At 40.8% G+C, this 204,271-nt stretch overlaps 4 protein-coding genes and 1 non-coding gene across 6 annotated transcripts; 3 read left to right on the top strand and 2 right to left on the bottom strand.

The window, feature by feature from the left end:
- Positions 1–7,783: 7,783 nt before the first annotated feature.
- gmeb1 (glucocorticoid modulatory element binding protein 1) lies at positions 7,784–33,794 on the bottom strand. Its single transcript, XM_028819035.2, has 10 exons — positions 33,412–33,794; positions 22,964–23,108; positions 20,862–20,920; positions 19,701–19,822; positions 17,651–17,754; positions 17,003–17,154; positions 16,299–16,415; positions 12,274–12,411; positions 11,770–11,892; positions 7,784–9,219 (listed from the first exon to the last, which is right to left on the bottom strand). Exons 2-10 carry the CDS (start codon positions 23,089–23,091, stop codon positions 8,297–8,299), a joined length of 1,866 nt encoding a protein of 621 aa, XP_028674868.1. The 5' UTR covers positions 23,092–23,108; positions 33,412–33,794; the 3' UTR covers positions 7,784–8,296.
- A 26,856-nt stretch (positions 33,795–60,650) lies between these two features.
- si:dkey-34d22.1 (discoidin, CUB and LCCL domain-containing protein 1) lies at positions 60,651–156,435 on the top strand. Of its 2 annotated transcripts, XM_028819131.2 has the most exons (17): positions 60,651–60,758; positions 61,067–61,211; positions 69,969–70,193; positions 80,367–80,504; positions 98,219–98,270; positions 103,999–104,071; positions 109,440–109,573; positions 115,789–115,826; positions 122,133–122,327; positions 124,630–124,751; positions 130,638–130,806; positions 134,857–134,952; positions 138,114–138,212; positions 142,917–143,007; positions 147,303–147,340; positions 147,568–147,696; positions 155,632–156,435. In XM_028819131.2, the coding sequence occupies exons 2-17, from the start codon at positions 61,130–61,132 to the stop codon at positions 156,099–156,101; spliced, it is 2,151 nt and encodes a 716-aa protein (XP_028674964.1). In that variant the 5' UTR covers positions 60,651–60,758; positions 61,067–61,129; the 3' UTR covers positions 156,102–156,435. The 2 variants fall into 2 exon arrangements, with proteins under 2 accessions (XP_028674964.1, XP_051792232.1); XM_051936272.1 differs by lacking the exons at positions 60,651–60,758; positions 69,969–70,193 and having other exon boundaries at positions 61,003–61,211.
- An 8,775-nt stretch (positions 156,436–165,210) lies between these two features.
- On the top strand, positions 165,211–165,347 carry LOC114665496 (U11 spliceosomal RNA). Its single transcript, XR_003718421.1, has one exon. It is a non-coding gene; the product is annotated as a U11 spliceosomal RNA (small nuclear RNA).
- Positions 165,348–169,070: 3,723 nt separating this feature from the next.
- Positions 169,071–185,010, top strand: taf12 (TAF12 RNA polymerase II, TATA box binding protein (TBP)-associated factor). Its single transcript, XM_028818759.2, has 6 exons — positions 169,071–169,209; positions 172,807–173,085; positions 174,333–174,410; positions 176,546–176,660; positions 182,439–182,527; positions 184,231–185,010. The coding sequence occupies exons 2-6, from the start codon at positions 172,891–172,893 to the stop codon at positions 184,264–184,266; spliced, it is 513 nt and encodes a 170-aa protein (XP_028674592.1). The 5' UTR covers positions 169,071–169,209; positions 172,807–172,890; the 3' UTR covers positions 184,267–185,010.
- Positions 185,011–189,783: 4,773 nt separating this feature from the next.
- LOC114664369 (ras-related protein Rab-39B-like) lies at positions 189,784–201,488 on the bottom strand. Its single transcript, XM_051936358.1, has 2 exons — positions 200,811–201,488; positions 189,784–190,452 (listed from the first exon to the last, which is right to left on the bottom strand). The coding sequence occupies exons 1-2, from the start codon at positions 201,023–201,025 to the stop codon at positions 190,017–190,019; spliced, it is 651 nt and encodes a 216-aa protein (XP_051792318.1). The 5' UTR covers positions 201,026–201,488; the 3' UTR covers positions 189,784–190,016.
- Positions 201,489–204,271: the final 2,783 nt, after the last annotated feature.

Below are 204,271 nucleotides of genomic sequence, written 5' to 3'. Positions count from 1 at the left end.
CTCGCAGTTAGGAGACCCGGGTTTGCTTCCCAGGTCCTCCCTGCGTGGAGTTTGCATGTTCTCCCCGTGTCTGCGTGGGTTTCCTCCCACAGTCCAAAGACATGCAGGTTAGGTGCATTGGCGATTCTAAATTGTCCCTAGGGGTGTGTGTGCGCGTGTGCACCCTGCGGTGGGCTGGTGCCCTGCCCAGGGTTTGTTTCCTGCCTTGTGCCCTGTGTTGGCTGGGATTGGCCCCAGCAGACCCCCATGACCCTGTAGTTAGGATATAGTGGGTTGGATAATGGATGGATGGATGTACATGCATCATGACACACTTGTGTTAATGGAATGGTTTGAAATAAATGATAGAGAAAGGAAGGTCCACAAAACATATGAATAAAGTTCTCAGAAAACACAATATATACTTTTTTCTGGGAAGAATGAAAGCAGTATCATTAAATTCCCAGTCTCATTATCTGCTAGGCCTGCCTTCTAATTACCAAACTGGCTGGAATGAAATCCTGCAGCCACTGTGGACCTCCAGGACTGGAGTTGAGTACCCCTGTGCTATCCACTTAACTCATTTAAACGAACCACTGGTCTAGTTTTGAACGTACCCAAAGTCCTACCATCTAACTGTTCTAACACATCATTTGTTTACATAACCAGCTTTAGAAATGAAGACTTTTTACAGCTGTGAGCACAAAACTGAGTGTACAGTGATCCCTCGCTATATCGCGCTTCGCCTTTCGCGGCTTCACTGTATCGCGGATTTTATATGTAAGCATGTTTAAATATATATCGCAGATTTTTTGCTGGTTCGCGGATTTCTGAGGACAATGGGTCTTTTAATTTCTGGTACATGCTTCCTCAGTTGGTTTGCCCAGTTGATTTCATACAGGGGACGCTATTGGCAGATGGCTGAGAAGCTACCCAACTTACTTTCTCTGTGTCTCTTGCGCTGACTTTCTTTGATCCTGACGTAGCGGGTGTGAGCAGGGGGGCTGTTTGCACACCTAGACGATACGGACGCTCGTCTAAAAATGCTGAAAGATTATCTTCACGTTGCTACCTTCTGTGTGCAGCTGCTTAGTGAAGCGACATGCTGCACGGAGCTTCATATACCCTAAGTTCTTGTCTATAAGCCGGACTCCTGTATTAGCCGGAGACCAAAAATCATACGAATTTTTAAAATAAAATCGTATCATAGATAAGCCGGACTCATGGATAAGCCGAACGTACTATAACCTATAACTAATAGAAGGGAGGGAGGTCAGTGGTCTCACTCGCGCCCATTTAATTTCTTTAAGGGGGGAGAGAGTGTGAGATATTGCCGTCTCTCTCACTCCCCGCATGGCGCGGTTGGAGCGGCCGGAGCGCGTTCTTTCTGCTCTGGGCGTCGCCGAGTCAACACGAGCGCGTAGCGGTCATTTAAATTGTGATTTTATATGTAAGCATATTTAAATATATATCGCGGATTTCTGCGGACAATGGGTCTTTTAATTTCTGGTACATGCTTCCTCAGTTGGTTTGCCCAGTTGATTTCATACAAGGGACGCTATTGGCAGATGGCTGAGAAGCTACCCGGCTTACTGTTCTCTCTCTCTTGCGCTGACTATCTGTGATCCTGACGTATGGGGATTGAGCAGGGGGGCTGTTTGCACACCTAGACGATACGGACGCTCGTCTAAAAATGCTGAAAGATTATCTTCACGTTGCTATCTTTTGTAAAGCTGATTCCTGAAAAGACATGCTACACAGTGCTTCGCATACTTAAAAGCTCGAAGGGCACGTATTGATTTTTGACTGAAAAACAAACTCTCCCTCTCTCTCTCTTTGTCTGCTCCTGACGGAGGGGGTGTGAGCTGCCGCCTTCAACAGCTTTGTGCCGCGGTGCTTCGCATACTTAAAAGCCAAACAGACATATTGATTTGTTTGCTTCACTCCTTTGAAGATGAAGATATGTTTGCATTCTTTTAATTGTGAGACGGAACTGTCATCTCTGTCTTGTCATGGAGCACAGTTTAAACTTTTGAAAAAGAGACAAATGTTTGTTTGCAGTGTTTGAATAACGTTCCTGTCTCTCTACAACCTCCTGTGTTTCTGCGCAAATCTGTGACCCAAGCATGACAATATAAAAATAACCATATAAACATATGGTTTCTACTTCGCGGATATTCTTATTTCGCGGGTGGCTCTGGAACGCAACCCCCGCGATGGATGTATAAGCCGGACTTATGTATAAGCCGATATTCTATTTTTTCATTTTCACAACTTTTTTCCATAGATAAGCCGCGGCTTATAGACAAGAACTTAGGGTACTTAAAAGCTCAAAGGGCACGTATTGATTTTTCACTCTCTGTTTTTATCTGTCTCTCTCTCTCTCTCTCTCTCTCTCTCTCTCTCTGCTCCTGACGGAGGGGGTGTGAGCTGCCGCCTTCAACAGCTTTGTGCCGCGGTGCTTCGCATACTTAAAAGAAAAACAGCCCTATTGATTTGTTTGCTTTTCTCTCTGTTTCTGACAGCCTGTGCTCCTGACCAGCACTCCTTTGAAGAGGAAGATAGGTTTGCATTCTTTTAATTGTGAGACAGAACTGTCATCTCTGTCTTGTCATGGAGCACAGTTTAAACTTTTGAAAAAGAGACAAATGTTTGTTTGCAGTGTTTGAATAACGTTCCTGTCTCTCTACAACCTCCTGTGTTTCTGCGCAAATCTGTGACCCAAGCATGACAATATAAAAATAACCATATAAACATATGGTTTCTACTTCGCGGATTTTCTTATTTCGCGGGTGGCTCTGGAACGCAACCCCCGCGATGGAGGAGGGATTACTGTATAGGAATGAAATGCTTTGCCAAAAAGAGGGGAGAGAAGATGCAGGCTGTGGCATCAGGCATGGTGTTGCAGGTGGTGGGATGGAAGGTTGGACTTGTGTCCATGTAAACCTGAAGTGACGTGGCCCCACGTCCACTGCTTTGCCTAATTTGTTTATTCTTTCCAGTTCTATAATTTGTGTTATTTTTGCACTTTGGCTGGCAAATCAGAATTTCCCAGGGTGTTTTATTTTTTTTACGAACTTTATAAGAATGATCTCAAGCTGGGACTGAACCGGTTGTGTGTTAATACTTGGTAACCAACAGTGGAAGACACCCAGCTAGTAGCACTGGGCATTGCAGTGTCCAACTTTACATGGTGGACAGAAGCTGTCTTTGCTTTATGTGACATCAAGCAGGTCACATCATCCTCTAGGGTACAAGGTAAACTAAACTACCTAAAGTGGTACTGGAGAGAATGACAGCAGTGTAACATGAACACATGGCGGGCGCCAAACAGAGTAAACGTGATGTCTTACAGAAAGTCACAGGGTTGCAGTGTTGAAGTGTACAGGTGGACATCTGCCTGCATGCAAGCCCACTCTATTGCAGGGACCAATTTATGTACACATTTATAACAATAATATATATATAAAATATACAGTTGGTATAGAAAAGAATCCCCCCCCCCCCTTCGAAATATTCACATTTTTTTTGCTTTACAGCCCTAAATGAAAACACACACAAAAATTTCTTCCTAGCTTTACTTACTCAATGCAACCAATAACATCCAAGTGAAAGATATCACAGCTACAGTTCAGAAAAATTATAAAAAAATATAAAACAAGACATAGTGAGATTAATAAAGGATCCCCCCAAAACGTCAATGTCATTTTGTTGAACCACCTTTTGCTTTAATGACACCCCTCGAGTCTGGTGGGGTATTTCTCTATCAGCTTTGCACATCTAGATTGAGCTATTAATATCCCCCCCCCCCTTCTTTACAGAACTGTTCAAGTTCGGTCAAATTGGATGATGAGTGTTGGTGGTCTGCTATCTTCAAATCTTTCCACAGATTTTTAGTGGGAAATAGGTCTGGGGTCTGACTGGCCACACGAGGACATTCACTTTTTTCTCCTTCAGCCACAGTGTGGTCAGTTTTGCTGTGTGCTTTGGGTGGTTGTTGTGTTGAAAGGTGAACATTCTGCCCATCTTCAACTTTCTGGCAGAGGGTAGCAGGCTTTCCTCAAGAATTTGACAGCGTTTTGCCCCATCCATTTTTCTTTCTACCCTAAAACCCCCACAACAGGATGCTGCCACCTCCATGCTTTACTGTAGGTATGGTGTGTTGTGGAAGGTGAGCTGCATTGGATTGCCGCCAGGTGTACTGTTCAGTATTGAGGCCAGATAGTTTGATTTTGGTCTCATTTAACTATAAGACATTTTTCCACTTGGCATCAGACTCTTCAAGGTGCATTGTGACAAAGTTCAAACGAACCTTAATGTGGCCTTTCTTGAGAAGTGACTTTTTCCTTGTTCCCTCCTGAACAAACCACAATTGTGGAGAGCTTGTGAAATTGTTGTCACATGCACACAATGACCACTCTTTGCCATCCAGTCCTGTAACTCCTTCAAAGTGCCCATTGGCCTCTTGGTAGCCTCTCTTACCAGTTTCCTCCTTGCTGTTCCATCCAGTTTGGAGGGACGGCCGGATCCAGGGAGGGTCCTAGTAGTACTAAACACTTGCCACTTCTTTATTATGGACTTTACTGAGCTCCTTGGGATTGATAAAGCCTTTGAGATTTATTTTGTATCCATCTCCTGCCTTATGTCTGTCCACAACTCTATCCGAGATCTTTTCAAAGTGGCTTGCCACCCATAGTCAGCTGTTTGCTGTCAGTTGCACTACCAAGCAAGGGAATGAATGCTCCAGGAAGAGCTTCACTAATCACACTCATTACAACTGATCACAGGTGGAAGGAAGCCATTAACCAGGGTCTGCAATGAAAATGGTGGGCACTGACACCTGATGGAGTTTAGTAGGGAGGTGATCCTTTTATTAATCGCAGTAGTTCTTGTTTTTTATTTTTTATTTTAATTCGTCTGAACTGTAGCTGTGATATCTTTCACTTGGATGTTATTGGTTGCATTGAGTAAGTAAGGCTGGAAAAAATATTGGTTTGTGTGTTTTCATTTAAGGCTGTAAAGCAAAAAAAAAATTGGAATATTTCAAAGGGGGGGGGGGTGTTCTTTTCTATACCCACTGTATAGAAAAAATAAAATATATGGAGGCAAAGGTATAAAACCCCCTTTTTGGCTAAACTCTTTAATATTTTTGATGAAACACACATATGGGAAACGCAGTGGGTTCACAAGGTCTTCAGACCCTTCGATTTATATGCATTAAGTTGCAGCCTTGTGCTAAAATTGTTTCAATTTACTTTTTCATCAAGCGAAACACAATGTGAAAACAGGATTTTACAAAATGTACAAAATAAACCAAAAAAACTGAAATATACCACTGACACTAGTATTAAGATCCTTTATTTGTTGAAACCTGTTTGGCACAGATTCTGCACCTCTTGGGTTTGATGTGACAAGCTTCACCCACCTGTTTTTGCACTTTTCTCCTCGACTATAGACTTTCTCAAGCTCTGTCAGGTTGGATGGAGGTCTTCAGTGGATAGCTGTTTTCAGGTTTCTCCAGAGATGTTCATGTGTGGCCACTCAGTAACATTTGCAGAGTTGTCCCATAGCCACTCCTGTGTTGTCTTTGTTTTGTGAACCTTCAGCCCAGTTTGAGAACCCAAATACACTGGAGCAGGTTTTCACGAAGGATATCTCTGCTTTGCTCTGTTCAGCTTTTCCTCATCCCTGACTCGTCTCCCAGCCCCTACGGTTACCACTGCCATGCTTTACTGTTAGAATATTATTGCACAGCTGGTGAGTGGTGCCCTGGTCTGTCCTGTTTTCATCTTGCCAGAGATTCTAGTTTCTCACAGTCAGGGAGTCCCCTAGGTGTGTTTTTGCAAATTCCTAGTAGGTTTCTGAGGAGAGGCTTTTGCCTGGCATCTCAAAGTCCGGATTCATGGAGCACTGCAGTGATGGTTGTATTTAGAAGTTTCTGTCAGGTTCTTGACCATCTCTTACCCCAGCCCTTCTGTCTTGATTGTGTAGTTTCACTTGACAGAATGTATTCTATTTAGGAATTATGAATACAACTGTACTCCAATAACCTTCTCCAATCCTTGCTCTAAGCTATGCAGACGATTCTTTGACTTTGTGGCTCGGTTTTTATTTAGCTGTGAGCCTTTCCCAATCAGTCCAGTCAACTGAATTGACAACAGGTGGACTCCAAACAAGGTGTAGAAACATCTGAACAGTGATAAATAGAATAGGATGCACCCGAGTGAAAGCAAAGGGTCTGAATACTTGTGCCATTTTCATTTTTTTTTTTTTAAATTGCAAAAATTTCTAAAATCCTATTTTTGCTTTGTCATTCTAAGGTATTGAATGTCATTGGATTGGGGGGGAGGGGGTTAAATGATTTTAGCACAAGACTCCAACATAAAATTTGAAGATGAAGTGACTGTGTGTGTGTTCCTGGGCTAAAACATCATCATGCATCATGGGAAAAGAGCCAATACAGCCCTCAACTCTCCACTGTTAACACCTGAGGTGCTCCGTCACCAAATGACACCCTGCTTGGCCTGCTCACCACTGCTAGCATATCATCACGTGCCAGTATATGATGAGCTTAATGAGGCTGCAAAAAAAATTCAAGTTGTCCCCCACCATCCGAGGGGGAAAAAGTCTTAAAAATACAGAGAGCTTCCATCCATCCATTTTCCAACCCGCTGAATCCGAACACAGGGTCACGGGGGTTTGCTGGAGCCAATCCCAGTCAACACAGGGCACAAGGCAGGAACCAATCCTGGGCAGAGTGCCAACCCACCGCAGGACACACCCACACACCAAGCACACACTAGGGCCAATTTAGAATCGCCAATCCACCTAACCTGCATGTCTTTTGGACTGTGGGAGGAAACCCACGCACACCAAGGAAAAATTTTTTTTTTTCCATGAGATTTCTTATAAGGTCCTTAACTTGATCAGTGACTCTACCTCAGGCAGACATTGTAGGAGTTTGTTGCCACTTTTATTGGTGGGCTTCCTACTTCTGCTTTTCATTTTTTGGATGTCAGTGGGATCCCCATAGAGGATGGACGAGAGGCCTGTTTTTGTACCATCTGTGTGCCTGCTGTTGCCATTTTATTTGTTTTCGATAGTTGGGGGGCAAATAAAAGTTGAACTAAAACAAATATCATTACACAACTTCTAATTGGCGAGAATGTCAAATTTGCTGGTACCATCGCCTGAAGTTATCTGAAGACCCAACTGTGGGAGGATATTCCTCAGTTTCACATTTCCAAAGTATTGCAAGCTCAGTTCTTTTTATGACAGCCAATACGGTGCTGTCTGCTGGAGCTGCTGTCCATACAGAGTGTTTACAGGTACAGTGAGATCAGCTGCTGTCGCTGCCGTCACCATCACACCCCCACCCCATCTTGGTGTAAAACATGCGACATCTGACAGACGAGTCTCTCCTCTGTTCGTAAGGTCCGGTGTTCCTTACTTCTTGCTGTCATGTTCTGTGCACTGTACTTCCAGCTGAGTGCTCAGTGGTTGTCAGCAATCACATGCACACAAAGCCCCTCCCCTCTATGACTTAATTCTGTTTGATTTTTGTCAAGGTGGGTTGCAGACTGGTTGGACCGAGTCACTGGGTATGTTGGACTACCTGTCGGCCGGGCACGGGGGTGGGTGGAGACTGCTTCTGACTTCCAAAAACTATAAAGTCTGCAACTGAAAATGGTGTCATGGGACATGGCGTTTAGATGAAATATGAGATCAAATTATAACAGTGCAAAAAAAAAAAAAGGTACCCCATCTAACCAAAATCTATAAATGTCAAGAAACATTTGACTACTTTTGAAAGGTCCCACTGCTTTCAGTACAGCACTCTTTAATGTGTCGTGATTTATCAAATGCATACATAATCCTTTATACACTGGTTTTCAATTGATGTAGTAAATTGACCACAAAGGGTGGCACAAGTTAAGGAGCACAGGCACCTACATGTCAAATACGATCAAGCAACGTCCAACCTTACCTGCATGAGTTACACCCTACTTGGAACCGCTAGCCTGGTGTTCTCAGCTATCTACTGTCCTAAAAACAAAAAAGGGTCAAAGATGAAACAAATCGTGGCAACTGCTTCAAGTTCATGCTGCACTCCTGCAAATTCCAGGGTGTTATCCTCCCCAGACTTTCATTATATTTACAATAAAGGACGTCCATCAGCCAGGTGTAAAAAAAAAAAAAAAAAATTCTACACACGTGTCAAATCTGATGGTCCACTTTACATTGAAATTGTTCAGTAATCTTGTCCATTTTATACACAACTGTACAGATCCATTTATCATAGATTGTTTCCCGCTCTCTACTGCTCATAGTCGTGTCCTTGATCGCTCGCGCACTTGGCCTCATGTTCTTCCCCATTATCGTCTTCAATAACTACAATTTCCACGTCGTGCAGCTGCTCTGAGTGTTCAATCTGGACGCTGGCAGTTGACATTTCCACTTCTTCCTCCTGTACGACCATCCGATCGGTTTCGTCTGTCCCATCGGCCAGCTCGATTCCCATTATGCAGGTGTCCTGGGGCTGTTCGCTCGTGTCTGGTGCTGGGTCAATCTCGATCACAGTCTGTGTTTGGGTCTCCGTTTCCTCTTCAGTCTCTGCAATGATGTGTCCTTCATCATGCACCAAGACCGTCCCCTCAACGTCATCTTCCACCCTCCCCTCATCATCTAAGCCATCTTCTTCAGCTGCTTGAACCACAGATGCCAGCCCTGGGTCCACCTCCACCAGTTCCACTGGATTAACGACTGCCCCAAGGTGGCTGGGATCCTGAATGGCTGCAGTGCTGAGAAGTGTGAGGCTTGAAGAAGGGTGCAGAGTGATGGTTTCCTGTGACACTGCTTTGCCATGGCTTGTGGGAACCATTGTAGCTGCTGTGTAGCGGGTGAAGAATTGTGAACCAGAGGGTAAGGTGTGCAGTGTGACGGGGCTTGACTGGTGCGCCAGTGTGGCTACTGGAACACCCCCAACGCTGAAAGGCTGACCCATGGAGGAGATGGTGATTGGAGAGAGAACAGTGAACTGGGTGGACTGCTGCACCTGCGACGACTGCAGCGAAGTGCTCGGAGTTAGTAGTGTGGCAGATGCTGGTCTCTGCAGGCGTGGCCTCTTTGAAGTTGGCTTGGCCGTAGCCAGAGACATTAGTACCACATTCTGAACGGGTTGGGAGCGAATACGCCACTCGGTGGCCTGCTTCTTTTGTTCCTCCAGTTGATTCTCCAAGTCTGGAAAACATCCAAGCAAAGAATGAGCACAGCAGCAAGTATGGTCTGTGGCCTCTTGGCCAACAACTCCTGTAAACCGTCTTAAACTAACTTGATGAGAATTTCATAAGTAAGTGGTGTCTGCATCAAGAGGAACCCCGCTGACTGTTTCTCAAACTCTCACATGCAAACACGACCATCCCTATGACTTAATACCTGTTTGAAAAAGCATGTACACCCCATGAAATGGTTTTTGTGTGTTCATATGGAGACATACCACGATTTGACCTTCATGTAAACAATATCTATAGATAAAGGTGATACAAAATAAGAAACATCAGGCCACGTTTACATCCTGTAATAAACATAAAGGCAAATTTTGCAGGTGGAAAAAGTAAGTCAACCTTTCCATTTGTTACTACCTCAAACACCAAGTTAGAATCAGAACATCATTAGAGAGGACCCTGTCTTATTAAAACCTCAGATAGGTTTATATTTAGTTTGGTTTGCTCTTTCTTGTTGAAGTGTGTTTTATCACCACATTGAGAGCAAAAAACATTTCTGGGGCCTTCAGAAAGACGGTTATAGATGCCCACAAGTCTGAGAAGGGATTAGAAAAGATCTGCAAACAACTGGAAATCAACCACACCACTGTCTAGAACAGTGCTCCCCAAACTCGGTCTAATCAGTGACAACACCTGATCTCATTTAATTAGCTGCTATTATTTTTCTTTTATTTTACATTCAGAAAAGCACAGCAGCCTGATTTTTACATTTAGAAGTAATTCTGCTTTTGCTATAGATTTAAATGCTTAACTCTCTTTTGTCGATTTCATTATATTTTCCCCTTCTCTGTATCTTATTAATGACAATTAAAACGAGCAGAGCAGACACGCAGGCAAACAACGCTGAATATTCAGCGGCTGCAACTTTAGCGTTAGATCCACTGATTAGTTGTTAATGGATTAATTAGAACACCTTGAAAAATAGAATGAAAGTCAAGATGAAAATATTGTTAAAAAGAAAAAAAATACATTATTCCTATATAACTGTTTGGTACATTTTAATATATTTTGTTTTTTGTTTTTTTACCAAATTTAGTTTTCTAATTTCTATATTGTTCCCAAAACACAGAACTTGGGAAATAACACATCACTTAATTAGCCCAGGAGTCCAATTAAAAACAGAAGCTGGTGGGAACAAAAACCTGTAAGTCACAGGGGGTCCCCAGGACAGAGTTTGGGAAACACTGGTCTAGAAGATCATCTACAAGTGGAGAAGATTTTAGACAGCTGCCAACTGGTCTGGTTTTCACAGCCAGATGGTATTCTAGACACCAGTCTCCATTAGTTGGCTTTTATGACAAGACGGCGGGAGGGTGATCTTATTTTAACGGCACGTCACGTGGGTGAAGTGATGCCCAGGTTAAAATCTGAAAAGTCGGGAAGAATAAGCATCAACGAATCACAATAAATGGGGACAATAAGTAAAAAACAGAGAGCTAAATGACACTCCTAGCTGCCCATCAGAATAGGCTAGTAGTGTAGTTCAAGACATTATTGTAGGTACGATCTGGGATGAGAGAAATAGGAAAATGTGTGGAGGTAACATGAAAAATTATGTTGAAATTAAGGCATGCAAGCGAGATTGGAATTTTCTGCTAAAGGCCACTAGTTATTTTAGACATCTTGCACTGGCAAGTATAGTGGACGGTTTATTTCAAAAGGTTACCAATTCAGACTTCACAAGTGACCCCTTGGTCACAGCCAGCAACTGCTCAATGCTTCATCTGCTAAATGAAGAATTATAAATGTTCTTAAATCAGACAGACAAAACCAAACTGAGTCTACCTAACTATCTGTGGCCCGGATTTTTCCATTTAATTAAAATGAATGTTTAGAATAATTACAAAATGAAACACTTTGGACTGAGAAACTGCAGGTTGGGGCCACTGAGATATGAGCTACATATTATAGAAGCTTACTCCCGCCACTGATTTTGTTCAAAAGTTCCATAGCAAAATAACAGAAAACAGATACTTTATTTACAGATTTGACACTTGATTACGTGCAACACTCTCTTTTCTGATTGGCTGTACGATTGAGCCCTGCAAGGGACAGGCCTGCTGTTCACCACATTTCCTTCTTGCCTTACAATCAGTGCTGCTGCACTAACCATTGGCTCCTATGACCCTAAACAAGGAGGATTACATTCACTCCTCAGCACATGCAGGATTAAATGTTTATTAAAATGATGTCTGTTCAGTTCTAGTCACTTGATTGCACGTCCTCAACTTCTTCCTCATTAGCTGTCACTAGAAGACTGGAGCAGTAGTTTTACAAAACAATGCAATGTGTTTTTGAGTGGTGGGAATAGATACTGTAGCAAAATGTAGACACTACCACCACCATGTCAGAGTAAATCCAACCCAATATGGAAGTTATTGAAATGACACCAAAGCGAGAAATATACTGCTACAATCTATGGCTTTTACAAGAGATAGGACAAGGACACAGAAACCTGTGCTGTCCCAGGGAAAAGCCAACCCTTTGCCACCCCGACTGCACCTGCCTGTTAGTGTGCTGTGGATCTGCTCCTGACTTTCATCCGTTTGGCTCTTCCGATTGTATAGCACTCTCTTCACCGTTTCAAGCAGCCCAAACATCTGGGCAAGATTATTCAGGAAAGCTGCATCTGTAAAGCACAATTAGCATCAGACTTTAATCCAAACTGTTTCGCCTCGCTTTTGCATTGTGACTCACCAATTCATACAAAGTTTTCGTAACATTTTTGGAACCCATCAAGCCCAGAAATTTGTTACAAATTGCTGGACCCTATTCTGGCAGTGGTGTGAACAAGGTAAGAGGGACTAAGGACCACTGAAGCATGAACATGTGGGAATTCTGTGAACTAAAACTGTCGCTGCCCATTAGAAGGCAAGGTTGTTCGCAATTTACTTCAAAAGATGCGGACTTATGGGAAGCCATTTTATCACAGGAAACTGTTTCTCACCGATCATCCATCATAACTACATACAAAAATATCCAAAGGCTGAATGAAGAATAGTCGCCATACCTGCCTCCTGGAGGGTAGACAGTCCACTACGTTGCTGAACACCTCGGAGAAGTGCAAGCAGCTCATTGCGGATGTTGGACACAACTTCTCCCATTAGGCCCACATCAGCAATGCCCTTCCAAAAGTTGAGAGTCTCCTCTGTGAGAGTGAAGGGAAGGGTATTGAAGGTTATGTTCTGAAAATTTTGTGTCTACTTATTTATACTGTATTCATCCAGTAACAACCACAATGTCTCCAAAGTCTACTCAGCACATTAAATACTCAAGGCATGCTTTGCTAAATCCTGTTAAATAAAATTTTCACATCTTGCTGCCATTTTGGATGAACCCCATTCTTGACAGTTCTGCAGTGTCGATAAAATGGAGCACAACATCAAAGTATTTTGAAAACCCAGGCTACCTGAACAAATCAGTTAAATGGATTGGACAAAAAAAACAAACACACAAGCAAACCCTGTTGATAACAATATTTACATTTTTTAATCCCTGACAGTATTAGCAATCTCAAAGTTATTGTCAGGTTCAAGTATTTATATATTTTTAGGGGGCTTCGCTAGCCCACTCCCAGGTTTGGCTATCCGGATATACAATTTAATGCGACTGTTGTATGCATGGGAATTGTTGCGTACTCTTTCGATTCTATGTTGCATCACTTCTCTGTGATTATAAATATACACCTGACCAAATTGTGGTTTCTTCGAAATTAACCTTGTCGTAGCTTTAATTGCTGCGGGACCTCAGATTCTCATAGCGTATGGTGAATTATTGCGTAAATCTACGTTTTGAGCACTGAATGATGCAAACGCGAAAAGATTATTGTAGACTCTTATTTTTTGCCTGTAGTGTTTGTGGATTTCACTTTCACCAAACAACAAATCTTTTAATTCTCGCGGATATGCCTCTTCGATGAGAAGAAACACTACTTTTCCCTGATGGCAACATGAATTAGACGATCTACAAGTCTCCAACTTAAAGTTTAAAGCCTTACAATATCTACATACTTCTGACATACAGTGCATCCGGAAAGTATTCACAGCGCATCACTTTTTCCACATTTTATTATGTTACAGCCTTATTCCAAAATGGATTAAATTCATTTTTTTCCTCAGAATTCTACACACAACACCCCATAGTGACAACGTGAAAAAAGTTTACTTGAGATTTTTGGAAATATATAAAAATAAAAACATTGAGAAAGTACATGTACATAAGTATTCACAGTCTTTGCCATGAACCTCAAAATTGAGCTCAGGTGCATCCTGTTTCCCCTGATCATCCTTGAGATGTTTCTGCAGCTTCATTGGAGTCCACCTGTGGTAAATTCAGTTGACTGGACATGATTTGGAAAGGCACACACCTGTCTATATAAGGTCCCACAGTTGACAGTTCATGTCAGAGCACAAACCAAGCATGAAGTCAAAGGAATTGTCTGTAGACCTCCGAGACAGGATTGTCTCAAGGCACAAATCTGGGGAAGGTTACAGAAAAATTTCTGCTGCTTTGAAGGTCCCAATGAGCACAGTGGCCTCCATCATCCGTAAGTGGAAGAAGTTCAAAACCACCAGGACTCTTCCTAGAGCTGGCCGGCCATCTAAACTGAGCGATCGGGGGAGAAGGGGCCTTAGTCAGGGAGGTGACCAAGAACTCGATGGTCACTCTGTCAGAGGTCCTCTGTGGAGAGAGGAGAACCTTCCAGAAGGACAACCATATCTGCAGCAATCCACCAATCAGGCCTGTATGGTGGCGTGGCCAGACGGAAACTACTCCTTAGTAAAAGGCACATGGCAGCCCGCCTGGAGTTTACCAAAAGGCACCTGAAGGACTCTCAGACCATGAGAAAGAAAATTCTCTGGTCTGATGAGACAAAGATTGAACTCTTTGGTGTGAACGCCAGGCGTCTCATTTGGAGGAAACCAGGCACCGCTCATCACCAGGCCAATACCATCCCTACAGTGAAGTATGATGGTGGCAGCATCATGCTGTGGGGATGTTTTTCAGCGGCAGGGACTGGGAGACTAGTCAGTATAAAGGGAAAGATGACTGCAGCAATGTACAGAGACATCCTGGATGAAAACCTGCTCCAGAGCGCTCTTGACCTCAGACTAGGGCGACGCTTCATCTTTCAGCAGGACAACGACCCTAAGCACACAGCCAAGATATCAAAGGAGTGGCTTCAGGACAACTCTGTGAATGTCCTTGAGTGGCCCAGCCAGAGCCCAGACTTGAATCTGATTGAACATCTCTGGAGAGATCTTAAAATGGCTGTGCACCGACGCTTCCCATCCAACCTGATGGAGCTTGAGAGGTGCTGCAAAGAGGAATGGGCGAAACTGGCCAAGGATAGGTGTGCCAAGCTTGTGGCATCATATTCAAAAGGACTTGAGGCTGTAATTGCTGCCAAAGGTGCATCGACAAAGTATTGAGCAAAGGCTGTGAACACTTATGTACATGTGATTTCTCAATTTTTTTATTTTTAATAAATTTGCAAAAACCTCAAGTAAACTTTTTCACGTTGTCATTATGGGGTGTTGTGTGTAGAATTCTGAGGAAAAAAATGAATTTAATCCATTTTGGAATAAGGCTGTAACATAACAAAATGTGGAAAAAGTGATGCGCTGTGAATACTTTCCGGATGCACTGTATCACTTATGTCCACATATTCAATCTCTTTTTGCTGTTCCGTTATTTCACTGAGTAATAATTTCCATTTGTTTGTGCTAATGTGATCTTTACTTTTTTTTTGATACTTTCGAATTTTACTGCTTTCATAATCTGTAACTTGCTATGCATGTGTATTGCGCCAATGTCTTTATGAAGTCTTTTCTTTCTGACCCCGATTGGACCTCCGAGGTTTTCAATTCCACTTGGTCCAGGCTGATTATTACTTTCCTTATTTTCAGAATTTGCACATAGCTGCTCTTTCTTCTTCACTAATATACATATATATTATACAGTATATATTATACAGTATATATTATATATATATATATATATATATATATATATATATATATATACACACATTTCCTTAAAACCTGAAAATTAATTTTAGCCAGTGTTAGGCTATTAAATATTTAAAAATCAGCTTGGTGTGATTTTGGATTACCTTGCACTAGGCAAGACTGCAAAATGGGAGACACGTGGTAGAATGTAAACCGTGCTGTAGTATAAGTAGTGAAGTGCATGTACACAAAAATGTCTGCTATGTGGAGAAGCGAACACTGGCTTTTTAGATTGGAGAAAATAAGTGTGTGGATTTAACATACTGAGTTGAAATGACCTAGTCACTATGTCTCCGGCAGTTTTCTCCAGCTCCTCGAGAAAATTCCCATACATTCACAGGTTAGTTAAGAGATGTCTCCTGTTTGATGGACAGAAATCAGCTTACATAATATAGTTTATATTATTTGGATGTACTTCTTTTTAAGCCTACACATGCTGGGTTCAAGTCCAAGTGTCTATTAATGGTGTTTTCATTAGAGAGCCAGATAAACGAATTGCTTGGGGCTGATGAGCTGTTTATGATACTAGAAGAGAGTAAATTTGAAGTGTATTCTTAAACCTGAGAAACTGGAAAGAAGAATATAATACATCTGAGATTTATAATCTAAAAATCTACTGACTGATGACACCTTCTTCACAAACGTGTACCATCAACTAGAGTCCATTTTACAAACATACTAGTTGAGGTAATCTGCCTTATTTAGAATATCTGCATATATGCAGGCTTAATAAGAAGAACATCCAAACAATAAAAAAAGACTTTATGACCAACACCTTCAGAACCCCACCTTATTAATCCACCCCCACTTACACCACCAGCTATATATTGCCTTTAATCATTTTCCTGTGATGATGACACCTGGTAGGTTGTTGAAAGCTTAGGAATAAAAAAACTATTTTAAGATAAGCGACTGCCTTTCTCCCTTTGTGGATCTCTAGCTACAAATATGCAAACTGTATCACAGACCTTCGCTTACATAAATATTTTAACTACACAATTTTAGAAAATGCAGTAAAGCCTACCAGAAATCTCTTCCGTGTCCTTCTTTCCTTCGGCATCACTGCTGACAGCAATGCCCTGGCTCCACTCCACACTCTCATCCTGGTTCACCTCCGAGACAGTCAGTTGGGATCCATTTCCTGTACACAAAACAAACTTACTGCACCATTGACTCGTGTAAGTGCCACGGAAGAACAAAACTGCAGTTTGGCACTTAAATCATCTGAGCAAAACAAACACTAATAAACAAAGCCCTTGAAGGGTTCACATTGTATGTGTTCTGTCTCCATTAGTATTATATTTAATAGTCTCATGTCTCATGCTTAAGAGATTGGAAATCGTGGAGGACATAAACTAAAACAAATAAACCATGCAGCAGCTTTTTTTCAGCCAAGGCAGGTATTCAGTTTCACAGTTTACATTGTGAAGGCATGATGGTTGTGAAAAACACATTCTCTGCATATAAGCCAGGAGAATCTTTGCATAATGTACTTGATAAATAAACTTACACTGAAGTGCATTTTCAAAAGTTCTTTGCTCCCATGTGCTGCTACTATTTTCTATTTAGCAATGGGACAGAACAAATACTGACATAACATAAAACAACACCATACATCATGCCGTGATGAAATCATTTTAATCAGCTGCTGCTCTTTATATTCCCCAATACACATACCATAATGTCCTGGCGATACACTAAGAACAAGATAAACATGCACACCCTCACCTTGAGGCGAAGTAGGCGTCTGTACCATACTACTCTGCTGTCCAGGAAATCTGGTGTTATTAATCAAAAGGTCAAATTTAGTACTCCTACACGTGTTGGTGCAGACTTGATTATGTTGGTAGAAATCAATTTGTCCCGAATCCATCATTTTCCTGGCATCAAGAGAAAAGGAGATGATTTTATTTATTCCTCAACACTGCTTTTTACAGGCATGTAACCCAGATATTTAGCAATGACAATTTCTGTTATTGGACTACAGACCCTAGTGAAGACCAACAACATGTTTACAATATGACATTTAGCACTAGAAACACCCCCGTTATTGGCTCAGACTTGTTTCTTAGGAACATGAAGTTTTGTTTAACTGGCTTCCTCCTGCAATGACCCTTACTGTCCATTTGAAAGTGTCTGGACTTTTTTCTCCTTATTAAGTTTACTTTACAATTTTGATTAAAGATTTAGTCTCACTCTTCTGTAAGTTGTTTGGGCTTTGTCTCTATAGTACTGCCTCTTGGTAGAGTGGTATTAATCAATACTAATCATTCTTCTTTACACTGCTTTGCAGATTTTATTAATTCCTGGCACCATCATGTGTATAAAAGTGTCTGGACAACAACACAATACTCCCACTGGTGACATTTTTCATACCGTAGCATGACTCCTTCTAAGCGAATGGCTCTTTTCCAGTCCTTCAGGGTCGCCTTGCCAGCCAGATGAACGAATTGCTTGGGGCTGATGAGCTGTTCATGATACTAGAAGAGAGTAAATTTGCAGTGTATTCTTAAACCTGAGAAACTGGAAAGAAGAATATAATACATCTGAGATTTATAATCTAAAAATCTACTGACTGATGACACCTTCTTCACAAACGTGTACCATCAACTAGAGTCCATTTTACAAACATACTAGTTGAGGTATTCTGCTTTATTTAGAATATCTGCATTTGTAGGATTGCAGACATGGTTGGCATGTATAGCATAAATATAAATTTGGTGATGCAGGTTTTCTCAAAATATTTGAAAAATAATCTGTACTACTGTATTTTCTCTCCGACTGATATAATTGTACTCATTTTATTCAGATATTGTAGATATGGGAGCTTTTTAGCATTCAGCACCAAACCCAAATGTACGATAGATCTGCCCAACTGCTGATGGCTATGCTACCTGGTCACTGAGGTACTGTATGTGATTTTTTTGAGACTTAATGATTTAATTGACTTTCCAGTCAACAGCTTGCCTTGTAAATTCACTCTGTGTTGATTAATTGATTTAATTTTAAGTGGAATTGGAAGAACCAAGCATTTTCGGGACAGCCACCACACACTCACTACTTACAATCCCAAAAAGTAACAAGAAATTGTGCATGCTACAGCAGTGTTTCTCAACCTTCAAGTATTTGCGACCCGAGTTTTCATAACAGTGCACACAGATGAATTTTATTAACTTTTGCACTGATGTGAAGCAATGTTTTCTTTATAATTGTCATCTTAGATATATCCTGCTATTATGAGGTCTTTCTATGTCAGTAGCCCCTAAACATACTATCAGTTTTGTTAAACAAGATAATATAATTTTATAATAATGAAATAATATATCCAGTAAAATCAAAGAGTTTAGCATTATTTCCAGTATTTCACTTGTTCACTATGCATAAATAAAAAAAGTAATATGCTATTTAAAATGCAATCCATTCGTGTAAAGGACTGGTTACCATTCACCTTCTACACTAACTCTGCGTTTAAATCCTCACAAATAATATACTCTGTACATTATAGTGTCCCTGAACTCACAGTAACTACAAGGATGCCCAGATATGAGAACAAAAAAATTATTTGAAAACTATGAGGCACAGGATTAGGTAGTGACAGAATGAACCTTACAATGCAAAAATAATAAGAAATAATCATCCTAGTGCCTCTCGGGGACATGCCTATAAACAACAATAGGATTGTCTTACTAAGCGATTGACTGCCTGCAACACTTACCCATAGAAAACTCTTTGCCTTCATTCCTTCCATCATCCCAACTCCACGCTCTTTGCCCTCCTGACCCTGAGGCCCTTTTAATCCTCAGGCCACAACTACGTCTGAGGACACCTCTGGTCCTCTTGGACACTTCCAAATGAAAACAGGCTAGCCTTTTCACTAGTAACAGAAACCAAGATACAGCTTCTCCTAAGAGAACCTGCTATCTGTGCAACCCCACTGAGGTTTGTTCAACATAAATAACAGCATCCCTTGAATGATACAAGGGTCTCTGCCACACCCAAGTGGGTAGGATCAAATAAATGATATATAGGGGTTACAATAAAGGAAGAGAGGGTAGTCGCAAAGTTAGTTCTGGAACTTCAGGATAAGGATCATTTTAAAGGGGTGGATGTTCTGATGCTGGATAAGATATCAATAGGCAACTCCTACCCAGTGGGATGCACATTCAACCTTTTTAACAGATAACTACAGACTGCAAAAGTGTAAGATGTACATGGTTCATAAAGTCTACTAGGTGGAAATTACTCTCTAATTATGCAATTTGTTGCAATATAAAAGCCTTCTGTTTAGTGGGTTTTAGCAACCAGACACCCACAGAAGATCCACAATCAAACCAGAAAATATTCTCTGGAGTAAACATCTGTTTAACTTTCAAGATCAATGGCATTTTATTTGTTCCCTTTAATACAAGCTATGAAGTGAGTGTACCTTCACACATTTGACATTTATCCCTGGGCACACAAACTTCTTCCAGATGAGCACTGCTTTTATATCGCCACAGGTGATAGGGTAGCCAAGCTCTACTTCCTCCCCACATGCAGAATTATCATCTGGAAAACAAGAATGGAGAATACATCTTTATTAATGGAGAATAACTATAGAAATACCACTGTAAACTGCATATACAAGGCACTGCAACATACAGGATTCAGTTTTTTATTTTGAGTGACTGATATCTAGTACCAGGAAAACAAACAAACATCCAAGGTAGCTCCAGAAGTAGAAAGTGCAAAGTATGTTAATATTTTAATTGATTTAAAATGTTTATTGAAGTATTTACATTCAACCTATATAAATATAGCTGTGATGGATTGGCACTCCACCCAGAGCTGTTCCTACTTCACCCTCGATGCTAGAAATGGATTTGAGAATTTTATGTTATATGATTATAATAGGTAAGCACAAATATAACATTATTTGCTCAGACAAACCACATTCTGTCAGCCAAGAGAGAAACTGTATTGATTGTGCTTCAAGACACAATAAAATTTAATTTCCACAAACTGGATAAAGGATAACCTGTTGAGAACTTAAGTGGATGCTTCTAAAATCATAAATACTGCACTGATGCAAGGTCTCTTTCTCTGTGTCATGAATCAAAATGTGTGTAATTGCCAAGAGATGTAGGTGCTTTTCCTGTTTTCTCTGTTTTTTTACTGAAATAAGGAAGGGAATTACTGCCCAAATATAAGCATTTAATCCTGACAGGACATTTTAACAACTATTTGATATGACTAAAACACTTTATTAGCAATCTAGTTAACTTCAAAACAAAGCATCCTCAAACAATATCACTGGCACAAATGTGAAGTCACACATATAGAAGCAAGTACGCTAGGAGAATGACCTGACCAATTTAAGAAAAACAAATCTTAATTCTTTGAGTGAACCATACATTAACAATCATGAAATGCTAGTTGTGAGGGAATGTGGGACATTGTGATATATATAGTGTTGGATTTAGCATATCACAGAGGTAGCATTTACAAGAATAGTAGCATTTTACACAACAAATTCTGAAAATTTTTACATGTGAAAAAACACATCTTTCACCTAAGGATCTCAATGTTAATACAGCATTTAGGCTACCTGTATGTGTTTCTACAGACACCACAGCTGCATCAGTCTCAGATGAGTCTTCGGATATCCTAAAATATAAGAAAGAAAAACAAAATTAAAAGAAGCCTTATGAGTTCTAATTATAAATAAAAATTAAACTACCAGTCTGTCACAGCCGATTATTCAAAAGATAAGATGAAGCATCATATCCAATACTTTTTCTGTTTAAATACTTATGTACCTGCTGCAACCGTTCAGCTTGGCTATTGAAACAGATCACTATGCAGTCTAAAACCAACCTATACCATGAATGTCACTGTGCCCAGGGTGTATTATTTCACTTAACCCTAGACAAGAGATTGAATACTGTCACTGAAATTGTTGAGACAACACATGTAAAACCATTGCAGGCTTGCTGTTTCCTTTTTTTAATAACAAAATGATTTTTCTTTCCAACATAATTATAGTCACAATGACAGTCTTGTGATTATGTGCTTATAGCTGTAAGAAATGCTATAACACTACAGCACTACTATTGCATCATACTGACTAGAGACATCCTGTTAATTTATGACTATGCTATTGGAGCCGCACTTGATGCAGATGGAATAACGTTTGTTAAGGATATGTGACATTTGCATCTTCGGCAAAAATACTAACGGTCCATTCCAATACATTTATTAGCAGCACCACATGTCAGCACAGAGCAGCAAGGTCTCCTTCTTGGTGTTCCGAATCAGATGATGTGTGTTAACTGCTAGAAGATGAATGTGCTCTTTCTGTTTTCTACAGCAAAATATATAATTTAGCTTGGTTTGTTTAATGGGACACCAGAAGGACCATCATTGTAGCCTTAAATATTAATTTTAGGCACTAACCAATATTACTGTGCACAGTTTTTTTTAACACTTCGCCAGTTTGAACTCTGTAAATGCCAGTAGTGATTCCTGCAATTGGTCCGTCCAGTATATGACGTTAACCTGAGTCCAGCTTTGCAAGCAGGTCCTCCCAACTTACAGGGAGAACTTGGAAGTTGGTGGCAGGATTGGCACTCCAGCCATTGGGAAAAAAAAAAAAACCTCACACTGTTCCATTCCATTTGAACTAGAGTCATGCTGAGGTGTCACCCATTGCATGGTTGCGCTAGGGTCCTAATTTGGGATTTTGAGGTGGTATGTTGTATGGTGGGTGCGGCAACACGCTGTATTAGTTGGATGCTCCCAACCTCCTCCTCTTCCTCCTTGAATATTTGATGTTAATCTGCTCTGGTTGCGCTCAGAGATGACAATGATCTGTGACTGCAGTTTCAATGATGAAAAATTCTGGAGGCAACAGATTATCACCTTTGCTACTTTTTGAACAAAAACTACCAATAACAAAAGACGGAAACAGGAGTGACTGAGCAAAGGGGCCCTCAGCATTTCACAGATGAAAGGGACAGAGATATTTTAACTTTTAAAGCAAAAGTAACAATGAATGAACTCACATGTGAAAAACCTAAGAAAAAAAAAAAGGTCTGTTTTAATGTCGGAAGAGCAGATCAGACTTCTAAAGCACATTTTCTTTTTAGAAGCAGTAAACTGATACTCTGCTATAGTGAATGGGAACTTAGACCTCTAACTCAAGAAGCCACTAACACCACACTGCAGGGCACAATCACACACTGGAGCAATTTAAAAAATATTAAACGTTAAATTTGAAATTCCTTAACTCAGGCAATATGATCACAGTACTACAAACAAAGCAATTCTCTTCTTCCCACATGGGATATAAAGACATGATGAGCTCCTCCAAACGTTCTCCTCCATTGGAGCCTTGCTGGATCTCCTTGTAAAAGTGAAAGTTCTCAGCTAGGGTGTAATATGCAATACCTCCAGAAGTGACATGGGCTTCGCAGTTTATTTTTAAGTTTCTTGGTAATATCAATTTAATGTCAACTTTCAATAAATGGTCACACTTCACTCTTTGCACTCTACACAACAACACCCTTTATACCTTGCAAGATGTTCTGCTATCTTTACTTCTAAAGGCCAGAATATGACATTTTATTTGTGCAGAAATTGAAGCATATAGGATTAACTGACACAACAACACTGAGTATTGGTGCAGGAAAACACAGAAAACTGACTGACCCTTGGGGCATTGGCTGTAACTGGAGGATAACTTGAGTCCTGCTGCTCTCTGCATTCCCAGGATCGTCTCCATCTGTCTTCAACAGCACCACGTCGCTCATGGACATGGTAACCTCTGTAGTAGACATGGTTGTCTGTGACTAACCTGAAAAAGAAGACCAACACAAACAGCATTTTTTTAAACATGATTTAACAAGGCTACTATTAAGCAAAGTAAAAGGAAAGAACCACAATAATCAAAACAGAGAAAATGTGAACTTTGTAAATTACATCAGGCCAATATTGCCACAGTGTCATAAACACAACTAATTTAACTAATCTAAATTGGACTGGACTGCCAATACTGATGCTCTGTGCAAGAAAGGACAGAGCCGACTATACTTCCTCAGGAGGCTGGCGTCCTTCAACATCTGCAATAAGATGCTGCAGATGTTCTATCAGACGGTTGTGGCGAGCGCCCTCTTCTATGCGGTGGTGTGCTGGGAGGCAGCATAAAGAAGAGGGACGCCTCACGCCTGGACAAACTGGTGAGGAAGGCAGGCTCTATTGTAGGCATGGAGCTGGACAGTTTGACATCTGTGGCAGAGCAACGGGCGCTCAGCAGACTCCTGTCAATCATGGAGAATCCACTGCATCCACTAAACAGTATCATCTCCAGACAGAGGAGCAGCTTCAGCGACAGACTGCTGTCACTGTCCTGCTCCACTGACAGACTAAGGAGATCGTTTCTCCCCCACACTATGCGACTCTTCAATTCCACCGGGGGGGGGGGGGTGTAAACGTTAACCTTATACAAAATTATTGTCTGTTATACCTGCATTTTTATCACTCTTTAATTTATGGTTTTTTATCAGTACGCTGCTGCTGCTGGAGTAGGTGAATTTCCCCTTGGGATTAATAAAGTATCTATCTAATTTTAATAAGCAGATAATGTGACCTGATGCACTCAGAATGAAAACTAGGCAGACCTAATAATGTCTCTAGACTAAAATGAGCATCTGATTTATTTTTATAATATCAAAATCCAATACTTCTACTTACAGTAACCATTTTGCTTTTTTGGTTAGAAAAAAAAAACATCAGTGCATTCTGCAGCTCACAGTACAATCATTGAGACAAGTAAGGCGTTAGGATGAAGTGGCTTGTATGCGCAAGACTTACTTAGTGCTACATTTCATAGGTCTTGTGCCTCTATCCAGGCATCCTTGATTAAAAACCCCAGGGTCTGTTAAACATTTTTTTCTTTCTCTCAACCCAATCTTTCCCTTTTTAGGGTCTTAGACACCCATTTCTTTTTGAATGTCTGGACAATTGTCAGTACGGTGGGTGGTTCCCTGGGAGAATCACGGCCAATCATCACTGCAGGTGGGTTAAGGGGATTTTTGAGGTTTAGAGTTTGCCTCTTGGAGAGTCGTTGACAATTGCCTGTGCGGAGGGGATTATCAGAGCAGTGACCATTGCTTAATCAATCCGCACCAATTCACCGCGACCCACTTCGCAAACCAAATCCTGAATTAGCCTAAGGGGAAAACAGCATCTACTTCTATTATAGTTTAATCAAAAACTACTGGAGTTTTTTCAGATATTGTCAATAATTGGCACACAGAATATTATATATATATATATATATATATATATATATATAAATTGGTGCCAATGATTGTCAATTTTTATACTCAGTTCTGTTTTTTTTCTTTGTTGTCACAGTTTTATGTGATGCACAACCCCCTTCTTCATGCTTATCTACATATATGTATTCATTATAAATTGAAGTTTCTAGATGACACTAAATGCTGCCTAAACTGTAATAATTGGTTCAATTTTATTTGTATTCCAGTAGGCTTGTAACTCCTTTTTACAGAATAAAGTGAGTTTTGCACATGATAAAATCACTTCATACAACAAAATCATCTATATAAAATGGTAATCACAACAACAATGCCTCAATTACAGCCTTATCATCTGTGTGACAACACAGTCTAAAAACAGTCAGTAACCATAATGTCACCATGACGTCTTTGAAAATATTCCCAGGTTAGCACAAGATTCACAAACTCAGCAGAAAGTCACTGAGCCACATAAATTCAAATTTAGTTCCGGAAAGCTTTGCAAGCAAAACAGAAATAGTCTGTTTCCATGTGGTGCCTGGCTATAGTGAAAACACTGGCCATGAAGAACCTTGTCAACAAAAGAGATCCTGGGACCCACCTCTGATATCCTGCTTGGTGATGGCTAGAAGCATAAAGCACAATAATAAAGGAACCAACCTACCCATTCATTATCTGCACCCATGTATCACATTACAGGGCAATGAGGAGGCACACAATATAACACACCTAAATGTATCGAACCTTAATAAATCTACAAATATTATTTTAAGTGAACATGCACACACACACACTAGCATGTGCTCTGATTTGTGTTATATTTATGTTCATACACACAGCACAATTATTCTGGACAGAACATTCAATCAAATGGTTATGACATCCACAAAAAAACAAGTTTTGACTTAAATTGGTTCCCCGTATAGCACTAATCTAACCAGTAACTGTTGATTTCAAAATTTCATTTTTTATTTCTTCATTTTACTTTTGTCAGGTTCCTTGCCAGAAATAGAAAATAATTTCAGGCTGTTCTTACATTCGCTGATTCACTCATCAACACTAGTCCTTCTCTATTTTCTACAAGCTACCATCTTGTTTTTTTCCTTCTTCTCCCTCATATATTTTCTTTTTCTTTTGCATGGTGATATCTAATTTCATATGTCTCTTACTTCCCTGTATTAATTGAATCCATACTTTCCTTTCAGCTGCAATGTAAAAAATATTCTTAAGTGGTTTGAGAAAGTTTCTTGCTATAGATGTCTGCCTCATGATTCTTAATTCCTTTACTAAAAAATGTTCTCTATGAAGAAATCTTAAAACTCCTGATTTTTATTACCTTCTTTAACTTTCAAAACTGCTACAGTATCTTGCTCTTGCTTAAATGTCACCCTTTACTGTAAGCAGACTTTTCATAAATCGATCTAATATTGGGACTACTACTACTGACAGTGTCATCTCCAGACAGAGGAGCAGCTTCAGCGACAGACTGTTGTCACTGTCCTCCTCCACTGACAGACTGAGGAGATTGTTCCTCCCCCAAACTATGCGACTATTCAGTTCTACCCTAGGGGTAAACGTTAACATTACTCAAAGTTATTGTCTGTTTTTACCTGCATTTTTATTACTCTTTAATTTAATATTGTTTTTTGTATCCGTATGCTGCTGCTGGAGTGTGTGAATTTCCCCTTGGGATTAATTAAGTATCTATCTATCTATCTACTACTATTCATATTCTATTATACTCTCAACTCCCAACTCCAGAGCTTTATATTCTGTGTTTACTAACAATGATGGCACTATAAAAGAGATATTTAATCATATAAGCAACAATATAACTCACTTCTAATGATTTGTTTAATAGCTTCAAAGACTTTTATTATTGTAGTGTTTCTTTTTCTTTTGCTTCTGGGTGACTTCTTACATTTACTGCATACCCTGCATTAACTGCTCACCTGGTCATCCTTTCCCCTAAAACTTTCTTCTTCAAGAAGAGCGCTACAGCAACTGCTGTGGTGATAACTGGTGCTGTAACATTGGATTCCAACCACCCCAGATATAAACTGCTCTTGCCTTTATGGTTCAGTAGTTAATACAGCAGCCTCAAAGCTTAGACCATAGTATTTAGGTTAGCAAAAGTAAAGAAATGGTTTATGAGTTCCACCTTCTCATTAATATAAACAGCTTGCTCCTCCAAACCTCAATATGAACAGCATACAGACATGGTCAAGAGGCTTATTTATTTATTTTTCACCAAACATTAAAATGGACCAAATGCTTAGTCAGAGCTGCTCAGACGTTGGTATGATTATTTTGTGCCAGATATGGTAATTGCAGCAGCTCAGGAAGGTCTGCTCCTTATGATTTTCAGAAGTTATAGAAAGAAACATTTTCAAACCTGTAACCTGGTGCCAGGGGTTATTACAAAAACTACAATAACATAAACAATGAAGATGAATTTGCGCAAAACTGTATTATTTATATAAAACACAGAACAATGAGCAAATGTTTCAAGTGCTTCCTTTGGTCTTAAGCTTCAATGAACACATCCAGTGAGCATATTTCAAGTGTTTCCTTTTGCTATGACAAATGAATATTTAACTAGTGCAATAACTGAAATGAAAAGGCAAACTTCAACACTGTCATGATAAATACCTTTGTAAATAATGAATAACTTCCTTTATTCTTCACAGCAATGAAAATAATGAAATGAGAGTGCAATAACATAAACGACTAAAGGAACTGCAACTGAGATAGCTGGCAGATGAAGAATAATCAAGTAATGAAAATAACTGAAAAATAAAGTAACATTATGCCCCTTAACAAATAAAGTGCACGTTGTATTATTTCCTTTCTTTTTGGATTATAAAAAAAAATCCTGAAGCTAATCTAGGTTACTCCTTTTCAAACAATTGTCTCTTCCCTGAGCAGATGAACATGAGTATGCTGCCATTTCTGCAGGAGAAAGGACATTTGGCACTTTTTACAGCTTTTCACTCAAGTCAGTGACTGGTTGAGTTATTGTAAATGATAAGCCACATTCAGCAATAAATCTGGCAATGCGTATTTTTTGGTTGCACAACTGATCTGGGCTAGAGGCAGCAGTGGTTGTGGTAGCTGTTGCTCCTAGCAATTATGGTGTAAATTGGAGAGCATGAATGGCTGCCTTATGTATTTGATCTGTGTGATATAGTAACATTACCTTTTTCCTTTTTGTGCCATACTGTAGGTTCTTAGAACACACAGTGCACAAACAAGCACCAGGTTTTCTTCAATATATGGCACTTATTGTCCTTTACCCACCTTTTCCCACACCCAAGCCCAACAGCATTTATTTTTAACAAGTTGTTCTACAGCACCAGCATATTCTCCAGTTTTGGCTACGTTTGATTCCATCTTAAGAATAGACTTTGAAATTGTGCTCATAGACTGCTCACAGAAAACAGCTAACCTGCTTGCACATCATTGGTAATTGAGAAGCTACAATTACGCAATTGGTAAATTCAAATGTATCAAAAACAAAACCCTTGTTGCTGGTATTTTAATAAAATTGTGTAGTAGGCATTGACTATTTTTAAAAATTTTAAAAGCAGCCATATTCTAAAAATCTGGCATGAGGTCAGGGTAGAATGACTAGACTTGTCCAGGCTAACAGAAAGGCTGCAAATACTTCAATAACAGCTCTACACAATAGTGATCTCCAAATACCCAATATATTGGACATGATTACTGCATCAGAGGACCACACCTGATTCCACTGCTACAACCCAACAGGAAGGTGATGCTATAGTGGACATGCGATCAAGAAACCTGAACAACTGAAGATTGGAAAAATGTTGCCTGGTCTGATGAATTGTGATTATATGCTGCCAAGTTCATATAATAGAGTGAACATTTAGAAGTAAACAGCATGAATCCATTGATTCTATCGTGGTACAGGTCGATGATGGTAGTGTAATGGTACAGCAAATGTTTTATTTGCACACATTAAGTTTCTTAAAACTATCTAAGCATCATTTTAATACTACAGCATTGTTGGTGACTATTTCATTCCCTAATGGCTGCAGTCTGTCCTTTGTCCAGCAGAATAATGTGTAATATCACAAGGCACACATCATCTCAAGCTTGCTCGGTGGTGTGTATGGTCTTCCGATCTCACACCATCAGAGCACCATTGGGATGATGCTGAATGGGAGGTATGAAGCATGAATGTGTCGCTGAAAAATATACAAGATGTGCATGATACTATCAAGTCATCATAACCCAAAATCTTTGAAGAAGGCTTTCAGCACCATATTGAATCTATGCCTCAAAGACTTTAGGCTGTTCTGAAGCCAAAGGGGAATCCTGAATACTGCTTGACTGGTGTAACTAATAAAGTGACTGTTGATTTTATATGAGAAATGTATTGGCTTGCAGCATTTTTCTACTGAGTATATAGGCAGAATTTTCATTGTTTATACAACAAGGGTGTAAAACTGGCAGACATTATGAAACTACTATATTAGAATCTACCATATAACAAATGCTAAGCTATAACATAATTTTGTGTAGGCATTCAAAAGCTGCAATAATAATCAATAAAATATGATTTGTCGTACTGTGATTTTTAATCATTGATGTCTGTTTTTTTACCGTATATTTAATGAAATCCTTGTCTATCAAATGTAAAAGCATGTATTTTTACAGTTACAAATATGTGTAAGCATTCTGTAACTGTACTTAGTGACCACAATACAAGAATTGACTAAATATGATCTGACAAAAGAACTGGGCTTGTTTGCTGGTATAATTTAAAAATATTCTGCAATGCAATTGATTCATTGTATTTAAGTTGTGTACACTAGAGGATTCAGATGTTATTTTTAATATATTTAATCATAAATACATATATTCTCGATCAAAATATCTGTTAATTAGAATTTCAGGTGTAAGGAATGAAATTCAGTGATCCATAGAATATTCTTCTTTATTCTGTGCAGAACATACCATTATTTAGCCAAAAACTGAACATTGCTCACATAAATCTTGTTTAAAATTGTCTAAAATGTATCCAGGACAAGATCCAAATTGTAAACCGTTCCATCAAGCACCTGCCTTTCAGGATAATATGCTTTATAAATGACCCACACTTATATAAATATTTTAGCGCAAAATGGTCTACCTTTCAAATTACCCTTGAAATAAAATCACTTCCGTTAGTACAAAGATTAATTTTGCTTAACTGGGTGAATCCTAACACTCCCTTAGGTTAACAGAGAAGTTTCTTCTTATATAATTGCAAGACTTTCTTAATGTTATTTAAAATATGCACACCAGATTTGTGACAAATCTCTTCTACTCTCTTAATATAGACCATGTGTGTAGACTGTTTTCTCTTGTCAAATAGCTCTCTGAACTGTAGGAGGAAAGGTCAAGTGTTCAGTTTAATGCAATTTTTTGGAACACAATGTGGAATTACCATATTACAAAGGTATTTGACTAAACTGCTTAACTTTTTTGTTGTTATCTTAATAAAAAAAGAATATTGCATACTAGTGGTGAACAGTACATAGCTAGAAACTTGTCAAACAGGAGTCATTTTTATATCATCATTTTGACTGAAGTTCAGCACATCAGGAAGTTGCCTTTGTTACTTGTCACAAGTGAAGCACATGTTGTAGTGGGGTGGGTGAAGGTGGACGTTCCATTACCTTCTGATACAACACTGCAGGTGGCCATAGAACTGTGGAGGTGGGAAAAGAAGGCAAAGAATGAACAGCAGACACTCTGGTAAAAATGAAAGGGCAGATAGAATTTGGTACATGGTCATGAATGAGAGGACTTTAAGAAAAAAAAATTTTTTATTAAAGCCATCTTGAAATGCTGGTGCATATATTAAATCACATTCATGCCCTTGCATGTACACAATTTTACAGCTGAGGCGTACGCAAGCAAAAGAAAGCCAACTGCATTGTCACTGCATACATTGTCGGGTAGGCTGCCAGTGCACTGTAAAGTTTGCAAACACCTTGGCATACAAACCACACAGCCAGCATCAATTTGATGTGTGCTTTGCGGTGCAAAGCTGTTTACATGCATTGCTCAGTGCACACAGCTTGTTCTATTCACAGTATACCATCTTGTGTGTTCTCCTTCCCTCAAGTCAAACTGGTGCTGGCTGTGTACCTCATATACTTTGACAGCTTTGCTGCTTTCAGACGCTTAGCACACTTTGATGCTGGCAGTGTAATTTGTATTTCAAATTTGTATGCAAACACTACGCGCAAGGTGGGTTATTATGGACTTTCTGATATTTTTGCACTGCTAAAAGACAGGCTTCATTGTAAAATAATGTTTATTACCTGGTAAGTTTATTCTGGTTTGATTAACTGTAGTTTACATAAATCTTGTTTCATCTCAATTTAAATAAAAAGACTTCAATAATAACTTAATTATAAATGAAGTCAGAAGGACTTCATTTTAGGCATTTTTAGGACTATATCATGATATACACTGTTATCATCCAAACTTTTGTAAATATTATGATAAATAATTTTGCTTATATCGTCCTGTGGTGAGACAAAACTGTTGTGGTGTTTTATTACATGTATTTATGAATGATTTTAATGTTTTTTAGAGCCATCAATGGTACAGCACGATAGGCAATCAGTGTTGTAGGAGTTTTTTAAAATAAAAACAGTGTACAGCTCTGATTCTGCGGGTATGAGTACTTATGCGGTCCCTGGGAGTTTAATGGGGAAATTGGGGATAATCACAAATGCATGACTATGTGGTTAGTTCCAGTATCCTCAATGTCACTCTGTGGATGGTAATTATGATACCCACGGGTATAAATGAGAGCCCATGGAGTGTCAGGAAGAGGGCAAGACTGCCAGAATCAGGAGTTTGAGTCAGTGGCCATGTGAGGGAGCGAGAGGAATGGGGCTCCAGCGGTGGATTGTCCCTCGCTAACATTAAAGAGGGGTCGGGGTGATGAGGGGGACTCCTGGAGATCCTGTAGACAGCACAGAAAGTGTATAGAAGATGGGGGGCGGCTCCACGCGTTCCTGTAGACACCAAAGGGTGTTGGTTGCGGTGTGAGCCAGAGAGGACTACGGGATGGTATGCACAGTATCAGATAAGCTGACTAGTTAAAGACAGTACGTCTGAGAGTGGTGTGGAAGTTCCATTTTGTGGCCATGATCAAGTCTGCTATGCAGTGTATTAGATGTGATAGATAGGGGCCACCAGTGTCTGCTGAAAACAGGAGGACCAAGGTGTAACAGAATCTGAGTGAAGGGCAAGGCACCCACAGGGGAATTAGGAGTTACCAGCCATGGTGGCACTTTATCTTTGTGTGTCTGACCCTGTGTACTCAAGATTCCCAATGACCTGACATGGCTGATGAGAGGGAGAAAATGCACCTGAGGGCACTTTCTTTTATGGATTAACTTATTCAATTATTTATTGTAATGCATGGCTTTTGAACACTTTAACTCTATAGTGAAAAATAAAACTTGGCTATTATTCTGAGCAAAATGCGTTGCCTTTGTCCAACTAAGTCATGACTACTGATGTCCCAGAAGGGACAGTTGCACCCATGGGCTGTGAACACAGAACATTACATACCCATCTCTATGTACACACAATAACAGTACCCATTAAGCAATTATCATGTACATTAATCCTATAGTGCAAAACCAGCCAATTGAAGGATCCATTACAATCCGTGAATTTTAAGATACCAAATTTGCATTTTTCATGCGGCTACAACAGACAAGATCAACACAAAGCATCATGGGTAAGTAGTGGGATTCAATCTTCTTTCACAAGATATCGTTTGGAAAACGTCCAAACAACAGACTGATACATCGGGGAGAAATTTTGTGGAGTTCAATATGGAATGTCTGCTACTCTCGTGTTGAATGCCTGTTTTTGTCTTAACCTATGTTTAACTATATAGCTGTATAAATCTACCAGGGCGCTGGTGGGCGTTATTGGCATTTAATGGCCCCATTCAAGTATGATTTCCAACCATCTACTCTCCAAAACACGCTAAATGTTCGATTCACCAGTAATCTCTTCTGAGTTGCTTTTCATAATAAATAAAAGTGTTACGGCTCATTGATTCATAAAAAAATTAAGCCCTTGTTTTGAAATATATAATTACACTGAAGGGCCCAAGCAATATCACTCAAAACGCCACCAGTATCTAAATACTTGGCACAGCCAGGCTCTCGGTGTGTAGGCCCTTTTAAGGAAATCCCAGTCCAGTCCAAACGCGCCCATTAGTTGAGGCTAAAGGGTCAATGCAGCTATGGGCTGGTGCCATTACACTAAACCGATATTCCAAAGTACAGAACACGGACAGCACTGTGCGATTATCTCGGTGCACAAACAATCCGCCTGTCGCTTCCAGCAGGCCGCCATGACGCAGTGTTCACACCATTCGCCTGCATTTCGCCAGGGCGCCAACCCTTCCGCTCAGGCCTCGACCGCCTCCAACACAATGGCCGTCGGCTCCGCTCCCAAGCAGTGGCGCAACGCACATTCACGCTGCGTCGTTCGCACAAAACGCCGCCACGCCACGCAACGCAACGCAACACTACGCCACGCCGAGCGGCGCAGCCCGGGTACTTGGGCGCCACGTGCCGCCGCAGCTCCCCCGCAAGTTGACGTCGCCCCGGTGCGGCGGCACGTACGCGGAGTAGAGAACGCGGCGTGGTGTGACGAGGGTGCCACAGTGAACGGGGACCCAACGGGTCTGCCCCTCGAGTGCCAGACCTGCCCCTGCGCGTTCGTTTCCCTTACCCGAGGACTCGCGCCCACACCTGACTTCCATTACGGGCGTCAGAGACTTACCGTGTCAGTGCGGCTTCATTCCGGGCTTCTGTAAACCCGCGTACCGCTTCTCGCCGCCGCCACTTCCTGCCGGCAGCGCTAAGAGGGAAGCGAGGCGGCCGATTCCTCCGTGACAGCTGACGCTGCTGCGACTGCTGTGAGCGGTTTTAATTCCAGCTCGATGGGCTCGCGAGGCGACTGTTGTTGCTGATCCACCTCCCCTCCTGCAGCGCGCAGCCGAGTGCCTGTGCTGGCGACCTCGTCGGCGGAGCTCTGTGTCGTCTGCACTCCGCCAGCTCGGGCACATGTGCGCCTCCAGACTGCCGCCTTTGTCCAGATTCCAGCGCTCTGGTGCGCTAAGGATCATAGACAAGAAGGGAGAGACAGACAATTCCCACTTGCGCCCACTTTGGTAGCGAACACGGCTGTGGATGGAATGGCACTGCAGGTTACACATGCGTACACATTTTCTCTAGTTAGGCGCATCGTCTGCCTATTTTGAAAACGCGATGTGTTCTAAGTGATGTCATTGTTCAATCGGCTTGTGGCTGCCGGCTTTTTTTTTTCCAGAGCAATCGTTTAAAAACTGAAATGAGAAAATCCTACCTTTTGCCATGTCCTTGCCAGTGGGTGTCGCTACAGCGGCGCCGACAGTTTATCAAGTCTTAACAAGAGAAAAAAAAATGAACACCTTTATGCCCAGCAGCCTTTCTAGTGTTGTCATTGCCAAGGTGCTTGTTTTGATTTCATGCCAGGACATTGCAAGGTAGAATGCTAAAAGAATGGCTTTTACTGTTACCTAACATTATTCATCATCTTTACTTTGTTTAGATCCGTGGGTAGGACCGAGCTTGTCCTGACAACATCAGGAACAACTGCTGGATGGGGTGCCTGTCCATCACAGTACACACACACTCACACAGAAGCTGGTTTCCCAAAATGATGGCTTCTATTGCCTTTAATGGTTTGGCTTAGTCCTCTGATTCCCATGGTAAATGGCAAAAAATATGAAGCCATTCTAAGCGATGCTTTCTTTGCACTTATGTTTAATATACAGAGCATTGAGAAGGAATTAGATTAGATGAGCTTTATTAATCAATTGGGGAAATTCAGATGCATACAGTGGCAGAAGCATAAAATAACCAAGGATACAGACTCGCAGGAGTGATATTACATTCAATAAATGAATCGATAAATACATAAGAAACATATACCAGGTGGAAGCATTGAATTGTCTGATAGCAGTAGGCAGAAAAGTCTCCCCAAAGGTGCTTCTTTGCACACCGTGGTCGAATGAGCCCGTGGCTAAAAGCACTCCAAGAGAGCACCTTCTGGAGGGGATTTTTCACAATGACCTCCAATTTTGCCATCATCTTCTTTTCAGACCCTTCACTTTTTAAAATTTTCTTGTATTATAGCCTTATGCTAAAATCATTCAAATGAATTTTTACCTTTATCAAACATCACTCAATACCCCAGAATTATACAGCAAAAGCAGGATTTTAGTCATTTTTACCAAAAATCTAATAAATAATGATGGACACTATTGCAGTTCTTTCACTAACGTTAAGCACAGGTAAATCCAGGGCTTTGCTCATAGTCATCCAGTGAGACAACAGTAGGGAATGAAGATGGAATCTCACTCTTTACAGTTCACCCCATTAGTTAATGGGGGGCCCACTTCTTATTATTAGTGGCAAGCATAAGGGGTCTCCCCATCAGCATGCATTTAGGGTTAATCTGGCATTTGTATGGGCTACAAATCTAGAAAAATACTTCAGTTCCCTTAGATGGTGTTCTTTTGGAATTACAGCCATACTTAATCTGATAAATCCTTCTCCCCCAGAGCTGAGGTACGAAGACAAAGCATTATGGCATGAATGGAAAGATACTTACAACTTGCTGTTAATGTGGCTTTCACTCCTACATACATACAAACAGTTGGAGGAATTACATATGAGCCTATGATTGTCTTATGATATTTCAGTAGAATCTTTGACTATCTCTTATCCATCTTCGGAGGAGTTTCAGCTGCAACAGGTCATCCATCTGAAGCTAAGTATCTATGGGAGACCATCTAGGAAAAGCTTGGGTTGCTGCTGGAAGAGGTGTTGTTGAGGCCAGTAGGGGGCGCTTACCCTGTGGTCTGAATGTGGATCCTAATGCTTCAGTGCAGTGACGGAGATACTGTGCTGCAAATATGGCGCTCTCCTTCTGATGAGACGTAAAACAGAGTTCCTGACTCCCTGTGGTCATTGAAGATCTCTGGGCATCTTTCAAAAAGAGTAGAGTCCATCCCAGTGTCCTGGCTAAATTGCCCATCATGGCCTTGTCCATTCTGGCCCCCTTATCATCCCCTGTCTCTGATTTGCTATGTCTTTCACCCCTTCACCATCTAATAGCTAATGTGTGGTGAGTGTACTGGCACAATAATGGATGTTGTTGCATCATCTGGGTGGGTGCTACACATGGCTGAAGTGGTACTCCTCTGTCTAAGTGCTTTGAGTAGCAAGAAATTATAAATGTAATTAATTATTATTATTATGATGATGATGATGATGTCTTCAGACCATTCATTCACAGTTATTAGTTACTTAATATTCTTAGGACAGTCGCTTTTTTCCAAATGCAACCAATCACATTTTCTGCTAACCACCTCTTTATCTATCTATCTATCTATCTATCTATCTATCTATCTATCTATCTATCTATCTATCTATCTATCTATCTATCTATCTATTTACACGTCAATAGACAATTTAGCAAATTGAACTTTCAGTAATGTGAAACTTACCCATTAACATTATGCTCTTTCATTAATGTTATGCATTCATTAATCTGAATCTCCTCCATTAACCTTATTGCCCATCCATCCAGCCATCCATTTTCCAACCCGCTGAATCCGAACACAGGGTCACGGGGGTCTGCTGGAGCCAATCCCAGCCAACGCAGGAACCAGTCCTGGGCAGGGTACCTACCCACCGCAGGACACACACAAACACACCAAGCACACACTAGGGACAATTTAGAATCGCCAATCCACCTAACCAGCATGTCTTTGGACTGTGGGAGGAAACCGGAGCGCCCGGAGGAAACCCACACAAACACGGGGAGAACATGCAAACTCCACGCAGGGAGGACCCAGGTCTCCTAACTGCGAGGCAGCAGCGCTACCCACTGCGCCACCGTGCCGCCCCTTATTGCCCAATTAAAGCTTAAGTTGTCTTTTTTTAGTTGTAATAAAGTGGAAAGTCCCCCATGTATTGGTTTCAGTTAACATGCTTTAGCTCCATTAGACATGAGAACATGGAAGCAGGAGTAAGGACTACATCCGATAAGCAGATCAGTGCTTTCTCTTAATTAAAATGAAGTTATGTGTTCTTGATTCTCATGGAGCTTGTGAGTGGTTGATGTATTGCAGTTTGGTCAGACGTGCAAGTAAGGTAAGAATTTCACACTATTCTGTGCATGTGGTAATGCGTCATCCTACTTTTTCTGTATAAACATTTTGTTAAACAGTAAGTACAAAGTACAACAACATTCACATTTCAAAGCATTTTTTTATTTCCATCATAAAAATAAAAATAAAAGTCCATTCCAGTATAGAATAAAAAAATTCATTCTCATTAAAATGTCATTATTATGGAAGCTGAGCTGTGAGAAGCATTAAAGTGACCAGACTTACAGATCGATCATAGTGCTGCACTGATCACCATTTCCACTAGGGGGCCACACTGCCTGGTATTAGGACATGCTCAGGCTCTGCCACAGCTTCTGTGGTTGGAATTAAAATGGCAATCTTGAGGTTTACATTTCAACATTTTAGCCATCAGGGAATTACACTATCTTGCATTAGGACTCAGTTAAGGTCATACTGTGCGTCCGTGGAGGACACTGAATCTGCAAGTTCATAATGTACAGTTTAACACTTTTGTGACTGGTGGGCCAGTTGGGATCTCACAGGGAGACAGTGGTGGGGATTAAAGAGGCGACTGTTGCTGCATTTACAGTAACAGCTCTTGGTAACCAGCTCCATATTGATGAAGAAATCATTCCAAAGTCAGTGCTGTTTACATTGCACAGCTTAAATAAACAGACAGAACTTTATTTGTCCCCAGGAGGAAATTTGTCTTTTTACTGAAGTTATTCACCCATCCATCCATTATCCAACCTGCTATATCCTAACTACAGGGTCACGGGGGCCTGCTGGAGCCAATCCCAGCCAACACAGGGCGCAAGGCAGGAAACAAACCCCGGGCAGGGCGCCAGCCCACCGCAGGGTGCGCACACACACACACACACATACAAAGCACACACAATTTAGAATCGCCAATGCACCTAACCTGCATGTCTTTGGACTGTGGGAGGAAACCCACATAGACACGGGGAGAACATGCAAACTCCATGCAGGGAGGACCCGGGAAGCGAACCCAGGTCTCCTTACTGCAAGGCAGCAGCGCTAACCCACTGCACCACCATGCCGCCCACTGAAGATATTTCAATAATTAAATAAGTAAATAGATACAGTAAATACACATATATAACACACACACTATGGATTGAACACACACCAGACTAGCTAAAAACCTTCTGACTTGGCAGTCCCAGTCACAGTGGGCATATTGCTATTGGTATAAAGGACCCCCTGTCGTGTTTCTTGACATATTTCTGCTGAATGATTAGTTGTCTGAAAGTCCTCAGTGTTGCTGTGTCACAGAGAGGATGTGCAGCGTTGTTCATAATAGCACTCCATTTTGTTTTTTCTTCCACTACTACTTCCAGGGGGTCCACAGAGCATTCCAAAACTGAGCCTGACTTTTTAATTAGCTTGTTGATTCGGTGGACCTCTCTTGGAGAGATGAACGCAGCCCAGCACACCACAGAGTAGAAAATTACACTGGCCAGACATAAGGACACACTTAAATGTGTGCGTTTGTGGTTTGTGCAGTAGGTCACTTCAGGTAAATAAACAGGCCACACTAAAGGAATTCAGTCTCCTGAGAAAAAAGAGCCTGCTCTCTCCTATCTTATTGAGTTCCTCCGTGTTACGAGACCAGTCCAACCTGTCATTGATGTGGACCCTCAAGTACTTGTAGCATTGCACCACCTCTACAGCTACCTCTTGAATAGTGACCAGACATAGAGGCTTCTTGGTACAGCAAAAGTCAAAAAGCAGTTCCTTGGTTTTGCTGATGTTGAGTTTCGGACAATTCCCATAGTTCTCCATCAGGATCAGCTGAGAATCTCTGTAATTCACAAGACCTGCTGTTATGTATGTAGAAGGAGGTGTACCGAGTGAAGAGAAAAGGAGACAGGCCTGTTCCTTGTGCTGCTCCAGAACTGTTACATGTTGTAATGTACAGTAGTGACGTGACTAAGTCTTCACCTTGGATCTTGCATATTTATTTCTGCTGATGCTCTTCAGTTTTCCCCGCTTTAGAAACAGACTGTACTTTCTAAACAAGTTCATTCAGTGCAGAAGCACTATGGCATTATATACAGTGCATCCGGAAAGTATTCATTCCACATTTTGTTATGTTACAGCCTTATTCCAAAATGGATTACATTCATTTTTTTCCTCAGAATTCTACACACAACATCCCATAATGACAATGTGAAAAAAGTTTACTTGAGGTTTTTGCAAAATTATTAAAAATAAAAAACTGAGAAATCCCATGTCCATAAGTATTCACAGCCTTTGCTCAATACTTTGTTGATGCACCTTTGGCAGCAATTACAGCCTCAAGTCTTTTTGAATATGATGCCACAAGCTTGGCACACCTATCCTTGGCCAGTTTCGCCCATTCCTCTTTGCAGCACCTCTCAAGCTCCATCAGGTTGGATGGGAAGCGTCGGTGCACAGCCATTTTAAGATCTCTCCAGAGATGTTCAATCGGATTCAAGTCTGGGCTCTGGCTGGGCCACTCAAGGACATTCACAGAGTTGTCCTGAAGCCACTCCTTTGATATCTTGGCTGTGTGCTTAGGGTCGTTGTCCTGCTGAAAGATGAAGCGTCGCCCCAGTCTGAGGTCAAGAGCGCTCTGGAGCAGGTTTTCATCCAGGATGTCTCTGTACATTGCTGCAGTCACCTTTCCCTTTATCCTGACTTTATCCTGCCACCACCATGCTTCACTGTAGGGATGGTATTAGCCTGGTGATGAGTGGTGCCTGGTTTCCTCCAAATGTGACGCCTGGCATTCACACCAAAGAGTTCAATCTTTGTCTTATCAGACCAGAGAATTTTCTTTCTCATGGTCTGAGAGTCCTTCAGGTGCCTTTTGGCAAACTCCAGGTGGGCTGCCATGTGCCTTTTACTAAGGAGTGGCTTCTGTCTGGCCACTCTACCATACAGGCCTGGTTGGTGGATTGCTGCAGAGATGGTTGTCCTTCTGGAAGGTTCTCCTCTCTCCACAGAGGACCTCTGGAGCTCTGACAGAGTGACCATCAGGTTCTTGGTCACCTTCCTGACTAAGGCCCTTCTCCCCTGATCTCTCAGTTTAGATGGCCGGCCAGCTCTAGGAACAGTCCTGGTGGTTTTGAACTTCTTCCACTTACGGATGATGGAGGTCACTGTGCTCATTGGGACCTTCAAAGAAGCAGAATTTTTTCTGTAACCTTCCCCAGATTTGTGCCTCGAGACAATCCTGTCTCGGAGGTCTACGGATAATTCCTTTGACTTCATGCTTGGTTTGTGCTCTGACATGAACTGTCAACTGTGGGACCTTATATAGACAGGTGTGTGCCTTTCCAAATCATGTCCAGTCAACTGAATTTACCACAGGTGGACTCCAATTAAGCTGCAGAAACATCTCAAGGATGATCAGGGGAAACAGGATGCACCTGAGCTCAATTTTGAGCTTCACGGCAAAGGCTGTGAATACTTGTGTACATGTACTTTCTCAGTTTTTTTATTTTTAATAAATTTGCAAAAATCTGAAGTAAACTTTTTTCACGTTGTCATTATGGGGTGTTCTGTACAGAATTCTGAGGAAAAAAATGAATGTAATCCATTTTGGAATAAGGCTGTAAAATAACAAAATGTGGAAAAAGTGATGTGCTGTGAATACTTTCCGGATGCACTGTATACCCTGGCATTTTCCATCTGATTTCTTCTATCTCCATTCAGAGAAGAATTTAGATCCACTGCACGATTCACGAGTGGTGAGGAGGTATTGTTAGTTGCTTTGATGGCTCCCAATGGCTGGAGTACAGAGTTAAATATTTGTGCAATCATCTCTCCCCACACCTCTCTGTCCTTAAAACATATCACGTAATGCATACAAACTGCGTGATCAAGTCACATCCTTTAGCAAAAATCAATTTTGAATATTTAAAGTCCGATTGAATATGGATGATCAGAATTGAAACAGAATTCAGGGCAACATGTGAAAGCCGACTGTATCTGATCTTACAAATCTGATCCCATGTGGTCTTTGGGTGTTTACATCAAATCCGATTTGTGTCAGATGTGTGAAAAAAATCCAAATCTGGTCATATCAGAATGGTAGGGTGAATGTGGTCACTTGGGGACATTAATAGCTCTCGACAGATCTTACCGAGTTAAAGGAGGCAGAGGGCTTGAAAGAAACAGTTAAACAATTAGTTAAAGGCACAGAAAAATGTCCCTGCTTTACATGGGTAATTTCTCTGCACGGTTTAACGTATAATTATTTCTTAAACCTGGAGTCCCAAAACAGCAATATTTTGAGGGCTTCCCTTTGCATAAATACTAATAAAGAGTGAAATGCAGAGCTCCAAGTTAATGCGTGGTCTGTTTGAAAGTAGTCTTTGCTTCTGGAGAACTTGTCACCAAGTGGTAGCAGTAAACAGTGTTTTAAAGGCTCACACTGCAATTTACCGAGGGGATGATTACATGCGGCATAAACAGTTATCTGGATCATGCTTGCTGAGTGTTCATTTTAACTGTGACTAATTTGGAAGAGTTGATTGTACAACATCATTTATCCAGATGCTACCCACAAAGAGATATTTAAAAAGCATTTACATGTTGACTCCAGTTGTGTTTCTATGCATGCGGGAGGCTTGGGGCTTTTTTCTGGAGGTTTGTATAGCAATGAGTGGTCAGTGCTGCTGCTGCCTTACAGGTCTGGGGTCCTGGGTTCAAAACTCTGTGTGAATGCTCTTACCTGGTTCTCTAATATTCACCCCAAAGACCCCAACCTTAGGTTACTTTTTGAGTTTAAACTGGCCTCTTATGTGTGAATGCACAGTAGTTTCAGAAAGTATTCAAATCTCTTCACTTTCTTCACACTTTATTGTCTTGTAAATTTATTTTTAAATGGAAAAATTTGCCATTTTAATTCATCGATCTATACTCAATAACCCATAATGTCAAAATGGAAACATGTCTTCAGAAAGCTTTGCAGGTTTGGGCTTTTGTCATTGCCGGCTGTCCCATCCATCATCTACACTACCTCTCTATCAATGTATCTGCTCTAATCCATATCCATATTACTAATCCATATTATTAACCGAGAATAAACCGGATTAGTAAACCGGATATGGACGCAGGTACATGGCATGCCCATGGACGCAGGAGACATAGTGCGCAGGCGCCGACAGTGAGCACTAACGGAAATACGAAATAAAGCAACGAGCACAGACAATACGGAACCCTAACCGTCCACACTACACAGCATAGTCAAACCCAACATAGTACGGAAGGTGCGTGCGCCTACAATGCGCGTCTAACACACCGCAGGCAGACCCCCGAGATGGTACAGAAGCCCCAGAGATACGGACTCCACAGCATATGTGAATCACATTACAGTAATACAATAATATGAGTACTCACAGACAAAACAAACACAACAGGCTTCGGCGTCCCGCCCCACAATCAAACCGGAGAGAGTACGGCGTCCCCAAATGTCCACAAAACACAGCATAGTCAAACCAGAGATAGTACGGAGGGCGCATGCGCCTACAACAACTACCACATGCAACACACACACGGCACCGGAGGTATAATATTAGCTCAACTAACGTAAATAAGCGCCTACAACGCGTCACGACTCAAAAACAAAGGAGCTCAACTAACGTAAATAAGAAATGAGGCAACGCGCCCATAGGTAACGACACAGCCACACAAAAAAGAGGATTCAGCCCCCCGCCCCAGAGTGAAACAGGAAAAAGTACGGAGTCCACAAAGGTCCACCATACACAGCATAATAGTATGGAAGGCGCGAGTTAGTACGAAAGCCGAAGGCGCCTACAACGCGAAATAAGAATAAACGAACGCTCCGTTGTAAACGTACGTCATCCTCACACGTCCAAACTGTAATAAGAATAAACGAATGCTCCGTATTGAACGTACGTCATCCTCACACGTCCAAACTATACAGCATAAGTGAATCACATTACAGTGATGCATTATTAACAGTACAACCACAGAAACCGCTCCGTATTAACAGTAAGTGCAATTATTCATATTACTAACGGTAAACAACAGAGAACTAATGGAGTCACGATCACGGCTCCAAAACTATACAGCTCCACTAACGGAGCTACAAACACGAGCCCGCATGGACAAAAACAATAGACGTCGGCGCCTACAACGCGCGTCTGAAACCGCGGAAGCAAAACTGTCTCGGCTCCAAAACCAAACAGCTCGACTAATGGAGCTACAAACATATCTCATACATTCATCAATGTATTTCGGGTTACCCAACACCGGGGGTAGGCGAGCGAAGTGAGCAGGGGGCGGAGCCCCCTTGTGAGTCAAGAATTTGTTCTTTTTACATCTGATTGGCTTCCATAACTGCCGTAGCTCCTTTCTGGGTTGGACCCATGAATGCATCTTCTTCTTCTCCTTCTTTCACAGATATTCACATTTTTAATTGGACTTCTCCAATAGAGGGTCCAGTGTGATTTTTATGACTGGATGACTTTCCAGATGCCATACCCCTCCCATATATTCAGGCTTTGAATGCTACTTCTTTGTATTTCCTTCTTTACTCTGCTTTCATGGTTAGATGTTTAACCCCACATTACTAAACCGGATCGCTTGTTGGTGTTATCTCTGCCCCCAGTTCTCCATCATGGGCTACCACTGCTCCGAGATATTTCAATTTCTTCGATTAACTGTAATACACATGTAAGATGATCATCCACTCAGCTTCTTTGGAGTAAATGAGTGTGTTTACTCGTGTCAACCTCCCATCACGACTTCCAGATGAAATACTTCAAGCACCATGAAACTTATATTTTAAATGACATGTATATTAATATAAATCCATGAAGTAGACATAGCCATTTTTGAATGATGCACAATTTTTGCAAAATGCAATCTGAGGGTTAAAATAAGGACCTTGGTGTGCAAAATGAAATCTCTCTTTCTTCTTCTTCATTTTCTCCTTTGCTTTTTCCCACTTCTATGTGGGGTCGATGTGCTTGATCAGCCTTCTCCAAACAGCTTGGTCCTGCACCTCCTCGCTAGTCAGACCCTTTTCCTTAAGATCTTTTCACTTTCTCTAACCACTTCAGCTTTGGCCTTCCTCACTTTCTCTTCCTCATTCCCATCACTTCTTGGCCTCCTCATGACATATCCATACCACTCATCCTGCTTTCATGTACTTTCTTAGACATCTCTCCCACTTTTGTTGTACCTCTGATTGTCTCAATTTGTAATCTGTCCCTTTTTGGTACTCAATATTCTCATTTCTGCCACATCCAACATCTACTCCTGCACTCCCTTTATAGCCCATGTCTCAGCTTCAAACATCATTGGTGGTCTTCCTATTGTCTTAAAAACCTGACCTTTAACCTTCATCTTAATTCTTCAACCACATAATATGCTCCTGCTACCTTCTTCCAGTTGTTCCATCCACACAGCACTCTGCGGATTGTCTCTGCATCCAGTTCTCCATTTTGGGCTACTACTGATCCTAAATATTTCAGGTTATCCATTCTTTTCTTGTGTTAAATGTAATTAAATCACATCAAGAAAAGTCAAGAAAACCAAAAGACAGTTCGAGGGTATTATCATTTTATACATACAACATCTTTAAAAATACAGCTTGTTTGGTTTTACTGTTTATTTCTTTTTTTAGGTTAGACTCACAAAGTGTTTTTTAATGAACCATCATAAATCCTGAACAGTAGGCAGTGTAGCTGTTAATGGCTGATGTACTTACTGGACTTTAATACACAAGGATGTCACTTCAGTCCCTGTCACTGAGTAAGTAACCTAACCACCCGGGGCTTAGAGGCCGGACATAAGGACACACTTAAATGTGTGTGTTTGTGATTTGTGCAGTAGGTCACTTCAGGTAAACAAACAGGTCAGCTGAATAACATAAATGTCAATGACATCGAGCTGCACCTACACTTGACCCTTGGCTGCTGCAGAGCTGGCACGTTCCTTCTATATGGGAGAAGACCTCTAAAGAATGTAGATGGGTTTCAGCAATGGAAAACATATTATATTCTTCTTCTTCTTCTTTCGGCTGCTCCCGTTAGGGGTCGCCACAGCGGATCCTCTTATTCCATATCTTCCTGTCCTCGTCATCTTGTTCTGTCACACCCATCACCTGCATGTCCTCTCTCACCACATCCATAAACCTTCTCTTAGGCCTTCCTCTTCTCCTCTTGCCTGGCAGCTCTATCTTTAACATCCTTCTCCCAATATACCCAGCATCTTTCCTCTGCACATGTCCAAACCAACGCAATCTCACCTCTCTGACTTTGTCTCCCAACCGTCCACCCTGAGCTGACACTCTAATGTCCTCATTTCTAATCCTGTCCATCCTCATCACACCCAATCAAAATCTTAACATCTTTAACTCTGCCACCTCCAGCTCTGTCTCCTTCTTTCTGGTCAGTACCACCGTCTCCAACCCATATAACATAGCTGGTCTCACTACTGTCCTGTAGACCTTCCCTTTCACTCTTGTTGATACCCGTCTGTCACAAATCACTCCTGACACTCTTCTCCACCCATTCCACCCTGCCTGCACTCTCTTCTTCACTTCTCTTCCACAATCCCCATTACTCTGTACTGTTGATCCCAAGTACCCTGTATTTAAACTCATCCACCTTCTCGAACTCTACTCCTTGAATCCTCACCATTCCACTGACCTCCCTCTCATTCACACACATGTATTCTGTTTTGTTCCTACTGACCTTCATTCCTCTCCTTTCCTCTCATATCTCCACCTCTCCAGGGTCTCCTCAACCTGCTCCCTACTATCGCTACAGATCACAATGTCATCAGCAAACATCATAGTCCACGGGGACTCCTGTCTAATCTCGTCTATCAACCTGTCCATCACCACTGCTGCTATAATAAAAATGGCAATACTATATCAACACTGATACTAATACTGTAACTGTATCACAAACATGATGGCTGAATACTACCAACAACATTAATAATAAAGCAGTGTGGCGTAGTGGTTAAGGCTCTGGACTGCAAACCCTGAGTTTGTGTGTTGAAATCCCACTACTGACACTGTGTGACCACGAGCAAATCACTTCACCTGCCTCGGCTCCAATTGGATTACCTAAAGAAATGTAACTGACTGTATCTCAAATGTTGTAAGTCACCTTGAATAAAGGCGACAGACATAAAAGTATAAGAGGACAGTCTGGATGACACAGGTGTCATGTTTCAGGAAGCATTTCTCCCCAACTGAGGTTCAAAATCGTGTCTCTGGTCAAATTTGTGTTGTTTATTTGTATTAATGTTTCTTTTGTTTATTATGTATATTTTTCTTTGTCTTTATGTGTAGGTGGATTAGGCCTAAGTTATGACTCTTGTGTTTTTGGGTGGTTCCCCAAGGGGCGGGGGCCACCTGCCAATCACCACCAAGAACGGCCTTGCACCCTATTTAAGGGAGGGCCTTCCATTGTTCCTGACGGTTTATTTCGAATATTCTAGGGAGTGGTGAGTTATTACGAGTTTCTGTCTTTGCTGTTGCCATTTGATTTTCTGGAATTTTGAACCTCTGCTCTGTTTTTGACTGCGCCTCTGCATTTTGTATTAGGATGTGTTTATTGATACTTTTAACCTATGCTCTGTTTCGACCACCGCCTCTGGATTCTGTGTTTGGGACTTTGTTCACTGTGGATTGCCTTGCCTTTTCAGGCAATTTCTTGTGCTCTTTGGAGTTTTATGTATGGCAGAGCCTTTTAGGAAATAAACCTTTTATTGTATTAAGATTTATCAAGGCCCATTTTGGCTTCTATTTGGGGTTTTTGTCTACTTGTGGACAACTTTGGAAAGTGTTTTGGTACCTGTGCTTTGGAACTCTCCAGTTTCATGACAACAAGGGCAGGTTGATTAAAATATTAATAATAATAGTAAACACTACTAAAGATAAAATGATGCATCAGTGTTACAACTGATAAAAGAGAAAGGTAGATTATAAGCATATTAATAAAAAACAGTTAATGAAATGAAAGGATGGACAGAAAAGTAGTTACAAAAAAGGATTGATAATAATAATTGTTATGGCTAGAGGGAGGTAATGGAGTATTCCAGTGTACTGCCGCCTGAAGCCACTTGAGGGAGCAGCTGAGTATTTATGACTGAACTTACAAAGAGAGACTGAACAAGTGTCCTGAATTTGTATTGAAGAACTAAATTTGTGTTCTTCTCCTGAAGCTTGCTGCTGTACCTCCTGTCTGCTTTGCCAGCAATCTGAGCAATAATTACGCTTTTATTTTGGATATTACTTTTGAGAATCAGCACATGCTTGTATATCTTTAAAAGGCTTCCTCTTATTTGAATTAGCAGACTGGGGATGTCAGTAGTGATCAGGATTAGGGGAGCGCAGTGGCAGCCAGGGAGTGTTCAGTCCTTTACTATAAATGGGTCTGGCTGGCCAGAATCAGAAATAGGCAGTATGACTGTCTGGACCAGGGTTCAATTGACTTTGGATAAAAAAAAGTCGATCCTGTGGCTGTCTCAGGTAAGCTGGCTGACTCTTTGGAGTTTTAACTTTCTGAATCTTATAAATAGAATTAATCAAGATACAATTTCTTAAGTAAAGCTGGCATAAAAGACTGTGGAATTGCACCAAGAAAGAGATGTGTAAATATGCTCCTTTAATTTGGTCAAGGGCGGCACGGTGGCGCAGTGGGTAGCGCTGCTGCCTCGCAGTTAGGAGACCTGGGTTCACTTCCCGGGTCCTCCCTGCGTGGAGTTTGCATGTTCTCCCCGTGTCTGCGTGGGTTTCCTCCGGGCGCTCCGGTTTCCTCCCACAATCCAAAGACGTGCAGGTTAGGTGGATTGGCGATTCTAAATTGGCCCTAGTGTGTGCTTGGTGTGTGGGTGTGTTTGTGTGTGTTCTGCGATGGGTTGGCACCCTGCCCGGGATTGGTTCCTGCCTTGTGCCCTGTGTTGGCTGGGATTGGCTCCAGCAGACCCCCGTGACCCTGTGTTCGGATTCAGCGGGTTGGAAAATAGATGGATGGATGGAATTTGGTGAAATGTGACACAGTAACATTACCTTATGTAGCTGACATGATTACCTAATGTAGGTGACAGTGTTAGAATTTCTTTTTTCTGTGGCAGTATTGGTGGCACAGTGATTGTAGTTGCTGGCAGCAGCAGTGATCAAGCGTTCATTTAAAATACCTCAATGGATGTCACAATGTAATGTTAATGTTGGAAGTACAGTAATAAACAACTGTAAATATACTAATAAAACTTTCAAAAACAGGGCAAAGACTCCAGGAAGGCTACAACACATAACAGATGGAGCCTACACAGACAGCAAGGCAGGCACCAGTTCTAAATAGGGTGCCATTCCACCAGTGTGCCAACTCACACTTGGTGTTGGTCACTCAGTTTATAGTCACCAGTTAAACCTGCTGACATACTTTATTAGACATGTGGAGAACATACACACCCCACAATGACTGGGCCAGAATTGAACCCAAACACCTGCAACTGTTATGTAGTATTTTTAGACACATAGACACTGGGCTGCCTGGGTTTTATATTCATTTTTATTAATGTTAGGTTATGGAATCCTTACAAATAGAGTCCAAAAATAACAAGCACAATTAAATACAATCGATATATAAAAAGAGCAAATGGCAGTATTGTAAGTACATAAATGAACAGTACAGTAGTTTCAAGCTCAGGTTTAAATGTATGGTCATGCCTGCACTGTACAGACTTGTGACTTATATTACATCGCCAACAACAGACAGTGACTACTGCATTAGATGGCACCTATAAGAAACACTCATGCATCAGTCAGCGTGTGTGGTTGTCAACCAGCCTTACATGTCAAGTCACGATTACATAGTGCACATGAAGGATTCTCTTTTTACTGATTTAATAAATCATTTCAATCTTAAAGCGGTTGAGATGCTTTTCTTAAAGGAACATTCCAACTCTCCACAGAAGATCACAGCCATTTTAGCTCTCTGAGAAGGGGCGGAGCCAAGTAAACAAATTAAAGTGACTGACAGCACGGTGAAGAGGAGGTGGAGCCGAAACAGAAACAGGCCAATAAGCAAGAGAAAAGGGACAAGTGATCACATGGTCTCAAAACTGTAACACTTTCGAATGGGTGATTTAAAAGCTCGTCGCATATAGCTACATAACACAGACAGAGAAACTCTGTAATGGTCTTGTTACATAGTAGTAAGTGACTTTATTATGAAAAAACGTCCCTCTGGGATAATAAAGGTTTAAGTCAAACTAACCTAAAAGGTGCATTATCATAGACTGGTGCATTGTAAGCTTCCAGACCACACAAAGCCATTATTAAGGTCTATTATACAGCAGGACCTCACCAATAGATTCACTTAGGCTGCCATTTTTCTCAAGTAGTAGTAGTAGTAGCCAGTGTTACCCCAAAAAAAGAATGTGTCAAAAAAGAAATGAGGAAACAGAGGCAAAATTATAAAGAAGCGATCTACAAATTCCATCCATCCATCCATCCATCCATCCATCCATCCATCCATCCATCCATCCATCCATCCATCCATCCATCCATCCATCCATCCATTCATCATTTTTCTAAAATGGCTTATTCAGAGCATGACGTGAGGAAGCTTGAGCCTATTCCAGCAAGAATTAGGCACCGGACCATTGCAGGGTGAACACACACACATCAGGAGCCAATTCAGCAATGCCAGTCCTCCTGGCCTGCATGTCTTTTTTAAGTGTGGGAAGAAACCCACGCATTGCCAAAGGCAAGTGATTAGCATATCTAGGGATGTGGCACGGCAGTGGACACTGCAACCATTGACAAAGATGTTTTTTTGTATATTCTCCATGCAATAGAATAAAATAATTGTTGAGTACATCAGGAAGTTACTTTGACATTAAATTAGATTAAATATTGGACTCTGTAAAGAAGCACTGCCTAAATAATGTGTGGCTAGCAGGCCAGATTAAGCCTGAGAGCAGCACAAACGGCTCACCTGTTTTTGATTGCTTTATGCCCCTCTTAATCAACTTCCACTGATTTGCAACATACATCATATTTACAATCTTTGTGCAGGCTTATTAGACATAAGTGAGCTTAAAGACCACTTGGGGCTGTCAACCCCCACATTGAAATAGGGTGAAGAGGGGTTGGAGCCGACAACAAATATAATTTATGACTGGCTAGAGCTACCAGTATGTCATCTGTCCTCATCCTGCTAGATCTCTCATCTGGCTTCAGCATGGTCATGCCATCACTAGGACTAACCCTAATGTGGTTTGAGTCCTACCTCTTTGGCAGATCCTACCATGTGTGCTGGCAAGGAGAGATGTCAAGGGTGCACCAGGCATGTACAGGTGTGCCCCAGGGATCAGTGCTGGGCCCTCTCCTCTTGTCTCTTGACACCTCCTTTCTTGGCCATATCATGTAGTCCCATGGTTTCTCTTACCGGAGCAAAGCCAATGAAACACAGTTCTAATAATAATTAAAATACACTTTATTTATATAATGTCTTTCAGTTGTACGTGTTGTTCCCTCCACAGCACCCCACGATATCCATTTGAATCTCTGTATGTCTCACTGATATTATAACTTGGATGAACGAAGACCATCATCTCCAGCTCAACCTGGCAAATACGGACCTTCTTGTTATGTCAGCGTGTCTGTCTCTTTATCACTCCATCTCTGTTCAGCTCAATTCACTGTCACTAACACCCATCAATACACAGCCTTGGGAAGGTGATTGATGACAACCCGTCCTTTGCTGACCATGTTGCAGTGGTATTAAGGTCCTGCAGATTCAATCTATACAGCAAGATAATACGGTAGATAACATAACATGCATCACAACTCCTGGTCTAGGCTTTGGTCTTTGGCTTTGGGTCACATCTGCTCCACTGCAACTCTCTGTTGGCAGGAGTACCTGCATGTGTCACCAAGGCACTGCAGATGTTTCAGAATGTAGTGGCACATCTGGCGCTCAACAGGTTGAGGCAGGCACATGTCACTCCTCTCTTTAGATCGCTGTAGTGGCATGTATTACGTTCAACATCTTGACGATTACTTACAGAGTAGTCAATGAGTCAGTACCCCATGTATTTGGAGACACTTTTGAGATCCTCTGCTCCTTCTCGCCCACTCAGGTCTGCTGATGAATGGTGCCTGGTGATGCCAACTCTGTGTGGCATAAAATCTCAATCAGTACTTTCGTCATATGTATCTCCTAACTGCTGGAATGAGCTGATCAACTCCATTTCGAAATTCTGTCTCCCTCAATGTGTTTAGGCAGCTTTTGATGGCTCTCAGGTTTGTGAATTTGGGATATTAGCTGTTAGGCTTATGTACCCTAGGAATTGTCACTCACTTGTATTTTGTTCTGTACTTTTCACTTGTGATGGTCAATTTTGAACCCTTGTCCTGTCACGCTTGTTCCATAACAGTCCCACATACTGATGTTACACCATTATGTTGACATATTTTGTAAATTGCTTTGGATAAAAGTGCCTCCTAAGTACATAAATGTAAACAATGTATTGGGCTACAAAGGCTGCAAATGGCCCTACTTATACTGCGCTCCAGTTGAACTGGGAAGTCAGAATTTCCATATTCTCAGCAGGAAGTTTCAACTTCAATGCCCCCACAAGTTGGATTTCCCACTTAGAAAGTCAGGAGAGCCTCACCAACCCCGACCTCAAATATCCAAGATGGCTGCACTGCGCATCGACTGAAGTTAAAGCTTATAATGTTAATTAGTACTTCTGTCTATTCATGTCTCATTAAATCAGTCATACTCAACAGATAAAAGTCCAGCTGCTAATTGTGGACATGTTGCTACGGAGTTGGGATGTTAAAAATGTGGCATAAGGTATTGGTCAGTAGATGCCTGTATTCTGAAAGAGCACAACAAAGGTTTTTGTTGAGGTGTTTGTATTATTATTGTCAACTCTGGGGTGGCGTCATTAAGCTCTGACATCTGAGATAAATACAATGCAGTATTAGACAACAGTGTGCTGGCCTCTTTTAATGCCAGACTGGGAGTACTTCTGGTGCCACAGCACTGTCCTTCGAAAGCACTTCTGGGCCAAGCAGAAGCCCACTAAAGTAGGGATAGCATTCACCTGCAGCTCCCCCAGGTGGCACCCAAGTTCCCAAACAGGGCTGCTTATTAGGACTACAGCTCCCAGTATGCCCTGGGGGTGTAGAAATGAGAGTTCTACCAGAGGAATGCTGCCACCCTGTGAGTAGGGGGAATACATGGCCCCTAGAAGTAGTCTCTATCTGTCCTTCTGTTATGACCTCATGACTGGGAAAGGTTCCAGCAACGAACCCGGCCGGGATGCCTACCCATCCACATCCTTTCACTACAGCCTCCTGGGCAGGCAAAGAATCACCCTCTGTCCCAGTTGGATGCCAGTCCATCCATTATGGCATTCACAGTAGCCATTTGCCAACTTTGGGCATGTGTACATTGGCGGAAATGGGAAGAGGGTGTTTCCTCCACACAATTCATTCATTTGTAGCTTTTGCAAAGAAACAGATTGATTTGTTTGGACTGACAGTGAGGAGGAATTGTTACTGAACTGCTGAGAAAATTAAATGAGCAAGATCCATTCACAGAAGTACCCCATAATATGCATGAACCAATCAGAGTGCGATTAGAGCAGGGGTCTTCAATCACAGTTCTGGAGGGCCACAGTGGCTGCAGGTGTTTATTCCAACTAGTTTCCTAATTAGAAAGCAGTCCATGCTGATAATGAAACTGTTTAGCTGGTTAATGATTGCATTCATCCAAAGAGTCATTTTAATTGCACTGTAGAGTTTCCTTCTGTGAGAACATTATCCAAGTGTTTTGTGGACCAGAATAGATTTAAACTTCATGGTCCTTCCAATTCCTCTCTCATTCATTTCTAAATATTTTTATCACACATACTTCATGCTAAGCACATGAGCTGGAGAGCTGCTGGTTTATTGGTTATCTGCATCTCATTATTAACTAATGTCTGCAGTTAGGAGACCCGGGTTCGCTTCCCGGGTCCTCCCTGCGTGGAGTTTGCATGTTCTCCCCGTGTCTGCGTGGGTTTCCTCCGGGCGCTCCGGTTTCCTCCCACGGTACAAAGACATGCAGGTTAGGTGGATTGGCGATTCTACATTGGCCCTAGTGTGTGCTTGGTGTGTGGGTGTGTTTGTGTGTGTCCTGCGGTGGGTTGGCACCCTGCCCGGGATTGGTTCCTGCCTTGTGCCCTGTGTTGGCTGGGATTGGCTCCAGCAGACCCCCGTGACCCTGTGTTCGGATTCAGCGGGTTGGGAAATGGATGGATGGATGATTAAGAAAACAGGCAACAATTAAAAATGAAATGCAGCTGCTAAAATCTAAAGTAGGCAATTAATGGTTCTGAATGGTAACAGGCAAGAGAACTAAAATTAAGCCCAAAAAACATATAGCTTTAGTAGTAAATAAAAGGTATCTAATTAACAAATTAGTTAAAGTGAAAACCTGCAGCCATAGCAGACCTCCAGGACTGTAACTGAGGACCTCTGATCTACAAAGTAACAAAAATTTGTCTTTGATGAATAAAGGCACTAACAAGGCATAGAGTTAAACACCAACTTTCATTATCAGCAAGGACTGAGTTCTAATTAGGACACTGGCTGGAATGAAAACCCGTAGCCACTGTGGTCCTCCAGGACCCCTGGATTAGAGTCTACACTTTCAGAAGTCTTTGTCCACACTGAAACGCTGAGCCCGCATTTTCAGAAGTAGACATCTCCGTGTAGCGTTTTTAAATAGTCTCCATTTTCAGGGGTTAAAAATTTTGGGGTAGTTTGAACAAAAGATGAAACTAATGTCTGTGTTTTTAAATGAAAACATAGTAGCATGGACCAGGCTTAACACAATGGTATAAAAGCGAGCGTCGTGTATTTCCTGGTTGTCGAAATTTGTGGATACAACCTGAGATGCCTGAGGATCACCTTCATGGCTCTTCCAAGATATGCAATACTACGCCAGGGCACGAGCGGCCGCCGTCACTAATGGTCTTGTTTCTTCCCTCCGCAGCTCTGAGGAGGCACTCAATGAGGGTGTTTGACCCGCCCCCAGCATCCAGAGAAGGCTCCGCCCCTTTTGGCTGGAGTTCTATAACTGCATGAGCGCACTAAAAAATAAGAAGCCAGTTAAGGCAACTTACGTGGGCAGCTAGCCTGAATTTTTGTTTATGTGCTGCCATTGTGCACTCGTTTTTGTTTGCCAGAAAATAAAATGATGTGCCCTTGTTAGCTACTCAACTATTTCTTGGGATCCCTTTGAGTTAATTTGGGACCACCACAAATCCAAAAGCTCTAATGTTTCTTTCTGTACTTCATAATTGATCTCTGGTGGCAAACTTTTTTGGACCTCCTCCTTCGGTTTGCGTTTTTTGCTCAGTTTGCTTGCTTGTGTTTTGAGTTTATTGCCATGTCCCCAGCTATGATTTTTGTGTTTCATGTACTAAGCTTATATGTCTTGATTTTGAATCTTCTGGTTTTGACTTTTCTTCCCTTTCCCCTCATTCCATTCTCCATTCAGACTGCTGCCGCTCAGTGCAGTGAGCACAGATGTGTGACCAAGTCAAAGCTGAGAGACAGTGGACCTTCTGTTTAGCACATTTCAATCAGTGCACCACAGCCTCCACCTCAAAAAACAAAAAATGGAGTCATTGCATAACGTTTAAAAAGATGCAGCTTTTTAGAATTAATGTAAACCAGATGCCTAAACCCTCTGTGGTTGACTTGGAGGTGTTTTATGCACAGCACTTCTTGATTTCTTGCCTTTTTTTGCACTAATGACCTCATTTATATATCAAAATCTGTCATTTTTAGGTCTTTTTACCAGGCTTATCATGGGTTAAGTCAGTTAACCTGCATGTTTGCTGCTGGACTTGCATGAGTTCCCAGTTTTTTTTATATTTGTGTGCTTATGATTTGTAAGTCACCATGGATGAAAGGGCCTTCTAACAAAATAAACATGAACAAGGAAGTAAAAGACAAAGCTTCAAGTCCTGTTGTCTTTTCCAACATGTAAAAGAATGAGGAAGGAACTCTTCTCAAAATTCAAAGCCCAGGTCAGGCATTTCCTTTTCCCCACCAACACCAAGAAATTTCCTGTTATACTGGAAGAAATGGAGGAGGCAGCTGGACTAGCCGGCCAGTTGATGTAGGCCTGCCACCAGAGGGTTCAGTGGGAAAACCAATAAAGGGAACGTGCGGAACTTCAAATGTGTGCTTATGGCCAGACTTGTGCTTATTAAATGGACACTTGTGCATGAAGTGCAAGGAAAAGGTAGTTGCTCACTATTTGCACATTTTATTGGTGATGATATAGAATGTTCATATTTTCAACGTTGCTATTGTTTTATCAAAAAAAAGGGCTTAATAATGTCTGACTCCAAACCTGGACACAAATAAATGAACATACACAGGCTTGGTCCGCAATAGAAGTAAAATCCTGTAGTACTTCTTTATACTCCCTGCTCTGCTCTCCAATAAATGCAAGTTATCGCAAATATACTAAAAACCAATTGCGCTTTACTCACTCAGAATATGGAACCAAATTAGAAAGCATTATAAGATGGAAAATCTTTTATTGGTGGCACCTCTGCAAGAGAACCACTTCTTTCAACCCTCGCAAACATATCCAGTTTTTAATACCTGGAAAAGTTTTGGGATTAAAATGCTCAGAGATCTTTATATAGACAACATATTTACATCTTTTGAACAATTACGTTCAAAAATTCAACCTCCCAGCTACACATTTCTTTCACTATCTTCAAATTAGAAATTTTGTTAAACAGAAATTGCCCGATTTCCCCCATCTCGCACCCTCCACAATGCTGGAAAAAATACTGCTCAGTCTCGAGGAATTAAACACCATTTCCGCATTATATAAAATCTTATTAGAGTCCCTACCTTTCAAAGATCCAAGAGGATATTGGGAAGAAGATCTCTTAATATATCAGAAAAGGAGTGGAAGGTAGCAAAGCAGAGAATTCACTCCAGCTCCATATGCGCAAAGCAGAGAATTATTCAACTAAAAATTATATATTGAGCTTGTCTGTCTCGCTTAAAACTGTCCAAAATGTTTCCAGGCCAGGATCCAACCTGCGAGCGCTGCAACCAAGCTCCTGCCTCACTGGGTCACATGTTTTGGGCCTGCACCAAACTAACATCATTTTGGACCAAAATTTTTAAGTGCCTTTCAGACAGCCTTGGGGTCACAATCCCTCCTAACCCATTAGCAGCTGTGTTCGGTGTTCTTCCAGACGGACTTGAAGTGGAGAAGGACAAGCAAACGGTGATTACATTCATTACACTTTTGGCACGCAGACTTATTTTGTTAAATTGGAAGAATCCTAACTCTCCTCTGATAAGTCAGTGGGAAACCGATGTTTTATATTATTTGCAATTGGAAAAAATCAAATTCTCAGTTAGAGGATCTGTACAAAATTTTTTCAAAACCTGGCAGGATTTAATCAATATTATTTTAGAATAAGAGAAATAACTATTACCGCATTTAATTCCCTTCTCCATCTCTTATTTACATAGATATTTATTTCTCCCTTTCTTTTGTTTATTATTGCCTTATTAAAAAGCCCTAAGCAATTCTCCTTTAGCTAAGCTCTCCTTCTCAGGGGTGGGGTTTGATTTGTCTTCAATTTTTTTATTTTTTGTTATAAATTAATCTATTTGTATGGAATGATTACAATAAAAATTAATAAAATAAAATAAATAAATAAATAATGTCTGACTCCAAAATTGAACTTCTTCTAAAATAAAGGGATACATAACCTGAATTGATTATTAAAAGGGTGAATCATTTTATACAAGTGAGTGCAAAAAGGGAGGTGACTATTATATGAAAAAAAGGAAAAAGGAAAGAAAGGTCAAAGGGGTTCTAATTATAGCCAAACTGACGACTTACAAGAACTAAAATAGTCTGACTGGTGTAGAATCACAGGAATACATTATCCAACACAAACAATTCATAACACAAAAATTAACAATAGTCTTTACATATAATACGCTACCGCTGCTGTTTGTTTGTCTGTCCAGGAGTTTAAATCACCTGTAGCTCACAAACCATTTGACCGATTTGACTTGAAATTTGGTACACATATACTACGTGGCGTCTGCTATCCACTTTCGGGGTGATGATTGACCTCCAAGGTTATTCCTCTTTTTACATTTATTTTATTGTATGGTAGAATCAACTCTCGGCCACGGCCAGCAGGGTGGTCGTGCGTCACATGCATACGGGCGCCGTTCTCATCCCCACCACGTTTGCCGTCACTTCCCCTTCCTCTTCATGTCTTAAATCATTCTTGAGGCAGATTGAAGACTTGAGTGCCAGCTTAAGTGTAAAAGTAAAGAAAACATACTAAGTACTTGCAACACAAACACTGACGTAATCAGTTTTAACACGAAAAGATGCCATGGGCCGCTAGGGTGGAGAAAAGAGGAGCTGCTCAGGAAACAGCAAGTGCATCAACCTCTGAGCAAACGAATGGTAAACGTACAGAGAAAGAGGATGAAGACTAGGAATGCTCACGTCAGGTGTATTCAGTGTATGTTATCGTACAGTGCACCATTACTGGTTTTATTATAATGAAACTGAATTCCTAGGAAATATAATGAGTGACAAGAATAATATCAAAAATAACGACTGAGATTTTAAACCGATTACTTCATTAATATTATAGCAGACATGTTACAATCAAAGGAGATACTGTCATAAGGCGCAGTGAATAGAGGGGTGTACAAATAACAGTCCCTGAGCAGGGTTTTAATTACCACTCTACTAATGTTGGGTGGGATCTCCTATTACTCTCAGAAAAGCCCCAGTTCTTCACGACACAGATGCCACCAGATGTTGGAAACCTTCCTTTGGGATTCTGGTCCACGTTGACATGAGCACATCACACACGTTCTGCACATTTGTCAGCTGCACATTCACGCTGAGAATCTCCTGTTCTGCCAAATCCCAATGGTGTTCAACTGGGAAGGCCATTCAAGAACATTGAACTTACTGTCATGTTCACAAAGCCAGATGACTTGGAGATGACTTTTGCTTTGTGAGACAGTGCATTATCATGCTAAAGCAGCCATTGGTACATTATGGCTATGAAGGGATGTACATGGTCAGCAAAAGTGCTCAGATAGGTCATGGCATTCAAGTGACTGGCATTAACAGGCCCTACCATCTCAGCATACCTCAACAGAAATCGAGATTTATCAGACTAGGATACGTTCAACTGCCCAGTTTTGGTGAGCCTATGACCATTGCAGCCATGGTTTTCTGTCCCCGTTGTGGTCTTCTGCTGTTGTAGCCCATCCACCTCGAGGTTCAACGTGTTGTTCATTCTGAGATGCTTTTCTGCTCACCACAGTTGTACAGACTGGTTATCTGAGTAACCATTGCCCTTCTGTCAGCTCAAACCAGTCTGGATATTCTCTGTCATTGGCAAGGCGTTCACAGTTACAGAACTGCTGCTCTCTGGATGTTTTTTGTTTTTTTGCACCGTTCTGAGTAAAATTGTAAGACTGTTGTGCGTGAAAATCCCAAGAGATATCAGCAGTTACAATAATACCCACTCCAACCCCATCTGGCACCAACAATCATGACCTGGTCGAAATCACTGAGGCCACATTTTGTCTCCATGCATTCTGATGTTTAATGTGAACAGTAACTGAAGCTCCTGACCTGGATCTGCATGATTTGATGCATTGTGCTACTGCCACACGCTGGGCTGATTAGAAAACTGCATGAATAAGTAATCCCAAATGCATACCACAGGAAAAACATAAAATGCATAGATATTGATGCAAGGTACAATATAACATCATAGAATAAAACAATATTAAAACATTAGAACATTCTAGACGAGAACAGGCCATTCAGCCCAACAAAGCTTGCCAGACCTATTCAATTATTTCTTCCAAAAAACATCAAGTCAAATTTTGAAAGTCCCTAAAGTCCTCCTGTCTACCACACTACTTGGCAGCTTATTCCAAGTGTCTATCATTCTTTGTGTAAAGAAAAACTTCCTAATGTTTGTGCAAAATTTACCCTTAACAAGTTTCCACCTGTATCCCCGTGTTCTTGATGAACTCATTTTAAAATAACTGTCTCGATCCACTGGACTGATTCCCTTCATAATTTTAAACACTTCAATCAGGTCACCTCATAATCTACTTTTACTCAAACTCTAAAGGCTCAGCTCTTTGAATCTTTCCTCCTAACTCATCCCCTGTAGCCCTGGAATCAGCCTAGTCGCTCTTCTCTGGACCTTTTCTAGTGCTGCTATGTCCCTTTTGTAGCCTGGAGACCCAAACTGCACACAGCACTCCTATATAATACTATAAATCTTATGCCAACGTAACTGTAGTATACATTCAGTCTGTGCTGTCTCCTGTAGAACAACACACTGGCTACTATGGACTGGTAAAATCTTCCCAGCAGCCTGGTGGACGCATCAAAAGTCCGTAGACTCCTTGGGACACACAGTCCACCCTGGCCCTTCTTACACAGCACCACCGTGTTGTCAGTCCAGTCCAGTTTGCTGTTCATGTGGACCCCCAGGTACTTATCATCACTTTGTATCACCTCCACATCAATGGTTATCAGGGGTTTTTTGATATCCACCAACTCTTGTCTTGTTGATGTTGAGCTGGTGGGGTTTTCCCTGCGCCACAAGACCAACAAACTGATCAAAACTAGGAATCCAATAGCAAAATAAGAAGACATTTTTAACAAGAGAAGGGATAATATAATAATTTAAAAGGTGTAAAGAGTAAGAGGCAGGAGATAACAAAAAACAACAACCTGCTGAGGACACCAATATCTACAGTAGTCACTTCACTTGCTAGTATTGCATTTTGTTGTGTGCCCAAGGATTAAAATTTTTGTGTTATGCAATGCATGTGTAGGTAGTCATTTGACATCAGTAAGTCTATTTTAGCTTTTGTAGGTAATCAGTTTGACTATAATTACAAACACTTTGATTGTTTTACTTTATCCTTTACATCTTTTCTTTTTTCATATAACAGCCACCTGCTTTAAAATAGTCGACTTGATATTTGCAGGTTTAATTCTAATAGTTATTAAGGTGGTGTATTTAATTGGAATAATTGTATAACCACTTTATAGATGTACTGCATTGGATTTATGTGCATTTTTATTAGTTATCATTTTCTTAACCTTAACTGTTATAACTTTCTATGTGTGTTGCATTATCTTATTCTTCTTTATTTAAGAAGCGGCCGCGCTCTTTCATTTTGCGGGTCGGGACGCGCCTTGAGGCAGAGATGGTTGACATGATCTCATCAGTTCAGGTGTGCAGTCTACGAAGTAGTCTTTGTATAATACTGGACTGGAAACCACCAAATTACAGGTTTAAGTCCTCCCTTGACTCACGGGGTGACCCTACTGTAAGTCGCTTAGCCTGTCTGGGTAGGCAGACGCTTTGCAGTTTTTAAATGATCGTGAATACTCCCTCATTTTTATCAAGTACGGCGGGATTCTTATTTGTGTTTTTTTGAGTAGTATTCCTAAAGAGATATAAATCAGTAAAAGTAAAACAGGAATACATCGGCAGGTAAATAAAAAAGGTGGTGCAATCGTACCCAGCAGGCCGTGTACGAGTTACGCTCTTCTCGGTTACAGTCAGTCAGAGAGAACTTTAATAAAAAACATCTACGGTTTGCGGATCAAAACTTTTATCACGTCATTGCTCTGATAATGGATGCTTTGGCATCAGTAGTTGTCTAACCGTCTGTTTAAAACTCCACATTTCTACTTCACACAGAAACGGGCAGAACGCCAAGCTACATTCTGTTTACAAAGAAAGACACTATACAGCTATGAAAAGACGCATTCGGTTTTGCGCAACTATACGATGACGATTCCTTGAAACCGCGTCAAAATCATGAGTAAGTTTGGGAACATAGCGCACGTTTTAACTGAAGACATGATTCAGTTCCTTGTGTCTCCTGTGAACTCTACTACTCGTCTGACATCCATTCTTCCACATAAATAAACAATAAAAGTTATAATTGCAATTTTCCGTGGCAGCCCGTCCTTATTTGGAGAAGGATTTCTCAGAGGCTGACTTTTTGAGCGATTTCCCAAGCAGCCAATAAAATGCCGACTAGCCAGCGGTTGTCCAATCAGTGAAACCCAAAGGCCGGGCCGCGTTCCATCGTGAATAATTGACCGAGATTCTTTTTTTTTTTTACAGCCTGGTGGATGAAGCGCAGTTTTCTCGATTTCCTCTACTCAAGTCCCGTACTTCTCAACTGAAATGATCGTACGAAAATGGACTCTCTTTACGCTCTTCTTATTTTTCCGGTGGTTCCGAATGATCGCTGTCCATGAACAAATAGGTAAGTCCTTTCGTTTCTTGGGCTATTTGGGGAAACAGCAGTGAAGTTCGTACGGCGCATTTCACACTTTTATTATTTGCGCACTTTTTTTGGTGCTCGAGTTGTCGCTGTGTGTTTAAAGTGCCCAACTATGGAGTGTCTGAACCGGTTTGTTAATTTGTACCGGAATCTCTGAGTGATTTTGCGTTGTGAAGAATGCTGCTCTTTAAAGCCGTATCCATCGTCCATGTTTTAAAATCCTGTAACGTACGCATTGGAAAAGTGCTGGCTGTATAAGGCGCTATAATACGTGAGGACTGTGCAGAGCATCATTTTTAAAGTTGCTGTTTTCACACTTCTCCACCACGTTGCAACTGAAGTGCTTAATTACGCACGCATGGATGGATGGATGGATTCACCCTTCCGTCTGGTTCCTTTTGCTGCTGTAAGGCTGAGCACTCTAGCACTGTCGTCCGATGTCATTGTCGTCGTATACTGCTGTCGCTGCTCTCTACATTTCCACCTTCATCCATTTTCTGGGGCAGAGTCAGCGACATCGGGAGAAAAGCAGGAGCCAAACCAGGACGGGTCGCCATTCCATCTCAGGTGACACTACTATCAACTGTAGTAGAAATCGAATGGTAAATGTTGGCCTGGTGTAGTGGTGTGTGGCTGAGTGTGCCCTGCGATGAACTGGCACGCCATCCTGGCATGCTGTGGCTCCCTGCCATCATATATTCAATCGTTTTAGACAGTTTATGGATGGATAGTAATCTCATTCTTAATGTACCACGGCATACAAATGCACCTTACAACCTAAAATTGTCTGTGTCAGATCAGCACTGTTGGCATCATTTTTCTCTCTCTTGGTGCTACATCAACTCTTGTAAGTTTTAAAACTGCAGTTTAAAAAACCCACTCTGGTTAAATAAAGAGAGAGTGTGAGTTAGGAGCTTATAAAGCAAAAAGTCCCTGATTCATTAAATGGCGCATAACCCAGTGTCTGTTCTCCTGAGGTCCAAGCAATGCATCTCCTGGACACTTGGAGTCAGTTTTGATGACTTTGGTCTTGGCACATTCCCATCCTTAAGGTCCATCTCTGACTTTTCTTCTTCCTCTTCTCTTTTTGTAGCATAAGCTTACCCCAGTCCAGGACACCAGCATCGGCCCACATTGCACTTTTGTGAGTTGCCTCACATCATACTTTGTCTATTTAATCCATTTGGCAACCTGATCTATCCATGGCTCCCCTCTCCAATGGTCTGTTATTTTTTTAGAAGCTTTACTATCTCAACTAGAAACCCTAATCTTGAAAATCTTCAATTTAGATTTGTACCTGAATAATATTCTGCCCCATGTGAACGATTTATTATGGACTTCACCTCCATCCCTGCAGCAGACACTTTTCTTCACATGTTTTGGGAATGTCCATTCATGGCTACTTTTTGGTCCAGTGTTTCCAGTTTTCTGTCTTCCATTCTTGTTATTAAAATTCCTCTCCTGCCTTACCATTTTCTTCTGCTTAATCTTTCTTTCATCTTCACAAATCTTCTTCAACAGAGGTTATTGCATTCATAAGAATGAGTGGTTTGGAAACCACTTCTATTTTTTTTTTGTCTGGTGCATCCTGAGGATTCGTGGGATTCCTTAGAAGTTGCTAGATATCATGGCCGGCCTGTATACTGGTACTGTGAGTGCTGTGCAGAGTGGAGGCAGAACCTTTGTGTTTTTCCCAGTTGATTCTGGGGTTTGTCAGGGGTGTGTTCTGCTCCTACTCTGTTCAGTGCTTGTATGGACGGGGTGTTGGGCAAGGTCATGGGGTCCAGAGGCTGTGGGGCATCTGTTGGTGAAGAAAGATTCATGGATCTTGACTTTGCTGATGATGCTGTGATCTTCGCGGAGTCTAAGGGAGGCTCTGATCGGGGCGCTCGAGAGACTGAGCGAGGAGTCTGAGTGTCTGGGCTTGCGAGTGTCCTGATAAAAACCAACATCTAGGCCTTTAATGACCTCTTGGGCACAGCCAGCAGCAGTGTGTCTGTCTGCGGAGAGAGTGTCAACCTTGTTGAGAGGTTTACTTACCCCGGCAGTGACATTCATGTGTCTGGTGACTCTTCCTATGAAGTCAGTAGACGGATTGGGAGAGCATGGGGGGGTCATGAGGTCGCTGGAAAGGGGTGAGTGGCGCTCCTGATATCTATGCAAAAGGACGAAGGTCCAAGTCTTTAGAGTCCTGGTGCTTCCTGTCTTGCTATATGGTTACGAGACTATGGACGCTATCCAGTGACCTGAGATGAAGACTGGACTCCTTTAGTACTGTGTCTCTCCGGAAAATCCTTGGGAACTGTTGGTTTGACTTTGTGTTGAATGAGCGGTTGCTCATGGAGTTCCAAATGAGGCACATTACCTGCATTGTGAGGGAGCGTCAGTTACAGCACTGTGATCCGGCTCATAAGATCCTCATTGTTAGGGGCACGAGTAGCTGGACCAGTCCAAGGGGTCGTCCACGTAATACCTGGCTGCGGCAGATGGAGGGTCATTACCGGACGCTGAGGGAGGGTAGTTACTTCATTATATCAGTTATTTATGCACACTGTTTGTCTGCATTTGCTTGTTTAATAAATAAGTGATCATAAAAAATTGCTTCACCATACTGGCTGTATATCATTCTGTAGCACAAGTGTGGGTGTGCTTTACTAGTAAAAGTGAATATTAATTCCTAAAAATGTAAATAAAAAGATGAAATAGAAATATGACACAGCAGCAAAGTAGATTGCTTGCTATTATTCTTTTTAACAATACTAGGGGGCTCTGCCCCCTGCTCGCTTCACTTGCCCACCCTCCGGTTTGGTTAACTGAATTTTCACATACAGCATTTGATAACACCACGGAGAATTAGAACAGTGCTTAGTGCCCCCAGGATCAGGGTTCAAGTCCGAAAGCAGCCACTGTCTGCTTATCACGCAGCTGGTTTTCTCCTGGTTCTCCAGTTTTCTTCTGCATCACAATAACTTTCAATTTCAGATGGCCAACACCTCCAGATTAGCCTTTTGTGAGTAGATGACGGTGTGCCGCAGAGGACGTGGTTGGTTCCTGACTTGATTACTGAGCTTTTGTAAGATAATGGACGGAAAGCAGCGTCTAAGATGTCTTCTCTTAAAGATGTGGATTATGACTGCAGCTACCTCTAACACAGTGGGCTCGTGATTGTTTTCTTCTAATTGTTCTCCTTATTTAAATGATCAACTTTCTTTCTTTCTTTCTTTCTTTCTTTCTTTCTTTCTTTCTTTCTTTCTTTCTTTCTTTCTTTCTTTCTTTCTCTCTTTCTTTCTATCACACATTTGGCATTCAGAAAAAGGACAGTAGTGTGACATTTACATTTATAGGAAATGTTAATAATATTTAAAAAACTTTTTGCATTGCTTAAATCTGTTTTGTCATCCATCCATCCATCCATTTTCCAACCCGCTGAATCCGAACACAGGGTCACGGGGGTCTGCTGGAGCCAATCCCAACCAACACAGGGCAGGAACCAATCCCGGGCAGGGTGCCAACCCACCGCAGGACACACACAAACACACCCACGCCAATTTAGAATCGCCAATCCACCTAACCTGCATGTCTTTGGATTGTGGGAGGAAACCCCCACAGATACGGGGAGAACATGCAAACTCCATGTAGGGAGGACCCGGGAAGCAAACCCTGGTCTCCTAACTGCGAGGCAGCAGCACTACAACTGCGCCACTGTGCCGCCCTGTTTTGTCATTTTCTTTTTAATTTGTTTTTCTGTGAAGTGTGTTTATTTGAATTTTATTCCACTACTGACTAATCAATCATGAGCTGAGCAGACACACATGGAAACCGCATGGATTGTTGTTGGGCAGTCGTTACACTTTTACCAACTTGTGTGCCTGTTAGTAAATAAAAGCTTAAATAACCGGGTTATAAAAAATAATAAGTTATTATCCACCTAACATACATAAATTCCAGCTTCATTCTGCAAATATTTAGCATATCTAGAACTGTTTATCAGAAAAAAAAATTAAACTAACAAACTGGGAACTAACAGCTTGCTTCAAAGGTCAGGTTTGAATTAAAAGCAGAAGTTGGTTGGCATGAAAACTTCCAACCACAGGAGGCCTCAGGGCTGAAGTTAGGAATCAGTGCACTAACAGGCAGGGAGGCTGGTACGTCTTGCTCAAGAGAGGCTCTTCAGCTATAAACAAGATCCCCCACATGGCCCTGGGTGACTTACCTCCTTAACATACAGTAGAGTTGACCACACTGCGACACTGCGTCATTTAATGCCGCACAACACTTCTCACTCTTGATTTTGGTGTGAGACTTGGTGTGGTGGTGGGGGGTACTCAATCATTTTATTGTGCCCATTGGTCCACTTTGGTCATTGCACCTCACAAATACTCGTTCGTTTCATCGAGTAGGGGATTGGGGTATTGGTGAAAAGGTCTGTTGCTGCCACAGCTCCCTGGGCGCACATGCAGAATGCCCCCCTGGCTATAAAGATTTCTATAGGAGTCCCTGACAAGTCTGAAAACATTTCAATAGCTGCCAGAGGATGTGAATTTGCCACATAAGGAATATATGAGATAAATGTTAGTGCTGTGCTGATGATATGCAACTGTACCTGTTGTTCCCTCCAGAGGTCCACATGGTCTCAGTTAGGATCTCGGCATCCACAAGATCAGACCGCATCTGATGGAGTATTCATCACAACTTCTTGGTCTTGTCACATCTGGATTAGTGCAACTGTCTGCTGGCAGGTGTACTTGCATGGGTCACCAGGCCACAGCAGATGATTCAGAATGCATTGGCACATTTGGTGGGTGGGCACGTGTCACTCTTCTTTTCAGATCACTACATTGGCTCCCTATTGCAGCACACAGTAAGTTCAAATCCTTGATGCTTGCCTACAAAGCAGTCAACGGGTCAGCATCTGTACATATGGAGACTCTTGTGAGGTCCTCTGCTCCTTTCTGCTCATTCAGATGTGCTGTTGAATGATGTCTGGTGATGCCACCTCCATGGAATGAGCTGCCCACCTCCATTCAAACTTCTTACTCCCTCAGTGTGTTTAAGAAGCGTTTGAAGACTCTCTTGTTTGGCGAATTTCTGTCTAACTGATATTACGCGTTCATTTTTTGTAACTTACAAAGTTTAACTCGCTTGTAGTTTGCTCTGAGCTCTTCACTTGTGATGATCAATTTTGTACCCTTGTCCAGTCACACTTGTTCCCAAACAGTTCCCAAGGCTGACGGTTACTCCATTATACTGACCTCTTTTGTAAGTCGCTTTGGATAAAAGCATCTGCTAAACAAATAAATGTAAATGTTGTGGAATACCAGGGTGCTCCAGCCTCCCCAACCCCAACACAGACAGCCAGAGACACAAACGTTCAACAGCACACGTTTATTTTTTCCACATGGGGAAGGGCTTTCTTCAGTCCCCACAAGAGCGCAATATCCATAACACCAAAACACAGTCCTCCACCTCCTCCTCCTCCTCCTCACAGGCTTTGTCCGTCTTCTTCCTGACTCTTGCGTCGGAGTAGTGGCTGCTGGCTCCTTCTATAAGGCACCCAGAGGTCCTCCAGGTGCTCGTTGATCTACTTGTGGCAGCACTTCCAGGTGTGGCAGAAGTGCTGCAAACAAGGGCTCAGCAGTTCTCCAGGTTGGCCCCTGGCAGTGGGCATGGGCCCCAGCGACGTCAAACTTCCATGCTTCAAACCTGTGGCACTGCTGCATGCCAAGGAGGTAATGGTCTGGATATGCTCTCTCCCCTGGACCTTCCATTATTGGGGCATTCCGGTGGTCCGCCATAATGTATATAGATAGGGAGATGCACTTTTTGTTTTCTGTGTTTTAAGTAGCAGGCTAATTGGTTGTACTTTGTTCTTTATTTTCCTTAATAATAAAAAACTGAACTGCCTGTGTACGTGTCTCCTAACAAAGACTGGCAGCCATATCGACCCTGACATTATCTGTCTCTGCCATCTCCATTTCTGATTAAAGTGACTCAGTTGCGTACTAAAATAGAGCAATGGCTGCATGATGTCGCGCAGGTTCATAGGCTAATTATTGCCACTTGCCCAAAGCACGGAGAAATTCTTAATCGCAAGTGCTATCCAACATGCCCCACGTCATCACCTCATCTTGAAACTTCTGTCTTCTTAGCCTGAAAAGTCGTATTTGTCATAACAGATAATAATGTGCCAATTTACAGTATCTCGGAATGAGACCGTGCTCTTCATAAAGTAACTATGTATGTCATTTTATTCAATGCACTGAATGTACTGAATGATGAACATGATAATTATTGGATACTTTAATAAAGCTTACTGTCAACATCCATAGAAAAGATGACAGAAAAGGAATCATTTGTAAACAATGCAATTGTAATCTTCAATTTTTTTTTAAATGTTGGATTACTGAAAGAAAGTGTAATGTTTCTGCTTGATTGTGGCACATAATTTAGTTGTTGAATGCTGAGGGTGCACTGCAGAGTGGGCAGATTTCTATAATTCACTGCTCTTCTGTGACTGATAGGGCCAGGAATACCGATCTGGATATTCCTCCCATCCTAGCTAGCTGTGTCATCTATGTCCCTGAATGTGTACAGCTTGGCATACTCTGTGTAATATATACACTGATCAGCCGCGACATTAAAACCACCTGCCTAATATTGTCTAGGTCCACCCCATGCCACCTATTGAGACTCCACAAGACCGCTGAAGGTGTCCTGTGGTATCTGGAACCAAGACGTTCACAACAGATTCTTTAAGTCCTGTAAGTGGTGAGGTGGGGTCTCCATGGATTGGACTTGTTTTTCCAGCACATTCCATAGATACTCAATTGGATTGAGATCTGGAGAATTTGGAGGCCAAGTCAATACCCTGTACTCTTTGTCATGTTCCTGTGATGGTGCAGGTTGGCTCCACACTCCTGTTGTGCCCGGGAGCCTCTCAAACCCGCCATCATCAATAGTCCTGAAACTGTGATGAACTGGGCATATGAGGACACATGCATCCAGATAAAGGGCAGGGGCAAAAGTGAACAAGTGTTTTTATTAAAATCAATCAAATGAACAGTGTCCAAATAGTCAGTCACTTTCCAACCTACTAAATCCTAACTACAGGGTCATGGGGGTCTGCTGGAGCCTAATCCCAGGGCGCAAGGCAGGAACAAATCCCGGGCAGGGCGCCAGCCCACCACAGGGCACACACACGCACAGCACACACCAGGGACAATTTAGGATCACCAATGCACCTAACCTGCATGTCTTTGGACTGTGGGAGGAAACCCATATAGACACGGGGAGAACATGCAAACTCCATGCAGGGAGGACCCCGAGAAGCGAACCCAGGTCTTCTTACTGCGAGGCAGCAGCGCTACCACTGCGCCACCATGCCACCCTGTCCAAATAGTGCAGTGCATAAATAAATAATCAATAAAAGCAAGTGACGGTGGAGGTTAAAACCAAGTCATCCAATGAATAATTCTTTAAAATCGAGGTTACAAACACAGGCAAGTATCTATCCCACTTGCTGATTCCTTCTCCAGTTCTTCAGTCCTCACTATCTCGACTCATCCCACCGCTGCCACCAAATGTGACCATGCGGGTTGGACCCTTGTCGCAACAGAAGCATGGAGGCAATCCGCATGGTCACACTTGGTGGCAGCGGTGGGATGAGGTGTGGCAGTGAGGAACGAATAATGGGTGCAGAAACAACAAGCAGGATAGGTGCCTGACTTTTTAAGTTCCTAAAAACTCAAGCTAGAGGAGGGCATTTTAGAATTGAGCCTTTTAATGGAGTATATTTATTGAACAGTTGCTTATTTAATGTCCGTGTTTTACAAAGGGGTTTGGGTTTGTTTTATGGAAGGGTCTGGTTTTAGTGTTTTTGTTATTGTTTTTAGTGCCGTGTAGGACCATGCCACAGACATGGGCCACCAGTTGCACTGGGTTGGGAGAAGGTTAGAGCCTTAAAGAAAAATTGTGGTCTTGTGCTGTGGGGAGGTGTTGTGTGATACGTGTGATTTATTTAATTTTAAATAAATAATCGTGCCCCAAAAAGTGTAGGCATCTACACCCAATTGGAGAGGCAGTGTAAAGAGGAACCTGTACAGGACAAAGGGAGAGGGAAGAAGATTAGGAAGAAAAGGAGGTTAATGAAAAGAGAGAGATTAGCAGGCAGGAAGGTGGAGAGAGCCAGAGCAAGCAAACGAATGAGAGAGAGAGAGCAGAGGCTGGCAGTCGAGAGGATAGTGTGCAGCTGACGCTCAGCAGGCTGAAGGTGGCCACTCCAGCTGAGCAATCAGGGAGCTGGAGTGATTCTTGCATAAGTTCAGGAATGCAGCAGGAATTGGGGAGGCTTGGATGGGGCGCCCTACTGGGAGACAAGTCTGCTTTGTTGTCTAATGGATTGACCAGCTATGCTGTAGAAGACGTATGGAGAATAGATGGATGAGATCCTCCAGAGGTATATCTTAAAGAGCTTGATTTGGAGACATAGGGACAGATGGATATTTGGGTGGTTGGACCAATCAAATCTCATTAACTCAATCTTTGTTTCATTTAGAACAATCTGTAGACTACACCAGGTGTCCAGTAATGTCTTTACTTTTCACGTAACACCCAAATTATGCTACTGCTTTTCTGTGTGTGATGTTGCACCTCTCTTTGTTCTAGTACACCTTTACCAATCACCTAAGCTCTTTTGGACCTGTGACCATTGCATGGCTCACAATTATGTTCTCTTTGCAGGAGATGGATGTGGTCACACCATTCTGAGAACCCATAGTGGCACCCTAACCTCTCTCAACTTTCCTGGCACGTATCCCAACAACACACACTGTGAATGGCAGTTGTCAGCCCCAGATGGCCTGGGCTTCATCCTCAAATTCGGGGACTTTGACTTGGAATATTCTCCAAACTGCACCAATGGCTCTCTATGGATTGTGATGACTGGGAACAACAGAAATACCCTGGGTAAGACACAGAAGCTCCACATTTCATGGTTTTTGGTTTCCCTGTTTTTTGTTTATTATTCTATTCAGCAGAACCAACTATGAATTAAAGAGGTCTATGTTTCATGAAATGCAACCATCAAGGCTTGCTTAGTTCTTTTGGTTTCAATGTCCCAGATGAACGATTCATTCCATCTTTGGTTCTACTAATTTCAACTGTGCAAGTCATCATATTTGTTCTTTCAAGAAAGGTTCAGGTAGAAACAGCCCATAATTAGTTACGTTTAGTTTGCATTCAAGTTTGGGCGGAAACAGAACATTAATTAATTCAGTTCATCTCACATTTAACTGAAACTTTGTCACCTCTGTTTGGGTTTTATTCAATTCCTTCTTCAGAGCTTTACCAACTGAATAGCCACTGTCTTTTAGGTTGGCGATCTCATGCAAATGGGATCACTTGTCTTATTATAGAGACATTCCAAATATGGACCTCTAAGAGAGACGGACACTCACACTGGGAGTCGGAACACAGCTGTTTGAGTCAGTGTGGACAAACAGAGGCTGCCACGAAGAAGTGGGCTCTGTAACCATAAGCAGTGTCTGAAAGTTCAAACTTTTCAGTGTACCATAGAAAAGGCAAGGGAGAGGCCAAGGTGTAGAACTCCTCCAGGCCAGCAGATGGCAGCAGAGATACCTCAAAGACAGAGAGCAAGACCTTAGGTTTTGACTTGGCGCTCCCAGTACTTGTGCACCTGATTCTGACTCTCTTAGCACATAACCTGGATGGTATACTGGGATAACAATGATTTAAGAGTTAAGTGGTGAGCTGGAGGGGAAGAGAAGAAGCTGACACTGGCATAGAGAGATTTGAGATATATAAGGAGAGGGAAAAGTGGATGAGCCACCCCGCCAGATAGTCATGGCTACAGGTCTGCATAGAAAGGCTTTTCTTTGGCTTCTCTGTTCCTTTGTTAAATTGTGGTCACCTTATAAAAGTCTCTTTCTTGTTGGTTTGAGATATTGTCGACCATTTTGTATTCTGGACAGACACCTAGGTGGTAGTCTCCTGTTACCAAATAAATAAATTAAAAAAAACAAATAAAAAATACAATTACACATTACTCAGGTTAGCAAGGTGGCCTTTACACTTGGATAAGCAAAAGAATGAACAAGTTATTCAACTATAAGTGGAAATAAAAGCTGAAGAGAATTGAAGACTCACTTCCTGTGGTTTGAAGGTCTACTTGACCACCCGGTTTATTAGAGCAGTTTAGATAAGTTTTATATGATGAGAAACATGATGATGTGTATTAAATATGGGGAATATGGAGGACAACAGAGTGGAGAGTGAAGATCCTGTTGATGACACTATATATATATTTGCCTTCTTTTCCAGTCGTTTACTTTCATTATATTTTACTTAAGTAAATATCAATTGTGAAAGCTGTTGGGCTTCACTGAACCCCCAACACGAATGCACAAAACAGTCCCAGGTTCAAATCAAAGGGCTTTTATTACACAAATGCCTTGTATAACAATAAACAGGCTGTCTCTACTCTACTCTACTCTGCTCCCCACACTATTACTCCCCTGAGATGAATGTTGCCTTCCTTCCTCTCAGGTCCTACTCATCGAGCTATGGAAGCAGGTTCCTTTTATGCTGGATCCGGGAGCACTTCTGGTGATGTGATGTTGCCAGTTGGAAGTACTTCTGGGCCATAAAGAAGCTGGGGATGTCCTTCCCCCAGCAGTGCCCTCTATCGTCTGCCAGGGTCCACTACATGGCTGCTCCTCTGGACTCCAACTCCCATGCAGCCCTGTGGATGTCCAAACTGGGACTCTATATGAGTGACACTGCCACCCATTATAGTGAGGGGATGAACTGCTCCCTGCTGTCCTCTTTTGCTGATTCCTGTAGCCTTTGGGAACCCCAATCAGGATGGGAAGCATAAGGCATCCTGGCCAGATATTGCCCACGCTTAGTCCATCATTCTATTTTGGTATCCTGGCTGGGTAAGGATTTCATCTCCATCCTGGCAGGATGCCCAACCGTCCTCTTGGGCATCTACACAATCCATTTTCATATCATCTCGGCAGCACTGGGTACAAGAAGGGAGCAAAGTGTGGACATGGGACCAGTCCACTGCAGGACCCCATCCCCTACATTTACTGGTATGAGGGTCACTTTAGACTCATCAGTTAACTTAACGCATGGGCGATAAAAAATTGGAATACCTGGAGCAGGGGGTTCTCAAGCTTCTTAATCCAAGGACCCAAATAAGAAAATCAGTACCATACTGGGACCCAAGAAGGTTATTATTAATTACCACAATAAGAGCAGAGCCATACATATAGTAGAGACATAACAATGACCGTAGAATAAAAAAGGAGAGGCTTTATTTCCATACAAGCGTATTTCTCACATAATATTATTAAAAGAGAAAAGTAGAGTGCAATCATATTGTTTATAAAGCAATAATTATCATTTAAAACAGGGAAATAGATTACTGTGGTATAATAGTAATAGGTGGAGTGGTGGCTCTGAGGTTAGGGATCTGCACTGGCAATCGGAAGGTTGCCGGTTCGAATCCCGTAAATACCAACAGGGACTCTGCTCTGTTGGGCCCTTGAGCAAGGCCCTTAACCTGCAATTGCTGAGCACTTTGAGTAGTGAGAAAAGTGCTATATAAATGCAAACAATTATTATTAGTGTAAGATTTAGTAAATCTATGGGAAATAACTGCTTCTTTAAAACAGCACTGCAAAAATATGATTATTTTTAAAAGGATGAATGGTCACTTAGAGTAGTCACTTGACTCATGGCACCACATAAGGAATAAAGTAGTGAAAAGATAATTAATTTAAGTAATGCTATTTATTTAGTCAGTCATTCTCCAACCCGCTATATCCTAACACAGGGTCACGGGGGCCTGCTGGAGCCAATCCCAGCCAACACAGGGCACAAGGCAGGAACAAACCCTGGGCAGGGCTCCAGCCCACTGCAGGGCGCGCACACACACACACACACACACACACACACCAAGCATACACACGGGACAATTTAGGATTGCCAATGCACCTAATCTGCATGTCTTTGGACTGTGGGAGGAAACCCACGCAGACACGGAGAGAACATGCAAACTCCAGGCAGGGAGGACCCGGGAAGCAAACCAGGGTCTCCTAACTGTGAGGCAGCAGCGCTACCACTGTGCCACCATGCCGCCTGCTGTTTATTTACCTTGCCTTAAATATCATTATTATTTATAAATAAGATTGTTCAAATCTTGTCTAACAACACAATAACGCTATACAAGAAGGGCCAGAGCAGACTGGACTTCTTGAGGAGACAGGGATCTGTTGTTGTATGCAGCAAATTGCTGGTGATGTTCTGTCAGTCAGTTGTAATGTTCTACGCTGTGGTCTCCTGGGAAACAACTTGAGCTGCAAAGAGGCACAATGCCTGAATAAACTCATCAGGAAAGTCTGCTCCATCACTGGGCCAACCCTGGACACCCTGGAAGCTGTTGTGGAAAAGAGGATGATGGCAAAATTGGATGCCATCATGAAAAATCCCCACTAGGAGGCGCTCTCTGGGAGCACTTTTAGCCCCAGGCTCATTCTACCAGGGTGTGCTAAGAGGTTCCTTTGGAGGTCTTTTCTGCCCTCTGCCATCAGGCAATTGCTTCCTCCCGACACTCCCAGCTAAATCCTGATGCTCTTTAAATTCACTATTGCAGTTTTATTATAATATACATTATTTATTGACTGCGGTGGGTTGGCACCCTGCCCAGGATTGTTTCCTGCCTTGTGCCCTGTGTTGGCTGGGATTGGCTCCGGCAGACCCCCGTGACCCTGTGTTCGTATTCAGCGGGTTGGACAATGGATGGATGGATGGATTATTTATTGATTGATTCATTGGCTGTATTATTTGTCCTGCGAGTCTGTATCCTCTGTGGTGGGCTGGCACCCTGCCTGGGATTGGTTCCTGCCTTGTGCCCTGTGTTGGCTGGGATTGACTCCAGCAGACCCCCGTGACCCTGTGTTCGGATTCAGTGGGTTGGAAAATGGATGGATGGGTGGATGGATGGAGTCTGTATCCTTGGTTTTCATGTTTCTGCTCCTGTATGCATCAAATATCTAAAATTTATCTAATCTGAACAAGTGAGCTCTGCCATGAACAATGCATTTTTATGAACAATTTCAGTAATTGCTCAGCATGTTTGGGTTTTCATTTAACAATTCAATAAAATGAATAAGGGTGGCACGGTGGCCTTACTGTAATGTGTCCAGGGTTCATGTCTTGGTAGTGGAGTTTGCATGTTCTCCCCATGTCTGTGGGTTTCCACCAGGTGCTCTGGCTTCCTTCCACTATCCAAAGACGTGTAGGTGAATTGGTGACGCTGAGCTGGTCTTACTGTTTGACCCTGATCTGGATTAAGCATGTTGGAAAATGACACAAAATAAACTGAATACAAAAAGCTGAGCTATGTAGCTAACTTATTCCTTAAAAATGTTTGCACTATTTGTATTTACACTGGTGATATGATAAACCATGACAAACATCCATCCATCCATCCATTTATTATCCAACCCACTATATTCTAACTACAGGGTCACAGGGGTCTGTGACAAACAATTCTTTTGAATTTATTTTATTTCACTTGCTCTTGAAGTCTCAGACCCCTTTTTCCTTAATTAGCAGCCAAACAATAAAAAGATACAAAATGAGCCAAAACATGACTAGCAAACTGTGTTTATCACACAATATCTGAAAAATATAGAAAGATGAAGGTCTCAGGAAAGCTGATCTGCTCAGGTCCACAAAACATTTTGACGCTGGTCTTAGAAAAGAGAAACTCAACAATTTCTGAAATGTCTAATATTTCACAATGAGAGCAGCAACACGCCATGGAATTGAAAAGCAGGTTTAATGAACAACAAGACTCGGTGTCTGATGAAGCAACTGGTTGGAATGAAATTGGTTGGAGTTTGAGGCCCTGACTTAGCTGGTCTTCTGTTGGCTCACTCACTTCACATTGCATTTCTGTTTGGGTGCCAAGTAAGGAAAGAAATGAAGAAATTCAGGGGAACAAATCTTAAAAAAACAAGTCAATTAAAAGGAAAGGTAAAGGAGTTAATCCATCCATTTTCCAACCCGCTGAATCCGAACACAGGGTCACAGGGGTCTGCTGGAGCCAATCCCAGCCAACACAGGGCACAAGGCAGGAACCAGTCCCAGGCAGGGTGCCAACCCACCGCAGGACACACACCAAGCACACACTGGGGCCAATTTAGAAATGCCAATACACCTAACCTGCATGTCTTTGGACTGTGGGAGGAAACCGGAGCACCCGGAGGAAACCCACGTAGACACGGGGAGAACATGCAAACTCCACGCAGGGAGGACCCGGAAAGCGAACCCAGGTCTCCCAACTGCGAGGCAGCAGCGCTACCCACTGCGCCACCATGCTGCCCAAAGGAGTTAATTATTTTTTTTATTATTGTACATATATGAATGTAATTTTTTCATGTAACGTGGAGCCCCTTTCTGTGGAACCTGGTTCAGCTGCAACATTTTTCCAGTTTTTCACCATATGGCCCATGGTAATTCCAGCAATGGAAAATTTCTGTGTTGTCCCACTTCCCTTGATGCCCTAAGATAATTTTGCTTAATTCTTAATCCAACCCTGATTCCGAGTTGGAAATACTGTAATTTTTCAGCTACACTGTACCAAATTTTTCTGCATGATGATCCCTTGATAATCCTTATTCTAATGATTATACAATCACAGATCATCAGACGTGGTTTGATAAATTACTGTGAATAATAAAATCATCTATAAAACACAACTGTAGCACACATTTTCCAGATATTATTCTGCTTGTCGTCATGAAGGCCCCGAGATATTCAGTATCAGAGTTGTGGTAGAATGGCAGGTCATCGGCTAACACATCATGAATCACGTTTAGCATTCTTTTGCTTTTTTTGTGCATGAAGGTCCTCCTTACAATCAATATTATGATGGTGACATCATTGCAAATTATTTTGATATATTCTACTAGATAATATTGTCGTCTTTGTTTAACTGCAGCCTTGGTAGGTCATTTCTTGGATCGACAGTGTGGGTGTCATTTGCAAATGTGTTCTGTAGAAATGCACAGAGGTGCCTTTGTGCGTCTTGTTAATTAATTTGCCCTGAATGAACATTGGCAGTTGTATTATTTCTCTTTCAGCTCCCTCCCTGTTTAATAAGAGATGAATACATTTCATGGGGTGAAGTAATGGCATTCATATATCTGGAGACGTCTTCTGTAATTTGCGATAAAAATAGCCTCTGTCTTGTCAGAGTGCTGGCAAGTATGACTGGAATTTAGCTGCCAGCATCCATCTATAGCTCAGGAAGGTGATTTCGAGTTGCTGTTTCAAAAAAGGCAAATCAAAAGCCTTAGACTTAACAGAGGATACTGTCTCTCAGGCCAGGCTGTAAACTTACACTGTCTTCCAGATGTCTATTCCTAATTCTACCTGCATGGACTTTGTTTATTATCCTGTGGCTCTGCATCTCATTTATTACTCCAACCTGATGGTCCCACCAGGACTAAACATCAAACCACTGAAATCCAGTCAAGGGCCAGGCATTAAAAAAAAAAATAGCTTGTCCTCTGGTTGGCTTCTTGTTCCAGCTCCATCCTTGGCTCTTAGACCTGTAAGTGTAAGGTTAATATAACCCAGATAAACGGGGAGGGTTGGTTTTAGGAATGCATCCAGCTGTAAAAATCTAATGGAGAAGTATAGTCAAAAAAAAAAACCGTGACCCCATATAAAAATGGGAATGGCTATGGAAGAAGAAGAAGAAGATAATACATAATAAAATATTAGAAAATGATTAAAAGACTAATATACAACAGTCTAACCGAACATTATCAATTTTAGACATCCTAAAATAAGGGGGGAAGAATCAGGAGCTTGGTATCCTTAAACTGAAAAAAGTGTTTTCAACTAACCCTGAGGTTAACAAAATGAAAGCAGTTCCTGAATCTAATTTGGATGGGAATTATGCATTGACGATCCTTAAATTGTCCCTAGTGTGTGTGCTTAGTGTATGTGTGTGTGCCCTGCGGTGGGCTGGCTCCCTGCCCGGGATTTGTTCCTGCCTTGCGCCCTGTGCTGGCTGGGATTGGCTCCAGCAGACCCCCATGACCCTGTGTTAGGATATAACAGGTTGGATAATGGATGAATGGATGGAGTATGAATTATTGAACCTTTTAGTCAGAGAAGCTTCCATAAAATCTCTTAAAGATGATAAGAATAACAAAAATTCTCAACTTTATTAAAAATGTAGCTCCTAACCTTCAGTTTAAAAATAATGTTAATACCAATTTTGAGTCGGAAACATCAGACAATATAATTCCTTTTGTGACTGTTTGTTCAGCCCCAATACAAAAGTTATATAGAAGCTGTCGGTCATTTTGTAACCTGCTTAGTTCTGAACAGGGTAGTGGGGTTTGGGGGAGCCAAAGCCTATCCCAGCTAGCATAGGGTGCAAGTGATGAGCAAACCCCGGACAGGATGCCAGTCCATCGCAGTATCGCCAATCCTGCATGTCTTTGGACTGTGGCAGGAGACCAGAGAACCCAGAGGGAACTCACACAGACATGAGGGGAACATGCAAACTCCGGGCAACCCTGGTCTCCTTACTGTGAGGTGGCAGCACTATCACCGTGCCACTGTGCTGCCCTTTATATAGAAGTAGTAGAAGTCATTTATTTGAATACCAAAATAAATATCATTTGTTTCCAAATCCTAGGCCTATAGGCATGTAAGAGAAATTAGAATCTTAACGATCAGGGTGAACTTTCATAAAATTGAACTGAGAAATGACTTGAAATCAGAAGACTTTATACAAGTAGATTATATAAAGAACAAATATTTCAGATTAGTGGCTTATGTTTTGTTTAAAGCAGGGAGTGAACCTAAAAATTGTTATCTCCTATACTGTCAACAATGTGAAATGTTGTTTATTGGCAAAACTAAAAGCAAGATTTCTCCAAGATGTATGCAGCATTATGAAATAAACAGACAGATTCAATTTTTATATAAACATTATGTAATGTTACAGCACTGTCCAGAAGTAACATAGTTACAACCTAACAGCTGCTGCTCGAGGAGACTTAGGTTGTTTGTGGAGTGATACGTTAGGCACTGGGTTTGTAAGGAGCGTAAATGAGAAAAAAATATCATTGGATTTCTAAATTAGAAATCCAATCTCTTTTTACATTTCTTTTTAAACTATTTGTGGTAAGTATTCTGTAAAGGAGCATTTTGTTGTATGTTTAAGTGCTTCTTAATTCATTCTTAGGGCAGCACTGTGGCGCAGTGGGTAGTGCTGCTGCCTTGCATTTAAAAGACCCGGGTTCGCTTCCCGGGTCCTCCCTGCGTGGGTTTCCTCCCACAGTCCAAAGACATGCAGGTTAGGTGGATTGGCGTTTCTAAATTGGCCCTAAATTGTGTGTGTCCTGTGGTGGGTTGGCACCCTGCCCAGGGTTGGTTCCCTGCCTTGTGCCCTGTGTTGGCTGGGATTGGCTCCAGCAGACCCCCGTGACCCTGTGTTTGGATTCAGCGGGTTGGAAAATGGATGGATAGTTCATTCTTCTTGTGTATGTTAAATTATGAGTTTATTTATGGTTTTGTATGTATTTTGTATGTATGTAAAATGTATTTATTTAATGATTTGCAAATTAATAATAGGGATGTTTCTTTACAGATTGTTAGATCCCGATTGAAGGACTCACCCCTGTATTCTCTTATAAAAGTATAAAGTATGTTTGTTGCCAGGGCTTAAAATCCTTAAGAATCATTTCATTTTAATTGCATAATATAAAGGATTTATTTTGATCCCCTTCCCCTAAACCATCATTCTCCCAGTGCCCCATACTAACCCTAATCACACCTCATTCTGGTTTTCAAAGATCACCCATCTCTTCTCATCCGTACTTTGCTGCCCAGTTGCTGTTGTTAACCTGAACAGGCCTCCACTTATAATAATAATAATAACTTATAATAATAATGTGATGCCATCTTGGTCCACCATTCTTATTTTAATTTCTCACAGTCATCCAATCCTCATCACTAACTCAAATTACACTGCTGCCCAGTCATCAATACAATCACAACGATATAATGATCTGTTCATTTCTTCTTAATATTCCTAATCCGTTGCACTCTATCAGCCTGCACGTGTATTTGCTTCTCACATGCTTTCAAGCAGCCATGTGTAGAAGCGTCCACAAAATAAATTTCTAAAGGCAAATGTTCGGGTGATTACATTATTCCTTCTCCAGGCTAAAATAATCTACCTCAATATTTCAGAAATTGCTACATTTATGTTGATGAACATACGGTGCTAAACTCAGCAACAGAATCTCAAGAGCAGCAGGGTAACACATTAAAAGTAACTTGTGTTACGCAGTCTGATTACTTTTTAAAGTAACGAGTAATCTAATGCAGTACTTGTCCTTTTAATGTAAAGATATCTGCATTGTAATTATTGCAGCCACACTGGGTGTGAGGCAGGAGGCACACGTACCGGGTCAGGGTTCAATCGCACAGCCAAGCAGAAAAGAGTGGGCTGCGAGCAATCTGACAATAGAAACCAATAAGTATAGAGTCAATTTGACTAAACATATTTAAAAACTCAAGAAAATGAACACTGGCGTAATGCTTATTGTTGAATTGATGGTGGTCAATGATGATATTTAACTCTTTCTTTGCATAGTTGAATGACGTCGGAGTTTTTTACCAAAGCAGAACTCCAGATGATTACTTGGGCGTGTAAATGCAGATTATTAAGAAACCAGATTTCTGCCTTAATCGTGTTATTTACCTTAAACCTGTTATGTGTGCGTGTATGTAAACGCACTGAATGCCGCTCAGGCGCCTGTACTCATCTTAGTTGCGCTTCTTCTCTGTCACCAGTCAAACAAACTCTCAGCCACCACTTCCCATTCTTACATCCTAACTATCTGAGTAACCTCAGCCACAGTCCTTTCTGGTCCACATTTCTTGGTCTTATCGGTTATACAAAGTATGTCTATTTTAACATGTTAGACTGCAGATGTTTTTCTGTTGGGTCAGGTGGACTACAGAACTGAATGATCTTTAATCCAAATGCAATTTTTTATGACTTTTCATCAGGTCCTTTCTGTGGGACTATGCACATGATCCAGCAGAAGATGATACTAAACTCCAGCGAAGTGACCATTCGTTTCTCAAGTGGCTACCATCGGTCTGGGAGGGGATTCCTCATCTCTTATGCCACTGACAGACATCATGGTAGGACTTTGTGCTTTATAAATTGTATGTAAATATGCAAACAGTGAAGCCTAGGGACTCAAGTGTTGGCCCACAATCCATGAGCTGGTTGGCTGAATCCCAACTTCCTGTTCTCACATTGTAGAAATATAGAAGTACTAGTCATTTAGCCCGTTACAATAACGGGCGCTAGAACAGTAGTGCATAAACATTAGTAGGAACAGTCTATATTAAATGGCAAGGGACTTTGACCTCATTCTTTTTGTTGGTCGTATTTTTCTTTCTTTCAGCCTTTCTTTTGTTGATGTTTACTTGCTGAGCTGACCGTTCTTCGTGGGCTACTGCCGTGTATTGTGTGTCTTTAATTTTCTGTGACAGTAATACTGTCTTGTACGGTTCTATTCAATAAGGGCGCGCACAAATAGGCAAGCTTCAAAAGGGCGACCTCAATTGAGCGCGGCGAATAAAGGCGTTCGTAGATAATTTAGTTCAAATGGCTCTGGAATATGTGAAGAGCAACAAAGGTGCAGATCTTTATTTACGTGCGCCTTTATTCGCTGTGCCCAATTGAGGTCGCCCTTTTGAGGCTCGCCTTTTTGTGCGCGCCCTTATTGAAGGATACCGTCTTGTACGTCCGATGGTTTGTACGTCCGTAATATACCTTTAATTTTCTCTGGCGGTAATACAGGCGTGTGCGTCAGTAATATGCCTTTAATCTCCTCTGACAGTAATACTGGCTTGTATGTGGCTGTAATATGCGTCACTGTATTGTGTACCTTTAATTTCCTCTCGCAGTAATACTGGTTTGTATTTCCATAAAACACCTCTAACTTTCTCGGACAGTAAGTCAGTCGCGAGTCGCACCATGCCCCGCGCATGCGCACTTCATCAGAAGACACCCACACACGGACACCTGGACGCACATAGGGATTTTATATATATATAGATTTATATATACTGCGGTGGGTTGGCACCCTGCCCAGGATTGGTTCCTGCCTTGTGCCCTGTGTTGGCTGGGATTGGCTCCAGCAGACCCCCGTGACCCTGTGTTCGGATTCAGCGGGTTGGAAAATGGATGGATGGATGGATTTCTATATATAGACTTATGAACATCTTAGCTGAGGAATGATTATTCTTATATATTTGATTGACACCTTTATCCAAGATCAGGCTCTGTTAGAGCTGTCTACAAATATTTTTTACAGTTCAAGCACTTGAACTGTTCAGGGTGAATCACTTCACCGGTGGAAACTGAACCAGCAGTCCTAGCGTTTATAGCGTAATGCCGTGGCCACCACACCACAGTGTCTGTGTGCAGAAGCTCCTTGTGGTTTATTTTGCAGGTGAAGATTGTTAAACACGTTTGGTTACAAAGCTCAACTTTCAGTTTTTGTATGCATTTTGGTTGATATCTGATCTCTTTCACTTGTAATGCTTGATTTTTGGTGATTATACAGCGTATTGAGAAAATATTCAGAGTCCTGTACTTTTTGCACTCCTTCTAGTGTTGTAGATTTCATTTTAAATTGATAAATTTGCCATTTTAGCCCATCAGTCTATATTCAATAACCCAAACTGATAACATGTTTTCATAAAGGTTTGCAAATTTTTTAAAAATAAAATGCTGAAATATTCCAATGACACCAGTATTCATACTCCATACTCAGTACTTTGTTGAAGCCCCTTTGGAAGCGATTCCACCCCAGGAGTCTGATGCTACAAACTTGCCACATCTGGATTTGGGCATTTCCTGCCTTCCTTCTTCTTTGCAAATCCTCTCAAGCTCAAGTCACGCTGGATGGAGACCATCAACGGGCAGCTGTTTTCAGGTCTCCAAGAGATGTTCGATGGGGTTCAAGTCCAGGCTATGGCTGGGCAGTTCAAGGACATTCCCAGAGTTGTCCCTAAGCCACTCCTGTGTTGTACTTGGTTTATGCTTCAGGTCACTGTCCTATTCGGAAGTGAACGTTCTGCCCAGTCTGAGGTACGGAGCACTCTGAGCAGGTTGTCATTAAGGATATGTCTGTACTTTTCTATTTTCAGCTTTCTCTCAACCCCTTCAAGTCTACCAGTCCCTGATACTGCCACCACCAAGCTTCACCACTGGAATGGCATTGCACAGGTGATAAGCGGTGCCTAAATTCCTCCAGACATGATGTTAATCTTGGTTTCATTAGGCCAGAAAATCTTGTTTCTCGCAGTCTGGGAGTTTTTTAGGTACCTTTATGGAAGCACCAAGTGGGCTTTCAAATGTTTTTTTTACAGAGGAGAGGTTCCTCTCTAGCCACTTTGTCATAAAACTCAGATAGGTAGAGCACTGCAGTGATCGTAATTCTTCTGGAAGTTCCTTCTATCTCCACATAGGTTCTTTGGGGCTCTGCCAGAGTGACCATCAGGTTTTTACTTATCTGTCCTATCAAGGCCCTTCTCCCATGCTTGCTCAGTTGGGTCAGCTCTAGAAAGAGTTGTGGTTTTGCTAAACTCCTTCCATTTAAGTGTTTACTAGGGGGCTCCGCCCCCTGCTCGCTTCGCTCGCCAACCCCTGGTGTTGGGAATGAGAAAGAGCGTGATGTATGAATGAGATATAGAATAGTGTGAAGGTGTAGATGATGCAGTAATGTAATGACTTGGGTAGTTATGTTTTCCACATTAATATTTTTTGGACATAATATAGTGCGTTGTGTTAAAAGGGGCATTTGGTCTAATGAGATTGCTGTTCCAAATCTGTCTGTAACTAAGTCGGCGCAGATAAAGGCTTGAGAATTGTAATAATATCTGGGTGAAGTCTATCTGTATTGGTGAGTGTACCATCTCCCAGTTGTAATAACCAATTGTTATGATCTGGATGTGGACATCGCATGTTATGTACTAACTGTATGTTTTGAAAGCAATGCCAATTGTCTGCGTATTGTAAGGTGCACTGAACAATAGCTGAGTGCATGGAATGTGAAACAATAGCTACGCACTGTGTAAAATCTCCTCGTAATAAAAGTACCTTTCCTCCAAAGGGAAGATCATTATTCATAAACGTTTGTAGAAGTTTATGAATGGTGTGGAGTAAGTGAGTGGATGCCATTGTACATTCATCAATAATTAACAGTTTTGCAAGACGGATGTCATGTGCAGTGCCACTGTTAATGTTCATAGTGGATATCGATTTTTAGGATCTAATGCAGTTCATAAAGATTTCACTTTCAGGTACATCGTTAGTTAGAAGCTTCTGTAGATATTCAGGATATGAATGTAAAGCAGGCAGTCTAATTTGACCGTTTTGATAACAACGTGTAAATTCATTACTTGTATTGCCAGTTGTTTCTTCAGGGAAGTTAAGTGAATGACAGTGATTGCAAATGACATTCATTAATCCCAATGAATTTTCCTGAATAGTGGACTCATTATTGAACGCGTTGTCAGCTAACTGGCGCAATCGTTTAGCAGGTGTCTGTCGTTGATCTTCCCTCGCTGCCGTTTCTGTATGTCTGAGACGGGAGGTGTTTCGTTTTGAAGCTGTGCCTGTTTTGATGCAGTACTGTGAGACGCGCGCTGCATGCGTCCACGTTCAGTGTGTCTGTCCATTTGGGTTCGTCTCTGTAACTGTGTTAGTTGAGCTTTGCATTTTTTGGAGCCGAGACATTTTTTCTTCTAGAGTTTCAGAAGCGCGTTGGAGCCGACGTGTATTGTTTTTTTTCATGCGGGTTCGTGTGTTTGGTCCCGTGATTGTGAATTCATGAATTGTTTGTTCTTCAGCGTTAGAAATATGGATAAGTAATAAGTAGGATCGCACTCACTGTTAATATGGAGCCTTTTCTGCGGTTGAACGGTTAATAGTGCCTTATTGTAATGAGATCCACCTATGCTGCATAGTGTGAACGTGTTGAGATGACGCATGTTTAATACGGACGGTTCATTTAGAAATGGGACTTTGTGTGTAGATTTGTGCATATTTACGTTGTTGATTTGTTTCAGGGTGTACTGTTCCAATGCGATGCAATATTTGTACACATATGTGAAAGCAGTATGGGCCATTGCTTTTTGGTGGCCTGATATTTACTCCGGTAGATGCAAAAGCAAATGAACTATTGTAGGATCTAATGCAGTTCATAAAGTTTTTACTTTCAGGTACATCGTTAGTTAGAAGCTTCTGTAGATATTCAGGATATGAATGTAAAGGAGGCAGTCTAATTTGACCCTTTTGACAACAACGTGTAAATTCATTACTTGTATTGCCAGTTGTTTCTTCAGGGAAGTTAAGTGAATGACAATGATTGCAAATGACATTCATTAATCCCAATGAATTTTCCTCAGTAGTGGACTCATTATTGAACGCGTTGTCAGCTAAGTGGCGCAATCGTTTAGCAGGTGTCTGCGGACGGTTCCTTTAGAAATGGGGCTTTGGGTGTCACTTCTTATTGATGTTAGTGTGTTTGTGGGTCTGAATCGTCGTTGTTGTGAACGTTTTGTGTGCCATGTCCGTAGTCTGTCCCGTTTCGTCTCTAATGGGCTTGGTGTGGCGGTCACGGCTTCTTTTTTTTGGTGTGGTAGGAGCTTGTTGAATCCTACTCTTTGTGTGCGTCCCGTTTCGTGTGCAATGGGATTCGTGAGGCGCTGTGTGCTTTGCCGGAGTCTGGGGGGGGGGGGGGCATGTTGCTTGGAGGGGGTGGTGGGATTGGTGGGTCGCGAGCGTCTTCTTTCTTTTTGTGTGCCAGGGGCTTGTTGAATCGTCCTCTTTGTGTGTGTCCCGTCCGTTGCTTGTAGGGGGGGGGGGTGCTTGGAGGTGGGTGTGGGATTCGTGGGGCGCGAGCGGCTTCTTTTTTTTGTGTGCTAGTTTTGTGTGCAATGGCTTTCGTGCGGCGCTGTGTGCGGCGCCTGCGTTTGACTCCTTTTTTGTGTTCTGACTCCTTTTTTCTGTGGTTGCGGCTTTTCTGTGGTTGCGGCCGCCTCTCGCGGCGCCTCATTTCTTGGGGCGCCTGCGCAGTACGTCTTTTGCGGCTACGGCCCATGGCCGGATGTCCCTGCGTCCATCCGGTTTAGCATTCTCGGTTAGTAATATGGATAAGTCAGCTGTGCCCTTGGGGACCTTCAGTGCTACACACATGTTTTTGTAGTCTTCCTCAGATCTGAGCCTTCCTCAGATCTTTAGGCGATTCTTTTGTCTTCATGTCTTGGATTTTGCTCAACTGTGGGACCTTTTACATATACACAGCTATGGGCCTTATTTAGTCATGTCCAGTCAATTGAATTGGACACAATTACAGTATGTGAAGGTGATATTTGAGTTTTTTATTTTTTTTTAATTTTCACTTTGTCATTGATTGAAATGGGACAAGTGAATCTAAATGATTTTTAGCACAAGGCTGCAACATAACAAAATGTGAAAAAGTGAAGGGATCTCAGAATTTTCTGAATCCCCTGTAACGGATGTGATGGATGGGCACCATTTCCAGGATGCAGGATAAAAAGGTGATTGAGAAAAAGGATGAATGGATGGATGAACAGAGTGGCATTTTCTTGAGTGAACGTTTTTTCCTTGTGTACGTCTGTAGGGCTTCATTAATTCCTTATTCATTTTCCTTTGTGTTAAGCTATGTCTTGTGTATCTCCCCAGCACTTCTACTATTTATCTCATTCCATCAATTTATTATATGAGTAACCCTGAGCATTCTTAAATGCATCCATTTATCCTTCCGTGTCTGGGAGGCAGCTGCTCTGTACTTGTCCACTGGGTTGCGTCAGATGCTTTCATCCTCGCCCACTCTTTTTTACACTGCGATTTAAGCCACATGTCTGATCTTCTGAGCTCCTCAACATGTTTGTGTTTGTTAGTCTGCGGTTAACATTTATCCAGTCAAATCTTCTGGGAAAATAAAGCACTTTGCATAACATAACATTACCAGACCTGCTTAATCCAGTTTAGAGTTGCAGCACTGGGAGCAAGGTAGGAAACATGTCTGGTTGGGGTGCAAGTCCAGTGCAGCACCCGCTCATCACATTTAGAGTCCCCCAGTTACGTAATCCAGTATGTGTTTGGGGATGTAGGGGGACAATCCGAGTACCAGGAGGAAAACCAACACAGAAAGCAGTGTTCACGTAGACAACAGCCAGTCGGACTCTGCCTCCATGATCAAACGGAACTAACTTCTGGGCTTCTTCTGTGTGTTTAATTTTCTCTAAGCAGATCAGTTCCTCCAGGAACATTGTGCTGATCTTCACAATGTCCCACATCTGATGCAAGTATAAGGCTAATCTTTCATTTATTCTTTTTATTAAGATGTGATTTTTCGTTTCAGAAAAGAGTGCAGGATTACATGGAACAGCGAGTCATTCTTCCATGATTGCTTAGTCTTGAATAGGAAGTAATAGCAAGTCGTGACCCAAATGACAATAGTGCTGGTCACAACGCAGTCTCTCAGGAAGTTGTTACCATCACAATTACAATGTTGTACCTTTCGTCTGTCCTCGCTCTTGGCTACACTTCCTACTTGCGATTACTAAGAACAGGAGGTGTTCTGTCATCATCTGACGTCCATTTCTGCTCTCAATCAGGAGGCACTTGTTTGTGAGCTTGTAAGTTCCACGCTTCATTTTTTGCTCCTGCAGCCTTACCGCATAACCCTTTAGACAATGATTTTGCTTCCTGTTTTGCCCAGCTGGATTACTGGTCATTCTCCAGCTACCTGTTTTACTACTTTAAAAATGCTTTTAAACCAGTGGCTTTGTCCATTACAGATTTTCAATTTCTTGGAAAGCCCACTCTGTAGTACTACGCCAATGGGGAGGTATCTCCTGGTGCAGAATGTTTTCAGCAATGCCATCAGCCCACTGCAATGTGACATTATGAAAGAGGCAGATGAACTGGATTAGCATTCATCTTTTGACTCATCAAGCCTATGTGGATAAGTTAGTCAAGACAGACGGTGTGACAGACACCAGCACTATCTGTCTTGACTAATGGTGGTTGTCATGCTGGTATTGGGTTGTGCTCTGTTACCCTTTCTCATGATGTTCTATTGCTTAGTGGTGGCTGTAGGTGAGTACATATGATCAACAGACCCTCTTAAATTTGTTATGATTTGTTATGTTATGTTCACCTGAAATAGTAAAGTTATGTGAGGCCTCTAAAAGATCCCTAATCCAGGCCATCTTCCCTAGCAGACCTAAAATAGGCTTCACCCCAGATAGCCCAATTCCCAAACTCCACAGACAGCCTTCGGCCTGCACAGGCCCAAAAAAGGGGATTTGGCTTTTGAACTTACAAAATATCCTTAACGTTCAAAATGTATCTAAAATGCTTTTCATAGGAGACAAAACTGTTAAAACCACTAGCTTAAAGGACTAGGCCAATGGTGAGTCTTTATAAATAAAAAACTATTTATTTCTTGTAAAGGAAAAACAAAAAATGCCAAAGAAAATTAAAGCAAAAATAATACAAAAAAAATGCCAAATGGGGTTGTTTGTTTGAAAATGCAACCTTAGGTAAACAAGTCCAATCCATAAACCAATAGGAAAATCCAATAACCAGTAGCAAAAATTCACAAAAAACAGGAAATCAAAAAATGCTCACTTTACTTTGCAAGGTCTGGTGGCTCCTCTCCTGACATACTAATTTTAAGGGGATTGGGCACATAACTAAACATAAATGCATTACCACAAAAATGAAAGTAACACACATAACAAATAAACAAAGTAATATTCAAAACATAACACAGAATAGAACAGAACACTCTGCCAATAACAAAAATTATAAATGAAATCAAACATTACTTGAGCCAGAGAGAAAACACCAGCTAAACCGTAGCATCTTCTTTGTCTGGATTGTACACGACTGCAGTGAGACATGTGCTTTGTACCTTCTTCTTTGCCTTTATGCTTCGTTCACACTACTGCATTTTCATTTAAAAACACAGATATTAGTCTTAGGGGTTTGTCCATCCCACCTTCACATTTTCAGCTATTGAAGGCTCTCTCTTCTTCTTCTTCTTTTGGCTGCTCCCGTTAGGGGTTGCCACAGCGGATCATCTTCTTCCATATCTTTCTGTCCTCGTCATCTTGTTCTGTTACACCATCATCTGCATGTCCTCTCTCACCACATCCATAAACCTTCTTCTGGAAACACCAGCTTGGTTTTGCAGTGTGGATGGGTAAAACATAGATTTATGATAAACCAGACTTTAATCACACTCTGATTGGTTTGTGCTGATTACGTGACACTTCCCTGATTGGATCCTGCTCATTACAGCGTCTCATTCCCTGACTGATCACCCTTTATGGAAGAAAGACATACTCCGACATAGCAAACAATAACAGCATTTTTTTCTATAGCACATTTTCATATAAAAGATATAGCTCAAAGTGCGTTACAGGATAAAGGAAGAGAAAAAAAAAATATATATATAGTAACAAAGGCGCTATATAGGCGCCCGACCCGACACAGATAGACACAGAGGCACGTACCAAATACAACCAGACTTTATTATTTTCTTCACACTTGGGCACACGTCTTCCTCGTGACCCACAGGCAATACACAGTCCACAAGCACTATTCCACAACACAATCCTCTCTCCTTTACCACCACTCCTCCTCAGGCTTAGTCTTCCTCCTCCTGACTCTGGCTCCCCGAGTAGTGGTGGCTGGCCCTTTTTATAGCCCACCCGGAAGCATTCCAGGTGCTTGACCACCTGGTCCCAATTGCACTTCTGGGTGGGGCTGAAGACTCGTCCAGCCAGGCTGCTGACTCCATGCAGCTCCCCCTAGTGGCCATCCAAGCCCCCAACCAGGCTGTGGAGGACTCCATCTCCCATGGAGCCATGTGACAGGTTGGGGGATCACTGTCCGCCAGGTAGGCTGCCACCAAGCGTCCCGGAGGGAGGTATTGAGCTGCCCATGGTTGCTCCCCCGGAACAGATGCAGAAGGGGTGTCCCTGCCAGGCATGGGACCCGGCTGTCCGCCACAATATATATAAATAAAATTAGGCAATACTAATTAACATAGAATAAAAGTAAGGTCCAATGGCCAGGGAGGACAGTCAAAACAAAACAAAACTCCAGACGGCTGGAGAAATAAAACAAAATCTGCAGGGGTCCCAGGCCCAGAGACCACCCAGCCCCTACTAGGCATTCTACCTAACATAAATGACCTCAATCAGTCCTCATGGTTTTCAGGCTTCACATGGAAGAACTTGATGATGATGGCCATGTGGACCTCTGGCCTTCAGTCCATCAATGTAGGGACAGCACGGTGCTCTGATCAGGTGGTGGGGGCGCAGATCACACCACAGAAAACCGGAAAAGGACAGCAGAGAAAGTAGGAGTTAGTACGGATTTTGGAGCCACCATGAATAATAATGATAATTAAATACATATACAGAATATCCATGTTAAAATAATGTGTTTTGAGCAGAGTTTTTAGCAAACACAGAGGAGTTGCTTTCCAATGGTGTTTGTTGTGTTCCTTAACTGTGTGCACCTAATTTGCTTTTTGCACAGTTTGAACGCTGCATAAATGCGCAAAAGGCAAATAGTTTACTGGTCGCTACAGTTTTGTGATAAATCCTGTAGCTGTTTGCAATACTATCTCTTCAAAGATGTGTGCGCTATGTTGTACAGTTTTTCGGTTGTTTTAGCGTGGGCAGGAGGAACCTTTCTAAACAATGTGAAAGCGTTAGTGTAGACGAAGATCATTTTCACTTAAAAACACTATTTTTAACTTAAAACATAGTAGTGTGGATGTTCCATTTACCTTAGAAGTCAGATGTCGGAGCTGGGAATGATGTCACACCCGAGTTGACCGCATTCCAATAAAACCAATATGGACGTGCCCAGGCAAACCTTTGTTGTGCTCGCTCCATCCAAATAAACAGTAGTTGATAACAACACATTATACAGTATTTGGTGAATCCAAACACTGCAGCAAGATGTCCACGGGTCGAGGTTGGACAGTACTGTGTGTACGACTGATTTAATGAGACACAAATAGACAGACGTGCTAAAAACCGTATAATACTACAGCTTTCACTAAAGTTTTGCTGTGTATGTCGCCATTTTGAATTGATGTCTTGATCTGAAATCGGACAAATTCAGGCTTGAGAGACCATCCCTGATTTCCCAAATGGGAAATCTGACTTAAGGGAGCATTCCAGTTGAAAATTTCCGACTAGGAATGTGGAAATTCTGACTTCCCACTTCAAATGGAACGCAGTATTAGACTGTCCTCATCAAACCGGTCAGCTGGTGACATTGCCATATTTATATAGCACAAATAGATACATACTTAGTTATTCTACAACACGAGAAACCGTTTTTGATGCTTTAGCATTTCAGCAAAGTTGTAGCAGCATTCACTAATAAAACAAAAACTTGAAAAACATGTTTACCGTCAATATCCATTTTATTTGTTCATTCAGTCAGTGCCCTGAGGCAACAGCACTTACAACTCTACAGTTTTCACAAAGGATGGCATTACATGAGACTTCACTGCAACCATAAAGCAAATTGTGGCTTTCTAATTACAAGTTATGTTTAAAACCACCAACTGAATACCTGACTCACTTAAGTCTTTAAAGTTTCTATTTAATTTGTAAAGGAAAACTGAAATGTGTGGGAAATTTTAATTTTTTTGTTTTTATGTAAGACGTGTGAAAAATGGAGAGCATGCTCTGTATTGCACATTCGTACTTTATGTCAGTAAGCTGTGCTTGAATTCTTCTTGCATTTATTAAGGAAATGTGATGTTTGTGTTATTTTTATAACATATTTAATGTACAGTATATGTCAGTAAGATATACAGTGCATTCAAAACTTGGATGGATAGACTGAGCTATTAATTTTAAGAGGTGCGCATCAGAGGCGCTGATGCAGTCCATTTTGAATAAAACAGTATTGTACAGAATAGAATTCAGAAAGCACTGAGACTCCTTCACTTCCTGCACACGTTATTATGATGTAGATTTAATTTTAAATGTGGATAAATTTGCCATCAATCTACACTCAATAATCCATAATGGCAAAGTAAAAACATGTTTTCAGAAACCTCTCATTCAGACCATTTATTGGGGAACCCCAACTTGTGCTCAGGTGCATCCTGTTTGCTTTAATTCGCCTTGAGATGTGTTGAGAACTTGATTGGAGTCCTCCTCTGACAAACTGAGTTGATTGGACAATTTACAACATGTGTCAGGACAATAAACGAGCCATTGAGTCCAAAGAACTCTCTGTAGACTTCTGTGATCAGTTTTGCTTTTCTGCATACAATTCTCCAGGGGCGGCATGGTGGCGCAGTGGGTAGCACTGCTGCCTCGCAGTTAGGAGACCTGGGTTCGCTTCCTGAGTCCTCCCTGCATGGAGTTTGCATGTTCTCCCCATGTCTGCGTGAGTTTCCTCCGGGTACTCCCACAGACCAAAGACATGCAGGTTAGGAGCATTGGCAATTCTAAATTGTCCCATAGTGTGCGCTGTGTGTGTGTGTGCCCTGCGGTGGGCCGGCACCCTGCCCAGGGTTTGTTTCCTGCTTTGGCTGGGATTGACCCTGTAGTTAGGATATAGCAGGTTGGATGATGGATGGATGGACACAATACTCCAGGTGAGGCCTCACCAGTGGGTTATAAAGCTTAGGCAGAACCCCCTTGGACTTGAACTCCACACATTAGGGCGCTATATAACCTCACATTCTGTTAGACTTCTTAACGTCTTCTGAACATTGCCTGGCAGTTGATAGTGTAGAGTCCGCTACGACCCCTAAGTCCTTCTCATAAGGTGTATTTTACATTTTTAGACCTCCCATTGTATATTCATCCTTAACATTTTGACTTCCTACATGTAATATTTTACATTTAATGACATTAAATTTCATATGAATTCACATGAATCTTCTCAAGCCTATATGCTGACCAAGTCCCTCTGTGATGGTTCATCAGATTCAAGATTATCTGCCAATCCAATCTGCCTAGCTTGGTATCATCTGCAAACTTAACCAGCTTGATACTTATGTTACAATCCAAATCTATATATATATAAACCAAATACCACTGACTCACTCATCACAAAATTTCCCTAACCATGAGGACGGGACTTGAAATTTGGAATGTAGGTTACCCTTGGCCCATAGGTGCTGGCTAAGAAACGGTTTTAAAAATTTTGTGGTCCAAGTGCAAAATTTCTTTATAGTTTTTTAGACCCGTTTGTATGTCTGTCCTCTTTTCACGAGAGAACTACTTAACGTTTTTTTTTTTCTATAATTTTCTTAAACACTCTGTTGATTTTGCAAGTTTCTCATCATGCTAAGTATCATAGTTTGCTTGTGGTACCGATTTATTAGCGCGAACCTGAGAGAGACTCATCAGGCGGTGGGACCCTCCTCACTCACGTGTCTGCCTCGGGGTGTAACCTTAACTCCGCTTAGTTAGCGAACGAGAGAACTACTTAACGGATTTAGATCTTTTTTTTTTCTATAATTTGCTTGAACATTCCGGGTTGATTTTGTGACTTCCGTCATTGCACTAAGAATCATAGTTCGCTTGCAGGAGCGATGTATTCGCGCTAATCCGAGGCAGAGGCTGCGGGCCGAGGGGAGGGGGAAGAGTGATGTCAGGAGTAGAGAGCTGGGCCGGGCCCTCCTCACTGTCCGGTTTCACTACTTCGAGGGCGAAGCCACGGGAGATGGCTAGTCATTTATATACACTATATGGACAAAAGTATTATTTATTGAATTCAGGTGTTTCAGTCCAACCTATTGCCACAGGTGTATACAATCAAGCACCTAGCCATGCCGTCTCCATTTATAAACATTTCTGAAACAAAATGGGTCATTCTGAAGAGCTCAGTGACTTCAAGCGTGGTGGTACTGTCATAGGATTGCACCTTTTGACAAGACAGTTTGTTAAATTTCATCCTTGCTGGATATTCCATGATCAACTGTAAGTGGTATTACTGGAAAGTGGAAGCGTTTAGGAACAACAGCAACTCGGCCATGAAGTCGTAGATCACATAAAATCACAGAGTGGGGTCAATGACTGTTAAGGTGCATGGTGCGTAAACGTCGCCAGTGCTCTGCTGATTCCATTGCTGAAGAGTTCCAAACTTCAATTGGTATCAGCTATACGGAGGGAGCTTCATAGAATGGGTTTCCATGGCCGAGCAGCTGCATGCAAGTTCAGTGCCAAGCACTGGATGGAGTGGAGTAAAGCACACCACCACTGGACTGTGGAGCAGTTGAAACGTGTTCTATGGAGTGACAAATCACACTTCTCTGTTGGCAGTCAGATGGGTGAGTCCGGGTTTGGCAGATGCCAGGAGAACATTGCCTGCCTGACTGTGAAGTTTGGTAGAGGAGAGATAATGATGTGGGCTATTTTTCAGAGTTTCGGTTTGGACCCTTACTTTCAGTGAAAGACAATCTTAATGCTTCAGCATACCAAGACATTTTGGACAATGCTATGCTTCCACCTTTCTGGAAACAGATTGGGGAAGACCCTTGTCTGTTCCAGCATGACTGTGACTCAGTGCACCAAGCCAAAGTCCATAAAGACATAGTTGGATGAGTTTGGTGTGGAAGAACTTCACTGGCCTGCACAGGGCCCTGACCTCAACCCCATCGAACACCTTTAGGATGAATTGTAGCAGAGATTGTGAGCCAGGCCTTCTCGTCCAACATCAGTGCCTGACCTCATAAATACTCTACAGAATGAATGGACACAAATTCCCACAGAAACACTCCAAAATCTTGTGGAAAGCCTTCCAAGAAGAGTGGAAGCTGTTATAGCTGCAAAGGTGGGACCAACTCCATATTAAAGCCTATGTATTTGAATGCAGTGTCATTGAAGTCCCTGTTGGTGTAATGGTCACGCATTCCAATACTTTTGTCCATATAGTGTATATAAAAAATAGCAGCGGCCCTTGCACTGACCCCTGAGACACACTTCTCTTAACGTCGGCCAATTCTGATAAGGTTTCTCACATCATACACCCTTGGTTTCTGCGTCTGAGCCAATTCTGCACCCATCTACAAACATCACCCTGAACCCCCACTTCTTTTAGTTTGATACCCAACCTCTCATGTGGCACCTTATCAAATGCTTTCTGAAAGTCAAGATAAATAATATCATATGCTCCAGTGAAACACCACATGAATTGGGGAAAGTCAACCGTTGATCACTCAAAGTGGGCATTTGGAAACAGCGAGTGAATGGATGAATGGAGGACAGATGGCGCGAGCTCAACACATAATAGATTCTGCCCAAAGAAAATTAAATAGTGGGAGAAGAGCAGTTGCTGGGGCTACAGGAAACATCTTTGCGCATTTATTCACAGGAAAGCAAACCATTTTGCCACATTCTCCCCCAAGAGACGATTGTAACAAACATGTCTCTCCAGGCAGAATATCTAATTGATTGATTCTGGGAAGCCAGACAGCAGTTGGTGACTCAGAGTTCAAATATGTCTGGTGGGTGGAAATGGCAGGAAGCACTGGACACTGGTGAGGCATTCCTATGCATGTTTCACAAGAGAATGTGGCCACTTACTGTAACCCCTCCAAAAATCTTTCCCCATATCCCGGAAGCTGCTGCAGATTGGATATACAAAAGTTGAATTTAGCGTTTTTATCAACTGACCCCCCAGAACAATTCAAGAAGTGAGGATTTTAATATATATTTAGATTAAATGTGTGTAATTCTGTATCCATTTTGGAATAATAACACCATAATTGAGCACACATTGAGTTCTGATGAACCTGACCTTGAAATGTGACTAAAGTAGAGACACCCTGCAGTTTATGGCAGCACAGTGGTTATTGCTGTTGCCTCAAGGATTCAGCATCCCGGCGTACATTTCATGTTTGCGGAGTCTGCACGTCCTCCTAGCTATGCATGCACTATTTTGGTTTTCTTCTCTCATCCACTGATACATGCAGGTCAGGTTGATTGGCACTGTCGCCAGTCTGAGGGAGTGTACATGTGTTTGCCTTTGTGAAGGTCTGGCACCTGGCTTAGGGTTGTTGTTTCTGGCACCATGCAACCCTCAGTTGAATTATGTTGGTATTAGAAGATCTGTGCGCATGTACTGTATGTAAAATTTAGGAAAGGATGGTAGGTGTGAACATTCTCAGTTTGATATCTTCCAGCACATAATGGCATCTAATCCTTTGTACTTGAAGCCTAACAATACCACTGGAGCAGACTGGTCCTTTCTGGGCTTGACCAGTATGGTTGATTGAAGAATTGAAGATCCACTAGCTTAAATGTTGGGATGCCAACCCCGTCGTTACCATTTAATCAACTGAAAATTATTAACAAAACACACACTTGATGCCACTAGAAACAAATAAAAAATGGGTTGACTTAGGCTAGAGAACCTCCCTGTGCTAGGAGCTCAGTCCTGCAGTGTACTCTTATATCAAGTGACGCCTCCTTCTGGGGACCGCAGGGTATATAGCTGGGGGACCGGAGGGGGTGGACTCAAAATCCAGTCACTAAGAGTCTTCTCAGCACCATGGAGGGAACAGAAGAGGATAATGTTATTGTCAGTGCCCCCTCTCAAACCAGGGTGGCAGTACATACCTCAGATGAGCCCCGAGTACCCATGCGTGAGACCAGCTAATCATACAAGCCAAAGCTTCTTTAACTGCGCAATCAAGCAAATAAAGTTAACTTCATTTCATCTGTCCATTTTCTAACCTGCTGAACCAGTTTAAAGTCCTAGCACATAGCCTGGCAGCATTGGGCACAAAAAGGGTCCATTGCAGGGTACATTAAAGGAATGTTCCAACCAATATTTTTTAATGTTACTTAATGTAGAACACATGACTCACAAATGAGAATACACTTCTTGGGACAACTTGCTAAAAAGGTTGTAGTGAATGGTGGCAAAATCCACAGCTGGAAAGGCTCCGTCCACAGGGTTTCTTCTTAAAAGCCCGCACCCAATTTGTATTGTATAGATAGATAGATAAAAGGCATTATATGATAGATAAAAAGATAGATAAATAAAACTGTGTCCTAAGGGGAAATGGATCTTTCTTACATTTCCTCTAGTTCATGCACTTTAAACATTCGGGGTTGCAGCGTCCCCTTTCTACGCATGCATTTGATGAATTCCTTAAAATAACTATGGAAGGACAGGAGTGAGAGAAAAAGAAACTAAACAAAAGCTGAAAGAAAACAGAAAGATAACATTGCCGTTGTCAGTTCACGAGGACAGTAACTGAAGCTTAATGATTCATTTATAGATCTTGCTATCATTTAGACTGTTGCATCACTGCATGGCATAACGGCCTCAAATAGTGTTTAGACAAGCAGTGCAGTCTGCGTATATGTTTCATGTTAAAACACTTCGACCATACAGTATTCCTGTATTAGATGTTTGGCATTTCCTATTAGACCATAGTGTTAACTTAGTTTAGTGATTTGCGTAGATGTGTAGTGAGATGTTGGGTGCTGTGAAGCCTCGCCTGTGATTTTGTTGGAAATGTGTCAGCGTTAGCACATTTACTGTTTTGAGCATACTGAGTACTGAATATTACATCTCCTGTGGCTCTTCCTTAACAACTCACTTAATTCCAGTTATTTTCAGCTTCTTTTCAGTTAATGTGATGGTAAACCATTTAGTTCGACAGCATATTTTACAGCTTATCTTCTTACAAACGTAGCTGCCATTTCTTTTAGCCTCACATTAACTACAACTGTATTGTTCTAACTGTGTGCCAGAGCTGTCCCTTCCTGTATGCAGGTCATACATTGTATGTGGGGCCTGTGATTGGAGGACTGATATTGGAGGTGGGGGTGGGGTGTCCGTTTGGGGGTTCTCAGACCTCGGTGACTAAAGAGCTCCGCTGGACAGCCAATTGAATTGCACATTTTCGTCACTTGGATTACTTGACTTGAGTCAGATACCTCCGCCCACACCCCTAATCTTAAGCATATTGTGTTACATCACTGACGTATAATTTAAAGTGACAACCTCCTCAATGGAGCAGAGATCTGGATGTCTTCAGCTTAACTCAAATGGAGCTATTGCTGTGTTCGTGAATCATCAATTTAACATCGCTGACAGTTACCTGCTGTCATAAGTTTTGATTAATGAGTAGAGAGATGGCTTCAAGTCAATGCCAGTCAAGAGCACAGAAAAGAAAAAAAATGAAAGCATAAAGAAGCAGCTCGTTCTGCACTTGCAGGTGTGTTTAGAAATCTAAATTTGTATAACTTCCAGTACGCTAGCCTACGCTACATCTGCTGCTACTACTCTAAAGCTAGCAGTTTACAGGAGTAACAAGGGAGTAGCATTTTGTGTAATAGTTTTGATTTTGAGTGCTTAACAGATATTGCCTGATGTTACAGTGCCTAGCTGGCACGTGGTTGTGGATTATTTTTTATTGCCATTTAGACCTCAGATCCCCTGTGGTAAAGTGAGGTCTGTGGCTGTGTTGCATTTTAAATAAGTAATCACCACATTCACGTCTTTGTGTGGGGGGGGCGTGGGACTGTGGACAATTTGGACATTGTTTGGATTTGCTGTTTTTTTAATAAAAGCACTGATCACTTTTACACCACCCCCTTGCTTCGTGTGTGTTTGTCCTCATCTGCCAAGCTCATCTCGGTTACGGTACTGACGGTGTCGGGTTCAAGACGCTCCCATAATAGAAGAGGGAGCCAGGAGCCGACCCGCACTGTCTCATCCCCAAGATGATTCTACTTAGGGCGTCAGTTTGTGCTCTGCACTTAACTAAATATGCTCCATTGTTTTGCAGATTTGATATCCTGTATGGAACGTGGCAGCCATCTGCATGAGCAGCATTTTAGGTAAGTTGGTATCTGTTGGTCAGTCAATCAATCAATCTTTATTTCAAACTAGCAGGGGTACCCAGTGATGCCCAGGATGGAATAAAGTGCAGCTACCATCAAGGGGAAAAAATTTGTCCCCAAATCAAAATTTCACTGACCAAGCCAACTGTAGTAAGCAACTTATAATGCCTGTGCCAAGTTTGTAAAACAGAGCCGGTCAATCCATTGAGCAACATAAGGGCGCTGACATTATGAAAGTTACGTGAGGGACGCCGTTTATGTAACTGAAGTGGCACAAGCTCTGTACTTTTCCATTACACCTGCATTATGGACAACATGGAGTGCCATTTTAGTAAATCAAGATTGGGGTACACGCTATAGGGGACTTCAATGACACTGCATTCAAATACATAGGGGGGGCTCCCATCCCAAACCCCCTTTGAGTTCAGTGTTGAGGATGTATATTCTGGATAAACCCATAAAACATAAATTCAGCATTATATATTAAAAAGCCCCTTTAAATGTGAAAACAATCAAAAAGCCCTTCACTAGTGCTAATTGTATGCATGGCTGTTTTCCTTAATGACTACTGTCGCAAACATTTTGTAAAAAACAAAATCAAATGAGATCAAAAATCAGACTTTATTTGTCACTTTCAGTTATACACAAAGTGAAAAATGTAGTGAATTACTTAGTTACAGAAGCTCAGGTAAAATATAATATTATAAAAAACAATAACCCCTCAAAAGCACAAACAAGAACTTCTGGCTTGGATAATAAGGGAACTGCTGCCATCTGGTAACAGATGGCAATAAGATGGTCAGACCTGCCCAGTGGTGCCACAGAGTTACATTTAAAGGCATTGACATTAACATTTGAATTAAAGAGTACTAGGGGGCTTTGTCCCCTGCTCGCTTTGCTCGCCAACCCCCTGGCCAGCGCAATGCGCCAGCCTCTTTGCGGTTTTGCCACTCACGTATGGGGATGTGAATGTAATTCAAACAGATTTTCATTTTTAAGTGTTACATTTGCATCCATGTGATATATAACTGCCCATGATTGCATTTTGTTTCTTTCTCTCTATTAAATAAAATGGCTTTTTCAAATGTTTGGCTCTGAGATTTGTTAATTGTCTTTGCAAAAGCTATTCTAATGGGAAACTGTAAACATTTTAATACGAATGGCATATCAAGATCTCCTTTGCTGTGTAATGTTATCCGCAGGAGATGTACTACGTTACCCTTCTTGGATACATCCTTCTTTTTACAGTGATTTGGCCGGTGGAAGACTGGATGGTGTTAACGGTTGTAGATATTCTTTGTAATATTGTAAGTTGTTGTTTTTATCTTCCGCACCATCACCACCAACTGTTTCAGCATAGTCTATTGATACGCATTTAACCATTTTGCTGTGTTACCGATCGACATTTCTGGCGTAGATTCATTTGACTTCATCTTTTCTCGGTGCTAGGATTGCCCATGTACTGATTTCTTCTGTTGATAATCCTTCATGATGAAGTTCTTCCATAAGATTTGGACATAATACGTCTTCTTTAATTGAGAACTTAAGGTGAGGAAAAGGTTAAAACTTATAAGAGCTGAGAGTGCAAGAAGTGTGTCTGACAAAAGCATTCATAAGACTGAGAGGTGAGAGGACCGTGGTCTTGTTTGAAAATGGTTGTAAGTAGGGCGTGACTTGAAAGAATCTAATGGTAAAAGTCACCGTCTCGTGGGACTTCATACCAAAAAGTCTCTTCAAAAGATCACGTCTCGTCGCAGGATAAAAAGTCTCGTCTCCCAAGATGTTTTTATTATAGTCAGTCAGTCATTTTCCAACCTGCTATATCCTAACACAGGGTCACGGGGTTTTTTATTATAATAGAGAGAGATATGTTTTTATTGCAGTAGTATGGTAGTTAATTTTACAGCACTCGGGACCCAAGTTCAATTCCCAGCATTGTCTATATGTAGCTTACTTGTTATTTTTGACAGAGAACTCCAGCTTCCTCTCACCCTCCATAATATGCAAATAGATGGCTCCAAACTTGTACAGTAGCTCAGTGAGAATACTTGCCTTTTCTCCCAGGGTCATATCCCTCCTGGGTGGTCAGAGGTAACACCATCTGCACTCAATTACCCCCACTTGGTCAGTGGATCCAAGCCAGAGACCTTCCAAGACCACCAGCAGGCCAAGTAGTTTAAGCTGAGGTGTGGATCTCGTAAGTTCTGCCCTTTTAGTGCTTGGTCGTCTCTCTGCCACTTTGTCCTTCTTACTCGAAACAACGGCAACAACAACAACTTTTAGTTGTATAGCACATTTTCATACAAAGCATGTTGCTTAAAGTGCTTTTACGAGATGTTAAAGAAAAAAGTGCAATTAAAAAGAAAAAGAATACCTTAAAAATAAATGTGTTTATGAATGAATAAATAAATGAAATAACAAAAATGGTAAATAAGAATAAATCAATAAGCACTTCCTTTTTACAGATAGACAAGTAACAGATAAAGTAAAGTAGAGCCTTTTAATTATGGATTATACTGCTAAGTCTCTAATGATTGTAAGAAGAAGTCCAGTGCTGTGGTCAGATGGGCATGGAGGACAAAACAGTAAAAAGCTAAGCTGGCGGGGAGTTGATGCCACTCACTCTTCCACGTTCACACACACACACACCCTCTGCATGGCGTCTTTGGATGGCTCCGCTCCTTCTGGTAGTCACTCTCTCTCTCTCACCCCAGTCCATGTGACTCCACCAGAATGTTCATGCCAAAAGCGCTGTAGCCCTTAAGTGCCTCTCTTATCTACTACATCGGGGTAAATGCAAAAGGAAGTAGCTGTGCCTCTTTTCTGTGGCCTGTTGCACATTATAATTGCCTACATCCGCATCCTATGTAATGCTTAAAGCTGGAAGAATTTTCCCATTTTACATTTAATTAGCCTGTCTAGCTTAATAGCTCTATATGGGTTTGGTGGTCTCACCATGTCTCAACACAGCACAATTGACCTTTCTTTTAATATTTTCAAAGCTGTGAGCATCTTTTAGTTTTATTAAGAGCCTTCTGAGTTAAAGCAGCCACCTTTCCAAACATTGGTGTACATTAAAAGACCGTTCGGTATACAGCGCCTTTCATAACAGCTGGTATTTCATGCCGGCTTTCCAAGACTTGGAAGCATGAGAGTGCAGGCAGGAGCAAAAACGACTCCTCTCTCCAAGTGGTGTATTCCCATTCCCCAAATGCACCAAACTGGAGACTCCAAAAACTGTAATCTTATTATTGAGTGTGGAAGTGTCTATGAAGTTGCTCTTCAATGTACTGGTGTCCTGTCCAGGGTTGTGTCTTACCTTTTGCCTCCACTTAACCCTGCAATGGAATCACCAAGTCCAGGAGCTGGATGAATAGATGGATGCTAATGAAATGCATTAAATGACTGTCCTTAACAGAAAAGGTGCTATAATGAACAAAATAAGGCATGCTGGTCATTTCTTTTAGACTGCCCTTATAGTTCCGAGATCCTAGGTTCATTTTGGGCCTGGTCACTGTTTGTGTGCAGTCTGCATGTTCTCCCCATGCCAGTAAGAAGTTTCTTCAGCTCCTACTCAACACACACACACACACACATTCCAAAGACATATTGTGATAAGAGATGTCTGTGGTGAAGCACAATTTTAAATAAATAATCAGGAATCCCAGAGCACGCAGGCTCCAGGGGGGTGCAGGGCATGGATATGTGCCACTCTGAGTTTGATTGGGGTGCTTGGCTGATCGCTCATACCCATACAAATGTGACTGGGTTGGGTCAAGTGCTTCATTCACACCTCAGAGCAGGTGCTATAAAGGGAGCCTGCATAGTGAAATCAGGGTCAAAAAAAAAAAAACAGTGAAAAAATGAACGAGAGTGGGAAGTTAAAGGGACGGCTATCAGAATCCAGGATTGGGAGAAGAGCCGATGTGGGAAGGAGTGGAGGCAGGCAGCCAGGAAAAGTCCCAGAAGGAGGAGCGTGTGGCCGTCGCTCACGAGGTGACTGAGGGTCACTCCCGCTGAGCGTTTTGGGGAGCAGGAGTGACTGACCATTCAAGGAAGGCTCTTGATTAAGGCCGAGGAGTGGCAGTGGGAGTCGGAGGACCAGGGGCCTGAGCCCAGTTAAAGGGGTGGATATGCCTGTCGGAAGGACGTCTCCTCAGGTTGATGGATCACATTCGGGGTACACGGAGGAGACGTTGGGTTTTAGAAAGCTGCACTGGGACTCGTGTGTTTGTTTTAAACTAATGGACAGATTTCTGCCATGATTGTAACGTTGTTTTTTTTGGAGTTATTCATTTGACATTTTAACCTCCACTTTTCACATCATTTCATGGATTTTTTATTTGAAGATACAGTATCTGCACTGTACTTTTGGACACAGTTTGTTTTGTTTTTTTTGCACCGCCCCTTGCTGACTGTGTCTGTGTCCTCATTTGCCTGGCTCATCCTCGGGTACGTTATTGGCGGTTCTGGGTCCAAGTGGTTCCTGAAGCTCCTAAGGAGAGTGGAGCCGACCCAGACTGTCACACATACGAGGGTTGTCTGGGTTCCGCGCAGAATTTTATCGTTTGTCGAGTGTCAGCCTGTCGAAACCTGTTCTGCTGTGTAGAGGGATTATTCAAGTGGTTGCATGTTTTTGTTCAGATGTTTTGCTCCCTCTCTTCCTTCAGAATGAACACGAGAAGCAAACGAACTGAGAGTGTGCAGCCGGCGCTAGCAGCGAAGCTCCCAACTCCGTGCGTGCGTGACTTTCGAGTGATGATTTTTTACGACTTTTCTGATGGTTTAATCTGCTCGGTGGAACGCACCATGTTTGCCATCTTTTTCAACATCGATGGCATTGTCGCGTCAATTCCGCTGATGGAGAGGAAAACTGTGACATCTGAGTGGTACACCACTCAGTGCCTGCCTGACGTTTTTTCTGAGATGGCTAGAGGCCGGTCCAAGAACTTGCGAAGGCACTTTTTGCATCATGATAATGCGCCAGCCCACACGGCTAATGCGACGAAGCATTTCATCGAAGACAGTGGTGTCAACGTTTTGAACCCGCCATCCTACTCGCCTGATCTTGCACCATGTGACTTTTGGCTCTTCCCGAAGGTGACAGAACCCCTGTGAGGCCACAACTTCGAAACTCGAGAAGAACTGATTGCAGCTGTCAAAGAACAGCTGGACAACCTCCCAAAGACAGCCTTTCGCGAGTGTTTTGCGGCGTGGGTCAGAAGAGCCCAAAAGAGCATTGATGTTGGCGGTGAATACTTGGAAAAAGTTTAAAAAATGATCGAAGTACATGAGAAAGTTAGAAAAAAAAAATCCTTGGCTACTTATTTCGAGTGATTCCGCGCGGAACCCAGACAACCCTCGTATGTGTTAGGCTAAATGTCCGTTCTCAGTTTTCTCTGTGTGAATGACTAAAGGTGTGATCATAATCTCTGATGAACTTACATCCCATCCCTGATAATTTACCAGATAAGCCACACCATCCTGTGGGCTTTGAAAATGGATGGATAAAAAATGTGCTAAAAGTGGTGCCTCAGAGGTCTGATAGCTACAGGACTAGGCTTTGAGATCTTCTGTCTGGGTGGAGTTTGCACTTTCTTCCCAGTAAATGTGTGGGTTTTTCCAAAGAATTCTGGTTTCCTCTCTCAGGTTCAGACAGAGTGTCAGAAGTGTGCCCAGTATGCCCAGTCATTCTACTTCAATAATACTGGAATTCTCGTTTCAGCGCTTACTGCCCGGCTGGCTGTGGGAACGTCAGTGGTGATGTGTGGGGGACGCCGAATCCAGGATACCGCGACGTGAGTAAAAGTCTTTTCTTTTTTTTTTATTCTCCATGTGAGCTGTGAGAAGGATGTTAATGACTGTGTTTGTTTAAAGAGCTTAAAGGTTATGAAATCTGAATGGTGACTCATGGTGAGTGGTGATTTGAAATGAAACACATCACACCAGATGACAAATAACTAACATAAATGGCTGGCGGTAGATGATTTCATCAGTTAGCCCCTTTATTGTGCTTATTTTAGCTAAAGGGAAAGCTACTGTACTGAGTTTCCTTTTGGGTTTGAATTGGTGTGGGGTTAGCATTTCTACATTGGTTTTCCAAATGGTAATGATATGAAGGTTAAGTTAACAGGACATTGACCCCTGTGTCCGGGTGCCATGCCATAGACGGGTGCCCAGTCCTGAGCCCCTCAACCCTAAATCAGCACTGAGAAAGAGGTGAGATGAGATAATTAAGAGTATTTATATTATATTTATAATCCCCTGCCCTTAAGAACCACCTTTTATTCTCAACAACCAATCAATCAATTGATTTTTTGTTAAATGAAAGATAGCCTTTAAATAAAGCCTTAGTAGAGATCAGTAATACAGGGTCAAGTCAAGTCAAGTTGGGGAGCATGCACTGGTACAGTGCGTTGCTGCACCCACTACACATCGAAACAGCTTGGGATCCCGGTTGGCAACCCCCCAGGCAGACACGCGGTCCCGTGCTACCCTCCGGAAATGACCCTCTATCTGCCACAGACAGGTGTTACGTGGGCGACCCCTTGGCCTAGTCCAGCCACTTGGGTCCCCAACAATGAGGATCTTATGAGCCGGATCACCCTCGGGGAAACGCGCCACATGGCCTTAGTGCCGTAACTGACGCTTCCTCAAAATGCAGGTAATGTGCCTCATTCGAGACTCCATGAGCAACCGCTCATTCGACACAAAGTCAAACCAATGGTACCCAAGGATTTTCCGGAGAGACACAGTACCAAAGGAGTCCAGTCTTCATCTCAGGTCACTGGATAGCGTCCATGTTTCACAACCATAAAGCAAGACAGGAAGCACCAGAACTCTAAAGACTTGGACCTTCGTCTTTTTGCATAGATATCGGGAGCACCACACACCCCTTTCCAGCGACCTCATGACCCCACCATGCTCTCCCAATCCGTCTACTGACTTCACAGGAAGAGTCATCAGAGACATGAATGTCACTGCCAAGGTAAGTAAACCTCTCAACGAGGTCGACACTCTCTCTGCAAACACACACACTGCTGATGGCTGTGCCCAAGAGGTCATTAAAGGCCTTTTTTTTGTAATACAGGGTGGCGCACAAAAAACCGAACCATCTCCGACTCCAACTTCGACGTACGTTTCTTAGCCCGTACACGAAACGAAAGATATGCAATACAAAAATCTGTACTTACTGGTTAGAGGTGGTGCTGGAAATGATTTCCTTGTACGTCAATACACTTTTCTGCACATCGCACCATATTGTCATAGATGCAACACAGCTCAGCTGCTTCAATTTTTCCTATTTCACTCCGAATATTGTCCTTCAGTTCCTCTAATGTCTTTGGATTATTGACATACACTTTTCCCTTCAGATTGCCCCACAGGTAAAACTCGCAAGTGGATAGGTCCGGTGATCTTGGTGGCCACAAACCTTTGCTGACAGTTCGTTCCTCTGTGAAGACGTTGTGAATTCGAGAAAGTGACTCGCTAGAAGTGTGACATGTCACTCCATCTTGTTGAAAGACGGTGTACCCACTGGCTCACAGCTTCCTTACTAATGTACAGTTGGGGCTGTTGGCCATTGTGACGGCACCCGCCTGTATAATAGCTTGAGCCAGCCGGTCAGAGACGGTTCGGTTTTTCATGCGCCACCCTTTATAACAGCGGAAGTCAGCAAGATATCAATGAGCACAAGGATAGGATGACAGTGTCACACATTTAAGCAGAGGAGGATCTACCTTTAAATTAATGAAGCTTAAGCTTCAGGGCCCCAAAAAGGGACTTTGAATCCACATTGCTTTAAAAGTTTGGGTGCTTACTGTATGAGAATGGGTTTTTAAAAAAATAATATTATTAATATAGTCTAAATCAATACAAAATAATAGTTAAAATATAAATTAAAAGGTTATTCGAGTGTCATATAGGCTAAGCTGTAAACTAAATATATGGTCAAATTAAAGATGTTTCATTCTAAAAATATTTAATATAAAATAATTATAAATAATTTAAAAAAAAATTTACACATGAGCTGTGAAGCAGTAAGGAATTTTTCAAAGCTATCCTTTATAAAGAACAAATTCCGGTCTGCCATTACTGCAGAGTGCTTAAATTCATTATGCATATTGTCATTAGAGAGTGACATTGCAAGGAAGCCGTCATGTGACAAAACTGTGAAAATGTTGACAGAAAAACCAGAAAAGGTCCTTGCCTGGCCGGGACGCCTCCACGCTGGGAGGACTGGGGGAGCAAATGTGGTCAGAACGTTACCTTCCCCGGAACGCTAGACAGCAGCCCCCCTGGGTTGCAATGGTGCCTTGGACTTCTGCAGGGCTTCATGGGAGTTGGAGTTTGGTGCAGCCCTGTTGGGATTCAGGGGTGCCACCAGGGGGTGCTGCAACAGCTGCTGAGCCCTCTTGGATGGGTTTTCCGCCACACCTGGAGCACTTCCGGGGGTGTTATAAAAGGAGCCAGCAGTCACCACTCCGGTAGCCAGAGTCGGGAGGAGGAGGACGAAACTTCCCGAGGAGGAGTGGAGGAGAAAAGAAAAGGACTGAGAGATAAAGAAAGAGAATATGAAAGTAAAATAAAGAAAGGAAAGTGTGTGATTGGGCTGTTGGGGAGACTGTATATAAATAAATTCACATGTGCTTTTTGGACTTGTGCCTCTAGTGTCTGTCAGAGTCGGGTTAGCGCTTTATAGCGCCATCTATCTTCCACTACATGTGCTTCATGTAGTATGTAACCTCATTGGTGGCTAAAATAAAAGATTGTACAGACGGTGGTCTTTTCTATGTTTTATGACTTCATTCTATGATACATCATGCATGTAGACACCACTTCCCTAATTTTCATCCCCCTATAACTCAAACTACACTCATCGGCCACTTTATTAGGTACGCCTTGCTATTACCGGGTTGGACCCCCTTTTACCTTCAGAACTGCCGTACTTCTTTGTGGGATAGATTCAATATGGTGCTGGAGACATTCCTCAGGGATTTTGGTCCATATTGACATGATCGCATCACACAGTTGCTGTAGATTTGTCGGCTGCACATCCATGATGTGAATTTCCCGTTCCTTCACATCCCAAAGGCGCTCTACGCGACTGTGGAGGCCATTTGAGTACAGTGAACACATTGTCACGTTCAAGAAACCAGTTGGAGATGATTTGAGCTTTGTGACATGGCGCGTTATCCTGATGGAAGTAGCCATCAGAAGATGAGTACACTGCGGTCATAAAGGGATGGACATGGTCAGCAACAATACTCAGGTAGGCTGTGCCATTTAAATGATGCTCAATTGGTGCTAAGGGGCCCAAAGTGTGCCAAGAAAATATCCCCCAAACCATTACACCATTACCACCAGTCTGAACCATTGGTACAAGGCAGAATTGATCCATGCTTTCATGTTGTTGACGGCAAATTCTGACTAAACCACCTGAATGTCAAAGCAGAAATTGAAACTCATCAGACCAGGCAATGTTTAACTAATTTTCTATTGTCTAATTTTGGTGAGCCTGTGTAAATTGTAGCCTTAGTTGCCTGTTCTTCGCTGAAAGCAGTGTCACCCACTGTGGTCTCCTGCTGCTGTAGCCCATCAGTTTCAGGGTCTCATGTGTTGTTTGTCTCAGAGATGCTCTTTGGTTGTAACGAGTGGTTATTTGAGTTACTGTTGCCTTTCTATCAGCTTGAACCAGTCTGGCCATTCTCCTGTCACCTTTGGTATCAACAATGCATTTTTTCCCAGCATACTGCCGCTCACTGGGTATTTCCCCTTTTTTGGACCACTCTCTGTAAACCCTGGAGATGGTTGTGTGTGAAAATCCCAGTAGATTAGCAGTTTCTGAAATTGTCAGACCAGCCTGTCTGGCACCAACAACCAGGCCACATTCAAAGTCACGTAAATCACCTTTCTTCCACATTCTGATGCTCGGTTTGAACTTTTGCAGGTTGTCTTGATGACGTCTATGTGCCTAAATGCATTGAGTTGCTGCCATATGATTGGGTGATTAGATATTTGTGTTAGCAAGCAGTTGAACAGGTGTACCTAATAAAGTGGCCGGTGAGTATATGAAGTATAGGAAATGTGCATTCACAATTTTGATTATGACATGTGAGATAATCCAGTTCAGCAATTTTAATTAAAATCTAGGATGTAGTACTTAAATTATTTATACATTTGAGGTGATCTGTTAGGGGACAACCCCGTTGAAGAAGATAACGGTAGTTACCCGGACTTTGTTGCTAGTCGTGAAGGGGCCCCCATAACAGTTCAAGCTTCAGGGCCCCAAAAATGAAAGTCCGCCACTGCATTGAAGAGTAATCCATTGTTTAAAGTGCATTATCGTGAAGGAAAGAGTTTTGCCTGGCTCCAACTGAGAACATCTCAAAGTCCTTCAGAATCTACAATTTGGAGCTTCTAAGGTTTAATATGTTCAGGTGAAAAAGAGAAGAGAGCATGGGTGACACATCTGGCCTGCCTCGTTTAATGACAGATTACTTCTTTAAATTAGCATCTGGAGAAAATTTGTGAAATTTCAGTAAAATACTTGAGAACAGAACTGAAAGGTTAGAGATGCTTGGGAAAAGTTTCAGGGAAAAAGGCTTTGTCGTTAACTCATCATGTACACTCACTGAGGAAGGCCTGTACACCCGCTTATCTGGCAATTATCGGATCAGTCAATTAGGTGGTATAAAACCATGCAGGTACAGGTGAGGAGCTGCAGTTAATGTTTACATCAAACATCAGAATGAGGAAAAAATGTGGGCTTAGTGATTTCAACCCTGGCATGATTGTTGGTGCCGGAGGGGCTAGTTTGAGCATGAGGCTCAGCCACACGAGAGGTGATGATCAAGAAGTGTTTTTATAAATTACAGTTGAATCTGTATGTTCAGTAGGAGGTCAGCATTTTACAGGTAAATTAATTTTATGGGATTTTCTGAAGCTATTTTTGCACATGGACTGATCGGTTTGGTCTTCACGATTGGAGAGTTCATGTCTACTTAGATTTCTGTATTACGTTAGAAACGATGGATGTTGGAACATTTTCTTTGATAAATGGAACAAATAAGTAAAACTACATCAAGGCAGGTATGAGAAATTGTGCTTTACTGAAATCAACAGAGGCTGACAGCTGTTGGGGCTTTCGTTTTTCTCTTACTACAGACTTCGGTGTTGTGCAAAGCTGCCATCCACGCAGGAGTGATCTCGGATGAGCTAGGCGGTTATATCTCCCTGACCCGAGAGCGTAGCCTTACTCATTATGAGTCTGCACTTGCCAATGGAATTCTGTCCAAAACGTAAGTAACCCTGGTAAATTAACCCAGAATGTTTTTTTTTTTTATACTGTGATGGATGGCTGGCTAAATATTCCGGCCCTCACCTCCAGGCCGCCAGGTGGAGCTCTCCCGACAGCATGGAGGTTCCCCGAATTCCAGCAGGGCCTCATGGACCTTATAGTTTGTATGCACAGCCCTGCTGGATACCATGGGGACCACCGGGAGTCGCTGTAGGGAGGATGACAGACTGTTATGTGCCCTATAACCTGGAAGTACGTCCTGGTCACAAGAACAGGAGAAACGACGTGCTTCCAGGTTGAAGAGAAGGACTTTTACTCTGACCCGGAAGTAATGAGGACTTGTGGATTGTTGGACAGGAACCACTTCCGGGTCAGGGGGTATAAAAGGATGCTGGGAAAGCCCAGACATGGAGCTGAGCTGGGAGGTAGGGTGGCGAAGTGTCTGGGAGAGGAGGAATGATTATTATATTTGGATTATTGATTATTGTATGTACAGTGTGGAGTGGAGGGTGCTTAGTGCACACTATTATTATAAAATAAATAAGTCTTGGACTTTTACCTGGTGTTTGGCGTGGTACCTGAGGGTTCAAGAGGTCGATAAAAGCCTCTACTGCTACAATACTTATGTGAAACAACATCAAAGATTGTTGAACAAATGCGACAGGGTGGTAACTGCTAACTCTCCACCATTTTCCAGTAAGTCTCAGGATCCCAATCCAGGTGGTTTGTCTTGTGGTGGGTTGGCAACGCATTATAATCAGCGCATGCTCCCAACCTCCTCCTTCTCAGTAAGGGACCTTAACCTTCTGCAATTGTTTTACTTTTAGATTTATTTCCACTGTGGGTCACCACCAAGTTGTAAAAAACAGAAATGCTCCAATTTTGTGAGCAAAATGTCTTACTGCATGTTATTAGTGAACTATAAAAATGAACATAAAGTCAATGGTGTCACAGGTAGCTGGGTGTGGTTGGCAATCAGCTGCCTATTTAAAGGTCTGCCTCCCGACAATCAAGGCTGGAGTCGGGTGAGGAGCTGGACGAGGTCGGTGAGAGAAGGGGGCGAAGAGAGGCCCTGTGTGTGAGAAGAGTTTGGGAAGAAGAGAAATGACTAATGAGAGCCAGGACTGTGGGGAGTAGTGTTGGTGCACTTATTGACTTTGTAAATAATAGTGTGTATAACAAACGTGTGGTGATGGACTTAGACGTGTCTGCCTGCCTGTGTCCGGGTCGCCCTATTCCACAATGGCCACATGCTCCCCATTCCAAATGCAGATGTACATGGCATGCGACAATGTTTTGTGATCACTACTATAACGTCAAGACACATTTATTTGTGTTAAGGTGACCCTAATTTCCTCAGACCATAACAGCATACCCCACATCCCGTAATCTTACCACACTGTCAGGATTAACTGCAATTGTACTTCATCACTTCCCCCTTTCTTTTACATTAGACCAGAGTGCAAGAACAGCAAGGACAAAAGTTAACACATTTATTTATACTTTATAAATAACATGCCCAAAGTAATACAGTAAAATGAGGGAGACAAAAATATCATTGCAACCTGAATAGCAGTTCATCATGTGGCTGTATACTTACTACCAGGTGGCTCTCTGTCTTATTAGTCTCTGGTCCAGCTTGGTCTTTGCTCCTGCATGACGTTTGAATGAAGTGAGTGATGGTTTGGTAGAGAGGTCCTGTCAAGTTTCCGCCAGCATTTCTCTCCGATTGAGTTTCAAAGTCGTATTCCTCCCTAGAAGGTAATTTTTATCAGCTGGCATGAATTAGCCTTGAATCCATCATCCATCCCATTCCTTGTGCTCTGTAAAGTGTCTTGTACCAAATGTCTCTCTTTGTTGTTTAGGCAGTTATTTTCTAAGGGTCTTTAAAATATTCCATTAGCGGACAGGCACCTGGCTACTGCTTATGTATAATTTGCATGTTGCTTCAGACCCTAAGAAGGTTTTTCTCTTGAATTCTCCAATTTTTTTTTCCACATTCTGAAGACTTGCATATTAATATATTAACATATTAGATGTTTCAAAGTTTGGCCCCATTTGAGTAAGAGTTGAGCATGTGTGTCTGTGAGCAAAACCCTGTGATAGACTGCTTCCCTTTTTCAGTGTTGCTTCCTTAATGTTACTGGGATAGGCTCCAGTCCCCTGCAACAATGAACTGGATTATCTGGGTTAGAGAATGGCATGTTATGTTATCCCAAAGACATTCATAGGCATGTCCCACCACAGGAACTTTGTGTTTAGGAACCAATGAGTAGGCCCTGGGCTACTTGTGGTTCCTGGCCATTTTTGTGTGCTGCATTCCAACAGCACAACAGGAACTGTAACTTTTATGCAAAATATGAAATGCGCAGGAAAGAGTGATGCGGTATGAAGTGAGGTGCATTCAGGAGTTCACAGGGCACCCTACCCCCTCACCTTATTTTAGGAGATTATTGCTGCTTCAATGTGGTGTGTGGTGCAGAGGATTAGGGAGAAGGTTATGAAAAGTGTTGAGGTGTGTATGGTGGCACGTTGGAGAGTTCATGTGGGACTTATTGCTTTGATGTGGTGTATGGTATGGCGCACCAAGGAGGCGGCTATGAAGAGTGATGTGGTCCGAAGTGCACTGAGATCAGGAGTTCATGGGGAGATGTATCTAGCAGGGGGCGCTCTTTCTTACCTGGGATGTGTTTTTTGATGCAGAGTTGACTAGAACCAAATACCATACCTTTTGTACCCATGGCAGAAAATAAATGTATGAGAGAAATATGGTACAAAAAGAGATATATGTATTTAACTTGCTTTAAAATATAACATTCATTCCTAATATATAATGCATAATCCTGTATACATGCATATTCATGCCAGAGAGAAGCATAGGGACATCACAGCCAAGTGGGAGAATGCTGACAAATCAAATGTCCTATCCTGCAGCTAGGTGGCTTCTGATGTCGTGCTGGATCCTTATCATTATTAACACTCACATAATTAAATATTAGTAGAATTCATGTCAGAACTGGCTGGTTATTAATACCTTCACAAACTCTGGGTTTTGTAACCATATCGGTCGAGCAGATATCAGCATTTCCCAAAACAACCTGCTCGTGTCCTTCACATGTTTTCTGCTTTCCCTAACCTGACTTACAGCTGTCATTTGTCAGTCTCCCTGTCAGTCACTCTCTCACTCTCTCTCTGTCTCAGCTGAATTGCATAGATTTGTGATATAAACTTCCCAAATTACATTTGTCACAAATAACCTTCTTGCTACAGGAGATTATTGCTTTGATGTGGTGTATTGCGTGGCACACCAGGGTGGCAGCTATGAAGAGTGATGCTGTGTGTACTGCGGTGCGTTGGAGAGTTCATGTGGGACTTATAGCTTTGAAGTGGTGCATGGCATGGTGCACCACGCAGGTGGCCATGAAGACTGATGCAGAGCAAAGTGCGGTGTAGTCATAGGGAGAGACTATTGTTTTGGTGAGGTGCGTAGCGTGGCGCTCCATCTTCGCTGATAATCACTGAAGTCCAAACTACTAACAGATTTGTAAAATGTCACCAGTGCTTGTGGTCAACCAATTAGCACAAGTAATCAATAGTTCCTGATTGAATAAAAACTACATACCCTGGAGTAGAAGCTTAAAAAAAAATACCAGCGACTACACATGGCCTGAGTTTCTGTGATGGGCATGTACAAAACTTCTTGAGTTTCAAAAAAGTTCCTGGTTCCTGAAAAAAGTTCCTGCAGCGGTAAAACGGCTCATGTTAGGTTGAAAGGCAATTCCAAATGTGGCCCTGCATGTGTGTGATTGGGCCCTGCAATGATCTGGTGCCCCATTGAGGGTTACTTATTACCTTGGACCCAGTGGTGCTGGGATAGACTCCAGCCCCCTTCAGCCATGAACTGGATTGAGAGAATGATACTGTATATTCTATGTCATGTTTTGTTATATTATCCCAGAGTCAGGGATTATTTCTAGTCGTAAAGCAGATTAAGCATGTTGGACAATACTATGTTACATCATGTTATGAGATTTATGGTAGATTGAGCCTGTATGAATTTAGCTCTATCTTGTTCCACTTGTCGAATTCAAGTTCAAAAATACTTCAAACAGAAGTAATCTACCAGCTCGCACGCCATCTGGGAGAAATTACAGTATGGAAGGTTGGACTAGAAATGTGGATTATTCCTAAAAGAAAAAAAATGCATGTAGACTGAGGAAACAGCTCAGTCTTGTCGCTGAAGTGTGACAAACGTTTGGGGCAAAGTTTAAAAAATTGCATATAATGGAAGCCACTCCAGTGCAGCAGACTGTTTAATATTTATCATCCCATTTTCAGATTTTTGCTTCTGCTTTTTGCATTACAGGACTATGATGAGCCATAAGACAGGAACCAACGCCACATGAGATGCCAGTCTATTATGGGGCATGCTCACACTTGCTTCCACTCTATGCTATTTCTGTTTAAGCTTACACAAGTCAACCTCTTTAGGATTAGGAAGGAAAATAGTGAAAAACACACACAAACATGGGGAGAAAATGCAATTGCCAAACACAGATGGTGGACAGGCCAGAATGTGAATATGAAGATGTTCAGTGGCAGTCCTAACCCTTGTTACCTTGTCAATTTTTATTTTACCCATCAGTTTTGGGTCCTAGTCAATCCCGTCTCAGTGACCTGAAGCTATTCTGCAGACTTGTCCCTGGACAGGGTTCAAGTCAAGCAAAGAGCCACACTCGGGCATATTAGAGTTTCTATTTATACAACCCCACAGCTGTCTGGACTATGGTGAAAAAAAACTTGCACAGGCTTGGGGGGAATCTGCAGACTTCACATAGATCAGGCGTTCCCAACCTGGGGTGCCCGTACCCCCCAGGTAGCGTGAGATGGCATTTCAGGGGGAGCGACAAAGAGGAAGGCTGTGTCACGATTCACCAAAATTGAATGAGGTGCATTGTCCGACTTTATCCTGGTGCAATCGGTGTCTTGCAGTCTGCCATGAAGTGTAGGGCATTTATTAGTAGAACTGGCTGGTTACTAACGCGCTATTGGCACCTGTGAAGGAGCCTCAGAAATGCACGTTCTTATTGGTTCGTTTGCTATGGCAAACAACTTTTTTTAAGAGAATGAAATTTGGACCTCACAATCTAGAGAAGGGAGAGGTCTGGTATTCATTTCTGTGCAAGCCCTGATCATGAAACGTCACTGATTTTGGGGTCTGATTGGCATTTTTGCTAGGGGTTGGACAAGGGGGACTGAATTGGATGGAACACCTGCTGTTTACACTCAGTTCATTTCTCCTGCTGATGGTTCTGGCAGTAGCGCAGTAGTAATTTTAACTGTGCGACGTGGCTGTTTTTGAACAGCAGTCCAGGTGTTATCAGGGGAACAAAACTTGTTGAATGTGTTTTATTGCTTAGAGGTGAGCCAGCACCCAAACCTCTCGATTGTTGTGTCATTTCCTTGATACTTGAAACCTCAACCCCTGGATCGTCAACTGAGTGTCCCAAGTTTCACATTTACAGGATTACTGAGATTTATAAAAGTGAATTGCCCAATTTATACTTAAATTATATGCACTGAGTTAAAAGCATATTGTATTTGAGTTCAGTTTGTTTACCCACAGTACTGTATATGGTTCAAAAATTAGACATTTAACTTCTTCATCTTCAAATGCGATATTATTTTTGAAGGTGATGTGAGCATAAATCAAACCTTTTCTAGGCATGCAGGGCATTAAAAAGGTTGGGACACACTGACAAAAATAAGGATATGGCAGAGGAATCAAACCATAAATCTGCTACTGTGAGGCAGAAGTGCTAATTGCTGCGTCCTCCCCCCAGCCCTGATCAAGTAGCAATGAGGACAGAATTTAGAAAGCTATTAACATAAGAAAATGTTCAGAGCAAAATGGTTGAGGACATCAAAAACTGCACACTCCATAGCTAAAGGCAGTGAGGTCAAGTACAGACTGGCCTGCTAATCCATAGTCTGGACGTGTGATGTAGTTAGGATGAGAGGACAGTGAAGTGTAACCTTTAAGCTCCAGCCCAAAACAAAGAAATCAGTCTGTGGTGATGATGCTTCCCAGTTTTATATAGTGGCATTCATATTGATTGTCTAATTAGACAATTAGCTTGACAGAACAAGATGAGCATGTCTGTGCATGGCATTATGTTAAGATATTTGTTTTCTTTTTTTCTTTTTGGTTAACAGGGGTTCACTCTCTGAAAAACGACTCATCATCAACAGAGGTAAGACTTGCTGAAGTCATTGTATGATTAGGAATCTTTACTGAGCCCAATGTCACTTTTTCCAAATCCTTATTAGACACATTAAGGCCAGGATGGGGGACACTCAGGCTGACATGAAAGAACTTGAGAGAAGGCCTGGTGCAGAACAGTTTTAGGATGGGGGGGGGGGGTAGTTTGTACCCCAGAATGATGACAGTGTGGGCTTCCCAGGTGATCAGGTTCATTACTGGTTCGTTACTTAGAAAAAATAAGTGAATGTCAGTGCCATGCAGAAAAGCAGAACAAACTGATTATCTGATTTAAGAATCAGTAGGACACAACATTTTGAGGGAGTGTTTCCAACGCCATGTTGAATTCGTGTCTCAGAGAATTCAAGTTGTTCTGGAGGCTAAATGGGGTCCAACCTGCTATGAGATTGATGTTCCTAATAAAGGTGCCACTGAGTGTGTGTGTGTGTGTGTGTGTGTGTGTGTGTGTGCGCGTGTGTGTGTGTGTGTGTGTGTGCAGATATAAACACACACATGAACAGTATACTCTACAGCAGAGAAAGTACTCAGACCCCTTCACTTATTGAACACTTTATTGTGTTGTAGATTTAATATTTAATGAATACATTTTCAATTTTTCCTCATCATATTACACTCAATAACCCATAAGGGCAAAGCAAAAATATGTTTTCTGAAAGGTTTAGAAATTTATTAAAAATCAAAAACTGAAATCTCTCATTCTTAGAAGTATTCAGACCTTTTGCTGTGGCACTCCAAACTCTGGTCCTGTGCATCCTGTTTGCTTTAATTCTCATTGAGATGTGTCCAGAACTTGATTGGCATTCACTAGTGGTAAGCTGATTTGACTCGACATCTTTTAAAAGGGCACACATGTCTGTGTATAGAGGGTCCCACAATTCACACTGCAGGTCAGGACAAAAACCAAGCCATGAAGTCCAAGGAACTCTCTATTGACCTTTACAATCAAACTGTGGTGAGGTGAGGCACAGATCAGGGCAAAGGGTTAAAACCATTTGTAAAATTTCGACTGCTTCCAGGAGCATAGTAGCTGCAATGATTGTGAAATGGAAGAAGTTTGGAAATTTTCCTTGAGTTGGCCGTCTGGTCTGAGTAACTGGACAAAAATAGCCTTCATCTGGGAGGTGAGCAAGAATGCAATGTTCACACTTTAGAAGTCTTCTGCTGAGATGGGAGAACCTTTTGAAGGAGGACTATCTTAGCAGCACCCCATTAATCGAGCATTTACAGGAGTTTTCCAAACAAGGACGCTGAGAACCTAAGGAAAAAGATTCTCTGGTCTGATAAGAGAAAAATTGAACTTCTTGAGCAGAACTTCAAGAATTATGTGTGGCATGGACCAGACACAGCTCATCACCTGCCTGACACCATCCTTATAGTGAAGCAGTCTTGATGGCAGCATCATGCTATGGGGTTTCTTCTCAGCAGCAGCAGGGACAGACTGGTCAGAATTGAGGGAAGAATAAATGCAGCCAAATACAGAGATGTCCTTGAAGAAAACCACCTGCTGATTGTGTGCCATGACAAACTGGGGTGATGGTTCAACTTTCAGCATGACCATAACCTGAAGTATATAGCCAAGACAATGCTGGAGTGGCTTTAGGACACGTCTGACAAGTCATCTGAAGCCCACACTTATACAGTATATTCTAGAATATCTGTGGAGAGACCTGAAGATGGCAGTTCACAGATGCTTGAAATCAAATCTGAGAGGGCTGGAGAGGATCCGCCAGAAAGAAAGGAATAAACTGGCCAAATCCAAGTGTGCAAAGCATGTGGAGACTTACCCAAGAAGTCTCAAAGTTGTAATTGCTGCCAAAGGGGTTACTGGATTAAGGGTCTGAATACTTATATGAATGAGAGATTTCAGTTTTTGATTTTTAATAAATTTACAGATGTTTTTGAACAAATGTTTTGCTTTATCATTATCTTAATACTTTCTGAATACTTTCTGGGGTCTGAATACTTTCTGAATCTACTGTACAGTACACTATATTTATATCTTATATATAAACATCTACATGTGGAAGTGTGTGTGTCTGTCTGAAGTGAGAGGTGGAGTTGGGGTAAGGGCTCCACCTCTGAGGAAAGAGAAAACTCACTTAGCCGCTAATAACACAGGCAGGACCAGCATGTCGGCAAAACAAAACCTCAGAAAAGAGACAAAGTCACTGAGCTGCTAACATCAGCAGAATGGTATCCCTTTTACTTTTCCTCCCACCGCAAGCGAGGCGAGCATGTCGGCAAAACGAAACCTCCTAGGAAAGAGATGCCCAGAGTAGTTCCTTTCAATTACCAGACTTCTCTACATTTCAATTTTTTTTCTGACTATTTCAATTGTTTTTAGGACCCCGGGCTTTTTACAGCACAGGCTTACACATCTAGTATATACAGTATATATATATACTAGCCGACGCCCGCCGTAGCATACGCCGTTGTAAGAATAGGAATGGAAAACGGTGAGAAAGGAATTCAGAAATCAAGAACAAATAAATACTTTTTGAAAGACACAGTGTGCATGTAGAATTTCCGGCCAAGCAGGATTACATGTGAAAGTGATGAATAAATCAGGCTTTCCGAATTTACATACTATGGCCATGGCATCCTGATAGTTTTGTTGCATGTATCTCGGACTTCCTGGAAATGTGGACGGTAATATGATCATTTTGCCTACATGAATGTTGTTATTTTCAGCGTTTGCTTGCAGTGATAGTTCGACGCGCAGATCTTTTTGATGTAATCTGAGATAGTTGAGACGCGCGCCCTCTGTTTTAACATACGCATCTACGACGTACTGTTGGAATAGTTTGCCGCTGGAGTGCAAAATACTAAATGTATTCCTCATTGCTAATGTGTACGCATAAAATTGGCATTGAGTAAGCCTTATTCGCTTGGCGGTTCTTTTATCAGGAACATGTTGTAAATCTCTGTGCCAGTCAATGTCTCCATAAGGGAATAAAAGTGAGTAATAAAAGTGGGTAAACCATAGGATCGCAATTCATACTGAGCGTGGAAATCTGTTTACAGGAGTTGTCTAAGGGATAGATGCAAATGTCCCTTACGGCAGGCGTTTCGCCATCTTCTCCGACGAAAATCGCTGCAACATCGGTGTGACACGTCGGGGCATTGTATCGTTGTAAATCCTGCCTAGGGGTTTCCTTGAAAACCATTCGTACAGATGCTGTTGGATTGGGCTGAGCGATTTCATGCATGTGTTTGTATGATTTAGCGAAGGGGTTGATGGTTCTGAGCATAGAATCCAGCTGGAGAAGTACATTTTCGCTGCATGCAGAATTTGCTTTATTTTGTAAGCGTACTTTAGTAGCTTGCGCTGTGTCAAAAACATACAACTATCCATATCCTGGAGAGGTAGAAGTGTTAGCGTATAGTGGAGCGATTTGGTGATAAATTTGCCTGTGTATTTTAAAACAGTATGGTCCGTGGCCAGGAGGTTGAGTTATCTGTGCACCCATGGAAGCAAACGCTAGACAAGGGTTGCATTCTCGAATGTGTTCACGATAATTTTTAGCTTCTGATGTTTGCTGTGTAAGAAGCTGTTGTAAAGACACAGGTGGCTCCCGCAAGGGTGGTAAAGCTACTTTACCGTTGTGGCAGCACCTCGAGTACTTGTTGGATGTATTACGCTCAGCAGGCCAGTATAGTGCATGACATGGAAGACGACGAATAGGAATCGGAAAATGCCTTGTCGGCTGTGTGTGGGCGGAACCGGTTTTGAAGTGGAAGCAGGACGAACCAGAAGAGAAATATATATAAGATATATATATATATATATATACAGTATATATATATATATATATATATATATATATATATATATATATATATATGCTATATAGTATACACAGTTTCACTTTTTGTAAGACAATGGGCCTCCATTATAACCAGGGCTGAATTAACCATTAAGAAAATAAGCACGCTGCTTAGGGCATCAAGGGAAGGGTGGGCACCACAGAAATTTTGACCATCAGCAGATTTACCATGGACCATATGGTGCAAAACTGCAAATGGTGCTGCTGAACCAGGTTCCACAAAAAGAGGCTCCCACATTACATGAAAAAATTACATACATATATAATAATAATAATGAAATAGTAGTGATATAGATTAATGATATATATTAATCTTGGGGAAACAACAAAATTAGAATCTGGTAACTGCCACATGGTCCACAGAGACTCACGTGATCGTTCTTGTCTTGGTCATGTCGACTGTCCCGTTCAGTCGTCCACTGAGAGTGAGTGCAGTGCAGCATTGTCAGACGCAAAATAATTTTATGGCATGTACAATAATACATAGTGTACCTTTCTCGTACGCATATTGCATCATGATTTGAAGAAGTTTTAATTTTGTTCGATTAATTTTATATGAAAAGAAAATAAATATTTTAATGCCTTGTGTTTTGAATTTCTACACAGAGATTCCTCTTATTACTGTACACGCATGTGGTGCTATCGATAGATGTAGTCATGTATAAACAATTTCATTTTGAAAAATAACATTTTTGTTTTTGGTTTGTTATTGTTTATACAGTGTGAGCCAAAAAGGTACCACATTTTAAACTTTTATTCTAAAAAAATTTTACAAGATAAAAAATGTCATTATGACACAAGAAAGGGTATACAAAGTAGATTTTTTCACTGTGTTTTAAAAATGATGTCTTCAAGATGGTGGCCATCATTAGCGATACACTCTTCGAGGCGATTTCTGAACGCTTGCATGACTTGTATTGCCATTTCAAGTGGAATAGCGGTGATTTTGTGGCGAATAGTGTCCCCAGGGGCTTCAAAGTTGAGATAGCCCTACAAGAAGAAATCACATGGAGCGAGATCAGGCGAACATGAATGCAACCCAACATCGCTGTACAGGGAGATCAGCTTCCCAAAACTTGCATGGATCTCTGTGCCATATGAGCTGTTGCTCCATCCTGTTGAAACCAGGCATCCACCACATCCATTTTTTACAGTTGGGGCTGTGAAAAGTTCTCTAGCATTTCAAAGTAATGTTTTGAAGTGACGGTTGCTCCCCCTCCTCAAAAAAGTAAGGGCTTACAATGCCAAATTCTGCACCAAACTGTAACACGCGCACTGTGCAGGGGTCTCTGCTGAACTTCACGAGGGTTGGTTTTGCTTATTTACGTAAGCATTCAAATGGAAATGTGCCTCGTCGCTGCAAATGACGATGGCATTTCGATGAATGATTTGCAGAATGTTCACGCACAACTCTCTACGGCTCTCCCAGTCTCTCTCAGTGAGTTCCTGCACTACTATCATTTTGTACGGATGGAAATTAAGGCCCTCCTGCAAAATCCTCCTCAAAGACGTGTTGGAAATGCCTAAGGCAGAAGCATGTTTGTGCACTGAACGTCTAGGAGACTGCAAAATTGATGCCCTTACAGCGTGGATGTTTTTAGGCGTTCGTACAGTCTGAGGATGGCCTGGAGATTTTCTTTTCAATGTTTTACGTGTCTGTCTAAATTTAGCCACCCACTGAAGAATTGTTTTCCGATTTGGGACGTCACCATTAGGAGGAATGCTGAAGTGCGTTCGGAAGGCGCGTTGCGTTGTGATGATGGATTTGTTGTTTTTGAAGAACGCTTCGACAGTGAAAGAATGTTGCGCACCGGACCAAGGCATGTTGCTGATTGAAAAGTACAAGGGATCGCCTATCAAAAGACCCCCACCAACCCACTCGGCTGCCTCTGCCTCGTGCAATGACCTTGAGAAATGTGCTACTTCATTTTGGCTCACCCTGTATTAGATACATATGGGGGCATCAAAATCTTTTAAATGCTTAGGCCCTCTAAAGGTCTTAATCCTGCCCTGGTTATAACAATATATATTGTCTGATATTTTGTATTTATATATACGGGTATATATTTTTTTTTCTGAACCTTTTCCAGGATATGATTGAGGTAAAACTTGTAAAATGATTTTGTGAAAACTTTGCTTTTGAAAAGGGAGATTCTAGACTGAAATGGGCTGCTCACTTGCAGTGCATATGGCTTGATTTTCTACACCCCTTCTTCACTGCAGTCTAACTCCAGGTGTAGGTATTACATCTAACTGTACCATCACACTTTGGGCTGATTCCTGTTTAGTGCCCTTACTGCCAGAATTGTCTTCAACCAACTGAGACCCAGTGGTAGAAACAGAGCAGAGAGTGAGTGGGCCTCGGTCAGATTTAAATATGTGCCCGTTGGGGATAACGCTGCTCTTTCTTCTTTTCTTTTTGCTCATCATCTTTTGCCCTCACCTTCCAGAGTGTACAGAAACTCTTCCTGTGATTCACTTCAATGCCTCATCTGTTTGGACGGAGGTGGACAACTTAGGAAACTATGTGACTTGGTTCCCAGAGAATGCTGACCCAGGCACCCAGGGTCCTCCGTGGGCAGCAGAAAGTACAGATAAACTCGTGCAACTTGATATCGATCTGGGAGAGAAAAAAAATGTAACAGGTCAGTTGGAGGCCAACTTCAGCTTTCTTTCTTTCTTTCTTGAATCAATAATGTATACTTTGGCCACTAAGTTGCGGTACAGACCCCTCAACCCCAGACACAACTGCTCTGTCCCCAGTCTGGGTTCAAAAGATTTTTTTATTTTAAAGAAAATGCCTCTCAACAGGCTTCTTCTTCCCACAGTCAGTACAACCACAATTCCTTCTCTCTTCTCCACTCTTTCTAGGCAAGCTTTGTCCTTCTCCTCCTAACTCTAACCCTCTGGGTGACATGGAGGGCTCCCTTTTAAACCCAATGACAGGAGTACTTCCAGTGCCAAACCATTGTCTCCAGAAAGCACTTTTAGGTCTGGTGGAACCACCACCCCCAGTACAGTAGATTCACCTACCAGTAAGTACCCACAGTTCCTGACAGGGCAGCTCTTTGGAACCACAACTCCTATGCTGCCCTGCGGGTGTACAGACAGGAGCTCACCTGCCACTCGGTGAGCTGGGGAACAATCTGAGCACAGAGAGCTCTCTCCCAGTGTCCCTCACTCATACTGGCCTCCCAGTTGAGAAAGGGAGCAACACTAACCATCCCGGTTGGGATTCTCCTATATCCCCAACCCACTACACTGGCCTCCCAGCTGGGCAAGGAAATCTCCTCCATTCCTTCTGACTTGCCAGTCCTGCTGCATCTTCTGTCATACTGGCCCTTCATGCCAGCCCTCCTAGCAAAGACCATCCATTATACTGGTCTCCCAGCCAGGAAAGGGAACATCGTCCAGCCCATCCATGACAGTACATAAGGAAACTATAAAAAATTAAAGAAACTTTAATGCAGGTGTCTTTTTACTATTTAACATGTTTTTAAAAATTCAGTTTAATAATTAAGTAATACTTTCATTTAGGTATCCGCTGTTTATAGGCTTATTGTCACATGTGAGGAGCACAGTGAGATTCTTACATTATTTGCCATTAAACGTCTGCATGTTAGAGAATGTGCTCTAAGTATTTTGAACTTCAAATAATAAAAAATGAACAATTAAGAAGTGTATTTCAAGTCTTATTATTTGTCACGTAACCTATAACTATTAATAGTGTAGTTAATAAAATGTTTATAGACTGAGTATAATGGATGCCTAAACTAAAATATGGCCAATAATTCTTAAAAATTTTTAAAGGCTAAAAACACACTTATAAAAGCTTTCATTTCAGTTCAGTTGCTTTTTCTATAGTGCCCTTCACTGGGCACAAGTTCACAGTGTGATGGGCGGTGTGCAGGGACTGGCATTCTGGATGAGAGAGGGGAAGACAATTTATTCAGGTTGGTTTCCTCCCCAAAACACTGGGTGGCAGTCTACCCAATCTAGGATTCCCACATGGACACCCGCAGGGCATGCTGGGAGCTGTAGTCCTGTGGGGCCACCCTTTTGGGTTCCATAGGGTCTGCCAGGGGAAGTAGTGGGGATCACTGATCCCTACTTTGTGGGGCTTCAGACTTACTCAGAAATGCTCCAGAGGGACACTTTCACAACACTTAAAGGTACTCCAGGGTCCAGTATAAAAGAAGCAGCACCGCTTCAGTCCAGTGAGCCAGAGCTGGAAGGAAGCAGACAACGCTTGCCTGGAGGAGCGAAAGAGAGGAAAAGGAGTTTGAAGAATATTTTGTGCTTACTTGTGCCATTTGAAACCTGTGTGCAGGGTATTCGCACGATTAAAACCTTTTGTTGTGTCTGTACGTTTGTGTCCGGAGATTAGGGTGCTGCAACGCCCTCTGGCCGTCACAACAGGGAGACGAAAATGTAATAGTACAAATGACTGATTATGTAATGAGTCCACATAAAGACACAAGAGTTGTTTAAACACACAGGAAATATGACAGTTTAAGCTGATTAATTGTGTATATCAGTCCATTAATTATGTAATTATTGAACTATGGCTAGTTGACAATGGAGGAGAGGAAAATAAAAACTCCAGGCAGCAGCCATCCTGGAAAAAATAAACGATTGTGGGGGGGTCCAATATCACTAAACATGCAGGCCTTTCTTACTTTGCCATCTTCTAAGTGTGCAGCAGCCTGTGTCTTTGCTTTCTCTGATGTCCCCTCTGACTGACTCGCTGAATATGGACATGAGAAGAAGTGTGGCAGCCCCTCAGTTCTATGTGCTTTTTGACTAAGGCCTTCCACTGTACACTTCTGCCTGTACCTTTTGTCATGTAATAAAATTGGCTTTCCAGTCAATTGTAAATCTGACATTGCGTTTTATAAGTGAGTGGGTGAAATTCCACTTTACAATTTGGGCTTCTGTTTAATGCAGGCATCATCACCCAAGGGTCAGGAGACAGCCATTACTTCTATGTAACCAGATATAAGATCTTCTGGAGCAAAGACAGAAGAAACTGGAAGGTCTACAAAAGCAGTGGCAACAAAGAGGAAAAGGTATTGGGAGTCTCTTAAACTGAACCAAGAATGTTACAAGTTTGACAAATGAGAGGAGACCATTCAGTCCATTAAGCCCATTTGTTTAGCTATAATAATTAACAATAATTCTTTACATTTATATAGTGCTTTACATAGTGAGTGGAGAGCCACTTCAACCACCACTAATGTGCAGCACCCACCCGGATGATGTGATGGCAGCCATTTTTGTGCCAGTATGCTCAGGTGGTAAAGCGAGAAAGACATTTAAAGACGGGATGATTAGGGGCCGGAATGACTAGGCCATGAAGGGCAATTTAGCCTGGACATTGGGATACACCCTGCTGTTTATGAAGGATGTCCAGGGATTGTTAATGACCACAGAGAGTAAGGACCTCGGTTCTACATCTCTGACGAAAGATGGTGCCATTTTTTACTGCATATAATCCCCATCACAGCACTGGAACATTGGGATCAACAACCAGACCACCGGCAAGTGCCCCCTGCTGGCCCAGCCAACACCTCTTCCAGCAGAAACCCAAGCTTGTCTTAAATGGCTAAAAGCTAAGCTGTCCCAGTATCTCATCAGGATTCTTCTTAAACGTTGTCAAGGTTTTCGGCTTCAACTGCATGTCTCAGGATGCTTGGGCTGTGCACACTTGGACCGTTGTTTCTGGGTGCACATTTTTGTTTTACCTGAGCCCATTCAGCACACTGATAGATAGATAGATAGATAGATACTTTATTAATCCCAAGGGGAAATTCACATACTCCAGCAGCACCTTACTGATACAAAAAACAACAATATTAAATTAAAGATTGATAATAATGCAGGTAAACGATATGAAGCCTAAAATGGAGGAATAATTCTCAGTCCTTTACTTTTCTTCCAAGTATTTAATTAAACCAAATTGTGCACACAGGTGTCAGTGGAAACACACAAAATATAGAAATGCGGTTTTCTTTTGTCATTTGCATCTTATTGGTAATAAGGAGCCATTAAAAACCGAAAATACCGCTGTTTAAGACTAAAATATGCGATAAGGGTTCAAAATCTTAAGGAGCGAGACCACTAAAGTGAAGCAGAAGTGTTACTTGAGCAATCAGTTCTTCTTATTAGGCCATTAGGTTGGAACAAAAACCTGCAGCCACTGTGGCCCTTCAGGAACGATTTTGCCCATCCCTGCTGTAGAATAGCACTAAATATGTATTAAAAAAGAGAAATGCAGCATAGACACAAACTACTGTGCCATATATACCCTACTGTATTAAACATTCAGTAGGCAGATTTCATTTTGATAGAGGACTTCGGAAGTCCATCATGCAGAACAATGCATCAGTTTCAAAGTCCATCATGGATACTGAGGAAGAAATAAAATGAAGAAGGCCTACTAAAGGCAAACACTACAATTAATTAAAAAGAAACATAAGCATGTCATAGGAAACATCCTCAGCAGCCACCCTAAGAAGAATAAACTTCACCAACATATTGAGCCTTGATTTAAATGCTCAGGTCGATAGGGCGTCTCTAATATCCGTAGGTACGTCATGCCAGTTTGGGAGGGGGGTGGTGTCCTAAAGTTAAAGACTCCTACGCTAGCTTTATTTATCCTCAGAATATTAAGGAATCCTGCATCTTGAGATCATAATTTATGCCCTGGAGTGATGACACTAATGAGTCCTGTAAAAGAACAATGACACGAACCATTTATGACTTTAAATGTGAGAAGGAAGATTTTAAAATAAGACCTAAACATAATTTGGAAGTCAATGAAGTGATTTAAGAATTGGAGTTAAAAGGTCATACTTGTTGGTTCAAGTTATAATCCCAGCTGTCGTGTTTTTGTTGTAACCACAGAGCGGTAAGTGATAACATAAAATTGTACTTAAATAAAAGTCTATTCAGACGGGATTTGTTTTACACAGGGATCTGAGGTAATGTAATTATTACTGGAGGACCTCAGTATTTGTAGTCCCGTGCAAATCACTCAAATGATGAGATTTTACTGACATGACGACTCACACCAGACTATTTTAACCTGGGCTTATTTATTACAGAATTTGTAATAGAAGGTTACAGGGTGGGTGATCTTTACGGAGTCTGTAAAAAGATACTGTGGCCTCTTGAACACCTCCATGACCAAAGCCCTTCTTGTACTTTTACTTTGCTTGACTGGAAGAGTCCTGTTGGGGCCAAACATCTTCCATTTCACAGTTATTGAGGGTCACTGTGTTCCTTGCAATGCTCATATCTTTAGAAATGGCTTTATAACTTTGTGATTTGATTGCGGAGATCCACAGTGAGTTCTTTGGACTTCTTGGTTTGGTTTTTGTCCTGCCATGCAGTATGAATTGTGTACCCCATATACACAGGTGTGGGATTTTCTAAAAGATGTCCAATAAATTCAGTTCACCACAGATTGAATTCTAGTCTAGTCTAGTAATTAAAGCAGAAGCATTTGGAGTGTCACGGCAAAGGGCCTGAACACTTTTATGAGGGAGAGATTTCAGTTTTTGATTTTAAATAAATTTGAAAACCTTTCTGAAAACATCCTTTAACTTTTTTATTGTGGGTAATCAAGTGTATATTGATGGGCAAAAAATTGCATATTTATTCATTTAAAATGTAATCTACAGCACAAAAAAGTGTGCAGAAAGGGAAGGCATCTCATTACTTTTTGAATACACTGCAGTGCCAAAATTCATTTAACCTCTTGAAGACCCTGACACCATCCTGCCATCCATTGCTGCACCTGTTTAATCCATTTTGAAGTCATGGAGGAACATAAACCTACCTTGAGAGCATTAGGTACAAATTCTAAAGTACACCTTTGGAGAACGTGTCCATCATGACGTCACCCACCTTCACTCGCCAATTTATACCTAACACCGCATTCTGTGGGTGAAGGAGAAAATCGGGTTACCTCGAAAACATATTCATGTGCATATGGAGAACCTACAAGCTGCTCACAGATGGTAGCTTGGTTGGGGTTTGAATCCCATCTCTTGTATCTGTTGGGGTGGCACTACTAAGCACTACACCACCTCACGGCCTTTTTACACCCCTGTTTAATAAAACACTCAGAAAGAAATGAGACAAAAAAGAAAGCATAGTGGGACTGCTGGGTACAAACCCACAGAGGTTCAATATACATTTTATCTATTAAACAAATTAAGTTCTGCCCCACGATTAAAAATGTTACTTTGAATTAAAACTTTTACATCTTTAAAAACTTCTAAAACTTTTGGGACTCTGAGGACCCTGATCAGGGTTGCCAGATTTCCAAAATCGCAGATTGGGACAGCCACCATTTCAAACGACCAAAATAAAAAAGGCGTTAACAAACTAAGCTAGACAAAAAAAATAGGTCATTTTAATTCAATTCTAACTGAACATATATAAACATGTGTAATCTAAACAAGTAAGTACATATGTACAGTTAGGTCCATAAATATTTGGACAGAGAGAACTTTTTTCTAATTTTGGTTCTGTACATTACCACAATGAATTTTAAATGAAACAACTCAGATGCAGTTGAAGTGCAGACTTTCAGCTTTAATTCAGTGGGGTGAACAAAACGATTGCATAAAAATGTGAGGCAACTAAAGCATTTTTTTAACACAATCCCTTCATTTCAGGGGCTCAAAAGTAATTGGACAATTGACTCAAAGGCTATTTCATGGGCAGGTGTGGGCAAGTCCTTCGTTATGTCCTTATCAATTAAGCAGATAAAAGGCCTGCAGTTGATTTGAGGTGTGGTGCTTGCATGTGGAAGATTTTACTGTGAACAGACAACATGCGGTCAAAGGAGCTCTCCATGCAGGTGAAAGAAGCCATCTTTAAGCTGCGAAAACAAAAAAAACCCATCCGAGAAATTGCTACAATATTACGAGTGGCAAAATCTACAGTTTAGTACATCCTGAGAAAGAAAGCAAGCACTGGTGAACTCAGCAACGCAAAAAGACCTGGACGTCCACGGAAGACAACAGTGGTGGATGATCGCAGAATCATTTCCATGGTGTAGAGAAACCCCTTCACAACAGCCAACCAAGTGAACAACACTCTTCAGGGGGTAGGCATATCGATATCCAAGTCTACCATAAAGAGAAGACTGCATGAAAGTAAATACAGAGGGTGCACTGCAAGGTGCAAGCCACTCATAAGCCTCAAGAATAGAAAGGCTAGATTGGACTTTGCTAAAGAACATCTAAAAAAGCCAGCACAGCTCTGGAAAAACATTCTTTGGACAGATGAAACCAAGACCAACCTCTACCAGAATGATGGCAAGACAAAAGTAAGGAGAAGGCGTGGAACAGGTCATTATCCAAAGCATACCACATCATCTGTAAAACACGGTGGAGGAAGGCAGTGTGATGGCTTGGGCGTGCATGGCTACCAGTGGCACTGGGACACTAGTGTTTATTGATGATGTGACACAGGACAGAAGCAGCCGAATGAATTCTGAGATGTTCAGAGACATACTGTCTGCTCAAATCCAGCCAAATGCAGTCAAATTGATTCATGATACAGATGGACAATGACCCAAAACATACAGCCAAAGCAACCCAGGAGTTTATTAAAGCAAAGAAGTTGAAAATTCTTGAATGGCCAAGTCAGTCACCTGATCTTAACCCAATTGAGCATGCATTTCACTTGTTGAAGACTAAAGTTCAGACAGAAAGGCCCACAAACAAACAGCAACTGAAAGCCGCTGCCGTAAAGGCCTGGCAGAGCATTAAAAAGGAGGAAACCCAGCATCTGGTGATGTCCATGAGTTCAAGACTTCAGGCTGTCATTGCCAGCAAAGGGTTTTCAACCAAGTATTAGAAATGAACATTTTATTTCCAGTTATTTCATTTGTCCAATTACTTCTGAGCCCCAGAAATGAAGGGATTGTGTTAATAAAATGCTTTAGTTGCCTCACATTTTTATGCAATCGTTTTGTTCACCCCACTGAAAGCTGAAAGTCTGCACTTCAACTGCATCTGAGTTGTTTCATTTAAAATTCATTGTGGTAATGTACAGAACCAAAATTAGAAAAAAGTGGTCTCTGTCCAAATATTTATGGACCTAACTGTAGAAGAGGGAGAGGAGGTTGGGAGCATGCGCTGATAGCACGTTGCTGCATCCACCACACAACGGACTGAGACCACAGTGCAGCGGGTGACACCTAAGCTATATAGAAGGGATACATAAAATAGTCACAGAATAATCACAATGGTACACTTTGAATGATCATTCCCAGCAAACATACGACGACACAAGCCCATGATGTACACGAACACAAGCGATTCAAACACTCGGATTCAGCTGACAGTTACAAATTTTATTCATGAAAGGTGGTACGCCAGGCTCCTTACAAGATTTAATGAGCCCCTTTAACTAGATATTCAATATAAAAATTGAATTATTCTACGTACAATTTTCATTCAATCAGGATTTTCAGAGGCAATGCGGGACTCGGGATTTGTCTGTTGAACTTGGGACAGAGTCGCTCAAATTGGGACCTTTGGCAGCCCTGACCCTGATTTAAATAAATGAACACAGTGCATTGTGATACAATGGACTTTCGATATAAGTTTCAAAAACTCATGTTATTAATTAGTAGTATTTCTATTTTTTCTTTTTTAATATTCTATGTTTGATTCATTTTAAAAGTTGCATGAGTACATCCATGTAACTAAGGTGTCCAATACTACATCTCATTCAGAACAGCTCAAGTACTCATTTCCCCTACTCTGTGAGCCAACAAAGAAGCTGAATTTATTTTAACAGAATTATTGTGTGCACAGCCCAGCCATGAGGAGTGGCATCTCTTCTGAAGGAGCTTTTAACTGCTTGGTGAGAGGACCAGCTTCTAGCCCGAGAAGGTGCCCAGTGACTCTTTCCTTTCTCTTATTTCTTAGGTCTTTGAAGGAAACACTGATGCTGAGCAGACAGTCAGGAACAATTTCTATCCACCCATCCTGACACGGTATCTTCTCATCCAGCCTCAGAAATGGCACAACCGGGCAGCCCTTCGCATTCACGTGCTAGGGTGCTCTGCCCTTAAAAGCAGGTCAACACGCCCTTCAGGTAGGTGTTGGGTTCAAGGCTAGTGATGTATCTTTCTGATGACCCCAGTCATTTAGTTGTTCTTTGACACTCTATGTACATAGCGTTTTTAGTTTCCCCAAATCAAACAAAAGGCCAAGTTATGGGTTTGGATTGGCCGGCTCTTGCGTATGTCCATCCTAAACTGTTAAAGCAGTGCAACCTCTGACCGTACAGACAATCGCCAAAAGTAAAAATACTACAAGAAACGGGAGAATCAGGGCTGGTTTACAGTTACAGAACACTAAGTTTAGATCTTTGAACAGCCTCTATAGGTGTGAAGTTAGCATATTTTCAAGATGTCCACATGAGTTTTGGTCAGAGAACTTCTGATTGTTTTCTTCCACATCCCAAAGATGTGCAGGTTCAGTTGATTACCAACAGTAAACTGGCCCAAACGTAGTGGGTGTGTGTGTTTGTGCGAGAATCCCACCCAGAGCTGGTTCCTGCTTCTTGCCCAGCTCTCTACACAAAGCAAGGGACACAGTCCAGTTTCATATCCTGTTCTTATAAATGTAACTTGTTTTGCAGCTGAACTGTTCATAAACTATATGTTGTGGCCAACATATCAGTCAAAGTCAAAGCGAACTTTATTGTCATCTCAACCATATAAGACCCTAAAAGGTTACTTTACTGACTTGAAAAGAGATGATATACATTTTAGAATAATGACTGGGAGATGTACAGAGTCAAGAGCAAGTTAAGGTCAAAACTGAAGAGCAAGCTGAACAGGCCAACCAAAAGTGGAAGGCCAAGAAATGGAGCAGATTTCTAAACCTAGGAAGACGATAAAAGAAGATTTGTGGAACGCACACTATGTGAGGAGTTATCTGACAATCTCAGATATTTTAGAAATGCATGTACTGACTTCTGTATGATCGCTCTGGTGACGTCACACACTGGGGAATTCTGGGAACAATTACGATTGAACCACTCTGACATCATTGCTCTGAATTGGCAGCGCCCCTAGTAAAACAACAATGGTGTTGTGGCATACATTTTAATATTTTCAGTTTTCTCACATTGTCCTAAAACAAAAAAAAAAGTTATTTCTGGAATCCTTAGGTTACAAAACCTCCCATTGAGTGCATACATTTGACATACTTGTTCAGGGAAACCCACAGAAAATTGACAATAAACTCTGATAATAACAGTTAAGGTGTTTTCACATTCCTAGTCCATCTGCTTTGTTCTGAATCAGGGGTCGTTTTGTTACTTTGTTTAATTTCCCAGGTAGTTTGGTTGCATTTCACACTTTTAACTTTCAAGCGAGCGTAACATATAAATAAATATCACGTGGACTTCTTTCATACGGCGGAAACATTTTTTTCCCTGGGAAAAAATATCATGGTGGGTAGCTGTGGACTGCTGCGTTTTTCCATAATTATGAACTATAAGACTACATGAAAATTATGCGCTGCAGGACACGTTTCAAATAGCCGAGAGAACAACAGAAGACAAGCTATGCTCATGGCATACACATATGTGCTTCGGTTTCATGACAGTAAACTAAAATCACGTCATTTAACTGAATGATGTTGTGTGTTTAATCACCATTAGCCACTATATGAACATAACCAATTTAGTTTGTCTGAAATCACGTCTACTCTCTTAATTCTTGCATATATTTGTAATTCATTTTTATTTTGGAAGGCTTTATTAACATTGACTAACATGTTTACATTGAGAGGACGCCCCACTTGTGCACACAGCATATTCACGGTGTAAGGTTAGGGTGTTGGATCGGCGGTCTCATACAGCACTGCTCTTTGTTCCTTGCTACCCCTCTATGTGTTCTATTGACCTGATCACAAACATAGTAAACTGTTGTCCGATTGTGTGTGCAAGAGTCTGAGACTGATTGGGATACTGCTGTGATCGAGCGAGTAATTGTGAGAGTTGTTTTAAACAATTTGTGTTATATTTGTACTTGTGTGCATACTTATTTATTTGTTACATTAATATTGTTTTTAATGCTCCATGTTAATCCTCAACTCATTATGCTATGAATGAGATTCCTGAATTACTGACCGCAGACACTGAGCATGACTACCATAACACACAAAACGTCATGCATAATGAATTCCATCCATCCATTATCCAACCCGCTATATCCTTACTACACGGTCACGGGGGTCTGCAGGAGCCAATCCCAGCCAACACAGGGCGCAAGGCAGGAAACAAACCCCGGGCAGGGCGCCAGCCCACCACAGGCATAATGAATTTCATGTAGTTAAATCAGTCCAGTGCCGGATCACATTCAGACATCATACAAACTGCTTTAGGGTTCACTTAGTGCCACACTAAGACCACCCAAACCGTTGTTTTGGTATGCACTACAGTAGAGTCTGATTGGCGTGTTCACATCTACCTAAATGAACCGGATGTACAGGGAAATTGTACCAGAGTTTGAAAAAACTGGTCCAAATGAACTAGGTGTAAAAAACACTTTTAGAGTACATAGGAAGTGGTTTTTATATTTAAAAAGTATGGAATACAGAGGATGCTCAACAACAAGGGAGCCAACAACATGAGTACAAAGAAAAAGGGTAGAGCAACTAATCAGTGCTGCAGTTGGCCTTCCTAGACAGGTCAGTGCCCCAACTAACTCACTGGGCATCTACTGCACTTATCCAGACTGTACTCCCATAACTCTGTCACCATCTCTGCCTTTTTTCCTGAGGCCTGGTGGGCTCTTGCCAGGATTCTCCCACCTAACTCAAAGCACACTGGCCTTATAGTCAGTAGGCTTTTTAATGCCCCAGCCAAAGGTGGCCTTAGGGGTTTGCGGGGCCTAGGGCTGACCAACCCCACGCAGGGCCGGTTATGTCAAACGCTGTTACCAAAATGTGTGGACTGTATAAACTTGCATGCGAATTTAATAAAAAGAATGTTAACATACAACGGATTTTCTCATTACAATATTCAGCTAATTTTTTACAAGATAACATGCGGACTTTATCAAAATATGATGAAATAATTTATTAAATAAATGCGCCACGATCTCTTCCACTCACGGGGTTGAGAGCGATATGGCTAAACCACCAAACACTTCCTGCACTGTTTCAACTGGGCCTACTGTAGCAAAATGAACCAAAGACTCGACTAAAAAACGATGGTAGGCCCTCTGGACACGAATGAGTCATAAGCGACAAGCCATCAGTTATTCCCAAGTCAAAACAGAAGCCAACCCAGCGACTAATATACTGGCGACCCTTTTCGGGCAGTGAAGGTGGACTATGGAATGTTTTCAAAGACGTACATGTACGGAATTTGACCTTGAAGAGGGATTTAAAAAGGGTTCCTCTTAGAAGCATCTCAAATATATATATACTGGAGAATATAACTTGCTTGCTTGCCCCAGCCCACAAGCACTACCAGGGTCATTTTTATCCCCTTGCAAACCTTTCTTTCCCTTGGTATAATCTATCCCTTGACCCAGAGCACTAAACGAGTGCCATGTAGTGGAGAATATTGTCCTTGCCTATAATATAAACCAGGACACCCATGCATGAATTAAAGCCCTTGTTGATCCAAAAGGTACTGAATAGCCCAATGTTTTAAATAAGATGTGCCAATTATGCCACCCACGGCACACTCTGTTGTACACGTGACTGTTCACGTATTGTCTGCCAGCATGGAGCTGTGTTAGACAATAGACGCACTTACACTGTGTTGGATCTGCTTCAAATGTACCTCTCTCGGCTGTCTTCACATGAAACGCTGCAGGGATAACTACATTAGTGGGTGAGGTTAGAAAATGGGTGGATGAAATGATTTACTTGTGAATGACAAAAAAGATTTTTAACTTTGATTTGGAAGGTGTAGAGAATCCACAGCTGCCAAAGATCCACAGATTATAGGAAGTCTTTTGTTGTGGTTGAACTTGCTTCATATTGTGTAATTGGATAATCAGTATGCTCTCAGGTTATTGGGAGGTCTTATCCCTCATATAAATTCATTGACATTGCAACCTCTGAGTCGCTCAGTTTGACTAACAGAACCTCCTGTTTTTTTTGTTTTTCCCTGCAGTGTCCAATGGCTCTGGAGTGGTATCTACTACTGTTACAAAGCTAGACGCTGCACCTTCCACTGACGGCTCCTTCATAGTAAAGAATATAGACAGAGGTAATGAAGTCTGTTACTTTCTTGATCCTTGTTAATCCAGTTGACCTACAGTAGTGAATGTCTGAACACTTGCTTTGAGGTTGTTGTACAAAGAGTCAGTAACGATGAGCAATGCGGACCCGGTTGTGCTGCCTAACCTCCCAGTCTGTGGTTTGCCTGTTAAAAACAAAAACCTGCATCCAGTTGCAGATGGAATCACATAGGTCAGGATCTCAGAGGTTCAGGGCCATCTTGCAGGGACCAAATGAACTGAAGGTAAAGTTAGCATTGCTGTCCTACTTGACATGGTGTCCAATTATACGCCCAAGGAGTTTTGGCCTACTGGCTGAATAGAGAGCGCTAAAACAGACCCCCAGCTCTCCATTCTGTATTGTCCTATAGGTATTTGATTAATCTTAACTAATGAGCCGTGTAGGGGTCAGTCATCTGTTCTCATCAAAATGCATGCTGTTATCTGTAGCAGGGCTGCAAATGACAATAACGGCAGCCTTGCCAACACACATGGAGCTCTTACTAACAAGACCAAATTACTCATCTATTCATTATTCAATGCACTCAAAAAAACCTCACACTGTTCCAGTGTGGTTCTGAGGTGTCACCCTTCCCATGGCTGCACTCGGGTCCCAATTGTTTTGTGGAGGGTGCGCCTGCTCCCAACCTCTCCTCTTCCTCCTCTCAAGGATGTAAAATCTGCTATTAAAGAAAACAGAAATATGCCTGCCATTGGGGTGCGTTTGACAGGATCTCCAGCAGGTCAAATATATTCTGGTGCTGTTTAGGGGATTTGTCTCCATGTTGTTATTTTTTCTTTATTGTTTCGATTTTGTGTTGGTCACCACCTTGATAGCATCATCCTTGCTGCAGTGTGTCAGCTGATGGCGTATCAAATGTGACTTGTTTAAGAGACAGATGATGCAGTATGAGGTTTTTGAGGTTTGGAGCATGCTCTGATTACGGCGTACCACCTGGATTGCGATCCAAGTGCAGACGTGCACTGAACAGTGTGAGGTTTTTTACAGTGGCTGGAGTATGTCTGTACTAAAAAAGGACTGTTTTGTCTTGGTAGAGTTCTGCATTACTCTTCTTTCCCCTTTTTGTATTCTTTATTGTGTAGACTTTATCAGAATGCCTCAAATTCCATAGACTTACCACTCTTTATAAGTGTTTCCGTGAGAGAGGCATTAGCTCTCTGGAAAAGTGTTCTTTTCAATTGCGGCGTTTTAATAACCTGATTTTCAATAAAAAAAAATATTATCCCACTCAGCATGCAAAATGACGGTTACAAGCTTACACGACAAGTTGGGATAGTTCTAGCTCTTTATTGACGGTTTTACGCAGCATTACAAACGGGAAGCTTATGGCAGACATGTCAAGCCTGTGGGTATCCTGACCTATGCAGCTTGCCATCTATCGTTGCCACGCTGAAAGGATTTTAGCCGGACAGAAGACATAATCTTCTGCTCGGCCTCAGACGGAAGACATACTCTTCCGCCCGGTAGCTTCAAAGTGTTGGCCGTAGGTGTCCATTCTTATATACTCGTTGCTCCTTGTGCAGGCTCTTGGCTCCGATCCAAACAAGGACAGGAAGGATTCCAGCCCCACCTTCAAAAAATACAGGAATAGCACAATGCCTATATACAGTTCTCATTCTCCCAACAAGGAAAGAAAATAGTGTACTGACAGAAGACAGAAATATACTAGTCTGTCTTTAGGCTGACTATTCAATTCTCCAGTTGTCTGTGGCTCTCTAGTCCTGTGCTTGGCTCGGCAATTCTAAATACTGAAGCTGTGCCCCTCTGTACCATATTTGGTCTGCCTGTATGAATGAGTCTATAACAGTGGGCACAGAGAACAGTGACATTAAAATTAATAATGCATAGTATAACAATAAGGTATTGTACTTTATAACTTCTTCCCATCTCCCCTTCTACACCTATAACCTCAGGCAATTACATAGAGTGAAAGACAAGCAGGAGTTAAGTTACAACTTTAAATAATGTACTATTGATAATACTCATAAAGTAATAACAATAAGCAAAGTACATATGGATATTGGCAACCATACAACCTGATAAATGCTATCTGTGTAGATTCAGGTGGCACACAGACGTGTAGTGAGTTAAACGTCTCCAGTTAAGTCATCATTTCTAGTCCGCTTTCTTCAGGATGGGATGCCTGCCTGTCAGTATATGGCTATCAAGTTGTGCTTTTGGCCTGTGTTCTTCTCTTCATGGCCATGGTGTGATAGAGAGAGAGAGGAAGTGGTAGAGCGACCAAATTCATAGATTCTCTGTCTAAATCCTTACACCAGTAGGGTGTCGTGGTACAGAATGACTTCTGATTCAAAACCAATCCCAAACAGCCACACTTCAGACCAATGGGGGCACACACTGCCTTTTCACCCCTGCCCTCAAGACCACTTGGACGAGCTGAAGCTTGCCAGCTAGGTAATTTATGGCCATCCTGCACAGAATCCCTTGAGAAACCCTCCAAAAAAACGCTGCAATAAAATTCACATCCTAAGTCAGTCCTGAAGATACGAGGGGGTTGGTTAGACATAAAAGCATCGCTGCAGTGTTTCTCCTGAAACATTAATGTGACATTTGCTTTGTCTGGCTTACAAATAAAGATATACAAAATATATATCAACTTATATGCAAAATTTCACACCACAACAGGTGCTTTAAAAATTATTTTTTGTTTAAAAATTACAAGTTTCCCATCACCTACTCAAGATTATGCCTGCCTTGTCTCAATCCATCCATCCATTTTTTAACTTGCTTATCCAGGGCAGAGTCGTGGGGCAGCTTTTAAAATTTAAGATTTTGCTCAATTATCTGATCCCTACTTGTCCCAGGACTGTAATTTCTCTTTAGTGCTTTCAGATATCTGCCACCTAAGAAACAAATGACTAGTGATTTTCTGTTTTTTTAACTTGGCTAAAACACTCTCTCTGGCCCCAGTGTCATTCACCAGCTCTCATAACAACACCAGGCTTTGGTTAGCTAGTAGCTAGGCTGTCCCAATATCTCATCCAGAATTCTTTTAAAAGTTGCCAAGGTTTCCATGTCAGATTCCCACAGCTCTTTCTGCAAAGAATCACGTGAGTCTGACTCTGGCACACCTCTGACCCTGTGTTTCATCAACGTGTTTTATTTCAGAATTGTCCAACAACCCTGAGGTGGCTGCACCTACTGATGGAAACCGAGACGTCGTGTCCATCACAGATGGCCCAATCATAATAAGGAATACAGATGAATGTAAGACTTTTGTGATTGTTCATAATTGCATCTTAGTAGTTGAAGGAGTGATGGGGTACAATTTCAGAATTTATAATTTGTGTCTGTTGAAATATTAATTATTCCAAGGAGGGGTACAACTTGTTCAAGTGTACAAAATGCAATGAGATCCTTAGTTGCTTGTCTCCCACGTACTACTGAAAATAATATTACATAAACAATAGGCGATGAATACAATACCATACATTAAACAGAACATCGTAATAATAATTCCTTACATTTATATAGCACTTTTCTCACGATTAAAAGCACTTTACACAGTGAGTGGGGAGCCACTTCACCCACCACTAATGTGCAGCATCCACCTGGATGATGTGACAGCAGCCATTTTTGCACCAGCACACTCAGCACACATTAGCTGTTAGGTGGTGAAGTGGTGAGAGAGATAGAAATTTAGAGACAGGGGATGATTAGGGGTCCAGAATGACTAGGCCATGGAGGGCAACTTAGACTGGACATTGGAATAAATCCTACTCTTTACCAAGGGTGCCCAAGGATCTGACCACAGAGAGTCAGGGCCTCGGTTTTATGTCTCATCTGAAGGATGGTGCCATTTTTGCAGCACAGTGTCCCCGTCAGTGTACTGGGGCATTGGGATCCACACACAGACCACAGCGTAAGTGACACCAATGGCCTCACCAACAACTCTTCCAGCAGCAATCCAAGCTTTTCCTGGTTGATCTCCCATCCATGTACTGGATGGGCCCAAAAATGCTTAGCGTCAGATGGATGACCTCTTCTGAAATGCATGTGGTATGGCTGCTTATCCTTGGTCAGATGATAGATATGTACATATCTTTGTATGTGGTATATATACAGTATACAGTGTGTTATACTGACACACACAACATGCACACTTATGCAGTAGTCAGCATGATTAGGGTGCTTTGATCTAATGGCATAAATGCTAATGGTCCTAAATAGTACAGGGAGAAAAATGGCTGTGCAGGACAGTCAAGTCCTTTTATGCACACTCTGTTTATCCTCCTTAAGGGAGCATGGGTTATATTCATATGTACTAAACACAAGGGAACTGTGTGCCAGGAATATTCTATGTTGCCTTCACCACCCATACCAGGATGTAATTCGGCCAATGAGGGTGCAATCCTCTGTACATCTGCTTACGATATTTAGCACAAATGGAGTTGTGGGCCTTCACAGCTGCCTAGAGGAGTAATGGTAGTGGTGATGATAGTCAAGAGGTGTTGTGCCCACACTAAGCCATCAGTGATGGTGCTGACCTCCTCCGATGTAGACGGCATTGTGGTCTGCACCTTGCTTCTTGACGTCTATAACCTAATGCTCGATTTGGCTGACAACATGTTAAAAACTGTGAAAGCATTTTAAAGGCCACCTGCAGTAGTTGCCTTTGTTAGTCAGTTACCGCTCTCTAACTGGACCTAAACAAATGTCTTATTAGTCTTGTTAAAGCTTGTAAGGTGCCATCGACACATTAAAATAAAGGCTGCCTGTAGTACATTAATCACGACACTTTACTGTTGTGCAAAAACACCTTAATAAAGGGTTGTGTTTTGTACCAATAAGTGCCTGTAAAAAATAATAGAAACCCTTTAAAGCCCCTTTTTTAGGTGTGTATCCATATAATGCAAGAAGCACCAACTGCGACAGCCATGATGGTCTGTCGGTCAGCCTGTTTGTCCACATGAAACAACTTGCCACCCCCCCCCCCGGGTGGACCACTTTTGTGGAAATTTAGCATACCTGTTATATCTCAGAAGATGCATGTAATAAGAGCTGCGTTGTAGTGTACTATACGTGCCAAAGTTAATGCAATCCAACAAATTAACTACAGTGTAACATAACGCATATGTATGTGGTGCATTTCATTTTGGCACATTTTTATCATGTCATAATTAAAAACATGACAATCAAATGATTGCTTGCTTTTCACTACAGTACGCAATTTTTGTGATAAAATGCAATATAAAAGTGTATTTTTATACAAAAGTGCACTGCATTTTAATTCATGCCCATCAATCGAATGTCGTAACTACAAGCAGACTAAACGTATTGCACTTCACTTAACGGCTGCTCCGTGTGGACTGCATTTCGATTCAAGACCACACATTTATCAGCCAAAACTGAATGAGTGCATTTAATTTTGGCACAAGTAATTTTCCATATTATGTTGCACAAAGAGGAAGGTTGTGCCGCAAATAGCAAGGAGAGCACAGGATTAGAGCTTGCAGGTGCTGAAGGAGTTACTTAGTGGTATTCGTACAATCTCTGTGTCTGAGAAGATCTTCAGACTGGAATTAAAATCTTTAAGATAGTTCTTACCTTTGGTATTTCTGTTATACAATAAACCAGTTATTTTCCTAGTTCTTCATTGTTTATGTAATTTTAATGAATTATGGAGTTTTAAATGATATTAGTATGTAGTTCATAGGGTCATATTGATAGTAATTCTGTGCTAGTATGATTCATTTTGTATTTATAGTTATTATGGGTGGCACGGTGGTGCAGTGGGTAGCGCTGCTGCCTCGCAGTAAGGTGACCAGGGTTCGCTTCCCAGGTCCTCCCTGCGTGGAGTTTGCATGTTCTCCCCGTGTCTGCGTGGGTTTCCTCCGGTGCTCCGGTTTCCTCCCACAGTCCAAAGACATGCAGGTTAGGTGCATTGGCGATTTTAAATTGTCCCTAGGGGTGTGTGTGTGCGCTCTGCGGTGGGCTGGCGCCCTGCCCAGGGTTTGTTTCCTGCCTTGCACCCTGTGTTGGCTGGGATTGGCTCCAGCAGACCCCCGTGACCCTGTAGTTAGGATATAATGGATGGATGGATGGATGGATGGATAGTTATTATTCTTTTGGTAATTTCACTTTATTGTCGCTATGAGCTGGCATTTAGAGGGCGACTGACTAGTGTGGTTTTGTTACTAATACTGAGAAAAATTGGATTGTAGTTAACTGTACTAAATACCAGTTGGATGGTGTGAAAGAGTCACAAACACAAAGATAAAGGTCTGAGGTAGCCACCCCGTTATATATGAAAAGAAGCAAGAAAAAATGAGTATAAATTGTCATTTCAGACAGAGCTCAAGAATGAACTGATTAACAATGAACAAAATGGCGGTTAGAGTTGCAACAGGAAGGGGTGTGTCCACTAGAGTTGGAACTGGAAGTGAGGTCATCAGGAGAGATTTCCTTCTGTGGGTCTGCAAAGGAGGAAAGAGTTAAAATGTTAGGTGACAGCGCCAACTTCTGGTCCGGCAGACAATTACAATTATTCAGACCTGTAAACTGTTTCCCATGCGCACGTGTGTGACAATGGTTATTAGAATTTTTGTCATTTTGGGATCCCTTTTGTTATTAAAAATAAAAAACTGCATATTTTAAATCTTATATTACATAACTGATCGTAAATTGTCCCTAGTGTGTGCTTGGTGTGTGCCCTGCGATGGGCTGGCACCCTGCCTGGGGTTTGTTTCCTGCCTTCTGCCCTGTGTTGGCTGGGATTGGCTCCGGCAGACCCCCGTGACCCTGTAGTTAGGATATAGTGGGTTGGATAATGGATGGATGGATATTACATAACTATTCAATATTTCTCTGGCATTACAGTTTATTAGCAAGGCTCCAATTTTTTTTTTCTCCAACAAGTTTACCTTGAGACTTCAATAGTGACTTTAACACTCTACTAGGTACTTTTAAAATGTTATGCTTAAGAAAACTGAACAACAGTTAGTCACAGATCCTCCACCACTAACACACATCAGTCAATGCCATTTTCACATCACTTGAATTCGAGTGTGCTGTGCATGAAAGCTGTTGAAGATAAGTGTAACTACAGCCTGCAATACCAGAGACGTAGGTCAGGTGATGCCCACAACATCAGTCCCAAATCGCCCTTTGAGTCAGATGACCCTTCCAGAACCCTAATCTTAACAATAGTGTAACGGAGCTCTAATCTTAATCATAGTCTAATGTGATGGGCATTTCGTAACTGATGTTGAGTGTGTTTCATGATGTTGGGGTGTTACATGACTGACCTCTCAGGTACTGCGGCCTGCAATTACACTTTGTTGAGCTGTTGAGCCACCTCAAGTCTATTTGGGCTCTGCTTTTAATTCCATTGTAAAGTTCTGTTTTAAAGCATGTGTTTAATGCAGTTTACTTAACACATGTGATGACATTCTACTGTAATTTTTGAATGGGACCAATCGTTATAAAAATGTTTAATAAACAAAAATGTGACAACTGACTCTTGGGTGAAAGAAATCAAAAAATGTCAAATACTCCAACTTGCTAATCTGTTAACGTAGTTCCCGATGGCACCCGAATGTTACACCATGCATATATTTTCTAACTTGTTGTCTAGGCACCTGCATCAAAAGGTAGTCTTCTATTCTACAAGCCATGTCATCGTTGTTGGCGATCAGCCCTGTGATTGTGGTGTCATCAGTAAATTAATGATGGAGTTGGAACTGAGTCTGGGATGTTGGGAGAGTTTTGGCTGATAGTGATAATGTTATACTAGCAGCTCAGGATGACAATCAAGGGCAGAAGATCCTCGGGAGATATTCAAAAAAGTTCTCATTCTTAAAAGATCATCAGTATCCTAACCTTTTTTGGGCCTTTTATCTGTGCAGATCATCAGCATGTCACCTGGGATGACAAGCAAGTTGAGTTTTAATCCTCTTTTGTGTTCCACAGCGCCCAGTTTGATGCTGATTCTAATTGTGGTGGGTTTGTTGGTTAGCCTGTGCGCATCAGCCCTGTTGGTGTGGGTCTGCAGGAAGAAGAGGTAAGTGTCTGGCATCTGCAGAATAAGCCTGTAATCAGTCACTTGCACTAAGCAGACAGAAAATGAAATGGGTCAGTTCTGAGTAGACTTTGTCATCTTGTTCCAATATTACTAGTTTTAATACTTTCTTTATCTCAATAATAATGCTGTATGAAAGAATGATTGATAAACGAAGTAATCTCAGGTTCTGTGTTGTTGTTGTTCTGATGGGAAGTCTCATATCCATGCAAGCTGGAGTTAATGCTGCTTCTTTTATTTTCTTTGTTTTTGTTTTTAATTATTTTTTTACATGCTTTCTACTGGCCCAGGTCATAAGGAACAGGACCCACAGACCTCACACCACACACAAAGTTTAGATTTGCCAAATATTGTGGCAGCGCAGAAGCACATCTTAGGACTGCACAGTATGTGAAGACCTGAGTCCCTGGAGGAAACTCTCACAAGAACACTGAGAATATTCACATTCTGCACAGGACCCGAGATCAGACTAGGTTTCAATGTGCATTGTCAGTTGGAAATGCATCCTCCTAAGCCAATCAACAGGCTTCATTTTGTAGAGCAGCTTTCACAATAGGCAATGCATTTTACAAACAAACTTTATATTGCAATTTTAGAATAGACAAGTACATATGCTTAACAGTTAAAGTTAGTAGGACCGTACATCAGACTGCAACCATAAGACAAAGTAACAAATGTCTGCTTTAGGATGCAGATAGGAACAAGCCATTTTGAAACCTTGATATAAGAGGACAGTTCTAGATAGGCTAATAGGCTAAGAAGTGTTTGTCAAGATATCCTGTTTTCCAACAGTCAGTCTTCATAGATAGTTAGATAGAGAGATAGATAGATACTTTATTAATCCCAAGGGGAAATTCACATACTCCAGCAGCAGCATACTAATAAAGAAAATATTAAATTAAAGAGTGATAACAATGCAGGTGTACAGACAGACAATAACTTTGACTTTGAATAATGTTAACGTTTACCCCCCCTGGGTGGAATTGAAAAGTCGCATAGTTTGGGGTAGGAACGATCTCCTCAGTCTGTCATTGGAGCAGGACAGTGACAGCAGTCTGTCGCTGAAGCTGCTCCTCTGTCTGGAGATGATCCTGTTCAGTGCATGCATTGGATTCTCCATTATTGATAGGAGCCTGCTGAGTGCCCGTCGCTCTGCCGCAGATGTCAAACTGTCCAGCTTCATGCCTACAATAGAGCCTGCCTTCCTCACCAGTTTGTCCAGGCGTGAGGCGTCCCTCTTCTTTATGCTGCCTCTCCAGCACACCACCATGTAGAGGAGGCCGCTCGCCACAACCGTCTGATAGAACATCTGCAGCATCTTATTGCAGATGTTGAAGGACGCCAGTCTTCTAAGGATGTATAGTCGGCTCTGTCCTCTCTTGCACAGAGAATCAGTATTGGCAGTCCAGTCCAATTTATCATCTAGCTGCACTCCCAGATATTTATAGGTCTGCACCTTCTGCACACAGTCACCTCTGATGATCACGGGGTCCATGAGGGGCCTGGTCCTCCTAAAATCTACCACCAGCTCCTTGGTTTTGCTGGTGTTCAGGTGTAGGTGGTTTGAGTCGCACCATTTAACAAAGTCCTTGATTAGGTCCCTATACTCCTCCTCCTGCCCACTCCTGATGCAACTCACGATAGCAGTGTCATCAGCGAACTTTTGCACGTGGCAGGACTCCGAGTTGTATTAGAAGTTCGATGTATATAGGCTGAACAGGACCGGAGAAAGTACAGTCCCCTGTGGCGCTCCTGTGTTGCTGACCACAATGTCAGACCTGCAGTTCCCGAGACGCACATACTGAGGTCTGTCTTTAAGATAGTCCACGATCCATGCCACCAGGTATGAATCTACTCCCATCTCTGTCAGCTTGTCCCTAAGGAGCAGAGGTTGGATCAATCAACCGTCATGGCCTACATTTCCTATTGGACATTGTATTGACCACCCATCCTCATAAAGACCAAAATATCTTGTCTAGTAACCATTAGAGGAACATTAGAGTTTGAGGTATATCTCTCTACACAACACCCTACTTCACACCACCACCCACAGCACAAACCTGCAATCAAACTTCCTGGTATGACCAGGAGAGGATCAAACAAGAGATTGTAACCAGAAGGCTAATAGAAAGAACGTCAAACTCAAAATCGTAACCCAAAACACCATAACTGAAACACTAAAGCAAAAAGTCAGGAACTAAGAAATCTATTGAAAATAAATGCGGAATGGTTTTTGTTGTAGTCCATCAAACTCAGATAATTGTGGTTCTGTAGAAGTGATCTTTATGCCATTGCTTTGATGATATAACCCATGTAACATCTGGGACTGCTCTCTTTGGCAAGTGCAGATGCAACACAAAATGGTGGCGAACAGAAGTAAACAAAAAAAACTACGAACCGTTTCAACATAAATAACAAACATATGAAAAATGTAAAAATAAACACAAGGAAAAAATGTGACGCAGTGGTAAGAATCTTGACACTTATAGGGGAGAGAACATGTACAGCATAGCTCCTTAGCATTGACTTCTCTACAGAAAACCAGAAAATCAGTGGGCACCATTTTGTGAAACACAACTGGCAGCCTGAACCCAGGAAGAAGTGCAGATCTGGATAAGCATATGACAACTGATGATAAAGTAAAGAAAGCTGCTTTAATGAGCAAGTCCATAATCCAAAAGAGTCCTCAAAAATGAGAAGGAGTAACTGTAACAAAATCCAAAAGAAGAAATATGCAAACAGAATCCAGAAGCGGGCAGGAGGTCTTCAACTGAGATGAGAACAAAAGAGCAAGGCCGAATTCAAACAGGCAAAGATAAAGTCAATAAGCACAAACTGAAAACACTAAATAAAACCCCTAATAGAAGTAATGTAATGCAATGCTGGGGCAGCACCACCATCACAGATAGGAGTGTCTGTTGGCGAATGACATGTAAAAGGACCAGAGCCCTCTCCAAATCCTCACACACAGCTGTTTGTGAACGCCTTAGGGGCAAACCTGCAAGAGCTTCTTTCACACCACTGATCCTGTATGGACAGTCATGAGCACCTGTCTGCAATAATGTAGCTCCTACAGAGCATCTGACTCCATTCACTTACTGCTCTGATGTAATCCATCAAATTGGTGACCCCAATGCATGAACCTCTAGCAGTCATTGTGAGAAGGCTAATTATATATTACTGCTGTCCATGTTGACCACCTGGGCTGGTTTAAATGGACATTGGACCACTCCTTCTGGGAGAGGCTATTGTTTGTCACGTGGTGTGTTTCTGTAAATTGGTCTGGGATGGATTTTGCATTCTAGGTGTCTGCTCTGAGAAAGAACTGAATGTGTTACAGAACAGCATTTGGGATCAGCATGACCCTGTGCCATGGTACATGGCCATTTGTGCCTGATACTACTGACCCCCACACATAGCTCATTTCTGGCCAATAAGGTGTTTCATTGATCATGTTTTCTAACCATGTCTTACTCAATTATCACTTGTTATGAATATCATTTTTGTGGAGTTTTGGCTGCTGTCTCTAGGTACAAGTGTTTTATCATTGCAATATAAATATACACAACGTGTCATTTTTTAAATATAAGCAATATTTTTAAATGTTTGAAGTGGGAGTTCCTTTCAGTCATTATTGCAGTTGAACTGATTTAGCCGTCAGAGGACTGACAGACATCTTGAAATGAAGTTTTCTGGAGCCTTGTATAAGATCTCCAATTTAAACATTTGAAATTCTCTTTCGGCACAAATTCCAAATTCCATTTGTTTGAACCCAGGGGTTTATCCTGCCTTATCAGCGTGCAGGGTGGAACACTGCATTTTTAACTGCCATTAGAGGCATTTATCTCTGCTTTCCCACAAGCCAAAGGAAACACAAAGTTAAGTGCATAATTGGGAAAAGTGGAGTTTACAGGCTCATTATTGACTGGACTTTTCAGGCCATTATCATTCAGGCGAGAGCGACTAGCATCATCACAAGATGCTCATCGTGGATCGCATTGAGTATCACGATGGTCAATGTGTGTTAGGGAGTTGGATTGTTAGTCATCTGCTGATTTGCCTGAGTGTGTCACAGGGTGGTCTGGTAGCAGCAAGGGCAATTTAATTAAAGCACTGTTGTAGAGGGTTCCCTATGAAAGGTGCTATATACTTGATGATTCAGGGACTATACTACATAGTAATATCTTAAGTTATATGTGTTGTCCCAAAAGAGTGTGTCTGTTTGTCATTTTTTTCTGTGCACTTAACTGATTGGTTGCCTACTATATTTTTGACAGGCAAAATGGAAAGGAATTTCAATGTCCCCTGCAAAGAGGTGAGATCTTCACCATCAGTGTTTACCTTCATATTAAGAAACATAACAGTCAGTGTCTTCAATGTGCCTTCTGAAAATGTAATAGTTGTAAGTAGCCAATTAAAAACCAGGGGTATCACAGTGATTATCACTGCAGGCAGGTAACATGGCTAGTTCTACAGAGACAGAGAGTCATAAAAAGATGTGAGTGCTGTAATGAGTCGTGGGTTGGCTTTGATTTGTTGCAGGAATTAAGGTCTCAAATGGAAAATCGTCAAGCTTTTGCTGTGAAAATCGACCCCATTTAGAGTCAGAGTTGACACCCTACTCCATTGAAAGGATCGGACCAAGTGATTATATGGAAACCCCCCAGACAGGTAAGAGAACGAGTGGCCATTCTGTGGCAAAACTAACAGTTTGTGTGTTGTTGGACCCCTACTCATGATGAAACTCCATATACTCGGTATGTTAATCAAGTTAACTGTAATATATATATATATATATATATATATATATACTATATATACAGTGGAACCTCTAGATACGAGTTTAATTCATTCCAGCACTGAGCTCGTATAGTGAATTTCTCGTACCTAGAACAAACTTCCCCATTGAAAATAAAGGAAATCCAGTTAATCCATTCCGCACCCCCAAAAATATCAACATAAAAATCAATTTTCCTAATAAATAACACTGGTAAATAATATAACTGTAGTTTACCTTTATGAAGAGTCCTGGCTGGCTTGAGGGAGACGATAGGGAGTAAGTAAGTTAATTTCAATGGCCATGGTTTCCTTTTTTTTCTTTGCAGCACTATCTGAGGCAACAATCTTCTTGAGAGGCATCGTGGAATAATTATTTTCACGTTAAATGCAAAAAAAACAATGAAATCACAAGCGCACGCTACGGGAGAACAAGGAACACTGAGTTAGCTGATGGGCGGGCAGCGTCAGCTTGGGTGAATCCCCGAGTCGAGGCGGATCGGGAAACACGTCACGCATACCCACAGCCTGGCTCGTGGCTCGTTACGCGAGCCAATGCTCGTATTTAGATCCGAATTTTTCGCTCATACTTTCCTCGTATCTTGTGATCGTATCTCGAGGTTCCACTGTATATATATATATATATATATATATATATGTAAACTTTCATGAACATACACTTGGCTGTTTTGGAGTAATGCATAGTTTGGTGGTGTTTACTTATTTGGCTGATGCCTTTATCTAAGATGACTTACAAAATTTATGATCCAATTGGTTACATTTCTTTTGGTTTTCCAATTGGAGCACAGACAGGTGAAGTGACTTGCTTAGGTTCACAGAACGGAATTTGAACCTTCAACCACAGGGTTTAAAGTCCTAAGCCTTAACCACTACACCACACTGTCTGCTGGTTATTGGCCTCACATTATGACTCAACAATGAAATTCTTTAAAATTCATATTTTAACATGAATGGTATTGTAAACACAAAATTTTGAGAAGGTAGACATAAATGTTTTTGAGTGATGGACCACTTTTGTGTTGGACCTCATTACACCACCATTTCAATGAAATCACTGCCGTAAAATGTAGCTTTCACTGTAAGTAGTGCTAAACCTAAACAGTGTGCCAAATTCACTACAATCAGCTGAACCATTTTTTTTGTATGACAGAGTGGATTTGGTTTTGCTGCCCCCGCCATTACAATCCCATCCCAACCCGATGGAACTTTTGAAAGGCTTAACATTGAGATAGTAATATGTATGCAAAATTTCATGAGCGTCAACTTACAGTAAGTGATGCATTTTTCCTCTTCCCCCCATTAAAGCCACCCTTCCCAATTCAATTTTTGAAGCACCATGTAGCCTGGATTTTAGGTTGCCTCAGCTTTATTACACATGAAAAATTTTATGAAGATTGACTCAACAGTTTTGGAATAGAGTGCAGCTTTGGGCTTCATTTTATTATTACAAATGTTTGTGATACACCAACTGTTGGAATGACTAAGAAATAGAAACTGGATGGACACACAAGATCCATCTTTTAGAATGTATTTTGTAATGCATGTAGTAATAAAACGCATTACATTTTTCATTCCAACAGATGGTGCATCACAAATAATTGTAGTAATAAAATGTGCTACTACAAATGTTTGTGATTTGTTTTATGTAAATGTACATTTTATTTACACAATGCAAATTTCAATCCACAAAACAAATTTGCCTTGTCGAAACTTCATACCAATTCCATTACACTTTATAATACAAACATTCTTGCTAAGAAACATTAATTTTGTAATCATTTTCTTGTGATGCACCATCTGTTGGAATGACAAATTCAATAAATTTTATTACTACAAATGTCTGTGATGAGCAATCTGTTGGAATGACAGAGACATAGCAACCGGATAGACACACAGACACTTTTTGTTGTATTAAGGTGGATTAGTTAAGAACTGTCCCTGTAGTCTACGATGAGATCCCGCTTTGGCTGGTTCAAACGTTTGTATGTGCCGATGACAGTGTCCTCCCATCTGCCTGCTGGGAAATATAGTCCCTGCATTAGTGCCATTTTTTGGGCTGCCCCCTATTATAAACGTTTCCCTGATATGCCATATAGCACATGTTTTAAGTTGGCACAGTGGCAACCTACATGCAAAATTTGGGGGAAATTGGTTCAGTGGTTCTTGAATGAGGCAGACAAACAAACTGGCAAACAAATGGATTGTAGTTTTGTTTATACAGATTAACACTCTCAGACCTGCTCAATCCAGTTCACAGTCGTCAGGTGGCCAAAGCAGCATCAGGTGCAAGGCTGGAATCAGACATGGATGGAGCACCAGCTCAACTCAGGGTTCTGCTCATGTACATCTCCACCTGGGGTCTAAATGGAATCACCAATGTACCTCACGCACACCACTGTACCACTAAGCAGCCCCATTTATGTGGCAAAATCTGATTTTAAAAATGCGGAAAACTTTAGAGGAGATGTGGCAATAAGCAGTGCAGGCAGATTTCTCTTTATGAAGGTACTGCCTCTGGTAAATCTGCAGTTTGAGGGTCCATGAATGGTTCTACTTTACAAGCTTTTCAGAGGGAACGATAGTCCTGGTTTAATGAAAAGGGGACAGTGAGACCAAATGACGAGGTCATCTCGAGGCCGCTTTACTTTTGTGTGGTTGTGGAAGACAAGGCAGCGTTTGAGAAGGCCCTTGCCTAGTGGCAGTGCGCGTTGATTCTGCTCTTCGTCCATTCTGCTTCGCTGCCTTCAGTTCTCTCTCTCACAGTTTAAACATTGCTTCTTTATTCTCTTTGCATAGTACAGAAGGCTTTTTTATTTGTTTTATTTATTTTTTTTTACATCAGACCTACGCTAGTAGAGAACACAGCTTATGTAACACTATAGAAGCATTTATGTGAGAAAGGAAGCAAATACTTTAAATACACAGCCGAGCATAGAGGGGCCGGCACACAAACAATCAGGGGGTTTATCCAGTAGTAATTAAAATGAGTTACTCGTCCTCTTGGCCAGCAGTTGACTTTCCTGTGATGCCAAAGGGTTTTTTTTCTGAGTATTTGATGAAAAGAAAACAAAATGAGGAGTCCTATTTTAAAATTAATTAAGAATTTACATACCATGTATGGTGTATATATAGTACATATATACATATATAATATGTACTGTATATGTGAGTGACCCTTAATTGAAATTAAGCCAAAGGCTGTTCTCTTTATCAAAAATAATAATTTACCAAAAACAAAACATACAAGAGATTGATAAATAATATGAGGACTCAGAATAAAAAAAAACAACAGAAAGAAAGTCCCATCAGCCCCCCGAGGACAAAGCTAAACTGAGCTGAGTCTCTTGCTGTGCTATTGCGTGGCTCATCTACTTACCCGGCAGCCATATTGAGCCACATGCACAATCACTGTTCTTCTCCTCTCTTTAACATCAAGATCTGGACACATGGCTTTCCAGTCTTTTTGATCACCTGTCCAACTGTGACACTGAGGCAACTTTATACTCCAGAATGGGACTCTAGCTGTTTGTCCCCCAGATCACCTCACTATGCAGTTAAAGGACATCTCACATGTTGTAATACAAGTGCTGCCTACCCTACAGCAGGATGCCATCTGTTACATACAGTACAGTAACCCTCTACTGCCTTCCCAGTGTCACCATCACATTGGTGTACACGACCAACTTGTGGCTACCTGACCACATTTTGGATTTCCCTGACATTATTTCAAATTGTTGGTAAGCTGTGTGGTGACTGCTGACCCATAATGCAATTACCATGTGTCCTCCTAATAAACTTTTATATTACTGCTAAAAGTCAGTGTGCAAGCACTGACATAAATGGCATATAACAGAGACGTATGCATCACAAACATTGGTAGTGATAAAGTGTGTTAATACAAATGTTTGTGATGTACCATCTGTTGGAATGACAAATACAATGCATTTTTGAGCACGACAAACATTAATGTTGAGGTCTACGTTGATTACTTTGATTTCAGTCAGTCTTAGACAGGTAGCACAGCTAGTAAACAATAAAGCAACATTCAGAAAATAGGAAAAGTGAAAATTCAGAACAGGTTCACACTTTAACTGAAATAATAAATGAAAACAAAGTTCAGTAGAAATTCAGTGAAAAGGCCAGAGAGTCATGGCAGGTTTAGGGTCAGCTGATAAAGTTACAGTCTTACATATCGCACACATTTTCTCAAGCGGCTCTTCCGTACACTTAAGAAGACTGAAGTATATGATTGTAGGTGTTCCTTTGTTTCTGCTTGTCCTCGCCATGCTGACAGAAGTCTGTTTCATCACACATTGCCTAACCGCACTGCAGTCTTTATGCATTTGCCAAAATCAATTCAGTTCTGTCATGTTGTTGTCTTTAAGGCTGAAACAACCTTTACAAGTCTGAACCTGCCAATTTTCTGAACCACCATCTTCAAGGATGTTACCATAAAAGGATCACTTGAATTAAAAAGTGTTTGATTGACTGAAGAAATAAATGATGAGTACATTTAAATAACAGTTGGAACACAAAAGTTATGTGTTTGATTTCAAATCACATTTCTTTGATCTACCAGCAAGGCACACACATCCATCCTGCCTCCCTCTCACCCAGATGCTTGGTTATTTTCAGGTTAACTTTTGCACCTGCCCTTTACATGTTGATTTATATTGCACATTTGCCCCTGAGACTTGACTTATAACATTCTCATTGGTCAAGAGTCCTGTCTTCAGTACAAAAGTGTTATCCCATGTGAACCGCCCATCTGTTTGTGGACTATTTTCAGTTTCCAGAGGTGTTTAGTTAACAATATTTCAGCAAGAAATGAATGTGTATTGCAAGCTGTGAGCATACGACTGGATGGCACGTGGACTTTTACAGTGTTTTTCAAATCACTGCGTTGAGTGGTTCAGGGGCTGCTGCCGGTATGTTGTGAGTTACTATTGTGTAAAATGGTAGTGGGTCATTAAATGGATTGTGCTGGGTCATGAGTGAGTTGCACAGTACGTCATGGTAGGTGGTAGCTCCAGTGATGGTACTTGGAAAGAGTCTGACAATCCTGCTCAGTTCACAAAAGGGGACAACTTACCTCTTCCCTACTCTGACGATCGCACTTGATTCACTAAGCGGAGCTAGTGGTGGGTCGTGAAAACACTTACATGAGAAAAAAATGGGTCACAACACCAGAAAGTTCCAGAAACACTGAATTACGATACACGAATAACATCAGATGTTTTTCATAGACATTTTTTTATCACCATAGACTATAAGAAATGTTGTTATCCCTATTCTATAAGAAAACAGATTTAAAATTTTTCTCTGCTATTTCTACAAACCATATGGGGAAATCAACGTATAACAAAGTAATTTTTGGCTGGAGTGTTCCCTTAAGCTAAATGTATGTATTCCTTTAAGCATTTTTAATTATTCCTTTAAGATTTATTTGCCGTTTATACTGAAGAGTTTCTGTATAAATGTGACATTTGTCATTTGGCTTCTAAACTACACTTTCTTGTATACTCAGATATGGGGATGGATATTTAAGGATTAAACCGCAAGACAATGATTCTATTTTTATATTATGTACATTAAAGAACCATCAACAACAAATCAAATCAAATTAATAATATATTGAAGTTATTATAAAAGTAAAGTTGAATAAATCGGACTCTGCAGCTGCATGAATAAAAAAGTACCACTTCTGGTTAGCAGAAATAGCCCAAAAGTTGACGGAAATCTACGTTTTGTACCTAATACTTGTATACAAAATTTGGTTGACCTAAGTGAAAGCATACTCAAGTTATCGTGTTTACACACACACACATAATTCCAAAAATGGCATTTTCGGACTCATGGAGGTCTAAAACGTTGAGATTCATCAAAATTTCGAAATGGAATTTTTGGAGGATTCCAATATTTTCCCTATACTTTGTATACGAGAAAGTCAGGGAGGTCTAAAACATCGAGATTCATTATACTCTCGACATTGAATCTTTGGACAATTACAATATTTTCCCTATACTTCATATAGGAGAAAGTAAAAATTGCATCCCACAAATGATAATAACGTATAGAACTGCATATCTGTCCAATTTAAAAATATGGCTGAAAGGAAAATCAACAGCCACCAGAGCATTGTACAATATTGTGTGAAACCCATGTTAGTCTTTACTTACATACACAATTCTTTTATTTGTATCGAACTATTTAGACACTGCATGGACAGAAGTGCATGGACACCTCTCCACGTCATCGATTTCACGTGACTGAGACCTCCATTGAGAAACATAAGCAGTAGAATGAGTTGTACTGAAGAACTCAGTGACTTTTAACATAGCACTGTTATAAGCTAAAACCATGGTGGGTAACATGACCTGTCCCTTATGCCCCAAGGTCTTTTAATCCTAACGCATTTTCAGGGCCGGGTGAGGTGAGATTTATTAGAGATTTGAGCACCACAGTTTGGTCAACCTCTCAGCTTAGCTGAAAGATAAGAGGAGTCTGTCACACTCATTGTGTTTGCTAAAGTTATGTTATCCAACTATGTTATCGCTGATACTTTTTGAAAGTTGTCAGGGAAGTATCAGAGAAGTGCATATCTTTTTAATGAAATAGTGCAGCGCAGACTCACAAGTGTAGGGAAGGACATGCAGCCATGGAGCACTTGATGGGGGAATGAGCAGTTAGCCATTCACGTGCGCCATCCCTCATTAGCACCTCAGCGGCCCGTTAAGAAAGAGAGGTAAAGAGACACGTGCACTCGTTAGCTTGTAAAATGTCTGAGTGGTTCAGTGAAAGAAGAAGAAACAAAGAAAAGGTAAGAAGGAGCAGAATCGACAGGGGAATCCAGTGAGCGAAGAAAAGGAAACTGGTCGGGAGGAGCTCTGATTGAGCAAACAGGGAGATTTATTCCAGAGGCATTCTAGTCTTTTGAGTGTGAGGGAGCAGGTGCGATTGAGGGCTTGGAGAGTTTTCTGTGGGTTACTGAAGAAGGTGGTGGGAAGAGTGAGCCATGAGCGAAGAAACCCAGTTGGAACCGAAGGAAGTAGCTGGGACAGAGAGCTGAAAGGGGACCGGGTTCACTGATATCTTGTAGCATGTTGTAGCCTTAATAAGAGAGCAGATCAGACAGAGAGATAAAGGCACTGGTGAACAGGTTTTGTAACGTGGCCAATTCTTGGACAGATTTAAACCCTCAGATTTTATCTATTTATTGGACTTCATTTTTCCTCAGTTCACTGCCTTATGGCTTTTTCATAAACTGTTATTTATTGATTACATCTATTTGCACTACACTCTTGGTCACTGTTTACTTTTAATAAATACATACTGTGCACTTTTATCTTGTCATTGTTTCCTTACTTGCCCTAATCCATCCTCGGTTACAAACTACTAGGTGCCTTGGAAATCAGGTGATACCCATAGCTGTGGGCACCAGGGCATCACAGGTGGGGGAACCAGATGAGCAAAAGACATCTGCTAAACTTGAATGTGCCCTCAGACCAACTCATAATTAGAAGTCTTTGAGTCCTGTTGGGACAGTTAACCACATTACTGGACTAAGCGGAACTTTGGACCGTCTACAGTGTCTAAGATTTTGTGTATTGCAGCTCTCTTTAAGAGCAAAGTGTTGCATCCTAGGTGCAGTGCAAAGGTATCATGCTTCCTCAAGGTTGGTGATCAGGTATCCTTTCTGATTTAGTAGCATCTGATTCTGATCTTTCAAGTGTGTAAACACACATGATAATAATTCATTCGTATGTGTACAAAACCTATGCTTAATAATTCTTTAATTTTTGTCCTTAGTGTATGCAGAGGCCGATGTAATTCCCGGTGGGCAGAAAGCCAGCTCTACTTTTCGGCCTACTGTTGAAGACGGCTACACCATCCCAATGATCCTCAACCACTATGATACTCCTGGAAAGTTTCATGAATATGCTGAACCTCTGATGCCTGAGCCGGAGTATGCCACCCCTTTCAGTGAACAGTTTCAGGACCCCGGCAGTGGAGAAGCAAAAAGGGGAACTTCCACGATTAAAATAGCACCCCCGTGCTCCAGTGCATTGACTGGAGGTACAAGTAACAGTATTGCACAACAGTACGACTTCCCCATTCAAAGATTGGAGTGTGTAGGAGAACAGGTGGACTATAATGTGCCCCAGGCCTCTGGGGGCACAGCCAGAAAGGCTAGTGTGATTTATGCAGAGCCACAGGCAGAATCTCAGTGGCAGAGGACCATGGACCCTGCAGAGCACATGTACCATGTGCTTTTGTGAGACTTTAGTTGTAGGCATGTTAAAGAACCTTCAAAGGATCTGGAGTCCAGTCATAATCTTCTATTCCCTATTTCTGGACAGAAGACTTTGCAGCTCAACAACACGTCTAATGATTAATGACTCGGGTGTACATTTGCCCTATGGTGCACATTTCACAGAATGATGGGCTGCCTGCCTTCATATTTGCCCAGAAAGGGCAAAGCTACTTGAAGTTTTATCAGCATCAACTCAGATGCAGCATCAACTCAGCTCATCCAGATTTTAGCCCTCTGGATACAATTATATGTGAAAGAGAGAAAATAAAAAAGAGCACTTTAGTGCAAGTGGATTTGGATTTCCCTGGGGAGCTCACTACAAGGGAGTGGGAGTACAGGAGACATAAAATGGGGAGCGGCTGATCAGTGCAGTGATTTCCAATTGCACTGCTCAGATTTGTTTTTATTCAGAAAATTTATTGTTAGGAGAAAACGGTCCATTTGGCAGAATCCCGGATGTCTTATTGTTTTGTCAGGTTTCACCTGCTTTATCTTAAGCCCAAAAACAGTGACCACAAGGTAGGAAAGGGGATCTGACCAGACTGGATTAGGAACTCTGTTCAAATACAAAGAGGACCTTAGAGTTGCATGTGCTTGTGTCTTGTGTAAGTGAAAGGTTTTAAAATTGTAAGATGTCATTGTAAAAGGTGCCAACCAGAGGTTACTGAGAAGACTGAATTCTCATTTAGCCAGAAAGAAAGCACCATGCTCCTTCTTGAGACTGTAATATCTGAATTAGGATTGAGTGCCCCCTAGAGGAGATTCACCATCACTGGAAACTGCTGGTTGTTTCTCACAATTATTTTTAGCACCTGAAAAAAAAAAGAAATCTTCTTCAATAAATGCACCAAACATTGCAAGAAAGCATATTCGCTAAGCATGGACAATCAAAGAAATAAATATGACAGAAAATTTGCAACACTCGTGTCATTTGGTTGGCATCCTGCCTGGGGTTGTTTCTTGTTTGCATCTGAGGCTGAAGGGATCTCCTCCAGCAGACTGTTACTCTGTCATTGACAATCTGGGTTTAGAATATGAATGGAAGAATTGATGGCCACGTGCTGAGAGGTTTGTTACATTTTGGGAAGGAAAAAAGAGGGCTGAGTGAAGAAATGGATGGCGAGGTGTGTGAGCTGTTGGTCTGGACTGCCAAACCAACCCGTGGGTGTTAAATCCATGTTACAGTTTCTATGTTTAAATCTTGTTTAATATTAAGAAGACATAATTTTAATATGTGCACTTTATATGATCTGCAGACGTTAGGAAATGATGTTTGGAATGCCATAAATATTACCTTGGATGCTAAGCAAGGCCAACTTGAGTGGGGGGCCTTCATGAAATAAAAGGTAAAGTACCACTTCTGGTTAATGGAAATAGCCCAAAAGTTGATAGAAATCTATGTTTTCTACCTAATACTTGAATGAAAAATTTGGTTGACCTAAGTGAAAGCGTACTCAAGTTATCGTGTTTATGTACACACACACACACATAATTCTGAAAGTGGTATTTTCGGACTCAGGGAGGTCTAAAACGATGAGATTGATCAATATCTTGACATTGAATCTTTGGACGATTCCAATACTTTCCCTATACTTCCTATACGAGGAAGTAAAAAAATCAGTTAACTCATGTGCCCAGTGTGCCAGCAGGGAGCGCTCTTTCTCCATACCAATTTGAAGGAGATGTTGAGGATTTTTATTGCAGTTAGTGGTATTGTCTCACACTTCTAGAGCCCAGTCTAGGCAGTGTTTGTGTGCAGTTTTCTGTGTTCTACAAGTATGTGTGATCTTTGGGGTGCACAGTCTTAAAACCTACCATATCTATCTATCTATCTATCTATCTATCTATCTATCTATCTATCTATCTATCTATCTATCTATCTATCTATCTATCTATCTATCTTCCTTCTGCAGCCCTAAAACTATGAGTCAATTTGACTGAGGGCTCCAACTTCTCATGATCTAATGCTTAAAGAAATCCATCCATTATCCAACCCACTATATCCTAACACAGGGTCACAGGGGTCTGCTGGAGCCAATCCCAGCCAACACAGGGCGCAAGGCAGGAACAAATCCCTGGGCAGGGTGCCAGCCCACCACAGGGCACACACACACACACACACACACCAGGCACACACTAGGGACAATTTAGGATTGCCAGTGCACCTAACCTGCATGTCTTTGGACTGTGGGAGGAAATCCACGCAGACACGGGGAGAACATGCAAACTCCACACAGGGAGGACCCAGGAAGCGAACCCAGGTCTCCTTACTGCGGGGCAGCAGCGCTACCACTGCACCATCGTGCTGCCCCGCTTAAAGAAATTGTTCAGAAAATTGAACCAGACAGAAAGAGTTAGTGGAAGTTCTGTCATTCTGATATCTGGTCACCTAAAAGAACTGACATGCCCAGACGGACGACAGTCTCAGTAATTCCTTATGTATCCAATGTACTGCCACACACTAACCACAGTGGGCAACATGAACTGTCCTTTATACCCCAAGATCTTTTCAGTGCAACACAATTTCAGTGGTGGGTGAGGTGACGTTATCCATTAGACATTTTTGGGGTATGCGAGTATAAGGCAGTTCTTCAACATCCACAGTTTGATCAGCTTTTCAGCTTTGCATTGCTATTAAGGACAAAAGACTCCACAGTTTGATCAGCTTTTCAGCTTTGCATTGCTATTAAGGACAAAAGACTTCTGAAAGATAAGAGGAAACCATCAAGCTTGTTAGTTAAAAGCTAAGTGGATTCAGAAACTATTCAGACCCCTTCACTTTCTGGGAATTCTATTACTCTGTAGATTTAGTTTTAAGTAGATACATTTGCTGTTTTTGTCATTCAGTGTAATAATAATAATAATTCATTACATTTATATAGCGCTTTTCTCAGTACTCAAAGCGCTATCCACACAGGGAGGAACCGGGAAGCGAACCCACACTCTTCCACAGTCTCCTTACTGCAAAGCAGCAGCACTACCACTGCACCACCTGTGAGGATTAAGAACCCATAATGGCAAAGTGAAAAGATATTTTCAGAAAGGTTTTCAGATTTTTTAAAAATCAAAAAGTAAAATCTCTCATTCAGTTCCAGCTTTGAGCATTCTCCATAAGTCTTTACAAGCTTTGCACACCTGGTAGTTTATTCCATTCTGCCTGCAGATCCCCTCGTGCTCAATTAGATTGTAGTTCAATGGAGTTCGAGTCTGGGCTTTGGAAGGGCCACTCAAGCATAGCCAAGACTTGTTATGAAGCCACTCCAGCGTTGTCTTTGGCTGTATACTTCAAGTTATTGTTGTGCCGAAAGGTGAACTCTCACTCCAGTCTGTGGTGGAGTGCACTCTTGAGCAGTTTTTCTTCTAGGACCTGTCTTTCTATATTTGGCTGCATTCCTCCTCTTAATTCCAACCAGTCTTCCCCTCCCTGCTTCTGAGGATAGATTGATGTTGCCATTACCATGCTTCACCATGGGGATGGTGCTAGGCAGATGATGAGCATTGCCTAGTCTTTGTCATACAGAGTGCTTTGAGTTTTGACTAAAGAGGTCACTTTTTGTCCCTTCACACCAGGGAATCTTTTCTCTCATGCTGTCAGAGTCCAAACAAACTGTCACCTGCCTTTTACTGAAGAGTGGCTTTTGTCTTGTTACTACAGTTTTGCTGAAATGGTCATCCTTCTGACAAGTTCTGCCATCTCAGCAGAAGACTTCTGAAGCTCTCTTAGAGTGACCATTGGGTTATTGGTCACCTCCCTGAACAAAGCCCTACTTGCTCAGTTACTGAGTAATGCTAGACACCAACTCTAGGAAGAGTCTTGGTGGTTCAAATCTTCTTCCGTTTCACAATCATAGAGGCCACTGTGTCCCTAGGAACACTCAAAAGATTTAAAAATAGTTTTATCCCCTTTGCCCTGATCTACGCCTCAGTAAAGTTTTATCATGGAGGTCTACAGAGAGTTCCTTGGACTTGATAACACATGCTGTGTGAATTGTGGGACTTTCTATATACAGGTACAAGTGTGCCTTTCTAAATGATGTCCAGTCAATTCAATTTGCCACAGGTGGACTCCAGTCAAGTTTTAGTCATGTCATAAGGAGAACTGAAGCAAACAGGATTCACTTGACCACAGTTTGGAGTAGCACAGCAAAAGATCTGAATGCTTAATATGAAAGAGAAATTTCAGTTCTGGATTTTTAAGGAATTTGCAAACCTTTCTGAAAGTTTTCACTTTATTGTTACAAGTCAGTGAGTGTACATTGATGGTCAAAAATGGCAAATTTATATATTTGAAATGAAATGGACAACCTAGTAAGGTGTGCCAAAAGTAAAGGGGTCTAAATACTTTCTGAATCCACAGTGTGTTGTCCCAGTATGTTAAATAAGATACTTGTCCAAAATGTCCATTGTGTTCATCAAATTGATTTTGTTCACTAAAGCTGCAATATCCAATTATGTTAAAACAGACAGATAGATAGATAGATAGATAGATAGATAGATAGATAGATAGATAGATAGATAGATAGATAGATAGATAGATAGATAGATAGATACTTTATTAATCCCCAAGGGGAAATTCACAAAATTCACTTGTTGAAAGTTGTCAGGTTTACTGCTTTAGTGTGTATCCTGTGATCTGCAAGGGTCATACACAGGGTTTCTTTTAGCTTCTGTGAGTAGCTGATGAAGATAAAGACTTTTTTAACAATAACCCAGCCCACACATTCATTTAAGTGATTTGTTAACTTGTCACATATTTTCAGTTCAATTTATTCATATACTCTATAGCACACATCTCTGAATGCAGGTTATAATCACAGCCACAGACCAATAAATATAGTCACTGCAGCTTACAAAGGACCTACTGCTTATTTAGCCAATGTGTTTACTCAGGGGAGTGCTCAAAATTAAGATGCGTTTGAAATGTTTTCTGGTGAGGAGACCACTACAACGGCAGCAAATGTAGTGCGCGAGACTTGCTCATGTTCACAGTAAGCCAGAGGTCTGAAGCAAACCCCCAGCTTTGCATACTGCCTGCATATAGAGGCAGAGCAAAATATTTTTAGACTAAACTATTAAGAGAAACACCAGTAAAACCGGACAAGTTTTATTTTTCTACACTTAAAACACTTGTTTTAGCTTTCACAAACCTGTACTATGCCATCCAGATAAAATATTTTGTTTTTCTTACCCAAACCCCTCTTTATGCAGCTTGCTTGGTGTCATCATCATGGGCTTAGCGCATCCCATGGAGGTACAGCAGAATTGCATACTGGGCAGCAGGTGGTACTCACATGGAGCCAGGTCAGCTGAACGGGGTGGTTTTGGTGTCTGTTAGGACTCATTGTTTCTCAGAGCAGCTTTTGCCACCCATGCACTGCACGCAGGGCCAATGTCCACCACCCTCTTTCTGTTTCACAACATCACCCAATTTCCTAGATCGACTGTTGCAAACACCAAAGTAAGTCAGTATAATACAAACCTTTTACGAAAGGCCTTTTAAGGCATGCTGTCAATATGAATGACAATCATCATATAAAGTTATGCATACCATCATGACTGCACTATCTTGGATCTTGAATTTATTTTGTGTTGGATCAGCTTCCATGCTTCTCTTGTTCTGATTGCTGTTAAGAAGCAGAGGTGATATTCTCGCTTTCTCCCAGTTATTAAATGCAACTTTAATTTCTCACAACCTGTTTTATCGTGGGGTGAGTGGGACTGACCCTAGGTTTGTTATGAATTGGTCTACTCTCACACATCCTAAAATTAATGTGTGTACACGCAGAGACTCAACGACATGTTTACACTTAAGTAATGATTATAATTGATGATTTTGCTTCTGAATACTTCACTTAGGGACTCACTAAGTTTGGCTTGAGCAGACCAGACGAGTATACTTGGGGGGCTCCTAGACATTGATAGCTGATCCTCCTTTGTCACTCCTTACTATGCTGTTTACTAATAGAGGTGTCTCCCCTCAGTTGCTAACCCTTTTGGAAAGAAATGGCTGTCTACCCATACCGGTGTTGATATAAGTGTACTTAAAAAGCTAAAATGTGTGAGGCCTCTAAAAGACACATACACCAGGCTGGAAACTTCTTTAGGTTGGCTGTAGTTTGCCATCACTCCAGCCAGCCTGACCCCACATTCTACAGGCAGACCTCATCCTGCACAGTCTTAAAAAGCTCACAATACTACCCCACAATGTACAATAAAACACAGAAATGCAATAAAAAGGAAAAGAAATTGTAAAACCTGTAGCTTGGAAGAACAAGTCACACACCATATCTTTATAACTTAATGAATTTATTCGGTTACGACATGGATAACAGAAAATTGCAAAAAGAGATAAAAACAAGTCCTACATGTAATCTAATTGTTGAAAACTAAAAAACCCAAAGCAAGAAATCCAAAACTACAAAATTTATACTCACAGTTCCTCGTTCAAATCACTGCTGGATCCACTCCCAGCCTCCTAATAAATAGGCTGTGGATAGTCCTTCAGCTGGGACATCAGGGTGGCCCTGTGCTATTTGAGGGTTCCAGACAGAAAATACAAGAAATGCAGATACATGCATACTAAATAATAAAAGCAGTATTACCAAAATTCATACTAACAATGAAAACACGTGGCAGAGTATGAAGTGCATCCCCAGGGTGTGGACAGGGGAGACTCTTCTGTAAGAATAAGAAAAGCAGTAATATGGAGTGTTGCACTGTATGGAGCAGAGACATGGACAGTGAGGAACGGGAATACAAACAGAATGCAAGCATTTGAACTGTGACTATTGAAAAATAAATGACCAGTTAGATGGTTATCTAAAGAAAAAGTGGTGGAAATGACTGAAGAAAAAAGGATCATGCTTGAAACAGTGAGAAGAAGGCAATAAAAACTGGATGAGACATCTGCTAAGAGATGAAGATGTTGATAGATAGATAGAGATAGATAGATAGATAGATACTTTATTAATCCCAGGGGGAAATTCACATTCTATCTATCTACCTAAAACCCGGGTAGCTCCACATTAGCATCTGGGATGGTGTTAGTTAGCCACGTTTCGCAGAAACACAACAAACTGCATTCTCTGTAGGTTCTGACATTTTTCACCAGCGCAGCGCAGTGAGAAGAAGGCAATAAAAACTGGATGAGACATCTGCTAAGAGATGAAGATGTTGATAATAGTGCTGGAAGATAAACTGGAGGGAAAGAAATCGGGAGGAAGGCCAAGACAATACATGTTATGTTACCTGAAAGAAAGTAAATCATACCAAGAAATGAAAAGAAGAGAGTACAGTGGAGGAACTGGTGATCGAAAGACCTGCTTTACAGCTTACAACTAAAGAAGAACAAAAACACATAAAAAAATAATTCACCAGAATTAACAAAAATGACAAAAGATATGAAAATAAAAATATAAGGCAGGCCCTGTATTTACCTCATTCGGGGCAGATTCACCATCAGGGTGTTCTGGATGTACACCCAGGGTACCATGGCAGTAAGGAGCCTTTTTCCAGCCCAACTACTAACAAGACCCAAATTAAAAGATTGCTTATCCATGTGCTGCAATGATCATGAACAAGCCAATGAAATTATTTAGTACCCGCCAGACGAAATGATGTCAATGAAATCAAAAGTAAGAAATCCAGTATCCACACGCTGCACTTTTAAAAGCAGGTCGACTCTCTGTTAAGGAGCTACATCATTCAGGGGCCTGTGGGGGTCTCAATCTGTCCTTGACCTCAGTTAAGCATGAAGTGCAAACGTTTAAAAGCAAAACAATACTTCTTCCAATAGGTTAATGGTAGTAAAAATGAATAATAGCAGCAAACAATATAAATAACCTACATACAACCATGTTCCAAGTCAAACAGCCTAAACAATATTGTGTTTATAAAATGTTGAGGACTCAAGGGTAGTTGTTTTACTGTTTTTAGCCAGTTAATGTAATGCCAATAATGTTCAGAGAAGCTTTCTGACTGGCAATGAGAGACCTCCATCCATTTTTGATTCCTCCCATCCAGTAGTTCCTGAATCAGGTCAGCCCGATATTAGGGTTGTGGGGCCACTGATTATCTCCTGGAAATTGCATCGTTGCTTTACAGGGATTTGGAAGTGCTTGTGACAAAAAGAAATTTCAGGATTTTAAAATCATATTTGGTTCTTGGAGCATTAAAAAGGCCTAAATTCTTTCCTGCTGTGAATACTGAGTCGGGGCGTCGTTAGGATTTGCAGATACCAGGGTCTGCTCTTAGTGCCGTCTGTGATTTTTCGCGCACAGTCGAATGAAATCTTCAAAGGGTGACTTGGGGGCGTTGAGTGAGGTTGGGCTTTTAGCGTCGTCTATCCAATATATAAAATACGAGGGTTGGAATCAGGAAGATCAACGGCTAAGCGCCAGAAATCAGAGGATAAAATCCACAAACCCCCCCGACGACAATGGTACTGACGCATAACCGCTCATGAAGACTAACGTCCACTCTTCCAACTGAATGTATTGAGGAAAGGGCCACATCTGTTTTTCTTGCAATCACGTAAATGTATGTTATTTATAAATGTGATGCTGGACTGGTTTAAATCAGGATCAACGCTTACAATTTGAAACGTATGCTTAGGATCAACTAACTGTGACCCTACGATCCAAAAACATACAATTATCTTCCTGAAAAATAGAAAGAAAAAACACAACAAGAACAAAAGAACACCGTTCGCAACCCTGCACTACCAAAGACAACACAGACCCTTTAATCTCAATGTGAGATTCAGTGTATTACAGACCTTCTCCATTAGAAAATAACGAGCACTTCCGCCTGAGGCGGGGCAACGGTCCCAGCATTCCTGTTTATTTGCATACAGCGACGTTGGGTAAACGGTTGCTACCTTTTTGACATAAAATAAATCATGTCTGTTTATTTAATTACTTTTAAGAGCCGGCAAGTATTACTACGATTATAAAATACCTGCCACAATGTGAGGGAGTGTGAGAAGTAAAAAAGATTACGCTGTAATTTCTTAGATACTCTACAGCTCAATGTACTCAAAATGAAGGGGGGAACACCTCGGCGAAAAAAATGGTAAAAAGGGCTTTTGCTGTGAATAGCACAGAGGAGGAATGATTATTCGTTTCTTCTTTGCGGAATCGAAATCAAGAGATTCCGGAAGCATAATTTTTGCAAACTCGGGCTGCTGATGATCAAATGTCTCAGCGCCCGTACAATAACAGTTAAAAACAGAATAAACAAAAGCTTAAATTTTAAAGTAGTAAAGGTCACTATTAACACTTCCCTTGTTTAAACTTTGTTTTCGAGACTAATGCTGCTAACTTTTACGCGGTGTAGCGTGACCAACGGTATGCAATTAGAACGAGACAGTGTCAGATACGATTTGTACTGAGGTTTACACATTTTTTTCCTGGAATTTGCATTATCTTTACTTTGGTAAACATCTAATGTATACTATATGCAATATATATTCTTGTATATTTACAAGAATAAAATATTACAGGCTAAACAAATATTGTGGACATTTACTTGCACTTATAGTGCCATCTACAGGTAATACTGAAACATGAAAGCCACAAATACACGGGACAGATATTATAAAACCTTTGTTCCCAGAGGGATTTTTTTTTTTTTTTTACAGAAGTTCTTTAAAAAAATAAACACATAGGTAGATTTAAAACACACACATACATAATGGTCTGAACACACACTTGAATGATTAAAAAGGGCAGAAAACAAAAAGTAAAACGTCTGACTTGGCAGTAAGGCATTATGCAGGCATATGGCTGTTGGCATAAAGGAGCCCTAGTTATGTTTCTTGAACTCCTCATTGTTTGTGTGTCAAACAAAGGATGTGCGGCATTGATCATAATGGCACTCAACTTTGTCTTCATTTTCTCCTCCTTTACAACTACTGTACCAGGGTTTACCTATTCTGGTACCACTTCTGCAGTCAACAATGTCCTTCTAGAACTCCCCTTAAGGCCATATCACATTTGATGACTTCTCCAGTGATTTTTCAGTTGTAGACTTCATTACCATAATCTTAGAAAGTCGGAAGTCAGCAACACTACTGTGAAAGTCAGTCATCTAGTCTCATATACCCAGCGACTCAATTTAACTAGTTAAAAAGTTGTTCTATGGTCTTCAGTCATTGGGGCAGGCTCCAAGTGTAATAGCCTGACAACCAATGAATGCTCATCTGGAAGTACAATGCCTATAATGTAATGACGAGGAATTAAAAATGAATGTGTTTTGGATATAACAAATAGAAGAAAAGATTATCTGATTGATGTTTCATGTAAAGAATGGATAAAACAAAAAAGGGCATAGATTGCAGCTAAAATCATTGTTGCCCTTGTCGGGGCATAAAATATGCCAAAGATTCTCACCCTGAAAGAACGCTCTAGGAGTCAGAGGATAGGCAATCAGAGTGATTAGTTTTATTGCAATAAACAATAACACAGACTCAACCCAATTAGGCCAAATTGAGTTGAGCCCTGAACGAGTCAAAAATCACAGTTTATATAATCATTTCTTATCATCGCTTGTAACAATTCATTCTATGAGCCCTGAAAAAGCCAAAAATCACAGTTTATATAATCATTTCTTATCATCACTTGTATCAATTCATTCTATGAACAATTCAGCCTATTCTGACTCCCTACTTCAGCTGGCTTCTCACTGGCCCTTTCTTGTCCAACAATATTGTTCTCAACTTATCACTTGTCTTCATTCTTGGCTTCCCTTATTTCCTAACCAGTCTTCAAACAACAGGTGTTCCCCCTTCTCTGACCTCGGGCAGTTTCTGTGCATCATTCTTCCCCTTCTCTGTCTTTCTGAGTTACTAAATATTGGTGGTTTCTCTCTGAGCTTAACTAAAAAAGAAACTATTTACTTTGACATACCTAATAAGTTTAATACTTACAAAGGTTCTTACTAAGTTTACATCTATCCATGCCAATACATGACTTTTTAATTTCTATACCCTTAACCCTTCAAACAGCACTGGCTGTCAGAAAAGAAGAGGCAAGCACAACTGTGCTGGAAAGTCATCATGCAGTTGCTAAATTAGACATGCCCAGTGATTTTCAGTTGCTTAAACTGACATGGTTCCAGGATGAGATTGGCACATTCATTCGACATGTCTGACATACTGAACGACTAGCAGTTGCATAATGTGAAGCCCTTGGCCTCTCTACTGCCATGCTATCCTCCTGCCTTGAAGCTCCCCAGTTACATTCCTTGCTTTCCTACTTTCAAGGGTATCTGCATATACACATTGCTGCACCCTGGTGATGTCTCCATTTTACTTGCATGACAATACATTCAGTTTTAGGTTGGTACAGGTAGTGCACTCCTACAAGTAGTTGGGTGTCCACATCAATGACAGGCTGAACTGGTCACATAACACAGAAGAACTACATAAAGGACAGCACAGACTCTTTAATGTGGGGAGTGACATCCTTCATATATTTTACAACTCTGTGATGCTCAGTGCAATCTTCTACGCTATGGTGTGCAGGGCCGATAACATCACTTCAAGAGAGGCCCACTGAATCAGCAAGCTAATTACACACTCAGTTATGGGATGCACTTTGGATCCCCAGAAGGCAGTAATGAAGGTGAGAATGAAGACAAAACTGAGAGCCACTATGAACAAAGCTGCACATCCTCTCTCTGACACAGAGTATGAGGTGTGACAATTTAACTCCAGGAATGAACACATAGAAAAAAATGTTTGCATGGGTGTGTGCTAGTGGCTACTGCCTCCTTCTCCTTCTGCAGCTATGCATTAAGTTAGAGGACATTGGTACTGCTGGAAACATACCATACTCTGTTTCTGGAATACATTTAAGTTTCTTTGTCATATTACAGTGGTTGTCAGAAATGTCTGAAAATCTTAAGTCCTTTCATGGTAGTTTTTATTTTTGGGAAAACTCAGAAATTATAAGGGGCTAAGTCAGGTGAATAGGGTGGATAATCTAATTTGGTAATTGGTGATCCACTTGACAGACCACAGTTCAGTTCTTTCCTTTGAAAATAATCCTGTAACCCTTTAAGCAGTTCTAAACAGCACTAATGGCTGACTGTCCCTGTTTAATGCATTCATAACGGACTATTCCCTTATTAAAAAAAATAAATCAAAACATGATTTTTACTTTACCGCTCTGACAATTAAACTGTCATATATCGTACTTTGATCTAATAAATTATTCGGCAGAGGACTCCTTTATATCAACTGTAACTGGCTTTTATAATGACTCACTGTGACCAAAACTGTCAAGTCATAACTTTTCTTTCATTTTAGCCATTCTGGTGTATATATATATATATATATATATATATATATATATATATATATATATATATATATATATTTGTTTATTTAAAATTAAAAAATCCACCTATATTTCGATCCATCTATTTAACGTTTTACTATTCTAATTTATAATATCGTCTTCAATACCATGACAAGACAGCCCCAGGTAATGCTGCAAAACTGCAGAGTTTATATAAAAAACTATAAAAACAGCATAAAACTTACCTGGTATTTAAGTTTAAGCCTCTCCCATTCTTATTACACATGGAAACGTATGACACAAACCATAAACTCATAATGTGTGTTATTTTTTGATAGTTACCATCAAACTACAGTATGTGAATATGTTTACTTATTTTTTACACGTAACTGGTTAGTTCCATGTCGATGAGTTACTAAAAGAGTACTTGATATAATTAAAAACTAACCCCACCGAATACATGTATCACCCTTGAGTTAAAGGCAGCTCCCACTGTACCAGACCGGACCATCACGCGAACCACCGAGTCTGTCCTTCTGCAGTTTTATTTTGTCGCCGCGACGCCCGTCGCTTCCAACAAATTGCGGTGGCTAATCGACCGCCTACATCTGTAGGTGACCAATCAGCGTTGCGTTTTACTGTGTACGTGAGGTCACTGGCAATAGTAAACGCCTTGCCTGTGCCCCGGAAGTGAATTCGTGAGCAAAATTCTGAGTTGTGCTGTCGGAGTAGCAGCATAAGACATGGGGAGCTAGACGACGGAATTCGATGGTGAGTGTCCGACGGAGTACCGATGTGGGTTAGTTGGGTAGAATCCGTAAAGCTGGTAAGCAGAATACAGTGGTAAGGAAGGGGCTACGTTTTGCGCGGAGTGTTAGGAAGGAAGCAGTGGGTTTATTGAAGCTGTTTTTATTTATTTTTTGACCACGGTAAGTATAAGCAAAGAAGGAAAATGAAACCGACGTCTACTTCACATGACAAATATATGCGTATTCTTTACAAGGTTATTGATTTTCTATGGAGTATACGGACTTCTCCGTAGTCACACACTTTATGGAAAAATCAAGAAAACATCTTTATGCTTTTTTATCTAGTTGGCTTTCTTATAATTGTAGCTTTGGATGTCACTCCGAGGACTACAACCAACACAAGTGTTATTTCGTTTTTTTTTGTGACTTTGGGTGTTCTGAGGTTTCATGAAATCATTTGTTTTGCCACATTTGTACCTTAGCCAAATACTTCTTATATCGACACTCAATATTTTATAGGATGCGTTCTCCGAACTTTTTCTTCGTTGCGGCGACGAAGTGGAATCTTATTCCGCCAATCAGTCTGTGCTTAAGATTGACAAGTCTGCTTTGCTTTTAGTCTTGATTCATTGCCACTGATTCAATAAAGCATTACAAATAAGCAGTTTTAAGAAATGTGTTTTTCGGGAGAAATCCTAAATCAGTACAAAAGTGAGCATAGATTGTTGCAAAACGAAACATTGTCCTAAAATGATTTGTGGAGTGTTAGGCGGTATGGCGTAGCGGTTAAGATCTTGGGATCACAAATCTTGAGGTTGTGGGTCCAAATAACAATATTGACCTTGTATGACTACGAGCACGTTTACATTGGCCTGTGTGTCAATTGAAAATAAACAAAGAAAGGTAACTAATTTTATTACAAATATTGTAAATCGTCTTCGAAGTAAATGAAAATATAGAAGTCACCTGCAGCTAAGCTTGCTTGAGCCCAGCCAGTACTTGCATAGGGGCCCAATATAGTAAAAAGCTGGGTTGTTACTGGAAGAGAGGTTAGTGAAGCCAGCAAGGGGTGCTTACTCTGTGGTCTGTATGTAGATCCCAATGCCCCAGAGCAGTGATAGGGACACAGAGTTGTAAAAATTAGCATGTCCATTGGATGAAATGTAAATCAGAGGACTTGAGTCTCTGTGGTCATAAAAGATACCTGAGCATCTTTTGAAAAGTATAGGCTCTTTTCTGATGTAGTTGCTAAATTGCACACCACGTCCTCGTAATTTTGACCCTCTAATTATCCCTTGACCCTCATTGTCTATCTGTCTGTTTCTCACCCCTTCACCACTTGATAGCTAATTTGTGTTGAGTGTGGCACATAAATGGCTGGCATTGCTCCACAGAGGTGGATGTTCACTGTGATTGTGGTTGAAGTAGTTCTCCACTGTCTATGCAAAGCACTATATAAATAATGTAATTAAATACGTTCTAGCGTGGGGAAAAAAGTGCCAGGTAGGCCAAAAAATACTTTAAATGTAAGTTCCTGCAAGTTTAATTGAACAGCATTACATCACTCAAATTAGTTATTAATCTTCTCAGTAGTAGGTTTTGAGTACAGTCACAAGGAAATTAATAAATAACAGTACAAATTATTAACAACTATTTAAAGAGTGGATGAATATACTGATCATTTAGCAGTGTTACATAGTAAAAGGAAACTACTAGTTGCAAAATTAAAACTTAGTAAAGTAGAGGTTGGCATTTATGCAGGAGTAATTGTTAAAATTCAAGAAAAAATAATAAAGATACAAAACAATTTCAAGTTTTAGCTGACTAAAAACTGGAAAGGAATTTGCAGAATGTAGTGCTTCTAAGGTTTAGAGAGAAGATATTATAAATTACAAAAAGTAATAAATTATTTTTTAAAGCTGATGTAGTAGATGATGTTGTGATTGACATTTTGGGGCATATTGTTGCTTTTAATTGATATTTTTGTCTAATCTCTCAATTTTTATCACTGTTGTGTCTTATCTGAGAGCTTGAGGGAGCCAGAGTGCAAAGCATAAACTTTGTAGTTTGAGTACAAGGATAGGTATACACGTGTGGTTTATAACACGTGAGACAAACAAGAGGCATTTAAACTGTTGTAAGAAAATGCTTTTTCTCCAGAGCAAATTACTATGAAACAAGGCTGAAAATTTAAAAAATCACGGTGAGGAGTAATATGCCATTACATGGCAAAGGCCAACATTTCAATCTAAGATACAGATTGTTTGTTAATCACAAGAAATTTGTGTTTTCTGCTGAATCCTAGGGTGCACATTGTAGAAAAAATCTTGAGTAATGGACTTTATGACAGAAGGTACTGCTTGGGTCAGACAATTTGAAGGCTCATGATGATATATTGACAATGTCCTTTAATTATTTTTTACTGTCTATTTAATATGCATTATAGTAGAATTGGTTTATTTATCTTTTCTTGCACAGTTCAAACCAGCAGTACTTTTTTTGGTATTTGTCTGCCAGTGTAACACTACATTATTAAATGTTTCACTTTAAACAAAAATAAGTTACATTATCAATTTGTGGATAGTAAAAAGTTTATCTTTGTTTAAAATATATTTTCATGTGTAAGTCTTTGTATATGTAGTGTTTATTCCTCCTCTTTTCATAGCAGCCATTCCAGCGTTGTCTGCTTAAATTTGTGTTAATATACTGTCTGCTGTCTGTACAGCCTGGCTCATTGCCACTAACACCTTCCATGTCAATATGCACCCCATGGGGTGGTGATTAATGAGCACCCATCTTTCTCTGACCACATTTCAACTATCTCTGATTAATACAGATCTGTATGACATCAGATTGTATCTGGCTGGTAATGCAGCATTTCTGTTCCAGGATTTGGTGTTGTCATGTTTGTATTACTGAGACACTCTACTATCAGGAGGACCCACATGTGCCATCAGGCCACTGCAGATGGTCCAAAATGTAGCAGCCTGTCTTGTATTCAACTAGCCAAGTCAAACGCGTGTCGTGTCACTTCTCTCTTCAAGCTACTACATTGGCCCCTGTAGCAGCACAAATTAAGTTCAAATCATTGATGCTTTTATACAGAGTAGTCAGTGGGTCAGCACCTGTGTATAGAGAGACATTGGTGAGGTGTTATGCTCCTTCTCACCCTCTCAGGTCTGCCAGTGAGCAGTGTCTGATGATGCTCCCTCTGCGTGGTATCACATTTCAATCCAGACTCTTTTCATATATATCTCCTTGTTCGTGGAACAAGCTGCCTATCCGTTTCTGAACTGTTGATTCCCTCTATGTGTTCAAGAAGCAGTTATAAACCCTGCTGTTCTCTGAATATTTGTCAAATTGTTAGTGTTTTTTACTATCTGGATATCTGTCATACTGATATTTTTTTGTTATGCTAGTTTTATAGCTCTTCACTTGTGGTGATCAACTTTTGTAACCTGTCCTGCTGCCCTTGTTCAGGACAGTCGTAGACTGATTTTAATCAATTATGTTTGACCTCTTTTAAAACTCTTTGGATGAAGTCGTCTGCTAAGTAAATAAATGTAAATGTACACTTTTAGCATTTAACACAATTTCATTTTCTTCTTCCAATATTTAGATCATTATTCCTGGTCCCCACAACCCCTGAACAAATACAGATCCTTTCAAATCTCATGCTATCCAGACAAAAGCCTAGAAGAGTATGAATCAGTTCCAGTCACAACCTTTAATCAACCTTTCCAGCTATTCTTCTACTGTGAAAACAGAGACTGCCAGCACTCCTCCTATTACTACTACCATGGCAAACAACACAGCTGTGGCAGCAGTGGCAGCAGCAGCGACTAAAATGCCAAGTGCTCCTGGACCTGCTGGACGACTGAGCCCTGAAGGCACACAGGTTGGTGACACCAAAGATCTACATTTCTTTTTTAATAATAACTGGACAGATATTATAAACTGTAGTTGTGGGTGGTTCAGTTCAGTGTACATGTCTGACAGAAAAATTAACATGCATGTTTACTAAACTTATTCAGATTTTTTTTTAGTAAGTGGAAAATAAACATTTTATTGATACTAGCAAAATTCCAACCACATAATATCAAATTTGGCAAAGTGCAGCCTCAGTGCGCATCTGCAAAAGGGAATTAATAAGTAAATAGAAACAAATATAAAGGTTATTTTCATGCTGTAAATAAGGAAAAGAAGGCTGAAGATGCAGCATATTGGCTATAAAGTCCTCGTTAGCTATCAGTGCTGCAAGAACTAGTAAATGCACAAAATATTCAGGATATTTTCATTTGCAACAATAGTTCAGCAATTTAAAGATAATTTTATAGCAAATCTTTTCAAATCAAGTTTGCCCACATGTAAATTCGTCAGGAGCCTGACACTTGCTATTATAAGACTTTTGTTTGTATTTGTACATTCTGGATCTATGAACTAATTAGTTAGTGGTTAATAAAAAATGGTCTTTCCATACATTACTTTTAAATTACTTGTGTAGATAGTCTTTGCTATTTTTGTTTTCAAAATGTCTCTGATTTTTTGATTAGATATTTGACGTTAAATGTGACTTTTTAATTTTGATTTGACATTGTGTGTGTGTGGACTCATCAAGAATCAACCTTGTAACGGGGATGGCCTTAACTGGTAGTTACATCATCTCAGTATACAGTAATAAAAGAATGCATCGTATTAATTCTGGTACCACTCAGATCTGTACTCCTAGACTATCCATCATCATCAAAAATCCAACAAGGACCAGACATTTAGATTTGCCAATTTGTTTTCACCAGCCTTACAACATGCATATCACTATGAAACTGTGTTGCCTGTTAGCACATTACATACAGTATCATTAGAGTGATCTGTCCTGTGCTTATGCTAGAATGAACATTGCACATAGAACAGCTCATAGATATAGGCGTTTAGTTTGAAGAATCTCTTAATTTTTATTTGTGACAAGTGTAGCTTCCTTATTGTCAGAGGATGAAATGGTCTTTGCTTATTGGAGCTATGTACATATATGCTGTGTGTATGTGTGTTTAAATATACTTTTTTGCCAGTAGTTAATTGTGCTGTCAGATTTAGCAAAAGATCAAAGTAAAAAAACATTAATTTTTAGTTTTTATGGTATATTCACAGGTACTGAGTAAAAAGAAGCTGCAAGACCTGGTGAGAGAAATCGATCCCAATGAACAACTGGATGAGGATGTTGAAGAGGTAACATCAACACTCTTGATTTATGACTTGTTTGTTAACTTTGCCTACATAACCAGTTGGTTTAGCTGAAGACACAGAGCTTCGTATTTCATGATTGAGGAGAGTGTTATAAAATATAATCCAAAATCCTAATTTTTGCCTAGGATTGCTTTTGGTGATCATTTTTAATAGCCGCAGAACAAGTCAAAGCATATATCTGATTTTCAGTCATAAACTGTTGTTGAATTAACAAATTATTGTTTGTCACTTAATGGTGCATCAGGCCCGTAGGTAGTGTGTACCTATTTGAAGGATCATGGCTATGCACTTGCTGTCTGTCACACTTTTGCCACATAATATTGAAAGGGGCTACCTCTCCTATGCTTATTTTTATTTGATTACCTAATAAGACAATTATAAATCAATTACTAAAAGTTAGTGTTGAGTTTTCTGGTTTAATCCCCACCCAGCAGTACAGTTAATTTGGAGCAATCAACAAGCCCATGCTCCAAATTTAAAAACTGAATATAAATGGTTGTGCTAAGTATCTGTACTTGTAAAGTGCTCTGGGATATATTCAGTATATACAGACTCTATATAAAATTACCGTTGGTTGTTTAGTTGTACTTTTTAATTGCTTTCTTGGATGAAAAACTTGTATACTCATATTGTAGTGCATAAATTTATGAATAGCACATTGCTGGTCATCTGCTCTCTCATCTTTGATACCAGAGAGCTGAATGGTCACCTTCTAGCACTTGATTGATGTTAAATTTGCATGGGAAAATACTGTTTGCATTTCTGTGACTAATGTATCAAAAATATTTAGTTTATACATTTCTTTGTATATTATGAGTGCTGCAACAATTAAAGATTTTGTGCAATTCTTTGTTGTGAGAATAGCAGCAATTAAAGATTTTCTTTACATAATGATACTGTATACAGTATATCCACTTTACCCAAACCAAGAAAAAAACAAACCTTTTTGTTGTGACTAAATGCAACTGAGAATAGATGTAGTAGTAAATTTGACATGTTTATTAAAACTATATTGAGACATTTATTTTTCAGAAATAAACTTTAGAAAGACATTTATTTTTACCTTTTTCAGAAAATGCTCTCTATATAAGCAGTGAACACAAATAAAGTAAATTAAAACAAATTATGTAGGAGATGTTAAATAATAGAAGACTAATAAGCACATACTTAAAACAAAAGCATGGAGGAGCTGGAAAGAAGAAAAAAAACAAACGAAAGTATAAATAGCTTCATAAATAAGCAGCAATGAAAGTCATGAAGATGGCATCAAGCAGATCCATAAAGATCAGGAAAAAGTGAATAAGTCATTATTTAGAATATAAATCACTCTTAATAGTACATGCACTGTATATTGAGAGTCTTCTCACAAAATTGGTGAAACAACTGTTACATAAGTGATAAGAAGGCAATGGGCAATAAAATCAGAAAAAATAACTTTTATTAATGAAAGATTTTACCCTACACACTACAGCACTAAAAAAATGGTAATCCTATTATGTACTTTCCTGTGCATATGGAGGAACATTCGATAATCATTTGTAAGCCTGGCTTTACCCTAATAGTGAGGAGGATTTTTTTCCCTTCCATTTGAAAGTTCTGCCATGTCAGTTACTTAGTAAATTGAAGGACAGTTGTAGTCAGTCTTGGCGCGTGTTCTTTTGATGAACATGGATGTGCATTTCTAGTGCTTCCTGTACTTGATCCATTTGTAATAAACACTTTGTATCCCAGATAAATAGATACTTTATTAGTCCCAAGGGGAAATTCACAGAATTGAATTTAAAATTAAATTAAATTAAAGGTTTAAACTCTTTGTATAGTGCCTGAAACAAAGCCTCAAGTTGTATGGTGCTTATTCAAAGTAGTTTTGACCTGTTATTGCATATGCATTTACTTCACATCATATTTATTAATGTTATTTCTAGTTTTAACTCTTTAATGATTTTATTTGTATGTGTATTAATTTAAAGCCTTGCTTGTCGCTAAACTTACCTAGTTTTTAGATACAAGTCAGTGGTAAATGTGAGATATATTTATGTGGCTGTTTTTATCTGCACGTTTTTATTAGTTTCGATCTGCATTTTCACAAGTTTAGCACCTTTTGCTCCTTTTCCTAGATGTTACTCCAGATTGCAGATGATTTTATTGAGAGTGTGGTGACGGCTGCCTGTCAGCTTGCACGTCATCGCAAATCCAATACTCTAGAGGTTAAAGATGTCCAATTACATCTGGGTAAGTCTGCCCTGTCTATACATATTTTATTATTTCAAACTGTATTTGATAGTGAAATTAGTTACAGTAAATCTGTGTGCTGTGATTGCAATCACAATCTCTAAATATATATATATATATATATATATATATATATATATATATATATATATATATATATATATATATATATATATATATATAGTATTTACTTGGAAACCTCTTTCTTGTTTCTTTTTAATTGTAGCTTTAATATATTTTAGAAACATTTTAAAAATAGTCCATAGAATACTTCCATGTAAATTTCACTTGTGATACCATTGGAAATCACTTAATTAATTATTTTATAATATACAATCAATTTTACTGTACAATGTACAATCATTTACATTACATTTATTTGTGTACATATAATAGCTATAAGTTAGAGTAAATTGAACAGGAAATTGAATGAAATGAACAGTTTAATGTGAAACTAAACACATTGGGTCAAATAATGTACTGTAAGTAAGCCACATAGCCAGATTGGTGCAGGGGTGGCTTGATGCCTCCGTGCTCCTAAACGTTTATAGATCTAGGTATTTGTGTGTGTTCATTTCTTTCTTTTTATCATCTAGCATATCCTCTGGTATAAAACTAATTGTCATCCATCTTCACTTATAAGTTTCTTTGAGTGTCTGAGTGCATGTGCATATGCGCATGCTTGTGTGTGTCGTTTGTGTGTACAGTACATGTATATTTAAATAAATTATGTATCTCAACAACTGTTCATTTAAAACTTTTGCAAAGAAGTAGTCCTGAGCCTATGATTAAACAGAGCAGACTGTAAAAATCCAGGTTAAATTAAACAATTTCTATGTCAGTTATCGTTGGGCTTTTGAAGAATATATAAATAAGTACTAGAGTAAACTGGAGCAAAACAATAGACCTGTGGCCTTTAACAAGACAAACAGGACAAAACAAGCACAATGCAATGTGTTTGAAAAAAGTTAGGTTCGTTTTTTTTTTTTGGAAAAATTATTTTTATACATAGGTTTCCATAGAAGGACATAGACACCATGCTCAAAATCAGCTTTTCTCTGCATTTTGAACTTCATAAAATCAGAATCTGAACAATAATGAATTTTTGGCCCCATCACCAAACTTCTATGTACGTGAAAGTAAAATATGTAGCAATTGAGTGAAAAAAATAGGATTCTGTAATTTTTAGAATATAGAGCAGAGAATTCTTTTGCATCTTTTGTGTTTCTAGAAAAGTGCTCTAAAAATTGGTGGTATGTCATTTTTATATTTTCACTTTATAAAAGAACAAAGTAGTCCAACAGTGCAAAAGACAATTATGTGTGGGAGTAATCTAGGACAAGTGAAAACATTAAGTGTTGCACTGAGTTTTCTCCATATCTTTATTTTAATCCAGTCTTTTATGTTTTAATTGTAGTAGATGAGACAAGTTAAAACTTTCACTGTATTCTATACTGGTGACAATAATAACCCTTTAAACCTGTAATATCACATAAATGTCAATTGTGCAACAAAAGCTTTAATGAGCAATTGAAAAAGTTAAAGGCATAGAATAGGCATATTGCATATGATATATCCAAGTATTGTTTTAGATAGATAGATAGATACTTAATCCCAAGGGGAAATTCACAATTTTTAATGTCTTTACAGGGAATATATAGAATGTTCGTTCAGTGTGCTCAAAATATAAATACACCTATGTGGCTTTTAAATTGCACATAATGTCAAATAAAGCCTTGATAAGAATATATTAATATTAATCGGGATAGTTTTATAAAAAAATATCAATTTGGAGATAGACACAGGATCTTTAAAAGAGACCTAAAATGAATTTACCTTTGCATTATATAAAGTATATTTACTTTGCTAGTAGCAGCAGCACCCCTTCAGTGGCTCCAGTTCTGCCTTTTTACATACTGCCATCATCCATTATCCACTTTGTATTTGTGTGTGTGTGTGATTTTTGTAATGTGTGTTCCTTTGCATTAAATATGATAGACATCTATGTTTTTTTTTCTTTTTCTTAAATGTATCCATTAATCTATGAATGTGTTTCAGTAATTCCAAAATGCAGTGGAGACTGTTAAGTTTTTAAATCTTGGATGCTTAAGGTGGCATAGCTGAAATGTTTACATGCCCAATTAGATCAGTTTTTTTAGGAAATCCATCAGAATGTTAAGAGGATCAGCCCCCCCATTATATTTTGCAGTTTACCTAAGCTGTCTCCCCATTTCAACCTAATACATGACCAGCAATTGTGGGGATAGTCATTTTATAGAAGTACAATACAATACAATTTATTTTTGCATAGCCCAAAATCACACAAGAAGTGCCGCAATGGGGCTTTAACAGGCCCTGTCTCTTGACAGCCCCCCAGCCTTGACTCTCTAAGAAGACAAGAAAAAAACTCCCAAAAAAAACCTTGTAGGGAAAAAAATGGAAGAAACCTTGGGAAAGGCAGTTCAAAGAGAGACCGCTTTCCAGGTAGACTGGGCTGGGCGTGCAGTGGGTGTCAAAAAGAAGGGGGTCAATACAATACAATACACAGAACAGAACAAATCCTCAATACAGTATAAAAATAAAAATTTTAGAAGTACGGAGCAGAATTTAACCGTAGATGATATTACATAATATGATTTGGATGTGTTTAGAGTCCTGGAGACCTCGGCCATCAAGCTGCCTCCCCCATTTGGCCATTCCACAGCTGAAACAGTGCTGGGCTAGCCAGTCTGATGAAAGGACCCCTCTTTCCCACAATTCCTGTGATCCTCCATCAGGGATAACTTTACCTTAGGCAGGCAAAACAACTTGGCAGGTGGGCCGTGGCACCAAGTGCCACATTTGAGTACCGAGAAGAGAAACGGAATAGGTGAGGGTTAGTATCCAATTATAACTATCATGTTATTTATGTTTTAGTGCTAATGACTAACAGAGATGCAGTCTGTACAGTTAATCAGCAGCTCTAGTCAGGGTGTGCTAAACTGAAGTAGTGAGTCTTCAGCCAGGATTTAAAAGCAGACCATTTCACAGTTTAGGGGCCCTGTAACTAAAAGCTCGACCTCCCACTGTTATTTTATTAATCCTTGGAATCATAAGCAGACCGGCATCTTGAGATCTTAATGTGCAGTCTGGTTTGTAAGTCATGATAAGTTCAGACAAGTAAGCCGGACCCCGGCCATTTAATGCTTTATATGTTAAAAGAAGGATTTTGAAATCCGCCCTAAACTTAACCGGGAGCCAGAGTAAGGATTTAAGAACTGGAGTTATGTGTTCGTATTTTCTTGTTCTTGTGATAATTCTTGCAGCCGCATTTTGGATTAACTGGAGGCTGTATAAAGAACAGTTTGAACATTCAGTGAACACCGCATTGCAGTAGTCAATCCTACTAGAGATAAATGCATGAATTAATTTCTCAGAATCCTGTTTATTTAGAAAGCGCCTTAATTTCCTAACATTTTTAAGATGGAAGAAACATGATTTGGACAACTTTGTAATATGCGCATTAAATGACATGCTAGAGTCAAAGATAACTTGCGGGCTGATTCAGTAAAATTAATGGGGATTCCAACTGAGTTAAATGATGACAAAATATTGTTGTGATCAGCTTCATTCCCTCTAACAATTAACATCTGTTCTATCTGTATTTAAAGACAAGTAGTTCTCATTCATCCACTCCTTTAATTTACTAACACAACTAATTAAAGACAACATTGGAGAAACTTCATTTGATTTAAATGAAAGGTATAACTGGGTGTCATCTGCATATGAGTGAAAATTAACATTGTTTCCTAATGATAGATCCCAGTGGAAGCATGTAAAGTGAAAACAGTAAAGGTCCCAGTACTGAGCCCTGCGGGACACCATATTGAACTTCTGTGTATAATGGAGTACTGTCAGCACATTTCTGTACATATTGGAATCGATTTGATAAATAAGAACTAAACCAAGCGAGCACGGTGCCTGTAAACCCAACATCATTTTCTAGCCTGTGCAGTAAAATAGAATGGTCAATGGTGTCAAATGCTGCACTTAAGTCCAACAACATAATTACAGTGGAGTTTCCTTCATCAGAGGATATCAGAATGTCGTTTACAACCCGCATTAGTGCTGTTTCTGTACTATGGCCAGTGTGGAAACCAGACTGGAATTTCTCAAATAAATTGTAATGCGTAAGGTGTGACTGAAGCTGACTGGCGACTACTTTTTCTAGTATTTTAGAGAGAAAGGGTAAATTTGAAATAGGCCTATAATTATTTAGTATGTGTGGGTCTAGGTCTGACTTTTTAAGTAATGGTTTAATGACTGACACTTTTAGTGTATCAGGTACTATGCCATGATAATGTTTAGAATAGACGCTGTAAGAACATCCATTGCACTTTTTACTAGTTTTGTTGGCACTGGATCTAGGGAACAAGTAGTGGGCTTCATTTTAGAAATTAAAGTTAAGACTTCCTGCTCAGTTACAGGATTAAAATTACTAAAGTGCTGAGTGCAATGTGAGACAGGGTCTGCTAAGCTAGTATTTGGTTTGTACTGTGATGCTGAGATCTGGGATCTTATATTTTTCATTTTCTCATTGAAGAAGTTCATAAAGTCTGTACTGCTAATATCTGTTGGTGTTTTGCACAAGTGTGGAGTGGTTTTGCCACACTTTGATAGATGGTGACATTAATTTTTTAGACCTTATTGTTGCATCTGTTTTCTGGATTCACACCATATCTGCTCTGTTATAGTTTAGCATCTTGAAAATTTGGACACGGCACCAATCCATTGCAGGCCCAATTATCAGGTGCCCGAGTCATTGATTACCCTAACGTACACAACTTTAGGGAAATGAGAGGAAAACCCACTGAGACATGGTGGGAGTGAGAGTCAAACTCAAGTTAAATCCATTAGGCAGCAATAATAATCACTGTACTATTGTGCTCCTTTTTTTAAATAAATTAATATATATGTTAAGGGATCTGGCTTCGATTTATAACAAGCACAGTTTGGATTTAATTTTTTTTATGATTTTTCACTTTCTTTTGATGTTAGCCTATTTTTTTTACTTTTAAAGTTCTGCATGTCAGTTATTGTATTTTTCAATTTCTTGGGTAGTTTATCTTTTGTATAAATCTGTTTTGAGTTCTTAGTGCTATATTAGAATGTTTTCTTTTGTTTACTTAGTTTTGATGGTAACATATTCTTTTTCATGTTGTTGTCCTTTTTTTCCTGCTTCATGAACCCTTGGAGGATAATGATGTTGTAAAATGCAGCTTTCAGAGTTACGGTTTAACACATACTCGGTCTTATTCAACCCCAGTTATTGCAGTGGGTATAAGCTTTTGGACAATCTCTTAAAATGTCCATGGGGTAGGAATAGTTACGTCTTTCCAAATAGATTTATGTAATGGTTGTTATTTGGTCAAGTCTTCAGATCATAATTTTAACAGCATATTACTACTGCAAAATTTTATTTTATTTTTTTATTTTTTTTATTTTTTATTTTTTTTTATTTATTTATTTTTTTTACAATATAGCTGTTACAGAGTTTACTGCCTGTGTACTATTGGCACTAAGCCCACTGACGGACTCCTCTAAGAATATAATTCTAGAGTGCAACACAATTGTTTACCTGTGTATACTAATACAAAATCAAAATTATATTAAGAATTATTTAAAAGCTAATTTGAAGCCACTTAACTTGCATGAATTAAACCCTCATGTGAACATATGTTGGTCTGAGTGTATTAGTTGAATATTTTAATCTTTTATAATCTGTATGCTTTTTTGCAGAGCGCCAGTGGAACATGTGGATTCCAGGTTTTGGTTCAGATGAAATTAGACCCTATAAGAAAGCTTGTATGACAGAAGCCCATAAACAGGTTAGCTATGATATTCTTTCAATGGATATGTGGACTACAACACTGTGTTAGTGGTACATTATACTGGATTTGTTTCTAAGGGAATTTCAGAATATTGATGGTAGTAATTAGGTATTAATCTAGTGAAAATTTACTTGGCTCAGATTTTGAAAGCTCACTGATGAACTATTGTCATCTTAGGAAATGGTGACTTCATTTCAACTGCATTTTTAACATTTTAATAACAAAATACATAGCTACATGTTTTGTTTTTACACATTTGTCTTCACTACCATAACAGCATCCAGTGAATAATAAATAAAGATAACAGTAGGAACTGCTTCAGGCAAACCCTTTAAATAAATGCAGTGATGCAATGCTGTATGTCATATTAGCTTGGTTATAGCAAATTAATTTGCACATCAGTGGGGTGTTCTTGTAGTTGTTGCTGTGGTTCAATTAAAATTTGTTATGGAAGATTTTTGCATATTAAATGAATGTGTAATTTGCATACATACATTTAAGACTAGAGGCAGAAGTATTTATTTGCCTGTTTTTGTAATATAACCATAGATTAGGGCATGAGCACTACAGCTACACTACAGGGACATTCCAGAGGCACAAAGCGCAGGCCACAATAGTAAGGGCTGCCTTTACATTGGCGTCTTAGGGTGGGATTCTTTTTTTTTTTTTTTTTTTTTTTTTTTACATTTACTGGTTAGTTCATTTTAATTTGAGGTAAAACATGAGAATGCAAAAAAAATGCCTGGAGGAAAAAAACAATCCTTTTCTTGAAGTTACTTCTGTAATTACAATGTTCTTGTGGAGGAACACGATATTTATCAATGGCACATCATAAGTTGGTAATCTGCAGTCGGCCATCATAAAGCAGATCCCACACAAGCTTCAGAAATGTCTTTAGATCTACAGTTTCTTTATCAAAGCTTGTCTGTTTCAATGTGTAATATTTTATTTCATGTATGAATTCCTAGGGCTAGAAAAGTGTATAGATAGATAGATATAGTAAAGCAGAGGTGTACAGTTTGATTTCAGATCTATGATTCTGTGAATTCTTTGTGGGCAAGGAAGGTTTTACGTTTTTTCCAATAGTATTTAAAAAATGCAGACAAGTAAAAATCTTTTCTTGAAAGTGTAAATCAGTCAGTCAGTCTCCAACCCACTTTATCCTAACTCAGGGTCACGGGAGTCTGCTGGAGCCAATCCCAGCCAGCACAGGGCGCAAGGCAGGAATAAACCCTGGGTAGGGCGCCAGCCCACCGCAGGACACACACACACACCAAGCACACACTAGGGACAATTTAGGATGGCTAATGCACCTAACCTACATGTCTTTGGACTGTGGGAGGAAACCCACGCAGACACGGGGAGAACATGCAAACTCCACACAGGGAGGACCCGGGAAGTGAACCCTGGTCTCCTTACTGCGAGACAGCAGCGCTACCCACTGCGCCACCGTGCCACCCCCATGTGTAAATTGGATAAGACAAATTAACTATAATGACATATTGATGTAGAGAAGAATGGATATCTGAATTAACAATATATGGATCAACAAATTACACAGGATAAGAGCACTCGTTTCATTTCAAATTAAATACACTAACCTGGTCAGACAAACAAGTTTTTTTTCTTTTTCTTTTCTTTTGATCAAACTTACTTTAGTTTGAATCACATTTTAATTTTATCTTTTCCTTCTCTTTCAGAGAATGGCTTTGATTCGTAAAACAACCAAAAAATAGCGAAGTGGACGGACTGACATTCTTCTACTCTGTATGTCTGTGAGTGCGTGTGTGTGTGTGTGCGTGCTGCACTTTTGAAGGATGTATGTGGTTTTTATTTTTTTGTTCTTTCCCTCTTTTATGCAATGATTGAGATTGGAATATTTGCAGAATAGAATCTAACTAACAAACTTAAAAATATTTTTTGTGGTTCCCAAAATTTTTGCACTGGGGGGGAAATTTGGAACTGTTTACAAGAATCATACTTGTGAGGAAAACAACCAATCAAATAATGTGAAAGGATTACAATTATGGATGCTAGTCTTCTGTTGTCTTTTATTTTAGCATCGAAAGAAGGAAGCATGTTTGTCTGAAGCCTTTAGTTTCTATTTCATATCCTGAGTTGTACGGCATTGTTTTAGTCGGGGAAAGCACCTAATAAAAAATCGAAAAAGTGGTTTAATAGCTGGAAACTGTTACTTCAACCAGATCTACCTGAGTAAGCTGCTGACTCCCTGAATCTAGCACTCTGTTACACTGTCGGCTGAAATGACAGTGTTTTGTTTTTACTGTTTCACGATTAATCTGAATGAAGCCCTGACTTCTTGATTTATTTTACATAATGTAACTTAAAGATTCCTTCCCGGTGATATAAACTTGGAATATAGTGGCAGCCCCAGCAATTTTTTCTTTTATATCACTGTACCATTTAAGTACTACCTTTTGTTCATTTTTGTTTTCTTGAATAAAAAGAGATTGACCTTTCTTCTGACTTACTTACTGTTTTTTTTCAGTTTGGTCACTTAAACAAAAGCAAGCAAGGGATAACTTTAAAAATGTGCTTTGACCGGTTAACTTTCACGCGCAAACCATTAAGCCAAGCCTTTGTGTAAAAGGGTTTGCTACCTTTGCTCCTGGAGGCTTGTTTTTGTCCTGACCCTTTTCATATTTAAATCTTGATCCATACCGTAAATTGGCCTTCTTTCTTATTCTGGTTTTCCTCTGCTTTGTACTTTCTCATTAACCACCAATATTGGCAGTTTTAATTCTGCATTTAAATTCAAAAAGGATTCTTCAAATCACAGGTTTTATGGAAAAGGTGACATTTGTAGCAAATCTCAACTTTTGAGGGGTGGTGAGGTCACGGACAGATTTGTGTAGTAATGGTGCCGCTGTGATTTGAAAATGAGGGACCTCAGCCCTACTATACAAATAGAACAGTCTTGATAAATTGGATATGTTGCACATTAAACATATTCAACAATTTACAAACACAACATCAGAAACTAATAAAATATATGAAATATACAGTCCAAAAGGTCTTCGCTGTTCGGCCGAACCCAAAATGTAACCCCCAAATATTCAGTGAAATCGAAGTATTGAGTTATCTCTTAACATTTACCCAGGATTCCTTTTTTATCCTGTCATTGCTAGTATATGCAAATAAAGCAATATTATTATTCAGTGAGTGCAGAGCATCAGTTTTTCTATCTATAGAGAATGATTCAGTGTGGCAGGATAAGGAGCAAATGTGAAGAATATAGTCATTGATGGAGCTGAACAACAGAGGGCAAGATTTGCGGAGTTTTAAGTATTAATCTAAGCCCATCTGAGAAATACTTTTGTTTTTAATTAAGTCTGTCTTTAGTATTGCATTTGAGGTCTACAGTTGCAGTCTTGTTTAATTTCACTTTTTCATATGTCTATTCTACAGCAGTTTGACAGTTATTTTTATTATTATTACTGGATTGTTATCAACAATATTTTTTGCCCTAATGTCTATGGACAGTGGGGGAAATAAGTATTTGAATCCCCTGCTGAATTTGTACGTTTGCTCACTTACAAAGAAATGAACAGCCTGAAATTTTTATGGTAGTTTCATTTTAATGAAGAGAGACAGAATATCAACCAAAAATCCAGAAAAAACACATGACATAAAAATTATAAATTGATTTGCATATCATTGAGTGAAATAAGTCTTTGATCCCCTACAACCCAGCCAGAATTCTGGCTCCCACAGATTGGCTCTGTGCCCACGTGGCTCACAGATTTCAGTCAATAAATCAATCACAGATACTCCTGATCTCAACTCGTTACGTGTATAAACTTGTCCACAGAATTAATGTCTTACATTCCAGCCTCTCCACCACCATGGGCGAGACCAAAGAGCTGTCAAAGGATGTCAGGGACAAGACCTGCACAAGGCTGGAATGGGCTACAAGCAAGAAGCTTGGTGAGAAGGTGACAACTGCTGGCGTGATTATTCGGATATGGATCATACTCAGCATTTCTCTTCCTCCAAACATGGTGGGCTGAGTTGATGCCAAAGAGCTCGATTTTGGTTTCATCTGACCTTAGCACTTTCTCCCAAGCCTTCTCTGAATCATTTAGATGTTCACTGGCAAACTTAAGGCGGGCCTGTAAATGTGCCTTCTTGAGCAGGGGGACCTTGCAGGCGCTGCAAGATTTCAGTCCATTACGGCGTAGTGTTACCAATGGTGTTCTCAAGGCAGTTTGGACCACAGTCACCAAGATCGTCAACAAGCTCCTCCCGTGTAGTTTTGGGCTGATACCGTCACCTTTCTCATGATCATCCTCACCCCATGGGGTAAGTTCTTGCATGGAGCACCAGACTGAGGGGGTTTGGTCACTTTATATTCCTTCCGTTTCTGAATAATCACACCAGCAGTTGTCATCTTCTCACCAAGCTTCTTGCTGAAGGTCTTGTCCCTGACACCCTTTGACAGCTCTTTGGTCTCGCTCATAATATGTCCTGTGTTTTTTTTTTTTCTGGATTTTTGGTTGATATTCTGTCTCTCTCCATTAAAATGAAGCTACCATAAAAATTAGGGACTATTCATTTCTTTGTAAGTGAGCAAACTTACACATTCAGCAGGGGATCAAATACTTCTTTCCCCCCCACTGTAAATTGTATTTTATATAATTTAGTTAATTCCTGGAATCGGTAAGTCACAACCAACTTCTGTTCAAAGTCTCCCAAGTTTGTCCCGTGTCTTTTAATTTGCAGGATGTTTTAAAACGAACGAACGTGTTTCGTCAAACGTGCAGGACAAGTTTCAAATTAAACGTTTAAATTGTTTTCAGTGATTATTTTGCGTTTTGCTGTTTTAAAACTAATCTTCATTCATTATTTTGAATTTTCCAAAAGTGAAATTTATTTTTTGTCCGTTGTTCAGAGAATGCACAGCATTGGGAAGCCAATATATCAGTCATGCCAAGTAAATATAAAACTCGGAAGTGCGCATATGTGTTGGGTTTGTGCGGGGATGAGGGAGTCGGGGCTGAATTTAAAAAACAAAATCTGGGCTTTCAATTCCAGCCCGGGTTTCTGGTTGTTTTATTTTAAAATGTCAGGAAATCAAAATGGCTGCTGCAGACGGTTATAGCGTTCGGTATGTGCATCATACACGATACGTCACATACTGATTCTGAACTCGTTTGGAGTCTGTAGGAGAAGGGTCTAGCTGTAGCTTTCAGGTCAAAAAACGCCCTTTGACTCAGAAAACCCTCCTACAACCCTAATCTTAACCATGGTGTAACGGGGCCGTAATGTTAATCATAGTCTAATATGATGGGTGTTACATGATGTTGGGGAATTACATGACTGACCTCATAGATACTGCGGTCTGCAATTACACTCTGTTGGTCCGAAGAGCATTGGCGGTAAGATCAGCGCTGGAGTTGCGGCCACCTGATTGGCTGTCAGCAGCTTCTGTGACGTCTGGCACGCCTTCCTTCTCTTAGGTGTCTCTTTCACTTGACCCGCCCTCTCGCAAACTTTGCCACCAGATTGGCAAGAAATTCCGGTCACTCGATTGGCTGACTGGCGCACCTTCCTTCATGTAAATCTAGTGATACCGACTGACACGTCGTTCAGAATGGAACAGAAGATATTCCAAAATGCTCAAGAGTACAAAGATTTCTAACGAAATGGGAACAAACTATGAAGATGTGTAAGTAATTATTTATTTGCAACACTACGTAGTACCTATCCATTAAAATAATATAAAACTGCTTTATTGAGTTTTATATTATCTATTTTTGCGTGTAGGATTTTTTAAAATTTATTTTTTGGTAAACCCGCTGGCACCAATTGACGGGCGGATAAAATGCACTTTGCCTCTAGCGACATTATTTCACGTCTGTCGATTCGTCCTGCATTGTCGCCTGTCTAAACTGAGTTATCTGAGTGGTTCAGTCTGGAGGGGGGGATAGCGGAGTTCAGCATCTGCACATATGGGGGTTGAAATTGTTCCCGAAAAACGGAAAGAAGTTCAGGAGGCAAACCATTGGTGATTTTTCCTCCGCTCAAAAACTCTTAGAACCTCCATAGAAAGCAGACTATTATTGTACACCGAGAGGCAACCTGAGCAGCCGTACTGTTTGTTTTAACTGATTTGTATCTTTATGTGTATACATTATGGAATTGGTCATTTGTGATTTTATTAGTCCTGTGAACTTGTATGCTTTGAGCCTACACACAATAAACAGTGGTATACAAGAATAGATTGAATTTCAATTAATAATGACTTTAAATAGTGGAATTCTAGAGTTTAAATGTACTGTATACTTTTATTTTTATGTAACAGTCTTTGATAAATTTACAAAAACAATTAACGTTCACAACAGCAAATGTTGCTCAAAATTGCACGTACAGTAGATCAATGCTACAGAAAAACTGAAATTAACAGGGCGATTTGAGTAACATGCAACATACTAAGAAATGACAAGATTGCACATTAATTTAAGGAAAATGATTCGCGTATATACAAGGGAGGTGCCCCATAACAAAATGGGCAAACAAAACTTTGTCTTCCTGTAGTGGGATAACCGGAACAATTCTACAGATAAGCTGAGAGAATGTAGTTTTGTAATTCTCAGGAAACAAAAAACACCTTTGACATTTTGAAATAAAAAGACAGGATTCGCCACGTTTTCTAAACTAGGACATTTTTAAAGCTAGATGTTTGAGCTCAGCAGAAGCATTTTAAACACTGCAGTAAAATAACTTGTGGTAAATAGGACGTGACGGAAACACTGGAATGACCCTACAGAGCAGCCGAAGCCACCGAAGGCGCGCGTTCATTGGAGCGCCAGGCTATAAAATGAGTAAAGCAGACCTTTAACCCAAGAAAAGTGTTTCTGAGAACAGAAACCAAAGCTGGCAAAAATAAATTAACGCAAGGCTCAAATCCAAAAAATGCAGCCTTGGAGCCAATTGGCCCAGATTGGGTGTGAGAGGAAGCAACCAACAGACCCTGTCGGCTTCCTTTCATTCGTTTTCCTAGCTGATTGATGCCATGGCAGGAAGCTGCACTTGCAGAGCCGTTCACTCGCCATGCCCTCCGACCTGGTTGACTGATCTGTGCCTTATCTTCTGTGTCCAATATCTTCTGAGATCCGTTTTGAGATTTCACAGTCACCCTGAATCATCGGGTCAGCAGGTCACGTCGCTCCAGGACTAGACACAGTTGTGGCTCTCATGGCTTATTTTTCATTTTTTTTCTTTGCTCAATGGCTGTTTTCCTTTCGCTGCTACCTTAATGCCAAGGCTTCATCAGCTGAGGTTGTTTCGGCTCCCCTGGGCCTTTTCTGAATGACCCGCACGGCAGCTTTCTTGTGGTCTACTCTGCAGTCTCCAGAGGTCAAAGATTCCATTAAAGCGGCTCCATTTTTTATCGTTTACGTTCTTTCATATCGGAATGCGTTATTTTGGTTTTAGCAGAGGGAGCCTGGCAGCGGCTGACTACTTAGCAGGCGCAGGACTTGGTGGGCTCTTCCACTGGCACCGGCTGAGTGTCGTTGAGCTCCTGAGCCCGAGCAGCTCCACACTTGACTCCATCCCAGTCTTTGCGAAGGTGCAGCTCTCCGCTCTGCAAGGCCTGGTAGATGGCGCTACTGAGCTGTTGAAAGGCTTCCACCACATTGCTGTTGGTCTTGGCTGACGTTTCGATGTACGGCAGGCCCAGAGAAGCGGCGAGCTTTTCACCTTCCTCACGGGTCACCGTTCTCTCCTCCTCCAAATCACTTTTGTGACCCACAAGCATGAGGATGACCTTGTGGGGCTGGACGTGGGCAGATACCTCCTTGTGCCACTCTCGCACACTCTCGAAGGAGCTTCGGTTGCTGATGTCAAAGACTATGAGCCCGCCGGCTGAGTTCCGGTAATACGAGCGCGTCACCGATCTGTAACAAAGCAGAGAGGAGAAAGCCGAGAGTGAGGTTAGCAGCAATGGCCAGGGGCAAAGAACGAGAATGTAAAACTGCACTTTGTTAAACACGGAGAATTACATCTACGAGAATTCACATTATGGGGGCCGTTAGCTGCACAGACCACCAGTAAAGGCAGACTGCTTCCTGTGGGTGGGCTTGGGTATTAATAAGATTATGGGGACCAAAGTTAGAGATAGCACTATAGCTTTGTTATGATGCAGTGGCCCTTGCTAATTTTCGTGAGTTCATAAATGTTTTAGAGTTGAGTACTTTTTACATTCACTTTCATTTTTGTGTTTTTTTAATCATACACTTCCTTATTGAAAAGAGGTTGTTAAGACACCCTCCCCTTATAATGCGTAGCCAGTGCAAGTTTCTATGCTGTGGTGTGGTGGGCTGGTAACATCACTTCAAGAGAGGCCCACCAAATCAACGGGATAATTAAAAGGGCAGGCTCAGCTGTGGGGCACACTATGGACCTCCAGGAGATCGTAGCAAAGGAGGAAATTCAAACAAAACTCAGTGCCATTATGAACAACGCTGCACATCCTCTCTGTGTCACACTAACACTGAGGACTTTCAGCCAAAGAATCATTCAGTAGGAGTGGGTCAAGAAACACAACTTTCTGATCTATCTATCTATCTATCTATCTATCTATCTATCTATCTATCTATCTATCTATCTATCTATCTATCTATCTATCTATCTGTCTGTCTGTCTGTCTGTCTGTCTGTCTGTCTGTCTGTCATATAGTGCCTTTCATTTCTATCTAATTTCAAGAAACACGACTGTTTCTGATCTATCTATCTATCTCTATCTATCTATCATATAGTGCCTTTCATTTCTATCTATCTATCATATAGTGCCTTTCATTTCTATCTATCTGTCTATCTATCTATCTATCCATCCATCCATCCATTTTCCAACCCGCTGAATCCGAACACAGGGTCACGGGGGTCTGCTGGAGCCAATCCCAGTCAACACAGGGCACAAGGCAGGAACCAATCCCGGGCAGGGTGCCAACCCACCGCAGGGCACACACACAAACACACCCACACACCAAGCACACACTAGGGACAATTTAGAATCGCCAATCCACCTAACCTGCATGTCTTTGGACTGTGGGAGGAAACCCACACAGACACAGGGAGAACATGCTATCTATCTATCTATCTATCTATCTATCTATCTATCTATCTATCTATCTATCTATCTATCTATCTATCTATCTATCTATCTATCTATCTATCATATAGTGCCTTTCATTTCTATCTATCTATCTATTTATCTATCTATCTATCATATAGTGCCTTTCATTTCTATCTATCTATCTATCTATCTATTTATCTATCTATCTATCATATAGTGCCTTTCATTTCTATCTATCTATCTATTTATCTATCTATCAATCATATAGGGCCTTTCATTTCTATCTATCTATCTATCTATTTATCTATTTATCTATCATATAGTGCCTTTCATTTCTATCTATCTATCAATCTATCTATCTATCTATCATATAGTGCCTTTCATTTCTATCTATCTATCTATCTATCTATCTATCTATCTATCTATCTATCAATCATATAGTGCCTTTCATTTCTATCTATCTATCTATCTATCTATCTATCTATCTATCTATCTATCTATCTATCTATCTATCTATCATATAGTGCCTTTCATTTCTATCTATCTATCATATAGTGCCTTTCATTTCTATCTATCTATCTATTTATCTATCTATCTATCATATAGTGCCTTTCATTTCTATCTATCTATTTATCTATCATATAGTGCCTTTCATTTCTATCTATCTATCTATTTATCTATCTATCATATAGTGCCTTTCATTTCTATCTATCTATCAATCTATCTATCATATAGTGCCTTTCATTTCTATCTATCTATCTATCTATCTATCTATCTATCTATCTATCTATCTATCTATCATATAGTGCCTTTCATTTCTATCTATCTATCTATCTATCTATCTATCTATCTATCTATCTATCTATCTATCTATCTATCTATCTATCTATCTATCTATCATATAGTGCCTTTCATTTCTATCTATCTATCTATTTATCTATCTATCTATCATATAGTGCCTTTCATTTCTGTCTATCTATCTATCAATCTATCTATCTATCTATCATATAGTGCCTTTCATTTCTATCTATCTATCTATCAATCTATCTATCATATAGTGCCTTTCATTTCTATCTATCTATCTATCTATCTATCTATCTATCTATCTATCTATCTATCTATCTATCATATAGTGCCTTTCATTTCTATCTATCTATCTATCTATCTATCTATCTATCTATCTATCTATCTATCTATCTATCTATCTATCATATAGTGCCTTTCATTTCTATCTATCTATCTATCATATAGTGCCTTTCTATCTATCTATCTATCTATCTATCTATCTATCTATCTATCTATCTATCTATCTATCTATCTATCTATCTATCATATAGTGCCTTTCATTTCTATCTATCTATCTATCTATCTATCTATCTATCTATCTATCTATCTATCTATCTATCTATCATATAGTGCCTTTCATTTCTATCTATCTATCTATCTATCTATCTATCTATCTATCTATCTATCTATTTATCTATCTATCTATCATATAGTGCCTTTCATTTCTATCTATCTATCTATTTATCTATCTATCAATCATATAGGGCCTTTCATTTCTATCTATCTATCTATCTATTTATCTATTTATCTATCATATAGTGCCTTTCATTTCTATCTATCTATCAATCTATCTATCTATCTATCATATAGTGCCTTTCATTTCTATCTATCTATCTATCTATCTATCTATCTATCTATCTATCTATCTATCTATCTATCAATCATATAGTGCCTTTCATTTCTATCTATCTATCTATCTATCTATCTATCTATCTATCTATCTATCATATAGTGCCTTTCATTTCTATCTATCTATCTATTTATCTATCTATCTATCATATAGTGCCTTTCATTTCTATCTATCTATTTATCTATCATATAGTGCCTTTCATTTCTATCTATCTATCTATTTATCTATCTATCATATAGTGCCTTTCATTTCTATCTATCTATCAATCTATCTATCATATAGTGCCTTTCATTTCTATCTATCTATCTATCTATCTATCTATCTATCTATCTATCTATCTATCTATCTATCTATCTATCTATCATATAGTGCCTTTCATTTCTATCTATCTATCTATCTATCTATCTATCTATCTATCTATCTATCTATCTATCTATCTATCTATCTATCATATAGTGCCTTTCATTTCTATCTATCTATCTATTTATCTATCTATCTATCTATCATATAGTGCCTTTCATTTCTGTCTATCTATCTATCAATCTATCTATCTATCTATCTATCTATCATATAGTGCCTTTCATTTCTATCTATCTATCTATCAATCTATCTATCATATAGTGCCTTTCATTTCTATCTATCTATCTATCTATCTATCTATCTATCTATCTATCTATCTATCTATCTATCTATCTATCTATCATATAGTGCCTTTCATTTCTATCTATCTATCTATCTATCTATCTATCTATCTATCTATCTATCTATCTATCTATCTATCTATCATATAGTGCCTTTCATTTCTATCTATCTATCTATCTATCATATAGTGCCTTTCATTTCTATCTATCTATCTATCTATCTATCTATCTATCTATCTATCTATCTATCTATCTATCTATCTATCTATCTATCTATCTATCTATCTATCTATCTATCTATCATATAGTTCCTTTCATTTCTATCTATCTATCATATAGTGCCTTTCATTTCTATCTATCTATCTATCTATCTATCTATCTATCTATCTATCTATCTATCTATCTATCTATCATATAGTGCCTTTTATTTCTATCTGTCTATCTATCTATCTTTTTTGTGGGCAAAGGGAAACCGTTTGTCATCTGTTTGCATCATGCGCACGATTGGGAGTTTTCTTCAAGTTTTTAACTGATTTGTGTAAAAAACTAAGATCAGATTTTAATTTTGTGATGTTTATTTATGGTGCCGCTTATAATAAGAACAACAGGCACAGGACACAATTGATGAACTTTTTGTTGGGTGAAGCAAAACTAGCAATTTTAAAAAGTAGGAAAAACAAACAGTGTGGGAAAGGAAGTGTGGACATCCACTTACTGTTTAGGCTGAATATTCATTCAAGGATCACACTGGAGTTTACTTACTATAAACTAATGCACAAAATGGACATTGTGGTGTACAAATGGGGTACTGTGTGCTATAGAGGAGGGAGAACTGAAAATCAACTTATAACTCACTGCTGGTAAATTGTAAATATTGAAGTTATTTGTAGCAAGTGATTCTGTGTGAACAACCCTGGGAATTGGGGCTGACTGGGCTTTAGTTTTATCTTTTATGAACTTAAATGAAAAGGACACTGGGGGGGAGATGAGGAAAATATACAATATTATATGATAACTGTGTGTGGGGTTACACGGGGTTAATAGGGATTGAATATTTTTTTACTGTTTATTTCTTTGTATTGGTTATTTACAATACGGTTTGTTGTATGTGTACTTTTAATATATTGATGTTTGTCCTTGTTCTTTTTTTTGGTTCAATAAAGTACTTTTAAAATTAAAAAAAAAAAAAAATTATATCTATCTATCTATCTATCTATCTATCTATCTATCTATCTATCTATCTATCTATCTATCATATAGTGCCTTTCATTTCTATCTATCTATCTATCTATCTATCTATCTATCTATCTATCATATAGTGCCTTTCATTTCTATCTGTCTATCTATCTATCTATCTATCTATCTATCTATCTATCTATCTATCTATCTATCATATAGTGCCTTTCATTTCTATCTATCTATCATATAGTGCCTTTCATTTCTATCTATCTATCTATCATATAGTGCCTTTCATTTCTATCTGTCTATCTATCTATCTATCTATCTATCTATCATATAGTGCCTTTCATTTCTATCTATCTATCATATAGTGCCTTTCATTTCTATCTATCTATCTATTATATAGTGCCTTTCATTTCTATCTATCATATAGTGCCTTTCATTTCTCTATCTATCTATCTATCTATCTATCTATCTATCTATCTATCTATCTATCTATCTATCATATAGTGCCTTTCATTTCTATCTATCTATCTATCTATCTATCTATCTATCTATCTATCTATCTATCTATCTATCTATCTATCTATCTATCTATCATATAGTGCCTTTCATTTCTATCTATCTATCTATTATATAGTGCCTTTCATTTCTATCTATCTATCATATAGTGCCTTTCATTTCTATCTATCTATCTATTATATAGTGCCTTTCATTTCTATCTATCATATAGTGCCTTTCATTTCTATCTATCTATCTATCTATCTATCTATCTATCTATCTATCTATCTATCTATCTATCTATCTATCTATCTATCTATCATATAGTGCCTTTCATTTCTTATCTGTCATGTCTTCTGGTATAAAGTGGCACCTGTTGGATCCTGCACTATTAAAAAACTCTTAGTATCAGTTTGAATCCCAGAGTTCCCGTCAGTGTTTCGTTTTGTTTTAATATCGACTTCATTTCCTTTATTTTCCTCAACTTTCTTCTTGCCCCCGTGAATTTCTATTTGCATTGTTGTGACTTCTTGGTCTTAAACGTTTACATTTCACTCCTTGCTTTTATCTTCTGATTGTTGTGGTGTCATTTTCTAACCCTCTTAATCCAAACCAGGGTCTTGGGACAATGATGTGGTTTTTTTTTGGGGGGGGGGGGGGGGGGGGGGGGGGGTCTGCCAGATAGAATAAGGTGTCGACGCAGGAGAAAACCCTGGACAAGGTGCCAGTCCATCATAATTCAAAAACACGCACACACACACACACACCAAACACACACCTGAGCCAGTTTGCCCAGCCTGCATATCCTTGGGCGGTGGGAAGGCAGCAGTGCCCGGAGGAAGCCCACCGAGAGAACATGCAGCGAGGACCCGGGATGTGAATCCTGCTCTCCTGCTCACCACCGTGCCGCCGTTGGGCTCTCTCATGGCGCGGCCCTTAAAAGATTCCCTGACCCGAGTCGTCTCGCACCTTGAGCCCGTCGCTGAGCTCTGACTCTTTACAGCTTCATTCATAAAGACGCGGCTTCAGAAAATCAATAAGACGTACGCGCCTCCTGTAGTGCGCTGCGCTGTTGTTGCTTTAGACTGAGAATGGCTTTGATTCATAAAACGACTGAAACACAGTGAAGTGGACGGACTGCCATCTTTTACTTTGTATTTTTATGTGTGTTTATGTTTGGAGGATGTCAGATGTGTGATTTTTATTTATTTATTTTCTTTTTTGCTCTTTCCCTTTTTTATCTAAATGAGTGAGATTTAATTTTAAAATGGCTGAATATCACGATAATGTTTTGCTTTGTACCTTTCTTCCTTCTTTAAGCACCACGGAGATGCGGTATTACCGATCCGTACTCAATAGAACGTGTTTGGATTATCGATTGGACGTGTTTGTGAGTTTTTAGACTTTTTTCATTCACCTTTGGGCCCGGGTGTCCATTACTCCCATTGTAAGTTACACAAACAGACAGGGAATTTTTAAAATGTATAAAAAACGCCTCACTTCACTGCAGGTTTTCGCTCCAAAGAGTTTCTGGATCAGTGACTTGATTTACTTGGAGCTGCTCTCGTGGTTTAGTTAGCTGACGTTAGCTGCTTGTCTGACTTTGCATTTAGTGGAGAAGAAATTAAGAAATATTTGTACTTTTTGGCACAGCCGGACTCTTTTGTCATTTTATTGTGTTGCGTGGAGTTTGCTCTCATAGTCATAGACGAGCAGAGGAGAAACGAAAAGGACTGCACTCGAGCAGCTGCGTCGGTGGACTTGTTAGCAAGTAACGAGAATGTTAAGCAAGAGCTGAATATTAAGAATAAAAAAGAATGAATTCGTACATATTTAACATGAACTAGAAAATCAAAGCTTCCTTGATTAAGATAGGAGTCCAAACCTGCTGCCATCGGGGCCCACAGGACTGGACTCTGCAGCCCACAAAAGTAGCCATTCGCGTCAGGCACATCATGTCTGAGGGACTACGACGGACCCCCGACCACCCAGCCTGTTTCTATGGAGACAACATGACAAGCGTGTCACGAGCTGCACCTCCGACAAGGCTGCGGTCCAGCTGGTTTTGGCCCTGGAGGCCGACCACCGCTGCATTGTCTGCACTTTGTAGATCGTCACGCTAAACCTGTCGTGGGCGACCTCTGGTAACGGCGCACAGTCTGCTGCATTTGTATTCTTATTTGTATCTTCTTGGACTGTCATTCGGACATCCATCCATCTTCCAAAACCGCGTATCCAGGGCATGGTCGAGGAGAAGCTGGAGCCTATTGTAGCAACCACAGAGCGTAAGGCAGGACGAGGTGCAGAAGACCACCGGCTCACAGCCTTAAGCATCCATCAGGGGCTTTGGGTCAACTGTGACTCACCATAGCTCTACAGTTCGTGAACGTTTGAAACGCTCAAATGTCGCTTTGGAACAAATAACGTTTATCTATCTATCTATCTATCTATCTATCTATCTATCTATCTATCTATCTATCTATCTATCTATCTATCTATCTATCATATAGTGCCTTTCCCTCCTATCTGTCTATCTATTACAGTATATAGTGCCTTTCCTTTTCTATCTATCTATCATATAGTGCCTTTCATTTTCTATCTATGAATTATATAGTGCCTTTCATTTTCTATCTATCTATCTATTACAGTATATAGTGCCTTTCCTTTTCTATCTATTACAGTATATAGTGCCTTTCCTTTTCTATCTATCTATCATATAGTGCCTTTCATTTTCTATCTATGAATTATATAGTGCCTTTCATTTTCTATCTATCTATCTATTACAGTATATAGTGCCTTTCCTTTTCTATCTATTACAGTATATAGTGCCTTTCCTTTTCTATCTATCTATCTATCATATAGTGCCTTTCATTTTCTATCTATCTATCTATCTATCTATCTATCTATCTATCTATCTATCTATCTATCATATAGTGCCTTTCCCTCCTATCTATCTATCTATCTATCTATCTATCTATCTATCTATCTATCTATTACAGTATATAGTGCCTTTCCTTTCCTTTTCTATCTATCTATCATATAGTGCCTTTCATTTTCTATCTATGAATTATATAGTGCCTTTCATTTTCTATCTATCTATCTATCTATTACAGTATATAGTGCCTTTCCTTTTCTATCTATTACAGTATATAGTGCCTTTCCTTTTCTATCTATCTATCTATCATATAGTGCCTTTCATTTTCTATCTATCTTTCTATCATATATTGCCTTTCCCTCCTATCTATCTATATATTACAGTATATAGTGCCTTTCCTTTTCTATCTATCATATAGTGCCTTTCATTTTCTATCTATGTATTATATAGTGCCTTTCATTTTCTATCTATCTATCTATTACAGTATATAGTGCCTTTCTATCTATCTATCTATCTATCTATCTATCTATCTATCTATCTATCTATCTATCTATCTATCTATCTATCATATAGTGCCTTTCCTTTTCTATCTATCTAATAATGACTCGTGTCCCACTTTGGTACAATGACATTCTGGTCAGCCTGCATTAAGAACAAGTAAAGTGTCAGTCAAGTGTCGTATTTCAGTTGGGGTCTCCTCCCTTGGCTGGACTTCAAATTCCTTTCTCGTGTCTTTATTTTTATCCGTTTTTGATTCTTGTGTATCTTGTATATTTTTTCTAAACAATTCTTTGAATTTGTGTACAGGGTATTGTTTGCTACTAGATTGCCAATTTCCGGCAACTCCTGCTATGCCTTTTGTATCTTCGGAGGTTCTTTGTTAAGTTAAATGAATTTTAATTAAAATATTTTCTTTTTTATTTCTAAAGATTCTGTGTTTGCCCCTACTAGTCCCAAAAGCGCTTACAGGTAGCCATCGACTTACGCCCCCCCCCCCCACGTTGGGCTCGACACACCGGTACGTGTATTCCGAGCTGAGCGCATGTTTTGTATTGCAGTGTGTAATAAACCCCTCAGCCATATTGTTTGTTTTATATCCTTTTTTGTCATCATTATTAGTGCACTGTGGAGAGTTTCTATCATTTTTTGCAAACTGTTTTTTGTTTTATTAATTAATTTGTCTCATTATCACTGTTGCTCGCACGGGTGCCGAACTTTTAACTAGTGATGTGCGACGAACGCTCGAACGAGCTCTTTTGTACTTGTCTCGGTCTCTGGACGGACGGACCGACGTCCTGCTTCAATGACACCAAAGAGCGAGTCCTTTCGAGGCCGGCACAGTGCGGGTTGTGTTTTACAACGCATCCTACCCCCATCCGGAGCTGTCATCATAAATTCCCATAAATGGCTTCGGGAAACAGGCGACCAGTACGGTGATGACGACAAGTAGCCAATGACACCGAGGTATTTATTTGAACGTATTGTGCTAAGGAACCCTAAGCTGCTCACAACATGCAGGCGCGCTAGCAGGATCCCAGCCGGTGCCTCAGAGTGTCTGGTAGGGCCCGCTGCTGTCCGTAGCAGTAAGCGACTCCTGGACCAATCAAAACCCAGGACTCGCTAGTGCCCACCCTCTCAGCTTTGACGGGTACAAGTGACAGTTTTCATTAAAAGCGGTGCCACTGAAATAAACACATGAAGAAATGATTACATTTACATTTACAACATTTAGCAGACGCTCTTATCCAGAGCGACTTACAACAGTGCTTAGTAGTCTACGACTGTTCTTCAGTCTTTAAGGCTAAGATTAAATAATACATAATGAAGTCAGCATCAGAAACATTTCATTACTTATGTTCGCGTATCATTTTCACTTTTCGCAATATTTTCATTTATTTGCGTATTTATTTAATTGTGCCTGGTGAATCGTCAGCAGACATCCTTTTTTTTGTATTTTGCGTCACCTTTTCTTGTTCTCCGTCTCTTTTTTTTGCCTGTGTGTCACTCCTTATGAGTCACGTCACTCCCATTCCTGCCCCTAGGTGGCGTATCCACACCTTCACCGCAGTGTGATGTCCGCCTCAGGTGTTGTGTCCATGCGGCTAAGGCGCCGGCCTGCTGCCCATGACGCTGTTAGTTAGCCTGCCAGGGTACGAGCCACACAAACAGAAAAGTCAATGACGTCATTCCTGTTGACCTTTAAAGACCCCCCAAAAAAGCGTCTTTATATTGGAGGCCTGAAACGCGAGGTGATGGACCCTCTAATCCCCTCCTTCCCCCTCCACTCACCTGAACCTCTCCTGGCCGGCCGTGTCCCAGAACTGCAGCTTGACTTTGACCCCCGGCTCCACCTCAAAGAACTGCACGTAGAAGTCGACCCCCACCGTCTGATTGATGAAGCTGATGAAGACGTCCTCAGTGTAGCGCTTCAACAGGGACGACTTGCCAACTGTGGAATCTCCGAGCATGATAATCCTGAACTGATAGTGCCAGAGTGACTCCATAACTCACGGTGGGCTATGCCCGAGTCATTCAGGTGCAGCTCCTTTGGGGTTCCTCTCAAAAAGTGAAAAAGAAAAAGGAATCGAAAGGAGCAATCTGTGCCCGGGCTGTGCCTCGGTCTCCTGGCAGCCACACACTGGAGAGCTCTGCTTTGTGTCGGAGGTCTGTGAGCGTGGGGTGGGACTCGGCGTGTCGACACAAAGGTATGCGGCCTCGTAGAAGACAGGAACTGCTTGGAGCCGCTGGGCGTGCCATGATGAGAGGGAGAGAAAATCAAACTTCTCCTTCCTGGCCTCGGAGCTTCTGTTTGTTTAAACGGACATGCTGATGTGAGCACAAGAGAAAGGAGAAGAGGCGCAGGAGACCAGAGAAATCAAAGCGTGAGAACTGGCAGGTCCTCGTCACATTCCATTAGGGGGCTGCGGCTCGGCCCTTTCATGTGCCGAGGGGTTCAGTTTTAGGTCCCAGGTCTCCAGTTGCGGCTGTCGTGTGCGTCTCTCGGCTCCTTTGCTTGTATCTGTCTGTTTGTAGCTTCCTGCTGTGGAATAAAAACAGTCCCTTGGGATTAAAGTTCATCCAAATCAATGTAATGACAAAGTGTGGGGCTGAGCAGTAGGGGAGCAAAAAGAAAGTAAGAAAGAGAAAAAGAAAGAAAGAAAGAAAAGAGAGAAAAAGAAAGAAAAGAAAGAAAGAAAGAAAGAGAGAAAAAGAAAGAGAGAAAGAAAAGAAAGAAAGAAAGAGAAAAAGAAAGAAAAGAGAGAGAGAAAGAAAGAAAGAAAGAGAAAAAGAAAGAAAGAAAGAAAGAAAGAGAAAAAGAGAAAGAAAAGAAAGAGAAAAAGAAAGAAAGAAAAGAAAGAGGAAAAGAAAGAAAGAAAGAAAGAAAGAAAGAAAGAAAGAAAGAAAGAAAGAAAAAAAGAAAGAAAGAAAGAAAGAGAAAAAGAAAGAAAGAAAGAAAGAAAAAGAGAAAGAAAAGAAAGAAAGAGAAAAAGAAAGAAAGAAAGAAAAGAAAGAAAAAGAAAGAGGAAAAGAAAGAAAAAGAAAGAAAGAAAAGAAAAAGAAAGAGAAAAGGAAAGAAAGAAAAGAAAGAGAAAAAGAAAGAAAGAAAGAAAGAGAAAAAGAAAGAAAAGAAAGAAAGAAAGAGAAAAAGAAAGAAAAGAAAGAAAGAAAAAGAAAGAAAAGAAAGAAAGAGAAAAAGAAAGAAAAGAAAGAAAGAAAAAGAAAGAAAAGAAAGAAAGAGAAAAAGAAAGAAAGAAAGAAAAGAAAGAAAAAGAAAGGAAAAGAAAGAAAGAAAGAAAGAAAGAGAAAGAAAAGAAAAAGAAAGAGAAAAAGAAAGAAAGAAAGAAAGAAAGAGAAAAAGAAAGAAAGAAAGAAAAATAAAGAAAAGAAAGAGAAAAAGAAAGAAAGAAAGAAAGAAAGAGAAAAAGAAAGAAAAGAAAGAGAAAAAGAAAGAAAAGAAAGAAAAGAAAGAAAGAGAAAAAGAAAGAAAGAGAAAAAGAAAGAAAAGAAACAAAGAGAAAAAGAAAGAAAGAAAAAGAAAGAAAAGAAAGAAAGAGAAAAAGAAAGAAAGAAAAAGAAAGAGGAAAAGAAAGAAAGAAAGAGAAAGAAAGAAAGAAAGGCCGACTGCCTGCTTGGAGTGGCTGGAGTCCCAGTAGCCGTCAGTCTTGTGTTAATTGCTCTTAGCTGCCGTTTTCATCAAACCACAAATGCTCTCCACGTCACGGCCTCAAAGCACACAGTCCTGGGTGCAGATCTCAGCCCAGTCCCCCATCTGTGTGCAGTTTCTCGGCTTTCCCTGCAAGTCCCCCTTTTTCTTTGGCTACTCCACTTTTCCATCTCACGTCCTGCTTTGTCTTACATTAACTGGAGACGCCAATGCATGAACGTGGGCATGCGGGTGGGGGGGTGGAGTGGTGCCCTTTCCAGGGGTGGTACCCACCTTATGCCTGGAGCTGCCAGCTTCTTGGGACCCTGAATTGCACAAAAGGTTTTAAAGAAAAGATGTGTATGAACCTGCAAAAAACGCGACTCAGTCAGGGTCCCAAAATGAGTCACATTGCCACATGACACAAGCCCACTGCATTCTAACACTAGGGGCTTATAACCAGGGGCATCGCTAGCATTAACGTCTATCTGGAGCTTAACACCCCTCTGTTAATGCAGTTAGTGACCAACTGGAAGGGTGAAATCCCCTGTGCAGTTTTGCATCGTTGATGATGGGGGGGGGTCGCCACCCGTGGAGGTTTAGACAAACCGTCCATACATATCAGGTAGCACAACGGGGTGGGGGTGGGGTGGGGGCCTGGGCTGTTGAAGGTAATGAGACATGGGGTGTCTCAGAAGAATAGGGTCTGGGCATCTGAGACCAAGGGCTAAAGCCCCAGAAGCCCACTCCCAATGACACCACTGGTTAGTGTGCCAGTCTAAATCAGCATGTTAGACAAGAAAGAAGAGAGCTATGATTTTCTTGTTTCCCAAAGTAGCTTGCAAATGTCACGTGCCCAGTACAGCTATACTTGTAGAGCGCTGTATGTTTAAGACACTCAACTTGAGACCACTCTGTGACCAAATGACTGGCATTAAACTGGAGGTCTCTTTATAGCGTAATGCAACTGGCCACAAGGGGGCGATACCTCCATGATTAGAGCAACATTTACTTGATGGAGTCAAAGGGCATGGGAGGCTGTGGACTGAAAAAGGTAACTCTTTCTTTCTTTCTTTCTTTCTTTCTTTCTTTCTTTCTTTCTTTCTTTCTTTCTTTCTTTCTCTGATGCTCATACCAGTTAAAGACAGGGGTCTGCAGCAGTTACTCACCTCTGGAGACTGTAAAGCCAAAGCAGACGTGTTTGTGACTCCCTTCAGATTATCGCTGCACCTCTGCATGTGTGGTAAGGGATTGCAATGAATGCCTTTTTCCGTTCAGTGTCCTCTCTGGCCCCGCCAGGTGAATTGGCGCTTTGGGCTAACAGGAACTGAGCAGCTGTTCCTCTTCTGTTATTTCACTCCAGGTTGTTAGTAAGTCAGTAACGTGCCTTGAAGTGGCAGCCTTGTGTGTTACAGTCCAGCCTCTTATGCACTACTGGCCACGTTTCCAGCCTGCTCAGTCAGCTGCTTGGATGGCTGCTACGCTACACAAACTCCGGATATCCTGTTCACAAGGTGTGCCTCTAAACACAGTGTCCCCAGAGTGACAATACTGCGTCTGACTGAAAGATGTGCATGCCAGGGATTGGCAGCTTTTAGAGCACGTG

The sequence above is a fragment of the Erpetoichthys calabaricus genome, chromosome 14, assembly GCF_900747795.2.
Source record: "Erpetoichthys calabaricus chromosome 14, fErpCal1.3, whole genome shotgun sequence".
Classification (NCBI taxonomy): Eukaryota; Metazoa; Chordata; class Cladistia; order Polypteriformes; family Polypteridae; genus Erpetoichthys; species Erpetoichthys calabaricus.
This window is presented reverse-complemented; position numbering and strand designations above follow the sequence as displayed.

Bases quoted from the DNA above. Each gene is read 5' to 3' on its own strand.
- gmeb1 (XM_028819035.2), bottom strand. From the start codon at position 23,091: ATGTCTACTACAGAGGTTACCATGTCCATGAGCGACGTGGTGCTGTTG. The intron at 17,155-17,650 runs GTATGAAAAATG...TCTTGATGCCAG, and splicing joins TTAGAAGGAGTCATGCTACG to GAAAATGATGGATTCGGGAC. The intron at 11,893-12,273 runs GTATGGCGACTA...TGTGCTTTACAG, and splicing joins GTCTACCCTCCAGGAGGCAG to ATGCAGCTTTCCTGAATAAT.
- si:dkey-34d22.1 (XM_028819131.2), top strand. From the start codon at position 61,130: ATGATCGTACGAAAATGGACTCTCTTTACGCTCTTCTTATTTTTCCGG. The intron at 98,271-103,998 runs GTAAGTTGGTAT...TTCTCGTTTCAG, and splicing joins CTGCATGAGCAGCATTTTAG to CGCTTACTGCCCGGCTGGCT. The intron at 134,953-138,113 runs GTAATGAAGTCT...GTTTTATTTCAG, and splicing joins AGTAAAGAATATAGACAGAG to AATTGTCCAACAACCCTGAG.
- taf12 (XM_028818759.2), top strand. From the start codon at position 172,891: ATGAATCAGTTCCAGTCACAACCTTTAATCAACCTTTCCAGCTATTCT. The intron at 174,411-176,545 runs GTAACATCAACA...TCCTTTTCCTAG, and splicing joins TGGATGAGGATGTTGAAGAG to ATGTTACTCCAGATTGCAGA. The intron at 176,661-182,438 runs GTAAGTCTGCCC...GCTTTTTTGCAG, and splicing joins AGATGTCCAATTACATCTGG to AGCGCCAGTGGAACATGTGG.
- LOC114664369 (XM_051936358.1), bottom strand. From the start codon at position 201,025: ATGGAGTCACTCTGGCACTATCAGTTCAGGATTATCATGCTCGGAGAT. The intron at 190,453-200,810 runs GTGAGTGGAGGG...GCTTTGTTACAG, and splicing joins GCCGGCCAGGAGAGGTTCAG to ATCGGTGACGCGCTCGTATT.